General features: G+C 31.4%; 10 protein-coding genes and 5 long non-coding RNA genes across 29 annotated transcripts; 9 read left to right on the top strand and 6 right to left on the bottom strand.

The window, feature by feature from the left end:
- The first annotated feature begins 2847 nt into the window (after window positions 1-2847).
- On the top strand, window positions 2848-6139 carry LOC141526009 (uncharacterized). 2 transcript variants are annotated; one of them, XM_074240720.1, is made up of 2 exons: window positions 2848-3087; window positions 3890-6139. In XM_074240720.1, exon 2 carries the CDS (start codon window positions 3891-3893, stop codon window positions 5532-5534), a length of 1644 nt encoding a protein of 547 aa, XP_074096821.1. In that variant the 5' UTR covers window positions 2848-3087; window position 3890; the 3' UTR covers window positions 5535-6139. The 2 variants fall into 2 exon arrangements, with proteins under 2 accessions (XP_074096821.1, XP_074096822.1); XM_074240721.1 differs by lacking the exon at window positions 2848-3087 and adding an exon at window positions 3245-3396.
- Window positions 6140-8136: 1997 nt separating this feature from the next.
- Window positions 8137-23765, bottom strand: Vdup1 (arrestin family protein Vdup1). Of its 3 annotated transcripts, XM_074240724.1 has the most exons (7): window positions 23749-23765; window positions 23522-23642; window positions 14836-14960; window positions 10100-10317; window positions 9842-9988; window positions 8988-9209; window positions 8137-8685 (listed from the first exon to the last, which is right to left on the bottom strand). In XM_074240724.1, exons 3-7 carry the CDS (start codon window positions 14855-14857, stop codon window positions 8494-8496), a joined length of 801 nt encoding a protein of 266 aa, XP_074096825.1. In that variant the 5' UTR covers window positions 14858-14960; window positions 23522-23642; window positions 23749-23765; the 3' UTR covers window positions 8137-8493. The 3 variants fall into 3 exon arrangements, with proteins under 3 accessions (XP_074096825.1, XP_074096824.1, XP_074096823.1); XM_074240723.1 differs by lacking the exons at window positions 23522-23642; window positions 23749-23765 and adding an exon at window positions 20386-20405; XM_074240722.1 differs by lacking the exons at window positions 23522-23642; window positions 23749-23765 and adding an exon at window positions 19901-20376.
- Window positions 11133-12991, top strand: LOC141526011 (uncharacterized). Of its 2 annotated transcripts, none has more exons than XM_074240725.1 (3): window positions 11133-11896; window positions 12061-12657; window positions 12845-12991. In XM_074240725.1, exons 1-3 carry the CDS (start codon window positions 11656-11658, stop codon window positions 12901-12903), a joined length of 897 nt encoding a protein of 298 aa, XP_074096826.1. In that variant the 5' UTR covers window positions 11133-11655; the 3' UTR covers window positions 12904-12991. The 2 variants fall into 2 exon arrangements, with proteins under 2 accessions (XP_074096826.1, XP_074096827.1); XM_074240726.1 differs by having other exon boundaries at window positions 11134-11896; window positions 12073-12657.
- Window positions 16921-19882, bottom strand: LOC141526017 (uncharacterized). The gene is made up of 3 exons (XR_012478948.1): window positions 18793-19882; window positions 18212-18654; window positions 16921-17616 (listed from the first exon to the last, which is right to left on the bottom strand). It is a non-coding gene; the product is annotated as an uncharacterized LOC141526017 (long non-coding RNA).
- On the top strand, window positions 23756-26410 carry LOC141525994 (uncharacterized). The gene is made up of 2 exons (XM_074240704.1): window positions 23756-25365; window positions 25449-26410. The coding sequence occupies exons 1-2, from the start codon at window positions 25068-25070 to the stop codon at window positions 26408-26410; spliced, it is 1260 nt and encodes a 419-aa protein (XP_074096805.1). The 5' UTR covers window positions 23756-25067.
- A 6713-nt stretch (window positions 26411-33123) lies between these two features.
- On the top strand, window positions 33124-35821 carry LOC141526026 (uncharacterized). The gene is made up of 3 exons (XR_012478952.1): window positions 33124-33783; window positions 35415-35633; window positions 35702-35821. It is a non-coding gene; the product is annotated as an uncharacterized LOC141526026 (long non-coding RNA).
- Window positions 35822-40112: 4291 nt separating this feature from the next.
- LOC141525993 (uncharacterized) lies at window positions 40113-40796 on the bottom strand. Its single transcript, XM_074240703.1, has one exon. The coding sequence runs from the start codon at window positions 40794-40796 to the stop codon at window positions 40113-40115; it is 684 nt and encodes a 227-aa protein (XP_074096804.1).
- A 3659-nt stretch (window positions 40797-44455) lies between these two features.
- On the top strand, window positions 44456-48947 carry LOC141526014 (uncharacterized). Of its 2 annotated transcripts, none has more exons than XM_074240734.1 (5): window positions 44456-44695; window positions 46151-46322; window positions 46584-46712; window positions 48002-48145; window positions 48522-48947. In XM_074240734.1, the coding sequence occupies exons 2-5, from the start codon at window positions 46169-46171 to the stop codon at window positions 48596-48598; spliced, it is 504 nt and encodes a 167-aa protein (XP_074096835.1). In that variant the 5' UTR covers window positions 44456-44695; window positions 46151-46168; the 3' UTR covers window positions 48599-48947. The 2 variants fall into 2 exon arrangements, with proteins under 2 accessions (XP_074096835.1, XP_074096834.1); XM_074240733.1 differs by having other exon boundaries at window positions 44458-44695; window positions 46158-46322.
- On the bottom strand, window positions 48642-51362 carry LOC141526021 (uncharacterized). The gene is made up of 2 exons (XR_012478951.1): window positions 50882-51362; window positions 48642-50736 (listed from the first exon to the last, which is right to left on the bottom strand). It is a non-coding gene; the product is annotated as an uncharacterized LOC141526021 (long non-coding RNA).
- Window positions 51363-69918: 18556 nt separating this feature from the next.
- On the top strand, window positions 69919-72803 carry LOC141525992 (uncharacterized). Its single transcript, XM_074240702.1, has 2 exons — window positions 69919-71525; window positions 71606-72803. Exon 1 carries the CDS (start codon window positions 69919-69921, stop codon window positions 71503-71505), a length of 1587 nt encoding a protein of 528 aa, XP_074096803.1. The 3' UTR covers window positions 71506-71525; window positions 71606-72803.
- Window positions 72804-75865: 3062 nt separating this feature from the next.
- Window positions 75866-78137, bottom strand: LOC141526020 (uncharacterized). Its single transcript, XR_012478950.1, has 3 exons — window positions 77902-78137; window positions 77681-77828; window positions 75866-77598 (listed from the first exon to the last, which is right to left on the bottom strand). It is a non-coding gene; the product is annotated as an uncharacterized LOC141526020 (long non-coding RNA).
- Window positions 78138-78322: 185 nt separating this feature from the next.
- Window positions 78323-80148, top strand: LOC141526018 (uncharacterized). Its single transcript, XR_012478949.1, has 4 exons — window positions 78323-78778; window positions 78901-79131; window positions 79205-79352; window positions 79435-80148. It is a non-coding gene; the product is annotated as an uncharacterized LOC141526018 (long non-coding RNA).
- A 2353-nt stretch (window positions 80149-82501) lies between these two features.
- Window positions 82502-185298, top strand: LOC141526035 (G protein-activated inward rectifier potassium channel 3). Of its 5 annotated transcripts, none has more exons than XM_074240762.1 (4): window positions 82502-82877; window positions 107612-108034; window positions 161724-162781; window positions 184885-185298. In XM_074240762.1, exons 2-4 carry the CDS (start codon window positions 107805-107807, stop codon window positions 185055-185057), a joined length of 1461 nt encoding a protein of 486 aa, XP_074096863.1. In that variant the 5' UTR covers window positions 82502-82877; window positions 107612-107804; the 3' UTR covers window positions 185058-185298. The 5 variants fall into 5 exon arrangements, with proteins under 5 accessions (XP_074096863.1, XP_074096862.1, XP_074096866.1 ...); XM_074240761.1 differs by having other exon boundaries at window positions 161721-162781; XM_074240765.1 differs by lacking the exons at window positions 82502-82877; window positions 107612-108034 and adding exons at window positions 144872-145617; window positions 148951-149037 and having other exon boundaries at window positions 161721-162781.
- LOC141525991 (uncharacterized) lies at window positions 102936-104370 on the top strand. The gene is made up of 2 exons (XM_074240701.1): window positions 102936-103276; window positions 103346-104370. Exons 1-2 carry the CDS (start codon window positions 103267-103269, stop codon window positions 104368-104370), a joined length of 1035 nt encoding a protein of 344 aa, XP_074096802.1. The 5' UTR covers window positions 102936-103266.
- An 8951-nt stretch (window positions 185299-194249) lies between the features above and the next one.
- Window positions 194250-220179, bottom strand: Wech (tripartite motif containing 71 protein wech). Of its 6 annotated transcripts, XM_074240754.1 has the most exons (11): window positions 219976-220179; window positions 219426-219733; window positions 219329-219344; window positions 219012-219187; window positions 218725-218924; window positions 200639-200848; window positions 200256-200546; window positions 199844-200173; window positions 199456-199746; window positions 198151-199047; window positions 194250-198011 (listed from the first exon to the last, which is right to left on the bottom strand). In XM_074240754.1, exons 6-11 carry the CDS (start codon window positions 200774-200776, stop codon window positions 197436-197438), a joined length of 2523 nt encoding a protein of 840 aa, XP_074096855.1. In that variant the 5' UTR covers window positions 200777-200848; window positions 218725-218924; window positions 219012-219187; window positions 219329-219344; window positions 219426-219733; window positions 219976-220179; the 3' UTR covers window positions 194250-197435. The 6 variants fall into 6 exon arrangements, with proteins under 6 accessions (XP_074096855.1, XP_074096854.1, XP_074096856.1 ...); XM_074240753.1 differs by having other exon boundaries at window positions 218725-218941; window positions 219012-219344; XM_074240755.1 differs by having other exon boundaries at window positions 200639-200796; window positions 219012-219344.
- Between the last annotated feature and the right edge of the window lie 4718 nt (window positions 220180-224897).

Here is a 224897-nt window from a genome sequence, read left to right as displayed (position 1 = left end):
CTATTTTTTTAATTTTCAAACCGCAACAACTTTTGAATGAATGAACCGATTTTCACGCGGTTAGCGGCATTCGACGCAGTTCTTCAAATTCTATGGTATACTTTTAAACACAAGTTGATTAGACCTGAAATTTCGGTGTAATCCGAACAAAACACTTTTTGTCGATTTTTTTCGTCAACGATAACTCACGAACGAATCAACCGATTTTGACCGGCTTAGTTATTTACAAAAAACCACATTTGAAAAAATTTTTTTTCGTAGTTTTTTTGAGATTTCTGAAAATCTACCGGTCCGAATCGGTCTAAATCATATTCAAAATCTAAGTTTAGTCAAGCCCTTTCGATTGGCGTCAACCGCGATAGAATCGGTCTAGCCGTTCAAAAATTATGAGAGGTTTACATACATCCACACACACACATACGCACACACGCACTCGCACTCGCACTCGCACGCACACACACACACAGCATCGCAGGAGTATACTCAGGGAAGCTTCCTGAGACCTTAAAACGTCGAGATCTGATGAAAACTCGATTTTGGCAAAACGGGGTGAAAACAATAACTTCTCGATTTTTGAAAATCTTCGATTTTCTTAGCGGGAATTTGAAAAAAAAAAAAAGTTGGGAAATCGGTTGACCCTAAAGACTATCCTTGCAACTTCCCGCCAATTCCGTGTCTAAGCGCTCAAGAATTGCACTTATGACGTTTTTGAGCTCTTTGAGTATATTTTTGTATAGTACATACAAATATAAACGTTTGAACTATAAGTTTTTTTTTACTCAGCTCGTTGAGTCAGCTAGACTCAGTTAGACTCAGCTAGCTCGGAATATAGCAAATTTTTTTAAAAGTTGCGTCATGAGGACCAATGGAATAGTTAGATTTCTGTGAAATCTACTAAAAATAAATAAATTTTGTAAATTATAATTTTTTTTGTTTTTATTCTAGATCTATTAATTTTATTTCTGCCACAATAGTTAATCTATTTAAGCTAAAAGTTAACATACATTTACAAGTTTTCATCAAAAATTTCCATGTTATTTGCACTTTTCATATAATTTTCTATTGAAAGTCTAGTGTTAAAAATAATGAGCAAAATTAAATTTATTTAAAATTATGTTGAAGCATTAAAAGTACAATGCAAAGCATCACTAGAGTAAGTATTTCTGAAAAAATTGTTTTATGAAAATGACTTTATTGATAGATGTTTTGATATTTTTAGGACCAGTTTTTCAATCCGAGATAAAAGTTTATCCGGAATAAAATTACTATTTTCAGTATATCTATAAACATGAAATATATAGATATGCTAGCTTTTACCAGCGGATTCGCTCGCGTTAAAGCCATTAGATAAATATCAAAGATCATTACATTACAATAGAACTGAATCAATGTTTCTAATTTTTTACAAACAATTTTTTTGTCTTTCGTAAAAAATAAATTGTTTTCTTTTAAGGTAGAATCCTTGCGACTTTCGTAGTCAAAAATTTATGTATAGAGTGTACGGTACATAAACTTGAGAGTCATTATTGACTAGCCTAAGACTTTTTGCTGTTTATGTACTTATTTTAGCCAATCACGAACGAGAAACTAATTGCTTGAAAAGTCTGGCAACACTGCATCAGCGTTATGATATTTTACAGTGGTTACACTAGTGCTTTAACCAGCTGTAGACTAGCCTGTGTTTTGATACATGCATTTATTTATTTATTTACATACATTTATTCAGAAATATAATTACAATGTCTGAAAAAAAATAATTGACAGTATTATTTTATTTTTTCAGAAAAATCAGTAATTAAATTTTTTGTATTGATGTATAACTGATTTAAAATTTTACTATTTTTTATTATTTCATCTGACTATTATTTTTATAGCTTATGAAAGATTAATATATATTATTATATTAAAATTGTTAACTTTTTTTTAATTTTTCATAAATATAAAAAACTAATTATTTTCATAAAATAATCATTGTTATTTTTTTTTTTTTTAAATAAATGAAATTAACTATAATATTATGCCTAAAGTACATTAAACTTTTCAAATTTTTCAGCGCATGCGCGTCTCATACTTTTTTCGCGGCTCACAAAACTTGCGTTGTTGCCATAGCTTTATCAACGTATCTCTTCATCGGCTAAAGTCTGGTAAATTTTTCATTACTTATTGATAAATATCTCTGAAACTCTGTGGTAATTGTTAATCAAATTATTCAAAAAAAATTGTTCAGTTGTTAGTTAACGTTACTCTAGTTTTTTAAAAAGATCCTAAGAAAAATTTCTGAGGTATGAAAATGTTTGTAGGTAAACTTTTCAATATCCCGTGTACCGTAATGTATAAGAGCGTTCAAAACTCAAACTTTGAAATTAAATATCTCTGAAATTAGATGGTCAAAAATTTTCAAATTGCGCTAATCGATGGAGAATTACATGAACATGAATCTGCCAAAATTAAAAAAAAATCTTAAGAAAACGACTCTGGCGAGGGTACTACCTTAATAAAAAGTATTCTATGTTACTTCTAATACCGCCAAGAATATGTGTATTAAGTTTTATGATGATCAGTGAAGTAGATTTTGCGCGAAAGCATAACAAACAAACTTACATTCACATTTATAATATTAATAGTAGGGAAGTAAAGTAAGGATATTGGCATCAGATAAAATTTCATCTCGGACCGAAAAACTGGCTCTTAATATTTTTGAACGATGCGTCAGTAGCCCTCTCGCGGTAACAAGTCGAATGATAGTAATGTTTGTATGTACAGTACAACTTTGTTATAAGTTATATTGGATGGTCTACTCAATCTCATGGTAGGTATATCTATATATATAAAATATTTCATGTAAGTAAGAGAGAGAAAGAAATGTAACTAATATAACTAAGAAATATAGTCGTGACTCGTGATGTCGAAAAAAGGAAAAAAAGTGCCTAAAATTATTTATATCTGTACACAAAATAACTTGATCAATTTATTAGTTTAATTTTGGGGATTAGAGCAAGCATTCTAAAATTTTTATCTTACAAAAGATCAACTTTTGAAATTAATTCGTGTAGTAATTGGTTGGCTTGTCATCAAAAATTATTTAAGGTTAGTTTTTTTGTTTTATTTTGCTTATAAAATCACTAATCAATTTAAATTAATAATCATGTCAATAATAATTACTTACTTGCATTCACTCTCATTTGATAGATTAAATTAGATTTCAAAACTTAAAATTGTAAAATAAATAATTCAATAAATTAAAGAAACGTAAATTCTTGTTCAGTGAAAGTAACTTTAAATTTCAAATTGAAAATGAGTAAATTGAAGGGTGAATTTAACAGTAGAAAAAAGAAATTGTCTTACTGGTATACAGAAGTTTTTTAATTTCAAACGATCATAATTTTAACCTAAAAAGTAAGTTTGCTCCATTTTGTAATTTCAACTAACTGTCGAATAATTAAATATTTTGAATTTTATCAAAATTTTGTAAGACTTACAGAAGCAGTTCGTAAAGTGATTTCACATAAACTATATGACTTAATTCAAATGTATATTATTTTCAATCGATCAAATTAAATTTTTTAACGAAGTACATAAATATCTTTGCAATTAAAAATAATTTCGTTTTCTTTTAAAAACTTCACATTTTTTGTTGACGTAGTAGTTTTTTCGTTCAAAATACTCGAAAAAATTTTGACTGAAACGAAATTTTTACTTCAACACATGTTTCAAAAAGTATTGAAGACTTTGTGTGATAATATCAAAAGCATTAGAAATTCGATTAGTATTAGTAGTTTTTTTTTTTTTAGTTTACTCTCGAGTAAATTAACAATAAAGTAGTATTTTATATGTTCTAAACATTTTCATAAAAGTAAAAGTATCTTAAAAATAAATTCAACAATTTCAGAATGCACAGATCAGAGTCATTTGACAGACCAGAATTGGAAGATATGCTCGATCATTTACAACTTAATGGTAGTGATCGTAATGTTTACTCCTATGAAAGTCAAAATAAAGTTAATTCCTTTGTTAGCGATGATCATGGATATCCAAATATTTCTGAAAATTATAACAAACTATGTAATAATTTGAATCAATCTATCCAAACTGTTGCGATGTCCGATGATGATACTGATAGTTGTGATGACGAGAAATTTGAATCTTTTGTGAATAGTAGAATAAATGTAGTATCAAAATCAATTGAAAATCATATACCTCAAGAGATTAACAAAACTCTTTCAGAAAAACCTTTTCTATTTAAAAAAATCAATAATTTTCTTAAAAATAACTCATATTCTCAGTTGTGTAGAACATCGAAAAAAAATATATTGCTACCCAATAAGTGTATTCCTTTCAAACATCATACAGAAATACGAAATCAAGCAATTGATTTTAAAACACCTCTGAAATTGAGAACAAAAAAGGTGCCTAATAGCAGCATATCAAACCTTTTGGACAATGCTGCGTCACCAAGTACTGATAGTCCTCCCTTATTAAAGCTCGAAAGTTTGAACTCAAATATTCATTCCGTTGACTATCGGCCTAAAAGAACTCATTCAATAACAGAATCTGATTTCGATCATTTTTCTTTAAGAAAAAAAGCAAAAACATGTATGTCCAAAATTTCAGCTTATGTTCCAGTGGCAAAATTTTTGAAAAGTAGACAATTAAAAACCATAAATCTGTATGTTAGAAATCCAGGAAGCTTAGGTATTATTGTAAGAAATCAAGAGGACGCTAGAAAAAGTTTTATTATCTCAAGTCTTGATAAAGATGGCGAAGCCGCTAAATCTAAAAAGATTCACATTGGTGACGAAATTGTTAAAGTTTGTGGTAGAAGATTGCGAGGTATGACTTTACTAGAAGCACGCAATGCATTAAAAGCTTGTTCTGGCTTAATTGATATTCAGATAGCTGAAGAACCTAAATTTTTTTTTAATGAAGAACTCAGTGATGAATCGAATAACTCTTTAGTGAGAGTGAAAAGTGACTCTGATATTTGGATGCGACAAGAACAATCATTTGAACATAAAATTCCAGACCTTTATACATCTTCTTTTATTGGTAGTCTTCTAACGAAACAAGTAATGAATACTTCAACAAATAGTGTTAGTTCTACTTATATGAATGTAGTAAATAATGATGTCAATTCGGATGCAAATTATCAAAAAATTACTGGCATGAGAAAGTTTCAAGTAATGAAAAAGTATTCTTCGAGTATAGAATATTTTTCTCATCAAATTGATAGTTTTCCTTCTAATTTATTCACCATTACTTTTGAAAAAGGAACTACAAAAAAATTAGGTTTTACCATCGTTGGTGGATCAGACAGTAGCAGAGGTAATATGGGTATTTTTGTAAAGGACATTACTGAAGATGGACAAGCTGCAAAAGAAGGAACATTGAAAGTTGGTGATGAAATTTTAGCTATTAATAATCAAGTTATACAAGGTTTAACACATGCTGAAGCATTAAAAGCATTTAAGTCTGCGAAAGCAGGGAGAATGATTTTATGCATTAGTCGAAAAGGTTCGATTCATAAAACATCGTAATTTGTCAACTTACTTTTCTAAAAAATGAATTAGTTGAATTATTTTTTTATTCGTACCTGATTATGCTATATATCACAAGTTATTTAAATCGTTTTCTATGATGATCAAGACCAATTTCTTATAATATATATTACTTTTATAAATGTTATATATTTCCAACAAGGAATACGCTTTACTTTTATATACTTAAAATATGAAGTAAGTTTATCTTAAATATTTTTTACTTTTGTGATAATATAAAAATATGTTGTAAAAAACATAATAAAATAAAGAAAACACTCTAATAAATTACTTTGTATTATTTAGACCTTTTGCAAAAAAAATAATTAAAGAAAAAAACAATTGACTGAGGGAATTTCATTGTAGATGTCGATTAATATTTCATCTTACTTTTTATAGTTTTCAATATTTATTTTACAACTTTAGTCAGGATATAAAAGATTTTAACAATTTGCGATTATCATTTTTATGAGGTATTATAATAAATTGATTTTTGCCTATAAAAAGTTGTTTGAATGGTGTTTTTTTATTTACTCATGCTAGAGGTTACTTTAAAATCGACGCTGTACCAGATTTTTTTTTTTTTTTTATTATAACTTAAATATTCACTACAATATTTTAAAAATATATGACTTAATTTTTTGATAAGTTTAATTGGTAGATCATTTTTTAAGCTTTTTTAAAAGAGTAAAATTATAGAAAAAGTTTTTCTTACAAAATTAAAAAAAAAAGTATTTGCGGGACTTAATCCCACTTATCACTACTCTAGAGCCGTTAGTAGATTTTTTTTTCACGGTGTTGTTAATAAAAATTTACTTTTAGTTTGTCTGTTAATTCTGAATGATCTTGAGATACTAAAATTCAAGAAACAGCGGCAAATCTTTTATAATTCCACGAAGTCGTTAGGTCGCACATGGAAATCAATCTAGGGCTATTAAGTAACTTAAAAAAAACAATGATATTGTAATCTATACAGAATTGAATATTTTAAATCATAAATTAGGAATTATTTATGAAATATCAAAGAGAACATTAATTAGAAATTAAAGTTATTCAGTTTTAAACCTCACTGCAGTCTTAATTTAGACTTTGAGAAATGATTGAAGGAATGATTTAAAAAAAAAGAAAAAAAGAACCGAGATGTTTTCTATAAAGATATCACATTTTGGCAAGGACATGCTTTAATCATTCTAGCTCTCAAATCCGTTAATAGATTAAAAAATCTCGATATTAAAAAGTAATTTTTTCTGTTACATTTAAACTGAAAATAAAGAATCGCAACTAGGCATCTTTCAATATGCAGTTCTCCTTTTTGAAATTGATCAATTACCTTTGTTTTACTCTTCAATATAATATATTGAATAATTCACAACTTGGATGAATCGAATATACGAATGCATGAATTTGAAGATATCTGATAATGTATGATTATACATTTCTTTATAGACAAGTATCTTTGTTGCTTATAAAATATGATTATTTAATTGCTGAGACCTTTCTAAATTATGTCTACTTTTCCAGAGACAAAATGTTCTTAGCATTTATGTTCCAACTATTGATTGTCGAAATCACATATTGATTAATTATAAGCATTTAAAAATACTGAACTACGTTTAAAATCAGTAAAATTTTTACGATAACCTACAAATGTGAGACAAATAAGGATGGATTGTAGAAAAAAAATTAGGAAACGGTTGACCCTGAAGGCCATCCCTGCAACTTCCCGCTAATTTCGTAATTAAGCGCTCGAAATTGCACTTATTATGTTTTTGAGCTCTTCGAGGGGATAGGAGTTTAATAAATAACTATTTTTTTAATTTCCAAACCGCAATAACTTTTGAATGAATGAACCGATTTTTACGCGGTTAGCGGCATTCGATGCAGTTTTTCAAATTCTATGATATACTTTCAAACACAAATTGCTTAGACCGGAAATTTCGGTGCAATTCGAAAAAAATACTTTTTGTCGATTTTTTTCGTCAACGATAACTCACGAACGAATCAACCGATTTCGACCGGCTTGGTGGCGATCGACGTGGTTTTTCGATTTTAAGAGCTGATTAGTTTTTAGAATTGATCGGTCAAGCCGTTTGAATGTTATTAAAAAAAAAACCACATTTGAAAAAATTTTTTTTTGTAGTTTTTTTGAGATTTCTGAAAATTTACCGGTCCGAATCGGTCTAAACCATATTCAAAACCGCGTCAACCGCGATAGAATCGGTCTAGCCGTTCAAAAGTTATGAAAGGTTCACACACACACACACACACACACACACACACACACACACACACACACACACACACACACACACACACACACACACACACACACACACACACCCACACACACACACACACACACACACACACACACACACACACACACACACACACACACACACACACACACACACACACACACACACACACACATACAGATACAGATACAGGCGGACATCATCGCGAAAACATTCAGGGAAGCTTCCTAGGACCTCAAAACGTCAAAATCTGATGAGAACTCGATTTTCGAAAAACGGGGTAAAACCAATAACTTCCCGTTTTTTGAAAATTTTCAATTTTCTTAGCAGGAAGTTAAAAAAGGTATTTTGATGAAAAGTTTATTTTTCTTGTTCTTTCAAGTTAAAAACAATGTTATAAAAAATAGTGAATAAATACTTAATTTAAATTTCGTTATCAGGTTCAAATTCTACAGTCAATTTGATCAGTTTGATTCTACAACATTAATTCTATCGCGATCTAGTCTTAGAACTCTGAAGAAAGAGTTTAGACTAAATTTTTCACTTTGTGAACTGGTTTAGTTTTATTCTTTTCAGGCACAAATAATATTATTAATCAATGTACATGTCTTTTTAAAGTATTGCCAGTGAAAATTATTTTATCTTGTATAATATCGATGAAATCTTTTAGTAAATATACAATAAACAAATATCTTAATAAATCATTCTTCAACTTCAAGAGCTTTATCATCAAGCCAAGGTCGAAAGATTGGTAAAGTTGAAGGATAATGAGCTCCTCTTTTCGATGGAGCACTGGATATTAAACCTCCCTCTTGTCGAAGTGGGTAAGTCGCTAATACAATAGGTATTTGTAGCTTTATCTCTTTATCCAAACCTTTTGGGCTTATTACAAACTGAAACAATGTAGTAAATACATTTTTATTAAGTTAATTAATATTTGTAAACATGTTAATTTCCTAAACACACAAATTCGCACACTGTATATAGAAATAGCTTTTTCTTCAAAATTTATTGTCATGAATGAGAAAAAAAATTTTTAAACACCAATTTAAAATAAATGTCTAACTTATATTAAACATTTTGCTAAAATTTTTCAAAAATGTTTGTTTCATTGTTATAGTTGAATACAAATTTTTTTCTGCGTCTAAAACATGCAATTGCCTACGCGAAATTGTCTAAGATTATTGATACTCACATAAACATGATAAAGTATATTAATTAAATGACATCCTCGGAGATTAGTTGGCGGTAAAGGCGGCACATACATCTGTTCATTCAACCATTCTTCACCTTCCCCTGGTCGAATTTTTCCTCGCGAAACACTAGCAAGCTCTCTCGTTTCGCTTGCTAAGATTTTGCCTCTACATAAATACTGAATTGTTTCTGTCAGGGATGCTTTGGTAGATTTCATTGTCACCTAAAAGTTTGAAAAATTGACATTTTGAAATATATTGAGTGTGATTCACAAAGTCATCTTTGTGGCCATGTGTAATTTGCTTTTTATGAAAAATTAGTATATATTATATCATAACATTAAAAAAAAATGGATTATCAGGTTTAATTTGACCAAATTAAAGTAGATAAATCTACATCTGCGATTTTTTTTTTATTTTAAGCTAATATTATATATTTTTTATTCGAAAATTATGTCTATTTACACTTAGAATTAATATACTTTTTATGTTTTATAATGTTTTGTGTTCATATAAATACAGAATCCTAGAATTAGCTATACTTTTGGGTTCTTTGCCTTACTAAATAAATAGTTAAATAATTGAAATTTGATTAAATTTAATCTGGGTCAATCTCAAATGAGCATTGCAAATCTCAACAGTTTTGTTCGGATTAAATAATAATTATATCTGGTCAAATCGGATTTGATTTGAGTAGATCATATCAAATCTATCTGGTTCTTTCGACCTAAAGATAATTAGACTTATTTTGATTTGATTTGATTTTACTGATTTGAACAAATTTAACATTTTATTTCCGAGATAAAAACTTTTTCAAAATTAACTTTAGAAAAAACTTTTAGAAGAGGATACACACCTTGCTTCGATTACTCACAGTTGCTGAGATTCCAATTGTTTCCCCTGGTACGTAACCTCCTCGATCAAGACTAACTCTGCAAAATATTGGTCCACTAGATACGCAAGAAACTCCAACCCGTTGTTCTACTTCTAATCGAGCTGGTTGCTATGTATTAATAAAATAAATAAAGCAATTAAAAAGTTATCATAGAATAGTTTAATTGTGACATTTTCGATTAATCAAAAAAATGGATGAACGTGTATAAAATATACTTACTGCTAATATTGGTGGTTCAAGATTTAGATCGATGGGATTCATAACGATAAAAACTTGTTGATTTTTATGTGTTAAGCCTCCAGGTTCACGTAATGCTGCTTTGCAGTAATATTGAACCCATCCATGTTTTCCTAAGAAAGTTGATGGTAGTCCCAGTGGCAAACCCAATTTAAAGGGAAAACTATGTATGCCAGGAGATAAAAAAGACGCATTTTCACCTGCATAAAAAAATTACAATGATCGACAATTTCAAATTTAATAACTTTTTAATTGTTGGTAAATAAATTTATAATCATAAAATTTTTGAATATTGTTATTTCTTATACTACAATTATGAACCCTAGGGTGATTCAAAAAAAAAGAATATTTTTTTTTTCGTTTGGTACTCTGAAAAATAGGTTCCTAGACACCTCCAAGAAAGCCTCTCCAAGCATGAGTTCTTAATTGTAACGGGAAGGTCCTCCTTCTTACAGTTTTCTATTTTTTCTTATTATCAGATAGAAAAATTTATATCTCGCTTCCAACTACTTGAAAAAATATCTTGTTCCTTAGATTTTGTAGGAAATTGAATGCTCTACAAAAAAGGTCTCTTACGATTTTTTCGTAAACCCAACCGTTTAAAAGATATTAACGGTTAAAGTTTGATTATTTTTGGGAAAATTTTTTATTTCTTATGAATTTTATAACTCAATGAAAAAAAATCATTATGAATGATGAAACTCATAGTTTTGTAGGAAATTTACTGCTCTATAAAAATGGTCTCTTATGATTTTTCGATCAAGTTGAGCGTTTACGAGATATTCATCGTCAAACATCAATGCATATCAATTTTTCTAGTTTTTGATCAATAATTCGAAAAATTTCAATTTATTCTGTGAGTTTCAAGGAAATTTAGACAAATTTGAGTTTTTATTATAAAAGCAACTCCTATAGATGTTTTCTGTTCAAAAATTCATTTAAAAGTTTTTATTCTAATAATATTTTTTTAAATTTTATCTTTAATAATTTAAAATCTTAATCGCGTTGTCATTTATTATTATGAAATTTGTTCAGTGCGTATTTTTAATTTGTTTTTCACAAAATATACATAAAATTTTCGTTCGAGGGGATTTTTGTTTTGAATTCCATTTCTTCTTCTGTTTGTCTTCTGAAACTAACGCCATCTATGTTTTTACTCTCAACTATCTTCAGTATCTACCCATTTAATACCGTATTTTCAGTGTTCCTAAAACTGATCATCTTGAATACGTAATAAAATAATTCATTTTAAATAAGTCTTATAATCATCACATAAATTTATTTATCATCAATTAACCTACAATGAATAAAGAAATACGTTTTATCGGAATACCTCTACAAAGAATTTCGGAACGTAAGTTACCAAAAGTGAAAGAGGTTATGCGTGTGTTTTTCTACCAACTTAAAATTTTAAAGTATTCAATCAAACAAAGTGCTAAAAATTCAGTTGACCAAGTTATTGAACTGTGGAGAAAAAATTAGATTCCAACTAGTGGAGCTCCTAATGCAGTCAAAAAATTTCTTCGCTATCACAGTCAATGGTTAAAATTACAAAAAATTTCGATAAAAAGAATTCAGCGCAAAACCAAAAGGAAATGAAATTTCAGACTGATCTTGAACAATTATTCGACATTGTGAGCGAAAAATCCTTAAAAGTGCTTGATGATAATATTAGAAAGTTGTATTTGGATCAAAAATTCGGTACCCATAAAGAGATTCTTTCTAATAATGTACCTGTATCAAACTTAACCACGACTATGATGGGAATAGATGAGAGTAGTAAGTATCTGAGATATTTAATTATTATAAAGTCAGGTAGTAGTGTAACTTTTCATAGATGACTAGATGACATTTGACTAGACAATTTTTGGAGTTCTTTCTTAATTATTTGTCATCAAAATGAATAAATTCTATACATTTTCTTCGTTTAATTTATAAAACAGATCTTATTCCAGACTTAGATCAACCGTCTACCAGTCATGCGATTGTTCCAAGTGAAAAATCAGAGTCGTTCTCTACGTATACATTAAGTGGAGTTACAAATTTTGGATCTGATTCAGAGTATGAACCTCCAATTCCGACAAAACGAGCAAAACTTGATGTCTTAACTCCTGAAGTCATTTTTGGACTCGACCGAGCTAATGTCAGCAGTAGAAATGCGATGTTTATTATTGCTCCGGTTTTACTAGCAGTAGGTATTAAAATTGAAGATACAACGCTCAGTTATAGTTCAATTCAACGAGCTCGTATGCTTCAAAGAGAAGACATTGCTAAAGGACTTAATGACAACTTTAAGACACACGATAAATACGTTGTGCATTGGGACGGAAAAATGCTGAATGACCTTGTTGGATCAAAATCTGTGGAACGGCTACCAGTTATTTTAACTGCATTTGGTACCGAACAATTACTTGGGGTTCCAAAAATGAATTCTGGGACGGCAGACAATCAAACATCAGCCATTTTATCGACATTGAGTGAATGGGGTATTACTAATTATGTTAAGGCGATGTGTTTTGACACGACGGCAGTTAATACAGGTAACTTATCAATGATAATTTAATCTAAAAAATATTTAATTATTAACGTTCTAGTTTAATTTTTATTGCTTACTGAATTTCACTTTTGAAATTATTGAGAATTATTTACTCATTTGGATTTTAAATATAATCTACAATTTGTTGAAAATATTAAATTTAACGATAGTTATCTATTTTCTTTATACAGGAATTCATAACGGTACATGTAAGGCAATTGAAAAGACTTTGGGAAGAGAGTTAATCTAGTTACCATATCGTCACCACATTTTTGAGATCATATTGAGAAGTGCATTTGAAGTATATTGGCCTGTGTCATCTGGGCCAAACGTACCAATGTTCGGAAGATTTAAAAATCATGGGATGAAATAAATAAAACTAATTATAAATCTGGAATTGAAGATACTGTTGTTGCTGATATCATTTTGGATAAAAAAATGAAATATCTAGTTTAATTGCACAATCCTTACAGGTATGATTTAACTGCGATTTTAAGAAAAAAATTTTCTTGTTTCTGACAAATTTTTAATTGTTTTTGATAGTTACTACAACCCCGAGATGACTATAAAGAATTGTTGGAATTGTCGTTGATTTTCCTTGGAGAAATGCCTCAAGAAGAAATTTTTTCAAACGTCCTGGTGCAATTCATCATGCTAGGTGGATGGCAAAGGCAATTTACAGTTTAAAAATGTTTCTATTCAGAAATGAATTTAAACTTTCTAATAAAGAATTGGACGGTCTTCGGCAAATTTGTATATTTATAGTTACACTGTATTTAAAAGCTTGGTTTTCATCAACTTCTGCAACAACTGCTGCTAATCATGACTTGCAGTTTTTGAAAAATTTATTCGAGTACAAAAATATCAATTCATTGATTTCTTCAGCAACTTGTGAAAAATGATTTTGCATTTATGGTATTTAAGTGATGAACTTGCCATTTTATCATTATTTGACGATACCGTTTCATTGGAAGTAAAAAAATATTGTTGGAGCTGTTAATACTCGTAACGGTACAGATTCTAAAGCTAAAAATTTATAATTGATAAAAACGATTTGAATTCATTAACGCAAAAAGTCTGAGTGACTTTGTTTCTAAAAAGTCTTTAAATCTCTTTAAAATCTTTGATTTACCATATGACTTCCTTGATAAAGATATTGAATCGTGGCCTACTAATGACAGTTACATTGAAAATAAAGAATACTTTAACCAATTGAAAGTTGTTAATGATTCAGCAGAACGAGCTGTTGCATTAGTTAGTGAGTATAATCAATGCTTGACAAAAATGAAGAGCAATTCCAATACTTATTGCAAATTATCAAAGAACATCGAAAAAACTACCCAAACTGCAATAGAGGAAATTATTTACAGTAAAAGTGTACCGTTATGTTGAGAATATTGAAAATTATATGGCAGTTGATAATTAAATAAATAAATTCTTCGATAAAAAAGTGAAACACATGTGAAACACACTAAATTGAATTATATATTTAAAAAAATGCACTAATTTTTTGTTTTAATGTAATCAAACATGTCCAAGACTAAAAAAACTAATTAAAAAAATAGTTCATAACATATTTCTATTCATAGAAACTCAAATTTGTCTAAATTTCCTTGAAACTCACAGAATAAATTGAAATTTTTCGAATTATTGATCAAAAACTAGAAAAATTGATATGCATTGATGTTTGACGATGAATATCTCGTAAACGCTCAACTTGATCGAAAAATCATAAGAGACCATTTTTATAGAGCAGTAAATTTCCTACAAAACTATGAGTTTCATCATTCATAATGATTTTTTTCATTGAGTTATAAAATTCATAAGAAATAAAAAATTTTCCCAAAAATAATCAAACTTTAACCGTTAATATCTTTTAAACGGTTGGGTTTACGAAAAAATCGTAAGAGACCTTTTTTGTAGAGCATTCAATTTCCTACAAAATCTAAGGAACAAGATATTTTTTCAAGTAGTTGGAAGCGAGATATAAATTTTTCTATCTGATAATAAGAAAAAATAGAAAACTGTAAGAAGGAGGACCTTCCCGTTACAATTAAGAACTCATGCTTGGAGAGGCTTTCTTAGAGGTGTCTAGGAACCTATTTTTCAGAGTACCAAACGAAAAAAAAAATATTCTTTTTTTTTGAATCACCCTAATGAACCCATAAATGTAATTTTTTACCTGGTTCACCTAAAAGTCGCATTCGAAAATCGATGTAATTTTCTTTATCATAAACCCGCTCAGCTCTTTGACTTCTTACTCGTACAACGCCCTCGCCAATTACATGAAAATGCAGTCCTGAAACACTGACATCGAATTTTTTGTACTAGTTACAATATTTAAATTTCATTCTTCAATTTATGACATAGGGCGTGTAATGAATGTTTTGAGCTCTTCAAACTACTCATCAAAAAAATCTGGAAAACGGTTAACCCTAAGGGCCATTACCTTTAATAAATCATAGTTTAATAAATCAGTATTTTTTGAATTTTCAAACTGCAATAACTTCTGAATGAATGAACCGATTTTCACGCAGTTAACAGCATTCCACCCAGTTTTTTAAATTCTACAATATATTTTTAAACACAAACTGATCAAACCGAAAATCTAAGAAAAATTTGAAAAATGCACTTTTTCTTAATTTTATCGACAACGATAACTCACAAACCAATTTTCAATCAACCGATTTTCACATTCTTGGGAGCGATCGACGTGGTTTTGTGGGCTCTAATAATTGTTTTATTTCATTGAAAACGATCCAAAAAAAAATCTCGAAGTTATGTCAAAAAAACACTTTTTTCAAAATTTTTCAACGTCGATATCTCTCGAACAAATTAACCGATTTTTACGCGGTTTGCAGCAATCTATGCAGTTTTTTAAGTACTATGAACAGTATGTTAACATAAATTGATCAGATGAGAAATTTTAGAGTTTTTCTTGAAAGATTCCATTTTTTTTATTTTTTCGATTTCGTTCGTTCACGATATCTCCCGAACGAATGAACCGATTTCGACGCGGTTGGCAGTGATCGACGACGTTTTTGAAAGTTAAGAGCTAATTAGTTTTTGGAATCGATCGCTAGGACCGTTTAAAAGTTATTCCAAAAAAACCAGTCTAAAAAAAATTTTTTTTTGCAGTTTTTTTGAGATTTCTTGGAATCTACTGGTCCGAATCAGTTCAAATTTGTAGGAAATCTAAGTTTGGTGGAACCTAATCGAATGCCACCTACCGCGTTTCGATCGGTCGAGCCGTTCAAAAGTTATAATAGGGTCACATACTTACACACACATACATATAGACATAGTGACACCCTCTCGGGGACCCTCGAAATGGCTTCCTAGGACCTTAAAACGTCGAGATCTGTTGAAAACTCGATTTTTGCAAAACGGGGTAACACCAATAACTTCCCGATTTTTGAAAATTTTTAATTTTCTTAGCGGGAAGTTAAAAAGTTTTGTACAAAATAATTATCTAATTACAAGTGAGATAGTTTCATCACAGCGATTAAACAAAACATTTTTTTATGGATTATTATAAAATGTAGATGATATTTATTCACCATAAATGAAGTTGGATTTTTATATTGCATAGAAATAATGAACTCTAATAAATAACAATCAATGAATAATAAATAACTATTTCAAACGATGAAATTGTGATTTTAATGATTAATTTGTGACATTTATTATTCGACTACTATGATTCAACACTATGTAGCAGAAATTACCGTTCCAAATAGTAAAAACAGCTATGTAAGTACCAAAAACATTAAAATGATACATCGAAGTCTAAATTACTATTTGAAACAGTAAAAACCATTAACAAGAATATGAGCACATTTCATAAATAATTTTTTTCTGGGTGGCATTTTATTATCCAAATATACGGAAACAAAAATTTTTGACTGGAGGGTAGATTTTGTTGGCTCAAGAAAATGTTAAGGAAGATTGAAAATTTCTTAATTGAAGTCAAAAATTATTGAGCCAAGAAAATTTCTTCTTGCTTCAAAATAACTTTTTTCTTCCTTAAAATTTTCTTGGTGCAAGATGTATTTTTTTTCTGTGTATATTCATATTTTAGATGGATTTTTAACCATGAATTATTATCGAACGTAAATCAAAAAAATTGTGTGTGTCAGCTCCGACGCACGACTGGAGTTTACTCCTTAAGTACGATTGTCTAAACATACCCAAAAAGAGTTTATCCAACTGAAAATAAGATTAATACCATATGAAAGGGTAAATTAATAAATTAATGAAAATAATATACATATATAAATATATATTTATTCATTTTATATACATTTATTATAACTAATCGGCGAAATATTTTATATTAAACTTTTCACAATAGTCAATTTCAGATGTGCACAAATATTTCATTAGGAATGTTGATAAATTATGTAATTATTATTATCTGACAATGATCATTTATTTTTTAAATATTATTTTTCAATATTAATTAGATCAACATTACTTTCATTTTTAATTACAATGACAAGTGGTTTATGGTAACTAAAATAAGACACATGGACGTTGGTAGATACGTGGTTCACGAATCTCGAAAATACCGCATCAATGGTTGTACCATACCTCGTTGTCCCCATTGTTCTATCAGAAACAATTCAGTTCAGATTTTAAAAATTGTATTAATTTCAATCCGTCATCTTTGCTAAGATCGACATTAAAATCGCCGCTTAGTACGAGCGCCAGTAAATGGTATTCTTTTCCAAGTAGTTTTGATCCACCTTCTGTATAAGACAATAATGCCTCAAAAATGAAATCTATTACATCATTAACCTTTTGATTAACAGAAATGTAAATCGAAACTATAACAATGTGATTACCGTTAGGCAAAGTACATCTCGCAGCATATATGTGCTTCCTGCATTAATTTTTTTTTTTCAATCTGTAAGTTCGCTGTTTCTCGGCTGGAGTTTTTGGAGGTGGTTTAGATTTTTTCCTAGTAAAAAAATGTAAAAAAAAAAAAAAATTAGAAAATTTATAAATGCATAATTATAAAAATTTTAACCAACTTTAAGAAAATTGATAAAAAAATGTTTTTATAAACATTTTTTAAAACTATTATAATTAATTTTTTATTTAAAATATAATATTATCTTAATAACTAACAAAATATGGTTATAAAAAGATAATTGTCACTAAATCTTTTACGTACAATAATAAATAGTACATGAAAATTATTTAAGTATGCTAAAAAATAACTTTTCGAAAGAAAATTTTATAAAAACATTATTACATATAATCATCATTATAATAAAGGAATATTATTGATTTTTCAGATAATATTATCGAATTATTGATATTTAAAAATTATTCATAAAATAAATCATAATAACCTGGAGGAATTTATAGACATCGAAAAAAAAAAAAATTAATTTTTGGTTAGGTTAGAAATTGTCTAAATTGGATTAAATATCTAATTTTATGTGTTATTCTCAAATATATATTTATATGAACTACATCGATAATTATTAAATATTTAATAAATACAAATCGCACATGCTCATGCATATAATACATGAATTATAACGTACCTTTTACCCACGTGGTTGTTAGATGTTCCGGCAATATTATCTACACCCCTTTCTGCCATAGTTATTTAAAAATACTTTCAGTTCACTTTAGCGAAATATAATGATAAAAATTATAACTTCACAATAACAATATTAATTATTGATATGTATAACAAAAACAGCAATATAAGCAGATTGACACTGATAGAAACAAACAAGCCGAATAACATATAGGTACAGTCGCCTTGCAGCATACACTATGTACGTCTTAAAACACTCACAACCAAATTAGAAAGTTGCGCACCAAAAAAGTAACGAGGTCATTCATCAGTAGATTTTACCTCATATTTTTCTCATACCGGGCGCCTTATATATGAAAATCGATTCTTAAGGAGTAAACTCCAAAAACCTCTGTTAAATAAACGTTATTAAAATAGTTATTATTATATATCATGTAATGACTCCTGAAACAATACAATCAAAATATTTTTTATCACACGATGTTAATCAAAAAGTTTGATGTTACATAATTTCAATAATTGTAAAAAATAATTGACTACAACTATATTTACAAAATTAGAAACTATTATAAATTTTGTTACCTATTTAGGATGAAAATAATTTTTCTTATTCTCGGGAAAAATTTTTTTATGAAATTTAATGCTTAAAATGGCTTGGTGAAATTTTGTGAGATTTTGCAAAATTAAATGAAATTTTATAAAAATTATCTCGTGGTCGTAGATAAAATTTTATAAGTATTCATAAAGAATATATGCAATTTCATGGAAATATAAAAAATTTCATATCAACAAATCATCTTGATTTCCTTCGGGGAAAAAATTCCCATTTTATAAAGTTTTATAAATTTCTAGGAAATTTAAATCATTTTATAAAATTCCACAAATATTTATAATATTTCATAAAACTTAATTATATTTCAACATAGTGAAATTTTATAAACTTCAATGAAATTTCATAAAACTTCATTAAAAAATCTTCTCCAGGGTTTGAATATTTTAATATCCGTATAAAAAATTGTTTTGATCGCAAGTTTCTCAATTATGTCCCAAAAATAAATCCTATATCAAATTCAGATCTTTCTTTTTTAACTGTATTTTAAAAATTAACTATTACCCAGTAATCTTTGAACAGAAAAAAATATCCACGCATGCGCGGTGGTGCGTACAATAGTTCTTATAAATATGTTAAATTATCTTGATATAATGGACCAATTTTAGTACAGTCTTAAAAAAATTTTTTACCTAAGCATTCAAATATTTTTGAGTATGACTATTTCAAAATAATTTTCTCGATCAAGAACGAACCTCGATTTATAAAAATACATAAATTTATATTTAATTATTATTTGAATGGATACTTATAATTTTTCTACATACTTTTATTATTTCGTGCTCAAATATTTTTTTTTTTTCACTTTATATTTGGTTTTTTTAAGCTAAAAAGTAAGCTATTACGGTATTATAACTATTTTTTTTTTAATTTAATTTTCGAATAAATTTCTGATCACAGTTATATGCCTGAATTTTATATTGTTATTGAAGAGTGCTAATATGGTGAATAACCTTCATTTCTATTTATACCTTTTACCTCATCTATGTTATTTTTTAATGAGTAATGTACTTTTTATAGCACATTAAAACAAAACGTGAATTAAATTTTTGTAATTTATTTTAAAGTAACCTAACTTACCAGGTTTCATCATCTAATTCAATGAGTACTCTTCCAGATAAAAAATGCCCAGGAAAATATAGAAGATTAGTATTGTCGAAAAGGATAATAAATTTGTTTAATTTTCTCGTCATTTTGTTTTAACGTTTTACTTAACTCTATTCTTATGTGCAATAAATATTTGTTTTTATTGGAGTAATTAACTAGGTATTTCGTTGTATAACCTGTTAATAATCACATGTCACTTACACATAATTTTAAGCACTTATAATCAACGAATAACATCACTTTTGGAGTGTACGTTTCAATAGGTTTATTTGTATGTGAAATTTTTATAATCCATAATATTTTTTACTGTGCTTAGAATATTTTGTTATTTTTTATAATTTTATTTGTTAAACAAGAGAATTATGTCAATGCAATACATTTTATGTTTAACTGAAGTACAAAATAATATGATAAATAAAATTACATATTAACAAATGTACTTAGTATTTATCACTTACGACATGCATGAAACTATGTTAACTATAGAGTTAAGGTTGTTCGTCTGGTTCTGTCCATTCTTGGTAGCGATGTCACTTTCGCTTCCTCCTACCTTCAGAGAGCCTTCTCCATCAGAATATCAACTTGTTTTGTAAAACGTTGGTAGGCTGGATTCTATCAGTACAGAATAAGCACATTCCTCAGTTTCAAATTCAAGAACATTTAATTCTTCACATACAGCCGAGTCTTGTTATGAACCCCCTATTAGTTTCTCTCATATTATCGCGAGTCTGATTAAAAAAAAAAAAAACACAAATAGGACTCACAATGAGACTCAACTATACTTCCACAAACAATATATATAAATATATATATATATATATATATTGTGGGAAAACTTTTATAATTATTCTTTTAAATACATTATTTTTAAAATTCATCAATTTATTAAATAAAATTACATATAATTGAATAAGAAGATTATGACAATGCTTCTTTGTAAACCAAATTACGGGTCGTACCGTCTTCTGGAACATAAATAAATAAACTCGAAGAATCACTCACTTTAGAGCAAAATCAAGTAAACTTGCAACTAATTTTGAAAGTTGGATAATTTTTTATTTATTATTTAGTTTAATTATTAGGGAGTATTTTTATAAGCTCTTCATCATGCTTTACTAACGTTTGCACAGTTTCGGAATGTTATGGAGAATGTACTCGCTAAAAAACTGATCAGGCTTAACAAACAGAAGCAGCAATCACTGGATTGGAAAAAAAATACTGATAAAAAATAAGTCGAGTTGATTTTTTATAATATGTACTGTTTTTTTATTCTTCTTTTCTTTTTCATGTGTTGAACTTGATTAATAAATGATGTCGGATCTTAATAATTCACTTCTTTTTATTGAATTTATATTTATATGTTATGATTTGATCTTCAGGAAATTTTTAATTGAATATTTTATTTTTGACAGAAAATAACAAATTAAATTAACTTTAATTGAATTAAAGGTTGTAATTGGATAACATGAATACTTAAACTCTAAAATTTATCAAGTCCGTCTTATTCATCGAAGATGAGAAAATTAAAAATTTTCAAAAATCGGGAAGTTATTGGTTTTACCCCGTTTTTCGAAAATCGAGTTTTCATCAGATCTCAACGTTTTGAGGTCCTAGGAAGCTTCTCTGCTATTCCCGCGAGAGTGTCACTGTGTGTGTGTGTGTGTGTGTGTGTGTGTGTGTGTGTGTGTGTGTGTGTGTGTGTGTGTGTGTGTGTGTGTGTGTGTGTGTGTGTGTGTGAGCCTCTTATAACTTGTGATCGGTTAGACCAATTTCATCGCGGTTGGCGCCATTCAAAATGGCTTGGCCAAACTTAGATTTCGAATACAATTTGGATCGATTCGGATCGATAGATTTCAAGAAATCTAAAAAAAACAGTGAATAAAAATTTTTTTTAAAGTGGTTTTTTTGGAATAATTTTTAAACGGCTTTGTCGGTCAACTCCAAAAACTAATCAGCTCTTAACGTTGGAAAACTACGTCGATCGCCGCTAATTCAGTCAAAATTGTTGAACCGGTCCAGAGCTGAGAAAACTTAACCTTAGGGTAGAGAGAGTGGAGGAAGGTGCTGTTGAATAATAAATAATTAATTAACAATATATCGATATTTATTAACAATAAAAAAAAATTAACAATGGTTGACTTACAATTAGTTAACAAAATGCATTCACTCACACACTAACCACACTTAACAATATCTTAATCTCGACGAGCCCCTCCCGGCGTCTACCCGTCGATTTCTAACACGTGCCCCTCCCGGCGTCTACCCGATTTCTAAACCTACAATCACCCGCACAGAGACGAATCATATACCGGGCTCGTTGACTCGGCTCACAGGAGTAACAGCCCAGCGACGAAACATAGACCTAGATACTCCTGCAGCTTATACACACTTTACTACAGAACAACAGCCCAGCGACGAAACATAGACCTAGATGTTCTGCAGCACACTCTCATAACCCACACTTGTCTCACACTCACACTGCTGACTTGACTTTAATTAATTTTTACTTTATAAATTTTATTTTAACAAAATCGAATGTAATTAATTTTTAGTTAAATAATTTAAATTAAATTATTCAATCATTAGTAATTTACTAAAACGACAAACAATATTCAATTGACAACCAATTTCTAACTAACTATTACCATTCTCAAATTCCAATTGTTAATTTCAATTCTATTAAAAAATTAGATGGATTAAAATTCCTCAGCAACTTATAGTCATCGTCTTAACAATACAACAATAACCATTTAGACAATAGGTCTTAATATCCTGAACCAACGTTTGATAATTAAATGAATCACAATATAACTTTTCCAATCACATTCAAAATTATTAACACAAGTTTAATTAACTAATTCTGACTAAGTTTTTACTGTGACAATTTTTGACTCAATTAACTAATTTCTTGGACTTAATGTCCACGCCGATAATGATCAAATTGGAATAAAAATTAATTTAATTAATCCACGAACTTAATCCCAAAAATTACTAAATTCACACTTGACGAAATAATTTTATAATATAATATTTTCAATAAATAATTCCTAATATAATATTCTTAATAATTTTCCAACCTATATTATTTTCAATAATTAATTCTCAATATAGAATTCTTAATAATTAATTCTTAATACAAAATATTATCAATAATTTTCTACTCGTTTTATCAAATAGGCACAAGTCGGAATATTCAAATTTCAATTGCTAGAATATTCGCTAGCTGTTTTGCTTGGTATTGGAATTTACTGCGACACAAAAACTGACGCTTGACCAAAATTCCACGGATAAAAATTTGTCGATTTTTCTAAATGACAAAAGTTAATCAATTTTTCTAAGTTAATTATTATAACAATAAATTTAACGATTTTCCAGATGTTAATTAATTGATTGAAAATTTTTAGTTATTAAAATTTTCCCGCAAGGTCGATTGAGTGATCCTCGGGTATAAACCCCCATGAAAATCACTAAATCCAAACTAGCAAATGTTCCACAATTAATCTATTAATAAAATTTTATATAAAAGGAAAAGAGGAATGATAGACCGAGTATAAACCGCGGTCTACCTTCCACCCACGGAATGAAATAAAGTACCTGAGTATTTGACTTAAATTCCTGTTCACGATGTCTCTCTGACGTGGTGAATTCTCTGGGTACTCGTTGGTTGGTTTTCTTTCACTCCGGGGATCCGTCTTTACTTCAAACTCCAGTTTTCCTGTAACAGTAAAAATGTTAGAAATGTTGTCTCCAAGATTGAAAAGACAATCTTGATAAATTTTCATCGCACCGTTCCAAAATTCACGTGCGAATATATTAATTACCTGTCTTTCTGTTGAGTAGTAACCGGTGCGGTTGACTATCAAACCTCTTCTGATTTTGTCACACGCTGTCTCCTGAGTACTTACCCATTTTTCCCCCTCTTAATTACTACACGGAAGGCCCCGAAGATCGGGGCGCGCCAGTGCTGAGTCGACTAATTATCGACCTCTGGCGACTTATCGATTTAGGGTAATTTACCCTATTACACGGTTGATTCATTCCAAAGTTACGACAGTTTGAAATTTCAAAAAATAGTGTTTTATTAAACTTTTGATCTCGAAGAGCTCAAAATCACATATAAATTATATTAGTCATTAGTGCAATTTTAAGTGTTTAGATATGGAATTAGCGGGAAGTTGCAGGGATGGCCTTTTTAGGGTCAACCGTTTTCCAGATTTTTTCAATGGCTAAGCTATACGCATTGAAAAGTCTGAAAAAAAAAAAACTTAATTAACTATAGAGATGTAATTAATGAAATTAATAAATAAAAAGACACTCACCAACAGTCCCTTGTGGAAATAATTCTCTAAAAAAACTCTTGAAAAGTCTTTATAACTCTGAATAAGACTTTTCGAAAGTCTTCACATCCCTAAGTAAGTAAAGGAAAGACTTAATAAGTCTTCAAAACTCTGCAATACTCTTCAAAAGTCAAATTTTCCCTACAATTTCGGAATTTCTCAAAGAGTTATTAAGACTTGATAAGACTTGTTCAGTTTTACAGGAAAAGAAGAAAATATTTCTTTTCAAAAAAATTACTTATCAGAATTAAATCCGGAGGCACTGTCGTGCCTCAAGTCCGGAGGCACTGTCGTGCCTCAAGCCAAGTACACGTTCAACGACACACATGAAATGTGTGTGAACGTGTAGGCGCGAGGCTACAGTGCTGCCTTTATTCTCGAGTCAGATGTCAACATAACCTCACTTTATTTTCAACTTGATTTATTTTATTACTATATACATGTCAACACTTGTCACGCGCTTTAAATAGTTTAATTATTAGTTCTTTTTATAAAACAGCAATAATTATATAATTTTTTTCATTTTTTAGCGTTATCTTAATTTATCAAATTTTCGCTCCCCCGTTTTTCGATACTACGAAAGATTTTACTAATTTCGGTCGAATTTTTTATTTCGAAGTTGGTACTTTTCAATTTTCTGCGTATAGTATTGGTAAATGGTAAGAACTGGTATTGCCGTCTGGTGGCTCAAGTTGAAACTACTGAAACCAGGTCAGCTGTCATAATAACATTATAAACTGTAGTAGTAAACAAACGTTATATTTGCAATTAAATCTATTTTTAATTAAAAAAAAATATATGTAATGATGGACAGTGTCGATGATTCATTGGGAGTACGCTTTCCTCCAAAAGAAAATAAACATAAAACATTTTGTAGTGTGTATAGGTGTCACAGTAAGGCTTGCAAGGATTTTGACGTTCGGTTTCATCATTTTCCAAAGGAAAATGAAAATTTCATTAAAATTCAAGACATTTTCGGAACGGATGTGAAAATGGACTGTCGAAAAATTTGGCAAAAAGTTTTGAAAATAGGAAAGAGGATTTCGGATAATATGCAAGTTTGTTCCTTGCACTTTAAGAAATCTGATTATTTCTTCTCAGGTAGGTAATTAAATTTATTTTTTAGCTCATAACATAGTTTTGTTGTTTATAAAATTAATTTAAAAAACTCATCTTCTCTATAGATAATGATTTAAAAGGCAAAGCACGATTAAAAAAAACTGCAGTACCTTCTTGTAATTTACCTTGTACTGAAATAAAAACAGCATCAAGAATTAAAATGAATAATGACAGAGAAAAAAGAAAAATTCAAAGAGACAAGAAGAAAAATATGATAGTTTCAAATACTCAAACTACTAATAATCAAGAACTAGATTTATCTGCAAGTTTAACGACTAATGAATTGACTTTTGATTCTGATGGTCACAAAAATTCAGATATTTTGGATTATACTCCATCGAATCCTACTACTTCAGGTTTAAATGATAATGGATCCGTTGTGGCTATGCTGTCAGTGAAGAATGATGAAAGGTCTGCAAAAAAGTTCATTGATATTGGTATTCAGATTAAAAGTGGTGATTTGATGACTGATTTTTGTGATATGATCAGTAATGAGAAGGAACTGAACACTTTAACCGGGATTGTGAGCTTTGATATCTTAAATACCATCCTTGATGTTTTTAAGGACGGCTTTCCTAAATACGAGTCCGAAAGAATGCATCTGCGTAGCAAAATTATCATGACATTTGTCAAACTAAAACATAATTTGTCGTATGCTGTCTTAACCGTCATATTCAAATACTCTTCAGAGTCACATTGTCGTAAAATTATTCTGCAGATGATCGACATGCTTTACGTTTGTTTAGAACAGGGAATACCTTTTCCAGGCAAAGATGAAATCTCTAGGAATATTCCGATATGTTTTAATGACTTTAGAAATGTTAGAGTAGTGTTGGATTGTACTGAAATCTTCATACAAAAACCAAAGTCACTTTGCTGTCAACAAGCAACATATTCACGATATAAAAGTACATATACCATCAAATTCATGACTGGAGTGACTCCTGGAGGATCGTTGTCTTACATTAGTTCAATGTATGGAGGAGATCTTCGGATGATGCTATATTTGAACAGTCTAAGATTTTAGATTTATTAGAGAAAGGTGAAGCAATAATGGTCGACAAAGGGTTTAGGGTTGATAAATTATGCAAAGACAAAGATATAACTCTCATTCGCCCTCCATTCAAGAAAGAAAAACAGCAATTTTCCCGAGAAGAATCGCGGTTAAATGCGAAAATTGCCAGAGCACGAGTTCATGTAGAAAGATCTAATCAAAGACTTAAAGTATTCAAAGTGTTGGGTTCACGAATGCCAAGTGGCCTTGTTCACAAGGGCAACGAAATATTAACAATTATTGGTGCAATTGTTAATTTAAGTTCTTCAATTTTAAGTAATGATAAATTTATGTCAAATGATGCAGATTAATAATTAAGACACGATAATAAATGTAATTAAGAAAGAATTTATTAAAACTTCATAATAAAAATTATTAATTGAAAACATAAACATGCTTAAATATTTTTGAAGTGTTTAACAAAGTTTTTTTTACAAAAATAGTTGTTTTCGTACAAGTTTTTAATTATGTTGCTTACTTTCGCAAGCATAATGCAACATTTGATTGAAAAATATAAATTTTAAGGATATAAATAAGTCTTTTACAAATTTCTTATCATAATCAACAGATATAATTTTCATACTTTTGTCATGAGAAGAAAATAGTATAAAATCCGTTTTTTCAATATTCAAAATACCCATCCCAAGTTGAACCTGACCATAATATTTATGATTTTTTTCAAAGTTAAATTGTTATTATCTTCCGGAGTTTTTGTATGTACTTTATGTTAGAAATAATATCATCCATACTCAAAGATTTACCTTCATGTGGACATTTGATTTCAATCAACTTGACAGGTTTATCGTTTTCGAATATAACTCCGTCGGGAGAGTAACCAAGCCAAGGGTTATTTTCTGGAACTACGAGACCACATTGAAATACATTTACTCCAGCATATTTTTCATAAGCTTTTCTTGCATCTGATTCAAATTTTAAACCGTGGTTTATAGCTGCATTAGAAATAGTGCTTGGATAAAAATATTTGAGAGATTTTTTTGCCAATCTGGTTTTAGATTTTTTCGGTATGTGTACAATTCATAGCATCGAGAACCCGTGATTCTAAACTTTCGTTCGTTTTGCCATACACTATAAAATTTCTTTGTTTCTTTACAAATATGAAAAGGATCTCCTATTAACTGTTCGTAAGTTTTTGACAACATTCTCGCAGAGGTCGAAAAGTTTGATCGGAAATAGTAGAAAGGATTGATGACGAGGATAAGTGAGATATCAAACATTCAATCTGTCGAAGGTATTCAGGTGGTAGAGTCTCAACAGTGTGAAGTAGTGGAGTATGTCTTCCAGCTCTATTATAAATAAATTTAAAAACAATGTATAAAATACGATGTATAAATAAAAATATGTCCAAAAATTGTAAAATGCGTAATGAAGTAAATATTCTATAAAAATATATAAAAATAAACTTTTAAAAATGAAGCGGTTGACATATAAATTGTAAATAAGCATAAGGAATTCATCGTAAATTTAAAGAAAATAGAATTTTCTTTAACTTTGAAATATATACAAAATTGATTGCGTGAATATTTTTGATTTGTTGATAGCTGAAAAAAAGAATCATATATATATATATATATATATATATATATATATATATATATATATATATATATTTTTAACTATATCTACTTCATCATAATTTTCAATAGAAAAAAAATTAGTTATTAAAATCAATCATTCACGCCCATACGCATGCTCCGATAAAGATGACTTCAAATGTTTCGAATACAATTTTTCCTTAATTAATTTCTTGACATCCTTATCCAACTACAGATGATTCTTTTTGATCTTAAAACAACTATGCTCACTCAAAGGCTTTGCATTATATTGCTCTAAACAAGAATCCCGTGGCGCACTCCAAAGACATTTTCTGTCGGTAGATGTTACTATTTTTAAACTAGTCAAATCATTACTGAAATGATAAAAATATAAATGATTAAACTTTAAATGATAATTACATTGTAGAGAAAATTTTTTAAAATGTAAATTTTACCGAGTACAAAATAATAATACCGCAGCACTATGTTTACACCAAAGAGTATAAGATAGAGGGGAAGGTCGCGTATACTGTTACGAATGCCATCTGATGTTTGTGTCCAAGTACTAAAGTACTGTCATGGCGGTTTAAAGTAATGCGTCATACTGGTAATACCAAAGTTGCTTGTAACGGCTAACAGCACTTGATTTTTATCTTAATATAAAATTTTTTTTAAACTAATTAAAAAAACATGGTTCGGTGTAATGTGAAAAGATGTCTAAGAAGACCAGAAAAAGATAAAGACCATTCTTTTTTTTTATGGCCAAAGGAAGAACGAATGTAAGTAATATAGGCATTAAATTTATAGCGTCTCAAAAGTAAGTTATTGATTATCGATCAACTTTTCTTGCTTGTAAATATTTATATCCTGTAAACTTGGTGTTGTTAAATGTTTTTATTTACATTAAATTACATAATATTAAAAATTTTGCTCGATGAAATTAGTGTTTTGAATTGATTTTTAAATTTTATTGTATAGACGCCAACAATGGAAGGACTTTGCTCAGTATAAAGGGTCTTCCAACAGTTTACGAATTTGTTCCGATCATTTTGAAAGACGTTATATCAAGAAAAATGCACCACCCAAACGACTATTAGTACCAAATGCTGTTCCTACTTTACTTCCGCCTGATAATATTTTGAAGATGCCCAAGAATATGCCAAAACCTCCTTTGACAAATTCAACTGCAAAAATTTATTAGTAAACGTCAATAATGAAGAAGTTATATTTGAACGTCCGGCTTTGAAAGGTATTGTTTTAAAAATAATTTAAAGAAAAAATGAGAATTGTTGCAGTAGTAAAATAGAACAATATCGCTAATATCAATATTGTTGTTACAGATGAATGCTCGCATAATGACAGGGGCATTACTTTTGAAATACGCAAGGCTACTGATAATGAACCAGCTTTAATTAATATTGAAACAAATAGCTTTGTGAAAATTTCATTAAGAGGTAAGAAGTGCTTCTGCTTGCATTAGAAGCTGTGACTTAAATACAGGCAAAAAAAATCAGTAAATTGCATTTAATATTTAAATTCATGATTTTTTTGCGTTTCTGTCGAGTAAAAGAAACTGGTGAAACGATAGAAAATGTAATAAATCCAAAAGTGAGGGGATAAAATGCAGAAGATATACTTCAAAAAAAAATCAAAAAAAAAATTCTGTGATATTCAACTGAGAGATAGCATTTTGAAAATTATAACTATTGTAACAAGCAGCCTTACAATTTTTCCAAATTTTTATTATTTCAATGCCAATGAAAATGTGATATTTTGTTATTAATAATTGTAAATAATTAAAAATTATAGTAACTACTGTTTTAAAAATGTCTGAGCCCGAATTGTAAATATTATTTATTAGAATTTTTGTTACTACTGTTTCAAAAATATCTGAATCAAAATTGTAAATATTTTTAGATTTTTTGTTTAAATAGCTTATTAAAATTTAAACACAAATTTTTAATTTTTGGTAAAAAATAGAAAATATTTTAAATACCTTAAATTAACATTTTCTTATTTTGGAGATGATAAAATTGGAAAATTGTAAGTAACTTAATATTGTTCGAATTGCATTGTAATCAATCCCCGGAAACATGATAGATATTCCAGATTTACCGTAGCAATAGTGAACAGTATATAATAATTGCAACTTATTACAGCCTTATACGCATTAATACCAGTGTAAAATTTAGTGACAACATCAAAATAAAACTCGACAAAATTTACAATTAAGATTATTTGATTGTGAAGCCAATTCCTATCCTACTTAGTTTAATTTTTTTCTGTCCCCACTTTTTCTACTAATCACAAACACAATAAGTTCATGAATCTTACAAAGCATCATCTATTACGTCATCAATTTTTTTTTTTTTCATTACAAGACGAACGAGAAATTGGAAAATCAACGGAACCACTAAATCCAGAAGCAGTAATACGGCCAACTGATAGTCAAGAACCTAAATTTAATGCAGCAGAAAAACTTATCAATACTGTCGAGGCAGCCTCACAAAATGATACTTATATGCCCATATTGCCAACTAATTCTGAAGAACCGAAATCTAACGCAGCATTGGAAGAGTTGCCATTCAACAACAGGGCGGAAACGCTAAACTTGAATATTTCGCCTGAGATTCCTGCGCAATATAGTACACCTAAAAAGAATCATAAATTTATACGTAAGTTTGAACTTTTTCAAAAAAACACCGAGTCAAATAATGAAATCACCGAACGCAGTATCTTCTAAAGTTAAAAAAATTGAAATGTTAACGCCTAAATCTTTAAGGCTGCATAAAGGGGCTAGAACAATAGGTCGATTGCGAAGCCAAATTAACAGGATGGAGAAAAAATTTGCTGTAAAAAAAAATGAAGCAAGACGTTGAATCAATAATAAATGCGTCATCAAATTATTTGAGTAAAAAAGCTTTAGTATTATTTGCAGCCCAATTACGCTTATCTGTGAAGAACAAATATGCTAAACGCTACAGTAACGAGGTGAAAGATATTGCATTGTCTATAAAATATCATTCCCCCAAAAACTTATAAGCTTTTAGCGAAATTTCTACATATACCAACTATAAGGACTTTGAACGAATATCAAAGATTTTCCTACCACTCCAGGTTTAAATTTAACTGTATTAAATCAACTTAAAGATACGTTTGAAAAAAACAATACTGAAGATCGTCTTGTTAGTGTTTTATTCGACGAAATAAGTTTAGCCACTGAAGTTCACTATGATGCAGCCAAAGATATGTTCCACGGTTATGCTGATGATGGGGAAGAGCGTACGAATGAAATAGCGCATTGTGCATTAGTAGCAATGATAACTTGGATTAATAAACCAATGAAGCAAACGATTGGATATTGGTTTCTAGGAAAGAAAGGCAATTCAGCAAAAACTCACAAAATAATGGTTAATACTATTGAAAAATTGAATGAGACTGATCTTATCGTCAAATGTTTAATTTGCGATCAGGGAACTCGAAATACCGGACTGATAAAGAAGTACAAAATAACTAAAGATAAACCTTTCTTCGAGTTTACAGTTGGTGACGAAAAACGCAAGATTTATATCATTTTTGACCCTCCTCATTTAATCAAATCTTTTCGCAACAATCTATTTAACAAAAGATTTAAATACCGAGGTGGATACGTAGATTGGAAACTGATTTACAAAGTTTATTTGTTGAGTAACCAAATGAACATTAATTTTATTCCAAAAATCAATGATCGTCATTTTGGAATGCAACAAAATGCAGCTAAAATGACTGTTTCACTAGCAACTCAAATTTTTTCAAATTCAATGTATTTAGCTTATCAAGCTTACAGAATGATAAAACCGAACGAATTTCCCGACAATGATACAACGGCAGATTTCTTATTGGACATGGATAAATTATTTGATTCACTTAACTCGCATCTTCTTCAACCAACAGTTAAATCAAAATTAAATTTTGCCATAACTGAGACATCTGGACACATAGAATTTTTAAATGAAATGTTGCTTCACTTTGCCGATAGCAAATTTGAAAAAAAAATGATAAACAAAAAGCTATTCCACCGTGCATCACAGGAATTATGCTAACTATTAACAGTGTTTTAAAATTATCTGAAGAGCTAAGAAAAGAATATAATATTCCAGCATTGAAAACTAGGCGTTTGAATCAAGATCCTCTCGAAAATTTGTTTGCAGTTATTCGTCAACAAAATGGATGTTCAGTCAATCCTTCTACCAGATCATTCGAGACAGCTATAAAACAAAATTTTATTACGCAATTAACTAAAGTTTCCGAATCGGCAAACTGTCAAGATGACGGAAACATGATTTTTGCAAAATTAAACAAGCTCAGTGCTGCAATCGCCAAGCCACAAAAAAGTCAACTGTCTTTGCGAGAAGCCTTAATAGAAGCCTCCAATCCAATCAAAGAAATAGAAAAAGATATGTCACTGACAGAAACAGCTTCATTCACCCATGACAATGCGATTTATTACATTTGTGGATATCTAACCCGCAAATTTTTAAAGTTTCACAAAAACTGTCAAAAATGTGTAGATTTCCTAGTACTACCTAAATCTGATAACAATTATCAAGAATACAAACTATTTACTATTATGAAAGACTATGCTGATAAAAATGGGCTCCAATATTCTACAGAAATTGTGTTTACAGCTGTTAAAAATGGAATACCAAGTTTGACGAAGTTATCCGTAGTTGTATTTATGAAAAAATATATCGGCGCATTTATACTCAACACTGAGTTCAGAATTACCAGCTTTTCAATTGTGTTCCTTCGATGCTACAACTTTATTTTTAAATATTTTTATAAAAACACGATGCTTCTGGGAAGCGCGATTCATCAGACGTGATCTAAAAAGACTGATACTGTAACATCCAAAAAAATAAATATAAGGAAACTGTCAAAATTCGTAAAATCAACTACTGAAGAAATTCCAAAGATAAAATCGAACCAAAGTGAAGACCAATAAAAAATAAATTAAGGAAAAGATTGAGTAAAATATATATTTATATATTATTTATCTGTTATAGTCATTTAAGCAAAAAAATTTTTATACATATTATTTAATTGTTATTCTGTTATATACGTTAAAGCATATTTCGTAGATAGATTTTTTCATATTACCAAGTGCAATGACAGAATTTTGGCTGTTGCAGCAGTGATTAGTAAAAAAATATGTTTTATGAAATATTTTATTATTATAATTAATAGGTTGCTTTTAAGAAAACTTTTATTAATATGAGAGAGCTTTATATTTACACCAAGTTTTATATTATGTTTTTAATTAGTTCAATTGAGTAAATTTTATCGTACATCAAATCATTTTGCAAAAGAAAGATTGCTTTTTGCTAATTTTTACAATATAATTATTGTTAAAATAATAGTTTTATCATTTCAGGATTATCATTAATCAATTTTTTATTACTATGTATTTGCAGATATTTATTATTTTAATAAATTTTAATAATTCTTAATTATTTTGTCTTAAATTATTTGTTTTCACATTTTATCTTAGGAAATTTAAATTGAACTGAACCGAATGTCCCGCGCGTTTTACGTTTTCATGACTGGACACAATCACTAGAGGCGTTGAAACTTGTGTACGCTTTTTAACATTGCCACTAATGAGAGCCTTCCCCTCTATCTTATACTCTTTGGTTTACACCGTTCACTTAGTCCAGCTGTACAGCTACATATCGATGAAACAACTTTTCCAGTTTTGGTAATTACGGTATTTATCTCGTGCGGATCATCTCGATTTTTCGAGGATTGTATACAGTAAGACAACAACTTATATTGTTCACTATTTTCATTTAAAATTCCTGTGTAAACTAAGTGGTTAGAATTCACAACTTGTTCACCCTCGATAAAGTTTCGGCTCTTGGGTGTAGAACCCAAGTGATCCAAAATCTCATTTATTGATAAAAACATTCTTCTTATAATTTAAAATAATTTTTTAAACTAATTTTGATCGAAAAAATATTGAAATTATACGTAAATAAATGGATTTGTTTACACGCTGTCTGTACGGTGATTCAACACCTGACCTGGTTACACTAGTTTCAAATTTGATCACCAGTTGGCGTGACCGCAACTCTCACTTACCAATACCACCGAGTATTAGAGTTAATCCGTTTCCATTTAACGCCTGAGATCCTCTCCGGATAGTTACTCTGCTCCAGATTTATTATTTTTAAGTTGGTACATTACATTTTGTGAGAATAGTATACCACTGTATAGTATCGGAGTTGTTCCATTCCCATTGAAAGTTTGATAAAATAGGCGGTTAATTCAAATCTAGTCTATTTAAAATTGTAATTTTATTCTATTTTAACGTTTGATTTTAATTATTACTAGAATTCAAATTTGCGCGCGCAAGCGCGCGCTTCGACTGTAGAGTTTGCATATATTTTCATGCTTATGATATATTCAACCAATCACGTTACGAATAGTTTGCTTACATGATATATTTTCATATTTTTCATCTAAATTATAATATTAGGATAATCAATATTATTGTCATCATTGTTTAACTTAATTATAATAATGAATATTTGTTGTAGACATTTGATGTAAATATATAGTGTGATTTGTTTTCATTACTTTTTCAGCTGTGGACTGGGATACTCCTAAATGTATCCAGCAGGTGTCACTATGTGCCAGAAAGGCGCGAATTTGAATTCATTTTAAATATTATATTAAAATTAATTCAAATTTATTGTACTCATACATAATCCCAATACATGCCCGGCTGTAAGCTGTATTGCTTTTAGATACCTGGCATGTCTGAAAAATTAAGCTTTAATTTTGAATTTAAATTCATTGATTATTTCTTTACATGTATTTGTAAAATAATTAACACAACTTTATTTTAGAAAACTTTTTATTATGTTATTTTTTTTAATACTTGTATATTTCTGTCTTTATCATAATTATTGTTATAGAGATATTATTATTATTATTATTGTTATGAAGATTATTATTTATTTAATTAATCTAACATCCGGTCCTCAGTCGAAGGAATTTTGAGTTAACACATCGCGACGACTAATTTTCAAAAAACGCGGGAAATTTGAAAGTTAAAAATTCATATGAAATTTTATTATTATCATTGCAATAATAATAATAATAGCAAATATAATTCTTCCTGTTTAGAAAAGGATGCTAAATTATTAGTTATTAAGAAAATTATTCATTTTTATTCCAAATAGCGCGCGAAAATTCAATTTTCAAAATTTCAATCAAAATTTTATTATTATATTTATAACCTTATTCCTTGAAGGGGAAGGATGCTATACTAAAATAATAATTATTATTTGTTAATACCGATGTATATACACTATTTGTATGACTTGTATCGTTATAAGTCGACTAAAATTACGTACAGTAAGTCATTTAAGTGTTTCCAGGTACAAATCAAAATTTACTATCAATTTTAAATCACATTATTTTGTTTCGTTTGCTGATAAGGCTATTGATTTCTCGAGTGTTAATTTGAATAATAATATGATTAAGACAATGAATTATGAAAAATTGCCGCAGTTAACAAACGATGGAAATTATCATGCGCAACAATTACTGGCTACCATTAATGATATCGAGTATAGATTATATATATATGATGATCAGTAAGTAATTTTTTTCTCGACTTCTATTTTTTTCCTTTGATGTAATTATTATCATTCTCTCTTTACAGTGAAGTACAACGAGAATAAGAGCGTAAAAGATGTGATTGTAACAAAAAATGCGAGATATTATGTATGTAACAACTATTTGTTAGTAAATTATGAATAGATCCCTCTACTAAGCCTGCCTATGTATATGGTTGATAAATCCATTTTTTCAGTCTCTACAAGGGACAAATTTTAAATACTCTGTGAGAATGTAAAAACGAAAGAACAAATGCAACGTTTTTTTATGAAATATGTAATTTCTGTATTTCTAAATGGCGGAAATTGTAATTAAGAAAAATTTCAATGTAAATATAATTTCTAAAAAAATCTTAAATTTACTTTGATGATTTTTTAACTATCCGTTAAGAAAATCGAAGATTTTCAAAAATCGTGAAGTCATTGGTTTTACCTCGTGTTTCGAAAATCGAGTGCTCATCACGTCAAAAGAAGAAATTTTCACAAAAAGATGTAAAATCCGAACAAAAACAGTTCCACTGTAAAAAATTACGCCAAGTACACGTTCACAACTCTTGATTTACAAAAATGCCAAGGAGAAATTATCATTTTACAAAAAGATGTAAAATAAAAAAAAAAACAGACCAAGTAGCCGTCATGATCTTTCATAATTGAAAAAATTTTGTGATAAATTTAACGAATAAAAACAATTTTTTAGACGTACTTGGCGTGCGTCATTGAGTACCCAAAATTTTTTCATTTCTGATAACTGAGCCAGAGAACTGATATGAAAAGCGATTTTACGGACAATTCTTTCAGCCCTTCCTCACCAAGTCATTAACCCTACTGATGATCATTTTGATGCAACCATATGAATCGATAACAATTGAAATTCATGCTTGTTTTCATTATTTCACGGATAAGATTGATATTTGTACAACTAAATAGCTTCCGAACATTTCATTCAGATCGAGAAAAAATGAATCAGTTTATTAATTTAATGAACTGTTAATTAAATTGACTTCATTAGAAAATATAGCATTAATAAATGTTCAAGAAACATCGGAGCCCTATTTAGCCCTTTAAAGTAAGATTTATTTCTACTATAAATTAAAAAAAAAACAGGATTTTATCACGAAATTTGATCATTAATTTACTAAGCAATTTTTATAATTAATTCAGTAATCATTTTTCTTGCCACCAGTATATTTTTAACTTCTCGCTAAGAAAATTGAAAATATTTTGAAGGTCACAGAAAACTTACATGAGTATCCCCACGAGGGTGTCACTGCGCGCGCGCGCGCGCGCGTGTGTGCGTGTGTGTGTGTGTGTGTGTGTAAACCTCCCATAACTTATGAACGACTTTACCGATTTCATCGTGGTTGGCCCATTTGAAGAAACATGAACGAACTTGGATTTTGAATACAATTTTGACCGATTCCGATAGATGGATTTCAAGATATCTCAAAAAAACCGTGAAAAAATTTGAGAAAAATTTTTGTTTTCAAGTTGCTTTTTTGGAATAACTTTTAAACGGCTCAGTCGATTATCTCCAAAAACTAATCAGCTCTTGATCTTGAAAAATCACGTCAATTACCGCTTGACCAGTCAAAATCGGTTAATTCGTTCAAAAGATATCGTGAACGAAAGAAAACCGAAAAAAGTGTTTTTTTCGGAACTACTCCTAAATTTTAACGTTCGATCAACGCGAACTTAAAAATTCTTTACGGGGCTTAAAAAACGGCGTTGAATGCTGCCAGCCACTTGAAAATCAGTTCATTCATTGGAAAGTTATTATAAGTTGTACATTAAAAACGATGTTTAATCAAGCTTCTATCAGACATGCAGTAATGCTGTGAAGAGGAAAAGAACAGGAGATAACGTGATTATTGAACTACTGATATTTGACATCAATGAGTTACCTGAGGGGTATTATCACGTTATCACGATTCATCTGAAAAAATTTTGGGTACTCAATGACGCACGCCAAGTACGTCTAAAAAATTATTTTTATTTGTTAAATTTATCACAAAATTTTTTCAATTATGAAAGATCATAACGGCTACTTGGTCTGTTTTTTTTTTATTTTACATCTTTTTGTAAAATGATAATTTCTCCTTGGCATTTTTGTAAATCAAGAGTTGTGAACGTGTACTTGGCGTAATTTTTTACAGTGGAACTGTTTTTGTTCGGATAAAACTATAAAAAAGAATTAATGCATGTTTTAAAAAAATTTTTTTTAAATAATATTTTCATCACAAAAATACTTTGATGGGCATCGAATCACTCATAGTTGAGCAAGTCAAAACATCAACAGCAAATGAAGTGCACTTGATGTTGGAAACAGATACTACTCAAAGTGTAAATCCAATCGGTATTTAATTTGGACTATCAAATATTAAAGTCATCTTTCTAGGTAGGAAAGAATTTTCTATCCACACGCTATCTGCTGGAATTAATTGATACCTAACATATTTTAGTTTACGAATTTACAGTTAGAATCTTTGAGTGTTCTTAGTTTCTAATAGGTGGCATGTGGTTAGAAAATTCTTTCCTACCTAGAAAGTTGACTTTAATATTTGATAGTTCAAATTAAATACCGATTGGATTTACTCTTTGAGTAATATCTGTTTCCAACAGCAAGTGCACTTCATTTGCTGTTGATGTTTCGACTTGCTCAACTATGAGTGATTCGATGCCCATCAAAGTATTTTCGTGATGAAAATATTATTTAAAAAAATTTTTTAAAACATGCATTAATTCTTTTTATAGTTTTATTTAATTCTGATAAGTAATTTTTTTGAAAAGAAATATTTTCTTCTTTTCCTGTAAAACTGAACAAGTCTTATCAAGTCTTAATAACTCTTTGAGAAATTCCGAAATTGCAGGAAAAATTTGACTTTTGAAGAGTATTGCAGAGTTTTGAAGACTTATTAAGTCTTTCCTTCACTTAGTTAGGGATGTGAAGAATTTCGAAAAGTCTTATTCAGAGTTATAAAGACTTGTCAAGAATTTTTTCAGAGAATTATTTCCACAAGGGGTTGCATCTTTCGCACGCTGATCCAACGGCTTAACCATTAATTTTTTACTTGTACCTCGTGGGACCTGCCCTGTTAAAGTACAATCTATCAAGGCTTCGTGCTTAAACACACTTTCTAGTAAAATCTTTCAATCATAACCTACAGCAGAAAGTTTTAGGAATAGTCTGCAGAATAAACTGAATTTTCGGATAAAAGCTTAAGGATTAAATACACATTATAAAAAAAAATTCAGGGAGCAACTAGTTTCAACAGAATTCATAAGAACAAGAAAAGGTATTTTTGAAAAATTGAGCCCGTATTGAAGTAATTTATTACAAGTAAATGATTGTTATTTATAAAACTATATTTAGATTCACACTAATAAATCGGATATTGCCGTCATAAATTTCAAGTTTTCTACATACACAAAAAAAAGAAAATCAACTTAATTCAAGAGAAAAATTCTTGAACCAAGAAGGGGTCATCTGAGTGATCCGAACGGACATTTCGCCAATGTAATAATTGTAAAGGAATACAAAAAGTAACTTGCTCTCTAACAAGTTATATACATTTAATACTTCATACATAACACTCAATATAGGTCAAATAATAGTAAATTCAATGTAATAAAATACACACATTAAAACATTTCAATATCATATTTATGAAAGAATTTAAACTGTAACCGATGAAAAATTACAAAAGAACGACAATTGATCTGTCTTCTACCCTGATAGCCACCTTACCTATAACTTACTGTCAATCTACGTCCGCAATTTGAAGCAAACTTGACGGAAAGAGTTGGCAAAGCGAGCGATTACCTATTAGTTACCTATAACCTACTCTGCAAATAGACGTCAAAACTTGCTCTACAAGTATTTCCTTCAAATTGTAGTAAAGTTGAAAGGAAATTTAACTACAAATTTGATTATTAACTTGTATTCAAGTTGCGGCCGTAGATTTCCGTCAATTTGCTTACAACTGTTGTTGAGAGAAGAATTACCGCCAACTTGGTGTATAAATTAACCGTAACTGCTGGAAGTCAACACTTACTGAGAAAGCGCTGGCTATCAGGGTAAGTTTTGTAAATCACAAGTAAGAAATTAGCTGTCGGTAAGGCAAATTTTGTTAGGTAACTGGCGGTGGAGAAAATTTAAATTATACATCTAATTCAAACACAACCTTTTTATACTAAATAAGAATAATTCTTCTTCAAAATATTTATTGTCTTTATTTATTAAAATATGTAAATATTGATTAATAAAATAAAACAAAAAAATCGCTTATTTAATGGGAAATAATTTATTTTTATTTATAAAGTAATTTTTTTTTTAATTATGTAAAATATTCAAATCAAACTGTTTTTTATTTGTTTCAACTTAAACTATTATTTATTTATTTATACACTTTCTCAACATTTATCAATAGTTACGTTCTTGTCATATGAATATTATATATATTAGGCTTCTTGTAGAAATTTAGCTTTTGTCAATAAAGGTTCTGAATCTTTATTATAATATGAAGTTTGAAAATTTGTATACATATCATATATTAAAGCATACTGATTTCGAGTAATATTAAGATTTAAATTACCATACGGATAACTTTGAGAGTTTAAAAATAGTTTAACATCTCTAATATTACAGTGATCAAATTTGCTTGCATCGCTCGTTAAAACATTTTTTCTAGCTGTTTGAAATCCTAAAATTACATATCGTGGTTTCTCCAGCTGAGTAGAAGTCTTGATGGGCCACACATATTTGTTCGTCCTTGGTAGCAGTGGGTATTCGTACAATTGCCATATGCGAAAACTCATTGGGATTGTTGGATCATTGGCTATGAAATTCAATGCTTGAATTTTCTGTTTATCCGACATTGTGATGTATGGAACATTCCACTCCACTTTATTGAGAACAATCTTTACTCTATCAGCGACATCTTGAGCATTTGCAGGTTCATGAATGTATGCATTGGTGTCAGCATTTGATCTTGTAAGTATCAATTCATGTTTGGCATTAATAATAATGCGATTATAATCTTCAGCAAATCCAAGTATAAAACTCAGAGGTATAGATATATCAAAATAACCATTAATATTAGTTAAGGTACTAGCTGCGTGTGTTAGCCAACCAGCGTTCTCCATAATATTACTCCTACCAGGACTCTAAGATATATAATTTTTCATGAGACTTGTAACACCAACATTTTTACATCTATCGATTTCTACTCCATTAATTTCATAACGTATTTCCTCAAACAAATGACAAATAGCCATGTTAACTAATTTCATAGAACCTGATACAGCCGTGCCATCTTCTTTGACAAATTGTCCACAGATGTGCAATGAACTTTTACTTGGTAGAATACATAGATCTTGATGTTGAATGCTGATTCTAATCTCATCACTATTATTGAATGTTGATGAAGTATAAGGTAAGTGTGAGTGAAGTTCATAGTGAGAAACTGATTCATCAAAGATGATTGGTTTTTGAATATCTAAGATTTCCGCCATGGTGATATAATACAACACAAGTTTATCTTCTTTATTTTATCGATTTTCCACGTAATCTTAACCCAAGGCTTTTGAGGAACTGTGCATTCTGAGCTGTCAACACTTGAGACGTTGACCGATGACTGACTGATTTCAGACGTGGTGATGGAGTTATATAGCTACCACCAATCTTCTTATCAAAAACTATACCCATTATTTATCTACAGCCTTAATATGTAGTCTTATTGTTATTGTTTCACCTCGAAAATTAACTAATTTTCCGTCTTGATCAACTATCTTTAGTTGGAGATTATGTATAGACTTGACGGTGACTGGGAGATAAATGATCTGTGATGGTGCTTCCACAATCTTATATCCAGGCTTAACACGGGGGAAAAACTCATGGATTGTGTGAACTTTTTGATTATTCATATATGCACCACCAGTAATATTACACTCAACTCTTAGGGCGTTAATTTTTAGAATTGACACAGGTAAATCAGATTTGTGAAGTACATTTGGCTCTAAACGACGATTTGAAAATCCTAATATTTTAGCGATTGTGTCTTCACGATTAAAATTAACAGGTTTATTATACTTAATTTCACTTCGTAATTCATTATCCGAACAAAAACAGTTTCACTGTTAAAAATTGCGCCAAGTCCACGTTCATAAAACTCATCTTAATAACATCTGCACTTTGCAAAAAAAATAAGACTCGTTACAATAATTTTCATTCTATACAAAAAAAAAAGTTAAATACAAAAAAATACCAAGAAACCGTCATAATGTTGAAAAAATTGAAAAAAATTTGTTGAAAATTTAAAAATTAAGAAAAAATTTTTTTATCGTACTTGGCGCGTGTCATTGAGTACCCCAAATTTTTCGAACGAATTTCAACCCGAGAAAAAACGATTTCGCTTGAATTTATGTAATGTAAATATGTATAATTATATATATATATATATATATATATATATATATATATATATATATATATATATATATATATATATATATATATATATATATATATATATATATATATATTTTTAACTTGTTTTATTTTTTGATTTTATTGATAAATTCCTGAGCTGTTAAAATAATTTAAAAAAATTTTATTGTTTTAAACGAATTTATTTATTATATATATGAATATGGATGTGTTCATTTTATGCTTTTATATACTAGAATTTGAATTTGCGCGCGCAAGTGCGCGCCTAAATATAGAGTTTGCATATATTTTCATGCTTATGATATATTCGACCAATCACATCACGAATAAATTGATGCCATATACATTTCATCTCAATTTTATATCAAGGATTTATATTATTTTTGTACGACACGATAAAATAAAAAGAAGTTTTTTAAAGTTTCAGTATAAAAACAGTTTTATCTTTTTTAGTACTTAGTTTTTATACGAAATTAATCAATTATCAGTAATTGAAACTTTGCAATCGATGATGTAAGGTACAGTTAAAAAAAAAATCCATAAGCAAAAATACTTTGTATGCCAATTTCTTGCTGGTATATCAATCCATTCTTGTATTTCAAGATTAATTTTCTATCAATATTCAATATTCAAGTTTAGTACAGCTATTTTAATTCAAAAGAGCTATAATAGCCCCATCTTTCTTTTCTTTTTCAAATTTGTTGAAAACCTAGATGAGGAATTTTTACTTTATCGATTGACTATAAATTTTTGAGTAGAGATGAACTTGAGTACAGTTGTAATTGATTACAAATTTAAGTGAATAAATTCATTGTTAATATAGATGTAACTGAGTTAAAAATTCAGTGGATAGACTTGAAAATGACTAGAAAATGAATACAATTGAAACTGAGCAAAGTTGTAATTGACTACTGTTGAATTTGAGTAAGGTTGTAACTGATTAAAGTTCTACCTGAGCTAGTAATATTGAGTAAAGTTGAATTAAAGTAAAGATTTGATTGAATAAAGTTGTGACTGAATGAATATGATTTCCAATCAAAATGTAATTGAGTGCAGATGTCGTTGATAGCTGTGAGTAGAGATTTTATGAGTAGACCTGTAACACAGCCATTCGATTAGGTTCCACCATACGTAGATTTCCTGAAAATTAGAACCGATTCGAACAGGTAGATTCCAAGAAATCTCAAAAAAACTGAAAAAAAAAATTTTTTTTAAAGTGGTTTTTTTGGAATAACTTTTAAACGGCTCTACCGATCGATTCCAAAAACTAATCAGCTTTCAACCTTGAAAAATCACGTCGATCATTGCCAACCACGTCAAAATCGGTTCACTCGTTTGGAAGATATTGTGAACGAATGAAATAGAAAAAATCGAAAAAATTGAATTTTTTAACAAAAAACTTTAAAATTTTACATCTGATCAATTTATGTTAACATATTGTTTATAGTACTCAAAAAACTGCATCGATTGCTGCAAACCGCGTGAAAATCGGTTTACTAAATTAAAAGTTATAGCCGTTTGAAAATGAAAAAAATCGTTTTTCATTAAACTTTTATTAGACTTTTGGGCTCAAAGAGCCCAAAAGTATCAAACAGCTTATTTTGAGCTTGAAGAGCTCAAAATATGACAACAAATTTTTGAACTCGAAGAGCTCAAAAACATCGCAAAAGCGACAAAATTGCAAGCGCGTAATAACTGAACTTAGCAGGAAGTTACAGGGATGGCCTTTGGGGTCAACCGTTTTCCAGATTTTTTTTCACCACAGATATAACTGAGTATAATATGAGAGGATATGCAGTGTCATTTTGTTCTTTCCGTGGATGTTCTTAAAAAAATTAAATTAAATCAAAAAAATTTATTTTCTTATGAAATTACAAGACAATGTAATTGTTATTGAATAATAATTATTTTTCATCGAAAATTCAAAACAATATCCTGAAATAAATTAAATGAAATTTATAAGATTGAATAGAGTTGACTGTCAAGTTTTGTATTTTATGCGAATGAATTAATTTTTAACTTTGATAGAAAAGGACAAATGATCTTACATTAATATTTGATCTGAGTTTTACCCGCTGTTTTTCAAATAGTTTCACGCAGTAATTTCTTTTATTTTTACTTCGATGGGTCTTGAATTTTTATAATTGTAGTCATACACACAGCACAGAATACACTAGATTATATGAGTCTATATTTTTGAAGCAGAAAGTAGGAAGAGAATACTAGAAAATATAATCGAAAAGTAATGAAAACTACGCTGTATAGAGATCAATAGAGAAAATAGTGAAGGAGGGAAGAATTTTACACTATAGTTGTTATTTATAGAATATACCATTCCATCAGCTGCGTTAAACATATTCTTCACTCTTCACTCATCTTTTGCACGCACAAGACGCTTAGAATCAATCCGTTCTCAAATATATTTTCACTGTTAATGAGTGTTATTGAATTTATTAATATTATTAGAAATTATCAGTTTAGTTACACGCAATGAAGAGTTTAATTATTTTTTGTTTCTTGTCCGTCTTGATGCGTTTAATTACTGGAGAAAAACTGCTAGGTGACTATAAACTTCAAATTTCTGGGCCAAGTCTGCGTAAGTTCTTATTTTATCATTGTTATTTTACAATATTCAAATCTACCCGGTAAATTTTTCATGAAACAAAACTTTAGTTACTTTTATTAGTTAAAACTACTATTGGTATAATCGTGAAATATCTAGTAAATAATTAAGAATATTGGTTGTAAATCTGCAAAAAAATTTGATAATTTTAATAACATCATCAGTAAGTTATTTAATTCTATCATTCTTAGATTTTCTGTGGGTAGTGCTAATAATAGGATTATGGGTATCTACTCAGTACGGAAGAATTTTGTTGACAAACTTTTTTTTTTTTTTTTTTTTTTTTTTTTATAAGGATTTATTTATTTTTCTATGTAGATATTTCTTGTTAACGAATATGATGATCAATTGATTGATTCTTTCATTATATTTTTTATCATTGTAAAAATTTTATTTTACAACAATAAATTTTTATTTTTTCAAACTGCGTTAGTTGGCAATTTGTTATTGAATTGAAAATTTCGTGATAACGCTGATAATATTTCTCAGACAACGTTTGAAGACTTTATGTTTTATGTAAATTATTTAATTTGAAATTTCATGTAAAAATTATTTAATTTGAAATTTCATGTAAAAATTCTTTATTTTAAATTTTTAGATAAGACTCCATTTATTTTTCCTTATGAAATACACTAATTTCTTATTTTCATAATAATTTTTTTTGACGACAAACTTGTATTTTAAATCTAGAAAAATAAATCCTTAAACTCATTACAATTTAATTGATTTAGACATAGCTAGTTATCAATAATAATGCAATGACTCATAGTCAAAATACCAGAGAGCAATCAATGAATAATAATAAACAAATAACTATTTAAGTAATAACGTAATCCGATAAATAACAGTATAACGCGTCAGCAATAACCCTTGATAAGAAAGCAATTTAAACTGATTTACCCCGAAGAATGAAGTATATCTCTATAGTAATCAACTTAAATCATTTTGAATTGTTTAAAAAATGTAATTCAATGAAAATCAAAATCTTCATCGTTTACATTGCTCAACATACTATACAGCAAATGTCAACGATAAAATTTCTGCGTTTTCGTATTGTTCTTACATTGCCGTACGCTTAAATTTCCTACTGCATTTATTAGATTTATTCTTCACTATCATTTTTTGGGAATTACCAACAATTCCAATCTTATTATCTCAATAAATATTATTATACTTAAATCTTAAGTAATAAAGTTTCGTTAAATTGTAACTATTGCTTTTTATTTAAGAAAATTTTAATAAATTATTCATTTGAAATTTTGATTGCAAAAAGTAGGAATAAATAATTCGTTGATCATTATTTACCGTAACTGATAATTAAATCTGTGTCTTTGAATTCCATTTTGTCATTGAGTAATTGAAAAAAATTCTTATTATTGTAAATTCTTATTATAACGAAATTTTTAATAAACTAACTAATTTTTCGAGTTTACAGAGAACTTAAGCATGGTATGTGCCAATAACGAGCAGTGCAATGCACAATTTAAAGATTCTCTATGTCTGAGTGGAAAGTGTTATTGCCGTAAATCTGACAATTTAGATACAGTTCCGTTCCTCTGTACATTGGATAATGCTATAAATATCACTACTAAGAATTTTGGTAATATTATATATACTTATTTATTTCTTGTGTTAGAAAATTTTAAATAACAAATTTTAGGTTCAAATATAAATAAATTTTTTTATAGATTTGATTTACAATGTTTTAATAAACGTTTAGTTTCTTTTTCTTTTATGATAGGAAGAAGACAGAGATCATATTTAAAATATTTTTTTTAATTTAATTATTCCGGTTATTTAATTATCAACTATTAGCATAATCACTTAAAATCACGTGCTAATTTATTATGAATAATTATAGGTGTAATTGGGCGTAAATGCAAAGACGATGCCGATTGTGGTTTTGAGAATAGTCATTGCAACAAGACACGTCAATGTTACTGCAATTCGGGATTTACCGAGGACACTGGAAAGCATAAATGTTTAAAAGGTAATTTCAAGTAAATAACCACTTGTATATTTAGCTTCATTAACTATTTTAAATGAAAAGTATTCTTAAGGAGAAAAAAAATTTTTAATTAATTTCTTATATAATTCATAACTGTCAGCATCATGTCTTTCATCGAGTTAATTTTTTTGCTAATAATATATTTTTGTTAATTTATTTATTGGCTTAAGAATTAAAAAGTTATTTTTTCGAAAAATTAAGCAAAAATTATCAAGTTTGATTCAAGGGATCATTTTGTTGCGGGAGCTGAAAAAAAAGCAAATATTCATTAATTTTTTACTTTAAAAATAAAAAATAAAAATCTTACAAAGTCAATCAGCTATGCTAGCACCATACAAATTCTCTTCAGTCTCTTTGAAAATTCAATTTTCATTTACTTGAAAATTCACATAAACCTCGTAAAATAATATAGTTACAGTGATCTAATCTCTTAGAAATTTTAACACAATACTTGTAAATTTATGTATTTTCGAAAAATGTAAAAAAAAAAAATGACAATTTTTTCAAAAATTACAAACTAGAATGATCCCTTGAGACAGTTATATGATAATTAATATCTTAGTTGAAATTATCTTTGTTAAGAGAATATTTCAATTTTCCTTATAAATTAAAAACGAGTAAAATAATTCGTTTTCTCTAAGAATTTTTTCAGGAATTCAAAAAACCTTAATCATAATTGAGATTTTTATATTCAAATAATCTTTATTTGATAAATAAATAACATCTTTAATAAAATTGAAAAAAAAAAAAACCAATGAAAGAAAAATTATTTAGTTTCATCAATCTTAATTTGATGAATCAATAATTTTTTATGGTGGATTAAACCAATAAATGGTGTTTTGTAAATTTTTATTTAATTTTTAACTAATGACTTCAAATGAATTTTTCAATTCTTATTCTTGTGTAAAATTATAACTGATCTTTGTTTAACTACTTCAATTGATTTTTTAATTATTTGAAATGAATGACACCCTAACAGTAATAGAGTAATGTTATTAAAAACTTTACTAATAACCACACTTACATAGTAAAACATCTTCTATTAATACATTTCTTAATTATTTTTCAATAACTCACTCAAAGAAAGTTTTTCATATTTTCACTAATTTAGAAAAAAAAAAAAAAAAAAGACAATAATTTTTGAATAAATTTTGTATTAACGTCTGAGTTACCAGAAAATCTCACAACTATGTCATTGCCATTTTACTTTACTGGATCAATCTAAAAAAAAGTTACGTAACTTCCAATTTATATTATTGTCTCGATTACAGTTGTTAAGAACATAAACGGATCGTGTGAAGATAACATGCAGTGTCTCGCTTCATTCCTCCATTCAACCTGCAAAGATAATCGATGTAATTGTGAAAATAGATACTACTTCGATCAAACGTTGAATCAATGTGCTCTGAGTTCAGGTATGTTACTTAATTCATCAAATTAATCAATGAACTTGCATCTAAATATTTTATATCTTGATTTTTATCAAGCATTTTTTAAAATTTTGAAGGATGAATTAGTTTTACCAGATTTTTTTGAGACATTAATTTTATTGGAATTTTTTCTAAGAATAATAAAGGAATGAATTTTCCTAGTCTAAAAAATTTTCTTCATTATAAGAATTTTTTTAAACTCTCTTTTTTTTTTTTTTTCCTAACTATCAAGTTATTCAGTCTTGATTAAGGAAATCCCAATTGAGAAAAGGGTTAACCCTTAATGAAGCTTTAAGTTATTACCAAAAAGTAATTATTAACGTCAGTAACTGAATATTAATAATCGAGATTTATTTTGCAGGTGCTGATTCAACATTCTCCATCTCAGCTATAACAATAATTTTTTTAGTTTTCCCTTTGTTAATCTGTTTTCAATAGAAAATTAATTAATTTATCTTGTCAATCAGATAAAATATTATGATACGAGCTTAATGTATTCATTCACACGTTAGTTTGTCAACATAATACTAGCAATTTGTATTATGCGTAAGTTTATGTTTTTATAAATATTTGTTATCTAGATGAGTTCGGAGTCTTTAAATAAAAAAGTTAAAGTTTGTAGGCATACTCATAGAATAGAAATTCAATTGTTAGATTATCAAGATTATTTGAATTTAAAATTATATTTGTTATAAAAAATATGTAATAACGATTTAGATGAATGTAAATTATCGATTTATTTCTTCTGAGTCAATATGTAAATAAGAATTCATGTTTAAGAAAAATATTTTATATGTTGTGTGCTATTGCTTTGTTTTACTCTGCATTTTTTGGATGACTGCAATGAGCTTCGACGAACGGAAGTTCGAGGGAAACGTTTTAAAATTTGAGTCGTCGAAGGTTTTACTTTTCCGTTTCGCAAACCTCTCTACTACTTCGATTGCCATTAATTTATTAGCATATGTCAACGTATTTCATTTCCACCATTTCATTTTATGCATCGATTCACAAAAACGATAAATTCGAACAAAAACAGTTTCGTTGTAAAAAAAATTGCGCCGAGTTCATGTTCACAAAACTATTAAGAAAAATCAATTTTTTTTTTGTTTACAAAAAGACATAAAATAACAAATTTAAAAATCCAAATAACCAGTATGATTATTGGTATATGATTTTTGGAAATTAAACAAAAAAATTTTTTGTAAATTTAAAAATTAAAAGAAACAATTTGGAATGCATTTACAACGCGTAGTTGCAAGATATTTCACTTTTTATGAAATTCGTAGAATCTATCTACTAGGACTTGAAAAAATTTGAAGTACACAATGACGCACCTACCAAGTATATTTCAAAATCTACCGAGTCTGTCGATGAAGCGACTTCTTGATTAGTTACGTACTTATAATTAGTCACTAACAAATAATTCAAATTATCGAAGTTTTTTGTTCTAAGTTATCGAGATTTTAAGCTCTGAAAAGGAGGGTACGCAATTTCTTCAAGATATAAAGATTTTTAAGGTATCGAGGTTCTACAATGATTAAAATTATATTTTTATAAAATAGAGTTGAATTTAATTTAAATACACTCGAAATTTTCTCTACACTTTCAATTAATTTGTACCCATGCAGGAAACCCCCAGAGTTGACAAAGGGGCCAGGCTTGGGTCAGTACTGGGAAACCTAGCTTTGGCGTACCTATATTGGCCCATGCCTGGGCCAGGATGCTTAATCCAGCCTCGGCCATGCCAATGATCATCAAACCTTGGGCCAAGACTGGCTCACCCAGCCTCGGCCATGCCAATGATTATCCAAGTTTGAGCCAAGACTGGCTAACCTAGTCTTGGCCATTCATTGGTGATCCAAGCTTGGGCCAAGACTTGCTAACCTAGCCTTGGCCATTCATTGGCGACCCAAGCTTGGGCCAAGACTGGGCAACCAAGCCTTGGCCGGCCCAATGATTGCTCGAGCCTGAGTCAGAATTAGATTCCCCAGCCACGGCCATTCAATGGGAAATCCAAAGTTAATTAATCATTAAACAATAGAATTTTAAACAGTAAATATTTATTGCTCAACGAATATTTGTTAGCAAACGTTAAAATTGAAAATTCATTATTCAACCAAAACATTTGCGTACCGTCAAAATTGATATAGTCTTTAGAAAATTAAAATATAAAATTTACAGTTGAATTTTTAATATTGATAATTTTAAACATTAAAATTTATAATAAGATATTAAAAATATACAGAACGATGTACGAAATCTAAAGTAATATAAGAACGTGACGCTTGCATTTTTTTAATAACTAATAAACATTTGTAAAAAAATAGTTAATTTTCATCCAAACACAATATTAAATAACATAAATTATATAAATAATAAACCGTCACACTTGGTCACCATATAGATTTAGCTTATAAGAATGATGAGATGTGCATCAACTCACCGGTCGTATGGTGTAGAGGTTAGTCGTCGGTCTGGGAAGCGCACGGCTCGGGTTCGAATCTCGGTTAGAACGGAGCCCAGTCGCGTTCCGTTCCACGTTCCAAACGTATCGGCGCTATATTTTTAATCACAATCTGATTGAAAAGTTGAATTAAAAATATTGATATTAGTAAAATCTGTTACTTAGTTAACTAATTTACTCACGTAATAATAATTTCTCTGAAAAATTATTATTATAAGTGAATAAATACAATTAGTGCCACACAAAGTACACCTAACCTCACAGTCACTCCACAAATGCTTCAGGCAGGAGACTTAAACTCACTCATTGTCCCAACTCCGAAAACATTCTCAACTGCAAAAAGAAAACGCAGTGGGAATGGTTTAATATCACCAGAAGATAATTCTAAAATTTCTAAAATGATTACTCAAAAAGCTATGGATCATACTGTCCCATTAGCAAACAGATTTGACCCACTTGCTGAGGACAGCATGGAAACTAACGACAATAAAACATCAGATAGTCAACAACAACCACCAGCAGCACGCACACAAAAATTACCACCGAAAAAAGAGAAAAAACCTCCACCAATCACTATACACGGTAAGGTTAATGACCACATAAAAATAATAGAAATCATAAAATGTTTAGTTAAAGAACAATTCTACATAAAATATCACCAACACCACTCCGAGATTTTCACGACATCAATGGTAGATTACACTAACTTAGTAAAGCACTTTAAAGACACAAAAGTTAAGTTCCACACATACTCACTAAAAATGAAAAAAGAAAACCTTTGTCATCAAAGGCCTACATGAAGTAACCAAACCAGAACAAATACAAACTGAACTACAAGAAATTGGCTTCAAAAATACGCAAGTTAGTTTAATGAAAGGAACTAAATACCCAATATTTATGGTCGCAGTCTCAGCTGATACTCACCTTAAGCACATCAAACAAAAGGCACAATTTCTGTGTAATACTAAAATTAATTGGGAAAACTACGAAACCAAAAGAAGAGCCTCACAATGTCATCGATGTCAAGAATGGGGACATGCGACAGTTAATTGCTTCGCTGAACCAGCTTGCTTGAAGTGTGGTGAGGCACATCTGACTAAAGAATGCCAAAAACCGGCAACAACACCAGCCAAATGCGCCAACTGTGGTGGAGATCATCCGGCAAACGCTACGATCTGTGATTCTTATCACAAAAGACTGCAGCAGATAGCAAATAGATCAGCTAACACGAAACAAACGACAAAACAACCAAGCACGAGAGGATACGTCATACCAAACATAAATGATCAGCAACATTTCCCGCCACTCCGAGCTAAGCCAGCGGAATACAGCAACAACTTTTGGCTCAACAGCGGTATACAACACAATAACTCAAGTATGACACCTAACCAAGAAAGACTAAATAATATTAATAATAATTATCAACACGTAAGTAACGAAATGTCAGACTTTTTAGAGCTTACTAAGGTAATTAAAAATATTAATCAACTCGTTGATATAAAAAGATGTTAGAGCTAGCTAAACAACTCAATAAAAATCTACAAGATTGTACAACACAGACTGAAAAATTTAATGCATTTGTAAATTTTACAGCTAATCTAGAAATACCATAGATAACATAAAAGTTTGTAGCTGGAACGCAAACGGTTTAAAAAATAAAATAGGAGAAGTTATCCAATTTTTAAGTAGTTATAAAATAGATATATTTTTAATTAATGAAACTAGATTAAGCGATAAAGATAAATTTAAAGTCAAAAATTATAATTGTATACGTAAAGACAAAGGTTACACAGCAGGCGGAGTTGCAATATTAATAAAAAAAGATTTAGCATATAAAGAACTTAGCATAAACAACAGTATTACTATAGAATGTATCTCTATTAGATTAGCAAGTAACATTTGTATAATTGCAGCATACAATAGCCCTGCTAATAATTTTTCAAGTCAAGATTTAGATTCTGTTCTAGGTATTGGTGATAAAGTATTGTTGGTTGGGGATCTCAACGCCAGACATCTTAGCTGGAACAATCACATTAATAATAACAGAGGACTAACGCTATTCAACTACACTCTTACTAATAATTGTAGCATTATTTTTCCAGACGAACCAACACATTACCCCACTAATAACTCCACTCCCACTATAATAGACATTGCTATAAATAAAAACGTCAGCCAAATATCAGATATGACAGTATTGCATGAACTCAACTCAGATCATACACCGGTTGTACTTGAACTAGGATCACAAGAAAGAAACTACGCTCAGAAAACAGCCTTTAACTACAAAAAAGCGGACTGGGATACCTTTAGAAAACATCTTGACCAGAAAACAATCCTTACATCAACAATTAAAACAAATGATGAATTAGATAACACAATACTAAAATTTACCTCAGACATCTGCAGCAGCATGGATAAAAATATTCCAAAAACAACTTTTAAAAATCTGCAAGATAAATTAGCATATTGCATATTGCGAATGATCAAGCAAAGAAATCATCTCAGGAAAATCTGGCAGCGGTCTAGGCAAAACAAAGATAAAGCTGAAGTAACAAGACTCACTCATCAAATAAGAACAGCTATAATTAATCACAGAAATGAAGAATGGTCTGACAAACTAAAAAAGCTGAATCCTAGTGACAACTCACTGTGGAGAATGACTAAAGTGTTAAAAATGAAAGACAATAACATTCCATCGCTGGTAAAAAATGGAGCTGAAGCGTTCACTGACTACGATAAAGCTAATATGTAAGCAGATCAATTTGAACAAGTTCACAACATAGATCTAGTTAATAATACAACTGAGCAAGAAGGAATGATAAAACAGGTACAGGAGTACCTAGAAAAAACCAACAATGAAAACTGGGACAAATTTATAACATCACCACGAGAACTGTCGACTATAATCAGGAAATTGCCTTCTAAAAAAGCACCAGGGCAAGATACAATACAGAACATAGTCCTCAAAAACTTATCTCGTAAAGCACTTGTACAACTCACATATATAATAAATAACTCCATTAAACTATTCTACTTTCCACAGCAGTGGAAAACTGGACAAATTGTGCCAATTAAAAAACCTGGCAAAGTAAGCACTGACCCAAGCAGCCATCGCCCAATCAGCCTTCTCCCAACGATGAGTAAAGTATACGAAAAAGTCATTCTTCAGAGACTCATTCAACATGATAAAACCAATAATATCCTTGCAGATCATCAGTTTGGATTCAGAAGTAAACACAGCACAGTACAGCAAGTTACGAGAATAGTGAACGATATCTCAGTTAACTTCAACAAAAACCTAGTAACAACCTTGTTACTACTTGACATTGAAAAAGCATTTGATAGAGTGTGGATAGATGGACTAATTTATAAACTGATAAAGTACGATTACCCACCGACAATCATTAAACTTATTCATTCATATCTATCAGAGGCACTTTGCTGTCTCTGTTAATGGTACAATATCAACCAAAAGGAAAATCAAAGCTGGTGTACCGCAAGGCTCTGTTATTGGTCCTATACTATTCAATATTTATCTCAATGACATACCTACCTTTCCTAAAACAAGCACAGCACTATTTGCTGATGACACAGCCATTTATGCACACTCATTCAGTGCCATCACCGCTGCCAAACAACTGCAGGTGCACATTAACATACTAGAAAAATTCTATACCAAATGGAAAATTTCCCTAAATGCATCCAAGACTGAAGTGATAACCTTTGCCAAGAAGGCAAATAACACGAGAATAATACAGCCAATAAAAGTATACAGCCACAGCATAGAACCAACAAATACTGTCAAATACCTAGGCGTTCATCTAGATCCCAAACTGACGTATCAGACTCACATCAAGCAAGCAATTAAAAAAGCCTTCACTGTACAGAAAAAAGTGTATCCTCTCATGGTTAAGGGCTCTACACTATCAATTAAAATTAAAAAGCTAATTTACACAATGATTCTTAGACCTATCCTAACTTATGCAGCTCCAGTGTGGTGTGGTGCATCTCCAACCAACTTATCACTACTCCAAAGATACCAAAATAAGTGCCTTAGACTCATTCTCTCAGAAAATAGATATGCTAGAATAAGTAATATGCACAACACTGCTGATATGATGTTAATAAAAGATTATATCTTCAAACTAGCTAACACCTTTTATGAAAAACATTTAAATAACAACTTGACTAAAAATATCACTAAAATCAGAAAATATAATATACCTCATACGTTTAAGCATAAACTACCATACCAAAAATTAGATATATTTAATAATACAGATACCTAAACAACAGATATAAATGGTAACCGCCAAACAGCATGCAGACATATGTCTGGAGAAATTCCCAACCACAGATTGGCTGACAAGCTTGGGACAGCCTTGGTTAGCAAGAATGGCCCAGATTTGGCTACCACGCATGGACCAGCCTAGGCGATCATACCTGGGCCAATGATAACAACCAAGCCTGGCACCCTGTTATCATCCCAGACTTTTACCAAAGCTGGGCCAAAGCGGGTTTACGAGCATGGGCCAGAGATTGACAGCATTGCGCCAAGCGAGGCTCATACCTGGCCCTGTCGTATTTTCCTGTATGGGTATTTAACGCACGACTTATGATACGAAGTTATATATATCATCAGATAGACTTTAATGAAGAATAATTATTGTAGTTTTGAAGGCTGTCCCAGTAAACACATGACTGTAATATGACGTCATTTATAAGTCATAGGAATGTCACAATATTTTTCGTAAATATAACGTAAAATTGACCTGTCTTGTGATCCAATTGTGATATAAAAACTTGTGATACAATTTTGACATCATACTGATGTAAATCTATTACTTCTCTATGATATCACGGAAATTACTCAGATATTACGTATAACCAACATAATATATTGTAACGGGTTTGAACCGTCCCTTGGTCACCCCTTTATTTAGAATTTATAATTAAGGGCGCCACTGGAATTTTTATCACGGTTTCCAGAACCGGTCCAAGCAAGAGAGATATCACAGGGTCGAAAGAAATTATAAAATTTGACATAAATAAAGACAATTAAAATTGGCATCAATTATAAATTTATTTTGACAATCTGACAACAATTAAATCTTAATTTAATACTCACACACACACTCATACTTATAAAAGTTACTTATTCCTACGATACCCTCATATGGAGCGTCTATACCGCAGTTTCTATCATAGTTTCTTATTCCTGACATTACCCTCATAAAGAGCGTCTATACCGCAGTTTCTATAAAAGTTTCCTATTCCTGCGATACCCTTATATGGAGCGTCTATACCGCAGTTTCTAACTAAGTCGCGCTGTCTACAGGACCCTCATGCTCTAAGACTCTAGATATGACCCTGGGTGGTCGCCCGGACCCCTGCCCAAGGTTCATACCGTCCTTAGCCCTTTCGCTGTCCACAGGACCCTCACTACGGGCCTAAGGAACCTGAAGTCGACTAGGACAGAGGAGGATACCATGACACTAGTCGACAACTTGCTAATTCTAACCTCCTCGACAGCCCGTGAACGAGGAGTATATACTGTAAAATGCCCCCCCCCCCCACACACACACAATTCCAATAAAACAATTTATCTAAATACATACTTGACTCTAATTTACAATTATTTTAAAATCCAAGATACTTTTTATAACATAACTTCCTGGGAATCAAATCTCCTGGTCCCTAACTTGACTGCGATAAATAATTTTATTTAAATCCTGGTTGCTTAATTATTAGTATCACAGTAGCGTTTTATTCAACCAAAATGTTAGATTAATTATTATTTACTCGAATTTAAACTGCCTGAATAATCGGCTTATGTCTATTTTGAATTCCAGTCAAGATTTGAGACTTAGCCTTCAACTTGGTAAAAATTTCCCAAGGCTAAATTTTATGTTAATTATTTTTGAAATCATCGTACTGGAATTTAACAAATTTATTTATCGAAGTTTATTGGACAAATTTTCTTTTGTTGATAATTTTACTCTTGTAATTTTGTTCTATAAATTAATTTACTGCTTAACAATTTTAATATTCTAATTTAAGGGATTTGTGTCTATGGTAATTTTATTTTATAATTTTTGATAATTTTCCAAAAGTAAATTTCAATTATTAATTTTAATTTTAAATTTTACTTTATTTTTACTTGTTGATTTTATTGGTTAATTTTAATCTAACTTGGACAAATTTCTAATTTTAATTTCCTTTAGTTTTATTTTAATTTCTAATTTGTAATAAATTTAATCGACAGAATATCGCTTATATAAATAACGCAGTTAACTCAAAATTGTCGATATCAAAATTTCTGATTTGTAAATTTTAATCTAAATTTATTTGACCAATTTTATAATAATTTTATTTCTAAATTTAACCTCTTTTATTTTTAAATTTGAATTTTTCCAACTTATTGAATTTTCTATTTGTTCAAATTTTATTTTAACTAATTTTAACCTCGACTTATAATTTAGATGTTTTAATTAAATTCGAATAATTAATTAACTAATCAAGTAGAGTGATCGGAAGACGGAACCTGACCGGTGCCTAGAGTTTCCGGGGACGACGCAATAATTTGCCGAGGTTATACTTTTGTACCTGAGAATTTTTTGACGACTTCTTTTCTTTATTCGGGTCTCTTGTCGTTCTCGTGGACTTCTAATAGAGGCAACTTTGTCAGCCAAATCTCACGATGTTCTCGGTACTAGGTTCGCTTGCGTCGCAGCTCGGGATTTTCAACAATAATTTATCTGGAAATTCAGGCTAGTTAGAATTGTTATTATTGGATAATTAGGCTGGCTAAATGCCTAGCAGTAATTATCAAATTTATAAGTTAAAATAATCGCTCTGAAGGTTCCACAGGAATTTCAGAGGAATATTAATATTTATCTGGTATTTCCAAAATCTCGTGTTGGTTGCTCGGGCTCCGGCTTCACAATCTCGTTTTTCCCTTCGGCAACTTCACTTGTCCCTCGTGTGGGATTATCCCCACCCGCGGAACACTTATTTCCTAGGCCCCGGAACTTGTGTAAATTTTACCCCGATAGCCAGCGCTTTCTTAGTAAGTGTTGACTTCCAGCAGTTACGGTTAATTTATACATCAAGTTGGCGGTAATTCTTCTCTCAACAATAGTTGTAAGCAAATTGACGGAAATTTACGGCCGCAACTTGAATACAAGTTAACAATCAAACTTGTAGTTAAATTTCCTTTCAACTTTACTACAATTTAAAGGAAATACTTGTACAGCAAGTTTTGACGTCTATTTGCAGAGTAAGTTATAGGTAACTAATAGGTAATCGCTCGCTTTTTCAACTCTTTCCGTCAAGTTTGCTTCAAATTGCGGACGTAGATTGACAGTAAGTTATAGGTAAGGTGGCTATCAGGGATTATTTCTACTGCGTGAGCATCCTAGACCACAGCGCCCTGTGATCCGTCGATAACTAACCGCGGCTAGGGTGAGGACCTTCAACGGGTAATGAAGGAGCCCCGTGATAACACGACTTTACAAAAAAAATTTTCGTTCTTTGTCTTAAAGTTTATATTATCCGAACAAAAACAGTTCCACTGTAAAAAATTACGCCAAGTACACGTTCACAACTCTTGATTTACAAAAATGCCAAGGAGAAATTATCATTTTACAAAAAGATGTAAAATAAAAAAAAAAACAGACCAAGTAGCCGTCATGATCTTTCATAATTGAAAAAATTTTGTGATAAATTTAACAAATAAAAACAATTTTTTAGACGTACTTGGCGTGCGTCATTGAGTACCCAAAATTTTTTCAGATGAATCGTGATAACGTGATAATACCCCTCAGGTAACTCATCGATGTCAAATATCAGTAGTTCAATAATCACCTTATCTCCTGTTCTTTCCCTCTTGACAGCATTACTGCATGTCTGATAGAAGCTTGATTAAACATCGTTTTTAATGTACAACTTATAATAACTTTCCAATGAATGAACTGATTTTCAAGTGGCTGGCAGCATTCAACGCCGTTTTTTAAGCCCCGTAAAGAATTTTTAAGTTCGCGTTGATCGAACGTTAAAATTTCGGAGTAGTTCCGAAAAAAACACTTTTTTCGGTTTTCTTTCGTTCACGATATCTTTTGAACGAATTAACCGATTTTGACTGGTCAAGCGGCAATTGACGTGATTTTTCAAGATCAAGAGCTGATTAGTTTTTGGAGATAATCGACTGAGCCGTTTAAAAGTTATTCCAAAAAAGCAACTTGAAAACAAAAATTTTTCTCAAATATTTTCACGGTTTTTTTGAGATATCTTGAAATCCATCTATCGGAATCGGTCAAAATTGTATTCAAAATCCAAGTTCGTTCATGTTTTTTCAAATGGGCCAACCACGATGAAATCGGTAAAGTCGTTCATAAGTTATGGGAGGTTTACACACACACACACACACACACACACACACACACACACACACACGCGCGCGCGCGCGCGCGCGCAGTGACACCCTCGTGGGGATACTCATGTAAGTTTTCTGTGACCTTCAAAATATTTTCAATTTTCTTAGCGAGAAGTTAAAAATATACTGGTGGCAAGAAAAATGATTACTGAATTAATTATAAAAATTGCTTAGTAAATTAATGATCAAATTTCGTGATAAAATCCTGTTTTTTTTTTATTTATAGTAGAAATAAATCTTACTTTAAAGGGCTAAATAGGGCTCCGATGTTTCTTGAACATTTATTAATGCTATATTTTCTAATGAAGTCAATTTAATTAACAGTTCATTAAATTAATAAACTGATTCATTTTTTCTCGATCTGAATGAAATGTTCGGAAGCTATTTAGTTGTACAAATATCAATCTTATCCGTGAAATAATGAAAACAAGCATGAATTTCAATTGTTATCGATTCATATGGTTGCATCAAAATGATCATCAGTAGGGTTAATGACTTGGTGAGGAAGGGCTGAAAGAATTGTCCGTAAAATCGCTTTTCATATCAGTTCTCTGGCTCAGTTATCAGAAATGAAAAAATTTTGGGTACTCAATGACGCACGCCAAGTACGTCTAAAAAATTGTTTTTATTCGTTAAATTTATCACAAAATTTTTTCAATTATGAAAGATCATGACGGCTACTTGGTCTGTTTTTTTTTTTATTTTACACCCTTGCGACTTTCAAATCATTCTGAAATCAGTCTGAAAAAATTCTGGAAACATTATGGAATCATGATGGTTCCAGAATGTTTCCAGAGTGGTTTTGTGCCTATTTTCCAGCATGAAACCAGAGTGCACCCAGACTAAAGCCAGAGTGGAATCAGATTGGACTCAGAATGAAACTATAGTGGAACCAGAGTGGACCCAGACTAGAACTAGAGTGGAATCAAATTGGACTCAGAATGTAATTAAAGTGGAACCAGAGTGGAATCAAAGTGAATCCAGAATGAAACCGAAGTGGAACCAGAGTGATACCAGAATGGAACCAGATTAGAATCAAAGTGAATTTTACATAAAATCAAGATGGCTTCAAAGTGGAATCAACATGAAATTAAAATGAAATCAGAGTAAAATAATAATCAAATCAGAATTCATTCAGATTTAAACTAGCGTGAAGTCAACGTGAAATTTGCATGAGTCACAATGGAGTTATTAAAAATTAGATTAAACTGTCAGTAAATTTAGAATAAGTTCGGATAAAATCGAAATTAATTAAGATAAAACTACAGCAAAACTAAAGTCAGATCCGATAAAACTTCATAGGGATCTGAATGTGTAAATAATTTAATATAAATAATAAATTACCTTCATTGGAAAAAATTAATCAATTATTAATATACTTCTTAAAGTTTTTTCCATCTTTATTATATAAATGTACATAATAAGATGTTACATAGTGGAAAACGTATCCTTTTATAATTTCAATGATATATATTAATATATTAATCAACATTAACAGTTTGTTTATTTAGTCACATCTCTATTTAAAAATGTTGATTAAAGAGTATTAAAAATTAATTCTTCTCAATCAGTTTTTATAATCAAAGTTATTATTCATCTCATCTTTGACAAATTTAAAGATTTCTCCCAATCTTACGTACACTAAAACTATTTTAATAAAAACTTTATTATATCAATTATGAGTTGATCAGCATCGAAAATTGTATTTAAAATCAAAAATAGAAAATATAAAATTCCTATCATATAGAACGTAAGTTTCAGAAAATTGTAAATGTCTATATATAATATATCTGGTGAAGAAAATAAAGTCATGCGTAATATATGTCGGTAAAAATGTATGCTTCAATTTTTCTCCTAAAATCTCTTAAAAAAATTACATATCAATCATGACATAGTTTTTACTACAGCTGTTTTTTAAAATGCTTTTCGTACATGAACCTATTCACTATATGTATACAGTCTATAATTGTGCATTAAAAAACACAGGAAAAAAATATACAACTTGAAAAAAATTAATTTTCCAATGACTTTTATTTAAAGTAAAAAATAAATTTGTCGTAATACTTCAAAGTTCACTTTCATTGTTACTTTACTTTCAAATTTTATGGTTTAAAGAAGTCAAAAATTAATGATGACCAACGTAGTAGCATTTCGTTCGTCGGTTTCCAGTGAAAAAATGAAATTCAAGAATTAGTAGGTCCAATAATTATAAACAAAATGAAACGATCAGAATATTATAACGATATTACACAATTTTATTTAGTTACCAAACTTGACAATGTTTCGATTTAGATATCCAAATTAATTATCACGTCAATTTCTATGAACTTGTACGTCAAGTAGTATCGTATACACGATGAAAAAAATTTTTGTCTGATCATATATGATTATACATGAGGTTTGGAATGATCAAACATATATGATCAAAACATCTTGCGATAATACTCTTGGGACCTTAAAAGTTTTTTTTTTTTTTAGACTGGCAATACGATTGTTTTGACACTGACATACAGCCTGTCAATAATTACCGAAAAATTTATTGGACAGTGACTATTTTCTAATTTTTTTTAATAATGACATAATTTTTTTGTAATTTTATTGTACTTTGATCAAATTTAATAAGTTCTTAAACTTTACAAAAATCTATTGAATTCCGGAATTTGATGAAATTGCAAAAATTTTTATAAAAACCAGTACTTTCTGTTGTTAAAAGTCTAATAAATTTATGTCTTTCAATATTAATGCTGGTGACTTGGACGAGTGAGCAGCGTTCCAGACGGCTTCCAGCTAAAAAGATTTGAGTTCGAGCCCTCCATACGCCTGCGATTTTTTTATTTAATATTGTTATGAATTGATTATCCTAATATTGTAACGAACCATTACCGTACTATTCCATTTCTCTGTGTATTTATGAAATGAATTTGTTATTCTCGAAAGCATTTTTTTATCAGACATATATGAGTAAAAATAATTATATATGATCATATATAATAATGCATAAGTAAATCTGATTATATATGATTAGACGTGGCTAATATATATATATATATATATATATATTAGGGTGGTCCTTATGTTGGGTTTTTTGAAATTTTTTTTCACGATAGTTCAAAATCGGTTCAAAATCTATAAAAAAAAAATCATGCCAAGTTATAGCTCTTAATCTTAATATTAACCCGCGCCCCCCGACGGTCAAAGTTTTTAAGGAAAATAACATGGGAAAAGTTATATTTTTACTTTAGAATTTTTTACGTCATAAACTAACCAACAAATCACATCAAAAAATATTTTTTCTAATGCAAAATTTAACGGTCTACAAAAAAGGTCTCTTATCATTTTTTGATAATTCTAACGGTTTTGAAGTTATTCGAGGTCTAAATTGAAACTATAATCTTTTTCATAGTTTTTTCTGGTCATATAATAATTCAACAATCATAGACGGGTTATTATTCATATTAGATTACTTTTTTTACTTATGCATATAATTTTGAACTATAATTTACGTGAAAAGTATTAATCAATTAAAGAAGTGTATTATTAATATTTTAATGAATCGAAAATGTACAAACATTACCATTTTTATTTTTAATTACAGATACTTTCATGAAATTTTTTTATTAGTTTTTTTAAGTGCGTCAGGAAACATTTGACGATGATCTTTAACCAATTGTAACACATATTGCATTTGTTTTTCATCCTTAGTATAACGATTACAAAAATCTTGCACTAGTTTAACTCCTCTTTCAGGACAGTCATTCACAACCGATAGTTTTTTAGCGAATCGTAATGCAGTTTTATAGTGTTCATTATGAGCCCATTCAGAAGGATGAATCTTTAAAAATTCTGTTTGTAACTCGAATCTATTGAAAAAATTGATCGATTCTGCAGTTACGAAAAAGTCAATATCATTATATAATAATTCAGTTATGCTCTTAGTTTGAAAGCGTTTAACACTACATTTTTCACTAGTATAATCCAAGTCTTCTTCCGGAATATCATCAATCACAATTGTTTCTTCTTCTTTACGCAGCTTAGCGACAATTTTTAATTTTGTTTCTTGTGAAACTTCCTCATCAAAAATAGCCATGATTGCTAATTCTGGTGATAAATACCACAAGTGATTCATAAATCTACTAATTGCCACAGTAGCAAGATTACTGTTGATTGCCTTAAAGTTGTTGAGTTCTTTTATAAACTGTAGATCATGGTACGGAGCTTTGACACTATTTGACGACGAAAACCAAGCTTTAACATAAACCATTGTCACAAAAACACATATTTGCCGTAGTTTATTATCTTCACCTTTTTTCAATGACAATTGCTCCCGAAGCATGTACATTTTCAATATATAAATAGCTTTTGCCATCCATCGTGCATGGTGACAAGCTCCTGGCTTACGAAAACTAAATTTTTCGGGGATGACACCGATAAAAACTAAAGTAAGCTCTAATAACTCTTTGTAATCATCACGAGGCAGTTGTGATGCAAGAGTATCAGTCGCAAAAGTTCTAATAGATTCAATTTTTTCATTTGTCAAGATATTATCATTTTTCGGATCATCTAAACCTGTTTTGTAACTGAGTTTATTTAAATCTCCCCATTGCTTTTGGAATCGGATAAAAAGTGGAACATTAGGACCAACAGTATTTGGAAAAACAGCTTCGAAGACATATCTTAGGACTATTTCAAATATATGATGCCTACATGGAAGATACAACAAATCTCTTTCTAACAATTTTTCCAGTAATGCAGCAGCACCATTACGAAGGCCTAAATTTGAAGGAGTAGTGTCACAGCATATTGCTTTTACAGATATGTCGAATCCCCAGTCACATAATGTCTTATGAACTACAGAAGCTTGTGCCATTCCAGTTCCATCTTCACTCGTTGGTACACCTAACATAATTTCTTTACTTTCTGAAGTAATTATTACAGGCAATCGATAAACAGTTTCTGTATTTAACAAATTAGGTAATAATTTTCCATCCCAATGTACAACAATAGATGATAACTTTAAGTCTTGGAAATGTTTTTTTATTTCTATTGATTTTGACTCTCGCATAGTAAGCCGACATCGGCGAATAGATGATCGATTGACAATAATGGAATTAATATCTACTTCTAATAATTTTAAATCGATAAGCGACTGACAAATAGCTGTAGTTATAAACACAGCATCTCTGTCGCTTACTTTACAACGGTCAAAAGTAGCTACAACTCTTTCGTTGAGAATATTGTGAGTTCCTCTTATATTTCTTGATTTAAATTGGCCGGCAGTAGTTGGAATGTATACTTCTCCACTAGAGACTGATTGAGCACTTCCTTGGCTTGATAAGAATTCAACGTTTTTGTCTACAAAAAAGGATAATGATAAGACAAAAAATATCTTCACTATAAAATAATAAAATATCAATGAGTAAGTTGATTATTATAATTTACCAAATAAATATTTTTCTTTTTCACTTTCCAATTTTCGTTTTTCGAAATCCAATTGTTTCTCTAATTTTTTAACACCAATTTCATCGTCATCGTATTTCGTCTTAATATTTGCAATAAAACCAATTCGTTCATCTGATATCTGATTATTCAAGAATTCTTTGGAATTTTCATCAACCATTTCAAATACATTTGACGGTGCGATGTCAAATAATTTTTTTAATAAACAGGAAAATTCATTTTGTTTTTTCACAGCAACTTCACTCCGATTTCTATGTTTAAGAAGTATGCGCCACTCATCATACAGTTTTTTCAACTTATCTCGACATCTTTGCACATCTTGAACGGGAATTCGAGCTTTCTTCCAAAACACAATAATTTCATCAATCACTGCAGCAACACTATCTGTGATAGTATTATTTAAAATACGTGTATAAAAAAATAACACTTTCAAAGCTTGCAATTTCGATGGTAATTTGTTACCTACGATTTGAACGTCAACATCACCAATCAAAAAAATGTTTTGACGTAAACGTGATAACTCCATATTTAACTGATTACTTAAATATCGGATAAATGAACTCAAAAAATTTATTTATATATCAAAAAGGCATCAGTACTAGTAATTGAACGATTTTGATCAAGCTGAGAAATAAATGTAGGTTATGAGTAATCTGAGAATTAATTTTAGTGTTAGAGATTGAAGTAAAATCTAATAGATGGCGGCATGATCGGTTTCTAAAATGTTTTTAACCAGAAATCAAAATTTGAAATTGGAGTTTGTTGATATTTGTATCAATAACAATAAAAATCGAGACAATAGGTCCCGAATTTCCTTTGTATCCAAAAAAAGTTAAAAATCTTTAAAATGTTCGACAGTTCAGGCTAAAAAAATGAATTGGTGTTACTATTATTCCAAAGTTACAGCTACTTTGAAAATTTTCTAAACAAAAAAATCCAATGAGATTATAAAGAATAACCGGTTCATGATTTATGAACTATTAAATGACCAAAAAAACAGAAAAAACTATGAAAAAGATTATAGTTTCAATTTAGACCTCGAATAACTTCAAAACCGTTAGAATTATCAAAAATGATAAGAGACCTTTTTGTAGACCGTTAAATTTTGCATTAGAAAAAATATTTTTTGATGTGATTTGTTGGTTAGTTTATGACGTAAAAAATTCCAAAGTAAAAATATAACTTTTCCCATGTTATTTTCCTTTAAAACTTTGACCGTCGGGGGGCGCGGGTTAATATTAAAATTAAGAGCTATAACTTGGCATGATTTTTTTTTTATAGATTTTGAACCGATTTTGAACTATCGTGAAAAAAAATTTCAAAAAACCCAACATAAGGACCACCCTAATATATATATATATATAAACTTTTGAACAAACTACATTTTCTGAATCAGCTCGAAAAACTGAGTCAGAAAATGGCTAAATTTTTTAAAAGTTTCGCCATGAGGACGGCTGCAATAGTTAGATTTTTATGAAATCTACTAAAAATTATGTAGCAATACGAACGTTTTGAACCATATGTATTTTGATCAGACGAAACAAGATCGATATAAATTCACAGTAGGTATACTAAAGTGTAAACATGACAGGTCCGTTCTAAAAATTCTTTGGATTTAATCTAAAAATACTTTGGAGTAACTCAAAATTCATAAAGGATTTGCTAAGAAAATAATTAAAGTTCACTCTGCAACAATTTGTATTCACTTTGGTTCTACTCTGGTTTTATTCTTTATCTACTCTCATTCCATTTTGATTCCAATCGAATTTTATTCAGGTTGCATTCTGATTCAACTCCGACGCCACTTTGGTTTTATTCTGGCTCCACTCCGCAACCACTCTGGTCTCACTCGATAACCAATCTGGACCCGCTTCGGGTCCACTATGAATTCATTCTGTATCGATCGTGAATCCACTGTGTATCCACTTTGGTTTCATTCTGGCTCCACTATAGTTTCACTGAATAACCAATCTGGCTCCGCTTTGGCTTCACGTTGATTCCATTCTGTATCGATCTTGAATTTTCTATGTGTTCACTATGGGTCCACTATGTATTCAATTTGTATTCACTCTGTATTCACTATGTATTCACTCTGTATTCACTTTGAATACAGTCTGGTTTCAATCTGTATCCAATCTGGTTTCACTCTGAAAAAAAGGCACAGAACCACTCTGGAAACACTCTGGATCTAGTATGATTCCACTCTGACTCTGGAAACAGAGTGGTTCCAGAGTGGACTCGCAGTCGCAAGGGCATCTTTTTGTAAAATGATAATTTCTCCTTGGCATTTTTGTAAATCAAGAGTTGTGAACGTGTACTTGGCGTAATTTTTTACAGTGGAACTGTTTTTGTTCGGATTTTACATCTTTTTGTGAAAATTTCTTCTTTTGACGTGATGAGCACTCGATTTTCGAAACACGAGGTAAAACCAATGACTTCACGATTTTTGAAAATCTTCGATTTTCTTAACGGATAGTTAAAAAAATCATCAAAGTAAATTTAAGATTTTTTTTAGAAATTATATTTACATTGAAATTTTTTCTTAATTACAATTTCCGCCATTTAGAAATACAGAAATTACATATTTCATAAAAAAACGTTGCATTTGTTCTTTCGTTTTTTACATTCTCACAGAGTATTTAAAATTTGTCCCTTGTAGAGACTGAAAAAAATGGATTTATCAACCATATACATAGGCAGGCTTAGTAGAGGGATCTATTCATAATTTACTAACAAATAGTTGTTACATACATAATATCTCGCATTTTTTGTTACAATCACATCTTTTACGCTCTTATTCTCGTTGTACTTCACTGTAAAGAGAGAATGATAATAATTACATCAAAGGAAAAAAATAGAAGTCGAGAAAAAAATTACTTACTGATCATCATATATATATAATCTATACTCGATATCATTAATGGTAGCCAGTAATTGTTGCGCATGATAATTTCCATCGTTTGTTAACTGCGGCAATTTTTCATAATTCATTGTCTTAATCATATTATTATTCAAATTAATACTCGAGAAATCAATAGCCTTATCAGCAAACGAAACAAAATAATGTGATTTAAAATTGATAGTAAATTTTGATTTGTACCTGGAAACACTTAAATGACTTACTGTACGTAATTTTAGTCGACTTATAACGATACAAGTCATACAAATAGTGTATGTACATCGGTATTAACAAATAACAAGTAGAGGATATTGTTAATATTTTTTTATGTACATTTGTTAATAATAATTATCAAATATACCAGTACATTATTTATAAAAGTGATTTTTTTTTAGGATATCCAGAGATGCCACGGGTAGCAAAAGTCACTGTTCAAGAAGCTGTTCAAGTAATAAAAGAATTTATCAAGAAAGGAAATTTCCAAGATGATAATTTTCCGATAAAGAGTTCAGAGATATGGAAACAAATAAGTGAGCAACTTGAAAATAAATGGAATGCATGAGATGTTTATCGTGAAGTGCGTGAAGATCGTAGACAAATATTGAGTAAAGCTCGAGAAGAAGTTGGTGTTTCTAGTAGCAAGAGTATTTTAAAAAACTCGTCTGAAGATGAATTTTCGTCCGATATAGAGAGTGACAATTTAGCTGACTCTGGTGATAATGATTGGGAAGCTCCAGGATTGGAAACAGTTCTAGTGCCTATTACTGAAGAGCTTTTCAATCTTTTGCATGAATCAGAACCAGTGACTTATAACAAACGAAAGTATAATGTTTTACAACGATTCCAATGGACAAGTATTTTAGCAGATCAAATTTACTTACTTACTTACTTACCTTGTTCGTTTGTTTTCAAAAACTCAAAAATTTATCAAGATGAAGGGAGCATTCATTACTTGACGATGCAAGGAAAATGCCAAAGCAAAATTTGTTCTAATAAAATTTTCGGGTTTATTGACAAAAAGCCGACAGATTTTCCGTGCTATCTCAGAATAAGAACAAAAGATACGTTCGGTCAACCCCATGAAGACGTACGTAGACCTGTTCGTAAATTTGAGAGGATAAAAATTGGTGAGCAGGCGTACAATGAAGGTGTTGGTAATTACACAAAACGTCAGGCTGCTATGTATGCTAAAACAAATAAACGTCTACCTCCTATTCATCCAAAACAAAATATCATTAGACAGTGCAAAAACGAATTTATTCATCACAAATTAGGTGTGAAGCTGGGAGATGGACGCGGTGTTGTGAATGCAATAGAAAATATGAGATATGACCCATCTTATCCTACATTTATTCAAGATTCGAAAAGAGACAAGTTTTATACTATTTACAATACCAAAAATCAGTTGCTTGCATATAAGCACTATTGTATGTGGAATAAAACGTCTAAAATTGCAGTTGATGGTACTGGTAGCATCATTAAACCAATAACTCATCCAAATGGACAAAAGACGGGTCACATATTTTTATATGCAATCGTAATTAATTATAAAAAAAAAACGCATCCAGTGTTTCAAATGTTAACAGAGTCGCAGAGCACTAGGACATTACTTTGGTGGCTAAAAACTTGGCTTTCACTCGGAGCACCTAAGCCCAAAGAAGCTAACTGTGATAACTCTAGGGCCCTGATAAACGCTCTTTCATTCGCTTTTAATGATCAATCGATCAAGACTTACATCAAAACCATGTATTTACGAGGTATCGGTGATGCTTCTTGGAAATCACGACCTAAAATTTTCACTTATATTCGTCTAGATGTTGCTCATTTTGTCCATATGATAAGCGAATGGACATGCTTGAAAAACCAAAAAAATTCTCTTGTAAAAAAATTTTATCTTTATTGCGTAGCTCTTATGATAGATTGTCAGAGCATTGAAGAATTTAAAAAAATCTTTAAATTAATTTGTATTGTTGCTTTAAATGAACGTGACGACTCAATAATTAAAAGCACAGGACAAACAGTAGCGCAGGCCCGTCATGAGTTAAAAAAAATTATTGCTACACGAGATCTTTCTCAGATTTTAAGCAAGTTGGACTCTAGTGAAATAGATGAAAGTAAAATAAATAACTGGCTTGATAAAAAAAACACTGAATGCGATATTGACCCAAGTGAACCTAGTCCTATCAAAATATTTATTGAAAATATTTTTAATTCGGCCAAAAATTGAAATTATTAGGAAAAATTGCTAATGCATACTACGCTGATGATTTTATTCAAGTTTTCTTACCGAAAGCTCGTGAATTTCCATTGTGGACTTCTGCATGTTTTTCAGAAGAAGTTGAGCATGCAACGACTAGCTATGTTGAACAATTTTTTGATGATAAAAAGAAAGAAATTTAAGTAAGTGGAAGAGCTTAGTACGTGCAGATGTGTTTTTAAAACATGAATATGAAGAATACAGTGGAAGTTCAGCTGAGTTAGCATCAGATTTAATAGTTGATATGGAACGTGAAAAATTAAATATTGATAGACAAAAAAAAGAGAGTAAACTAACTAAAAATTCAGATAAAAGTGAACCAAATAAAAACAATGATACTACTGATGATTTAATACCAAATAATTCTGATCAAACGTTTGAAAAAAATGATACTACTACTATAAATCACTCAGACACAGACATTCCATTCACTTCTACACCAGAAAAAAATTCGAAAGCAGATCTAGATAATAGTATTATCATTAATGACTCCCAGGAAAACATCGCACTTGCTTCTACACCTGATATGAATGTTAGTATCGAATTCGATAATTACTTATGTGGTTCTATAGATGGAATTCCCCAAAATAGTAGCAGCTTTGCTTTCAGTGAAATTGACAAATTTACAACCAATGACAATAAATCAAGCAATACTTCTAATGAAATCCTTTTAAGTGATAAAAATAAAGATGTGACTAAAAACAAGCTAACGGGCATTATAAAATATAAAAATTATGAAGAAAGTATAATTGAAAAAGCAGAAGAACTATTAGAAGACTCTGATTTGGTTGCAGTTGATAATTGGCGAAATAAAGGTCGGCTTTCCCATCGGGATTATTATAACTCTCTAAACAATGATACAGAAAATAATGAATCGCCAGTTAAAGTGTTCAAAAAAAGATGTTTAGCATCACCTGACAAATTAAAATCGAAACCTCAGAAGAACGTATTAATGGAATCGTTTACTGATAATAAAAATATAACTATAATTTCGTCATCAACATCTACACAATCAGACTTACGGAATGAACTGAAAAAAATTGAAGGCAAAGAAGATCATAAAATTAACAATAATGACGAGCCAAGGCAGAAAGGCTTCCACTTTAGACCGACACCTGATATTTTATATCAAACTATTAGTCCAATTAACACAACTAAGACAACTACAAAAGAAAATAATAAAAAAAAAAATAAGAAATTAGGAATTTTGGAAAACGGCAACAACCGAAATGCTACTTCTGTAAATGGAGTAAATAGTTTACTATTTAATACTTGTGCAATTGATGCGCTTATACATATTTTAGCTTTAGCTGGAAGGGATGATGAAAAATTCTTGAAGTACATGCAAGAGAATTCTAATCCAATGATGCAATTTATTTGTAAGTTTATTGATAAAGGAGCTGTAAACTTGATTTACAAAGAAAGAACGATTTTATTGTATGAATTATTTAAAGACAAGGTTGTTGATAGAAGAAAAGAATCTGTCTTGTATGGAAATGAATTAGACATGTGGTCAAGCATTTGCGATATGTGGATAAGATGCTTTCCACGAAGTGCATGCTTTAATCATGTTTGTAAAATATGTGGTGAATACAAAGTTCCCGTTCCAACGATAACGGTAAACCATGAAATATTATGGGAAGGTGGATTTGATCAACTTCAAAAATCTATCAGTACGATTGATTCTAATATACGATGCTCTAAGTGTAAATTATGTATGATAAATCGAACTCTTCTGTTCAACCGATGTATTTGCATTGAGCTCAATATCCAAAATCTGAGACGTGGACAGTTATCGTGCAAACTAAAAGATATGCCTGCAATCATATAATTAAATAATCTGAATTATCGGTGAGTATTATTTATTTTTATCAACAACACGATGTATTTAAATGCAAAAATTATTGTTTTTTTTTTTTTTTATATTTCAGGTTACGAGGAATAATTGAATGTAACGAAGGTCATTTTAAAGCATTTTGTAGAAGAGGTCAGGATAATTGGGCTTTGTATGACGATAATGCAACGAAAGCAACAAGGGTTTTAGCTTCAAAAGAAATTGTCCCTGATGCTGCCATATTCACTAGAATTGACTAAAAATTACGCCTTTAATATACTTGGCTTATTAAATACTTTAATTTTATTTTCTGACTGTTATTAATATTTTCATCTCACGTATACATTATAATTACATGCGTGTGTGTAAAGAAAATATTACTGTGGTTAGAAATCTTCAATAAGTATCAAGATCGTTGAACAGAGGAACTTAATTTTATTTAAAAATGCCAAAAACATGAAGAAAGTACATTTTTAACGATAAAAGTTAATCTAGTCATTCCGAAGATGAGAAAGCCAAAAAAAAAAAAAAAGCCAAAACATGAAGAAAAAAAGTATAAAAGAGGATTGGCAACAAGAATCAGCGTACGTTCATTCAACGTAAAATTTTACATTGATAAAGTACGAGGATTCAAGTGATGAACTTAAGCCTGATCACGAAGGAATTGCATTGACTCCTGAGAATTAATTGCTCGTCATGAATAACTTTATTTGAATTGTTCACCTATTTCTTATAAATTTTTAATTCTTAATTATAATTAGTATCACTATTTTCATAAGTTATTTAGTATTGATAATTAATAATCTGAATGATAGTTTTCTGAATAGAAAACAAGAATGGAATATATTAAAAATGATTCTAGAGGCAGGTTTAAACTCGGCACTGTGTTTTATAATTCAGTTTTATTACTCAAATTATTTATATTCATTGTGCATCTATAATGGTCACTATTATATATCAGTTGATATAAAGGATCTCAAAAGCTTTTTATCGTCAACTTTTATAATTTATAAAATATTTACTTTAGATTAAGTTTTAGTATTTGTTACACATAACTGAATATTGTTACCAATGCTCATCAAAAGTAATTATACATGAAAAATTCGTTAATTACATCTAAAAGTTATATAAGATTTATTATAAAAATTAAATCAAATGAAAATATTTTTGTGCAATTCGATAAAAATGAGATGAGATTAAAACAGTTGATGACAAATAGCATTTAGTATTATATATACAACAAGACGACAGACACGAAAACGTTTTTTAAAACTAACTACCGTCAACATTTAATAATAAATATTGAAAGAAAAATTAATCACTTAATAATAAAATTAATACTTTTTATTATTAATGTAAATTTTTAATTTCTTCTTTTTTTTTTTTAAAAAAACAAAAATTTTAACTAGAAACATACAATTCATAATAAATATAACAAGCACGTAATGAAACAACAATAATAACTGTATATTCGTGTTTGTGTTTGTTGATACATTCCTTGTAATAAAAATTCAAAATAAATAATTTAATAAATGATACTATAAGCCCAACATTAATTTCCTTTTTTTTAATCGAAATAATTTAGGGTATTTTTAATGTAAAAAAAAAAGTAATATATGTACTATTATCATTAATTACTATTAATTATTATATTAAATATATATATATATATATATATATAATAAAAAAAATGACGTAACAATTGTTTTTAACAGTCTTTTTTGAGATTGATTTGTATTTTATCGTTTTTTTTTATTAAAAATTCAACGCATTTCCAATATAGTGACATATTTCTTTTGCACATTACTAACCAACTCTTTATTTAATTATTAAAAGTTTTGTTTCTGTTTTCTTTTTTAATTGATTTAAATTAAAAATATCAAACTATAATTGAGTCAATACGCTTACACCAATAAAAATATTTGCATTAATATTATCATTAATTAATATTAATATTACAATATAAACGAACTTTTGTTTTACATTTAATTAAATTGTAAAACAATAAAAACATCTGTTTAATTATCTTCGATCCATTAGTTTTTTGTTACGACGATTTGCAGGAAGTATCACATCAATTCAGGCCTCTTGTGATCTTTATTTTTAAAATTAACTTTAATTACTTTATTTATTTATTTTTTTTAAATTACTTTATTATTAAATATTAAAAATTTAAAAACACAGTTTTGTTAAACTGTCATCTAATTGTTGACAACAATAATTCGTCATACTCCACAAAATTTAATAATGGGCGCATCGGGTCAATTTGACCCTTGCGCCTGATATATGTTGGGGTCATAGTTACCCCATGCGACGAATCACGGTTGATACATAGTGATTAATAATATTTATTTATTAAATATAGACTATCAATATTACGGTCACATACATATGTAACAGTTTATTATTCGGCGTATTCGGCTTACAAAACCTGCTCCGGGTTAGACCAAACAGATGAAGTCGATTAGATCTAAAAATAAATTTAAAAACTTCTGCTCCAATCAGATGTCTTTATTTTGTTCTACCCCGGGGTAGGTTTTGTAAACCGAACACGACAATTGATAAGTGTATAATAGAAATCATATATTGAAATTGAATCGCGCTTAATTATTTTTAAAGGTATCAGCACTGCTGCTTTGATATTCAATACCGAAAACCAGAAGCAATTTAAATTTCGCGTCACACTTATACGTAGTATACGCATGTGCAAGCCTCAATTAATTTATAATTACTAATAAAAAAAATAATATAATTAATATAAAAATCAAAAGGATAGACCAATAAGGACCTTACGATAAAGAATGTAATTTTTATTTAATTTTTAATTTTTTAATTGGATGAGGTGCTAAAATGCATGCAAAAATTTGAAAAATTATTTAAAAAAAAACCAAAAAGGACCTAACAAAAAAATTGTAGGACCTTATTGGTGTAGGACAAGAATATTGTCGAAGCTGTTAAGACTCGCGAAGGTACAGATTCTAAAGCAAGAAGATTTATTATTGATAGAAAAAATTTACATTTAATTCTGCAAAAAAATATAAGTGACTTTGTTTCTAAGAAGTCATTAAAACTTTTTGAGATCTTTGATCTGCCGTATGATTTTCTTGACAAAAATATTGATTTATGGTCTACTGATGAGAGTTATAATGAAAATAAAGAATTTTTCGCACAATTGAAAGTTGTTAATGATGTGGCAGAGCGAGGTGTCGCATTAGTAAGTGAATATAACCAATGCTTAACGAAAGACGAAGAGCAATTTCAATTTTTATTGCAAGTTGTGAAAAAATTGTTTGAAAATAAATAGCTCAGTTGAAAATTGAAATAAAAAACTTTCTTATAACTAATTGGACATTTTCTTCTCTAAAACTGAAATCATAATATATTTATAATGAAAACTTTGCTTTTTTTATTGATAAATGATTAACTAAGCGATAAATAATGTACAATTTATTTTTTTAAATGTAGATAAAAATACTTACACATAAAAAAAGCTTGAAAAACATTTTGAAGTTTCTCAGTTGATGAAAAAAAATTTTTTTCGTGTAAATTTTCTCAAAACTGATAGATTAAATTGAAATTTTTCGATTATTTAATCAAAAACTCTTAAAATCGATATACATGAAAGTTTGATGATGAATATCTTTTGAACGATTAATTTAATCGCCAAAACATAAGATACCATTTTTATAGAGCAGTTAATTTGCTACAAAAATTTCTATTGCCCATTCAATAATAGCCATTTCTTGTCGAGTTATAAAATTCATAAACAAAAGTGACATTTGACTTAAAATAATCAATCTTAAATCTTCAATATTAGTGAAATGGTGAGGTTTACGGAAAAAACATAAGATACCTTTTTGTAGAGCATTAAATTTCCTACAAAATTCTTAAAAAAAATTTTTCTGTACGACCAATTAATGATGAGGAATGAATTTTTTTCTATTGGACTGAGAAAAAAATGAAAAACTGCGACGCGGAGGATCTTCCTATTAAAATTAAGAGTTCATATTTGGTGAGAATTTTTTTAAGGTGCCTAGTAACCCATTTTTCCGTATTAATTGTAAAAAAAAAATAGTTGATTTTTTTGACCCACCCTAATATCTAATTATATGTTTTAGTCTAGTTTGTAATATTTGAGATGAGCGATAGTGACATCTGCGAATGAAGGTGAGGACGTAACACTTACGAAACCAAATTAAACTAAAGAAATCCAATTTATGATGAAAATAAATCCGATACAAAACTTAGAGTCTTTATTATATATATGAATTTATTTTTGACATATAACCGCATTTACATTTACAGAACAAAATATATAAATAAATAAACAAATAACGTTTATCGCGAAATTCGAAACTATTAATGACTACTCCGAAGACTTATTATAATAAATTAACTATTACTACAAAACATAAAACATTGAAAAATACATAAATTCGGATCAAGACCTTCCTAATGATATAAATTAATGTAAAATAACTCAATTTATTCTATAAATATGCTGAAAAGTAAATTTTTCTTATATTCTTTCAATTACATAGATTACATATAATTATTTGTCAACAGAAGAATGTATTGATTTTTTACCTATTTCTAATTCTTTAAAAAACTATTTATTTAAAAAAAAGATGAATGAAAATAATTCATTGAAACATTTGAAAGTATTGAATCAATTTTAATGATAAAAATATAATTAAAAATAATTAAGAATTATCAATCATTTCAAATCATTTCGTTTTATCAGGGGTGGCGTAAAATACTCGCCGAGTGACTGAAATATTAAATTTTGTTATCTAGCTGTTGCAGTATAAAAAAAATAACCAATTTTAACTTAATAAATTAAATAAATCTATATATATATATATATATATATATGGAAAGTGGGTTTCGTAGACTGTAAATCGGGGGTGGGTGTTAAAATCTAAAATTTTAATTTTCGACCTGTGACTTCTACAAACTTCAAATTTGGTGGGAATTTTCGTGTATTTCCGTAATAAAAAATAAAAAAATCAATAAAAAAATCAATAAAAATAATGATAAATTAAATTTTTTTATAGAATTGAGATAAAAAAAATAAATAAAATAAATGTAAAAAAAATTATTGGGTAGAATTCAATAAAAAATTTTGTAAATATAAAAATAATTGCGCGAGATTTTAAATTTGGATTACTTCTACATATACATGTAAAGTTAATCAATAAACAAAAATTGTATAAGACTTTCAAGTGTTAATGAGCTTTTTTTTTAAAAACATATCAATAAATAAATAAATAAATAAACTAACATTTGAATCATTCATATCTTATCAACGGAAGGAAAAACATCATGAATGTCAACGCTCGACCATTTTTCCGGCAAGGCCGACTTTATGAGTAAGTCTTTTTTATCATTTAAAATTTAAGTTCTTTTTCTAATTATTAAAATTAATTAATTTTTTTTTTAGATTTATCGGATGTGTGCGCGAAATATTCGGCTACTGTGAATATTTATTCACAGATCACTTTTCTTTCGGCATCTATGATGACGTGGGTCATTATCACGTCATTATGGTTGTTGACGTCAACCATGACCTGCGTCATTCAATTGATCTTTATGAGGTAAATATAAAAAAAAAGGGCAATGACTTGATGTACGGTGACGTACGTTTCAATTAATAAAATCTAACACGAAAAGATTAGAACCCGACTGGTTCGTGTTCTGCACCAGACTCAGTCGTGTACGGGTTACTTTGCACGAATACTGGTGCATCACCCGACTGAGTCGTGTATATATATATCCGAACAAAAACTGTTTCACTGTTAAAAATTGCACCAAGTCCACGTTCATAAAACTCATCTCAATAACATCTACACTTTGCAAAAAAAATAAGACTCGTTATAATAATTTTCATTCTATACAAAAAAAAAGTTAAATACAAAAAAATACCAAGAAACCGTCATAATGTTGAAAAAATTGAAAAAAATTTGTTGAAAATTTAAAAATTAAGAAAAAATTTTTTTATCGTACTTGGCGTGCGTCATTGAGTACCCCAAATTTTTTTAGGATACATGAACATCCTTTTAATGTTTCAACATTTATAAGTAAGTCAACCTATAAAATGCATAAATGTAATTAATGAAATATTATTTTATGATACGTTTAACAAAAGTTAGGTAAAATAAACATGACATACGTATTTTATTTGAAATTTTTAAATTCTCCGCACATCGTTTATGATTTCAATAAAGCGCCCTCTCCTGTTCGGTTATGCAATTTGCTTACAAGTGAATACGCCTGCATACGTTGACTCTGTAGTGGAATCACTGCGAAAATTGAGTTGACTAAAAAATAAAACATATGGCTGACTAAATTGAGAAAATGCGGTGTGATTGCCAATCAAAATGTGTTAATTACAATTAAACAAAGCACGATCAAGTTTCTTCATGAAAGCTTAATGACGGAACTGAAAAAAATTGAATTAAAAAATTTTGTGTTATTTCAGATATCTTCACCAGACTACCATATTAACAGTTATTTTCACTAAAAATCTGAAAAAAACTTTCGAAACGGATTTTTTCACTGAAACTGATATTAATCCAGTAAGCAGTGTTTTTAATTCGTTGAGTATACTTCACTGATGTGAATCTATAAACATAAGAATGTATGAAATCATATATTCTATAATTAGAGCTGATAAGATATAATATATATATATATATATATATATATATATATATATATATATATATATATATATATATATATATATATATATATATATATATATATATATATATATATTAGAGCTGATAAGATATAATGCATTTATGCATTTTATAGGTTGACTTACTTATAAATGTTGAAACATTAAAAGGATGTTCATGTATCCTAAAAAAATTTGGGGTACTCAATGACGCACGCCAAGTACGATAAAAAAATTTTTTCTTAATTTTTAAATTTTCAACAAATTTTTTTCAATTTTTTCAACATTATGACGGTTTCTTGGTATTTTTTTGTATTTAATTTTTTTTTTGTATAGAATGAAAATTATTATAACGAGTCTTATTTTTTTTGCAAAGTGTAGATGTTATTGAGATGAGTTTTATGAACGTGGACTTGGTGCAATTTTTAACAGTGAAACTGTTTTTGTTCGGATATATATATATATACACGACTCAGTCGGGTGATGCACCAGAATCCGTGCAAAGTAACCCGTACACAACTGAGTCTGGTGCAGAACACGAACCAGTCGGGTTCTAATCTTTTCGTGTTAGATTTTATTAATTGAAACGTACGTCACCGTATATATATATATATATATATATTAGAGCTGATAAGATATAATATATATATATTATATCTTATCAGCTCTAATTATATAATATATGATTTCATACATTCTTATGTTTATAGATTCACATCAGTGAAGTATACTCAACGAATTAAAAACACTGCTTACTGGATTAATATCAGTTTCAGTGAAAAAATCCGTTTCGAAAGTTTTTTTCAGATTTTTAGTGAAAATAACTGTCAATATGGTAGTCTGGTGAAGATATCTGAAATAACACAAAATTTTTTAATTCAATTTTTTTCAGTTACGTCATTAAGCTTTCATGAAGAAACTTGATCGTGCTTCGTTTAATTGTAATTAACACATTTTGATTGGCAATCACACCGCATTTTCTCAATTTAGTCAGCCATATGTTTTATTTTTTAGTCAACTCAATTTTCGCAGTGATTCCACTACAGAGTCAACGTATGCAAGCGTATTCACTTGTAAGCAAATTACATAACCGAACAGGAGAGGGCGTTTCATTGAAATCATAAACGATGTGCGGAGAATTTAAAAATTTCAAATAAAATACGTATGCCATGTTGATTTTACCTAACTTTTGTTAAACGTATCATAAAATAATATTTCATTAATTACATTTATGCATTTTATAGGTTGACTTACTTATAAATGTTGAAACATTAAAAGGATGTTCATGTATCCTGAAAAAATTTGGGGTACTCAATGACGCGCGCCAAGTACGATAAAAAAATTTTTTCTTAATTTTTAAATTTTCAACAAATTTTTTCAACATTATGACGGTTTCTTGGTATTTTTTTGTATTTAACTTTTTAAAGTGAAACTTTTATTGGATCGTCTCAGATTTTTTGGGCTGTGTGTCGCATGTCGCGTTACGGTCGGCCGCGGAGTAGGGATAAAGTGAAAGGCGCTCGTCAGAGCAGCCAAGGCCAATATGGCGGTGCCTACAGTTTACAGCAGCTGAGCGTGTAGTGTATAGACTAACACTTATATATTATTGTGCCAGTGATCCACGCTATTTTGTTCGTTTTAAATTGAAACATTTATTTTGTCAGTGTTTAATGTTAATATTGTTATTAAAAAAACTGATCAACGAGGAAAAAACTGATCAACGAGGAAAGAGCAAAGAATAGTGCAAAAATGAATGGTGATAAATTATAATGAAGATGAAATTGATAATATAATGGTTGAAAATAATTGAAAAACGGATCAAAATAACTCAACTATAATGAAATATAATTTTCAGTTTTTTAATAAGTGGATATTATCTAAATAATTGTTATGTATTATGTATGTCGTACTCTAGAATCTTAGCTAACACACAGAATTTAATAAAAATATTAGTTGGAGACTTAGTCTACTTTCATTATTTCCCATTATCATTCCAATTTTCCAAGTATAAAATTAAGATTGATAAAGCGATTTTTATACCCTTAATGGAATATTATTCCAAAAATTTTTAGTCAAATGTTTAGTTAAAAGTTTCACTTTTACCGTGGTTTCATAAAACCACACAATTTTTTTTTGTATAGAATGAAAATTATTATAACGAGTCTTATTTTTTTTGCAAAGTGCAGATGTTATTGAGATGAGTTTTATGAACGTGGACTTGGCGCAATTTTTAACAGTGAAACTGTTTTTGTTCGGATTTATTATTCAGTAGCACCTTCCTCCACTCTCTCTACCCTAAGATAAGGAATTCTCAGCTCTGGACCGGTTCCAGGAACCGTGATAAAAAATTCTGGTGGCGCCCTTATAATTATTGTTGTTTGTTAATTTATTTATAAAATTGATTAGGGGCTAACCTGAGCAGGTAAAACTGTTACAAAGTTAAGAATATTAAATAAGGAATCTCACTTTGAAAAAATTTGGAAGAAATTGAGTTTAAAGGTGGTCGATTTAGCGTAGAATGATCACTATACATTATACAAATTTTTTGTCTTTCATGTCTAGATATATTTTTATTTGTTTATAAATTTCAAAACATTAAATTACCACTTGAAACGTTGGAATCACGTTAGAGATGTTGGAAACGTTGAAATAACGTTGGAGATTCAGACTCGAGTATGTCTGATGTACTATCGCTATCATTAATGCCTGAGCACGAAACAAGAAAGTTGTAACCAATTCCCACCCAGGCATTAATAATGGCGATTGTATGTATCGAAACTGGTGTAGTCACGATAACTGTCGAAAAACTCAACTGATCAAGTCCATTTCTATATACGCTTTAGTATTATCCAAAACTGTCCTTTCGAAGATCACCGTCCAATCCAATCTAGTTTAATTAAAATTAGTAATAGACTAAAATCCACTTATCGTTTGTATATTTATGTAAATAAGCTTTGTTTACAACGGTGTCACGCCTAAATAACCGCAGACAAAATGACCGCGACAAAATAACCGACGATAAAATAACCGAATAAAAAAATAACAAAATGACAAAATAACCATTTAAAGAAATATTTGTAAAAAATTCAAATGTTTAGTATGAAATTTCTGCATTTTATTAGAGCAGCACTATAATAAGCTTAAGTGTTGGTCTATTTTTAATTAAACACAAAATTCGTGAAAAAAGGGCACAATATGCTAATAAGCTTATATGTTGGTCTCTTTGTAATGAATTTTAACCATTTTAATCAATTTTATCATGGAAAATGTAATTATAAGGCGGGTACTTTTAGATTTTCCAAACTTTTTCAAATTTCATTGTTTTTTTTTTTTTTTTTTTTTTCGTATACTTTACCAAAGCTATAAGGGAAAGCAGTAATTTATGTCGTAAGGTGCTAAAGGGGAGTGACTATCCCGACAGCGTCGATGTAAGTCTCAGGTTTGTGGCGCGAATTTACGAAAATTAATGTGGATTTTACGTCCAAGGCGAATAGAAAAAGCGGTCTGATCAGTTTCAATTCAAGTTCATGATTATTTTTCAGAGGATTCTTTGGTTTTAAATAAACTTCAAAAGTTCAACCTAGATCAAAATTGAGCAAACTAAAAAATATGTCGATTTGATTAAGTTTCAAATTCAGGTTTATTCGATTTGAACCGAATGTCTTTAGTAGGCTACTTTGTGTTAATCCAGCCTAGTCAGCCGAACCAAAAGTTCAATTCACTTTCAAAAGTTTAATCTAAGAATCAAATAACTCTTGTAAGTTTTAATTCAACCTTTAAATTTTCGTTTCGGATAATTTAATAAGCTTTCAGAGACAATTTATAGAAATTCGGTACGTGCCCAAGAGTAATAACTAGTCACTATAACATAGAACTATTTGATAAAAAATGAATTAGATAAATCTGCTAGAGCAGAAAGATTTAAAAGAAATTACTTTGTTCTATATTTTGACCTAAACTATGTGATTAATAAATTCTTCATAAATTTTTTTATTCAAACTTTTTTGTTGTTTTGTAATCACCTACAAAAAAGCATATTTCTTAACGAAATCGTTGTTTTAGACTTTGAATAAAACATTGGACAAATTAATTTTTAAATTTATCTAAAATTATGACTTGTTATGGAATGAAGTCATAAACTACACTTTGTGATAATAGTTAAGACTAGTAACTTTGAATTAAAACATGCAACAAGTGGAGTTAAAGTGAAAGAAAATGTGTGTGAGCAAGTTAGTATAGTGGTAGGGATAAAAATGAGTAGAGATTGTATACGTTGCCACTATAGTATCACTTAGTCACTATTCTACTCGCTAATGTCTACCTGAGTGTGTTTATATTGTCAAATGTTATTTTATCATGTGCAAAATATTTTTGATTTAACATTTTTCAATATAGTATAAAGTACTTCGTATTAGAACGTTATTCATAATATGAAAACAAAAAATCTTTTGTAATTAGAGTGATATTAAACAGTGAATAAATATATGACCATCTGCAGGTGAATCAGTGATTCTCATATCCACCGAGATTATTTACTATAAGAGTTTGCCAAATCCTTCAGTATTCACGCGCGGAACATAAATTAACTTACTAATTTCCTGCGGAGGTCGCGTAATTAGCAAAATTTTGGAAATATACGACATCCTAATTTGTTAAGATATATTGCTTAAAACAAGTAAATAAAGAAGTGAGTAATGAGTATTTTTCATTTTACGTTTATATAATTTATTATCGATTAATAATGATTTTGATAATGTTTTATTTATATTCTATCAACCTTTTCTTAATAATAAAAACAATATCATCAATTATTCAAAGTTCCAACGTGGGTAAAATTAAAATAAAATTTTTACTGATTAGAACGTAAATAAATTAACCAGAAATCCATTATTTTTTATACTTGTTTATTTATAGATTTGTACATTATATAGATCTGAATTAATCATTGTTAAGATCGATTAAAATTAAATTTCTTGTAGGTAAATCAATTTTAAATTAATTAAAAGAATGATATTCAATTAAATAGAAATTAAATTTTGTGTACAACTAATTTGCCTTGATAAATTCAAAAACTTTTTGCAATTCACTTATACAAGCCAAGCAAATGTCAGCAAGTATTCGTTCAAACTTTTTTTTTATATACATTTGTATATTTTTGAATTTACATTTATATAATTTTCTAATTCCGATCATCTTAATAATTCAAATCTAAAATTATGTTCATTATTTAGTAAATTATGAATTCAACCTCGAATTATTATATTAACTATTAAAATATTATATGTCACACCTCAAAGTGAAGTATATATAAATCTGTGGTCGGTACCAATTCTGCGACCCTACATAATATCCCTCGCGCTATCACACTATATAATCAAGAGTCGTAATATTAAATAGGTTATTAAAATAATAAATAACTTAATAGAGGTTTAACTAGACTTCCATCCAAATTCATGTAAACCTCAATTCATATACGATAATTAAAAAATTAAAAAATGTTAAAGAAAATTAAATTGAATAAATCTAAAAAAACGGTCTTGATACAAAAATGAATGCATTTATTAAGCTTTATCGAATCAAAAGGTGTGATAGCTTATAGAAAAATTAAAAAAAAATTAAATCTTTCTTTATAAGCTTTTGGATACATTTGAGAAATATTTCATAGACTTAAAAAAAAAGTTTGATTCAAGTTCACTTTTGTTTCAAACAATTCCGCTCTTTTGATGAAAAAACATCACTCTTAAATCAACCCTTTAGTAGTTGAGAGTCTTGAATAGTTTACGTGTGTAACTAGTGAAAAAGAATGCCAATGGTAGAACGTCGTGAATTTATGTGAGTAAACGCGAAAATAAGTAATAGTGTTCATATGAGTACCCTTTCCTCTAATTTTAACTTCATTAGACGTATACTGGCAGTACCGTAGTTAAGAAATGTACCTGTGTCAAATTTCTGTGAATTCTTATATTATTGTGATACGCCCCTAGCGCACGTGCTGCGGAAAAGTGTAGGACATCAAGGCCAAACTCTAGAGGGTCTTTATAAATTAATTTAAGAGTAAATTAATTTATTTAATAAACTCAGAAATACCCTAAGTATTAATACTTATGTAGCAAAACTGCTTATTTAATAATTAATTATTGATGATTTATTCGATATTCAATATTCACTATGGATAAGTAATTTTGTAATTTCTAAAGATTTTTATCATCATTTTGTTGAAACTGACTAACTAAATTTCCAATCGTGTTGAAATTTTTCGTACTCACAAAAAACTCTCTAAACAAAATGACAGGCTAAGTTTTAGATCAAAGTTCATTATTCACGAAAATTAGATTAAAAAAACACCATTCGGCTACACCCGATATGGATAGATAGATTTCACTTTTTATAATTTTTTTAATTTTAATATTTAACATTTATATAATAGATAAAAGCTATCTTTTACGGCTAAGAAATTATTTGAACATAAAGACTCGAAATACATGTGTTGGAAAATTTTTTCAAAAGTAGCAGTATGAATTCGAAAAATAATCAAAATTAAATTACTAATAGCATAAATTACAGGTAATTACGGGAAATTTAAGATAAATTTTATACATTTCAATTATCTTCTACGGTTTGAAAATTGTTTCCATAAAAATGACAGAATTCTAATTTTTTTGAAAATAAAAAAAAATTTTTAAACACCCATAAACTTGTAAGCTAACCGGCTGATTTTGCTCATCTTTGAACTCGATCTTGGTATTGATCAACAGAATGAGCCTCCATGACGAATTTCATGACGATCATGACGCGCATTATATCACATGTATATCTATATTAAGGTGTCTGTTATTTCTCAAGTTGATTTTTTTTTCGCTATTGTCCCCTAGATTTTTAGTTCTTGATCTAAAAAAAAAATATTTTACAATAAGCTATTTCTTACCGCATTAAACCATGCCGAAATCGAGTTACATTTCTCATTTGAATAACATAAGAATTTCGAACTTTTTGCAACTAATTTTTTTTCTTCAAAAAAATTGTCACTACGACTGTGATCAATGCATCCCATATAAGAAAGAACAACGGGCCCATGCTTGGCCCAACTCTATAATATATTATGTTTCATAAACACTGGTCCAAGCTTGTTAGCCAGAGTTGGCCCAGCCTTGGTGGAAGTCTGGAATGTGAAACGGAGGGAAACTGAATGAACTGTTCTACTCGTTCTCTTTGGTCACCCCTTTATTTATTTAGGGTGCCACTGGATTTTTAGACACAGTATCCAGAAACTGGACCAGAGCATGGAGTAATTCTACAGGGTTGCCAGAGATTGCTAGAAAGGAACAAAAATTATCAAAGAAATTCATTTTACAAGAAATTTTATTTAACCAATCCCATTTACAATAATAATCCCCTTACAATTAATTAACACTTAATCCTAGGTCCTATTCCTTTTTATACGACAGTTTTCTATCATAGTTTCTATTTCCGACGATACCCTCATATGGAACAACCATATCGCGGTTTCTAACTTATTCCCGTGTACCCCTCTGGGCGTCTATACACGGTTTCCTATCATAGTGCCTATTCCCGACGATACCCGCATATGGAGCGACCATATCGCAATTTCTAAGTGTAATTATTTTTCTCATACGCATACACAATATCATTTTTTTCCAAATTTTATTATTAAATTTTCCAATTTAAGATCCGATTAACTAATTTGCTAAAATCCATTTTCCATTGATTCCTAATCCCAATTCTTAATTAAATTAATTTCCTATTTAAAATTCTTAACTAATTTATTGCCGTGGTCTTAATAATACAACAATAAATATTTAATACTAAGAGGTCTTCGTATCTTGTATTAATAGATTAAAATCTGACGACAAAGGTCTTAATAATCTGCCGACAAAATATTCGTTACACCCAAGCATTTTACAAATTTATTTTTTTTTTGTTGATTTTAATTTCGCCAAATTTTATAACATGATTTTACTTAATTATTCTAATTAAAATTGATTTAGTTTCGTTTTATTAATTGTTTTATCTGAATTTAATTTTGCCGAAATTTGTAAATTTATTTTACTCAAATTGTTTGAATTTTGCCGCAATTATATAGTCAGAGCTAACGCATTAATTTATTTGATTTTAATCTCCGCATTAAGAATTTGTCAATTGATTTTATTTTATTTAAGTTTTGACTAAAATATATTACTTGTCTCCGAATAACTGAGTTTATTTTATTTCGACTAAATGACCTTATTTTACTTTCTTTTGTGTTGCTTAAAACTTAGAGTTTATTTTATTTTTGAGGAATATATTTTATTTTAAAACGCATTGAGATTTTAGTCTCGGCCTTGTGTGTCCTTTCCTCAGAGTTTTAGCGCTAGACAAAATGGCTGACCCTCTCCCAAACTTTTGTCGATTTTTCTTCGGACGAAATTTACAAGCATTTTGTTTTCTACTCTTAACTAAATGATTTTAACAATTATTTTCTGATTCTAATTTGATTTTTGTTTTATTTCACACAATCGAAATTTGTTTAAAATTATTCCCTTGTGGAAAAATTTCTCTGAAATAACTGAAAAAAAATTTTAATAAGTACGAATAATAGTTCATAAAGTTTTTTGTTTTCTTAAAAAGTTCGAAAAAGTCTTATTAAATCAGAAAAACTCTTTATTCGACTTAGAAAGTCAGATTTTTACCAAGATTTCGGATTCTGCCAGAAGAGTTATTCAGAGTTATTAACACTTCTTGTAGGAATCCTTGTGGAAATAATTCTCTGAAAAATCTCTTAAAAAGTCAAATTTCCCCTGCAAGTTGGGACTTTCTTAAAGGGTTATTAGAGATTTGATAAGACTTATTCAGTTTTCCAGTAAAAAGAAGAGAAAGTTTCGTTTCAAAAAATTTACTGGTCAGAATTGGAGAAAATTGAAAATTAAACTATTGAAAGAATTAATGCATGTTTTGTAAAGAATTTTTTTTTCGAATAATATTTTCATCACAAAAATATTTCGATAAACATATAATCGCTCATAGTTGAGCATGTCAAAACATCAACAGCAAATAAAGTGCATTTGCTGGTAAAGACAGATACTACTCAGAGAGTAAATCAAATCAATATTTAATTTGGACTATAACATATATAACTTAACTTTCTAGGTAGGAAAGAATTTTCTAACCATACGCCATCTATGAAAAACTGATACTTCTTTTTTCACTCAACTTTTTTCAGCAAGCTTTTTTCATTTATTTATAAATGATGTCATTTTTCAAAAAATTTTCTGAAAAAAAATTAGTATCGTCATTATTTAAAAAGCTAGAAGTTACGAAAATTTGAAAAACATCGAAAAAAAAATTACTTTTTATAAACAAATGCGCATAACAATAGATTAGCAATAATTAAAATGTTTGATAATAACTCATTTAAAAGATCGTTTAATCTTTTATATATTGACTAGAATGTTTATTTTCGTATCTCTAATAGTTTAAGAATTATATTTGATTTTTAGTAGACAGATGAAGCAGCCGCTGCAACAACTCTTGTAGCACGTATTTTTTAAAAGAACAATAAAACGACATACCTTTTTTTTTCATCTTTAATTATTTATAACTTTTGCAATTTTTTATGTGCTAATAAACACTTTTAGAACATTTTTCTAGGCGTCATTCCGGATCCAATGAGCTATCGCACATAATTTTAAGAGCAGTATCTCTATTTTAGACCATTTTGAACTTGTCGACTAGACAAGCTTGCTGAAGAAAGTTGACTGAAAAAAGAAGTATTTTCAGTTTCTCATAGATGGTGTATGGTTAGAAAATTCTTTCCTACCTAGAAAGTTAAGTTATATATGTTATAGTCCAAATTAAATATTGATTTGATTTACTCTCTGAGTAGTATCTGTCTTTACCAGCAAATGCACTTTATTTGCTGTTGATGTTTTGACATGCTCAACTATGAGCAATTATATGTTTATCGAAATATTTTTGTGATGAAAATATTATTCGAAAAAAAAATTCTTTACAAAACATGCATTAATTCTTTCAATAGTTTAATTTTCAATTTTCTCCAATTCTGACCAGTAAATTTTTTGAAACGAAACTTTCTCTTCTTTTTACTGGAAAACTGAATAAGTCTTATCAAATCTTTAATAACCCTTTAGGAAAGTCCCAACTTGCAGGGAAAATTTGACTTTTTAAGAGATTTTTCAGAGAATTATTTCCACAAGGATTTCTATAAGAAGTTTTAATAACTCTGAATGACTTTTCTGGCAGAGTCCGAAATCTTGGTAAAAACCGGACTTTCTAAGTCGAATAAAGAGTTTTTCTGATTTAATAAGACTTTTTCGAACTTTTTAAGAAAACAAAAAACTTTATGAACTATTATTCGTACTTATTAAAATTTTTTTATAGTTATTTCAGAGAAATTTTTCCTCAAGGGTTTATGTTGATTTTAACTAATTTTTACTTCTGATGATTTTTCTAAAACTTTTTACTGAACTATCTCAATGATTTTAATTGACACAAAATTAACTGATTTTACTTAAACTCAATTACCAGAGATCAATTTTCCACGTGACACCGAAATCATGAATTAACATACTGAAATAATTCCTAGTAAATTTAATCCAGACTCTGCCTACGTGTTTAATTAATAACCCAAAATAATTCCTGGTATTATTAATTAAATATTTAGCATTTTATTTCTGACTTGTTCTTAAATTTATTCGTAATTTTAATCTGACTTTTATTCGGACTTTTCTCTCAATGTTTTACGAAATTTGTTCTTAAACATTTTGTTAATTAATTCTTAATATTCGGTTAAATTAAGTCTTAAACCTTGTTAAATTAATTACTTAAATTTTGGTTAAACTAACAATTTTTAAATTTTGTTAAAATTAATGATTGTGACCGAACGCGAAAAGGCGATGACCTTCAGCCGACATAAGGCCTGGCTGATGCCGCTTCACCGAGAAATTATTTAGACATGATAATTATACCTGGAGTTTCTTTCTAAATTTTATTCGCAATTCCTCGACGCTGCGACTCTTAAGTTTTAGTCACCGTATGGAATATCTCCTCGGTGAGGTGTTAACTTGGCGGCAAAGTCCTAGATCACCACATCACGTCACGTTCTCCTCAGATAATATTTTCCTGTAACAGTAAGTTGGCATTAAAATATGTTACGAATTAAACCAAACTGACGCGAGCCGACACCTAGGCCTAGCAAGCATTAAATTTGTCAAGTTTCATCGCTTCATTCCACTTAGATCGAGCGAATAAAAAATAATTACCTGGTTAGGGAACTTTTCACAAGGTTTTTGGTTCGACTGTTCAGTCACAATAATTCTTCCAAAATTTCTTGGTGCGTTTCTTTCTTCCTCTGCTCTCCCCACTCTCACTACACTGACACCTCCACCTTGAGGACTGACTTACTAGTCGAAAACTATGCCTACGAAGGCTTAAAATCACAGCGCTCTGTGATCCGTCGATTATTAAACGAGTGCGAGTAAAAGGGCTTTTAACGGGTAACGATCACTCCGTTACAAATGATAACATGGGGCCACGGTTGGTCGCCATGACTGGGCCAAGCTTGGTTGCCATAACTGGGCCAAGCTTGGTTGCCAGGACTGAGCCATAGTTAATTTTCAAGACTGGTATGCTATTTGATAACAAATGATGAAAAAATAATTTTTGTTAATTTTATTTCTGATGTTGAGTTATCACAAATTCAGACTGTTTCACTCTTGATGTAGATCGAATTTTCGCATGCCTCAGAAATTTTTTTATCAGTCTTTCTATATTGATACATAATTTTTATACAATTTAAATTTTGGTATGGAGGTGATGCTGCAAAATATACCATAAACCAAAATGATACATGAATAAATATTATGAATGAACAAATATCCAAAAGATTTTGTTGCGTTCCAAGATCTAACTCGAAAGTGTCCCAAAAAATACATATTATCAACGAATAAATCACACACACACACACACACACACACACACACACACACACACACACACACACACACACACACACACACACACACACACACACACACACACACCGTGATAACCTCGCGAGGATAGTCAGGAAAGCTTCCTGTGACCTTCAAAGTCGAGATCTGATGAAAACTCGATTTTTGTAAAACGGGATAAAACCAATAATTTCCTGATTTTTTGAAAATCATTGATTTTCTTAGCGGGAGGTTAAAAAGTAGGATTCTATAAAATTTCTATTAGACTTTTGAGCTCTAAGAGCTCAATAGCACCGAACGGCTATCTCTTCCAGCTTGAATTGCTCAAAATGACACGAAAATTGTATTTTTGAGTTCAAAGAGCTCAACACATTTTTTAAAAATGTGACAATCAATTAAAGTTCTTGTAAACTGTATCTTCAAACTCATAAAGAGACTATAATTTGAATATGTTTATGTTTTTCTGTATTCAGTAGTATTTATTCATTCAATAAAATCTATCTAGTGTGATAATTTCTTTTATTTTTCAAGCCTTAGGTAACGATAAAAATTTTACCTCAATTGCGATTGTTAGACAGCTTGCTTCTATTACACTAGCAAGATCCATCTCTAATCTCATGTAAAACAAATTGTATTTTTTCTAGTAATTAACACCTTTATGACCATTATAAATAATCTTCTTAATTCGTTAAGACATTTCAATGCAATAGCTATTTTTATTTATTAATTATGTAAAGCAAATTACTTATGGATACCTAAGTTGATCTTAGTTATTATAAGAATTATAAAATCTATTCTATTCCAGTATGAACATGTACTACAATAACGTATCGTATTTGAAAAGTATAATAAATGAACTCATTTTATTACATATCATGAAATATGTAAGTGGATACGTACAATACAAAGAGGATTCATACAGATGCACGTGTATTGTGCCAATGATCTCAAGGACGTTCACGCAAAAAGATTAAATGTATAGCTACAAGTAACTTCGAGCAATGGGCCTATTTTATCGTCGACTTTAAACACTTACTCCCACTATTAAAATTAAATACTATAACATATATTAGTATAATAGCATGTCATTGATGTGAATTCTAACAGTCGTGGAAACTAGTCTTCTTTGAAAAGTCAATGATGAAAGATTTAAAATGAATAGTTGAAAAACTACTTCACACTTTGAGTAAATAAGTATAATTACCTAAACCTTACAATTTTTTTTTTAATTTTGTATCGTAAACTTTTATCAATCCATTTACGTTCAAGCATCAGTTAATACTCAGGACACTCTGCTACTTTTTCGCATTTTAGATTGTTATTTATTTATTAACTAGTTGTGAATACCCATTTCACTGGGTCATTTTTAATAGTACTGTAACAGGAAAAATCAATCTTCCCAGGGTCATTATCGACCATGGAATTGGCGTTACGGTTAGTAAGGGCTTTCCCTTACCTTTCGATTTTGACAAGTAGTTTCGGCTTGTCACCGGGCGTGCAAATTGAAAATCCCCACTGCTATCCTCGGAAAATGAAGCGGAGATAACAATAAGAAAGTTCATAAAAATTACCGTAAGGACAGGCGAAAAATTGAAACAAACAGCACTTAACACAGGCGCTCATTAACAGGTGTATTTGTGTATTCAATTGTTTATTTATGAATTATTGTATGTAATTATTTATAAATAACTTTATGTAATTATTTATGAATAATTTCATGATATTGTTTATGCATAATTTTTAGTAATAATTTACGAATTACTTCAATTGCATGTTAACATATCGATTCCATTATTTTTCTACGTTTTTAAATGTTAACATTTCTGAGAGAGCAAGCAAAAGTTTAAAATTAATGACACTCAACACTGGCGCTCATTAACAGGTGTTTTTGTGTGTTTGTTTTTTAATTTATGAAAAATTCGATGTAATTATTTATGAATAACTTCAAGTGCATGTTAATATATAACATGTTAACATAATTCTCCAAGGAGAATTAAAAGAGATGCATTCAATTTTTAGATTTTTTTAACTTCCCGCTAAGAAAATTAATGATTTTCGAAAAGTCGGGAAGTTATTGTTTTTACCCCGTTTTGCAAAAATCGAGGTTTCATCAATCTCGACGTTTTAAGGTCTCAGGAAGCTTCCCTGACTACTCCCGCGATGCTGTCTGTATGTCTGTATGTGCATGGGTCACCCGACTAGAAATTACTTCGGGAATACCCAGAGTATATATCTGGACCCTATTGGGTTCCAAGGAGGCATTCCCAATAGGGAAATTTCTATGAGGGCCCAATCAGTTCCCAATTAGGAAATCCTCAGAAATAATTCATTAATTTGTAATTAGTTTTTCCCATTCAGGCTCTGTGTGGGACCTAATTGGGAATTCCCAAAACAACAGTACAAAATTTTAACCAGTTTTTCCCAATTGGGATCTGCATTGGGCCTCAATGGGTAAACCCAAGATAAAAAGTAAAAGTTTTGGTCAGTTATTCCCAATTGGGCTCTGCATTGGACCTCAATGGGAAAGCCCAAGATAAAAAAAATAGTTTTGGTTAGTTATTCCCAATTGGGATCTGCATTGGACCTCAATGGGAAAACCCAAGACGAAAAGAAAAAGTTTTGTTCAGTTCCCGACTAGAAATTACTTTGGGATTACCCAGGGTATACATCTGGATCTGATTGGGTCCCGAAGAGGCATGTCCAATGGGGAAATCCCTATAAGGGCCTAATTAGCCCCCAGTTGGGAAATCCCAACGTAAAATCAAGAATTTTTATTGTATTTCCCAATAAGGTCCTGGGTGGAACTTAAGAGGGATAACCTAACGAAAAATAAAAATAAAATTGCTAAGTTTTCCCAAGTGAGACCTGTATGGGACCGAAGATGATTTTCTCAACGTAATATAAATATTGCATCGATGGGCTTTCCTAACTGGGCTCGTAGTAGAACCCAATTAGGTTAACCCAAACTGTGAGTAGATACATGAAGAAATAATCTTTAAATTTAGGCAGTCGTTTATTTATATAAAAAATTAATCGCCCAAAGATGTGTGAGCTTATATTATTAGAATATATTTGTCATAAATTAATTAGAAATAAAAATAAAAATTATTTGTTGAGAATAAAAAAGAATTAGAAAAAAATTCATCCAACATTGGAAAAAAAAATTTTTTTTTTTTTTGACACAAGAATTTTCACTTATTCCAACAAAATTAATTCCCTTGCTTCAAGAAATACATATCTAGATCCAAAAAAGTTTATTTAAGTCAAGAAAATCTTGTTTTAAGAAAATTCTGCCTCTTGCTACAAAAAATTTAGTTCTTGATAGAAGTAAATTTTCATTAATATTTTTATTGATTAACATGTCAAATGGGAAGATTTTTTTCTCAGCTGAATTAGGTGGCGCTGTTTCCCTAAGGTATCTAAAAATCTTGATCAACGATAAAAATTTTTTGTATCAAGTATTTATGATGATTTGAATTAATAAAAAATTACTTCCACCAAGAATAGAATTTCGAGAAAAAATTTTACTTCGAGCAACAAGCTTCGGTCTTCTTTCCGGTACCCAAAAATTTTCTTGAGCCAAGAATTTTGTTCTCCAGTCAAGAAATTTTTCTTTCTGTGCTGATGAAATCCAAATATTGAGTTTTTAGACTGAAATACATTTTAATGTTGCTGAAACAAAATTCATACTCCAAATTTTTTTTCTCAGTATGAAAAGAAATTTTAATTGAAAAAAAATTTTCATTATCGGTATTTTTCATAATTAAATTTTTATCCAAATAAAAAATTTTTTTAAATAATATGCATTTCAACAAAATTTTAATCTTGAAAATAACAGTTCTTTATGTTAGCATAAAGAGGATCCCAAATCAAATCGGACAGTTTTAAGGAATTTTATTTTTAATTCTTTCAATTTTTTTGGATTTTTCAGTTGTTTTTTTTTTATTTTAAAATTTTCTATTTAATTTATACAAAAATTGTATTTTCACGCCAGAAAAGTGAATAAATAAAAAAAACAATTTGTAAAAGCTTGAGCATAGCATGAATAAAGTGTCAGTTAACCGATTGAATTGATCAGCATTCCTGCTTGGACCAGCGGTAACGTGAACGACTAAGGACCCTAAGGACGCAAGTTCGAGCCCAACTCTCGACAAGGATTTTTCCGACCAATGATTTCGTTTCAATTCAAATTAAATAATTACTAATGAGTAATGTAACATGAGTATCTAATTCTATATTATTTTTAATCTTTTCGAAGATCATAATATTTTTTCTTTAAAAATTTGGATTAGGTTTTGATGGGGTTTTCCCCACTGGGACCTGAGAGGAATTTCCCAATGAGGGCCACATAGGACTTTGCGTGACATCCCTATTTGGGGTCCCTATTAGGCAGCCCAATGAGGACTCAATAGGTCTTACATTAACATTTCTAGTCGGGTGAGGACCCAATAGGTCTTACATTAACATTTCTAGTCGGGTTAACACTATTCTTAATTTAAATTTATTAAAACTTATTTTCTATTTTTTTAGTTCGGTTTTCTATAAAAAGCGTGTTTTTTAGTTTTTCTAAACTATTATTTATTAGAGATATATTTTGAGAGATTTACATATTTACTGTTTCTCTTTTTATTGATAGCAATTTATGTGAATTTCAATTTTCTTAAGTTTTTAAAAATTTTTAATTCCATTTCTGCGAAATTCCATAAAATCGTTTAGGCATTCATTTATAGGTTTATTAATAAACGATTATTTTTCTATTAATTACCCTAAATACTATAGTACAAACCCAAGCTTTTCCGAAAATTATATTATCCATAAGATGAGAATTATTTTTATTTAACAGGAATATTGAAAAGATATCCATTTATATGAATTACTTTCGCAATTAATAAGTTTTTATTTACACAAAATTTTATTTATTTATTTAGATTTTCTTAATTTCTAACAAATAATAATATTTCCAGTAAAAGAAATTTTCAAAAATAGAGATTTATTTTTCTTTAGTTAGTCAAACTTACAGATTTACTAATAAGCCATTTTCTTTATTTACGTGTCTCTATTAATAGTTTCTCACTATTAAAGGGAGGTTCTTTCATAATTTTTTCCTTTAACATTAAAGTACATTTCTATTAAATTCCAAGTTTATTTTTAGAGATTTCTATAAATTCATTTTTTCATTCCTACAAAAGCAGCACTGACCGGGAAGAATTGATGTCTCGCATAGTACACCATTCCATAAACACAGACACACAAACGTCAAGAATAGATTATTTTTAATGTTACTATCTATTATGTTAAAGAAAATAATTGTTATTAAAACATATTTCATATCCCTGACAAATTATTTGATTTGATATTATTACACTCATATTAACCCGTAACCGCGATATAAATAAAAAAAATTTGGACAACTGTTGACCCTAAAGATCATCCCTGCAACTTCCCGCTAAGTTCAGTTATCACACGCTTGCAATTTTGCCGCTTTTGCGATGTTTTTGAACTCTTCGAGTTCAAAGATTAGTTGTCATATTTCGAGCTCTCCAAGCTCAAAAATAAGCTGTTTGATTCTGTTGAGCTCTTCGAGCCCAAAAGTCTAATAAAAGTTTGATGAAAAACGATTTTTTTCATTTTCAAACTGCTATAACTTTTAATTTTAACTGGTGAGGTTAGCCGAGTGGTCTAAGACGCATGGTCTTCAGAGCACTCGGACTGGAGTAGTTAAACAGGGGGGTGCTACTCAGTCGGTAAAACAGATTTGTGGGTCCATGTCAATGCTAAGCTGGGGTCTACCTTACTAGCAGTGGATATGGTGGGTCTGTTTTACCGGCACCTTAAGGGAGTTGGCAGCTCTGTTTTACCCACATATTGGGGATATGGTGGCGCTGGTGGTTAATTCTTCCGCTATTTTTTAAATTTTGCTATCCGCCATTTTTTTAAATCTTTCTATCCGCCATTTTGAATTTTACTATCTGCCATCTCGTGGCTGCTATCCGCCATTTAGTGGCTGCTATCCGCCATTTAGAGTCTGCTATCTGAAATCTGCCATTTTGAATCTGACTTCAGCCATTTTATGTTATGAATCCGCCATTTTGAATCTGATTTCCACCATTTTTATATCGAGCCGTAATTTTAAGTATAATATCCGCCATTTTGAGTCTGATTTCCGCCATTTCAAATTTTGATTCTGATTTCCTGCATTTTTGTTAAAAAATGCACCTGTGATCTCAGCATCAATAATAGTTGCTTAGATCACACGTGCATTTCATTGTTTATATTCTGAAAAGATTAATATATTCAAACTGTACGTATGAGGAGTACAAGCGAGAAGATACGCCATCTGTCGAGGTTTCTGTCTACTTCTAAACAGGTCTGAACCTGTTCAAGGTCACGGTAACGGCGTAGTTCTCTTTGCTTTATTCCTAATTGCGTAGTAGATGACGTCATCATACAGGTCTGAGCCTGTTCAAGGTTGCGTAACTGCGCAGTTTTGGTGATATACATCTTCTACCTATCAGTATTACTAATTGTAAGTATCCATTTACTGTCTAATCAAAATATGAATTAAATGAAGAATCATTTAATGAACCATTACAATTAATAATATATAATATATAACCAATACAATTAATTAAAAAAGTTCTACAGCAATCAATCATGGATCTTACCAAGATAAATGAGGTTAATTGTCTTACTGGGATTCTTCCTGTTAAGAAAATGAATGAGTTGGAGTTTAATCGAGAATATAAGATTAACGGTATCAAAGCTATTACAACTCAGTATGGAACTAGGATTGTTGCTAATATAAACGATGAATTTAACATTTATCTACCATCAAGAACTATTCAACATCTAAAAGATGATAACTTCATGAAGAGTTTGAATGAATTAATAGATTCAAACTATCTGTTTCTGCGTTATCATGGTGGAAAATATAATAAATTTGAATTTATTAATTCTAGTCTTGATGTAAAAATGACCAGTGGAATTATTTAATCAATAAAATATTGGATTTCAATATAAATAATTCATTGTTTTTATTTATAATTCCTCACATTTTTAATTTAAGATTAATATTTATAATTCAAATTCAATAAGTTATACTTAATCATAATTTTTTAAGTTACTTATCATAATGATAGTTTGAATTTCGCGCTTCTTGTACTATAGCCATCTACTATCAGTTTATTCTTAGAGCGTGAAAGCTGTCAATTCAAAAATATTAAAAAATTTTCTAGTTATATATACATATATAGAATAATACATGACTTTTAATTTAAATAAAAGATAAATAATTATTATTAGTTTATAATATTTTGTTATTAATATTATTAATATTTATTTAAATTAAAAGTTATGTATTATTTGATAAATTAATATGGGTTTGATGTGCTCTCTATCGTCAAATCCAAAAATCTGCTAGCGATATATTTTGAAAATCAATACTCACTTTTTATTTTCAAATTACTTTATAAAATAGCATACAACTTTTAATTTAAACAAAGTTAATAATAGTAATAACAAAATATTAGAAAATAATTATTATTTATCTTTATTTCAAAAATTATTATTATTATTATTATTATTTGATAAACTAATATGGGGTTGATGTGCTCTCTATCGTCAAATCCAAAAATCTTCTAGCGATATATTTTGAAAATCAATACTCAGTTTTTATTTTTAAATGGTTATATAAAATAATGCATGACTTTTAATTTAAACAAATATTAATTATAAAATTTTAGAAAAAAAAACTGATTATTGATTATCATAATTAAAAAATCAAAAACCATTACGCCATCTACAGGTGTTGATAAGTATTAATATCAGTAGTAGTGTTGGAAAATTATTTGAATTTAATAACTAACAATAATTAATTCTATTCTTAATTAAATGTGTTAGGATGAAATAATAATAAAAATTATAATTCATTTACTTTAGATTTATTGAGTGCTTACAAACCAATCTTTAAAATTTTTTACATTTTCCAAGGCACATAAATCAGATAAACGATCATGATAATTACAAAAATGATTGTTATAAATTTTCATACTTTTTAGAGAGGGACATTTGAAATTATCGAGATCGATTACAATTTTATTATTACAATCAATTAAATTTTGAACCCATAACTTTTTCTCGATACCTTTGACATAAATAATTTTTTTATTACAACTTAAATAATTGACAACTTCTTTGAGCTTGTAATATGAAGTTATTCCAGCATTCCAACCGATTCCATGATAATTTCGGATCAGCCAGGTATTCAGACGTTGATAGTTGACTGGTAACACCTTCCAGTGATATGGCGGTTGAAATAGTGTGCATGATAACTCTTCAATATTATCAATATCATGTTGAATTGTTATTGAGGCCAACTCCTTAACAATGAAGCGATTATCAGCTCCTCTGAATCCTTGAATGTCGAGAATGATCTCCATTTTTACTGCTCTTGACAACGAAGAGTGACTGAATGATGACTCTTACAATCAATTCAACCTTTTATAACGCGATCTGTGGATTTTACTCCCACCATTCGATAATCTTATTGGTTAATTATTTTTCTTGATTAATTAATAATAATTTGATTGGTTATTCAAACTATACGGTAGATTTTTGAACTGCGTAGTAGATGACATCATCAGACAGGTTTGAGTCTGTTCAAGGTTATGTAGTTCTCTTTGTTCTATTTCTGCTGCGTAGAAGATGACGTCATCGGACAGGTTTGAACCTGTTCAAGATCGCGTAACTGCGCAATTTTCTTTGTTTTACTTCTAACTGCGCAGTAGATGATGTCATCAAACCGTTTTTGAGGTAGAAGAGTGAGGGGTAACTGCGCAGTATCCTCTGGCTATAAAAGCAGCTCGCTGAGAGCGTGCTTCACAACAGTGAAGTACAAGTTTACAGTGTGAAGTACGAGTTTACAGTGAAATATTGTGAAGTACCATAGTAAAATAATGTAGTGACTCTGCTACCCTGGAAGCTGCTACCTGCTACTGAAATCTGCTGTTGGAGTCTGCTATCTGGTCCTGGAATCTGCTATCATCACCAGGATGTACGGGTGCCGTCTACCATTCAGGCGAATGCATGAATTGGAAACTGGGCATAATTATGAGATCACAAACATCAGAATAGTTAGAACACAATTTGGATTCACCGTTGATATATGCTTGGACAACACTTGTTCAACGTTTCTCCCTGCTGCATGCAACCAGAAGTTTTGAATAAGCCGCATCTACTTGCAAAGATGAAGAATATTATCAATAATGGTGAAAAGATTTATTTGTATTACATCGGTACATCATACAATAAATTTAAATTCATTTACACACCATCTATACCAACTGTGCAATTAATGAAAAAGTTTAAATCTATGTAATGTTACTAATATATTTCGTATTTATTATAGTAAGGTTTATAATTAAAAACCCAAAATTATAAAAAAGTTTTTCTTTATTTACTATTTTTAATTACATCATGTTTATTTACTATTTTTAATTACATTAAGTTTATTGATTAGTACAGGATCAATAATTTTATTTATTTGTTGTATTCGTCGGTGAAATCGTTCTCCGTCTCTTGCTGCTTGTTCCCATGATCCTTTCCTCGCTTGTCTGGATGCAAAGTCCCATACATACATGTAATGTATGGTGGTGGGTTTGGGATCAAACTGCACCATTAAGTAAGTTTTCTCACAGTGCTGCTGATGGGATTGTACTCAATTATTCGATCGTGAATTATCAAGCAGTAAGCAGCAGTTTGATTTGGAAACTGTGCTGATGATTCAAATTCCAGGCGTATATCCACAGGTCCAGACTTGATTGACTCGTTCTGCTTGGAACAGTCAATTATATACAGAGGTGCTTTATTCAGAAAAATTTTTTTAGCCAATAGCGGTTCAGCTTCTTTTCCATAGTAAGTACTTTGAAAATTTGTGTACATATCATAGATCAAGGCATACTGATTATGCACAATGTTGAGGTTCAAATTTCCATATGGATAACTCTGAGAGTTCAAGAACAGCTTAATGTCTCTTATACTGCAGTGATCAAACTCGCTTGCGTTTTGATTCGATTGATTCTTTCTTGCTGTTTGGAATCCAAGGATAACAAAACGAGGTTTCTCAAGCTGATTTGTTGTTTTGATTACCCAAATATGCTTGTTGGTAGCTGGTAGCAGTGGATACTCATACAATTCCCAAGTCCAGAAACTGATTGGGATAGCTGGATCGGAGGTTATGTAATTCAACACCTCGATTTTTGCTTGTCAGACATTGTTATATACGGTACAATCCACTCAATTTTTGAATCGTAATTGAAACATTTTCATTCTCAACGGTAACAACATAAGCATTTTGATCAGTATTTGATCTGATCAGTATCATTTCATGCTTGGCATTCACGATAATTCGTTGATAATCTTCAGCAAATCCAAGAATGAAACTCAGCGGTACTGAGACATCAAAGTAACCGCTATTATCAGTCAGCTTGTTGTCATCTTCATTAACAATCCAACCAGCATTTTCCAGAATATTTTGTTGTCCCGGACTCAGAGAAGCGTATCCTTTCATAACACTGGTGATACCAACATTCTTACATCTATCGATTTCTACGCCATTGAGCTCATAACGTATCTCTTTAAACATATGACAAACAGCCATGTTGACCATCTTCGTAGTAGCACTTACAGCAGTACCATCAGATTTCCTCATTCTTCCATAAAAATGTAATGTGCTCTTGCTCGGGAGCAAGCACAGATCTTGATGTTGAACAGCAATCCTGATTTCATCACTGTTGTTGAATGTTGATGATGCATATGGCAAGTGTGAATGAGCTTCACAGTGTGCAATAGACTCATCGAAAATAATTGATTTTTTTATATCTAAGATTTCCGCCATGGTATCACACAAGCTAGACAACAAAAATTTATTTTTATCTTGTGAATTTTCCACGTAATTTTAGTCCTAGACTTTTTAGGAACTCTGCGTTTTGACGTGTCAACACTTTCAGAGCTCGATGATGATCTTTGGGCATCCTGCAATCCTTTTATACCCGTTACCAGTCTTTGTCTCATATACGATACCCATTACAGGCTTTTTATATGCAGTCTTATCGTGATAGTCTCGCCACGGAAATTTGCTATTCCCCCGTCCTGATCAACAATGCGGAGCCTCAAGTTGTGTATTGCTCGTACGGCGACTGGTAGGTAAATGATGTTTGTTGGCACTTTCACTATCTTATATCCTGCTGGAACCGTCGGGAAAAATTCATGGATTGTGTGATTCTTCTCACCATTGATGTACGATCCAGTAGTTATATTGCACTCGACTCTCAGAGCATTGATTATCAATATTTTGACTGGTAAATCAGATTTATGTGGTGTGTTAGGTTCAAGCACGCGGTTGGTAAATCCAAGTAATGATCCAATGGAATGTTTAGGTTCAAAATTTATAAGCTGATCACATTTTATTTCACTCTTCAACTCATTGTTGTTTGCTTTTAAAGTGAAACTCAGTTCAGGTAATGTCTTGTTTATATAAGTTTCAATATCTTTAATTTCATAACTCCCTGTTGGTATAGTTATTTCTTGAAATCTCTTCATTGTACTTCTTTTGGATCTTTTTGATGACACATAAAATTTATTAGCACCAACATCAATATTTGTTATTGAATTAAATGTTAGGAGCTTAACAAGCCCAAGAACATAATTTTTTGTTGGTGATAGCTCAATCGGTGGAAAATAATTTGCCTCCAGTATGGAGGAGTTTCCGGATAGTGTCAAGGTGAATGACTCTGCCATGACTGATGCTTGTATTCCCGAGTCACTTTAATTTATAGTTATCCAGCCAGGAATTTTAAGCACAAATGTCCACATATGATTGTATCAAAGTCTTGATATCTTTTATGATTGTACTTTACGCTACCTACATCGAGATATTTCATCAAGTCTTGTGGGGGTTGTAGATTACCAAAACTGTCAAAGTAAATTACTTGATTATGATTCTTCTTGTATGCAACCCAGTGAGTTCCAGGTCCAAGTTTATCATCTAAATTTATTATTGCTGATTCGTTTGTCTTTGGTCCAGATTTTGGTAAATCATTTCTCATGAAAACTCCTCGAAAATTTGGAATTTTAAGCAGCTTGACATATTTTAATAAGTCGATGTTAGTCAATGCTCGATGTGGTAGCTCTACTGGTTTTTTGACTTCTTGCAGCCAGCTCCTTCTGGGTATTGTTTCAGATAAAGTCCCATACCACTGCGGTAAGGTTTGATGTATAATCCTCTACCTACAGCTATTTCCTCCATCTTCAAGTTGTGACGCTTCTTTCCAGCTAATTGATTTTTGGCTGCGCTGGCATCGTTCACAGCTTTTGCAACACCTGCAGCTCCACCTGTTAGAGCACCAACCGCTGATAACCCTGCAAACAGGGGAATCAAGAATGGAAGTACTCCACCAATCTTTGATGGAACTGGTAGAATACGAGGCAATCGAACGTTTTTCTTCCCACCAACTTTCTTGACAGCTTTGCGGGCACCTCCAAGAGCTGTTTTAACTGGATCTCCACCAGGCTGCATGGACATTTTAGCTTCATCGACAATCTGTCTCAGAGCAACATCCTTCTTCTTGGAAGTCTTTCTTTTGACTGTCTTACGCTTCATTGTTTTTCTTTTAATTGTCTTACGCTTGGTAATAGGTTTTTCTTTTTTAAGACCCATACCGAAACGTCTTTCAACTTCATGATTTTATTCACACTCCAAGCAGCAGCTTTTTCACCAATAGCAGCGTCTCTTGCTTGAAATCGTTGCCACGCTTTCTTAGCAAGGATTTTATCAGCCTCGTGACGGGCTTCTAAATTTTCACGATTTTTCGAGTAAGCTATATCGTGTTCCTTACACGCAGCGTCCAGAGGATTTATACCTGGATCACCTCGAGCTAACCTCTTAGCTAACTTTGTACCTGGACCGCAGTACTGGTACCTGGTGAAATAAATCCTACTGAGAGAATTGGATTTTCAAAATTCGCTTCTTTGCGACCAAAACATTGTGTGTTAGCAGGGGCAAGTGGAACACACACCATCTGCGTGTGTACGATTCATCAAAACGTGAAGTTAATGATGCTTGGTAATTATTAAATTAATTAATAATTATAAATGCGTGAATTTTAAGTTTACTAAATTACTGTTATTTTAGGTGCAAATATTTATTCTTTGACAAGGAACACAGAAAAGCCCATTAAACACTACAGCGATTACTTGAGCATGATTATATGTGAAAATCCATCTTTTCAGTGTTATTTAGGTGGATTTAAAAACTGTCCTGGGGTCGATGAGTTGAGTAAAATTTTACTAAAATATTTTGAGGACCGGGAAATCGAGAATATTACATATAAATATTGGATATCAAAACCGAGAAGTAGTTTAGAAACTATTATTAAGCCTACAGAAGAATTTGTGGAAAAATTTTGTAGTGAGTTAGAAATTCTTCTACCTCATTCGTTCATTGCTAAGGAGCAAGCCCAATTCTTGAAGACATTGAAAGAAACATTGAAACCAAATAAATACGTTATTATTTGTGATTTTGCAGAAAATTGTGCCTTCGTAGTACAAAATGCGGCAGCTGGTTTTCACTGGAATAATAATCAGGCAACAGTTTTTCCAGTCGTTATTTATTATACAGTAAATAACAAACTTGAACACAAAAGTTTAGTAATTATCTCAGATTCTAACAAACATGATGCCGTTGCTGTTCATGTTTTCATCGAAATAATAACTGATTACGTGAAAAGTCTTCCTGATCGTTGTAACAAGATTTATTATTTTTCTGATGGAGCTCCTCAACAATTTAAAAACTTTAAAAACTTTGTAAATTTATATTACCACGAAGATGATTTTGATATTCCTGCTGAATGGCATTTTTTTGCGACTGCCCATGGGAAAGGTCCGTGTGATGGAATCGGTGGTATTCTCAAACGACTTGCAGCGAGAGCAAGTCTCCAACTCGCGGTAGACAAACAAATAACGACACCAGAAGAACTTTTTGAATGGGCTTCTGCACCGGATAACTTGCCGAATATTATAGTGAAGTTTTCCCCAGAAGAAGATTATGACACAGCAGTAAATGATTTAAATGATCGATTTTTTGAAAACGAAACCGATTACAGGAACTCAACAACTACATTGTATAATTCCGGACAAAAATGGTTGTTTACTAGTTAAATACTTTTCGAATTCGAATGAACACAGAATTTGTAAAATATTTAAACGACAGAGAGAAAAGTAATTAATTTTAGCTGCATCAATTATTGATCTTACTAATTACAGTCATCGATGAAGCCTCTAAATTGTGAATGTAATGCCGTAAAATCGTTGAATTGTATTTATCTCATTATATAAATAAAATTTATGAAAAAAAATTTTTTTTCCATGTTTGAAAATTTAACAATATTTTTTCAATTGAATAAAAAAAATAGAAAGAGAAATCGGCCCAATCTGGGTTCTACAGGGATAACTGTGGAATTGATTAATGTTTATTTTAGAAAAAAAAAATTAAAAAAAAAAAATGTCGAACTTCGAAAAATCATTGATTTTTGTCAAAAAACTGAAAAATTCCATATGTATTGACTTACAAAAATTTTTTAATATTTTTTATCGGAAAGTACATCTAAAAACAAAAGTTTAAAAAAAAAAAAGGTACCTAAATGTTTAGTTTTGAAAAAGTTATGGCTATTTGAAAATAAAAAAGCCATTTTTTTGAAAAATTCATAACTTTTTTGGAGTTAGGTAAAAAAATTCAAAAAAATTCTGAGAACCGTTTTTTATAGGCTAGAAAAGGATGGAAAACTTTCGGCCAAATCGAAAAGGGTCGGGGTCAAAAGTGGTCGATTTGGCATGGAATACCCCATATATATATATTGTGACGTTATTTTAACGACCGGGGCCGATTTAAAGTGAACATCACTAGCGCCAACGAATTTTTGTATTTTCAAGCTGATATTTCAAGGCCAAATATCATAGAAAATAAATTTTACGGTTTTAAGATAGATGTTTTGTCAGTAAGTGAGTGTTGGTGCCGAGTAACGAAGTGCTATTGTTTTAGAGTGAATTCAGAAAGTAATTTTACATTTGAGATTTTGGAATTTTTAAGAATAGACTCAGTTTTAGAGTCAAGTTTTGAAAAATATTAAGGTCAAGTTCTTTAAGGGTTTTATTGAGTTTGAGACTTCCAGGTGGAATACCTAAGTCTGGTTGAGATGCCAGCGCTCTGACGTAGAAGAACATGACGAAAGCATATGGGATCAGTTTAAGTTTTCGATGAAGTTTACGTTTTGACTAGTTTTGATCACTTCTAGCGAATAAAAATTATCTACTTTCGTTTATGATGTTACGATTACGTTTTGAGTTTTTGGTTACGATCCCAGCCGTAATCAGTTCCTGGAGAGCATCCACCAAAGGAATATCCGTACTCAGAGCCTCAATATGTTAATTAGAGATTAAAATGTTTGGGAATTAATTGATTATAGAAGTTTAGTTTATGAGTGAGTAACGTTTAAGAGTTGAGTTTTGGATTTCATAGAGTTCAGTCGCAACAGTCGTGTCTGAGAGTTGCCGCTGATCAATTCAGGTGATCGGACGTGCGTACTGTTTCAGTTCCAGGTTAAGAATTTAGTTTTTTGGGTTTTATTTTGGTCTCCAGAAGTGAATACAGAGTTTATGAAGTTGTTTAAAATAAAATAAAAAAGTTACTCAGCATCGACATTGTTTATATTAGGTATGAGATCGCTTTATTTATTGTAATTTGAGTGTTAATAATTAAGTTCTTGCGCTATTAGATAGCCATTCTATAGACTAATTTTGTGTTGTAAATAATTTAGAGTCCGTCGACAGATTTATTTGAGATTATTATTCGAGTTGTTACAATTTATTTATTTATTTGAGATTATTATTCAAATTGTTAAGATTTATTTATTTATTTGTTTAATTTTTTAAGAGTAAGAGTCTGTAAAACGACTATAGCGTTACCTATTGTTAGCTGTACCGTTCCGATAATTTTGTCGTGAGTTATGATCTAGTTTGTTATTTAAGATAAAGTTTGTTGAATAAATAAGGATTTTGTTGAGCATAAATTTTTGGCGAAGACCATGCAATTCTTTCTGAGAGAGTTTGAATTCATCTCTGAATAGATACATTTTCAAACTATAAATGGCCTTAGCCATCCATCTAGCATGATGAACAGCACCAGGACGTTTGAAAGAAATCTTTTCTTGAGGCATTTCTCCAAGGAAAATCAATGATAATTCCAATAATTCTTTATCTAACTTATTATAACATTTCTTTATCGATTGAAACTCAAATTTATGTAAATTTTCCTGAAACTCATAGTTTAAATTAAAATTTATCGAATTATTGATCAAAAACTGGAAATATTGATATTCGTTAATGTTTGACGATGAATATCTCGTAACGGCTTCACTTAATCAAAAATCATAAGAGACCATTTTTGTAGAGCAGTAAATTTCCTACAAAATCATGAGTTCCGCAATCCGAAATAATTTTTTTCATCGACTTATAAAATTCATAATAAAAACGAATATTTTCCTTAAAATAGCCAAACTTCAACTATGAATATCTTTTAATCGGTTGAGTTTTTGAAAAAGTCATAAAAGACCTTTTTTGTAAAGCATTCAATTTCTCACAAAATCTATGCCACGGAATATTTTTCCAAGCAGTTGGAAGCGAGATATAAATTTTTTTATCTGATTATTCGAAAAAAATAGAAACCCGCAAAGCGGAGGACCTTCCCGTTATAATTAAGAGCTTATACTTGGAGAGAATTCTTTTTAGGTGTCTACGAACCTATTTTTCAGAGTATAAAGTCAAAAATAAATTATTCGATTGTTTTGACCCACCCTAATACATACATACATACATACATACATACATACATACATACATACATACATACATACATACATACATACAGACATAGTGACAACCTTGCGGGGATAGTCAGGGAAGCTTTCAGTGACCTTCAAACGTCGAGATCTGATGAAAACTCGATTTTCGAAAAACGGGTTAAAACCAATACTTCCCCATTTTTGAAAATTTTCAATTATCTTAGTAGGAAGTTAAAAATCAATTTTAGTTTCGAGAAAACTGCATTTTTAGAAATGTCGAGAGTAAACGCTTCACTTATGAGGCGTGCAATATTCAGCCAAATCGGGGTCTAATGTGTTTAACTCAGCTTGGACGTCTCATATTTAAAAATGTCGTTGATATTTCATATTTAATTGATGAAATAAATTCATTATTTAAGACAATCAGTATTTTATTATTTTTCTTGATATGCAATTATACTCTAATAATTTATAATATAATGTTTAAAATGTAATTTCACTAGTTGTAATAATGATGACCATAATTTTTAATTGATTATAAAAAAAAATGTTGCTTCTTACAGGTTTTCTGACTTTGTCATTGAAAACTCAACCAATCAGTTATGAAGATGAGCAATTTTATAATGTATAAAAATGGTATTTTTTATGACACAAGCAAGTAAATTATTATGAAGAGCAACTATTGTAGAAAAAACCAACAATTTAAAAATTACTGAGTTTTAAATTATTCGCTCCGTACTTGAAGTATTTTTCACAATGGAAGAACCTCAAAAACTATTCAGGTTACCAGGAAACATCGAAGAGGAAGAGGAATGTGAAAATGATAATAATTCAAAACAGAATAATAATCCATCCCGTGCAGAATCTCCTTTGCTGTCACAGAAAAGTCACAATGCTTCATTAATAGTGCCACGCAATGTAACTTTAGTCCGAGAAAATACACAAAATAGCAGTATTGGAAATATGGGCCGCCAAGATTCAAATAGGTACTTAGTTATTACTTTTCTCAATGACTGTATCATAAAAAAATTTCAACGAGTTGTCATTTTTAGGCGATCAAAATTTAACAAAATTGAAGTAACATCGATGTCATTAACAAAAAATAATTAAATCATGCCTGTTGTTAAAATAAATAAGCGAATTCGCGTAATTCCATATTTATTCAACAATAATATCTAATAACGAATATACAAATTTATTAAGAATAAATTGACGTCTTCGATACAAAGACTCATGCCAGACTGACTCATCATAGTCAATAATGATTATAATAATACCTTAAGGTGTTTCTATGACTCATAAATGAGTTCGTGTCCTTCGTACATCTCAACACCTTCCCTCGAAGATATGAGTAACCATACAGTATAAGCCTACATTTATCACACCTAGATTTCACAATCAATCGCCATATTTTGCATCACTCAACTATTTCGTCCAGACATTGGCTTGCATTTTCTCAATGCATAAATATTTTAAATGTACCACATCTCTTTCACATAATTTCAATTATCGCAGTTCTTTTATGTTTTAGATTAAACTCACTTTTTTCAGACGTTTTTATAAATTAAATTAAATTATTCAACATATAAAAAATTAACAATTAGGTTTTTGAAATCCAAACATTTTTCGTAGTTGATCTCAAAAATAGTAACATGTTTAAATGTTCAACTGATAATCGACTACCTAACTGATTATCAATTTGACCTGTATGTGAAAATAAACGCTCGCAAGGTGTCGATGTAGTAACGATGGATAAATATTTCGTAGCAATTGTTCACGGAAAAAAAACTAAATGAAAAATGACAAAATTAATGTCGTAATCCAGGATTATACTTTTAGTATCTTGATTTTTACGATGCTGCCGTCTGCAGAATACAATTTGAATTATTAAAAATTACGATGTTATTTAGTAAATTTTTTTTCTGTAAGAGCAAGTGAATAAGGACGCATACTATATGTTTTAATAAAAGAAAGACAGAGTCCAGTAGTTTGCGGCGCCACCACCAAAAGATGACCAACTCTCCAACTATTGTATGGAGAGAGTCTTATTATGTGACTGAACATAATATTTAGATATGCCTCTGATAGCGTGAGGGAATAAACCTTGGGCTTGTGGCGGAGAGGACTCCGGGTTCGATTCCTCGGTGATGCAGAATTATTTTTTTCGGTGACCTAAGCTTTTTTTTAATTTGAGTGATAGAAATTAACGATGCTGCATCGTATAAATTACGATGTTTGAGTTTAGGTCCGGCACTACAATATTCTATACTAAAAATTACGATGTTTTTACCGTAATTTTTCATACAGTTTTCTTTCTGTGACAATAAATGTGAATATTCATTCTCGACAGTCTTCTACCCTGGCAATATGTCAAAATTCAGATTTCTGTCCACGAGTAGCCGATTAAGTTAAGAAACTGTCGTAATTCAATCAGTACCTCTCTTGCTTTGTCATTGTTATGTCTTGCCCGAGTCCAAAAAATGAAATTAGATTAGCTTAAGTCAATTGTTTTAGTATAGCAGTTAAGTTAATTTAAGCTAATTTTTTCAACTCGGATGGTTACTTAGTTGCACGTCCTTATCCAAGAAACCTCAAAATCCTTTATTTTTTAAAGATTGCTGATGATCTAAATTTTCACTTAAGCATTCAATCATAACATTTGTAACAGTTATTTATACTGCACAGTTGACCCCTAATTAATTGATTAATAAATTACAAATTACAAAAATGAACAACTAAAATAATTAATAAGGCGCCACCAGGTTTATTATCACAGTTCCTGGAACTGGTCCAGAGCTGAGAGCTTATCTTAGGGTTAGAGAGAGTGGAGGAAGGTGCTATTGAATAATAAATGATTAATTAATAAATCGATCGATATTTATTGACCATAAAAAATAACAAAGTAATCACTCACACACTCACACTATAAATAACTTAAGACTACAGCCTAACTGGCAGCTAACCAGAACCGTAAAAATTACTCTGCACAGAGACTGTCGTATGCAGAGATGGTCTTGCCTAACTGGCGGCTAACCAGAACAACTTAACATCCGAATATCACTTCGCACAGAGATTATCGTATGCTAAGGATCCTTATTAACACCTATCCAACTTATCCCTTAACTAAATATACAACGAAACACCTCATACAGAGACTGGCGTAAGCGAGGGAACGCTGTTAACACACACCGAGATATCCTCGTAACGCACTCATTTCCAGTACATATTCACACACGTAACACACATGACTAATTTGACTTTATTTTTATAATTCAAAATTTTTTGCAAATTAAATCCAACGTTAAAAATTCAACTAAAAATATTCAGTCATCAGTATGTTAATTAAACAACCCCGACTAGAAATTTTAGTGAGGCAGTGATTCGGCGCAAGGAAAGCATGCCGAATTCCAAACTTGCAGTAAGTGAGGCATCCAAACCAGACCGAAGTTTGGGATGTAACGCAGTTGCGAGGCTCAGCCTAACTTGGCTCCCTTCTTAGGTTGCAGTTTGGAAATCACACTTGCTGGTAACTATCTTGTAACCGGGGGGTTTAGCCCAGGTCCAGTTAGCTACCCCTTTCCTCTTTAGAAAAAGCGCCACTGGGATTTTAGACACGATGTCCCAGAAACCGGGGAAGCATGAGAGGGAAAAGACAGGGTCGTGAGAAGTCCGAGAAAGGCTGTAAATAAAACTGAGAAAAAATTATTTATAACAATTAAAGTGATTTATTCAATCAATCTACAAACTTAACAATTTCCTTATAACTAACTTAATTGTAAGAACCTCTCACCTACGTTGGCCCTTGCCAATTTATTCTTACAACTTAAACTAACTTAATCGTGAGAACCTCTCACCTACGTTGGCCCTTGCCAATTCTTCTTACAACTAAATAACCAATTTTCTTAACCTCGTTACTCCGACGGAATATCTCAATATCTTAATTTCCTCGTTAACCTGACGGAATACCATAAAATACCGATTAATTACCTCGTCAACCTGACGGAATACCAATTAACATTATTTACCTCGTCAACCTGACGGAATACCAATTAAAACCTATTCCCGACTGCGCCCCCGACTCGGGCGTCTATACAACGTTTCTAAATAACTCCCTAATTCCATACAAAATCGTCCACCGGACGCTAACTCAATACATACTTTATCCGAATTACTAATTCTCTAAATTCCTGAAATTTTACGCTTAACATTTCTTTAATACAAAATACCAAATTCACTAATTTAATTCATTACCAAAATTTCTCAACTAAATTCATTAACAGTTTTCTCAAAAAATTAATTCACTAAATTTACTAAATTAATTGAATTTAGCCCAACGGCCTAGACTTAATTTTACAAAATTACAAATTTCAAATTCTACAAATTTAACAAGCCTCATTAAATATTCAACTTACATATATTTCAAAGTGACCTTGACTATCTAAATTACACAAATGCTTCTACTATTTCAACTTAATCAAATAATTTTAACTAAATAATTTCCCATAACTAAAAGGCTTGTAACAAACTAATTAATTGACAATTATGAATAATTTACTTATAAAAGAATCTACTAAATTAAAAGTGACATCTGAGACAATAGCGATCATTAATTGACAAATTTTATTACAGGTAATTCGGCCTCTCAATTTTCAAATTCAAGCTTGGCCTGAAATAATTGTAATAATAATACCTGACTTAACTTTTACAACTCTCCAAACGTTGAGTGAAGTCCTGGTGGAAACGGGCGAAATCAGCGGCTGGTTGGTCTCTCTCTCTCTCTCGTCTCGGATAAACTTTCCGGCTCCACGTAATGGGTTCCCAATTCCGGATCGTAGATTGACTTCCTTCTTGATGGTCCTGAATCTCGATGACAGAATTTATTACACAGCACTACACTGACTCACTGTTTTGCCAAAAGCCTCACTGTCTCAAAGCGTCACTGGCTCAAAAGCCTGGCTCAAAAGGTGTTACTTGTTCCAAGGGCTGGCTCAAAAAGCGTTACTTGTTCCAGGGCCTGACTCAAAAAGCCTCTATGTTTCTTTTGTCGGCTTTTTTATAACCCTTGACTCCGAGTTCTCGAACTTTCCTATTGTCAACCCCGCTTCGTTTTTGGGGACAGCAGTGGGGACTTTCGATTTGCACGCCCGGTGACAAGTCTGAACTACTTGTCAAAAATCGAACGGTAAGGGAAAACCCTCATTTATCGTGGCGTCAATAAAGTGGTCGATAACGACCATGGGAAGTTCAGTTTTTCCTGTCACAATCTAAACCTCATTCGGTCCGAATTGGGCTACCTAACTAGGCAGCATTTTGGAAACCAAATTCGCAAAAAAGGATCCAAATTTAATTTTTTTAATAGCTTTTTTTATTATAAAGCGAAAATTGATAACAACAAATGCTTATTTTTTTATCTACTTTTACTATTTTAAGTATAAATATTGAATTTAGGACTAAATTTTTCAAATATTAAGTGAATAAAAAAAAAAAAAAAAAAAAAAAAAAAAAACAATTTTTTTCGTTTATTTAATATTATTTTTCATTTTTTCGGTAATTTTTTTTCTATTTTTTGGAGCTTTTTTTAATATGAAGAAGTTTTTTTTTATTGGTACATTCTATAAGTCAAGGGGGAAGGAAATAATGGAGGAGGTAGATACATTAGTCACACTCAACACGTAACTTTACTTCACACTCACCTTAATAGTAATCATAAATAATAATGATTAATTATTAAAATTGTACATGTCGAACGCGAGACTCGAACACCGTACCCCACGCACGAGAGCCCCATACCATAGCGCGACATTACACCGATGGTGAGCGACCTCTTGCCTCAAGATACTTATAAGCCTGACATTTTCGGTAAACATTCGGTTGCCGTTGCAACGGTCGAGTTAAGAATTACGATATTATACTTAAGTGAGGACTTGCCACAGACTTATTTAATCAAGTTCGATTTTGATAAACCAAGCTTCGGAATGCCTTTAGTTACCGTTCGGTAAGTTTTTGGTTAATATCTCGAACCAGTTTTGCAACTGATGGCAGTCATGGCATACCGAACTTAGGCATTACCATAGTTTTGCCTAAATGAGATCGAGCTTGGAAAACCAAACTTCGGTAATCCTTTGGTTACTGTTATTTCATACCAGTTGGGCAATCCATGACATACCGAACTTAGGCCTTGCCATAGGTTCGCTGAAATGAGTCCGAGCTTGGTGAATCGAACTTTGGTAAGCCTTTTTGGTTACCGTTAATTCATAACAGTTTGGCAATCCATGACATACCGAACTTAGGTATTTCTACAATTTTGCCTAAAGAAGGTCGATCGTGGTGTACCAAGCTTCGGTAAACCTTTGGTTAACGTTATTTTATACTAATTAGGCAATCTGTAGCATGCCAAACTTAGGTATTGCCACAGGATTGCCTAAGAGAGCCCAAGCTTGATGAACCAAACTTCGGTAAGCCTTTGGTTTACAATATAACAAAATTATTTAATGAGAATTAAATTGTCCGAATTTTTATAACGCAAATTAAGTAATAATTTAGTGCATGGGTTATGTGTGAGAGAGAGAAAGAGAAAGTATTAGAGTGAAGTAAAGTATTAGAGTAACGTAAAATATTAGAGTAAAGAAAAGCATTAGAGAAAAAAAAGTAGCAGAACAAAGTAAAGAAATAAGAGTAAAGTAAAGAAAAATTTAGATAGTAATTAAGTGACTTAAGGTGTATGCGTCTCACGCTATGGTTCCTCTGTTTCGTATATATTTGCTTTCATTCAAATGGTGGTTTTGGAAAGAAAGAAATGGTTAGTTGGAAATATCATAATGAAAGTTTTTAATGACTTACGATATACGTGACTCATGCTATAGATCCTCTGTTTCACTTATATATAACACTCAAATGGCAGTTTATAAAACATTGTAATTTATAATGGTAATTTTAGAAATGTTAAAGAAAAAAATTAGGAAAACGGTTCACCCTAAAGGCCATCCTTGCAACTTCCCGCTAATTCCATACCTGAGCGCTTAAAATTGTACTTATGACATTTTTGAGATTTTTGAGCTCAAAATATAATTTTTGAGATTTTTGAGCTCAAAATATAATTTATGTGATATTTTGAGCTCACTAAGTTCGGAGAGATAATATTTTGATGCATTTGAGCTCTCCCAGCTCAAAAGTCTGATAGAAGTTTTATAGAACACTATTTTTGGATTTTTCAAATCGCAATAACTTTTGAATGGATCAACCGATTTTCACGCGGTTGGCGGCGTTCGACGCAATTTTATTATCCTCATAAGTGATTTTCAGGTTTTAATTGATCAAATCGAAAATTTCAGAGTAATCCCGAAAAAACACTTTTTTCGGTTTTCTTTCGTTTACGATAACTCACGAACGAATCAACCGATATTGACCGCACTGGCGGCGTTCAACGCGGTTTCTTGTAAAGTCTTGTAAAGCGATTAACATCAAGATGTTAAGAGCTGATTAGTTTTTGGAAATGATCGGTGGAACCATTTAAAAGTTATTCCAAGAAAACCACTTTTCTAAAAATTTTTTTTGTAGTTTTCTTACAATTTCTCAAAATCTACTGGTCCGAATCGGTTTAAACTTCGAGGAAATCTAAGTTTGGTCAAGCCCTTTCGAATGGCGCCAACCGCGATCAAATCGGTCAAGCCGTTCAAAAGTTATAAAAGGGTTACACACACACACGCACACACACACATATACACACACACACACACACACACACACACACACACATGCGCGCGCGCAGACACACACAGACGGACATCATCGCGGGAATAGTCAGGGAAGCTTCCTAGGACCTCAAAACGTCAAGATCTGATGAGAACTCGATTTTCGAAAAACGGGGTGAAACCAATAACTTCCCGATTTTTGAAAATCTTCGTTTTCCTTAGCGGGAAGTTAAAAATTATATGGTGTGAGTGTGTGTAAATCTATTGAATCAATAAACTCGATATATTAATTGATTATTTTTATTATTTAGCAACGATCCTTTTACTCTCTCTAGCCCTCAGATATCTTTTATGTTTCCTATATGTATCCCGCATGGAGTAATATACATGTCAAAAATATATGTCACATATACAATATATTTATTTATTTAATAATATTTCTTTTAAAGCATAGCTTACAGCAAATAATGTCATATAAAATAAAGTCTGTATGTCATAAGTATCCTTCATAAAAAACATTGCACAATCAAGGGTAACAGTCAAAGAAACAAAATAAATAATTATAAGCTAATAACACCGTAAGACCGCTTGTATATATGTAGAATTTAAGAAAAAAAATTAACAATTTACTAGCTAATAATAAATAAGTATACATATAAGAATGTTTCAAAATTTATATCAGATTGCAAAGCGAATATCAAGTGTATTTATCCGTTGAGACAAAAGGCACGCAGTCTCATCGAGCGTGAGAGAAATAGGTAGATTGCTTTGCAAGTTGAGGGTTGCTAGTCATTGAGAAAAAAGGGTAATACTTCGCAAAAAAAGAAAAATATGTCAACAAATATTTTTCACATAGATACTGACATATATGTAGAGATACATGCCAAAATAAATGGTGACATGTGAGAGGTAAAAAACTTTATTTGACAAATTTAACAAATATTTCTTTGTGAGCGGAAAACTTCCTCACTCTCTTCAATAAACAATCCCGCACACACTCAAATTCTCTCGCCTTTTGAGACGCCATAGCTGTGGCGTGATTTTATATTATTATTTGTCACGGGGCTCCTTTATTACAGTACAACCTGGTTATAAGTTACATCGGACGTTCTACTCACTCTCACGGCAGTTATATCTACATATAAAATATTTCATGTAAGTGGAAGAGAGAAAGAAATATAACTTTTAACCAGGTTGTAATGTATCTATTGAAGGCCCTTACCCCGACGATGGTTAATTATCGACAGATCATAGGGCGCTGTGATCTGAGATGCTCGCGGAGTGAAAATTTGACAAAATGAGTTCTGGGACCTAGAGTGGAAGTGCTCCGAGAGTGAAAATAATTTGACACCGGGCAAGAGTGAAGCGGTCGCAACGAAAGGAAGACATTGTGAAGCCGGAGCCCGAATAAAGAACCACAGATTTCTGCAATTATAGGTAACTATTTATTTTTCTCTGGATTTTCTGTGGAACCTTCAGAGCGATTATTTTAATATTAAAAATAGATATTTATTGCTAGGCATTTAGCCAGCCTAAATATTCGTTGATAGTTATTCTAATAATCCTGCAATTACAGATTTATTGTATCGCTGATCCAATCCCGAGCCGCAACGCAAAGTAAGCAGATCCGAGTACCTGATTGAAGCAGTGGAATTGTCGGAGAAAAATTGCCTAGACACAAGGCCACAAGGGACGACAACGAGAGTTAATAAAAATCGTCAAAAATCTCTGGTACAGAAAAAAATCAACCTCGATGAAGTTGCATTGCTCCAGGAAACTCTAGGCACAGGCCAGGTTCCATCTTCCGATCACCTAACTGATTAATTAATTAATTACCCGAATTTAATTAAGCATCAAATTTACAAGTCGACTTTTATCTCAAAAACTCTGAAGAAGACTTTAGAAGTCTTTTAGAACTTAAGAAGTCTTTATTAGAGTTTTTCAGAGAAAAGTCCGAAAAATTTTTACAAGGGTAGTCTAAATAAAAAAATAATTTGAGTGTAATGGTAAAATTTAGAAAATCGAAACAATTCAAAATTAAAATGAAAGAGGTTAAAATCATAATTAATATTACAATTAAAAATGTTAAATAAAATTAAGATAAAATTTATAAAATCAAAAACTTCGGCGTCGTTAAAATTGAGCCAATGGCCAAAAGAAAATTTTGTCAATTAAATTTAGGACGATTTAGAAATTAAAAATAAAACGACATTAAATATCATTCAAGTTAGATTAAAATTAAGAAATGAAATCAACTTCTAAATTAATTCCAAAATTTAAAATAGTAATAATTAAAATTAACCTTTGGAAAATTTTCAAAATTTTAAAATAAAAGTTACAATTGAAATAAATCTCCGAAAAATTAAAATTTCCAATCAGTAAATTAAACTATAAAAATTACAAAAGTAAAATTATCAGTATATGAAAAATTGTTCAACAACTTCGATAAATAAATTTGTCAAATTCCAGTAGATAATTTCAGAAATATTTAACATAAAATTTTAGCCTTACCCATAGAGGAAGGTACCACGGGGCCAAGCTTGGCCCAACTATGTAGAACTCTGGGCCAAGCTTGTAAGCCAGGCTTGGCCCAGTCTTGGTAGAAGTCTGGGATGATAACGACTGGCCCATGCCTGGTTACCAGGACTGAATCATAGTTAATTTTCAAGTCTGGCTCATGCCATTTGATAAAAAATGATAAAAAAAGAATTTTGTATGTGTTATTTTTTTATTTTATTTTTGATGTAGAGCTAACGCAAATTCAGACCGTGACTCTTAATTTAAATCTAACTTTTGCTAATTATAGAAAACCGCATCCGTTCTAACCGAGATTCGAACCTGAGCTGCGCACTTGCCAGACCGACAACTAACCTCTACACCGTACGACTGGTGAGTTGATGCACATCTCATCATTCTCATAAGCTAAATCTATATGGTGACGAAGTGTGACAGTTTATTATTTATATAATTTATGTTATTTAATATTGTGTTTTGATGAAAATTAACTATTTTTTTACAAATAATTATTAGTTATTAAAAAATGCAAGAGTCACGTTCTTATATTACTTTAGATTTCGTACATCGTTCTGTATATTTTTAATATCTTATTATAAATTTTAATGTTTAAAATTATCAATATTAAAAATTCAACTGTAAATTTTATATTTTAATTTTTTAAAGACTATATCAATATCGACGGTAAGCAATTGTTTTGGTTAAATAATAAATTTTCAATTTTAGCATTTGCTAACAAATATTCGTTGTACAATAAATATTTACTGTTTAAAATTCTATTATTTAATGATTAATTAACTTTGAATTTCCCATTGAATGGCCAAGGCTAGGTTACCCAGCTCTGGCCCAAGTCTGGGCCGCTATTAAATGGCCGTGGCTGGGGGATCTAATTCTGACTCAGGCTCGGATAATCATTGGCATGGCCGAGACTGGGTTAAGCAGCTTGGCCCAGGCATGGGCCAATACAGGTACGCCGAAGCTAGGTTTCCCAGTACTGACCCAAGCCTGGTCCCTTTGTCAACTCTGAGGGTTTCCTGCATGGGTTCGAAAAATTTATCCAAGCTAATAACTAAGTCTCAAATCCTTACTGGAATTCAAAATAGACATAAGCCGATTACTCAGGCAGTTTGAATTCGAGTAAATTTTAATTAATCTAAAATTTTGGTTGAATAAAAAGCTGCTGTGATATTAAAAATTAAGCAACCAAAATTAAATTAAATTATTTATCAAAGTCAAGTTAGAGACCGAGAAATTTGATTCCCTGGAAGTCATGTTGTAAAAGGTATTTCGACTTTTAAAATGATTGTAAACTAGAGTCAAGAGTATATTTGGATAAAATTGTTTTATTGAGAATTGTGTGTGTGTGTGTGTGTGTGGGTGTGGAAATAAATTTACATTATATGCTCCTCGTTAACAGGCTGTCGAGGAGGTTAGTATTAGCAGGTTGTCGACTAGTGTCATAGTATCCTTCTCTGTCATAGTCGACTTCAGGTTGCTTAGTCCCGTAGGGAGGGTCCGGACAACAGCGAAAGGGCTAAGGACGGTTTGAACCTTGGGCAGGGATCCGGGCGACCACCCAGGGTCAAATCCAGAGTCTTAGAGCGTGAGGGTTCTGTGGACAGCGCAACTTAGGTAGAAACTGCGGTATAGACGCTCCTTATGAGGGTACCATCAGGAATAAAAAACCATGATAGAAACTACAATATAGACGCTCCATATGAGGATATTGTTAGAAATAGGAAACTTTGATAGAAACTACAGTATAGACGCTCCTTCAGAGGGTACTGTTAGGAATAAGTAAACTTCTATATGGTATGTGAATGTATGTGAGAATTAAAGTAAAATTGAATTGTTGTAAAATTAAGAGAATAAATTTATAATTCATGTTAAATTTAATTGTTGTTATTTGTGTGAATCTTGTTATAATTTCTCTCGACCCTGTGATATCTCTCTTGCTTGGACCGGTTCTGGAAACCGTGATAAAAATTTCAATGGCGCCCTTAAATTTTAAACTTAAATAAAGGGGTGACCAAGGGACGGAATCAACTCGTTACATATTACACTAGTCACAAAAATTAAGGGATATAAAAAAAATTCCAAATTTTTTGGTGATTTTCAGCGAGCTGTAACTCCGAGGAAAATGATCGCACAGAAAAAAAAAAAGCAAATTGTAGCTCCAAGTGTCTAGTTTTTAGATATGACCATGAAAATTTTTTGTCATCGTCAGGTCTGGAGAAATCCTAAAAAAACTACTGAAAAAAAATTTTTCGAAATTTTTTTTCGTCTTAAAAAAGGTCTACGGGCTTCAAAAAAATTTTTTTGATTGTTTCGTTTAAAAGCTCTTTTAGTAAATTTAATATCCTTTAATTTGACGTAATCAAAAAGCCTGTACGATAATTTGCCGCGGAGTTATCGTCAATCAAAGCAAAAAGTTTTTTTGACTTTGGAAATCAATAACTCTGGAAATAATGACCGTATAGGAAATCGAAGGAGGGTTTTGAAATCTACACAATATTCTCTATAAGAGAACGTAAACCGCTTTTGAAGAAAAATTTTTTTGAATTGAAAACTCGGACTGAAAAAAGACAAAAATTCGCATAATTAAGGATATTTGGATAACTTGGTATAACTTTGGATAAAATGGATGAACGAAGGATATCGTTGGTAATTTTTAACTTCAAAATGTCCCCTAAAATCCCTAAGAAATTCAAAGCGCTGCGATTTTTTGTTCATAGTGCCCAGAAGCTTCAAATTCTGTGTTTTCGCAAAAATCACCATTATGAGCAATTTTGTGATTTTTATTCATTTTTCCATTGAAAAAAATTTTTTTTTTCAAAATTCTTTATTTTTTCGATCAAAGAGATTGATTTTTCAAGAAATTTGAAAAAAAAAAAATTTCAATTTTTTTCGAAAATTTTTTTCGAAATTTTCTCAATTTTTTTCGACTGTTGTTTTACCGCCGGCATTAGCGTTACCCAAAGCGTACCACGTGGAGGTTGCTCGCTCGGATTTACGCTTCTCACACACACACACACGTGTGTGTGTGTGTGTGTGTGTGTGTGTGTGTGTGTGTGTGTGTGTGTCTTTGTCCGCGTGTTTGTCTGTTTGCAGCTGCCGAATGACCTCTGTACGCACGGCAGTAACTGCTCAGTACCGTGTATTGCCACCTCTGTTCCGAATCACAGCTCGTAAACGCTCTTGCATGTTGATGCATCGTCGAATATCACGTTGCGAAATTCCTTGCCAACAACGTAACAACGCTTGAGTCAACTGATGAAGATTGTGCAGTTGCGGATAGTCTCGCCGCAATCGACGCCCAAGCATGTCCCAAACATGCTCAATTGGGTTCAAATCAGGACTCATCGCTGGATGATTAAGCGTTGTTACGTTGTTGGCGCGGAGAAAAGTTCGCGTACGAACTGCAGTGTGAGGACGAGCATTATCCTGCATCAAAATGAACCGTCTTGCCCCCATGCGTGTGCGCATAGGCAGGACGTGTGGCTCCAGAATTTCGTCGACGTACCTATCGGCAGTCAACGTCCCACGAACGATGACCAACGGGGTTCTGGTATTGAAGAACACGCCTGCCCACACCATGACTGATCCACCATTGAAAGCTGTAACTGGTCTCGTAAAACCATCCCGATCTCGTTCTCCACGACGGCGCCAAACGAGAGATCGTCTATCGCTGCCATGAAGACAAAATCGAGATTCGTCAGTCCATAATACACTGGTCCACTGTCTACGACCCCAATGGTGATGATCATGAGCATAGGCCAATCGGGCTCGGCGATGTCGTGGAGTGAGCATAGGCACGCGATTTGCGCGTCTAGCGCGTAGTCCTTGCTCTCGAAAGCGATTTCGAACCGTCGATGCCGATATGTGTTGTTGGGGAGGACGTTGTCGACGATTGCGAAATTGATGAGCGATCGTGTGGGCATGCGCAATAGGGTTTCGACGAGCTTCTCGAATGATAGCTCGATCATCACGCTCGGTAGTGATTCGTAGTCTACCTTGACCCGGACGACGATCGTAACTTTGAGTCGCGTTAAATCGGGCATAGGCCCGACTGATAACGGACTGGCTCATTCCCATAGAAGCTGCTATTTCCACCTGACTGTAGCCCTCTTGAAGGAGGGTAACAATGCGAGCCACATCTGTGGCAGCTAAATGTCGACGAGGCATATCAAAAGGTGCTTATCAAAGAAAAGCTTACATAAAATTCACGTAAGGAATTTAGGCTAAAAAGAAAACGTAAAATTCAAGTTTTGTGTGAGGAAAAGCCGAACTCCGCGGGGGTATATCAATTTGTTTTTATTGAATTTTTAAAATGAGATTTAAAACTAAGGCAGTTGTAGCGGACAGAAAAAATTGAGTTAATTTTTTTGACAATAGTGAAGCATTCTGAAGACGATAAAAAAATTTTTGATAAAAAAATTTCGAAAAAAATTTTCGAAAAAATTGAAAATTTTTTTTTTTTTTTTTCAAATTTCTTGAAAAATCAATCTCTTTGATCGAAAAAATAAAGAATTTTGAAAAAAAAAATTTTTTTCAATGGAAAAATGAATAAACATCACAAAATTGCTCATAATGGTGATTTTTGCAAAAACAAAGAATTTGAAGCTTCGGGGCACAATGAAAAAAAAATCGCAGCGCTTTGAATTTTTGAGGAAATTTAGGGGACACTTTGAGTTTGAAAAATTACCGACGATATCGTTCGTTTATCCATTTTATCCAAAGTTATACCAAGTTATCCAAATATCCTTAATTATGCGAATTTTTGTCTTTTTTTCAGTCCGAGTTTTCAATTCAAAAAAAATTTTTTCTTCAAAGGCGGTTTACGTTTTCTTATAGAGAATATTGTGTAGTTTTCAAAACCCTCCTTCGATTTCCTATACGGTCATTATTTCCAGAGTTATTGATTTCCAAAGTCAAAAAAACTTTTTGCTTTGATTGACGATAACTCCGCGGCAAATTATCGTACAGGCTTTTGATTAAGTCAAATTAAAGGGTATTAAATTTACTAAAAGAGCTTTTAAACGAAACAATCGAAAAAATTTTTTTGAAGCCCGTAGACCTTTTTTAAGACGAAAAAAAATTTCGAAAAATTTTTTTTCAGTAGTTTTCTTAGGATTTCTCCAGACCTGACGATGACAAAAAATTTTCATGGTCATATCTAAAAACTAGACACTTGGAGCTACAATTTGCTTTTTTTTTTTTCTGTGCGATCATTTTCCTCGGAGTTACAGCTCGCTGAAAATCACCAAAAAATGTGGAATTTTTTTTATATCCCTTAATTTTTGTGACTAGTGTATTATAAAGATTACTACTATTATATATATCGATGATGACCTGACTAAATATAACGAGAGACGCCAACTAATTTATGTAATAAATAAGTGAATAATTACTATTACTTTTTAATTAATCTTGCAAATATTATTTTCATTATTAATATATAGTGTAGTATCTTTTAACAACTACATATTGGTGATCCCAACATAATTTATTTTTGCGAATTAATTAGTGCGATAACATCAAGTGACGCCGGTAACCTATAAATGCATGTTTCCAACTCCTGCGAAAAAAGACACGATGTTTCCAAACGACAAAGGCAACTCAGCAGACGATCTTAGTCGGTCCTTACTTGATCTTGAAATACCACCAAGTAATCCACCGAGTAGCACATCCAACCCAGACATTGTCACGCAGAATCGAGGCAACAGTGGTAACAATGATGGTAACAACAACGGTCACAACGCGAACATCCAACAACAACGCCCATTACAAGTTGCACCAACTGATGATTCACAACCTCAACCTCAACCTGCCACAGTTCACCACGGACAGACCTAAAATGTAGTTTACCATTACCGAAGCAGACTTCCTAGCGAACCGCATGACTAGTGACAATCAGAGATCCAGTCAGACCTTGAAAGCTCTCACACCCAACATCCAAAATCAGCTATGCGACATTATTAGGAACCCACCGCCACAAAATAAGTATCTTACAATAAAAAAACGAAGACAAGAGACCCTCACAGCTCCTCCGAGAAATGCGTGAACTGGCAAGAGGATCAATCCACGACGACGCGTTACATCAGCTCTGGAAAGAGCGTCTTCTAGCCTGGATACGTCCATACCTCCTAGTCTCACCTCACTTCAATGACCTCAATGGCCTGGCGGATTTGGCAGATGGCTTCGTGCTCAACATGGGAAACAACTCGGTCTACGCTGTTCACAACAAAGACCATTCACTCTCTACTGACCAGTCCCATCTCGAACAACAATTGTTAGAGCTTAAACTAACTATGAAAAACTGTCAACAAGATATCAGCAACATGAAACTTCAATTACAGCAGCAGCTTCTGCTGATCAACAATCTCAGCCAACGCAAATCCAGATCTGACCAAGGCCACGGCAGATCTCAGTCCAGGAGCAGGTCTTCGACATCCAACCCCGATAGGTACTGCTTCTATCACAACCGCTGGAGGAATGACTCGAGAAAATTCGTCCAGCCATACACGTTTGTCGCACCTAACCCCACAAACTCGGGAAACTAGTTTTACTGTCAACAGTTGAGACAGTTGGTGACAGCGAAACCAAACTACCGCCTCAAGAACTACGTCTTCACCTGTACGATAGAAACACTCACAAAAAATTCTTAATCGACTCTGGATCTATCGTCTCCATCATTCCAACCAGTCACGTGAACGACAAACTAAACAAGCATCCACTTACACTATATGCAGCAAACGCTTTAGCCATCAGTCCCGGTGGAACCAAAACTATTCCACTGGATCTCAACCTGAGCAAAAAAGCTCGTCTGGTCTTTTATCATCGCGGATGTCCAGACAGCCATCCTTGGGGCAGATTTCTTGATTCACTACAATCCACTGATCGACCTCAAGAATCAGCAGCTAATCGACCCACTTACGTCCATCTCAACAAAAGAAGAGACTTTAAGCTCGCAAACATACAACATCTTAACTATAAATGCTAAACTACCGCAAATTTATACAGACTTGCTTCAAAAATACATTGAGATCACGAAGCCAGTCAGCAGGAAAAGTTCTGGGAACACACAGTATGCTCACCGCATCATAACAGAAGGACAGCCTACCACAGCTTGGAGGCGAGAAAGCAGAATCAGCAAAAATTAAATTGCTAACATGCTTTACCAAAGTATGCTGAGACCATCAAACAGCCCGTACGCCAGCCCCATATACATGACAAAGAAGAAAAGCGGCTCTTGGAGACTCTGCGGTGATTATCGCAACTTAAACGCTAGCACTGTGTAGGACAGGTATCCACCACCTCTCATACAGGACCTATTCCAACGATTAACTGACACACAAATCTATACCAAGCTCGATCTGGACAAAGCATACTACCAAGTGCCTATGCAAACAACATGCAAAAAACGGCAATAATAACTCCTTGGGAATTATTCGAGTACGTGGTTATGCCATTCAGGCTCAAAAACGCCACACAAACCTTCCAGCGATACATGAACTCAATCTTCCGCGACCTCGACTTCGTTTTTGTTTACATAGATGACATTCTCATCATATCAAAGGACGAAGAAGAGCACCTCAAATACCTCGAGATTGTCTTTGAACGCCTAAAAGATCAGTCACTTAGCATCAACAACGACAAGTGCGTATTTGGAAAACCTGAAGTCAACTTCCTCAGATATGACATCTGCGCAGAAGGTTGCACACCAATCAACGAACGCGTTTCAGCAATACTTGAGTGCAAAAAACCCGAAACAATCGAAAAACTTAGACGCTTCCTCGGCATGGTAAATTACTACAGACGATGTGTTCCACAAACTGCCCAAGCTCAAATACCGCTCGACAACTATCTAAAACGCTCCATTTAAAAAGACAAGTCTAAAATTCCTTGGACACCGGAGGCTGAAAAAGCATTCGAAGATTGTAAAAAGAAACGGGCAGACATCACTCTGTTCTCATATCCATCCCCAAACGTGCGCCTCGCACTCACCACTGATGCGTCATCAACAGCCATTGGTGCTAAATTAGAGCAGCAGATCAACAACAACTGGGAACCTCTCGGATTCCTCTCGCGGAAACTCACTCCAACAGAACAACCGTACAGCACCTATGACCGCGAACTACTCGCCATTTTTGCTGCCGTGAAATATTTCCAACAGTTGCTAGACTGTCGACACTTCGTCATCAAGACGGACCACAAACCGCTCACGTATGTCCTCAGGCAAAAGCACGACAAGGCCTCAGAGCGCCAGCTGAGACAGCTAGATTACATTTCTCAATATTCAACGGACATCGAGTACGTGAAAGGCGATGAAAACATAGTTGCTGACGGACTTTCACGTATCTACTCAATAAACATGCCCACGGTGCTCAGCCCTGAGAGGATCACCAATGAGCAACTCCATGATGCAGAATTGCAGGATATGATCCAACATCCTACGTTACTGCTGCTGCAGGAAATCGAAGTCGAAAACGGCGTCAAAACTTACTGCAATATCTCCACAGGACAAGTGAAGCCTCACATCCCAGTTTCACTACGCAGAGTCGCGTTCAGCAAGGTCCACGAACCAGCTCATTCCAGTGGCAGAACAACATCAAGATTGCTCCGAAAAAAATTCGTCTGGTCCGGGATTCGGAAAGAAACTACCCAATGGTTACGTGAATGCACGCCTTGCCAGCAATCGAAAGTTCACCGGCACATTCGCTTCAAACTAAACCACATCGACGTACCTGACTCGAGGTTCAACCACGTGCACATCGACATCATCGTGCTACCCAACGTCGAAGACTACCAGTATTGCCTCACCATGATCGATCGCTTCTCAAGATAGGACATGACTCATAAAGGACATGACAGCTGACACGGTGGTAACCGAACTCTTCAACCACTGAATAGCTCGTTTCGGATCTCCAATCACGATCACATCAGACCAAGGAACTCAGTTCGAATCCGCACTGTTCAAGGCCTTGGCCAATCTTGTCGATGCAGAAAAAAACCGAACGACAGCATACCATCCTCAGTCGAATGGCATCGTCGAACGCATGCATCGCACAGTTAAAGCAGCGCTCATGTGCTCGCCATAACCCTGGATTGAAATATATATATATATATATATATATATATATATATATATATATATATATATATATATATATATATCGATGGTGATCTGAATAAATATAAAGAAAGACGCCAACTAATTTATGAAATAAATAAGTGAATAAATACTATTAATTGTTAATTAATCTTGCAAATACTATTATCATTATTAATATATAGTGTAGTATCTTTCAACAACTTCAGTAAGTAACTCAAACCGCCACGAATTTTCATACTAGGGAAAGACGTAAAAGACACTACCCCCAAAATATCAAGCACGGGAATCAAAAAGGACGCAATTACAATTAAACAAAACAAAGGAAACCACGCAATACTAGCGGCAAATCGGAGCACATACTACGTAATCAAAAACAAATTTTCGGAGCTAAAAGTACAATTCTATACTTACACGCCCAAAGACTGCAAGCCTCAAACTATTGTTTTACAAAACATTTACGGTAATTACTCGGCGGACGATATCAAAGCGGAAATACTCGAAGCGAACAACAATATAAATATAATAAAAATTATCCCAATTGAATGTAAAAATCATGTATATAAAAATCAACATTTTATCATACCAATATCAGCTAGCAGTAAAAAAAAAAAAAAGATCTTACCAGCTTAAAATAAATAGGATCTCAAGTAGCACAATGAGAGAATTTAATCAAAAATAAGGTGACACAGTGCCAAAATTGTCAAAGAGTGGGGCATATAAGCTCACAATGCAATGTGGAATACCACAATGCAATATGGAATACCACAAAAGAGGCAAATGTACTATTCATCAGGTCAATAATAGATTTATATTGGCAGGAGATTTTAATGCCAGGCGAATGGAGTGGGGTGATCATACCGACAATCAGCGTGTACACTACCTTCGCAGATGGGAATACACAACAGAAGATCAGTATAATGTAAAAATCTATCCTCCAAAATCTCCAACACATATACCTTGTAACAGGGTAAAATTACCCTTAATCGATAAGTCACCGGATATCGATAATTATTCGACATAGCACTGGCGCGTCTCGATCTTCGGGCCTAAAGGGAGAATAGGAGGGGGTGAGTTTGGGTTAAAATAGGTGAGCCGTGCAGTGGAAGAGGGAGAAGTAGTGTGATCGCCAGACTGAGTGCCACGGAAATCAAGAAGGACCGATCCCCGGAGTAGTGACGAGACGAAGGAAGCCAACTACAACTAGGATTCATCCTCAACGAGTGAGTTAGATCATCGTTTTGTTCGTCAAGGTGTCAATTATTGCTCTGTGGGAAGGAAGTGGACCGCGGTTTATCCAATGCCCAGTTACTTCTCCTAATTGTTTATCAATTGGATCGTTAATCGACGAAAATTTTAATTCAATAAATAAATCATAGAACATTTGCTAGTTTTTGGATTTAGTGATTTTCATGGGGGTTTATACCCGGGGATCGCTCAATCGACCTTGCGGGAAAGTTTTAATATCTAAAAGTTTTCAATCAATTAACTAACATCTAAGAAAATTCATTAAATTAATTTTTCAATAATTAACTGAGTAAAATTGATTAATTTTTGTCATTTAGAAAAATCGATAGATTTTATTCGTGGAATTTTCGTCAAGCGTCAGTTGTGTGTCGCATAAATTCCAATACCCAAGGTCAAGCAAGCCTCGACTGGCGAATGTTCTAGCAAGTAAAATTTGACTATTTCGACTCGTGTCGAATTTTTATAATTGATAAAACGATCAGAAAATTGTTGACAATGTTTTATATTAAGAATTAATTACTGGGATTGTTATATTTAGAATTTATTATTGAAAATAAGATAGATCGGAAAATTATTAAGTATTAATTGTTAAGAATATTATAGTAAGAATTTATTATTGAAAAACAATACCGATCGAAAAATTTATTAAGATGGTTATATTAGGAATTTTTATCGAAATTATTATATTATAAAATTATTTTTTTGACACGTGTGAATTAAGTAAATTTTGGGGATTGGGTCCGTGAAGGAGTTAAATTAGAATTGATGACACTTGATAATTGTCGGCGTGGATGTTAAGTCCAAGTAATCAGTTAATCGAGTTAGAATTGTCATAGTAAAAATTTAATCAGAATTAGTTAATTAAACTTATGTTAATAATTTTGAAGTGATTGTAAAGGTTTATATCGTGATTAAATTAATTCTAGGCATTAAGCCTTTGGTTCTATAGAGATTAGTTCAAAGCTATTTGGAAATTGATTGTAAATTGAAAATTGTCGTTAAAAAAAAATTACCAATGATTGAATGATTGGAATATTGTAATTAAATTAAATTCATTCATTCTATTAAAATTATAAAATTCAATTAAGCGAAGTGTGGATTATGTGTGTGAAGAATTGTATGGGTTATGCGTGATAGAGAGTGTTAATAGTGTTAAGTTTGGTAGTCCGGTGGACTTAATTTTAAGTTATAAGTGTGTAAAGTGAGTTCGTTTTGGTAGTCCGGTAGACTTGTAATTTTAAGCTTAGTTTTAGGTCAGGTATGGGAGACCGTTCGTTAGAAAAAGCCCATTAGTTTTAGGTCAGGTGTGGGAGACCGTTCGTTCAAAAAAGCCCATTAGTTTTACGCAGGTGTGGGAGACCGTTCGTTCAAAAAAGCCCGTCTAGTCATCATATCGTCGTTGGGAGGTTCGTTTGTAAATATCGTTTATTTCGCAGTTATTCTCCGCTTCGTTAGATTATAAGTGTGTGAGTGAGTGAAATTTGTTAACTAATTTTAAGCTAACTCTGTTAAGTTTTTTTTCTTTTATTGTTAATAAATATTGATCAATCTTGTTAATTAAATTTTTATTATTCAACAGCACCTTCCTCCACTCTCTCTACCCTATGATAAGTTTTCTCAGCTCTGGACCGGTTCCAGGAACCGTGATTAATAATCCTGGTGGCGCCCTGATAATTTTTATTGTTGTTAGTTTTGTTTAGTTATTTATAGAATTGATTAGGGGCTAACCTGAGCAGGTAAAACTGTTACAACCTTCATGAACTGATAGCAACACATACTCAGACATATGTATCACAGATCTTCAGATAACCGACTTGATCACCAACAAATTAAGGACCTGTGTGTACGACAACGATCACCTAGCACTTACCACCATTGTGAAGCTGCCAAATAGGATGAAGTATATCGATAGACAACAAACCCTTCATAGATTTAATTTTAAAGTCCCAAAATGGGGTAAGTTCCAACACAAACTACCGTCTAATTATAATACAATCATTCCAGATGACAAAAACCTGACCATCAACGAATTTGAAGAGTACATTGAAGATATAAATAAGTCAATACTAAACACCATCGAGAAAGTGGTTCCAAAATTTAAGTCTCACAATAACTTACACAAATATATCAACTCCAGAATCAAGAAACTTCAAAAAGAAAAATCAAGCCTAATAACCGAATTCCATATGCTACAGACAAACAATCCATCAAAATACAGAAAAGAAATCATCAGACTCAAAGAACTCATCAAATTCACCAAAGCCGAAATGAGAAAAGAATTTGCGAAATCATCAACAACTGATTACGCGAATTTTCTAAAGGAAATTAATCACCGAGATGCTTCATCATTTTTTCCTAAAATTAACCGCTACCTGAGGAGAAAAAATCCTATTAGTATTGGAGATCAAGTTTGCTACCAGAATGATCCAATATTAATAGACATACCACGAGAGAAAATAAATAGATCAGAAAACAATTCAGTAATTATCTCTGACCCAACTAGCAAGTTAGAAGTCATCGGAACATTTCCTCAATCCATCAACTCCCCTAGGTACCTCAATAATGGGACTATAAGAAAAGAAATAGTAGATAAAGAAGCTAACAAGATTAAAAAAAAATTAAATGATATTCACAACAACAACGTCTCGGGAAAAAATGATCAGACCTGGCCATACCTATTCATGTATGATCAGGCCTGAAATTGGACCTGATCAGGCCTGTTCATGTATGACCAGACCTGAAATTAGACATGGGCATGCCTGATCAGATCTGTCTATGCCTGTTCATGTCTGAAGTGTTAAATACGCTCAAGCCTGTCCATGTCTGTTCATGTCTGAGGCGGTAAATACGCTCAGGCCTGATCAGGCCTGTTCATGTCTTTATCTCCCTGGGAAAAAATTATCAGACCTGACCATGCCTGTTCATGTCTGAAGCGTTAAATACGCTTAGGCCAGATCATACCTGTCAATGTTTGATCACGTCTGATTTTGTCTAGAAAAAGATTAAAACTTTAATGTTATTTTCAGTCTGGAAAAAAAATTTTATAGAACTATAGACTGCAGTTCTATTTTTAAAATTAATTTGTTCCGTATGACGTATCAATTTCTATCCCCTTATTAATTTTAAATGTACAACTATCATCGAAAATATCGGCTTAAGCATAAAGTTTTTGATTTTCCATGCCAAAACGACAATTTTTAACTATGATTTTAAACGTAATGACACAAAATTTTTTACTTTGTTCCAGGGAATACGCAAAAAACAAAATTTTTAATAGAAGTTTGAGTTTGATTGCGTGCAAATACCAAAATATATCAGTTGATATCGATCGGTGATAAGTCCTTTCAAGGTGTCTATTATTATCTTAAGCTACGCCTTGGTTCATTGCAGTAGTATCAAAGATTACTAAATTGTATAACACACAGATAATTCTTAATTTCCAATACGTTTTAAATAAAAAAAAAACTTCAAAATTAAAAGAAAACAATAAAATTATAATTCTGGAATAAACCTTAAAGAAATTTTTTTTTATTACTGTGCATAGAGCCATATATTAATGGAGCGAAAAAAATACATAGCCGTTCCAAATAAATCACTCTAATATATAATTAATTACACCGGCCGACAAAAGAGGACTTTTTGAAAGTTGTTTTGATATGAGTGATAAATATCACTAATTTATAGTGTTATAAACATAAAATTACCTACATAATTACTCTATCACATCAGATTTTTTTACAAACAAGAAAAATGGTTTTTTCTTAATTTAAAAAAAATAATCAATTATTATATTATAAATACATATATTTGAAAACTTCTACAGAAAATGTCATATAAAATAGTCGCTATGAATCTATTTTGAGTGAGATCTTTTGCGTTTATCTGTAAAATTACGTCTGGGAGTAATTTTTTTATGGGAATCGTCAATAATATCACGTTTTATCGACCAGCAGTAATCAGCCATCATATTCACATTCCATCGCCCTTGGTACCTTGTTTCCATAGTTTTGATGTCTTGGTGAAACCTTTCACCCTGTTCTTCACTATAATCACCAAGATTATCAGGAAAAAATCCAAATGTGAATCTAAAAATGGAGTTTTATGCTCATATTACACCCCAATTTTTGATACTTATTTAATAAATTTGCCACAATATTTTTATAGTCAGGATGCTTGTGATTTCCTAGAAAATTGTTGACAACATCTTTGAACGCCAGCCAAGCTTCTGATTCAGTTGTATTTAATGTCTTGTCAAATTTTTCATCGGTCATTAAAGATCTTATTTGTGGCCCATCGAATACTCCTTCTTTTATTTTTGCATCTGATAACCTTGAAAATTTTTTACTTAAGTATTTAAAACTATCATTTTCTTTATCCAATGCCTTAACGAATTGTTTCATCATACCGAGTTTAATATGAAGCGGAGGTAATAAAAATTTCTTAGGATCAATTAAATTTTCTCGTATCACATTTTTGGTTCCCGGTTTCAGATTTGTACGAGGATTCCATTGTTTTTGAACGTAATGCTTTGCTCGTGCCCTACTGTCCCACTCGCATAAAAAACAAGGATATTTCGTGTATCCTGACTGCTGACCTAACAGCATAGTTATAATTTTTAGATCTCCACAAAGCTGCCAACCATGTTCTTCATATTTAATTATATTAAGTACTGTTTCTAAGTTTTCATAAGTTTCTTTTAAATGAACAGAATGAGCGACTGGAACAGAAGCATACTGATTCGTGTTGTGTAATAGAACACCTTTTAAACTCCTTTTCGAGGAATCTATAAAAGTCTCCATTCTCTAGGAACATATTCGGCTCCTAACTTCCTAATGAGATCAGGAATATTATGACAATAAACTAATGATTCTTCTTGATTGAAAAACGGAAGAAATTCCTCTTCACGTTTCCTGTACCAAGCAAAATGTGTATTAGGAGCTAACAAATTTTTTACACATTAAGTCTAGATCCCAGAAGTTGAGCAGATTCTTTAGTAAGATTTAAATCTCTAACTAAATCATTTAATTCACCCTGTGTGAATTTCTGAGGCTGATTTAAAATTGGTTCAAAAACTTCATTAGATTCTTGACGCTGCATATTTTGTTCTGATGATGTTGAGCTAAGATCAGATATTGAACTTGAAAGAGGCACTGGAATATCTGGGCCGTGCGGAAGAGAACGTGTTACTGAGGTTACATTTGCGTAGACTATTTTGTTTTTATTTTTAGCATTGAAACCTTTTACATTGGTACAGCAAAAATAACAGTCATCAAAATGATTGACTTGCTCTCTCCATATCATCGGTCTACCAAAAGGTAGAGATGCTTTTTGCCGTATGTCCACTGCCGTAATAGTTCAACACAAATAGTACACACAAAGTTCGGAGTCCACGATCTGAGTTGAATTTTAAAGCCAAAATAAGAATTATAAGTCTTTTCCACAAATTCAGTAATTTTCAATTTCTGTTTCAAAGTCATAAAATTTCCACAAATGTAACAAAATGTATCTGGACTATTACGACACTTTCTTGAAAACATTATATTTTTCCGACAGTTTTAAATCACAAAACAACAATTGAATATTTTAAACACCAATAATGAAATGTAAACAATTTTTTTAAATAAACAAACTGACTTTAGCAAACCGTTTGTAAACAAAGTAACTATAAAGGCTTCTTTCCATGTAACACGTTTCGAATGGTCGCGCCGAGGTTCTAACTAATATATTTTCTCACAAGATGTCACTTAATTCGATAAAAAAAGCGCCATGACTTATTAATTTAATTCATTTTTACTGAGCAATCAAAAATTGCGAATATATTCGTTTTATCAAAAATCTGATGTGATACGATAAAATAAGGTCTGATTTCGGTATCAGCACTATAAAATTAGTGAAAAAAATTTATTATATCTCAGAAAAAAAAAATCATGTCGGCCGGTGTTATAGTCGTAGTGGCATTTTTTTCGAAGGAAAAAAATTAATTCCAAAAAGTTCCAAATTCCAATATTATTTAAATGGTAATTAAGAGCTTATTTATGTCAGATATTTTTTTTTAGATCAAGAACTAAAAATCTAAGGGGCGACAGCGAAAAAAAAAATCAACTTGGAAAATAACGGACACCCTAGTAGGCATATAGTCTATTATCTATTACGGAATATAAGTTTGTATATATTTAGCGCAGAAAAATTAAATGTTTAGCTTCTGCTAAAAAATTCTATGAAAATCAAAAAAATCCTCTCCTCTCAAAATATCGCAGAAAATGCCCAAATACAGCCCCTGTTAAAAGCGGAACTCAAAATTCCAATTTTAAGAGGTCCTCCAAGGAAATTACATTTTGGCACACCCTAATATATATATATATATATATATATATATATATATATATATATATATATATATATATATATATATAACGGTAGAAAAACTCCTCGTTACACTCTTATTTCAGCGTCTTTCTTGGTTTTGACGGCAATTTCTGTGCAAATAACGAGGCATTTTTCTGTCCAAAAGCTGACGAGTGTTCATTCTTAGACTCGATTACTGTAAAAAATATGGTAAATGATTTAAGTAAACTGCACAGAAATATCATCGTCAATCACTCATCATTTGCATTCCCCGAGTCGAAATTTGAGTTCCGTTTTAACCGTAATTTTTTCCCATCTTAATTTTACGGTCAAAACAGACTTGGCGCTGTATTGATAGTTCATTTAAACTGAAGTCTGGTTTCACCGTTACTGGTGGAGTTTTGTCCCATTTTACCACGATTACGGTCAAACCAAACTTGAAATAATAATAATATGAAAGATAATAATAATAATAATAATAATAATAATAATAATAATAAATAACAAATTAAATTTTGAAATTCTTAGGGATCCAGGTTCAAATCCAACTGAACTCCGATTTATTTATTTATTTTTTTTTTGTTTTAATCACTGCAATAATAATTATTATTATCAATAATAATTATTATTGTTATAAAAAATAAGTAGTAATAATTAATAATAATTGTCATTAATACACTAGTCACAAAAATTAAGGGATATAAAAAAAATTCCAAATTTTTGGGTCATTTTCAATAAGCTGTAACTCCGAGGAAAATGGTCGTACAGAAAAAATAAGAAAAAGGAAATTGTAGCTCCAAGTGTCTAAATTTCAGATATGACCATGAAAAATTATTGTCATGTCCAGTTCTGGAGAAATCCAAAGAAAACTACCGAAAAAAAATGTTTCCAAATTTTTTCCTGTCTAAAAAAAGGTCCACGGGCTTCAAAAAAAATTTTTTGATTGTTTCGTTCAAAAGCTCTTTCAGAAAATTTAGTACTCTTCAATTTTGCGTATTTAAAAAGCCTGTACAACGATTTGCTGCGGAGTTATCGTCAATCAAAGCAAAAAAGTTCTTTTTGACTTTGATATTCAATAACTCCGGAAATAATGATCGTACAGGAAATCGAAGGAGGGTTTTGAAAACTGCACGATATTTTCTCTAAGAAAACGTAAACATCTTTTGGAAAAAAAATTTTTTTTGAATTAAAAACTCGGACTGAAAAAAAGACAAAAATTTGCATGATTAAGGATATTTGGATAACTTGGTATAACTTTGGATAAAATGGATAAACGAACGATATCGTCGGTAATTTTTCAAACTCAAAGTGTCCCCTAAATTTCCTCAAAAATTCAAAGCGCTGCGATTTTTTTTTCATTGTGCCCCGAAGCTTCAAATTCTTTGTTTTTGCAAAAATCACCATTATGAGCAATTTTGTGATGTTTATTCATTTTTTAATGAAAAAAAATTTTTTCTCTCTAAAATCTTTGTTTTTTCGATTAAAGAGATTGATTTTTTGAAAAATTTGAAAAAAAAAATTCAATTTTTTCGAAATTTTTTTTTTTTAATTTTTTTTTAACGTTTTCAGAATGTTCCACTATTGTCAAAAAAAAATTAATTCAATTTTTTCTGACCGCTATAACTGCCTTAGTTTCAAATCTCATTTTAAAAATTCAATAAAAACAAATTGATATACCCCCCGCGAGTTTCGGCTTTTCTTCACACAAAATTTAAATTTTTTGTATTCTTTCTAGCTTAAATTTCTTTCGTGAATTTTCTGTAAGCTTTTCTTTGATAATCACCTTTGGCATTTTGATATGCCTCGCCGACATTTAGCTGCCACAGATGTGGCTCGCATTGTTACCCTCCTTCAAGAGGGCTACAGTCAGGTGGAAGTAGCAGCTTCTATGAGAGTGAGTCAGTCTGTTGTCAGTCGTGCCTATGCCCGATTTAACGCGACTCAAAGTTACGATCGTCGTCCAGGTCAAGGTACACGACGGATCACTACCGAACGTGATGATCGAGCTATCATTCGCGAAGCTCGTCGAAACCCTACTGCCCCTTTTTTTTCGGTAGTTTTCTTAGGATTTCTCCAGACCTGGACATGACAATAATTTTTCATGGTCATATCTGAAATTTAGACACTTGGAGCGACAATTTGCTTTTTTTATTTTTTCTGTACGCCCATTTTCCTCGGAGTTACAGCTTGTTGAAAATCACCCAAAAATTTGGAATTTTTTTTATATCCCTCAATTTTTGTGACTAGTGTATAAAAATTTGTCTTTAACAATTATTACTACTATAAATATCGTTTATGAACAGAGAAAAAATATATAAATTAATTTTTTAACAAAAAAAAAAAAAAATGAACAATCTCCCAATTTCGGGAGAGTAATTTTCCTCGAACAAGTAATATTTACTGTCCAGTTCTTACAGATTAAGGAGAAGGGAGATAGGAGGAAAGAATTACTACGTCAAATTACCCTAATACGCTTCGTAAAGACGAAATAAGTAAAAATCGCTTTGCCCTAACCAAGAACCGAACGCGGGACCTATCGCTCCGCAGACTTATGCGCTACCCGCATCGCTACACGGCCGACTGGCAAAGGCTGAATCTCAGTAGCATTATAAACTTTTTAAATGACGCGTCTTCAAATAATTAAGTTCTGAGTGGAATCTGAAAAAGAACTTCACGAAGAAATTAAATGAATAATAATAATCATATCTATAGACATTCAAAATTCCCATTATCCTTAATAATATATAAAATTTTGAATTCGGGACAAAAAATATTTTAACTTATTTTACATATTATCACTCTAAAAATGTTTAAGATCTACATATACAGGATCTCGAAATTAAAAAAAAAAATAAATTATTAAGAAAAAAGCCGTGAACTTAAAAAAAATATGTAACGTAATCCAGTTGTAAATTCAAATATTTATAAATGTTCAAAAGCTTATAGTTTGGTCACAAGTGGACCAAATGACACCTTTTTTTCTTCAATTTCTTTTCTTTTTCTACTTTTTTTTGTGCCTTTTATAAACAAAAATTGAAATTTAATTTCTTATTCTCAATTATTCATCTTATACTTCTATTTTCAATTTTAAGATTTGGTGATTGTTTATTTCGACGGTCACTATAACTCGGGGTGTGAAATCATCATTAGATTATTTTCTACTTAGTGGATATTTTTTTTTTTCTTAGAGTAAATCGAAAGTAGAAAAATTTTTCAAAATTTTTGGATAAAAAAAATTATGAAAAACGTCAAATGTCGAATAAAAAAAAATTTTTAGAAAAAATCTCAAAAAATGAATATTATCAAAAAAATTTTTTTTAATTATTTATTTTTATCCATAGAATACGAAACAAATGACCAAGAATTGATAGGCTAAGTGGATGAATTTTATTGCCGATTTTCTATCAGAATAAAAATTTAAGTTAACATTTAAGTTGCGACAACTAGATTACTTTTAAAAACGTGAAACTAAACAATTACCTACGATTCTTATATATTTTAAAACTTTGTGCAGTGAAAATATGTGAACTAAGCTGAATCTAGAATAGAATAATTTTTTTTTTCGAAATTCAAATGTTTGACAAAAAAAGAAACATTTTTCTGAGGTTAACATCCCTGGTTAAAAATATTGATTGAAAAGGATTGAAAATGATGAAATTAGAATACTTTTGAATAATTTCAATTCTTTTTCATGTATATATAGATATACAGTTCACATAGGGTGACTGATTCCCAATACTTTTCAATCAATATTTTTAATCAGGGATTATTATTATTTTTATTATTATTTACTTTTAATTTTTAAATGTCAACTTTTCATAAAAATTTGTTTTTTATCAATTTGAATTTTCGCGCCTAAGAACTACAAGATAGCAAGAAAAATAATAATAATCAACAAGATGACAAGTATAATGTAATGTAATGTAATGTAATGTAATGCTTTATTTAATTGATCGTAGGACTATGTCCCCTGACGACCATAAGGATACAAAATAATAGTACAAGTGCACTCAAAGGTGCTTTTTATAGCAGTAATAGTGGTAATACAATAGTAGCAAAAAAGTATAAGAAAAAAAAAAAAGAAAAAATAATATAATAGTGGTTAAAAGTAGTCTTAGGTCTCTTAGCTATCATTGCACAACTTATTTAATAGTTTTTAAGTTATAGTTTTACTTTATACAATTTAAACTGAAGAATAGTGTTTTATTTAAAATTGCCATATACACTTAATTTAATGAGAGAATTACAGCTTCCAAATATTGATCATTAAGAATTAGAAGTTTTATGAAAAATTTTTAAGCATTGAGGATTTTAATTGCACTTTGATTTTAAACTAAAAGGAAGATTTACTAATTCACAATTCACTCATTGGGCCTGAACCCAAGTTCTTCTCTCTCCAGGTCTTGAAGGTATTTGAAGCACTGTGTCTTGAATTCAGCTAACGTTGATAATGTGGTGATCTGCGGTGGCAATGAATTCCAGAAGGCAGTCCCGTAGATAAGGAAAGAGTTCTGATACATAGCAGTTCTGGGTATTGGCGCTATTAGCGAATCAGTTCTGTCACCTCGACGGGGTCTGGCTATAATGTGGTTAGGCCTTATGTTGTTGCCTAGAAGTTGGTTCGTATTGAGCATCAGGACTCCATAAAAGATACAGCCCATAAGGTATAGTCTTCGATTTTTCGAAGAGAGCCAGCCCAGATCTAGTCGTGATTCATTAATGTGCGCACCCAGCCGAAGTCGCAGGACGAATCTGGCACAATTGTTGAGGGCAACAGTTAGCTTTTTTTCAAGGTTCTGGTTTAAGTTGGTCAATGCGACTGCACCATAGTCAAAAACTGGCAACACAAGACAGACAACTAGTTGACGCTTGATCGCCGCGTTCATGGCACCAGCAGATTGACGCAATCTATAAAGTATCCTTGATGAAGTACTACAGGTTTTTGCAACTTGATTTGTCCACGAGAGCGTTGGGTTTAATAAGACGCCTAGATATTTGAATTCTTCGACATATTCCTACATTTCATTATTAAACATGATATTTGGAATAATATTTCTGCCCAGGACATTTACATTGTAGGCACTTCCAAAGATCATGGCTTTTGTCTTCGTTGTGTTAATATTTAGCTTGTTATTCCGACACCATGAAGCTATTGTAGCGAGATCATCATTAACCTTGTTAACGCCATTGATAATATCGTTCGGTTTACACCTCAAATAGATTGTTCCATCATCAGCAAAGAAACGGTGGTGGCTGTGCAGCAAACATTTCGGGAGATCATTAATGAACAATGAGAATAGTAGTGGCCCCAGCACACTCCCTTGCGGAACACCAGACAGGGATTCCCTCCAGGTGGAAATTTTATCGCCATCGCGCTCAGCGTGCTTTCGTTCAGCCAGGTATGAATGAACCCAACAGATGGCGTCGTGCATTAGGCCAAGGTCAAAGAGCTTATACAGTAGTAGCCTATGATCAACTGAATCAAATGCTTTGGTAAAGTCTAGAAATACTGCGATTGTGATCATCTGCTCATCAATTCCAGATCTAACGTCGTCGACAAATCATTATAGCAGTCTGAATGCCCATACCTGCCCGGAAGCCTGTCTGGTGTGAGTCCAAGATGCTGTAGTCATTAATAAAACTGATAAGCTGATCTAGCATAATTCTCTCCTGGATTTTAGACATAGCACACAGTATTGAGATGGGCCGCATGTCCGATGGGGATTGAGGGTTGCGTACCTTCGGTATTGGAGTGATGAGCGAGGATTTCCAGAGAGTGGGGAAGGTGCTATGGCTTATCGAGTTGTTAATAAGTTCCGTAAGAGCCGGTGCTAGCAAGTGTTTGAATGTCTTCAGGGCTGGAGTTGGTAAGCCACCAATACCCGTGGCGTTTGATGAGAGATTACTCAGGTGTTTCACCACTTGTGGGACAGTTGCCTGAATAAATCTAAACGCTGGCCCATTCTGCGCCTGATTTAGTGTCCTAAATATCACCTCAAGGGCCGGGAGCTTTGTACCATGCGCCTAGTAATCATTGAGTACGGAGAGGTCGAATTTGACTGGATCCTTCGACTTTGTTGATGATACTGTGAGTCCAAGTCTATCCATTTGGCTCCAGAATTGCTTAGGTGTAGATGTTTTGTTGAAAACTCTTCCCAGGTAATCCACTTGTTCTTTTTTCCACAGTAGCTGGGCTTGTCTACGTAAGCTTATGTAACTTTGCCATGCTAGGTAGTGCCCACCTCTTTTAAATCTTCTGTAGGCTTTGTTTCTCTCTCTCCTGATGTCTCTTAATTGCTGCGTAATCCACGGCGCGGGGCTGTGCTTTGCGTAGAATTCCCGAGTGGGAACACACCGTTCAACAAGCTCTTCGATGAGTCTATTTAGCTTGTGTAAGTGCACATCAGGTGTATCAACCTCGTCAGGGTCACCACTATGTTCTTCCATCCACGAATTCACAATCTCTGCTGCTAAATCATTGTCAGCCTCATTCCATGCCATGTAACGAACATATCGCCTCATCGGTTTAGGAGGTTTATACTTTAGGCTGATGTATATAAGGTCATGAGATGACAGGAACGGCTGCTGTGATTGGCCCCACGCATCAAGCTGCAGCATTTGGCTGACCGCGCATAAATCGATCCACGTATTGGCCTCTGCTGTGTAGTTGGTGGGCTGCATCGGAACAACATAAAGTCCGGTTCGTGTGAAGAAGTCTTTCAATCTGGTGACTTTGTCATTGTTAGCCTGTAAATCAATATGAAAGTCCCTTAGAACACAGGCAAATTTGTAATTAACTAGTCTAACTGAAAAATTATCTTCAAAAATATTCATAAAACCTGATTTAGGTGGACGATAGACTACAGCAACTAGGACTTTATATTGTGATGGGCCCCAGACCTCAGCGATAAGGTATTCAGAAAGTATGGTGTCTCCAGCACCCACAGATGAGCTGATTAATTGTGCACAAAGTTCTTTTTTGAAGTAGAGCGCAACACCTCCACCACGTTTGTTGTGACGATCAACCCCGAGGAAAGAGTATCCAGGTAGTTCAATTTGTTGATCTTCAATTGGATTGGTTAGCCAGGTTTCAACCACGCCAATGACGTGATATGGGTTCAGCCTAAAGTATTCTCTGAATTCACATAAGTGAGCCATTAGCGATTGAGCGTTAAGAGAGCATATATTTAATGTATCTAAGTGTGTTCTTGTGTTAGCAATTGGAGTAAGAGACCTAGGTAATTATAATGAGAGTTGCTGCAAATCAGTTGAGGGTAGTATCCGGATCGGTCGATCTGCTTGCGATTTCCGGATGTATACTGCTGAGTTTGCGATCCACACATGCCTACGATCAATACGAGGGAATGTCTTTAGGACTTTATCTCTGAGCTGATGTAGTTGTGCTGGCTGGCGCCGGTTTATGTAGAGTTTAGAGTCTGGGAATAAAGAATTAACTTGCTTAGCAGTGATGTTGGGTTTATTCTTCTTTGCATCAATGACCTTTGAGCAAGTGTCAGGTGTCTTCAGTCCAACAACAATCGAACGTGACCCGCTTGACGTGTTGCCTTGACGTACAGGACCACTCGATGGCTGAGCTCTACCGATTCTTCGTGCAAAGACAATTTCAGTGTTTCTATGCCGAGTTCCTAGTACATTGAGAGTAGAGCTTACTAGAGCTTTAGTGTTCTCATTATCATTTTCCGGCAATCCATTTATTATTAACTGGTTAGCCATCTGGTCACATGCTGCGCGGAGTAACACAAGTTCATCAGCTGATGATAGATGCGATCGTGCTTCATGCATCCTTGCTTCAACATCAGTGAGGCGGTCGTGGAAACCAGTGAGCTTCGTGTCTGTAACGGACTGTGCAGCTTTCAGTTCTGCACACTCGGTACGGACGGTTGCAAGATCTTCAGCAATTCGGTCTATTTTGTCGGTAGCACTCTTCATTCCATCGAGTTTGTTGTTCATTTTCACCAGCAGATTTATTACATTTGAGTCTGTGACCTCGCAGGTTACGCATTTGGTACGAATGGCATTCTCAATCTCATTGTCTGTATCCAGCAATAAACGCGTTGCTGCACAGCAATAGTGATACGAGTGTTTACATTTGGCTCCTGTGGTAACCATCTCTTCTGCACTCTTGAATTTGGTAAAACAGAGTGCGCATAATGTTTCTGACATTTTAAGACTAGGGAGATTCTCAAAGTTAGCAAAAGATGTCAGCGGGTACTGATATGATAATTCAGGTCCCGTAAAATTTGATATGCTGTGGAATTAGGGTTAGAAATAACCCTATCAAAACAGCACAATAAAATGCAATTTTCCTGAACTAAATGATTTCGCCCAATTGAAATTAATTGTTCAGAATGTGCAGTAGCTCTTAACACGTAATTGAGCTAATTATTGTACACTAAACGTCTATATTTCACCACTAAAACCGTACGAGAGTAAGCGATCAAAAAACGCGTGCACTTTGTACTAGAGTAATAATAATAATCATAATAATAATATTAATAATGATAATATTATACTTTTGGAAATTTTTACGGTCAAAACAGACCTGCGTACGTCTGGTTTAACCGTACTTATTCTCCGATACTGTCTTGTACGGTCAAAACAGACTTGATTTTTAGCGGGATATTAGACTTCAAAGAGTTTGGACATTTTTACGGTTAAAACGGAACTCGAATTTTGACTCGGGTCACTCTAATTTTTTTAAGTTTCATCATTGGATCAAAGAAATCATTTATCTGTTTTTAAAGTTCATCTGTCTCTTGTAAACGTGATAATACCCAATGATTTAACAATAATGCCTTTCACGCAGGTTTCCTTGATTCGTACGTCGACTTGAACTTGTACCATATCGCCTTGGAGCTTTCTAAACCGTCCAGTGCTATTCATTAATTTGAATTCACTGCTGATAAAATTTCTAATTCACCCTTTCCGTCCATTTTGATCCAATTGGCTACCCTATTTTCCAGTTCCGTTGGTTTCGGATTTTCTCCAGATACGTATCCCCTAGGGTGGGCCAAAAAAATTGACTAATTTGTAACTTCCCGCTGTGAAAATTAAAAATTTTCAAAAATCGGGAAGTTATTGGTTTCACCCCGTTTTTCGAAAATCGAGTTCTGATCAGATCTTGACGTTTTGAGGTCCTAGAAAGCTTCCCTGACTATTCCCGTGATGATGCCTGTATGCATGTGTGTGCGTGTGTGTGTGTGTGTGTGTGTGTGTGTGTGTGTGTGTGTGTGTGTGTGTGTGTGTGTGTGTGTGTGTGTGTGTGTGTGTGTGTGTGTGTGTGTGTGTGTGTGTGTGTGTGTGTGTGTGTGTGTGTGTGTGTGTGTGTGTGTGTGTGTGTGTGTGTGTGTGTGTGTGTGTGTGTGTGTGTGTGTGTGTGTGTGTGTGTGTGTGTGTGTGTGTGTGTGTGTGTGTAAACCCTTTTATAACTTTTAAACGGCTTTACCGATCAATTTCAAAAACTAATCAGCTCTTAACGTCAAAAAACTGCGTCAAACGCCGCCAGTCCAGTCAAAATCGGTTGATTCGTTCGTGAGTTATCGTAAACGAAAGAAAACCAAAAAAAGTGTTTTTTCGGGATTACTCTGAAATTTTCGGTTCGATCAATTAAAACCTGAAAATTACTTATCAGGATGATAAAACTGCGTCGAATACCGCCAACCGCGTAAAAATCGGTTGATCCATTCAAAAGTTATTGCGATTTGAAAATTCCAAAAATAGAGTTCTATGAAACTTCTATCAGACTTTTAAGCTGGGTGAGTTCAAATGCATCAAAATATCATCTCTTCGAACTCAGTGAGCTCAAAATATCACATAAATTATATTTTGAGCTCAAAAATCTCAAAAATATTATAAATACAATTTTAAGCGCTCAGGTATGGAATTACCGGGAAGTTGCAGGGATTGCCTTTAGGGTGAACCGTATTACTAATTTTTTTTTTTCTTTAGTTACAGTAAAAATATTGTTTGAGATGACGAAAAAAAAATTCTGTTAAAATTTGAGCTCTTAATATTAATATTAAACAACATAGCAACATAAGCAACATATCATAGCATAGTGCACTTAATATTACATCTCTTGTTATATCTTATACTGTTTCGATCACGTTAATTGGTCAAACTTTAATTAATTGAAATGAATAAAAAATCAGCTAACAACAGAAATAAATAATTCTGTTGACAACCCAAATAGTTTCATGTCCGCCATCTTAGTCACTGACTAATATTTATAAATGATAAAGTTTCTTAGCGTTTATATTATGATTCTACATCCTTTCATCTTCAATATATTACAAGGATCTCAAAGTACAAGATTACAAGTATCTCAAAGCATGAGGATAAACAACATAGCCAAAAAGTTTTTTTATGTATAAAATTTTATTACTCAGCATCTAATCAATGAATCGCAAAGACTACCCTATCGAAAAAATCCACATGAATTCAAAGGGAATACCGCATTCAGATTTATATCAATTGCAATAAATATTTTTGAAATTTCAAAATACGCTAAGATTATTCATAAAATGTGACGTCAAAGTTTTCGAAGTTTTCGATGTTTAGCAGCTCCGAAATGCCTCAGCAATGATACGCTTTCGCTTATATTGAACTTCAATACAACAAAAAATTTTATTTTCAAATTTAAAAATATCCAGTTTTTAGACTTCTTTGAATGTTTTACTACAAACAATTTTGATTATCAAATGATTGTTTCTGAAAGAATGGCAATCTTATGAAGGTGAGATCACATTTTTGTAATTTAAAATATAAAGATAATTTGATAATTGTAATCTGCGTCTCTAGAAAGATTTGCAAGAAAGCTGATAAGAAACGTGATACACCACTGCGTTGATTGATAACAATAATATATCATTACACCAACACTGAAAATATGCTGTTGAGATAAAGATTTTGACTTATTTCAAATAAGCTTTGTAATGAACTGTGTACTTATGTGTTATGTTCGTTTGCATACTATTGATACAAAACATGCATTGAAATGAGTGAAGTCAAGTTTTAAAAGTTTTTTTCCATTCAATTTTGTTCAAGTCAGTATTTGCAATTATATTAAGAAAAATAAAGAGCTACTTCAACGATTTCATGTGATTTTACGAAATTGCTTAAAACACTGGATGAAATACAGAAAGTTTAAAAGTAAATTTTGTTTAACACGTTTTTAAATCCTTGCAAATGACAAAAACAAACTCAAGTTTTAGTGACTGACACGTAACATTGCAAATCAGTAGCACTAGATCTTCATGTGAAAATACTTTCTTGCAATATCCAATTGCATTACTAAATCAAGATGTGATTTTTTAGTGTTGTGTATAATTCAATGACTATAAATTTTAATGTTTAACAGTGAATAAAATTTATCGAAACGTTTAATGAATATCAAGACTGATAATAATTAATTAGTTTGTTCTATGTACTAACAGACACCTATTAAAACTTTTAAATCTGCCTAATTTAATAAGTTCATCGTATTTAATTTTAAATCAAATAATAATGCAAGTTCTATTGAAACTTCATCAAATATTTGAATTAAACGCATCTACGTGACATTTTTGTTAAATTCAATTTTTCGATAAATGAATCAACCTCTGCGAACTTCCGCTTTGAGATGTCTTTGTAGACCTTGGTTAGAGAAAAAAATTCAAAATAATTGACAACTTTAATTCTTCATAAGAAAAAAAACGCAAAAGTATTAGAAATATTCAAAAGTATTGAAAAAAAAATTTAATTTTGTTATTTCCTATACTTTTTAACTCTTTTTTTTTTTTTTAATCCCAGAGAAATTATTTTAAGATTTTGATTGTATTATTGGTGGTAATCTAACAAAAAAAAAAAAAACATTGTTCAAAACCCATTTTATTGATATAACCATACCCTGAGTAATATTTTCAGATTATTTGTTAAAAAAAAATCACTGTTTTTTTATTCGGCCAATGTTTAGAAGTCGTGAACTGAATTTTTCTATTTTTCATTTAATTAACACGGAAAAAAATTTCTAGAAAATTTGGATTTTTATTTCTCTTGATTGAATCAACTCCATCGAACCAACAATCGATATTCTTACAGGATTCCCTGGGAAAAAGATTTAGATCTGACCAGATATAATTATATCTGGTCAGATCTATTTATGTCTGGTCAAATCTATTTATATCTGATCAGATCTAATTATGCCTAGTCAAATCTATTTATATCTGATCAGATATGGGATTGGAGACCTAATCAGATCTAGTCATATCTGATCAGATCTAAACAGATATAACTATATCTGAGTTGAAAAATTCATCAGACATAAAAAGATTTTATTATATTTGGCCAGATATGACTATATTCGTTAACTATTAATGAATACTTATAAACTATTTTACTAAATATACTTTCCCCCTAAATAAATATTTTATGAATGTTAAGAAATATTTATAAGAATTTAATAAATTAAATAATTGTTTTCGAATAAATTAATTTGTTAATAGTTGATAAATCTTTCTATGAGCGTATATTGATAATTAATAATTTGCAAATTTGATAAAAAACTTTGTTCATTACCCATCGATTATGGACACGATTCACATTACTTGTAGTTATTACAAACTCTATCAACTTATTTTCTTAGTAAGCCTCGTAGGTAAACAGGTAATGAATTAATCTCTCAAGCTTTTGGGTCCCAAGTTCGGTTCCCGCACGCACCGAGGATTTTTTTTTTTATGGAAAAAATTCTATATAATTATATAGGGCCATTTTTCGTATATAATTATGTATGAGTATATATAATTATATATCATCTTTTTTACCTGGGTAATTTAAAGATCTGACCAGATCTAGTCAGATCTGATTATATCTGGCCAGATCTCGTCAGATAGTAACAATTTAAAGATCTGACCAGATCTGATTATTTATAACTAGATCTAATTTGTTTTTCCCGGGTAAATTGAGCGCTGAATAAAAAAAGTCTCTTATCATTTTTCGATAAATTCAATCCTCCGAAAACCATTCGAGGTTGAAGTTAAGCAGATTGCAAATTTGTGGATTATTTCACTTTTACAGTAAATTTATTACACCGGCACACAAAAAAAAATTTGTTTGTACTTTTGACCGGATTCACCTACCGACATGTTTTTCAACCCACTGAATCCAAATTTCGAGTTTGTTTGGCCCGATCACCCTCTCAATTTAAGTAAAATTCGAAATACCAAAAAAAAAAAAAAACGCAAAAAATTGCAGACACAGCGATGAAAAAATTCTTGTGGACCCGGATCAAGTATGATTTTTATGTATTTCAATTCACTGAATCTTAATCTGAACCTTAATCAGCCTGTATTATTACGAATAGAAATTATTTCTTGTAATAGTATACTCTCCAGTAGGAGGTGCCCTGGTTGCAGACACAAGCGATCGAGATGTGAATGAACGAGATGGAGAGAGCAGTTTGGTTTAGTTTCAAGAATATGTCTCAAAACTTTTTAGGAAATAAAAAAAGCGAAAACTGCAAGCCGTCAGTAGAAGAATTGATGACAAATTACGATAATTTAGGTCGCTTAATGAACCTCAAACTACACTTCATGGATTCTTACGTCCACCACTGACAGATTTTCGCTGAATGCTAATAAGAGAAGTACCAGAAGAATGCAGAAAACTTAAAAAGAACCCATTGCGTAGGTCATTAGAAGATAAAAGAATTCAATATAAACGAACGACTGTCTGAAATTCAAAAATATGGTTTTGTAATTTCTCCCTCCATGCTACTTTCTAGAGATTTTAAAACTTTGTCAATTTTTTAATTCTAAGCATTTAAAAAAAAAGCGTGGGGTGCTTTTTAAGATATTATCAAAATGATAATAATTCTACTCATATCTGTCAATAAAATATTTATAACTATTTACACCATGCACCTCACGCTTTTTTTTAAATGAAATAATTTTTTTTTATTCACACTATTTTTAATTTATATTTATTGAAATTTTTAACACTATTCTTAATTTAAATTTATTTTCTATTTTTTAGTTTGGTTTTTTATAAAAAACGTGTTTTTTAGTTTTTTAAAAATATTATTTATTTTTTTTTTAATTTTGAAACGTTACTGGGATAAAAAAAAACTTCAGATTCAAATTTATACTCAATTTGAATCCAAAAACTTTTTTCATCGATAAATTCGATTTTTCATGAACCATTGAAATTCTTTTCGGTTATTCGCAATTTTTTTTTAATTTTAATGGATCAACGGGCTAATTAACTTTTAAATTCAGATTCAGTGAATTGAAATACATAAAAATTATACTTAATCCGGGTCCACAAAAATTTTTTCATCGCTGTGACTATAATAGCTTGCCTTTTTTTGGGCTTTTTGAATTTCGATCAAATCTATACGGTAACCGGGTCAAACGGACTCCAAATTTGGATTTAGTGGGTTGAAAAACATGTCAGTAGGTGAATCCGGTTAAAAGTACAAACAAATTTTTTTTTTCGTGTGCCGGTGTAATAAATTTACCGTAAAAGTGAAATAATAAACCAAAAATTTGCAATAAGCTCAACTTCAACCTTGAATAACTTTTGGAGGATTGAATTTGTTAAAAAATGATGAGACCTTTTTTATTCAGCGTTTCTTGTAAGAATATTGATTGTTTGTTCGATGGAGTTGGTTCAATCAAGAGCCATAAAAATCCAAACTTTCTAGAAATTTTTTTCCGTTTTAATTAAATGAAAAATCGAAAAATTTAGTTTGTGACTTGTAAACATTTATATTAAGGGGTCAAATTTTGACTGAATTTTTATTTTGGTATCTTCTAACGAAATTTCAATAACTTTTTAAAAAAAACAATAGTTTATTTTTTTGGAACACCCTAATATATTTATATATTAATATATATATATATATATATATATATATATATTAAAAACAATTCAAAATGAATGAAAACACTACAATATCTTACGATGAGAATGGACATTACTTTTATCCGGAAAGCACAGACGATGGTAGACTCTTACAATCTCAGTGGCAATCACCAATTATTCTCACAGTACCTAAATATTCAAATTCTCTTAGAAGCAGGTAAACATCTTAATCAAGTAAGATTTTTTTGTTAGCCCAGACAGACTTATCGAAAATAATCATTATCAAATTGCGTGTCATGTCAATACTAAAATATATAGATAGAAGTTTTTGCTTCTTCATTCGATTGTGTACATTATTTAAGCAACTTTAAAAAAATTCAAACTGCGACCCATTGAAAACATTTGTATTCTTATATACAACACGGAAAATCAGCATTTTTTATCACTTTGATTTATTGAATACTAAATTTTGAAATAGTGTTTTTTAATCCTTAAAAATCTCTGACAATTGTCGTGTTTGAAACTTTGTTAGCGCCCAGTACTGTAAATCTGTATTACTATCGAACTCAATACTTCGTTACCCGGGAAAAAATGAATTTTCCTAATCATATATATTTATATATCAAATACATAAAATTATATATGATTATATGTAAATTTTTATATAAAATATATATTAGTTATTTATATATTACATATGATTATTTTCGTCCTAGGCGGACGTATGGGGGTTTTTACGTGCAGACGGCACTCAATCTGTAAATAATACAGGCCAGTATCTACTGGGCTGTATAGAACTTTATACAGTCGAGGACAATGTCACGCAAGCGTCACCCATCTCTATACAGCCGAATAACTTAGGTTTCAACTGACATTTTAAATTAAAAAGCGCACATTTGACTAACTTCAAAACTAACATTCTTTTTAACTTCCCGCTAAGAAAATTGAAAATTTTCAAAAATCGGGAAGTTATTGGTTTCACCCCGTTTTTCGAAAATCGAGTTCTCATCAGATCTTGATGTTTTGAGGTCCTAGGAAGCTCCCCTGACTATTCCCCCGATGATGTCGGTGTGTGTGTGTGTAACCCTTTTGAACGGCTTGACTGGTTTCATCGCGGGTGGTGCCATTCGAAAGGGCTTGACCAAACTTAGATTTCCTGAAAATTTAAACCGATTCAGACCAGTAGATTTTGAAAAATTGTAAAAAAACTACAAAAAAAAATGTTTTGAAAAGTGGTTTTTTTGGAATAACTTTCAAACGGCTTTACCGATCAATTCCAAAAACTAATCAGCTCTTAACATAAAAAAACTGCGTCGATCGCCGCCAGTCCGGTCAAAATCGATTGATTCGTTCGTGAGTTATCGTGAACGAAAGAAAACCGAAAAAAGTGTTTTTTCGGGGTTACTCTGAAGTTTTCGGTTCGATCAATTAAAACCTGAAAATAACTTATGAGGATAATAAAACTGCGTAGAATGCCGCCAACTGTGTGAAAATCGGTAGATCCATTCAAAAGTTATTGCGATTTGAATATTCCAAAATGATTTATTAAACTCCCATCAAACTTTTGAGCTCGGAGAGATCAAAACGACACGAAAATTAGATTTTTGAGCTCGAAGAGCTCAAAAACATAATGAGTGCAATATCGAGCGCTTAATTACGAATGTAGCGGGAAGTTGCAGGGATGGCCGTCCGGGTCAACCGTTTTCCTAATTTTTTATTTGGAGGATTAGAGAAGTGTGGCGTCGTACGCTATTTATTTATAAATTGAGTATTCCCTGCACGTAAAGACCCGCATACGTCCGCCATAGGACGAAAAATTGTTTGAGCACCATGGGCAAGCCCCGCGCAAATACAGTCGAGATGATAATTATTTGCAGCAAGGATATAAAGTCTCGGCCCTATCGGGCCTCAGCCCTGCTGAAAATGTTTATCACCTCGATTGTATTTGCGCGTGGCTCACCCAAGGAACATAAATAACTAATATAAATCTATATATGATTATATCTGATCAGATCTATTTAATATAGGACCACATATATAATTAAACATAAAGCTATGTACATAATTATATCGAATCAAATGTCAATTATAAACTAACATTTATTAACATATAATGATACATTATTAAATTCAGCATTTTTTAATAATTATATATAAAAATATTTTGTTGAGTGAATTTGTTTCACTTGCCATGTCATATGATATATGAAGATTGCTTATGAATAAAAATCATCTTTATAAATTATTTTCATTAATTATATTACATTATAATAACGTTAATTGTAACATACCGAATCGTATCACAGCTCATATAATTATCTTTTATATTTTCAAATATTAAAAACGCTAATTTATTTAGTGATTTGAATTATTATCATGTATGACAGTTATGTATTCCAGCTATCGTATTAAAAAAAATTGCTATTTTTGCTTTTGATTTTAAATAAATACTAGCTGTTACCCGCCCGCTCCGCTGGGCACTTAAAATTGTATTTAGAATTGAATAAAATTGTATTTTTAGATCTAGACTTGAAATTTAATTGGAGTATTGTTTTGACTTTCACAGATTCTAAGTTCCATCCGATTGGCCTGTACCTTTTATTCATGCGATTATTCTAGCTAATAATTATTGTAACTTTCAATGTGCAATCTCTCTAACATCCCCGTGGCCATGTTCCAAAAATGAATAATAATTGACATGAAGAAAAAAATATTTAAATCAGTTGACATCGAAGGCCATCCCTGTAATTTCCTATTTCTCTTAAGATTCTATCAAATTTTATAGCTATAGGAACTGTATTTGAAGAATATGAATTTTTTGACAATTATTACTCCCGCACTCTTATGTTGGAGAAGAATTTCGTAAGATCCTATTCGAGATGATTTCTACATTATAAATAAAAGCTTCCAACAAAACTTCGAGTCCATAGAAACTATTATTTCAAAATGAGAGATTTTCATTGTAACCCTTGCGACTTTCAAATCATTCTGAAATCAGTCTGAAAAAATTCTGGAAACATTATGGAATCATGATGGTTCCAGAGTGTTTCCAGAGTGGTTTTGTGCCTATTTTCCAGCATGAAACCAGAGTGCACCCAGACTAAAGCCAGAGTGGAATCAAAGTGAACTCAGAATAAAATTAAAGTGGAACCAGAGTGAACACAGACTAAAGCCAGAGTAGAATCAAATTGAACTCAGAATGAAACTAAAGTGAAACCAAAGTGAACCCGGACTAAAGCCAGAGTGGAATCAGATTGGACTCAGAATGAAACTATAGTGGAACCAGAGTGGACCCAGACTAGAACTAGAGTGGAATCAAATTGGACTCAGAATGTAATTAAAGTGGAACCAGAGTGGAATCAAAGTGAATCCAGAATGAAACCGAAGTGGAACCAGAGTGATACCAGAATGGAACCAGATTAGAATCAAAGTGAATTTTACATAAAATCAAGATGGCTTCAAAGTGGAATCAACATGAAATTAAAATGAAATCAGAGTAAAATAATAATCAAATCAGAATTCATTCAGATTTAAACTAGCGTGAAGTCAACGTGAAATTTGCATGAGTCACAATGGAGTTATTAAAAATTAGATTAAACTGTCAGTAAATTTAGAATAAGTTCGGATAAAATCGAAATTAATTAAGATAAAACTACAGCAAAACTAAAGTCAGATCCGATAAAACTTCATAGGGATCTGAATGTGTAAATAATTTAATATAAATAATAAATTACCTTAATTGGAAAAAATTAATCAATTATTAATATACTTCTTAAAGTTTTTTCCATCTTTATTATATAAATGTACATAATAAGATGTTACATAGTGGAAAACGTATCCTTTTATAATTTCAATGATATATATTAATATATTAATCAACATTAACAGTTTGTTTATTTAGTCACATCTCTATTTAAAAATGTTGATTAAAGAGTATTAAAAATTAATTCTTCTCAATCAGTTTTTATAATCAAAGTTGTTATTCATCTCATCTTTGACAAATTTAAAGATTTCTCCTAATCTTACGTACACTAAAACTATTTTAATAAAAACTTTATTATATCAATTATGAGTTGATCAGCATCGAAAATTGTATTTAAAATCAAAAATAGAAAATATAAAATTCCTATCATATAGAACGTAAGTTTCAGAAAATTGTAAATGTCTATATATAATATATCTGGTGAAGAAAATAAAGTCATGCGTAATATATGTCGGTAAAAATGTATGCTTCAATTTTTCTCCTAAATTCTCTTAAAAAAATTACATATCAATCATGACATAGTTTTTACTACAGCTGTTTTTTAAAATGCTTTTCGTACATGAACCTATTCACTATATGTATACAGTCTATAATTGTGCATTAAAAATCACAGGAAAAAAATATACAACTTGAAAAAAATTAATTTTCCAATGACTTTTATTTAAAGTAAAAAATAAATTTGTCGTAATACTTCAAAGTTCACTTTCATTGTTACTTTACTTTCAAATTTTATGGTTTAAAGAAGTCAAAAATTAATGATGACCAACGTAGTAGCATTTCGTTCGTCGGTTTCCAGTGAAAAAAATGAAATTCAAGTATTAGTAGGTCCAATAATTATAAACAAAATGAAACGATCAGAATATTATAACGATATTACACAATTTTATTTAGTTACCAAACTTGACAATGTTTCGATTTAGATATCCAAATTAATTATTACGTCAATTTCTATGAATTTGTACGTCAAGTAGTATCGTATACACGATGAAAAAAAATTTTTGTCTGATCATATATGATTATACATGAGGTTTGGAATGATCAAACATATATGACCAAAACATCTTGCGATAATACTCTTGGGACCTTAAAAAGTTTTTTAGACTGGCAATACGATTGTTTTGACACTGACATATAGCCTGTCAATAATTACCGAAAAATTTATTGGACAGTGACTATTTTCTAATTTTTTTTAATAATGACATAATTTTTTTGTAATTTTATTGTACTTTGATCAAATTTAATAAGTTCTTAAACTTTACAAAAATCTATTGAATTCCGGAATTTGATGAAATTGCAAAAATTTTTATAAAAACCAGTACTTTCTGTTGTTAAAAGTCTAATAAATTTATGTCTTTCAATATTAATGCTGGTGACTTGGACGAGTGAGCAGCGTTCCAGACGGCTTCCAGCTAAAAAGATTTGAGTTCGAGCCCTCCATACGCCTGCGATTTTTTTATTTAATATTGTCATGAATTGATTATCCTAATATTGTAACGAACCATTACCGTACTATTCCATTTCTCTATGTATTTATGAAATGAATTTGTTATTCTCGAAAGCATTTTTTTATCAGACATATATGAGTAAAAATAATTATATATGATCATATATAATAATGCATAAGTAAATCTGATTATATATGATTAGACGTGGCCAATATATATATATATATATATATATATATATATATATATATATATATATATAAACTTTTGAACAAACTACATTTTCGGAATCAGCTCGAAAAACTGAGTCAGAAAATGGCTAAATTTTTTAAAAGTTGCGCCATGAGGACGGCTGCAACCCTTGTGGAAATAATTCTCTGAAAAAACTCTTGAAAAGTCTTTATAACTCTGAATAAGACTTTTCGAAAGTCTTCACATCCCTAACTAAGTAAAGGAAAGACTTAATAAGTCTTCAAAACTCTGCAATACTCTTCAAAAGTCAAATTTTCCCTGCAATTTCGGAATTTCTCAAAGAGTTATTAAGACTTGATAAGACTTGTTCAGTTTTACAGGAAAAGAAGAAAATATTTCTTTTCAAAAAAATTACTTATCAGAATTAAATAAAACTTTAAAAAAGAAGTAATGCATGTTTTAAAAAAATTTTTTTTAAATAATATTTTCATCACGAAAATACTTTGATGGGCATCGAATCACTCATAGTTGAGCAAGTCAAAACATCAACAGCAAATGAAGTGCACTTGATGTTGGAAACAGATACTACTCAAAGAGTACATCCAATCGGTATTTAATTTGGACTATCAAATATTAAAGTCAACTTTCTAGGTAGGAAAGAATTTTCTATCCACACGCTATCTGCTGGAATTAATTGATACCTAACATATTTTAGTTTACGAATTTACAGTTAGAATCTTTGAGTGTTCTTAGTTTCTAATAGGTGGCATGTGGTTAGAAAATTCTTCTAAAATTCTTCTTCAGTCCGATGGATTTGGCTAAAAATGTAGTATTATTTTCTACCCTACCAACAACATTTTTCTGAATTTTTTTACCCAACCCAAAAAAAGTTACAAATTTGAAAAAAAAAATGCTCTTTTTTTTTTCAAATTGCTATAACTTTGACACAAATTAACCTTTTGGCCCTTTTTTGTTTTTTGTTTATTCTTGTTTTTAAATGTAGTTTTTAGAAAAAAATTCAAAAAAATTTTCGGAAGTAAAGAACAATAAAATATTTTAGTTTTTTCAAGAAAACCGTCATTTTTTCGAAGTTCGACACTTTGGATTTTCAATTTTTGTGTCTCAAAAAAAACTTCAACTAAAACCGTATTCAACCCCACTATTCCCATTTTGTGCCCACTTATTCTTCTAATTTTTTTTCGATTGAAAAAAAAAAAGTTTTTTCAAATTTTGCTTATTTTCTTAAATTTCGCACTAAAACGATTTTGGTTGGCTTTTATAACCTCAAAAGTAAAAAAAACATAAACTGTATTGATAAGAGTAAAATTATTTTATTTAAATATAGTGTTTTATAATTTATACAATCTCAATATTCTAATTATTCGCGTTGATTCAGCGATTGTTTCCTCGGTGTTGTTTGGACTCTTGTGATGAAGAAAAGGACTTTACCTCCATAACAGAATTCAATAACGGTGTGATTTGATGAATTCTTTGTGTTGTTAGTATCGGTTGAGCCCTTTTGAAACGTTCTTCCAATTGTTCTTTCATTGAATTATACTCTTCAATTTTTGAGAACTTAATATTTATATTTGGTAAGTTAATTAAGCACCACTCAAATAATTGTATCGGTGTTAATATCTGTAGATGAGGTGGCAACTGTAGACTAGCGCGTGCGGTCATTCGTTTTAAGGTTCCACCTATCCCATCACATGGCCCTTTGCCGTGTGCCGTAGCGAAGAAATTCCACTCGACTGTTATTGCAAAATCTTTCTTATAATGAGATAAATTAATACCAAATTTTTAGCCAAATCGAAAGGGGTCGAAAAATAAACTCGGTGATTTGGCATGGAATGCCCCACATAGATTACCGACATAAATTATCATCAAATGATGTAATTATTATCAACGGTAAATAAAAAATCTGGAAAACGGTTGACCCTAAAGGCCATCACTGCAACTTCCCGCTAATTCCATATCTAAGCGCTTAAATTGAACTTATGACGTTTTTTAGCTCTTCGAGCTCGCAAATATCATTTATATGTTACTCCGACTCCTCCGAGCTCAAAGAGTTAGCTGTTCTAAGCTTTTGAGCTTTTCAAGCTCAAAAGTCTGATAGAAGTTTAAAAAAAAGCCATTCGACAGCCGAAATGGAAGTAGATTTCATAAACTATATAAATTCACATGTGAAGTATAAAAAAAATAAAATAATTATCATAATCATTATGTTTATAATTAATTTAATGTTCCCCTCCTGTTTCACAATGATTAAAATACACGCGTACATTACTCAGGCGGCAATGTAACTTTTTCATCCTTAAAAATAGAGTGGAAAATAAACCATTCAGCATCAGAATGATAGAAAAAATTTAGAATTTTCTGGGACAATGCGATTCTCTGCGACAACTACCTTACGATGAAATTTAATGTAGAAAGTATTCATTATGTTTAGAGCTGTATTTTTGCTTCCTTTCCTCCTCTCTACGTGGTAAAGGCCTACAGGGGACCCGCCACGTTAAAGAAAGGGAACGCATCTTATTACACAGTACCTCTTGGGTGATGTGGAAATCTGCGTAATAACTGAACGAATTATTGACTAACTAACATCAGTATGGCAGAATGACAAGGGGTGTTATTTAACATCCAAAACGACTACAAGAGTAAAATTTCATTGAAATAATCCCAGAACAGATACATTTTTTCGGGCTAAAAATACGCGTAAACATGTAAATTAAAGCTTATTTTCTCAGCTTTAAGATGCATTTGACCAGGATCGAATATCTCAATGTGTTCGAAAGTTACACGAGGGAGAAATAGCAGAAATACTCAATTTTCGAATTTTCAAAATTTTAAAATGCTGTAATTTCTAAACTAATCGACCGATTAGGCTCAAATTTGAACTCGACCTTCGTAATTAGTCATAAACTAAGTATGTTGAGTTTCATTATGATCCGTTAAGAATTGTAGACGGTATCGTGCTGACAAGCCCGCGTTATATCCCATATATATATATATATATATATATATATATATATATATATATATATATATATATATATATATATATATATATATATATATATATAGGGTGATTAAAAAAAAAAAAGAATATTTTTTTTTCGTTTGGTACTCTGAAAAATAGGTTCCTAGACACCTCTAAGAAAGCCTCTCCAAGCATGAGTTCTTAATTGTAACGGGAAGGTCCTCCTTCTTACAGTTTTCTATTTTTTCTTATTATCAGATAGAAAAATTTATACCTCGCTTCCAACTACTTGAAAAAATATCTTGTTCCTTAGATTTTGTAGGAAATTGAATGCTCTACAAAAAGGTCTCTTACGATTTTTTTCGTAAACCCAACCGTTTAAAAGATATTAACGGTTAAAGTTTGATTATTTTTGGGAAAATTTTTTATTTCTTATGAATTTTATAACTCAATGAAAAAAATCATTATGAATGATGAAACTCATAGTTTTGTAGGAAATTTACTGCTCTATAAAAATGGTCTCTTATGATTTTTCGATCAAGTTGAGCGTTTACGAGATATTCATCGTCAAACATCAATGCATATCAATTTTTCTAGTTTTTGATCAATAATTCGAAAAATTTCAATTTATTCTGTGAGTTTCAAGGAAATTTAGACAAATTTGAGTTTCTATGAATAGAAATATGTTATGAACTATTTTTTTAATTAGTTTTTTTAGTCTTGGACATGTTTGATTACATTAAAACAAAAATTAGTGCATTTTTTTAAATATATAATTCAATTTAGTGTGTTTCACATGTGTTTCACTTTTTTATAGATAAATTTTTTATTGAATTATCAATTGCAATATAATTGTCTATATTTTTAACATAACAGTACGCTATTACTATAAATAATTTCTTTTATTACAATTTGGGAATGTTTTTTGATGTTCTTTGACAACTTGCAATAAGTACTGGAATTGTTCTTCATTTTTTGTCAAGCATTGATTATATTCACTGACTAATGCAACAGCTCGCTCTGCTGAATCATTGACAACTTTTAGTTGTTGAAAGTATTCTTTATTTTCGAGATAACTCTCATTAGTAGGCCATAATTCAACATCGACATCAAGAAAGTCATACGGTAGATCGAAGATTTTGAAAAGATTTAATGACTTTTTAGACACAAAGTCACTCAGAGTTCTCTGCGCCAATGAATTCAATCTTTTTTAGCAATTACAAATCTTTTAGCTTTAGAATCTGTACCTTCACGAGTATTAACAGCTTCAACAATACTTTTTTTACTTCTAATGGAACGCCATCGTCAAACAGTGATAAAATGGCAAGTTCATCGCTCAAATACCATAAGTGCGAAATCATTTTTTCACACGTAGCTGAAGAAATCAAAGGATTGATATGTTTGTACTCCAATAAATTTTTCATAAACTGCAAGTCATGATAAGCAGCAGTTGTTGCAGAAGTTGATGAAAACCAAGCTTTTAAATACAATGTGACTATAAAAATACAGAAATGACGAAGACCATGCAATTCTTTCTGAGAGAGTTTGAATTCATCTCTGAATAGATACATTTTCAAACTATAAATGGCCTTAGCCATCCATCTAGCATGATGAACAGCACCAGGACGTTTGAAAGAAATCTTTTCTTGAGGCATTTCTCCAAGGAAAATCAATGATAATTCCAATAATTCTTTATCTAACTTATTATAACATTTCTTTATCGATCGAAACTCAAATTTATGTAAATTTTCCTGAAACTCATAGTTTAAATTAAAATTTATCGAATTATTGATCAAAAACTGGAAATATTGATATTCGTTAATGTTTGACGATGAATATCTCGTAACGGCTTCACTTAATCAAAAAATCATAAGAGACCATTTTTGTAGAGCAGTAAATTTCCTACAAAATCATGAGTTCCGCAATCCGAAATAATTTTTTTCATCGACTTATAAAATTCATAATAAAAACGAATATTTTCCTTAAAATAGCCAAACTTCAACTATGAATATCTTTTAATCGGTTGAGTTTTTGAAAAAGTCATAAGAGACCTTTTTGTAAAGCATTCAATTTCTCACAAAATCTATGCCACGGAATATTTGTCCAAGCAGTTGGAAGCGAGATATAAATTTTTTTATCTGATTATTCGAAAAAATAGAAACCCGCAAAGCGGAGGACCTTCCCGTTATAATTAAGAGCTTATACTTGGAGAGAATTCTTTTTCGGTGTCTACGAACCTATTTTTCAGAGTATAAAATCAAAAATAAATTATTCGATTTTTTTGACCCACCCTAATATATATATATATATATATATATATATATATATATATATATATATATATATATATATATATATATATAAATACATACATATATAAACATTTGAACCATATGTATTTTCTGATTCAGCTCGTCGAGCTGAATCAGGATATAGCAAAATTTTTCAAAAATTCCGACATGAGGACAAATACAATAGTTAGATTTCTATGAAATCTACTAATAAATCAGTATTTTTTTAATTTTTAAACTGCAATAACTTTTGAATAAATGAACCGATTTTCACGCAGTTAATAGCATTCCACTCAATTTTTTAAATTCTACAATATACTTTTGAACACAAACTGATCAAACCGAAAATCTAAGAAAAATTTGAAAAATGCTCTTTTTCCTAATTTTATTGACAACGATAACTCACGAACCAATCAACCAATTTTCACGTTCTTGGCAGTGATAGACGTGGTTTTCTAGGCTCTAATAATAGTTTTATTTCATCGAAAACGATACAAAATGAAATCTCGAAGTTATGTAAAAAAATACTTTTTTCAAAAATTTTCAACAACGACATCTCTCGAACAAATTAACCGAATTTCACGCGGTTTGCAGCGATCCATGAAGTTTTTCAAGTACTATGAACAGTATGTTAACATAAATTGATCAGATAAGAAATTTTAGAGTTTTTCTTAAAAAATTCCATTTTTTCGATTTCTTTCGTTCACGATATTTCTCGAACAAATGAACCGATTTTAAAACGGTTGGCGGTGTTCGGCTCCGTTTCTAAAGGTTGAGAGCTGACTAGTTTTTGAAATCGATCGGTAAAGCCGTTAGAAAGTTATTCCAAAAAAACCACTTTTAAAAAAATGTTTTTTCGCAGATTTTTGGAGATTTCTTGGAATCTACCTGTCCGAATCAGTTCAAATTTTTAAGAAATCTAAGCGTGGTGGAACCTAATCGAATGTCACCAACCGCGTTTCGATCGGTCGAGCCGTTCAAAAGTTATAAAAGGGTTACACACACACACGCGCACACACACACACACGCACACGCGCGCGCGAGCGCACACACGCTAACGTGGTGACACCCTCTCAGGAACCCTCGAAATAGCTTCCTAGGATCTTAAAACGTCGAGATCTGTTGAAAACTCAAATTATGCAAAACGGGGTAAAACCAATAACTTCCCGATTTTTGAAAATTTTCAATTTTCTTAGCGAGAAGTTAAAAAATATCTAACATTACCATAATTTATCATTAAATGATGTAATTATTATCAGCGACAGATAAAAAAAATGCCCTACGTTACCGACATAAATTATTATTAATTGTTGTACTTATTATCAACGGCAGATAAGAATCCTAGATTACCTACAGACATAGACTACAGTCGGTTAATCGGTAGGTAAAACAGATTAATAAGATAATCCACAGAAATTGACATCAGTTGGTACAGCAGTAGATAGGGTACATCGCGAAACTCGGCCTGTATTGCAGGATGTGAAATTTTCGGGCGTCTTATCCCCCTAGATTATCTTCTAACATCATCTATCAATTTTGAAACTAAACAATCAAGATTGAAAAATTTACATAAATTTTTCAAACATAAAAAAGGTAGTGTAATCATGAACAAATGACTATAGTTGTTTCTAAAATGGAGGTTATGTTAAATCATGTTCTTCTTCTATGAGCTAGAAAACATGTGAACCACGGATAAATGCCTGTCTTTTGTTTTATGGGAGCAAATAAATTAATAAACAAACAAACATGGCAAAGGGCTCATAGATAGCCTATTACCATCTTCGATTAATTCTGCGTCGAATGGTTGTGGTTTCATGCTGATCGGTCTAGTAGTTTTCGAGTTGACCTCGTACAAAGAAAACAAACTTTGCTTATATATATATATATATATATATATATATATATATATATATATATATATATATATATATATATATATATATATATATATATATTTATATATATATATATATATAGATTATACATAATTGTATATGATCATATCTAATTATATATGATTATAGCCGGCCAATTTTTACGTATAATTTATATATACGTGATTATATATAAGTGCTTACATATAAATATATATGATTAGGCAAATTCCTTTTTTTTCCGACTAATTATATTGATATTTTATCTGTGAATAAGTGCGTACATTTCATGTAAAATATATATAACTGAACTTATAATTTTTATGTACTGATAAATATCATAATTTGATTTCAGAAGTCGGTACAGAGCAGGACCAATAAGAAGATCACGGAGAAGAGCGGTATTCAAAAATGGTGATTGCAATGTTTTACAATCCCGGATATCTCGACGATCATTACGTTTTCTTCAAGATATTTTTACAACTCTTGTCGACACGCAATGGCGGTGGACATTACTTTGTTTCACTCTAAGTTTTGTCTTATCATGGCTAGGATTTGCAGTTATTTGGTGGCTTATTGCATTTACTCATGGAGATTTCGATAAAAATCATTTACCTCCATTTCAGGCTACAAATAATTGGACACCATGCATTTACAATATATTTTCATTTACCAGTTGCTTTTTATTCTCGGTTGAAACGCAACACACTATCGGGTATGGTAGTAGATCGACAACCGAAGAATGTCCAGAGGCTATATTTGTGATGTGTATTCAAAGCATCGCTGGGGTCATGATTCAATCATTCATGGTTGGTATTGTATTTGCGAAAATGAGCCGACCAAAACAACGTACCCAAACATTATTATTCTCACGCAATGCAGTCATTTGTCAACGAGATGGTGAACTTTGTTTCATGTTTCGTGTGGCTGATATGAGAAAATCTCATATAATCGGTGCCACGGTAAGAGCTCAAGTAATCCGATCTATTACAACTAAAGAAGGAGAAATCCTTACTTTGAATCAAAAACAACTCACCGTAGGAACAGATGATAATAATAATGGCAATATATTCTTCATTTGGCCTATGACAATTATTCATAAAATTAATGCAGAATCACCATTTTATGATATGTCAGCTGAAGATATGTTGACGGAGCGGTTTGAAGTAGTGGTTATTCTCGAAGGAACGATTGAATCTACTGGGCAGACTACACAAGCGAGATCAAGTTATCTACCCCACGAAATTTTATGGGGTCATCGCTTCGAGCCAATGGTCGATTATTCCAAAGAACGACAAGGATATGAAGTAGACCATTCCCTTTTTAATTCTACTACACAAGTCGATACACCATTGTGCTCTGGACGAGAACTTACCGATTTTTATAAAGTTCAAGACGATTCACGTTACAGCACAGGTTTGTTTCCCTTATGAGTTATTATTTTTCTATTGATAAGATTTAGTATTTACGTGTGAGATTTTGATAACTCAAAGTGCACGGAAAATATAAAAAATTTCTAGTTAATTAGTTTTTTATTAACAAAAATTTTGATCTAGTAAGGATTTGATTGCTAATAGCAATGTGCTAAAATTTTGACTCAAGAAGGCACCACTACTAAGTATATTTTTGGTTTATAATCCTTCAATAAGCACTGCGATTCAACTATACATATATCCAGTATCTCGCTATTTTCACTTGGCACTTTAACTTTAAACATGTTTAAATATTGCACGCCTTATAAGCGAAACAGATGTGCTCTACAATTGCCTTACAAAAATCAAGCGATTTCTTGAACTAAAATTGCCTCTATTATTTTCTATCGCACTTGTAGGACAATATTTACCCATAAATGTCATGGAAAAATACTAGTTTCAACACTGATGACATTTTTAGAAGACATTCTGCTTTTTAAATAAATAAAAGAAATATTTACAAAAATTATTTCATGGACGTCCGACTGTCAAATGTATGTATGAAAACTGGTGTGATCACGATAACTACCGAAATCAAGTCGATTTTTTTTATACGCTTCAGTATGATCTAAAAATAAGTCCTTTTGAAGATCAACATCTAATTAAATGTAGTTTGTTTACAATTAACAATAAACTAAAAATCCACTTATCGTTTATATATCTATATCTTTGTAAATAAGGTTCATTTACAATACTTGCGCAGTATTTTTCGTATTTTATTTTAATCAATTTTATTATAGAAAATGCGATTATGAGGCGTGCACTTTTGGATTTTCCGAAATTTTTAAGTTAATTACACTTAAAATTTATCAACTAATTATGTATTTTTTGGCTTAAAAAAAATGAGATTCAGTGACTTTGAAAAATTTTCGGCAGGGTATAACGCGTATTTTCAGATTCAGTGGTAGAGAATCACAATTTTCTTTATCATACTGAAGATTACCACAACGAGATTCTATTGTATACATGAAAAAAAATAAATAGGTTCTGCAACTTGATAGATTTCTATGGTAGCAACTTGAAAAAATCATGTTGTAGCACCATGATTTTCATGTTGCAGCAACAAGACATTCCTGAGGTAGGAACATGAAAATTCTGTAATAGCATCATGGAAAAATCGTGTTGTAGTAATATTATTTTCATTTTGCGGCAACAGGAAAATCCTGTGGCAGGCAATAACAACAATAAAAATTAGGAAAACGGTTAACCCTCAAGGTTATTCAAGCAACTTCCCGCTAAATTCATACCTAGGTGCTTAAAATTGCGCTAATAGTGTTTTTGAGCTCTTCAAGCTCAAAGAGATAGCTTTTCTATGCTTTTGAGCTCAAAAGTCTGATAGAAGTTTCATATAACACTATTTTTTGAATTTTCAAACCGCAATAACTTTTGAATGAATGAACCGATTTTCACGCAGTTGGCGGCATTCAAGGCAGTTTTTTCAGCCTCATAATAGATCTTTAAGTTTAAATTGATTAAACTAGGAATTTAAGAGTAACTCCAAAAAAACAACTTTTTCGGTTATCTTTAGTTTACGATATCTCTCGTACGAATCGACTGATTTTGACCGGCTTGGCGGCGATAAACGTGGTTTTTTAATGGTAAAAGCTGATTAGTTTAAGAAATTCATCAGTAGAGCCGTTTAAAAGTTAGTCAAAAATAATCAGTAGGGTATCAGGGGGTCTGGCTCCATCGGTAAAACAGATTTGTGGGTTCGTGCACATGCTAAGTACCATCTGTCGATATATGTGACCTGTTTTACCGACAGTTTGAGGATATGGTCGAGGTTTTGCAGGTGGCGCTGGTGGTGAATTCCGCTGCCATCTTACTGTCCGCCATATTCCCGCCATTTCTAAAATGTATCCACCATTGTGAATTCGCTATCCGTCATCTGGTGGCTGCTATCCGCCATCTGGTGGCTGCTATCCGCCATCTGGTGGTTGCTATCTACCATCTGATGGCTGCTATCCGTCATTTTGATTTGTGAATCCGCCATTTTAATCCGCCATTTTGAATCTGATTTCCGTCATTTTAAATTCATATTAATTCATTTTAATTCAATTCGTTAGAAAAAAGCATCCTCAACTATTAACCCGCCTTCGGCTCGGCCATAACAGATCAGTAGTTCAGGATTACGCATTTGTAGTATGATATATCCATGTTTTATATATTTAAAATGAAGTTATGATAACTGCTTGCGAGAAGGATTTTACGCAGCGCCATCTGGTGGCAGCTTGCATTACTTCTAACTGTGGAATAGATGACGTCATCAGACAGGTTTGAACCTGTTCAAGGTCGCGTAACTGCGTAGTTTTCTTTGTTCTATTTCTAACTGCGTAGTAGATGACGTCATCAAACAGGTTTAGACTTGTTTTTGTGAAAATTTCTATGAATCAGATAACTCATTCTGTTCTAGAATTTTTTAACTGCGTAGTAGATGACGTCATCAGACAGGTCTGAACCTGTTCAAAGTCATGGAAACTGCGTAGTTTTCTTTGTTCTATTCCTTACTGCGCAGTAGATGACTCATTTTGTTCTAGAATATTCTTACTGCGCAGTAGATGACTCATTCTGTTCTAGAATTTTCTTACTGCGCAGTAGATGACGTCATCAAACAGGTTTTTAGGTAGAGGAGTGGGGGTAACTGCGCAGTATTTTCTGCCTATATAAGCAGCTCGCCGAGAGCGTACTTCACAAAAACGAAGTACATCTCTCATGATTAAACAGTATTCAGTGTTATATAAAATATAGTGAAGTTCACTGTTGTGAAGTACGCGAGTATAGTCCAGTGTGCAAAAACTATTGTGTAGTGTACATAACCTATAAACAGTCACATAACCTTTAAAAGTGTACATAACCTATAAACAGTCTACATAACCGATAAACAGTGTATATAACCTACAAACAGTGTATATAACCTATAAAAGTGTACATAACCTATAAACAGTGTATATAACCTATAAACAGTGTGCATGACCTTCAATATTGTGTAAACAGACAGTAGTGAAGTGTGCGTCTTCCCAAGATGGCTCAACCTAACTTCATTGAGGCTCTCAAAAACTTGGTGGACACTATTGCTGTCTCATATGCTGATCTGTTGGGAGAGCAGCTCACTGATAATCATCGTCAAAGGTGTTTAAGGGTGTGCAATGAAACTATCCAGTACTTCAACACTATATTACTCGATCCTGGAACATCAATTCAAGTGAGACGAAGTGTTCAAGCACACATCAACCAACTCAACTGGTTTACCGATCAGTTCTCCAGACTCGGTAACCAAGTTGTTGGTGGAGATCTCAACCAAGGAGTCAAATGGCGGGACTTGGAAAACGCTTTCGCTGGTAACATCCAGACTGGATGTGTTGTCAACCAACATCACAAAGATCCAGCATCATTTCTCCAAGCCTCACGGGATATCATCATCAACAAGGTACAGAGTGTCTTGAGAGATCTGGCAGGGTTGAAAGTGAATGTTGAACTCTTTTGCACATTCCGGAAACAAGAAGATGTAGAAGAGGGAAAGTCTTTCATCACCAAAAGTCGTGAGATTCTCCCTGCTAGATCTCTCCAGGATTGGTACAGTGAACATGTATACGACAAATTACTTCAAAGAATTGAAGAATTTGAACATGAGGGTTCCGGATGGAGTCTGCTTGGACCGAACAGCTTGATGGTGACTATGTCAAGATTCGCACCAACCCAAGTTGGAAACTCCACCTTCGTCAAATTACCGAGGGATATTATCAGGAAGAGTGCGGTTACGAACATCCAGAACAATGATGAGTTCTGCTTCCTGTGGTGTGTCAACGCTGCCTTGCATCCACCAGTATTGGTTCCAGCTGACCCTTCAAGTTATCGTCACTTCAGCGTCAGATTGAACTATGAAGGTATTCAATTTCCAATTAAACTTAATGATGTGCCGAAATTTGAAAAAATGAATAACCTTAGCATTAATGTATATGGTATAGAGTCAGAATTCACGGGTAAAAAGTCTGAAAAAAGCACTATTATCCCATTATATTTAAGCAACTTCGAGTCAGAAATACCGACAATACATTTATTAATGATTAAAAAAGTGTAAATTATACCGATAATTTAGATAATATTGAGTCAGTCTATCACTTTGCATGGATACATAATCTTTCTGCATTAATTAGAAGTCAAATATCTCTAGGTAAACATAAATTGTACTTTTGTGATCGTTGTTTGAATCATTTCAAATTAGAAAAATGTTATTTAGAGCACCGAGTAGACTGTTTTAAATCTAACAAAGTCCGCATGGAATTTCCCAGTGAAAAAAATAAAATTTTGAAATTCAAAGATTTTAAGTCTAAAGATACTGTGCCGTTTGTAGTTTACGCGGATCTAGAATGCACACTCGAACCCCCGGGAGATGATGAAAAGACAATTAATAAACATGTTCCACACAGTATTGGTTACTATGTACATTGCAGCTATGATAACACACTCTCCAAATTTGAATTAAACCGTTCTCCTGATTGCATTAACTGGTTTGTTAAACAATTAGAGTCATTAGCTCTGAACTTTGAAAAAATTCTAAAGAATCCTATTAAAATGAAACCATTAACGAAAGAGCAACAAGATAGACACAACCAGGCAACTATGTGTCACATCTGTGAAAAACCAATCACTTCTGCTTCAGATAAAGTTTATGATCATTGTCACTTCACAGGTAATTACAGAGATGCTGCACATAAATCATGTAACGTTAATTATCAAAAATCTACCATTATCCCAGTTGTCTTTCATAATTTATCCGGCTACGACTCACACTTCATAATTAAGTCCTTAGCTACAGTATTTGAGGGTGAAATTTCATTATTATCAATCAATAAAGAGCGTTACATTTCTTTCACAAAATCAGTTAAAAATACTTCAGTCTCTATAAGATTTATTGACTCTTTTAGATTCATGGCCTCCAGTTTAGAGAATTAGCTTCATACCTTGATGACAAAGACAAATAGATTACGCGACTACACTACCCTGACCCTGACAAATTTAAACTAGCAATACGTAAGGGTGTATTCCCATATGAGTACATTGACAGTATTGACAGACTAGACGAGACACAGTTACCTAACCAGGAATCATTTTATTCAAAATTAACAAACTCAACTATTTCTGATGATGACTATGCTTTTGCTCAAGTAGTTTGGAGTGAATTTAAAATCAACACGCTGGGAGCGTACTCAGACTTGTATTTGAAGACTGACGTACTTCTCTTGGCTGATGTCTTTGAAAACTTTAGACTTAGTTGTTTCAAGACGTACAATCTCGATGCACTTCATTTCTATACTGCTCCCGGTCTATCAAACGCTGCAATGTTAAAGCATACTGAAGTAGAACTTGAACTGCTAACTGATCCTGAGATGCTACTTTTCATTGAGAAGAGTGTTCGCGGTGGGGTATCGATGTGTGCTAATAGACACGCTGAAGCTAACAATCGGTACATGGGTAAAGATTTTGATTCAAACAACCCCGAAACATACCTGATGTACTATGATGTAAATAATTTGTATGGAGCAGCAATGAGTATGTCTTTACCCAAGGGTAAATTTGAATGGGTTGAAAATGTAGATAATGTAGATCAGTTTTTCAATGATGATGAGAGTGTAGGCTACATCCTTGAAGTGGACCTACACTATCCTGAGAAATTACATGATCTACACAAAGATCTACCTTTATGCCCAGAACATTTTGTACCACCTGGCAGCAAACAACAAAAATTAACAACAACTCTGTATGATAAGTCTAATTATGTAATACATTATAAGAATTTAAAACAATGTTTAGATTTAGGCTTAGAACTTAAGAAACTAAATCGAGTCTTGAAATTTGAGCAATCAGACTGGCTCAAGTCATACATTGATAAAAATACTGATTGCCGAAAATTAGCGAAAAATTAGTTTGAAAAAAATTATTATAAATTAATGAATAACGCAGTTTTCGGAAAGACGATGGAAAATGTAAGAAAATATAAAGATGTATATTTGAGAACGAAGTGGCAAGGTCGATACAATGTATCCGATTTAGTATGTAGACCTAACTTCCACAGCCTTACAATTTTCGATGAAGACATGGTTATAGTAGAACTTAAAAAAGCTAGAGTCTGCTTCAACAAACCAATATATGTAGGCTTTAGTATATTAGATTTATCCAAGACTTTTATTTATGACTTCCACTATAATTATGTGCTTGAAAATTATGCAAAAACCTCTAAATTATTGTACACCGATACAGACAGTTTCATTTACCAATTCAATGTACCCAACATCTATGAAGACATCAAACGTGATATCTCAAGGTTTGATACTTCCGATTACCCACCTAACAACGTCTTCAACATGCCCCTTGTTAACAAAAAGGTTCTGGGACTCATGAAGGATGAGAACAATGGAAAAATCATGTCCGAGTTCGTGGGTCTCAGAGCCAAATTGTATGCCTTCGAAATCCATGATCCTGAGAAGGAAAAGGATAGGATTAAGAAACGGGCAAAGGGTATCGGAGGATCAGCCTTGAAGACTATCATGTTTGATGACTTCAAAAGATGCCTTTTTGAAAATGTGCTGTTAAAGAAAGAACAGTACATGATCAAAAGCAAAAAACATCAAGTGCACACAGTAAAACAGGAGAAACTTGCTGTCAGTTGGGCTGATGACAAACGTCAACTCATTGAGGCAAGCACTGATACTGTGCCTTGGGGTTATAAAGGCTCCTTAGATTTTAAGAAAAGAAAACTTGTAGAATCTACAATGTAGATGATGAAAATAATAATAAGAGACAAAAAGTTTTGTAATAGTAAAAATAATGTAAATATATTTTCAAGGATTTATGTATTAAGGTTTTGTAAATAAAAACAATGTAAATATAATTTGTGTTTTACATATCTGATTTATTGATCCAACTATTATGTTCAGTATCAAAGCCTAACCATTTAACATAGTATTTATTTCCACGTTTTCTAATTACTTTTTCAACAAGATATACATCTGGATATTTGACTTTGCTGAGTTCTTCGTTGTAAAATCCGCCTTCAATTGGTTGATCCTGATAGTCCACGAGCTTGTACGTCGTTGGATTCGTATTCGGCACCGATTTGATTGTGAAGATTTCTGTTGTCCAGTTTGGCGTGTATCCTTTGTCAAAAACATGCTTGTACTAGCTGATTCGGACTTTGTCTCCAACTTTGAACTTATGCTTCGATTTGGTTTTCAGTGGTTGATATATATTTTCCAATAGTTGTTTCTCCTGAGCAGCGGTAACATCAACAGGTTTCATTTTGATGGTACTATGTTTGGTGTTGTTGTATGTATTCACCAAGTCATCAAGTACATCAGTCCACTTGTAGCTGCTGCGAGCTGTAAACTCTCGCCACATTTTAGTCATGAGTGTTCTATTGAAACGTTCACATATGGATGCTTTGAGATTGCTGAATGTTGAATACAGATTTATCTTATGCTGCTTCATCAGATCTTTGAATTCTTTGTTGTAAAACTCTTTACCCTGATCAACATGGAGATTCTTAGGAACACGACCTTGCTGGAGTACAGACTTCATAGCACTAGTGACATCTCCACCACTTTTTGATTTAATAGGAACTGCCCAGGCATATTTAGAAAATATGTCTATGATTGTAAGCAGATACTTGTATCCTTTATTGACTGTTGCATATGGAATCATCTCAACCAAGTCGGCTTGCCAAGTCTCATCGAGACCTCGGATATCAACATGACAACGTTTATAGTTCCTGCGAGCTGGTTTGTGAAGCTCTTCAGCTATCACCAGCTTTTTCTCTTCCATTGAAATTATTAACGAGATATTTGATATTATTTTGATGAGAGGAAAGTACTGCTTTAACTTCCTCAATAGCTGTCTGCAAATTTCTCACAGCAGCTTTCAGTATTACTATTTTAGAGTATAAATGTGAAATAATCTCTTTCTGTTCGCTGTCTATACTTTTATTCAGTTCAGACATCTGTCTCAGTACAAACTGCACTGTCGCCGCATCATGTTCATTTGAAGGATTACCGAGATTGCACAGACTTTTATTCTCAATGTTATAGTTTCCATCAGAAGTTACATTGAAATCTCTACCAGCAGGGCCTCGTTGACCTGACTTATCATTGTCCAGTGGACGTCCAAATATATCGATGCTCATGGTTATGAACACTTTGACTGTCAGCGTGCGAATGATTTAATTTTTCAGAAGCTTTTAATATATAACTCCAGCCTCCCTAAGCACTTCAATAGTTGATATGATTTCATTCGTGTGACTTGGATTTCCAGCAGCTTGAGATGCCATAAGTAGTCGCAAACGATCAACTAGTTCATTTGGATCATCCCAGTAAACATAGTCCATTGGTAATCTCTGTTTTCTTGCAATCATATATTTAGGTAACCCATTACCGAACTTGGTGATAAAATCAGCAATGTATTTATTGAACTTGATTGTTGTATCTTCACGAATAATACGATTTGGATCATAATATTTCCTATGAGCGTTGGTATGTTGAATTATGTCCAAGTACTTTTTCTTATCATCTGGGGTGATGAGTGCATCCTCTGGTGATTTTCTAAATTATAATTCCAACAACCCAGGAGTTATTGGATAATTTTTTTCTTTGACAGTTATTGTATCATTTGCAAATGAAATAGGTGAATCACCCATATGCATTTCACCACGTTTTCTGCGTACACCATATCTCATATCATTATCTTTATGTTTTTTACTTAAACGTTGTAGATAATTAGTGAGAAGAGGATTTCTACGAGCTGGAGTACTTGTTGATGGTGGTGGCTGAGTAATAGCAAGTGCTGTATTATCAAATGAACTTTCATCATCTGTTATTAAACTGTTGTATACTTCTGGATCATCATACAAAGATTTTTCAACCTCTTGTTTTTGAACCTGTGGTTTTTCTTCTTTTTTAATATTTTCCCCTTTCAACTTTGAAGATTCAACTATACTCTGGAGTGGTGTCACAATAGGCTTGAATATTTCCTCCATAGCTTTCTCAGCTGTATCTTTACCCAACTTCATCATCTTGTGCTTCCGTCGGATGGCATCACTGGCTTGAGATATCTGATGCAGAATATCTTTCTGCTTTGATATTTCTTCAGGCTTCATGTTTACAGGTTAACGTCTACAGCATGTATGACTATCACACTCTAAAGTACCTCAATTTATACTAATGAAGCAGTCGAATCCTCTGCGATACCTACCACTGTTCAATTCACTGTCTTTATCTATTACCACAAACCCATATTTATTCCAACATGCCGAGCATAACTCTCTGAATGAGTTGTACGACATGTCTGTATTGACATGATCATTATAAATATGCTTCAGATTCATTTCATCTTGACGGAATAGCACGAGAAAGTTTGCGTTATCTCTAATCAGATGCTTAGGTATTCGTGTATAAGTTTGACAGAGATAAAAGCTATCAATATCTTTGTGTCGACCCATGCAGAAAAAAGCCTTGATGTGATCCTGTTTTTCACAAGCAACATCATCAAATATCATCAGGGAGTTAGGTTTTGCATCTTCAGGCTTGATTATAGTCTCATGATCGCTGAATATGAAGAATTCAATACCATCAATCTGTTTAAGTAGTGTTTCGAGAAACTGATACTTTGGTTGGTTAAGAGACTTTGAGTAAAGATATATATTCTCAAACCTCAAGCCGTTTGAATGTACAATAAGAGATAGTAGAGCGTTGGTCTTTCCACAGTTTGATGGTCCGCAAAACACTGCACGGATACTGTTGGGAAGTAATGCACCGTGTCGTTTGAGTTTCACACCGGTCCCTTGAACAATTTGATCAAAATTCATAACAGGCAACTGAGCTCTTGATTTGCTGCCCATGACTGCTGATTAGATTCTGAGCTCAAGGGGTATATATACCAGCTTATATAGATTAGCATGTTAGTCTTTGATGTGACATGTCTGAGAGCAGACGTGGTAAAGGTTTGTTCAACAACATAATCAATAAGCTCCCACTTGAACTCCATATCCCTGGGTACCAGTACTGCGGTCCAGGTACAAAGTTAGCTAAGAGGTTCGCTCGAGGTGATCCAGGTATAAATCCTCTGGACGCTGCGTGTAAGGAACACGATATAGCTTACTCGAAAAATCGTGAAAATTTAGAAGCCCGTCACGAGGCTGATAAAATCCTTGCTAAGAAAGCGTGGCAACGATTTCAAGCAAGAGACGCTGCTATTGGTGAAAAAGCTGCTGCTTGGAGTGTGAATAAAATCATGAAGCTGAAAAGACGTTTCGGTATGGGTCTTAAAAAAGAAAAACCTATTACCAAGCGTAAGACAATTAAAAGAAAAACAATGAAGCGTAAGACAGTCAAAAGAAAGACTTCCAAGAAGAAGGATGTTGCTCTGAGACAGATTGTTGATGAAGCTAAAAAGTCCATGCAGCCTGGTGGAGATCCAGTTAAAACAGCTCTTGGAGGTGCCCGCAAAGCTGTCAAGAAAGTTGGTGGGAAGAAAAACGTTCGATTGCCTCGTATTCTACCAGTTCCATCAAAGATTGGTGGAGTACTTCCATTCTTGATTCCCCTGTTTGCAGGATTATCAGCGGTTGGTGCTCTAACAGGTGGAGCTGCAGGTATTGCAAAAGCTGTGAACGATGCCAGCGCAGCCAAAAATCAATTAGCTGAAAAGAAACGTCACAACTTGAAGATGGAGGAAATAGCTGTAGGTAGCGGATTATACCTCAAACCTTACCGCAGTGGTATGCGACTTTATCTGAAACCATACCCAGAAGGAGCTGGCTGCAAGAAGTCAAAAAACCAGTAGAGCTACCACATCGAGCACTGACTAACATCGACTTATTAAAATATGTCAAGCTGCTTAAAATTCCAAATTTTCGAGGAGTTTTCATGAGAAATCATTTACCAAAATCTGGACCAAAGACAAACGAATCAGCAATAATAAATTTAGATGATAAACTTGGACCTGGAACTCACTGGGTTGCATACAAGAAGAATCATAATCAAGTAATTTACTTTGACAGTTTTGGTAATCTACAACCCCCACAAGACTTGATGAAATGTCTCGATATAGGTAGCGTAAAGTACAATCATAAAAGATATCAAGACTTTGATACAATCATATGTGGACATTTGTCCTTAAAATTCCTGGCTGGACAACTATAAATTGAAGTGACTCGGGAATACAAGCGTCAGTCATGGCAGAGTCATTCACCTTGACACTATCCGGAAACTCCTCCATACTGGAGGCAAATTATTTTCCACCGATTGAGCTATCACCAACAAAAAATTATGTACTTGGACTCGTTAAGCTTCTAACATTCAATTCAATACCAAATATTGATGTTGGTGCTAATAAATTTTATGTGTCATCAAAAAGATCCAAAAGAAGTATAATCAAGAGATTTCAAGAAATAACTATACCAACAGGGAGTTATGAAACTAAAGATATTGAAACTTATATAAACAAGACATTACCTGAACTAAGTTTCACTTTAAAAGCAAACAACAATGAGTTCAGAAGTGAAATAAAATGTGATCAATATATAAATTTTGAACCTGAAGATTCCATTGGATCATTACTTGGATTTACCAATCGGGTTCTTGAACCTAACATAACTCATAAATCTGATTTACCAGTGAAAATATTAAAAATCAATGCTCTGAGAATCGAGTGCAATATAACTACTGGATCGTACATCAATGGTGAGAAGAATCATACAATCCATGAATTTTTTCCAAGGGTTCCAGCCGGATATAAAATAGTGGAAGTGCCAACAAACATCATTTACCTGCCAGTCGCCGTACGAGCAATACACTACTTGAGACTACGCATTGTTGACCAAGACGGGAGAATAGCAAATTTCCGTGGCGAGACGATAACGATAAGACTGCATATAAAAAGTCTGTAATGGGTATCGCATACGAGACAAAGACTGGTAGTGGGTATAAAAGGATTGCAGCATGCCCAAAGATTATCAGTCACCATCAAGCTCTGAAAGTGTTAACACATCAGAACAGAGAGTTCCTAAAAAGTCTAGGACTAAAATTACGTGGAAAATTCATAAGATAAAAATAAATTTTTGTTGTCTAGCTTGTGTGATCCCTTGTGGAAATAATTCTCTGAAAAAACTCTTGACAAGTCTTTATAACTCTGAATAAGACTTTTCGAAATTCTTCACATCCCTAACTAAGTGAAGGAAAGACTTAATAAGTCTTCAAAACTCTGCAATACTCTTCAAAAATCAAATTTTCCCTGCAATTTCGGAATTTCTCAAAGAGTTAATAAGACTTGATAAGACTTGTTCAGTTTTACAGGAAAAGAAGAAAATATTTCTTTTCAAAAAAATTACTTATCAGAATTAAATAAAACTATAAAAAAGAATTAATGAATGTTTTAAAAAAATTTTTTTTAAATAATATTTTCATCACGAAAATACTTTGATGGGCATCGAATCACTCATAGTTGAGCAAGTCAAAACATCAACAGCAAATGAAGTGCACTTGCTGTTGTAAACAGATATTACTCAAAGAGTAAATCCAATCGGTATTTAATTTGGACTATCAAATATTAAAGTCAACTTTCTAGGTAGGAAAGAATTTTCTAACCACATGCCACCTATTAGAAACTAAGAACACTCAAAGATTCTAACTGTAAATTCGTAAACTAAAATATGTTAGGTATCAATTAATTCCAGCAGATAGCGTGTGGATAGAAAATTCTTTCCTACCTAGAAAGTTGACTTTAATATTTGATAGTCCAAATTAAATACCAATTGGATTTACTCTTTGAGTAGTATCTGTTTCCAACATCAAGTGCACTTCATTTGCTGTTGATGTTTTGACTTGCTCAACTATGAGTGATTCGATGCCCATCAAAGTATTTTCGTGATGAAAATATTATTTAAAAAAAATTTTTTTAAAACATGCATTAATTCTTTTTTATAGTTTTATTTAATTCTGATAAGCAATTTTTTTGAAAAGAAATATTTTCTTCTTTTCCTGTAAAACTGAACAAGTCTTATCAAGTCTTAATAACTCTTTGAGAAATTCCGAAATTGCAGGGAAAATTTGACTTTTGAAGAGTATTGCAGAGTTTTGAAGACTTATTAAGTCTTTCCTTTACTTAGTTAGGGATGTGAAGACTTTCGAAAAGTCTTATTCAGAGTTATAAAGACTTTTGAAGAGTTTTTTCAGAGAATTATTTCCACAAGGGATACCATGGCGGAAATCTTAGATATAAAAAAATCGATTATTTTCGATGAATCTATTGCACACTGTGAAGCTCATTCACACTTGCCATATGCATCATCAGCATTCAACAACAGTGATGAAATCAGGATTGCTGTTCAACATCAAGATCTGTGCTTGCTCCCAAGCAAGAGCACAGTACATTTTTATGGAAGAATGAGGAAATCTGATGGTACTGCTGTAAGTGCTACTACGAAGATGGTCAACATGGCTGTTTGTCATATGTTTGAAGAGATACGTTATGAGCTCAATGGCGTAGAAATCGAAAGATGGAAGAATGTTGGTATCACCAGTGTTATGAAAGGATACGCTTCTCTGAGTCCGGGACAACAAAATATTCTGGAAAATGCTGGTTGGATTGTTAATGAAGATGACAACAAGCTGACTGATAATAGCGGTTACTTTGATGTCTCAGTACCGCTGAGTTTCATTCTTGGATTTGCTGAAGATTATCAACGAATTATCGTGAATGCCAAGCATGAATTGATACTGATCAGATCAAAATGCTTATGTTGTTACCGTTGAGAATGAAAATGTTTCAATTACGATTCAAAAAATTAAGTGGATTGTACCGTATATAACAATGTCTGAGAAGCAAAAAATCGAGGTGTTGAATTACATAACCTCCGATCCAGCTATCCCAATCAGTTTCCGGACTTGGGAATTGTATGAGTATCCACTGCTACCAGCTACCAACAAGCATATTTGGGTAATCAAAACAACAAATCAGCTTGAGAAACCTCGTTTTGTTATCCTTGGATTCCAAACAGCAAGAAAGAATCAATCGAATCAAAACGCAAGCGAGTTTGATCACTGCAACATTAGAGACATTAAGCTGTTCTTGAACTCTCAGAGTTATCCATATGGAAATTTGAACCTCAACATTGTGCATAATCAGTATGCCTTGATGTATGATATGTACACAAATTTTCAAAGTGCTTACTATGGAAAAGAAGCTGAACCGCTATTGGCTAAAAAAAATTTTCTGAATAAAGCACCTCTATATACAGGGTGTCTCAGAAGTCGTGAGCCACCGGACAGGGTGTGGTAGAAAATTGGATTCTGAATAGAAAAGTCCTTTACCATTTTTCAATCAGACCCATAGAAAAATTACTACAAATTTATGAAAATAGACCAATGAGGAGCGCGGTTTAGCGGCAGAACGGTAGGCGCAAGAGCGAGCGAGTGGAAGCGCGACAGGCAATGAGTGCGCGCTCGCTTGCACACGTGTGATATCATTGCTCAGTTATAGCGGGATGCCCGCATGCAATAATAATGATCAATGATACTCCTGTAAATAAAAAAAAATTAATATTAGAAAAATCATCCCATAGACAGCCCCATAAAATAAAAAATGTGCGATTTTTTGATAATTAAAACTCAAATTTTCGGTGTCACCGAAAAATGAAAAAAAAAAGCCAACAGTCATATTCGATGATACCCCTGTAATTAAAAAAAAAAAGAAAAGTTATAAAAGTACCCCATACACTCTGAGATACAGCCCCATAAAGTCAAAAATTTGCGATTATTTAATGATGAAATTCAAATGATCAATGTGCACTTGAAGTTAAAAAAAAAAGCAATAAAAATAATCAGTGACACTACTGTAGACCAAAAAAATTGAAAAAAAATAAAAAACTACCTCATAGACACTGAGATACACCCCCATAAAGCTGCGATTTCTCCATTATTTGTGAAGTTAAGTTGAAATTCTCGGTGTCAACTCGGAATAACTCAAAGAAAATTATCTTTCTTTCCAGTTTAACCTTTTTTATGAATTAAAAATCAAAATTTTGGAATCCACCCCATAAACACCGAGAGGCAACCCCACAATGCCACAATTGTTCGATTTTTATTGATTTAAATTGAAATTCTCGGTGTCTACTCAAAATAAGTAAAAGAAAATTATTGTACTTTTTAATGTTATCTCTGTTATAAAATAATAAATCAAAATTTTAGAATCCACCCCACAGACACCGAGATACATCCCCATACAGTCGCTATTTGTCGATTTTTAATTGACTTAAATTGAAATTCTCGGTGTCCACTTAAAATAAAGAGCATAAACTCATTCCACTTTCCAATTTACTCTTTTTAATAAATGAAAATATCAAAATTCAAGAATTCACCCCATAGACCCCAAGATACGCCTCCATAAAGCCGCGATTTATCGATTTTTTGTGGATTGATATCGAAATTTTCGGTGTCATATAAAATTTGAATTTTAATTATTGAAAAATCGCGAATTGTTGGCTTTATTTGGATGTTTGTTAGTGTCTATGCGGTGGATTTTCAAGAGTTAAGTTTTTTTATGTTTTTAAGGGTGTAATTTAAAAGTACAATAGGTTTCTCTTGTTGTTGTTAAATGGACACCAAGAATTTCAATTTCAATTACTAACAAATCACAAATAAGCGGATTTATGGGGTCCTATCTCGCCGTTAATGGGGTGTTTTTTTCAAATCTTATTTTTTTTTTTTTGCTTACAAAAGTATATCTGAAAATGAGTTTTCATACTTTTCATTTATTTTCAACGGACACCGAGAAGTAGCATTTTAATTACTAAAAATCAGAAATTTTCAGCTTAATGGGATCATAATTCGGAGTTTGCGGGGTGGTTTTTAAATAATAATTTTTTTCGATACACAGGAGTTTAATCGATAAGTACAAAAGGTTTCTTTTGTTGATTTTCAATGGGCACCAATAATTTGAATTTTAATTTCTAAGCAATCCCGATTTTTGTGCGTTATCAAGTCATCTTTCGGTATCTATGGGGTGTTTTTACAATTTTTTAAATTTGTCTGATGGTCAAAAGTACCACTGATAATTTTGATTGGTATTTTTTTTTCTATTTCGAATGCACTGTGAATATTTTAATTTTTATGTTAAATAATCCCGAAATACTCGGCTTTATTAGGCTGTATCTTAGTGTCTATGGGGTGGTTTTTGTAATTTTTAATTTTTTTCTGATTGTTATGGGTATAGTTAACTATTAGTCCTAGATTTTTATTTGAAATTTTGAGTAGTCGTCGAAAATTTCTATTTTAATTATTGAAATATCGCACAATTTTTGGCTTTATGGGACTGTATCTCCCTGTCTATAGGGTAAATTTTTATTTTTAAAAATTTTCTTCACCTACTGTAGTGTCACTGATTATTTTTATTGCTTTTTTTTTTTCACTTCAAGTGCACTCTGATCATTTGAATTTCATTATTAAATAATCGCGAATTTTCGGCTTTACGGGGCTGTATCTCCCTGTCTATGAGGTAGTTTTTATTTTTTTCAATTTTTTTGGTCTACAGTAGTGTCACTGATTATTTTTATTGCTTTTTTTTTTTTAACTTCAAGTGCACACTGATCATTTGAATTTCATCATTAAATAATCGCAAATTTTTGGCTTTATGGGGCTGTATCTCAGAGTGTATGGGGTACTTTTATAACTTTTCTTTTTTTTTTTTAATTACAGGGGTATCATTGAATATGACTGTTGGCTTTTTTTTTTTTTTTTTTTTTTTCATTTTTCGGTGACACCGAAAATTTGAGTTTTAATTATCAAAAAATCGCACATTTTTTATTTTATGGGGCTGTCTATGGGATGATTTTTCTAATATTAATTTTTTTATTTACAGGAGTATCATTGATCATTATTATTGCATGCGGGCATCCCGCTATAACTGAGCAATGATATCACACGTGTGCAAGCGAGCGCGCACTCATTGCCTGTCGCGCTTCCACTCGCTCGCTCTTGCGCCTACCGTTCTGCCGCTAAACCGCGCTCCTCATTGGTCTATTTTCATAAATTTGTAGTAATTTTTCTGTGGGTCTGATCGAAAAATGGTAAAGGACTTTTCTATTCAGAATCCAATTTTCTACCACACCCTGTCCGGTGGCTCACGACTTCTGAGACACCCTGTATAATTGACTGTTCCAAGCAGAACGAGTCAATCAAGTCTGGACCTGTGGATATACGCCTGGAATTTAAATCATCAGCACAGTTTCCAAATCAAACTGCTGCTTACTGCTTGATAATTCACGATCGAATAATTGAGTACAATTCCATCAGCAGTACTGGGAGAAAACTTACTTAACGGTGCAGTTTGATCCCAAACCCACCATACATTACATGTATGTATGGGACTTTGCATCCAGACAAGCGAGGAAAGGACCATGGGAACAAGCAGCAAGAGACGGAGAACAATTTCGCCGACGAATACAACAAATAAATAAAATTATTGATCCTGTACTAATCAATAAACTTAATGTAATTAAAAATAGTAAATAAACATGATGTAATTAAAAATAGTAAATAAAGAAATACTTTTTTATAATTTTGGATTTTTAATTATAAACCTTACTATAATAAATACGAAATTTATTAGTAACATTACATAGATTTAAACTTTTTCATTAATTGCACAGTTGGTATAGATGGTGTGTAAATGAATTTAAATTTATTGTATGATGTACCGCTGTCATACAAATAAATCTTTTCACCATTATTGATAATATTCTTCATCTTTGCAAGTAGATGCGGCTTATTCAAAAACTTCTGGTTGCATGCAGCAGGGAGAAACGTTGAACAAGTGTTGTCCAAGCATATTTCAACGTTGAATCCAAATTGTGTTCTAACTATTTTGATGTTTGTGATCTCATAATTATGCCCAGTTTCCAATTCATGCATTCGCCTGAATGGTAGACGGCACCCGTACATCCTGGTGATGATAGCAGATTCCAGCAGCAGATTCCAGCAGCGGGTAGCAGATTCCAGGACCAGATAGCAGATTCCAACAGCAGATTTCGGCAGCAGGTAGCAGCTTCCAGGGTAGCAGAGTCACTACAGTATTTTACTATGGTACTTCACAATATTTCACTGTAAACTCGTACTTCACACTGTAAACTTTTACTTCACTGTTGCGAAGTACGCTCTCAGCGAGCTGCTTTTATAGCCAGAGGATACTACGCAGTTACCCCTCACTCTTCTACCTCAAAAACGGTTTGATGACGTCATCTACTACGCAGTTAGAAATAGAACAAAGAAAAACTGCGCAGTTACGCAACCTTGAACAGGCTCAGACCTGTATGATGACGTCATCTACTACGCAGTTAGAAATAGAACAAAGAGAACTACATAACCTTGAACAGACTCAAACCTGTCTGATGATGTCATCTACTACGCAGTTCAAAACTCTACCGTATAGTATGAATAACCAATCAAATTATTATTAATTAATCAAGAAAAATAATTAACCAATAAGATTATCGAGTGGTGGGGGTAAAATCCACAGATCGGGTTATAAAAGGTTGAATTGATTGTAAGAGTCATCATTCAGTTACTCTTCGTTGTCAAGAGCAGTAAAAATGGAGATCATTCTAGACATTCAAGGATTCAGAGGAGCTGATAATCGCTTCATTGTTAAGGAGTTGGCCTCAATAACAATTCAACATGATATTGATAATATTGAAGAGTTATCATGCACACTATTTCAACCGCCATATCACTGGAAGGTGTTACCAGTCAACTATCAACATCTGAATACCTGGCTGATCCGAAATTATCATGGAATCGGTTGGAATGCTGGAACAACTTCATATTACAAGCTCAAAGACGTTCTCAATTATTTAACTTGTAATAAAAAAATTATTTATGTCAAAGGTATCGAGAAAAAGTTATGGGTTCAAAATTTAATTGATTGTAATAATAAAATTGTAATCGATCTCGATAATTTCAAATGTCCCTCTCTAAAAAGTATGAAAATTTGTAACAATCATTTTTGTAATTATCATGATCGTTTATCTGATTTATGTGCCTTGGAAAATGTAAAAAATTTAAAAGATTGGTTTGTAAGCACTCAATAAATCTAAAATAAATGAATTATAATTGTTATTATTATTTCATCCTAACACATTTAATTGAGAATAGAATTAATTATTGTTAGTTATTAAATTCAAATAATTTTCCAACACTACTACTGATATTAATACTTATCAACAGATGGCGTAATGGTTTTTGATTTTTTAATTATGATAATCAATAATCAGTTTTTGTTTTTCAAAAATTTTATAATTAATATTTGTTTAAATTAAAAGTCATGCATTATTTTATATAACCATTTAAAAATAAAAACTGAGTATTGATTTTCAAAATATATCGCTAGAAGATTTTTGGATTTGACGATAGAGAGCACATCAACCCCATATTAGTTTATCAAATAATACATAACTTTTAATTTAAATAAATATTAATAATATTAATAACAAAATATTATAAACTAATAATAATTATTTATCTTTTATTTAAATTAAAAGTCATGTATTATTCTATATATGTATATATAACTAGAAAATTTTTTAATATTTTTGAATTGACAGCTTTCACGCTCTAAGAATAAACTGATAGTAGATGGCTCTAGTACAAGAAGCGCGAAATTCAAACTATCATTATGATAAGTAACTTAAAAAATTATGATTAAGTATAACTTATTGAATTTGAATTATAAATATTAATCTTAAATTAAAAATGTGAGGAATTATAAATAAAAACAATGAATTATTTATATTGAAATCCAATATTTTATTGATTAAATAATTCCACTGGTCATTTTTACATCAAGACTAGAATTAATAAATTCAAATTTATTATATTTTCCACCATGATAACGCAGAAACAGATAGTTTGAATCTATTAATTCATTCAAACTCTTCATGAAGTTATCATCTTTTAGATGTTGAATAGTTCTTGATGGTAGATAAATGTTAAATTCATCGTTTATATTAGCAACAATCCTAGTTCCATACTGAGTTGTAATAGCTTTGATACCGTTAATCTTATATTCTCGATTAAACTCCAACTCATTCATTGTCTTAACAGGAAGAATCCCAGTAAGACAATTAACCTCATTTATCTTGGTGAGATCCATGATTGATTGCTGTAAAAATTTTTTAATTAATTGTAATGGTTGATTACATGATTCTTCATTTAATTCATATTTTGATTAGACAGTAAATGAATACTTATAATTAGTAATACTGATAGGTAGAAGATGTATATCACCAAGAACTTGTACTTCAACTTGTAGTCACCACCAGCTCGTACTTTACTGGAGACGTGTACTTCGTTGTTGTGAAGAACGGCTTGAGCGCGCTGCTTTTATAGCCAGAGGATACTACGCAGTTACCCCCCACTCCTTTACCTCAAAAACGGTTTGGTGACGTCATCTACTACGCAGTTAGAAATAGAACAAAGAAAACTGCGCAATTACGCAACCTTGAACAGGCTCACACCTGTATGATGACGTCATCTACTACGCAGTTAGAAAATTCTAGAACAGAATGAGTCATCTACTACGCAGTTAGGAATAAAGCAAAGAGAACTACGCAGTTACCGTGACCTTGAACACGTTCAGACCTGTTTAGAAGTAGACAGAAACCTCGATAGATGGCGTATCTTCTCACATGTACTCCTCATATGTACAGTTTGAATATATTAATCTTTTCAGAATATAAACAATGAAATGCACCTGTGATCTAAGCAACTATTATTGATGCTGAGATCACAGGTGCATTTTTTAACAAAAATGCAGGAAATCAGAATCAAAATTTGAAATGGCGGAAATCAGACTCAAAATGGCGGATATTATACTTAAAATGACGGCTCGATATAAAAATGGTGGAAATCAGATTCAAAATGGCAGATTTCAGATGGCAGCCACCAAAATGGCGGATAGCAGCCACCAGATGGCGGATTCAAAATGGTAGGAAAATAGCGGATAAATTTTTAAAAATGGCGGATAGTAAGATGGCGGCAGAATTCCCCACCAGCGCCACCTATAACCTCGATAAAAACCTCATCCATAACCTCAAAATGACATACATATCTACCGCCGGCAACACCTACTATCGGTAAAAACAGGTCGCCCATATCCACAGATGATACTTGTCACGAACCTACACTCGGTAGTGCAGATCCCAGCTTAGTGCGGGCACGAACCCACAAATCTGTTTTACCGATTGGGCATGCACTCCCCTGTTTAACTATAATCACTTTCATAATAAATTAGGAAAACGGTTGACCCTGAAGGCCATCCCGGCAACTTCCCGTTACTTTCATAATTAAGCGCTCGAAATTGCACTTATTATTATTTGAGCTCTTCGAACTCAAAAATATAATTTTCGTGTAGTATTGAACTCTCCGAGCTCAATAGAGAGAGAGAGAGAGAGAGAGAGAGAGAGAGAGAGAGAGAGAGAGAGAGAGAGAGAGAGAGAGAGAGAGAGAGAGAGAGAGAGAGAGAGAGAGAGAGAGAGAGAGAGAGAGAGAGAGAGAGAGAGAGTAGTCAGGGATGCTTCCTGAGACCTTAAAACAGAGTGAATTTCACTGCTGGTTGGACTAAATGAATTAGAAATTATACAGTGACATTTACTTCTAAATCAGTTTGCATTCACTACGAAAAATTTTTACAATGTGATAATAAAATTTGAATGATGATTATTGTAATTATTATTCTTGCCTTCCACAGGATTTTCCTATTGCTACCTCGCCATTGTCTTGTTGCTGCAACATGAAAATCACGAGGCTGCAACATGATTTTTTTCATGCTGCTACCACAGGATTTTCAATACCTGATTGGTCAATGTCGATGTAAATTTACTGTAGAATATATCATATCATTCCTACCATATTGATCACTTATCATTTGATTAAAAATGATTTTCTCAATTAAATTTTTACATAATTCAAAACATTAATAAATGGTTCATTATATTTATTTGTTCCACAGATGGTACGAGTTTGAGAAAAAATCCTGGTGACTCAACAATGCCATTGCTACTGACCACTTATAATCAAAACGATAATGACTCTGGTTACTTGAGTCCTCAAAGTTATATTTATCACAGATCGCCAAAACTCCACGTTAATGTTCCACTAATCGATGAAGCACAAGGATTGTAAACATCTATGAGAAGATCTTATTGAGAATCGAAATAATTATAGTTTGCATAATTGATAACTCTTATTTAATTTTTCTATTAATTTAATCGTAGTAAACTGCACCCAAAGAAAAAAAATGCCATTTGGTCTCACCCGAAATGAAGAGTAGATTTCATTTGATATAAAATTCTCTTTATTTTGCTATTATAATTTTTTGACAACCAAATTTTTAAATTAATCACAATAAAGAAGTTCAGCAAAAGTTTTTTGGATATATTTATTATTTGGATAATTATCTTGGACTAATTCAAAGATGAGCGAAATCCTTCTAAAAATTTAATATTTAATATTATTTATGATATCGAAGATAAAGAAAAAAAAGTCAGTGTTATCTACATCAAATCAAAGAAAATTTCATGAGCTTTCACATGAATTTTTCGAAAATCAGCTATCTCTTTTAAATTAAAATTTATAAATCAATGAAGTGACCGAAAACGTGATTTTCACTATTTTGAAAATTTTAAATGGCCGCCGTTCCTATTTTGCTCATCTTCGAACTCGTTCAAGGTAATTACCCACAGAATATGTGTACCAAGTTTCATCAAGATCATTAGAAAACTTTTGCAGATATCCTCATGACACGATTGCTTATATATATATATATATATATATATATATATATATATATATATATATATATATATATATATATATATATATATATATATATATATATATATATATATATATATATATAAGGTGGGTCAAAAAAATCGAATAATTTATTTTTGACTTTATACTCTGAAAAATAGGTTCGTAGACACCTAAAAGAATTCTCTCCAAGTATAAGCTCTTAATTATAACGGGAAGGTCCTCCGCTTTGCGGTTTCTATTTTTTTCGAATAATCAGATAAAAAAATTTATATCTCGCTTCCAACTGCTTGGAAAAATATTCCGTGGCATAGATTTTGTGAGAAATTGAATGCTTTACAAAAAAGGTCTCTTATGACTTTTTCAAAAACTCAACCGATTAAAAGATATTCATAGTTGAAGTTTGGCTATTTTAAGGAAAATATTCGTTTTTATTATGAATTTTATAAGTCGATGAAAAAAAATTATTTCGGATTGCGGAACTCATGATTTTGTAGGAAATTTACTGCTCTACAAAAATGGTCTCTTATGATTTTTTGATTAAGTGAAGCCGTTACGAGATATTCATCGTCAAACATTAACGAATATCAATATTTCCAGTTTTTGATCAATAATTCGATAAATTTTAATTTAAACTATGAGTTTCAGGAAAATTTACATAAATTTGAGTTTCGATCGATAAAGAAATGTTATAAACAATTTTTTTAATATTGTTTTCAGTCTTGAGCTTGTTTGATTGCCTTAAAACAAGAAATTAGAGCATTTTTTTCGACATATAGCCAATGATTAGTTTAATTTGAAGTGAATGACATATTTCTTTGTCAAATTTAATATGAAAAGTATTGAATCAAGTGAGAAACAACCAGTATTTAACTTTTTTATAGATAAATTTTTTATTGAATTATCAATTGCAATATAATTGTCTATATTTTTAACATAACAGTACGCTATTACTATAAATAATTTCTTTTATTACAATTTGGGAATGTTTTTGATGTTCTTTGACAACTTGCAATAAGTACTGGAATTGTTCTTCATTTTTGTCAAGCATTGATTATATTCACTGACTAATGCAACAGCTCGCTCTGCTGAATCATTGACAACTTTTAGTTGTTGAAAGTATTCTTTATTTTCGAGATAACTCTCATTAGTAGGCCATAATTCAACATCGATATCAAGAAAGTCATACGGTAGATCGAAGATTTTGAAAAGATTTAATGACTTTTTAGACACAACGTCACTCAGAGTTCTCTGCGCCAATGAATTCAAATCTTTTTAGCAATTACAAATCTTTTAGCTTTAGAATCTGTACCTTCACGAGTATTAACAGCTTCAACAATACTTTTTTTTACTTCTAATGGAACGCCATCGTCAAACAGTGATAAAATGGCAAGTTCATCGCTCAAATACCATAAGTGCGAAATCATTTTTTCACACGTAGCTGAAGAAATCAAAGGATTGATATGTTTGTACTCCAATAAATTTTTCATAAACTGCAAGTCATGATAAGCAGCAGTTGTTGCAGAAGTTGATGAAAACCAAGCTTTTAAATACAATGTGACTATAAAAATACAGAAATGACGAAGACCATGCAATTCTTTCTGAGAGAGTTTGAATTCATCTCTGAATAGATACATTTTCAAACTATAAATGGCCTTAGCCATCCATCTAGCATGATGAACAGCACCAGGACGTTTGAAAGAAATCTTTTCTTGAGGCATTTCTCCAAGGAAAATCAATGATAATTCCAATAATTCTTTATCTAACTTATTATAACATTTCTTTATCGATCGAAACTCAAATTTATGTAAATTTTCCTGAAACTCATAGTTTAAATTAAAATTTATCGAATTATTGATCAAAAACTGGAAATATTGATATTCGTTAATATTTGACGATGAATATCTCGTAACGGCTTCACTTAATCAAAAATCATAAGAGACCATTTTTGTAGAGCAGTAAATTTCCTACAAAATCATGAGTTCCGCAATCCGAAATAATTTTTTTCATCGACTTATAAAATTCATAATAAAAACGAATATTTTCCTTAAAATAGCCAAACTTCAACTATGAATATCTTTTAATCGGTTGAGTTTTTGAAAAAGTCATAAGAGACCTTTTTGTAAAGCATTCAATTTCTCACAAAATCTATGCCACGGAATATTTTTCCAAGCAGTTGGAAGCGAGATATAAATTTTTTTATCTGATTATTCGAAAAAAATAGAAACCCGCAAAGCGGAGGACCTTCCCGTTATAATTAAGAGCTTATACTTGGACAGAATTCTTTTTAGGTGTCTACGAACCTATTTTTCAGAGTATAAAATCAAAAATAAATTATTCGATTTTTTTGACCCACCCTAATATATATATATATTAGGGTGGTCCTTATGTTGGGTTTTTTGAAATTTTTTTTCACGATAGTTCAAAATCGGTTCAAAATCTATAAAAAAAAAATCATGCCAAGTTATAGCTCTTAATTTTAATATTAACCCGCGCCCCCCGACGGTCAAAGTTTTAAAGGAAAATAACATGGGAAAAGTTATATTTTTACTTTGGAATTTTTTACGTCATAAACTAACCAACAAATCACATCAAAAAATATTTTTTCTAATGCAAAATTTAACGGTCTACAAAAAAGGTCTCTTATCATTTTTTGATAATTCTAACGATTTTGAAGTTATTCGAGGTCTAAATTGAAACTATAATCTTTTTCATAGTTTTTTCTGGTCATTTAATAATTCAACAATCATAGACGGGTTATTATTCATATTAGATTACTTTTTTTACTTATGCATATAATTTTGAACTATAATTTTCGTGAAAAATATTAATCAATTAAAGAAGTGTATTATTAATATTTTAATGAATCGAAAATGTACAAACATTACCATTTTTATTTTTAATTACAGATACTTTCATGAAGTTTTTACATTAGTTTTTTTAAGTGCGTCAGGAAACATTTGACGATGATCTTTAACCAATTGTAACAAGTATTGCATTTGTTTTTCATCCTTAGTATAACGATTACAAAAATCTTGCACTAGTTTAACTCCTCTTTCAGCACAGTCATTCACAACCGATAGTTTTTTAGCGAATCATAATGCAGTTTTATAGTGTTCATTATGAGCCCATTCAGAAGGATGAATCTTTAAAAATTCTGTTTGTAACTCGAATCTATTGAAAAAATTGATCGATTCTGCAGTTACGAAAAAGTCAATATCATTATATAATAATTCAGTTATGCTCTTAGTTTGAAAGCGTTTAACACTACATTTTTCACTAGTATAATCCAAGTCTTCTTCCGGAATATCATCAATCACAATTGTTTCTTCTTCTTTACGCAGCTTAGCGATAATTTTTAATTTTGTTTCTTGTGAAACTTCCTCATTAAAAATAGCCATGATTGCTAATTCTGGTGATAAATACCACAAGTGATTCATAAATCTACTAATTGCCACAGTAGCAAGATTACTGTTGATTGCCTTAAATTTGTTGAGTTCTTTTATAAACTGTAGATCATGGTACGGAGCTTTGACACTATTTGACGACGAAAACCAAGCTTTAACATAAACCATTGTCACAAAAACACATATTTGCCGTAGTTTATTATCTTCACCTTTTTTCAATGACAATTGCTCCCGAAGCATGTACATTTTCAATATATAAATAGCTTTTGCCATCCATCGTGCATGGTGACAAGCTCCTGGCTTACGAAAACTAAATTTTTCGGGGATGACACCGATAAAAACTAATGTAAGCTCTAATAACTCTTTGTAATCATTACGAGGCAGTTGTGATGCAAGAGTTTCAGTCGCAAAAGTTCTAGTAGATTCAATTTTTTCATTTGTCAAGTTATTATCATTTTTCGGATCATCTAAACCTGTTTTGTAACTGAGTTTATTTAAATCTCCCCATTGCTTTTGGAATCGGATAAAAAGTGGAACATTAGGACCAACAGTATTTGGAAAAACAGCTTCGAAGACATATCTTAGGACTATTTCAAATATATGATGCTTACATGGAAGATACAACAAATCTCTTTCTAACAATTTTTCCAGTAATACAGCAGCACCATTACGAAGGCCTAAATTTGAAGGAGTAGTGTCACAGCATATTGCTTTTACAGATATGTCGAATTCCGAGTCACATAATGTCTTATGAACTACAGAAGCTTGTGCCATTCCAGTTCCATCTTCACTCGTTGGTACACCTAACATAATTTCTTTACTTTCTGAAGTAATTATTACAGGCAATCGATGAACAGTTTCTGTATTTAACAAATTAGGTAATAATTTTCCATCCCAATGTACAACAATAGATGATAACTTTAAAAGTCTTGGAAATGTTTTTTTATTTCTATTGATTTTGACTCTCGCATAGTAAGCCGACATCGGCGAATAGATGATCGATTGACAATAATGGAATTAATATCCACTTCTAATAATTTTAAATCGATAAACGACTGACAAATAGCTGTAGTTATAAACACAGCATCTCTGTCGCTTACTTTACAACGGTCAAAAGTAGCTACAACTCTTTCGTTGAGAATATTGTGAGTTCCTCTTATATTTCTTGATTTAAATTGGCCGGCAGTAGTTGGAATGTATACTTCTCCACTAGAGACTGATTGAGCACTTCCTTGGCTTGATAAGAGTTCAACGTTTTTGTCTACAAAAAGGATAATGATAAGACAAAAATATCTTCACTATAAAATAATAAAATATCAATGAGTAAGTTGATTATTATAATTTACCAAATAATGATTTTTCTTTTTCACTTTCCAATTTAGGTTTTTCGAAATCCAATTGTTTCTCTAATTTTTAACACCAATTTCATCGTCATCGCATTTCGTCTTAATATTTGCAATAAAACCAATTCGTTCATCTGATCTCTGATTATTCAAGAATTCTTTGGAATTTTCATCAACCATTTCAAATACATTTGACGGTGCGATGTCAAATAATTTTTTAATGAACAGTAAAATTAATTTTGTTTTTTCACAGCAACTTCACTCCGATTTCTATGTTTAAGAAGTATGCGCCACTCATCATACAGTTTTTTCAACTTATCTCGACATCTTTGCACATCTTGAACGGGAATTCGAGCTTTCTTCCAAAACACAATAATTTCATCAATCACTGCAGCAACACGATCTGTGATAGTATTATTTAAAATACGTGTATAAAAAAATAACACTTTCAAAGCTTGCAATTTCGATGGTAATTTGTTACCTACGATTTGAACGTCAACATCACCAATCAAAAAAATGTTTTGACGTAAACGTGATAACTCCATATTTAACTGATTACTTAAATATCGGATAAATGAACTCAAAAATTTATTTATATATCAAAAAGGCATCAGTACTAGTAATTGAACGATTTTGATCAAGCTGAGAAATAAATGTAGGTTATGAGTAATCTGAGAATTAATTTTAGTGTTAGAGATTGAAGTAAAATCTAATAGATGGCGGCATGATCGGTTTCTAAAATGTTTTTAACCAGAAATCAAAATTTGAAATTGGAGTTTGTTGATATTTATACCAATAACAATAAAAATCGAGACAATAGGTCCCGAATTTCTTTTGTATCCAAAAAAGTTAAAAATCTTTAAAATGTTCGACAGTTCAGGCTAAAAATGAATTGGTGTTACTATTATTCCAAAGTTACAGTTACTTTGAAAATTTTCTAAACAAAAAAATCCAATGAGATTATAAAGAATAACCGGTTCATGATTTATGAACTATTAAATGACCAAAAAAACAGAAAAAACTATGAAAAAGATTATAGTTTCAATTTAGACCTCGAATAACTTCAAAACCGTTAGAATTATCAATTTTTTGTAGACCGTTAAATTTTGCATTAGAAAAAATATTTTTTGATGTGATTTGTTGGTTAGTTTATGACGTAAAAAATTCCAAAGTAAAAATATAACTTTTCCCATGTTATTTTCCTTTAAAACTTAGACCGTCGGGGGCGCGGGTTAATATTAAAATTAAGAGCTATAACTTGGCATGATTTTTTTTTTTATAGATTTTGAACCGATTTTGAACTATCGTGAAAAAAAATTTCAAAAAACCCAACATAAGGACCACCCTAATATATATATATATATTTAAATAGATAAATTTTTAACCAATGGTATTTTTGGAATTTACTTGACTAATAATGACATATAAAAAATGAAGACATCCGAATCCGTGTGAAAATTCCGTACACTCCGTTTTCATATCTGCTACTATTTGGAGGAAGACTATGATACTGATTATACTAACCAACAGTAAGAAAATTTGAAGTTTTAATGCAGCTGTAGGGGAACTTTGTATTTCAACCGTAATGATGATTATGTTAAAAATGAAAAAACCTTTCATTCACCAACATGTATTTATTGTATTCAATAATTTACTCAGAGTAGAAAAAGTAAAAATTTTTACATAATAGAAAAAAAAAAATTAGTATGAGTAAAACATAATTACATGAAATATCATAATATTTATAGGAAAGAATTGCGAGTAGGTTTAAATTCTACAGTAGGTTTAAATTTTAATGTCAAAAATATAACTGTGGTTTCAAATTTTTCTATTACCATCATTAGTTTTTAAATAATGATTAACTAACAACCTGTAGTATTTATACGGCTGTCAAGAATTAAGAATTATGATTAAAAAACTTTGGCTCAATAATTTTTTGATATTTTTGATCACAATATAGATAATTTGTGAAATTTTTGAAATAATAGCGCTGTGATGATTAATAATTTAAAAAAGATAAGGCGAAACTAACTTACAGATTCAAAAAAATCATAAAAACTGCTCCAAAAACATACCATCAAAAGTTGACTTTCACCAAAAAAAAAATATAAAACAACGAAAAGGTATAAATTTATGTCAATACCGTTTTGATGGTGCCAAATTTAACTGCAGAATCTCATTTTAAAATGAAAATATGTCCGTCTCATTATTTTCTCTATCTCCTATAATAATATATATATTATTATATATATATAATAATGTTCAAACAGGTCAGCAAAAATTAGAAACTAATAATGTCAAAAATATTTTAAATAAAGATTCGCAAAGTGTAATCTAGTAGCATCAATTCGTTCTAAGACGTTGAAGCATTGTTTTGTTCATATACTATTATAAATATCACTATTTAAAAATCACAGAAAAGGTTGGGAATTATAAATGCTCGTAAAATTTGTGTCTAGCATATTTTGATGGTAATTAATACATTGTGTTATTGATCTAAAAGTTGAATGTTGCAGCATGTTAAATAAAAGCATTTATTGAATATCTAAAATTAAGAAGTCAATATTTAGATCTATTTAAATTGCCTTCTTTTGATACCAAAAATTTAAATCAGTAATTGAATTTGTTTTATTCAAATTATAAAAAAGAAAAAAATTAAGAAAACGATTGACCCTGAAGGCCGTCCTTGCAACTTCTCGTTAATTCCATACCTAGACGCTTAAAATTGCACTTATGTTTTTGAGCTCTTCGAGTTCAAAAATGCAATTTACGTGTTATTTTAAGCTCTCCGAGCTCAAAGAGACTGCTTTTCTATGCTTCTGAGCTCTTCGAGCTCAAAAGCCTGGTAAAAGTTTCATAGAACATTATTTTTTGAATTTTCAAACTGCAATAACTTTTGAATAAATCAACAGATTTTCACACGGTTGGCGGCATTCGACGCAGTTTTTTAAGTCTCATTGAGAATCATTAAGTTCAAATTGATCAAACTAAGAATTTCAGAGCAATTCTGAAAGAAACTTTTTTTAGTTTTCTTTCGTTCATGATATTTCTCAATCCTCACAGGGGATTACGGAGGCGTTTACAATGGAATATTCCCGTTTTGAAACTATGGCTTCTATCAAAAATTGGGAAGACTCTTCTATATGTGATATCGAAATGATCTAAAAGCATTTTTTACAACCTACCTCCAAAAAGGATGGCGAGGGTAGGTGTTAACAATTAAAATTTTTAATTTCCAAACTATAGCTCCTATAGACTCCAAATTTGGTAGGTGTCTTCTACATATGATAGAGAAATAATCTAAAAGCATTTTTTATATCCCAAATTCCGTCATGGGGACCGATGCAACAGTTAGATTTCTATAAAATCTACTAAAATTCAATAGAAGATTAAAACCAACATAATAATAGTTTATAATACCTATTAACTAAGAAACCCAGTGTATTATTTTTAAGGAATAAATAATATTTTAGAATCGAATGTTCCAAAACCCAGTTTCTCATTTTCATTAATCCTAATTTATATTAATAATAAATCTTATTATTTTTTACGTTATTTATTATTATAAACATCATTGTAGAAAGTGACAAATTAGCTTTTTACAAACTTGAAATCTTAAGATTTCATGTTAATTCAACTTTTTTCGAACTTTCTTAGATTTTCAATTTTATCGATGGGAAGCTGAAAACAATACTCAAAGATGTGAAATATTAAATGATATATCCAATGTTTTATGAGCATATTGTAGGTTGTTTTAAATTTTATTTCCATAATGAAGGATAAAAATTATATAAATAAGTACAGTAGGTAAATCAAATTTTTTTATACTTTATTTAAGAAGAAAGATCACGAGTGATTTCGAAATCTGTACAGATATTTTTTTATACTTTTCCAATGCGCAAAAGAATCACTTCATTCACAATCAATTAGACAACTTTTTTTAGGTAACATAGTTGACAATTTAACATCACAAACAATATCCAACACACAATCATACAACAAAACTAATTCTATAACATTAAACTTCACAGTAAAAAATATATAGTTCAAATGCTTTACAGGTAACCGTAAACTCATATCTGAGATATTAAACTTTAGTTTATAAGATTATTATTTTATAATTCATAAGAAAATCATTTTTCATTAATTTGTTTTTACATAGCTGACACATAAAATTTAGTTTCAATATATTTATACTTTTATAGAAGATTATCAGATTAAAGTTTTAAAATTTCTCGAGAAGTTTAATAAAAATTTTCTTTTTCAATTTCATCAATATATTCTTGGCAATCAACATGACAATTTACCATTTTTAACGTATCATATATATTTATGATTGACCTTTCATCATCAATTTTCCCTAACGAATTGACATTATCTGTCATGCAACTACATTTAATATTGAAACAAAAAACAATAGTATCATATACATTTTTTAAAAATCTTATTTCGCCCTTCAGAGTTATTTCTCAAAATTTCAGGCTATAATAATTCCTTATACTGAAAACTACTCAATTTGTATAAGTTTCACAATTAACTTCATTCAAATTATTATGTTGTAAATTTTAATATTATTTTTACAATATACTGTCAACATTTTCTAAACATAATATACTCGAACATAAATTTTGAAAAAAAATATCATAAAAAATTATCTAAAGTCGCAAAAATAATTAAATATTGCAGTAAAACTGAAGTTTCAAACAAACGGAATTAAACATGTTCAAAAAAAGTAATTCAACAGAAATATTAAGTTCTTAGATACATCTAACAGATATGTTTCTTATTGCATTCTTTTGACATTTAATTATACACGAAAACTTAAAAAAATTAAATAAACTGTTACGCAAAGTATAAAAAATCAATCACTGAAGAATTTCAATTTTTAAATACTGGCTTATAAAAATTTACAATATCCATACAAAATTTTTTTACATAATTTTATTACATTAATCAAAATTCATATCTTGTGACTTAAAAAACACAATTACATCACTATTAGTGGTTGGATTGCCAATTTGATGTTTATTAACATTGAATTGACTGTATTTATAGTCATTGTTAAATCGTTGGACTGTCTATTCTTTTACTTCTTACGAAATTGCAATACTGCATAAGAAACTCTAAAAAGTCACTGTTTCTTAATGTAGCTTGAAAACTAAATAATACAGTTAATCTGTTAAATAATAAGACATATCAATAGAAAAAAAAAAAATTTTACAAAGTTAAACATATATTTGATTGCTCTTTATAACCAGTCGAGCCATCTTCAACAGTAAGCAATCAGGTAACTCAGAAAAATTTGTAATTTAATAAATTCGTAAATGCTATTACCATCGAAAAAAAATCAACATTTGAAACATTAATATACAATTTTGGACAAATCAATTTAGATAAATTACTTTGGAAAAATTATATCAATTCAGGATAGCGACTGCAATTTTATTTAAAAACCTCTGTTTAATTTCTTGCTCTAAAAAACTTTTCCTATGGTTATTGGACTCATAATTATCGTCAAAAATGAAAATACAGATAAATAATCTTTGAAAAAAATAATGAATTATTAGTCTCGAAAAAGTAAATCGATTGAAAAGCATTCTTTCTTTTCATTACAACATACTAAATTAAAAATAAATAATTTTCACATTACCAGAAACATTGATATGTTTTAATTTTTTTGAGTTTTTATCAAATCAGTTATTTAAAGAAAATCTACCTTATCTTTGATTATTTTTTTACCGCATTTTTCAAGTAAATATTATGAAAACAGTAAAAAATAAATTTTTTAATGAGCTTTAAAGCTTTTGATGGGAAAAAAAATTAAAAGCTTATCAAAAATTTTGAATGAAGTGTATCCAAACAAGTATAGCAATTTCTAATGTAATAGCCATTTTTCTTTATTCTAAATATGTAAAAAAAATAATTTCAGAGAAAAATTTAACGTGACAGCTAATTATATACATTATCATTATCTGTGACGAAAATTCCGTTTTCCAATTTAAAAAAATCATTTAAAATAATAAAAATGAAAAATAAACCTAAAAACAACAAGCGCTATCTAAAAATAATAATTAAAAATTTTGCTTTTGTTTTTTTCAGTCATTGTTAGTATATTTTATAATTGCAACTAAAACATGGCATATCATCATTTCAATTCAGTCTTGAATCAGTCTTACTGTATAAATACGAGCAATCAATTAATAAAAAAAAATTAATTTAATTTACTAGTGTTGATAAATAATAATATATCAGACTCATTTCATAACAGAAATAACTGAAACACACAAATTTCTTGATACTTTCTGTCATGTCAAATATTCTTATTTTTTGTTCCCAAATTATTTGTTTGATTTGCTTAAATCTTTTATCATTCTATTGTTTTTTTTTTGCTTGATCTATTTTCAGCTCATACCAATATTTTTATTCGAATATCCAAGCATCCGAAATTAAATTAAAAATTTAAAACAACATTAAGTTGGTATATTATACAAAATAAAAAAGTTTTTATCAATAAAAGAAATTTACTATTTGCTACTAAAATAATTCTTATATTTTGAAAAATTTTTTAATGTGAATAAAAATGCCTTTTATAAAACTATTACGGGATTAAAATTCTTTTCACGTGTCATTTTATTCTTTTTTAAAAGAATTGCTTATCACTTAATTCCAATTTTTTGGAAACTTAATACAAAATCTTATCAAGCAGGTTAATTATTATATATGTAATGTAACAAAAGGAAAATAAGTCAAAATGAAAAAATATTTTTGTCAGAAATATTTTTAAAAAATAAGCAATTTTTTGCGTTTCACGCTAAGATGCTTGATTAATAAGAAAATATGCTCACTGTTATTATTATAATTAATTATTTTTCCTTACATAAATTTGGCTAATGAAGTAAAATCAATAAGAAAAGTGTTTTTCAGTTATTCTTTTACTTCTACTTTCTAAACTTTTCTTTTACTTCCTCTTTGGGAATTAAAATTTATTAAATTGCTTTTTAGTATACCAAAATTCGGTTGTTACCAAAATCAACAACTATAATTTGGCCTTCGGGAGATAACGCAATACCAGCAGGGCGATCCATCTGACTTACACCTTTTCCCACACTTCCAAATTTACATTTAAGATTACCTTCTGAATCTAACACCTGTATTCTATTATTACGCGAATCAGCAATAACTATGTTTCCAACATCATCAACCTTCATACCTTGTATTCTTAAAAAGGGATGCGCTCTCTTTTCGGGACCAAATAATTTAGCTTTTTGAAGTTGATAATCAATAATAACTATATGGTGATTATTAAAATCTGATACAAGAATATCGCCATTAGGAGTAAAACTAACGCTTCTTGGTGAATCCAGCAACTTCCACATAAGCTGCATTGTTTCAAAACCGTATTTACGGAGAAAGTCACCTTCTGCATTAAATAATTGAATACGATGGTTCCGTGTATCGGATACAACTATATCACAACGTGTATTAACTGCTACATCCCATGGATAATTAAATTGACCATTCCTCATTCCTTTTTCACCGAATGCTAATAAATAGTCACCATATTTTGATACAATCTGAAAAAAAGAGAAATTCAAAAATATCAAAATTATATCCATTAGAGAAGATGAAAACGTTTAGAAAATCCAAAAATGCGTAACTTGTAATGCGCATTTAATGTGCTATTTTTTTATCAATAATAAAGTTGCTACTTACTTGAATCCGATGATTGTCTTTGTCTGCTACAATGACACGGTTACGTTCATCAACAACAATACCTGCGGGCCTGTCGAATTGCCCTGGACCACTTCCATGAGTTCCAAAATTCCTTATTAAGTCGCCATTTTGATCGTATACTTTAATTTGGTTATTCGATCGATCAGCAACAATAATATTTCCTTCTTTATCACAAGCAACGCCCCAAGGACGACATAAATCATTGTTTTTTTCGCCTTCATCACCAATAATTAAGAGTGGTTTAGGCGACGGTGAATCTTTCCCAATTTTTACAACCACTGGAACTTTCGCAAACGCAACATTTCTTTCAGGTAAGAGAGACCCGGTATAATATTGAAGCGCAACTTTATACGAATTTTGTTGTGGTAACTGAAATTTATGATCTTGGTATCTTTGCTGTTGTTGTTTCTGTTGCTTTTGCTGCTGCTGCTGTTGTTGTTGTTGTTGTTGTTGTTGTTGTTGTTGTTGTTGTTGTTGTTGTTGTTGTTGTTGTTGTTGTTGTTGTTGTTGTTGTTGTTGTTGTTGTTGTTGTTGTTGTTGTTGTTGTTGTTGTTGTTGTTGTTGTTGTTGTTGTTGTTGTTGTTGTTGTTGTTGTTGTTGTTGTTGTTGTTGTTGTTGTTGCTGTTGTTGCTGCTGTTGTTGTTGTTGTTGTTGTTGTTGTTGTTGTTGTTGTTGTTGTTGATATGGTTGAATTAAAAGCGGTGAATTACCACGACCTTTCAGAGCTCTACCATCACCAATTGATCCCATAGGGCTTGTTTTGATTGTACCATATTGAGTAATTGCATCAAGAAGGCTATCGATCGATCCAGAAAACGATAACCAATGATCTTTGAATTGTGCATGGATTAAACCTTCGGATTCGATTTTTGATATCTGTTAGATAAAAAAAATACAAATTAGTTGTAAATCAATCGCTATAAATAAAATTTTCTAGTTAAAAGTAAAATTAAAAATAGTGTATTTGAGGAGGTATGGGTTGAAGGTAGCTCGTAATAATTTTTATCTACTTTTTTCTAAAAAGTGCATTAAAAATAACAAAAATGAGAAAAAAAAAATTTGATCAATCGATTTTTGAAAAGGTTTTGGAAATGAAAAAGCTGTTTTTTTTAGGCGTAATTTTTTTTTTAGTTGACTAAAAAAAATTTTGAATTTCTTGAGAAATGTTTTTAATAGAGTAGACAAAGATAAAAAGAATTTTAGCCACATTGAAAAGAGTTAGAAATATTTGTAAATATATATTTATTGATCCAAAGAAAAATAGTACTTCCAAAATAATTTTACCTCAACAAAAGCTTTTTCTTTAACGGCAATAAGATTTTCTGGATTTCCACTCATATTAAGATAATTCTTAGCTTCAAATATTGCCTTAGCTATTCTCGTTAACTGACCCACAATGTTTCTTAAAATTTCTTGTTGATATTTTATAAATGTTTGCTTCGCAGTTTTTATTTCTTCAATGTGCAAGTAAAGTTCTTTTTCGCGTTCCAGCACAGCATCAACTACTTGCTTAATATTTAAAGAAACATTTTTTTTAACTTTGTATGCCTTGTAACTAATATCATTGGAAGATTTCTAAAAGTAATGTTTAAAATTCAATATTAATATTACAGCGTAAAATAATGAAATCATGAAAAAAATTTTTTTTTCTCCATTAAAAAAAATATCTTACCGAAAGCTTTTGTATGTTTGATTCTATACTTGAAATATAGCATTCAATCTTATCTAAAGCTCGATTGCTTTGGTTTTCAGCAACTTCAGATGCTTTGGCTAATTCCATTGTCAAGTGGTGATCATGAAAATTAATCTGACACATGTCACATATTATTGCTGGGCACGTATAACAATACATTATGGCGTTATCTGGATGTATATTACAAAATGAAAGTAAAGATGGAGTTGGATTCATTCTTGGAAGAAGTTGAAGCAACGGTAAATTGAAAAATTTATTAGGCAAAGCTGCCGTCGGTAATGAATACAAATCAGTCATTTCATTTGAGTTCTAAAAATACAAACAAAAAAAGTGTTAAATCGCCATTATTGTCATAGTTACCAAAAAATATTGACTATAAAAGTTAAATTACTTTTTGCTGCATTATTGAAGAAATTTCACAAAACGAAACTGTGTCATCACGACAATAATGATTCTGAGGGTCGTTAGAAGAAGGTAGTTTAACTTCAGATGATGATACATCTTCATCAAAAGTGACACATTCAATAATACCATTTACCAATGAGTCCATAAGAAAATCGTCTTGAGATATTTCACTACTATAAGAAAACGAACTCCTGTTTGACGATCCTGTTTCTGGTGGACTTAAACTCGACGGCGAATCTCTTGACAAATAACCGTTGGATGGTGAATAACTAGCACTCTGTGAAATTGAATATTAAGATTTAACAAATTTAATGATATTTTATTAAGTAAATTAAAATCAAGTTAATAATGCTACGAGTTATTCCATACCCGATTAGAAATTTGATGATTTTCATACGCAATCGGAGATACATTCACAATCGGAATTTGGAGTCCAAGATCATTATTTATCGTTTCAGAATTTGACATGAAACTCCTGAAGTGACTGTAGCTATTTTGTCCGTTCATGATGACAGTTTTTGTAGCCACTCAAAAAAAAAATAAAAATAGTTTCTACTAAGGATGTCAAAATCCGATTTTCTACAACATAAAAATATTCAATTATCAACAGATAATTCCAAACATAAAATATCATAATTTTTTATATTTATATTGAATAAATCATATTGAAAGTTTCACAAATTAAAAAATAACCTTGATTAAAAAAAAATCTTGAACTAAGATCATTCTGATCAATTTGAGTTTCTTAAATTAAGTAGAAAAGTTTTTGAACCAAAAAATTATTCTTGTTTCAAATAAATTTTACATAGATCAAAACTTTTCTCTTGTATCAAGTCAAAGAAATTAGATATTAAAAATAATTTTCTGTGTTCAAGATTTTAGTCTTTTAAATCACATTAATTTTTCTATCAGTGTATACCTAGTATCGCTTTAAAAAAAGTATCGCGCTCATCTTGTTAACCACTCATTTTTGGTGACACTAACTGAGCCCAAAGACTATAAAGCAATCGATGACTAGCTTTATATTGATACACTATTTTAAATTAAACATAGAGGATCGGGACATTGGTTCTTGATCTTTCGTAAAGTTGTTGAATATTTAGTATTTTTTTAAAAGTGTGAACCATCCTATTTCTAAGAATAAAACCAACTTAAATAAAATTACTTGGAACAATCACATTTCTTTTTCTTTTAGTTCAGAAGAAATGGAATAATTTGAAGAGAAAAAAAAATTCTAGTGTCAATTTTTCAATTGAAAATAATTTTTAAGCTTTGAAATAAAATGCAGAAAAACGACCAATCATTTCTCAATGAAAAGATATTTCCTGGTAAAGTCGCCAAACAAACGATTTTTGACATTTTCGAAAATTTCAAAGGGCTGCCATTTCTAAACTATTTGATGGATTTAGCTCAACTTTGAACTCATTCAAGCTCTCTCTCTCTCTCTCTCTCTCTCTCTCTCTCTCTATATATATATATATATATATATATATATATATATATATATATATATATATATATATATATATATATATATATATATATATATATATATATATATATATATATATATATATATATATATATATATATATATATATATATATATATATCATCGAAAATTTTTTCACCATTCCATCTTTAAAAAAAAACAATAAATTAAGAAAGTAGTGATGGATAATAAAAAAAACATATTTTTTATAATTTGAAGCGATTTTTGATAAAAATTTAAAATGACAAAAACTATGTCATTGAATATCTCAAAAAATATTGATTTCAGCGATTTGGTGCTTAGGACCTTTTTTGTAGAAAATTGAATTTTCTACAAGGTTGTTTTTTTTTACATTTTCTTCCATTTCGCATGGAATGCTCCTAATAGTAACGAAATTCTTTGTGAATTTTGGCACAAGGGCCAATGCAATAGATAGATTTTTGTAATCTACCTAATAAATGATTTAAAATAGAAAAAAATTATACAAGAACTATGATATTAAATTTCATTAAAACACAAAAATTATTAGCCTCTAAATATTTTTACCAATCATTTTTTTGAAAAAATCTTTAAGGCTGCTATATCATATACATTCACCGATCTTTCTTTTTCGTACTGATGAGTAAAAAAAATATTATAAAATAAAAAAATTTTTGTCATAAATCATAAATCACTGAATTCCAAACTGTCGTTGAAAATGGATAATCAATCACTTAGTATCCACACAGGTCATGGAAGTGCAACTAGATAAGAGATTTCGTTTGAATTTATGTGAGAGAAAATGATAATAGATAGCATAAGCACACCACCTTAGTAGTGACAAACTTAAAATTTTCATGACAACTTGGAAAATTTGGCAATGCTCAATAATTTATAAATTATAAATTTCCATGTTATAATAATTATATTATTATTATCCAAATTTTAATAACTCGAAAACTTTCTTATTAATTTTAATTGACTTTCAATTGTTATCACTTTCAAGCTGTATTTTAAAGCAATTAAACTAAAGAAAATTTATTTACTTCTACTGATAAACTTGTTTTTTCATGTGATATTGCATCACACGGCTGAATTTTGAGAGAATTGTGTGTGTGTGTGTGTGTGTGTGTGTGTGTGTGTGTGTGTGTGTGTGTGTGTGTGTGTGTGTGTGTGTGTGTGTGTGTGTGTGTGTGTGTGTGTGTGTGTGTGTGTGTGTGTGTGTGTGTGTGTGTGTGTGTGTGTGTGTGTGTGTGTGTGTGACCTTATTATAACTTTTGTACGGCTAGATCGATTCCATCGCGATGGGCACCATTCGGAAGGGCTTAATCAAACTCAGATTTTGAATACAGTTTCAATCGATTCGGATCGGTAGATTTTGAGAAATATCTAAATAACTACAAAAATAAATTTTTTCTCATGTGATTTTTTTGGAATAACTTTTAAACGTATCAACCAATCAATTTCAAAAACTAATCAGCTCTTAACATCAACAAACCACGTCGATCACTGCCAGCCCGATCAAAATCGGTTGATTCGTTCGTGAGTTATCGGTGTCGAAAGAAAACCGAAAAAAGTGTTTTTTCGGAATTACTTCGACATTTATAGTTTAATTAATTTGAAATTGAAAATTCTCCATGAAGCTTAGAAAACTGCGTCGAATGCCGCCAACCGCGTGAAAATCGGTTCATTTATTCAAAACTTATGTTTTAGAGCTTGAAGAGCTCAAAAACGTAAGAAGTGAAATTTTGAAAGCTGAAGAATGGAATACAAGCGAGAAGTTGCAGAGATGTCCTTTAAGGTCAACAGTTTTCCGAATTTTTTTAATTGTAAAATAAATTATGAACAACTATTTTTTCGCATAGTTCTCTTTAAATTGCATGTTGACTTTTTTTTGCTCTAAAAATATAAAAAAAAATTTTGAGCTTAAATAAATTTATTTTATTTGTTACTAATGATATGTAAAGCAATTCCAATAATAATGTTAAAAATAAGCCTGCATCATAATTTTAATAATCCTCCACCACACTTTAAGACCGGTTGGACTACTAATTATATTGTGACACTACTACACAATGAGAAAGTTAAAATGTACATTTGAGAAAAGTTTACATGAAATGGTTAACGAAGAAACAAACGTAATATAACTTTCAACTTTATCAACTCAATTTTGATTTTTTTATCTTTACATGGATATATTTCAATTGGATCAAAATTGTCGAATTAATGTTTGATTTAAAAAAAAAAAAAAAAAAAAAAAAAAAAACTTACATTTTCTACTTTATTAGCTGTAATCATATGATGAATAGTTTTTCCCCGACAGATAAAAGTTCTGACGTTAAACTTGAGGCGAAGTTGAAGTCCAATGCACAATACACAAGATACACCTCACAAGCTACCTTTACTGAGTCTGAAGTCTGAACTCATGTGATCGTTCTCTCACTCGATGGTTGTAAGTTACTACCCCTCTTTTCGGTCAACTGTCATACTCCGCCTTGTTCGACCAATCAGAAACCCGGGTTTTCACCTCACCAAAGCATCTACTGTGACGACAAACGCGCGCCCTTCAAAACTCGTACTGACGTACCTACCGCCTACGACATCAATTCTACCCCCTGACGATATTTTTTTTTCCTTTTACAACATACCGACATTTCGGAGCTTAATCTCAAGCGTATTAAGTCTTATTTTATTTTGTTTCACTTGAAATAGCTGATTATATTTCAAATGAACTAGCAGATTGATTAATTAAACAATCAAATGATACAAAACCTTAAAAAATAAAAAAATTATTTAGAAACATTTTTAAATAATTTAATTATTTTTATTGTTATTTAAATATTTTTCATCTTAAATTGCTATGAAAAAATATGATCTCAAGAAATAATCAAGGATAACATTTTGTTTATAACAAAATCATAAAAGACGCTACCCTATATACTATCAGAATGGCAGAAGTAGATAGAAATAGATGCGGATAAATGAGCGCTTGCGCCTGAAATTCATGAATGAGAGTAGTTTCGCTCAATGTCAGCAACAGCTATAGTCAGCAAACTTTTACTTGCTACGTAGGACATCTCCTTCCACCCCTATCTGACCTTGAAAAAGGTTAGTCAATAGAGAATAAAAAGTATTGTATTTTATAGAAAGAGACCGAATATCTAAGATCAATTAATTTTTATCTTAAGACGCTCATCTACTTATTTTAATTATTTTTCAATGATTTTTGTCATAGTCATTAGTCTACCTTTGAACATATCTGTCAAAAAACACATTAGCAAATATATTACGAAGGGTGAAAAAAAAAATTCTTCGAAAATCTTACTTCGTATTGAAATATCACGTTATAATTAGGTCAAATGTTTGTTAATCTATTTCGAAGAAATTTCTCATCGACTGTAGATTATGAATTTTATTTTTGCTGACTTAGTTTTTTTAAATTGCTTCAATGAAATTTAATTGATTTTATTGTATTTGGTATTGATGTAAATTGTGAAAAGAAATAGTGTGTATCGTAGTGAATTTTGATAAAAATTCAATAAAAAAAAAAAAAAAAAAAAAAAAACGTGAACTAGGCTACTGATATGACATACGGCACCAGTCCATCGAATTCTATAACTAAGAAAAAAAGCCCATCTTCGCGTTATGAGGCTTGCAATTCGATGAAATGGAAAAAATAAATTGTTGACTTAGAAATAGCTAATCTATAATTAATGATATATAATAAAACGAGAAATAAAAGTTAAATCAGTAGACTCATGAATGGATAGTCCCGTTCGTTATTTCTGCGCATGACATTGGAAGACTAATAGAACGTAGAAGAAAAGAGTGATTCATCTGGGTGATTTTCTGTAAGGACGTCTTAAATTTGTACAAAATTGTCTGACCAAATTATTTTTGATTTTATTAGAAAAAAAAATTAATAGGGGCTACAAAACTATCAGCTTAATGATAATAAATACACAGCCGATTAAATTTTTGTTTTTTCGATATTTGTGTATCTTTTGCCATATAACATGACACGGGACTGTTTGCCAGGGGACTGTTTTTTTTTTATCAAATTGAAAAAAATCAAGCAAACTATTTTAATGCATTCAACTTTTCAAGTTCTCAATGAATATTTAGATTAATTAGAATAATATTAAGACTTTTGGATCCAATTTTGTAAATAAATTATAAATAAAAATAGTTGCCAGGGGACTGAGTTTCTCGGGGCCCAGACACATGTTTCCAGCCCAAAAGGTGTTTTTGACACTAAATAAAATGGCGATAAAGCGCCAACAGCCCTATGAAGAAGATTTCTATTGAAGAAGATTGTTAGTTAACTAATTAAGTTTATAAACATTGAGGACCAAATAATTTAAAATTAAATTTCAAAGTTTTAATTTTGGGAATGGGACAGCTCAGGGAACTGTTATTTCGGTGGTTTACGAATTTATAGCAAAAAACCAAAATTTATTTCATTTCAGTTTTCAATGCTCCAAATAGAAATATTTTTTTACATTCCTAATAAATTTTTTTTAGTTACACAATGACAATTTTTCTAATAAAAATATGCCTGGGACAGCAAAAAACATCCTTACAGAAAATCACCCATCTATATGTACTGAATGTCTGATTTCGTGATTATTCTTTTGAAGTAAAATAAAAATGATTGTCCAAAATTAAACATTTAGTCGACAGTAGTTGACCAAATTTTTAAGGAAAGCTTGTTAATCATGAAATTAAACGATTTTTTTAGCATGTACGAATGACAGTACAGATTTAATCTAAGCTACAGACATATAACATAAATTCTGCTCCATACTTAATTAAACTACGCATTTATATGAATAAATGGAAGGGAGTTATTTACTCGAAAATTCCAACGAAAATCAATCATCTTTTTTGTCTGTCTGCTGCTGTAACTTCAAGCAAATCTATAATCTATAATAGATATCTATGTAATATCTTGTGTGTGTATCTATGTAAACCTCCTATAAATTTAAAACCGCTTGACCGATTTCATCGCGGTTGGCGCCATTCAAAAGGATATGACCAAACTTAGATTTTGAATTCTATTCGGATCGATTCAAACTAGTAGATTTTAAAAAATCTAAAAAAAACTACAAAAAAGATTTTTTCAAAAGTGGTTTTTTTGAAATAATTTTCAAATGGCTGTACCGATCGATTCCAAAAAATAATCAGCTCTTAAGCTTGAAAAACCAATTGCCGTGAATCCGGTTAAAAACGGTTAATTTGTTCAAGAGACATCGTGAACGAAAGAAAACCGAAAAAAGTGTTTTTTTTTCACATAACTTCGAAATTTCTTCTTAGATCGTTTTTGATGCAATAGAATAATTGTAGAAGTTTAAAAATCCGCGTCGATCGCTACTAAGAACGTAAAAATCGATTGATTTGTTCGTGAGTTATCGTTGTCAAAAGAAAACCGAAAAAAATGTTTTTTCGGAATTACTTAGAAATTCCTTGTTCGATCAATTTAAACTTAAAAGTCCTTCATGAGACTTCGAAAATTGCGTCAAATGCCACCAACCACGTAAAAATCGGTTCATTCATTTAAAAGTTATTGCGGTTTGAAAATTCAAAAAATTGTGTTGTATTAAGCCTCTATTAGACTTTTGAGCTCGGAGAGCTCAAAATGACACGAAGCTCGAAAAGTTCAAAAACGTAATAAGTGCAATTTCGAGCGCTTAAGTATGGAATTAGCGGAAAGTTGCAGGGATGGTCTTTAGGGTCAACCGTTTCCTAATTTTTTTTTGTCCAGGAGAGTCAAGAAGTATTGGCTTCTAAAATATATAAAGATCAAGGTGTGCCGCTTTTTCGGTAATTATTTTTCAATTAAAAAACAAGTTGTAACCTGCAGTACGGTCAAAAAAGACTGAAATTTGAGTCCACATTATTGAAATGCATAATTGGAGATTTTGCCAAGTGTGCTGAAATGGAGATCTATAAATTTGTATGGTCTACATCTCTTCTATTAATTTTTGAGAAATCCGCTTATTTAAAAGTTATTCAAGAAGAACTTTGAATTTTAAAAAATGATATATTTTAAGATTTAATGATTTTTATCACTAAATCATTAATATTTAAAAAAAAACATTTCAAATTGATCGTAAGGTAAACTTAAAAATTATTAAATTGCATTCAAGTGACAATTGTCTCATTGCAAAATTTTTTCTGATTAATTACCACACGGATATTGAATATAATTAGATTGGTGAGCTCTGTTAGTTATTCGCTTTATTTAAACTACGAATGAGGACTTGAAACTTTAAAAATAATTTTTTTAAATCAAATTTTTAGACATCAAAAAATTATGTCGAAAATACAAAAAAAATTTCGATATGATTTGAATGAAAAATTGAATTTCTGGAATTAAAAGACATTTTTTTTCTTTCCAACAAAATTGTAAAAACTATTTCAGGTAAAAAAAAAAAAAAAAAAAGGAAAAAATGCTTTATGAAAATGAAAGACCCGAGTGTTGATGTGTTTTTGCGATAATTCGAATCAAAAAGAATATTATCAAGATGCTCATTTTGTTTACTTTGAACTACCTAACGATTTTGGACGAGTGATGAGGGATTCATCACAATGCTTTTGAAGTTACAGTGTCTTCAGATCATTCGCGTTTGACAGACTGTAACTAGAAATATATTTTCAATAACGCCAACGCCGCAAGCAAAAAAATTACCCACAAAACAAATCAATTGATGAGAAAAGTCTATTTGTGGTTATACATTTTTAGACACACTAGAAATATCCACACATTCTAAACTCTTCGAACGATAAAATTAAAATTTTTGGACTTATTTTTGCGAATATTTGGGTTTTTAAAAAAAAAAATTTGATGCGTCATTACGCTAATAAGCTTAAGTACTAGCCTATGGTTACTTAAATCAAAAATAAAAATAATTAGTCATTTTTTCAGAAAAGTTTGATATGAAAAACTATCCTCATGCTTTGAAATGCTGGGAGGATGTCGATGAACGAAAAATGGCTTGTCTGCGTCGACTCCTTACCGATTTGTCTCGTGTACTAGTGCTTGGGAAAATTGTTTTCAAGGTTATGTCAAGAGCAAAACCATATGTATATACTGTACAACACTATTCCGCATTATCACTGTGACGCCCACACTTACCGCGTGGGTGGCGAGCGTTGGCGGGAAAATAAGATATAATCTCGAAAATTTATAGATATTGCTAAATTTTTTTTAATTATTAACTGATTAAAGAACAAGCTGCTGCTTCTCTATTATCTATAAAAATATTGTGAGATATTAATATTTCCAAAAATCATTATTTCCCCACATTCTTTTGTTCATTAATATAAAATTAATTAACGCTCATCAGATATAAGAAAGATTAATCAAGAAACGTTTCCCACGTAATTACAGAGTATTTGATCATTAATTTTGATTATTTTATATCAAATCAGCCAATGATTTGAAATCTCGGAATAAACTACGATCATCAAAAAAAGATTTAAATAATTTTTTTCTAAGTTATATAGCATTAGACATTCTATGATTATTAGATTTTTCTAACGTTCTAGTCACCGGAAAACGTATTTGACATAAAAAATATATTTTCAAGAAATGTTGCAATTAAAGAATTTTCAATTTTGAAAGAAAGTGCAAATTGACCGTAGAAAAAATATAATTGAAATGATTGATATAATCAGTTTGCAGTAAGTTTTCATTTATATTCTTTTTCTCTGGTTTAAAAAAAAATTTTTTTATGATCACAAATCATAGTCTAATATCAATATTTGATAAAATAAAAATAAACTAAATTTTATTATCGAACACTCGAAAATTAACTTTACCTAATGTTCAAATGTAAATTTTTCATAAATAAACCAAATTTTCGCTATTCGTCTGAAACTATCTAGTTCTGGTTGGCTCCACACATTAAAACTAGTATTTTTAATGCAACTTATGTGGAAAATATAATGTGACGCGGAATGAAACACAATGTCAGACCGAGTGATGCCAGCCCTCGCTTTGCTCGGACAGGCAACTTCACTCTGTTCTGAAATCGTTTTGTTTCATCCCTAGTCACACAATCTACTATTAAGATAAAAGACCCTATTAGTAGCACTTTTTTTTTTCAATGAAAAAATGTTCTACTTGGAATAAAAATTAAAAATTTTTTGATCTAAAGGTTTTAAAAATTATAAATAATGATATATTAATTATTGAAATTAATGATTTAATTAATTGAATAAGTACCAAAATCAAAGAAAGTGTCAGTAATGGAGTCCTCGCCACTAATTGAGTCTTTTACCCTAAATTATTTATTTGATTCAAGTAATTTTTTTTTCTATATAAGCTGTAGATAATCAAATATAACTTTTTTCCCGTCCGGGCGTAAAGCGTCAACTTTAGCCCCGCTGCGCTAAACGAAGTTTCCGCTTTACGCCTTCGTCGGGGAAAAAAATAGTATACACTCCTCGGGAAGTAAATAAGAAAGCCTCAGATCATATGTTTGTTGACCTTGGCTTCGCCTCGGCCTGAAAGATTGTGTTGACAATATAAAAGCGGGGAGCATATGTTGATAATAGAGAGTTGAAAAAGACTATATGCGGAGACGCTGAGACAATCGGCCTTGTAAAAACCAGAAAACGGTATACAAGTACAGCTCATAATAATAATAATGTATAATATAATTAATTATAATAACTGTTTATTTATACAAATAATTTTTGACAAAATCATAATCCAAAGAATACAGCAATATTTTTAAAGTTACGAGAATCTTTATTTGTGGGGTTTTTTTTAATGTGTACGTTGTAGCGGGTATTTTTTCGTTGGATCAAATGATTTGTTGCCCGCCCGTACTAATAATTCTTATGTCTTGTCTCTATGTCTCGTCTATTTGAAAACATCTGTGTCTGAATTCCTCAATAATGCAAAATTTTACCTAAGCCTGCAATAAATATTAAGACATATCTTAATCCATGGATTAAATTTATTACTATTACCTATACAATGGTAATTTTTCTAAAATTTTTTATTTCACAGTTCTACTACTTTAAGCTTCTTCCTGACTCTAGACGATAATAAATTGTATCCTCGGTATTTCTCATTTTATAATCGGCATTCGTTTAAAACGTGTATGGGTCGTTTCGATGGGAATAAAATTTTTTAACTTTCCGCTATAAAAATCGATGATTTTCAAAAAATCGAAGAGTTATTGGTTACACCCCTATTTCCGACAATCGAGTTCTCATCAGGCTTCCACGTTTTGTGTGTCTGTGTGTGCGCGTCAGGGGTATGGTAGGGTTTAGAGGGTAGAGGTAAGGGGTGCATTCACGTTGGACGCTCACACGCTTTGAGCGCTCACGCTTATAAGCACAAATTATTGGCGTTGGTGTAGACTTACGAACGCTTAGAATCAATCAGAAAATATCGTTCGTTTTGGACGTTATGAACGTTAGTTTGTATCAATATGGCGAATGTGGGAAATTTTAATCAAATAGTAAATAATTTATTGGAAATAATCAACGATGATTTTGATGATGATGATAGTAATGAATGTGATATGATTGAAGACAGTGATGATGAAATGGAGTGGGAATATTGTAATATTTACTTAAATTTATCTTTTAAAAAAGAACCCATCCCAAGGCTCCAAGATTTTGTTGAAGAGGTTATTCCAGCTTTTACTGATAAAGAATTTAAATCTCACTTTAGGTAATTAATAAAGTTTCAAATTTAATTTTGTAAAAATGTTAAATGTTGTTTACCAATTTAAATTTATAGATTCAATTATAAACAAACAAATGTTTCAATAATTCTAGATTATGTTGATCAGCATTTAATTTTATCTTTGATATATTTAAACCATCGTTAACAAAAAAAATTTCAGGATCTCCAATGATGCCTCCCGAAGGAGGACCATCTCTGTGTATGAAAAAGTTTCCGTCGAAAACACGTCTAATAAGGGTAGCACTGCAGTAGCTTATGATAAATTTTAAAGAAAGCGCCACACGTAATTAGAAAAAGATAGAGAAACAAACAAGGACCGAACAATTTACGCTTCGTTTTGGCGTACTTTTCAAAGAAAATATATGATTGGATCATACTTATGATATATTATTATTAATTAAAGTGTTCTTTTATAAGTCATGTTAAAATTTCCAATTATGCATGAAATCATAAAGGGAATATTAATTAAAAATTTGAAAAGCATCATTTTAAACAATTAAGTTCACAAACGTGTAACCAAAAATATATTTTTTTTTATAAGTTATGAAAAAGTCAGAAATTCTAATGCTGTCCATTTGAAAGAGTTACAAATAAAATATGTAATGATGACCAGTTTATGGGATTTTATTAATAAAGTGTAATGTAAAATGAATAAACAAACGGGTTCAAAAGGAAATTCAATGAATACATATTATTTAATTGTATAAATAAACTAATACATCTTTATCAATAGTCATAGTTGAACATATTTTTAACTTCCCGCTAAGAAGATCGAAGATTTTCAAAAATTGGGAAGTTATTATTTCTATCCCGTTTTGCAAAAGTTGAGTTCATCAGATCTCGACGTTTGAAGGTCACAGGAAGCTTCCCTGACTATCCCCTTGAGGTTGTTACTATGTCTGTGTGTATATAAGTATATACGCGTGTGTGTATGTGTGTGTGTGTGTGTGTGTGGCCGTATGTAAACCTCTCATAACTTTTGAACAGATTGACAAATTTCATCGCCGTTGACGCCATTCGAAGGAGTTTGACCAAACTTAGATTTTTAATACAATTTGAACCGATTCAAACAAGTAGATTTTGAGAAATTTGAAAAAAACTACAAAAAAAAAATTTGGAAAACCGTTGATCCTAAAGACCATCCCTGCAACTTTCCGCTAAGTTCAGTTATTACGCGCTTGCAATTTTACCGCTTTTGCGATGTTTTTGAGCTCTTCAAGTTCAAAAATAAGCTGTTTGATACTTCAGAGCTTTTCGAGCCCAGAAGTCTAATAAAAGTTTGATGAAAAACGCTTTTTTTCATTTTCAAACTGCTATAACTTTTAATTTAGTAAACCGATTTTCACGCGGTTTGTAGCAATCGATGCAGTTTTTTAAGTACTATAAACAATATGCTAACATAATTTGATCAGATGTAAAATTTAGAGTTTTTTGTTAAAAAATTCCATTTTTTCGATTTTTTTTTGTTTACGATATCTCACGAACGAATGAACCGATTTTGACGCAGTTGGCAGTGGTCGACGTCGTTTTTAAAGGTTGAGAGCTGATTAGTTTTTGGAATCGATCGGTGAAGCCGTTTAAAAGTTATTCCAAAAAAACCACTTTTAAAAAAAATTTTTTTTTGCAGTTTTTTTGAGATTTCTTGGAATCTACCTGTCCGAATCGGTTCAAATTTTCAGGAAATCTAAGTTTGGTGGAACCTAATCGAATGCCACGTTTCGATCGATCGCGCCGTTCAAAAGTTATAGATGGGTCACACACATATACATACATACATACATACATACACACATACATACATACATACATACACTACCGGTCAAAAGTCTTTGCCCACCCTATAGATTGCGGGTTTATACAACAAATAAAAATAATACGATTGATTTTGATACCTGTATTTAAAAAACATGAATAGATAAGAATACAGTAATGATAAAACTACAATATATAATTGATTTTTATTTAAATTTTCGATTCATCGACGTAACCTCCTTTTGCTTTGATTACTGCGGCGCACAATTTTGGCATTCTATGTATTAATTTCAATAAATAATCATCATCTATTTGGTTCCATTCATTTTGCAGGATTTCCCAAAGGTGTGAAGCAGAAGTAGGACACTGCTTTCTGACTTCTCTGTCCAATTTATCCCACAACAACTCTATCGGATTAAGGTCGGGCGACTGTGACGGCCAAATCATGACTTTGAGCACATTCTTCTTTTCCAATTGTTCTAAATACTCTTTACAAAGCTTAGATGAATGCTTAGGATCGTTGTCGTGTTGGAAGATAAATTTTCTGCCGATCAGGCGCTGGCCAGAACGGACTACATTTTCCTTTAGGATTTTTTTATAGCCTTCTTTCTTGAGAATTCCTTCAATTTTTACCAAGTCTCCAGTCGCCCTTCCTCCGAAACATCCCCAAACCATCACTGAGCCTCCACCGTGTTTCACAGTAGGGATTACACATGCATCTAACATCCGTTCTTGACTTGACCTGCGCACAAAAACTCTTCTTTTAGACCCAAAACCTCGAACTTCGACTCATCGCTAAATAAAACGTTCTCCCACTCTTCTTGCATCCAATTTTTATGTTCTCGGGCCCATTGCAACCTCTTGATTTTATTCTGACGTCTTAAAAGTGGTTTCTTCACTGCCACCCTCCCAAAAAGGCCAACTTCTCTCAATCTCCTTTTCACAGTAGAAGTACTCACAGGCGAATCCCTAGACGAATTGATTTGAGCTGCGATCTCTGGGCCTGTGAGTCGTCGATCTCGTTTGCTGATCAATGCAATACGTTTATCTTCAGCAATTGTGGTTTTTCGAGGCCGCCCTGAACGGTTTCTATCGTGGAGACTTTTGGTGGATGCATATTTATTAACATTATAGTCCACGGTTCGTCGAGATATTTTCAATTCAGAGGCAATAGCACGGTTACTTTTGCCTTGATTATGAAGACTAATGATAAATGCACGAGTTTCGATTGATAGCTTCTTGTTTTTCCTCATTTTTAGACTTTTTGATCCGAATTTGTGAGAACGAAAAGAATCCAATTATGAACTTCACAGAAAAAGTTAATATCACTGTAACGCCCTTTCTTTTCGTTTAAAACTGCAGAATGGGACTAAACTACAAGAGTAAACACCAAAATAATAATTCACTTTTACACAAATAAAAAAAGAGTCGGGTACTTGAAAGTATTAATTTTTCACAGACACCCACAAAATATAAAAATGTTCTATTATAGAGTAAACCAATTACAGAGAATGAAATTTTTGTTCAATATAAGATCGTTCTGAACTTAGTTTGACAATTATGAGAGAAAAATTCGGAAGAGAGTAATATATTGAAACAGAAGTATGGTTGAACGGGTGGGCAAAGACTTTTGACCGGTAGTGTACATACATACATACATACATACATACATACATACATACATACATACATACATACATACATACATACATACATACATACATACATACATACATACATACATACATACATACATACATACATAGTTGGACTAGCATCCAATCCGCACTCGCGGCATAACAATAAACTGCGGAAGTGGAATGCTAGGAAGCTTGATGAAGAAGCACTGCGAACTTCCTTGAATCAGAGCTTGTCTACTGAACGGAGTAGCCTAATTCCAAGTAGCCGCAAGGAGACGGAAACAATAGTCTCCAATGCGATGGGACTGATGGATGCCTCGTGTGATGCCTCAATGCCTCGACTGAAAAAGCAAGGCTCCCATAGGCCGGCATACTGGTGGTCACAAGAGATAGCAGAGCTTCGAAAAACATGCCACAAGCAACGTCGACGAGCAACGAGAGCTGCGAAGCATTCTCTCGACCAAAATAAATATTCGATGGAGTACAAGCAGGCCAAGAAGACTTTGAATAAAGCTATTAAAGCGAGTAAAGCGATAATGTGGAAAGAGATCTGCAACGACCTCAACAATGACCTCTGGAGTAAGGCCTACCAAATTATTACTAAACGAGTTGGAACGGCTTTGCCAGAAGCGCCAAAATGTCCTGCCTTGATGAACAGCATCGTGGCGGAGAAACTGCCGCACGCGGCAAAGACTATCAAGACAGGAAAAGCACCTGGTCTTGACGGCATACCGACATCTGTCATCAAAATTGTAGCCCTGGAGTACCCAGACATACTCTTAAGCGCCTACAATGCCTGTCTGACAACCGGCACGTTCCCTAAGATCTGGAAGCGGCAGAGATTGGTCCTTTTGGACAAGGGGAAAGGAGCCCCTATAACACCTTCGTCGTTTAGACCACTCTGCATGCTGGACATTGCCGGAAAGCTGCTCGAGAAGCTCATTCAAGGGAGGCTACGCAATGACATCGATCATGATGGAGGATTTGCCTTTAACCAACATGGGTTCCGGAAAGGACGATCAACAATCGGTGCAATTCAGAAGGTAACGGAGATAGCAAGAGGAGCATGGTCTGGTAGTCTCAAAGCTCGCAAGGTCTGTCTTCTCCTAACATTCGACGTTAAAAACGCCTTCAACAGCGCGAATTGGGGGGATATTTTAGACGCCCTGGAACACAAATTTGACGTGGAGCCAAAAAATCTGAAAATGATCGACGATTACTTTGACGAGAGAAAGCTGATAGTAAAAACAACAGAGGGCTATCAAGAGCATGATGTAACGGCTGGCGTACCCTAAGGCTCAATTATAGGGGCCGACCTATGGAACGCTGACTACAACGAGCTCCTGCGAATTCCGCTGCCGAAGCAGGTGGAACTCACGGGCTTTGCGGATGACGTCGCGGCTACGATTTTAGTAGACAGTACCGAGGAGGCAGAACTGCTAGTTCGAGATACCACTGATGCTATCGAGCCTGGCTTGAGAAACACCACCTAAAACTCGCCAAACAAAAAACAAAGATGATTGTCCTGACTCGTCAAAAATGGTTTCCAAAACCATTTACAGTAGACATGGGAGGTACAACATTAACGTCAACACGGGCTCTGCGCTATCTAGGGGTAATGATAGACGAGAAACTATCCTACCGCGAACACCTAGATAATGTATGCAAGAAAGCCAGCAAGACCGTATCCAACCTATCAAGGATCTTGACCAACTCCATAGGACCACGGACCCGAAAACGACGAGTCCTGCTTGAGGTAGTCCACTCTGTACTGCTTTATGGAGCGGAGATATGGGTTCACATCCTGAAGCAGAAGACATACCGACGTAAAATGTACCTACCGCACGGTTTCTGAAACGGCTGTATTGGTCATAGCAGGAGTCGCACCTATCGATTTACTTGCGTTCGAAAGGGTAAAACTCCATGACGCTAAAAGAAACGTTGACAACTCCAAGGAGACAAGGACGAAAATAAAAAAGGAAACGCTACAGGAGTGGCATGACCGATGGACGTCAGGGGAGACGGGCAGATGGACGGCGCGCCTGATTCCGGACATAACCATCTGGCTCTCTCGACAACACGGGGAAACGGATTTCTACCTGACCCAGTTCTTGACAGGCCACGGCAAGTTTAACGCTTACCTCTACAAGAGGGGGCTATAGGACACGCCGATGTGCAAATACTGCCCGGACCAAATCGACGACGCCGATCACACTTTCTTTGAGTGTGTACGGTGGAAGGACTACAGAAGCAGCACAGAAGAAATCTTACGCACCACGCTTTCCCCGGAAAGCTGAGTAACCTATATGCTCGAAAAAGAAGATAACTGGTCAGCTGTCGCAACCTACGCGCAGTTTCTTCTAAAAACGAAAACCTCGGAAAGGGATCAGTAACCAGTAATCAGGAGTAGGCGTCGCAAGACGCAACACGGACTGGATTGAAGTAATGCTAACCCGGTTCCGATCCAGTCCTCCCTGTAACATCTATAGGGAAAGAAGAGAGGATGTTTAGTCGGTATTGTTGTCAATGATGTTGACTTCCGAGTCCGACATAACCAGGATAAACATCTCGTTCTGGTATACGTAAATGTATTTTATCTCCTCTATAAAAAAAAAAAAAAAAAAAAAAAAACATACATACATAGTGACACCCTCTCGGGAACCCTTGAAATGGCTTCCTAGGACCTCAAAACGTCGAGATCTGTTGAAAACTCGATTTTTGCAAAACCGGGTAAAACCAATAACTTCCCGATTTTTGAAAATTTTTAATTTTCTTAGCGGAAAGTTAAAAATTATTTCAAATGTGGTTTTTTTGGAATAACTTTTAAACGGCTCGATGGATCTACTCCCAAAACTAATGAGCTTTTGACCTCGAAAAACCACGTCGATCGCCGCTTGTCCGGTCAAAATTGGTTGATTCGTTCGAGAGATTTCGCGAACGAAAGAAAACCGAAAAAAGGATTTTTTTGGAATTACTCCGAAATTCTTTGTTCGATCAATTTCAACTTAAAGATTTTTCATGAGACTTAAGAGATTGCGTCGAACACCGCCAACTGCGTAAAAATCGGTTTATTCATTTAAAAGTTATTGCGGTTTGAAAATTTAAAAAATAGTGAAGAATACCAAATTTGGTACAAAAAATTCTTATTAATGAAGGTATCTGTCCTCGCAAGAATTTACTCTTCATTCACTGTATAGTCATAGTAAGATTCCGTTAGAACAGTTTTCCTGTACACGAAACAAATTATATTGTGCAATTTTAAAATTAAAATTGAGAACATTCTTGGCAATGATGTTTGCTACACTAGTCAAAAAAATTGATTGTAATGACATCTTAATCTGCATTTAACTTCAAGCTTTAAAACATTTCTTTCTATATTGTCATTAATCTGATATTTAATGTTAAAAATTCAAACAAAAACCCTTCACAGATTGAGAATCCTTGAAAATTTAAGACTTTCTTCAATGTCCTAAAATTTTTTGAGACTAAGTGTACACTTGTATGGCCCTCACCCTGTGTAATTGTTTTCAATTAAAATGACTGAAGATCTTATAGTGTAACCATCTGTAGTAAAGGCGAGCTAAAAATTGTTTAGAATATATAAAGAAAGTTATTTACAAGTTTAAAACAAAAATTCGCCGAGTAAAAGTAATTAATAAAATTTTAGAAAGAAAGTGTCTTTCTGCAATACCTTATTATCCTGAAAAATTCTTACAATTTTCACAGAGCTTAGACGTTTTCAATAAAATAAAAATTACAAAATTTTCAATATGCCAAAAAAAATCGCCATTGTCAGTGAAGTTTGCATAGATAATTACTGTTAAATTTGAAATGATGTTCAGTCAACAGAAAATAGTTTTTTTTTTTTTTTTTTTCAACTTACCATTCTCTTCAGACGTTTGTTTTGTTTTACTAGGTTTGAAGCCCGCTGTTTTAGAGCGGTACTTTTCTCTAAAATAATTGAAATTGATTTATGACTGTAAGCGTTTCCGTAAAATTCGACATGATTTACATCTTGGATTCCTTTGATTTCTTTGGTAAGCATCATCACTTATAATCACACCTTTACACAATTTTGAGTACCTGAAAATTGATGTAATCTTTTTAAGTCTTATAGATGAGTAAAAATTTTTATAGCTCCTTGGTTTTATGTGTAAAAAATATTCTTACTCGGACTGGCTCACCGGCCAGGAGTGGGTTCGAATCCCAAGCTGGTCTTAGAAACCATCTTGGTAGATATTCGACCCTTGCCGTGTAGATTTAAGATTTTCACAACCCAAAAAGTCCCCAACGTACCACTCCCAACAGTTAAAGTCGGCGAAGGAACACAGCAGTTAAAATCGACTCTAAATAAAAAAAAAAAAAATATTCTTACATATTAGTGTCTACTTGAGTACCGATGCATAATGGCCATCTTTCCACAGATTTTAAGAACCCGCAAATATTTTTGAGAGAATTTATTTTAACGTCAAAAGGCAATTCTTCACCATTAGCAAAAATTACCTGCAATAAAGTTGCTATTAATGATTTTTGTAACTAAAAAAATTAATTACTTTTTCCATACATTGATTAACAAATACTTACAGTAAATGATAAATCCAGACTTTTCCGTCTTCACAGTGATTGTGGTATGAAGTTGATTTTTGTGGTTCATCAATAACACTTGCTTGAAGCTCATATACTGGTATAGGAATAAATTCATGCTCGATTGTTCGCAAAGCTTTAGCTTTTTGCAATTTTTTCACTGTTGGAAAAATCTTGACCCCTCCATCAATGATAAACTTGTCGTATAATTTAATATGTTCTTCTTTAAAATGAATATGGCAAATATTATCAGTGGCTTTTAATTTAATACACAAACACCTTTGCCACTTGTCTAATCTTGCCGGTGTCTGTGAATATAAATTAGTTATAATACAAAAATGTAAATGTATTGATCGAACATTAAAGAAGCGTTAAACCCTGATTAATAAATTTAATTTCAATGATTGAAAAACAATTTGAAATACAAAAGTTTTCGAGTTAAATACAATATAAATATGCACTTTGCATAGATTGAATTGTCTTAAATTTAATTTTTCAATCAGGGTGTCGGAAAATAAATAAATAATTCAAAATAAACTACTCAACGTACAGTAGGTTGGAAAAAAGACAGACGCTGAGACGAACCATTTTTTGTAGTTTTTAGTTTACGTCCACTAGGACAACTTGTCACGATACAAATTTTTTCCATTATTTTATAACGTTTTATAACTATCATTAATATAATCACTAATAATTATTTTAAAAAATTCACACCAATAAAATTACACTTCCTCTCTGCAGTGTCTTGGTTATATTTACTAAAACAATTTAGACTACGTCAATAGTAGTAGTAGTATTCTTTTAGGCTCTGGGCATTTTCCCATTCGGCCGCTGTACTTGATGGTGGAGTAGTTGTGAGTTTGTAGTTCCTGGGGGTCAACGGTAGGTGTCTCGGTCGGTACGAATTTGAATTTAAATGTTGAGGGATATTTTCCATAATGGACGTGATGGAGGAACGACGTTTGATTTACGTTTGCGTTTTCTTTTGAATTTTTAAATAAATTACTAACTGATATTTGATAAAATTTTTGATTGATAAGTGTTAAACTTTAATTTATTGGTGTGAATATAATTTTACTCTTGAATTGAATTTTTTTTTCTTTTATTTTATTCACTTTAATTTTTAACCTCAATCTTGGTGCGCAATAGTATTTGTCGGAGGGGCAAATCGCCCCTCAAGGTCTCGATAAACCTTGATTGTGCATTAAAAGATTTCATCGAAGGACAACGATTTGGGTATGTTAAAGGAAATTTTCTGCAGTTTCTAGAAATGAAGAATCTTGTTTCTGCCAAAAATGGTACAATATCTAGCCAACCCGAAAAAGAGATTGAACATATGAATAAAAAAATTAAGCTAAAAGACAATGATCTAAATGATTTTAATCCTAATGATTCGGATATGGATTATTCAGATGGAAATAATGTGACCAGTCATGAGATGAATGATCAAAAATATTTTAAAGTGTCAAATGCGTTCAGATTTAGTTCTTTTGATAAAGGCCCTTTTTCGGATTTTGTTCGTTTTTTGACTAATGATGATCAGAAGCATTATAAGATTCTAGATGTTGCCAATTCGTTTTGATGACATTGTTCAATGTTCTCGCAGTACATGGCGAGTCACCCTTGTGGAAAAATTTCTCTGAAATAACTGAAAAAAAATTTTAATAAGTACGAATAATACACTTCTCACAAAAATTAAGGGAGCAGAAAAAAAATCCAAATTTTTGGGGGATTTTCAATAGGCTGTAACTTATACAAAAATGGTCGTACAGCAAAACAAAAAAAAGCAAATTGTAGCTCTAAGTGTTTTGTTTTTGGATCTGAGTGTGAAAATTTTTTTTCGAAAATATTTTTCGAGTAATCATAAGAAAACCACCGAAAAAAAAATTTTCGAAATTTTTTTGGTTTTTTTTTTAATCTACGGACGTGGAAAAAATTTTTTCGACTCAACCTCCATATGGACCGGATAGCTTGTTTATTCAGATTTAATTTCGTTTTTTTAAAATCTCGATACGAGCATTTCTCGCTGAGATATCGATGTTTGAATGGAAAAAGATCATTTTGTCTTTGATTACCAATATCTCAGCAACCAATGATTGCACAGAAATTTTGAGGTTGGTTTTAAAAACTTGAATAAATTCTCTACAAGGATTGGCAATTGAATTTTGAAAAAAATTTTTTTCAATCATTACATGAATTTGAAAAAGCATCCAAAAAGGGCTTTTTGTCGTTTTTGGAAAAATCAAGCGCCCAATCAAAAATATTGCGGAAACCACTGACGTTAAGTGTGCCTCTTACTGTTCAATACACCCACAAAAACCCTACAAAGTTTCAATTCAATCCAGCCAACCGTTTTTTTTTCCCACTTGATCGAATTTTTGAAAAAATTAAAGGAGCAAGAATTTCGCTCTGAAAATGTCATAATTTTTATCAAAAATGAAAAAAAATTTTTTTTTTCATTTTTCTCTCAATTCTGTATTAGTGACTTGAAAAATTTAAGGGAAAAAAAAAAATCGAAAATTTTTAAGAAAAAAAAAAAAATTCTTTTTAATTTTTTTTCAATTGGCCCAAATCAAAAAAAATGTAACGACTCACTTTCTCACCGATTTTACTCTTCCGCACTTTAAGTTTCCTAGTCACAAATTAATTGAATAAATTAAAAGTTGATACCCCCAAGGCAAGTCGAATATTCGTTCTACGAATATTGGGACAATAATTTTTTCGTGCGAATTCCAACAGAGTCTAAAAAAAAACAGTTTTTCTTAAAACTAACCTGCTTTCCTGGTAATCGAGCCAATCAACAGTTTTTCTCAAAACTACCGTATTTTTTAATTTTTAGAAAAGCAAATTAACTGAGTTTTTGCAAACTTTAGTTTTCTTTTTATTTTTTTTCATAATGCCTAGGCGGCATTTATCCGCGCCACAAGTCGCTCAGATAGTGACTCTAGTGGAAGAAGGGTACAATTACCGACAAGTCGGGGATCGTATGGACGTTAGTTCATCTGTCGTATCTCGCGCATACAATCGGTATTTGGAAACCGGTGGTTATCAACGACGAGTTGGCCAAGGTCGTCGTCGCGCAACAAATCCTCGTAATGACCGAGCGATCGTTCGGCGCGTTCGTCAAGAACCTTTCGTTCCTGCGAACGTTGTCGCTCGAAATTTTCCGAACCGTCGACAACAACAACAACAACAGCAACAACAACGACGACGACGACAACAACAACCGCGGAACATTTCAGTTCAAACGGTTCGAAATCGTCTCCGTGAGACTGGAGTGCGATCAAGAACTGCCGCCCGAGTACCGATGTTATCACCCATACATCGCCGAAACCGTCTGGCTTACGCTCGTCAACATGTTCATTGGACCGTAAGGCAATGAAACAATGTTTTGTTTTCTGATGAGTGTCGGGTATGCCTGTTTAGAAATGACCGAAGACCCCGAGTTTGGCGCTGTCAGGGAGAGCGTTTTTCACGTAACTTCACTCGACCGGTAGCTGCTTACAACGGAGAGTCGGTGATGGTTTGGGGAGGAGTTTCGAGATTTTCACGAACTCCTTTGGTAATCGTCCACGAAAATCTAAACGCTACGCGTTACATTAATCAGATCTTACGACCTGTTGTCTTGCCTCTACGGCAGCAAACTAGAGGTTTTATTTTTATACAAGACAATGCCCGGCCTCACACAGCAAACGTCACCCGTCGGTTTTTCCAAAGACACGACATACCGTTGTTAAGGCATCCAGCGGTAAGCCCTGATCTTAACCCTATCGAGCACGTCTGGGATATCCTGAAGCGCCGATTGCGCCAGAATTATCCCAATTTACGAACGTTAGCTCGTAACGAAAATTTTTTCATTTTTGATAAAAATTATGACATTTTCAGAGCGAAATTCTTGCTCCTTTAATTTTTTCAAAAATTCGATCAAGTGGGAAAAAAAAACGGTTGGCTGGATTGAATTGAAACTTTGTAGGGTTTTTGTGGGTATATTGAACAGTAAGAGGCACACTTAACGTCAGTGGTTTCCGCAATATTTATGATTGGGCGCTTGATTTTCCAAAAACGACAAAAGCCCTTTTTTGGATGCTTTTTCAAATTCATGTAATGATTGAAAAAAAATTTTTTTTTCAAAATTCAATTGCCAATCCTTGTAGAGAATTTATTCAAGTTTTTAAAACCAACCTCAAAATTTCTGTGCAATCATTGGTTGCTGAGATATTGGTAATCAAAGACAAAATGATCTTTTTCCATTCAAACATCGATATCTCAGCGAGAAATGCTCGTATCGAGATTTTAAAAAAACGAAATTAAATCTGAATAAACAAGCTATCCGGTCCATATGGAGGTTGAGTCGAAAAAATTTTTTCCACGTCCGTAGATTAAAAAAACCAAAAAAATTTCGAAAATTTTTTTTTCGGTGGTTTTCTTATGATTACTCGAAAAATATTTTCAAAAAAAAATTTTCAAACTCAGATCCAAAAACAAAACACTTAGAGCTACAATTTTCTTTTTTTTGTTTTGCTGTACGACCATTTTTGTATAAGTTACAGCCTGTTGAAAATCCCCCAAAAATTTGGATTTTTTTTCTGCTCCCTTAATTTTTGTGAGAAGTGTAGTTCATAAAGTTTTTTGTTTTCTTAAAAAGTCTGAAAAAGTCTTATTAAATCAGAAAAACTCTTTATTCGACTTAGAAAGTCCGGTTTTTACCAAGATTTCGGACTTTGCTAGAAAAGTCATCCAGAGTTATTAAAACTTCTTGTAGGAATCCGTGTGGAAATAATTCTCTGAAAAATCTCTTAAAAAGTCAAATTTCCCCTGCAAGTTGGGACTTTCCTAAAGGGTTATTAAAGATTTGATAAGACTTATTCAGTTTTCCAGTAAAAATAAGAGAAAGTTTCGTTTCAAAAAATTTACTGGTCAGAATTGGAAAAAATTGAAAATTAAACTATTGAAAGAGTTAATGCATGTTTTGTAAAGAATTTTTTTTTCGAATAATATTTTCATCACAAAAATATTTCGATAAAGATATAATCGTTCATAGTTGAGCATGTCAAAACATCAACAGCAAATAAAGTGCATTTGATGGTAAAGACAGATACTACTCAGGGATTAAATCAAATCAATATTTAATTTGGACTATAACATATATAACTTAACTTTCTAGGTAGGAAAGAATTTTCTAACCATACGCCATCTATGAAAAACTGATACTTCTTTTTTCAGTCAACTTTTTTCAGCAAGCTTTTTTCATTTATTTATAAATGATGTCATTTTTCAAAAAATTTTCTGAAAAAAAATTAGTATCGGCATTATTTAAAAAGCTAGAAGTTACGAAAATTTAAAAAACATCGAAAAAAAAGTTTCTTTTTAGAAACAAATGCGCATAATAATAGATTAGCAATAATTAAAATGTTTGATAATAACTCATTTAAAAGATCGTTTAATCTTTTATATATTGACTACAATGTTTAT

The sequence above is a fragment of the Cotesia typhae genome, unplaced genomic scaffold (assembly GCF_013202065.1).
Source record: "Cotesia typhae breed Kobodo isofemale line unplaced genomic scaffold, CoteBio_Ctyphae contig_30, whole genome shotgun sequence".
In the NCBI taxonomy this organism is placed as follows: domain Eukaryota; kingdom Metazoa; phylum Arthropoda; class Insecta; order Hymenoptera; family Braconidae; genus Cotesia; species Cotesia typhae.
The sequence above is the reverse complement of the archived record's forward strand: the minus strand, read 5'-3'. Positions and strand labels throughout refer to the sequence as shown.

What these genes read in the sequence shown, in the direction of transcription:
- LOC141526014 (XM_074240733.1), top strand. Translation starts at nt 44,590, where the DNA reads ATGAAGAGTTTAATTATTTTTTGTTTCTTGTCCGTCTTGATGCGTTTA. An exon ending in TATCACTACTAAGAATTTTG is followed by an intron (nt 46,323 to 46,583) that starts GTAATATTATAT and finishes GAATAATTATAG; the next exon opens with GTGTAATTGGGCGTAAATGC. An exon ending in AAAGCATAAATGTTTAAAAG is followed by an intron (nt 46,713 to 48,001) that starts GTAATTTCAAGT and finishes TCTCGATTACAG; the next exon opens with TTGTTAAGAACATAAACGGA.
- LOC141526009 (XM_074240720.1), top strand. Translation starts at nt 3,891, where the DNA reads ATGCACAGATCAGAGTCATTTGACAGACCAGAATTGGAAGATATGCTC.
- LOC141525993 (XM_074240703.1), bottom strand. Translation starts at nt 40,796, where the DNA reads ATGGAGAACGCTGGTTGGCTAACACACGCAGCTAGTACCTTAACTAAT.
- Vdup1 (XM_074240722.1), bottom strand. Translation starts at nt 20,013, where the DNA reads ATGACGAGAAAATTAAACAAATTTATTATCCTTTTCGACAATACTAAT. An exon ending in GAATTAGATGATGAAACCTG is followed by an intron (nt 14,961 to 19,900) that starts GTAAGTTAGGTT and finishes ATTCGATGTCAG; the next exon opens with TGTTTCAGGACTGCATTTTC. An exon ending in CTGTGAGTAATCGAAGCAAG is followed by an intron (nt 9,210 to 9,841) that starts GTGTGTATCCTC and finishes TCAAACTTTTAG; the next exon opens with GTGACAATGAAATCTACCAA.
- LOC141526011 (XM_074240725.1), top strand. Translation starts at nt 11,656, where the DNA reads ATGGTTAAAATTACAAAAAATTTCGATAAAAAGAATTCAGCGCAAAAC. An exon ending in GATGGGAATAGATGAGAGTA is followed by an intron (nt 11,897 to 12,060) that starts GTAAGTATCTGA and finishes TTTATAAAACAG; the next exon opens with ATCTTATTCCAGACTTAGAT. An exon ending in CACGACGGCAGTTAATACAG is followed by an intron (nt 12,658 to 12,844) that starts GTAACTTATCAA and finishes TTCTTTATACAG; the next exon opens with GAATTCATAACGGTACATGT.
- LOC141525992 (XM_074240702.1), top strand. Translation starts at nt 69,919, where the DNA reads ATGGAACGTGAAAAATTAAATATTGATAGACAAAAAAAAGAGAGTAAA.
- LOC141526035 (XM_074240761.1), top strand. Translation starts at nt 107,805, where the DNA reads ATGGAAGAACCTCAAAAACTATTCAGGTTACCAGGAAACATCGAAGAG. An exon ending in GGCCGCCAAGATTCAAATAG is followed by an intron (nt 108,035 to 161,720) that starts GTACTTAGTTAT and finishes ATTTGATTTCAG; the next exon opens with AAGTCGGTACAGAGCAGGAC. An exon ending in CGATTCACGTTACAGCACAG is followed by an intron (nt 162,782 to 184,884) that starts GTTTGTTTCCCT and finishes TTTGTTCCACAG; the next exon opens with ATGGTACGAGTTTGAGAAAA.
- LOC141525994 (XM_074240704.1), top strand. Translation starts at nt 25,068, where the DNA reads ATGATGGACAGTGTCGATGATTCATTGGGAGTACGCTTTCCTCCAAAA. An exon ending in ATCTGATTATTTCTTCTCAG is followed by an intron (nt 25,366 to 25,448) that starts GTAGGTAATTAA and finishes TCTTCTCTATAG; the next exon opens with ATAATGATTTAAAAGGCAAA.
- Wech (XM_074240753.1), bottom strand. Translation starts at nt 200,776, where the DNA reads ATGAACGGACAAAATAGCTACAGTCACTTCAGGAGTTTCATGTCAAAT. An exon ending in CTTCAATAATGCAGCAAAAA is followed by an intron (nt 200,174 to 200,255) that starts GTAATTTAACTT and finishes TTGTATTTTTAG; the next exon opens with AACTCAAATGAAATGACTGA. An exon ending in AAGACAATCATCGGATTCAA is followed by an intron (nt 198,012 to 198,150) that starts GTAAGTAGCAAC and finishes TCTTTTTTTCAG; the next exon opens with ATTGTATCAAAATATGGTGA.